Source organism: Hylobates moloch, unplaced genomic scaffold (assembly GCF_009828535.3).
Source record: "Hylobates moloch isolate HMO894 unplaced genomic scaffold, HMol_V3 SCAFFOLD_1, whole genome shotgun sequence".
NCBI lineage: Eukaryota > Metazoa > Chordata > Mammalia > Primates > Hylobatidae > Hylobates > Hylobates moloch.
In genome coordinates, this window is record NW_026652276.1 from 221,591,046 (window position 1) to 221,879,403 (window position 288,358).

At 44.6% G+C, this 288,358-nt stretch overlaps 4 protein-coding genes across 20 annotated transcripts in view; 2 read left to right on the forward strand and 2 right to left on the reverse strand.

Annotated features, from left to right (window-relative positions):
* Positions 1-3,769: 3,769 nt before the first annotated feature.
* Positions 3,770-125,800, reverse strand: DENND2A (DENN domain containing 2A). 5 transcript variants are annotated; one of them, XM_032761935.2, is made up of 21 exons: positions 92,276-92,825; positions 91,622-91,739; positions 90,186-90,287; positions 85,890-87,029; positions 73,301-73,428; positions 71,253-71,374; positions 59,564-59,764; positions 55,429-55,522; positions 54,539-54,589; positions 52,896-53,083; positions 45,068-45,177; positions 43,479-43,548; positions 41,025-41,102; positions 32,797-32,937; positions 30,630-30,778; positions 13,031-13,208; positions 11,464-11,505; positions 8,981-9,098; positions 7,531-7,776; positions 4,984-5,070; positions 3,770-4,090 (listed from the first exon to the last, which is right to left on the reverse strand). In XM_032761935.2, the coding sequence occupies exons 4-21, from the start codon at positions 86,882-86,884 to the stop codon at positions 4,059-4,061; spliced, it is 3,030 nt and encodes a 1,009-aa protein (XP_032617826.1). In that variant the 5' UTR covers positions 86,885-87,029; positions 90,186-90,287; positions 91,622-91,739; positions 92,276-92,825; the 3' UTR covers positions 3,770-4,058. The 5 variants fall into 5 exon arrangements, with proteins under 5 accessions (XP_032617826.1, XP_032617829.1, XP_032617824.1 ...); XM_032761938.2 differs by lacking the exons at positions 91,622-91,739; positions 92,276-92,825 and adding an exon at positions 125,503-125,800 and having other exon boundaries at positions 59,564-59,761; XM_032761933.2 differs by lacking the exons at positions 91,622-91,739; positions 92,276-92,825 and adding an exon at positions 125,503-125,800.
* Positions 125,801-158,186: 32,386 nt separating this feature from the next.
* ADCK2 (aarF domain containing kinase 2) lies at positions 158,187-181,358 on the forward strand. 2 transcript variants are annotated; one of them, XR_009209607.1, is made up of 9 exons: positions 158,187-159,514; positions 159,865-160,011; positions 164,410-164,538; positions 166,273-166,368; positions 172,194-172,445; positions 174,802-174,930; positions 175,969-176,022; positions 177,001-178,367; positions 180,872-180,949. XR_009209607.1 is itself a non-coding variant. In XM_032761947.2 (8 exons), the coding sequence occupies exons 1-8, from the start codon at positions 158,582-158,584 to the stop codon at positions 181,001-181,003; spliced, it is 1,872 nt and encodes a 623-aa protein (XP_032617838.1). In that variant the 5' UTR covers positions 158,187-158,581; the 3' UTR covers positions 181,004-181,358. The 2 variants fall into 2 exon arrangements, 1 of the variants encoding a protein (XP_032617838.1); XM_032761947.2 differs by lacking the exon at positions 177,001-178,367 and having other exon boundaries at positions 180,872-181,358.
* Positions 181,359-182,900: 1,542 nt separating this feature from the next.
* Positions 182,901-192,933, forward strand: NDUFB2 (NADH:ubiquinone oxidoreductase subunit B2). 2 transcript variants are annotated; one of them, XM_032761950.2, is made up of 4 exons: positions 182,901-183,061; positions 189,068-189,212; positions 191,208-191,311; positions 192,850-192,933. In XM_032761950.2, exons 1-3 carry the CDS (start codon positions 182,964-182,966, stop codon positions 191,280-191,282), a joined length of 318 nt encoding a protein of 105 aa, XP_032617841.1. In that variant the 5' UTR covers positions 182,901-182,963; the 3' UTR covers positions 191,283-191,311; positions 192,850-192,933. The 2 variants fall into 2 exon arrangements, with proteins under 2 accessions (XP_032617841.1, XP_058283320.1); XM_058427337.1 differs by lacking the exon at positions 191,208-191,311.
* A 5,898-nt stretch (positions 192,934-198,831) lies between these two features.
* The window catches only part of BRAF (B-Raf proto-oncogene, serine/threonine kinase), a 208,322-nt gene continuing 118,795 nt past the window's right edge, over positions 198,832-288,358 (reverse strand). For 3 of the 11 annotated variants that reach the window (XM_032761940.2, XM_058427290.1, XM_058427302.1), the window contains 16 exons: positions 285,358-285,461; positions 284,428-284,530; positions 276,436-276,584; positions 275,388-275,507; positions 269,311-269,470; positions 262,546-262,582; positions 258,333-258,469; positions 256,277-256,394; positions 252,577-252,661; positions 251,491-251,667; positions 234,320-234,366; positions 233,410-233,528; positions 229,519-229,650; positions 219,021-219,155; positions 213,789-213,942; positions 198,832-205,974 (listed from right to left, as the gene is read on the reverse strand). In XM_032761940.2, the coding sequence (XP_032617831.1) occupies positions 205,952-205,974; positions 213,789-213,942; positions 219,021-219,155; positions 229,519-229,650; positions 233,410-233,528; positions 234,320-234,366; positions 251,491-251,667; positions 252,577-252,661; positions 256,277-256,394; positions 258,333-258,469; positions 262,546-262,582; positions 269,311-269,470; positions 275,388-275,507; positions 276,436-276,584; positions 284,428-284,530; positions 285,358-285,461 (1,800 nt within the window). In that variant the 3' untranslated portion in view covers positions 198,832-205,951. Of the gene's footprint in view, positions 205,975-213,699; positions 213,943-219,020; positions 219,156-227,610; positions 227,693-229,518; positions 229,651-233,409; positions 233,529-234,319; positions 234,367-238,239; positions 238,420-243,647; positions 244,002-251,490; positions 251,668-252,576; positions 252,662-256,276; positions 256,395-258,332; positions 258,470-261,004; positions 261,125-262,545; positions 262,583-269,310; positions 269,471-275,387; positions 275,508-276,435; positions 276,585-284,427; positions 284,531-285,357; positions 285,462-288,358 lie in introns of those variants that run through there. The other 8 variants (XM_032761945.2, XM_058427320.1, XM_058427282.1 and 5 more) reach the window with 8 other exon arrangements.

The window sequence follows — 288,358 nt, forward strand, 5'->3', positions numbered from 1 at the left end:
TTCTTTCTTTCTTTCTTTCTTTCTTTCTTTCTTTCTTTCTTTCTTTTTCTTTCTTTCTTTCTTTCTTTTTCTTCTTTCTTTCTCTTTCTTTCTTTCTTTTTCTTTCTTTCTTTCTCTTTTCTTTCTTTCTTTTTTTTTTTTTTGAGACGGAGTTTTGCTCTTGTTGCCCAAGCTGGAGTGCAATGGCGTGATCTTGGATCACCGCAACCTCTGCCTCCTGGGTTCAAGCAATTCTTCTGCCTCAGCCTCCCGAGTAACAGGCATGCACCACCATGCCCAACTAACTTTGTATTTTTAGTAGAGACGGGGTTTCTCCACATTGGTCAGGCTGGTCTTGAACTCCCAGCCTCAGGTGATCTGCCCGCCTCAGTCTCCCAAGGTGCTAGGATTACAGGCGTGAGCCAATGCGTCCAGCCTATTATTTTAATTTTAGATTCAGAGGATATGTGTGTAGATTTGTAACACAGGTAAACTGCATCTGTTTCTTTTTTTTTTTTTCCTGAGACAAGGTCTCACTCTGTCGCCCAGGCTGGAGTGCAGTGATGTAGCCTTGAGTGATCCTCTTGCCTCAGCCTCCCGAGTAGCTGGGACTACAGGAGTGCGCCACCATGCCAGGCTAATTTTAAAATTTTCTGTAAGGCTGGGCGCGGTGGCTTATGCCTGTAATCCTAGCATTTTGGGAGGCCGAGGCGGGCGGATCACGAGGTCAGGAGATCAAGACCATCTTGGCTAACATGGTGAAACCCTGTCTCTTCTAAAAATACAAAAAATTAGCCGGGCGTGGTGGCGGGCGCCTGTAGTCCCAGCTACTCGGGAGGCTGAGGCAGGAGAATGGTGTGAATCCGGAAGGCGGAGCTTCCAGTGAGCCAAGATCGTGCCACTGCACTCCAGCCTGGGTGACAAAGCAAGACTCTGTCTCAAAAAAAAAAAAAAAAAAAAAAATTTCTGTAGAGACAGGTGGACCCACTATGTTGCCCAGGCTGGTCTTGAACTTCTGGTCTTAAGTGATCCTCCCACCTCAGCCTCCCAAAGTGTTAGGATTATAAGCATGGACCTCTGTGCCCACCTTCTTTTTTTTCCTAAAAGAAAACCATGTTTATTTGAGAATAGCCATTGCAATGGTAATACACAGGACATAGTAAACTATGTGCTGCATATTCAAGGAGGCAAAGGAAGACAGGGTTTTTAAAGGAAAAGTAGGGAGGATCACATTGTTTTGAGATCATTATCCTTGGCTACAAGGATCCATAACAAGGCTGGTGCCAGTCTGAGGCTGGACAGGCAGTTGCCGGGCAGATGTCCTCACACAAGTATTTTGTGTGTCTGTGTGGCTCCATTTTGATTCTGGCAACTTTCACATGGTCATTTGTGAACGTTTGTTAGGCTGTACACTAATATCTGGATGTGTATTTTTAAAGTATGTATATTTTGGCAGGGCGTGGTGGCTCATGCCTGTAATCCCAGCACTTTGGGAGCCAAGGCGGGCGGATCACCTGAGGTCAGGAGTTTGAGATCAGCCTGGTCAACACGGTGAAATTCCATCTCTACTAAAAATACAAAAATTAGCCAGGTGTGGTGGTGCCCGCCTGTAATCCCAGCTACTCAGGAGGCTGAAGGGGGAGAATCGCTTGAACTCGGGAGGTGCAGGTTGCAGTGAGCCAAGATCATGCCACTGCACTCCAGCCTGGGTGACAGAGCGAGACTCCATCTCAAAAAAAAAAAGTAAATAAATAAAAAAAAAGTATGTATATTTTACTTTAAGCAAAAATGAAAATTAAGATGGCGCAAGTGTGCTAAGATACTTGTACAAAGATCCTTTTTTCGATGTTATGATGTTAAAAATTGGAAACGTCCTGCATGCATAAAGAGCCAAAGGCTGATGAACTAATAGCTTTTAGTATCCCCACAAAATGGAATATTATGCAGTCATTGGGAATGTTGATAAAGATGTACATTTATTTGCTTGGAGTTATTAAGTAAACAACATAATGCGAAATAAGTTAAAAAAAAGAAAGTATATTCCAAAAAGTGACCCGTTCTGGGCAATATACAAATATGCAGACTATTAATAAAGTTGACTAATCTGAGGAGCTTGTTAGATACATATATTCCTGAGCCCCCACACAAACTTGACTAATCCAAGGAGCTTGTTATATACATATTCCTGAGCCCCCACACTCAAGGATTCGGGGATTCTCATTCAGGCATACCCCCAGTCCCCACCCACACACACCCAGCCAGAGTTTTTTTTGAGGAGGAGTCTTGCTCTGTTGTCCAGGCTGGAGTGCAGTGGCATGATCTCGGCTCACTGCAACCTTCACCTCCCAAGTTCAAGCGATTCTTCTGCTCAGCCTTCCAGGTAATTGGGATTACAGGCACGCACCACCATGCCCGGCTAAATTTTTTTTCTATTTTTAGTACAGATGGGGTTTTGCCATGTTGGCCAGGCTGATCTTGAACTCCTGACCTCAGGTGATCCACCTGCCTGCGTTAGCATCTCAAAGTGCTGGGATTATAGGCATGAGCCATTGCGCCCCGCCAGGCAGGTTAATTTTTATGCAAAGCCTGGTTTCTAACATTCTGGGAGCATCTTTGAGAATTTGATGTAAACTGTGGATCCTCACCTCTGAAATAGTAATGGACACACCAAAGCCTGGGTAGAACTTGGAGGGGAGAGGTGGTCCATGACTCCAGCTAAGAGGACGGATGAGAGGTCACCTCCCCTCATTTTCCTCGTTTCTATTTATCCTCGGAAGGCTCCTTGCTCCCCCTCCCTGAAGGTTGAGAACCCCTGCCAGGCAGCACAGCCCCTCTGGGCCATTGTTGAGGTCGGCGCCCCTCCCTTTTGTGTTTGTGTGAGGGTCGCTGGTGAGAGCTGCGGGCAGTGGTCGCCTGGTAGTGGCCCTGAGGCTTGCTCTGACAACCTGCCTCAGCTGCATTCAGGGCTCTTCCTGCCTCCCCACTGTCCCCGCTGCAGGGCAGCTCTTAGGTCTCCCTGAGGTTTTGGCCTTCTCCACACCCTCCCTGCTTCTGGTCCAGAAAACGCAAGCTGCCTCTCTGGCTGCACACGGCTGATGACGCCGCCCAGCATTCTCACCCTCCATCTTGTTACCATCAGCCGCCAAAAGGTCCCCCCGCCCCCCACCGTGTACACGCAGTGCACATCCACTATTGCATTAATGCTGCTCTGAGCCCCTGGAATGAGATGGGAATGGAGTCAAAGTTGTGGCTATGTGTTGGAAGGTGGGCCGTAAGCAGTGTCGTAAACTTGAGGACACCTAGAACAGTTTACTAACAGGCTTCCTCTTTTTGTGTGTGTGCCTCTAAAAGCCAGGGACTACTCAGGCAGTGGACAGTTCCAGGGCTTCTTCTAAGAGAACAATGCAGTCAATAAGAGTCAGGTCCATTTGCGAAGAGAGACGTCCATGGCCTCAGCCACCAGGTGGCATCACTGTCCCTTCTGGAAGAGCAGCGTGTCTGGGAAGCCACATCCGTCTACAGCTCCCGTTCCTCCCCAGCCTCCACTCCAGGGCAAGGGCCCAGCCTTTCACTAGGAGGCCTCGCTCCCTGAACCCGAGGCACCGGCTGTGCCTCCTCCCCTCACAGTCCTCGTGTGTCCTCAGTCCCGCCCGGAGGAGCACCTCATTTCTGTTGCCCATCACCACTCCTCTTAGCTCCATTGCTGAGCAGCCGGATGGGACGAACGAGGGGAACGTGTAGGGCAGGACAGGCTCCTCTTGGCCTTGGCATAATAAACAGAAAACCCACACGTTTTTCTTACTTTTAATATCTAAGATAAAAAAACCCCAACCACCAAAACAACCCATTTGCATGTCAGCAACATGCCTGGTCTCGGGCTCCCTTTCCGGGGCTGTCTTCCTGGGCAGCTCCCAGGCTCTCGTCCAGGGGAGAGCCCAGCCTCGGCCAGAAGCCACCGCAGCCTCCAGTTCCGCACGGCGACAACCTGGGACCCAGCCTTTCAGAAAGGCCACCAGGAACTGTTTTTAAAGCATGGGGCTGCACTAGGAGGAAGTCTTCTCTTGAGGCTGAGCTGAGAGTTATTTCTTGTGGAGAAATTTCATTTTATTGCCTAAAAAAAAGGAAAATGAGAACATTTCACAAGGCAGACAAAGGAGGGTGAGATAAATCTTGCCCTTTCCACCCAGAAGTGGTGTGGGTAACGGGGCCCCCACGCCACCTGGGGGAGCCTCATTCCTTGCTCTGGAGAAGCCAAAGGGGCTTTGTTCTTTCCAGAGATCCCTCTAGGGTCTTCCTCAGACTTGGCGGGGTTTGAAAGGAAGACCATCAGAGCTGTCTAGGAGGGCTGGCTTCTTCTGTGGTAATAAAGGAAGCACCGAATTAACACATCCCTCAGGAGCCAAGGGAGGAGAAAGTGCCCAGCAATGCTGTGTGTATTTAAAACACTCTGCTTCCAGGTAGCCCTCCGTCCTGCAGGAGGCCCAGATATGGCGCCCTTCGCAGGCCCTCTGGGAAGGTTTCACTGCTGCAGACACCTCCCTACTGGGGCCTCCGTCCTCTTTTTTGGCTGTCTTCATCCTCCCTTTCCCCGTAAGGGCATTTTCACTGATTAAACTGCAGTCCTTGTAAGTGTCACGTTTCTACTTTCCAGAGGAATTTGGACACCAGTGCGAGTCTTTCTTGCCAGACATCCTTGTCTGATTCCCGCCATGCTCCCTTGGCTCAGTTCCACTGAGATTTAACAATGTAGGAGATCATAGAGAAAGAAGATAGCAAGAAAGCCCAGGGACCCAGATAAGGAGGTGCTGGGGGCAGCGTTTTCTTTGCTTTCTCTTTGGGGACAGATTAGAACAGGAGGTTAAAATGCCAGTAGCATCTGCCCAGCGCAGGCTGTAGAGCTCTGCATTATTCAGGGCGCCGGCTCCAGTGGAGGGAACCGGCTGGAACTCCAAGACAGACAGCTCAGAGGCACACAGGCTGGGTACCCAGAGCCCGGGGCCTTACCTAGTCCCTTCAGGAACTTATTGACACCGCTGTGCTCTCCACTGGGGAGTGTTTCCAGATACTCTTGGGCTCGGACCTCAAACAGACCTGTTAACAAGAGAAATTCCCGCCATTTGAGTTCTTGGTCTTTGCACTTCTAAACATGTCTATTTCCTCCCTACCAGAGAAAAGAGAAACCTTGTTTCTGAGACTAAGCTGCTCCTATAAACATGCTCTGAATCAGGAGGTTTTATAAGGGTTTTATTGCTCTTATAATTGCCCCACCTGTGCAGTAACTCTCTTTGGAAGGCTATAAAGCCACCTCATAGATGAAATCCTATTTTTATTCAACAAACGCCTTCTGAGCGTCTACACTGTGCCAGGCGGGCAGTTTTAAAGATGAACCGGAGTGGCCAGTCATGGTGGCTCATGCCTGTAATCCCAGCACTTTGGGAGGCTGAGGTGGGCAGATCACCTGAGATCAGGAGTTCGAGGCCAGCCTGGCTAACATGGGGAAACCCTGTTTCTACTGAAAATACAAAAAATTAGCCAGGCGTGGTGGTGCACGCCTGTAATCCCAGCTACTCGGGAGGTTGAGGCAGGAAAATCGCTTGAATTCGGGAGGTGGAGGTTGCAGTGAGCCAAGGTCGCACCTTTGCACTCCAGCTTGGGCAACAAGAGCGAAACTCCGTCTCAAAAAAGAAAAAAAAAAAAGTTGAACCGGACTGTCCTGGCTCGGGAGGGGTGCCTGTGCTCTCCCATTTCCCTGCATTCGCCTGTACGAGGGCCCTGGCCAAGTAGCTTAGTTTTCCAGGAGTCCCTCTGTGGGTGTGTGGAGGGAGGATGGCCGAATAGGCCATCTCTTAGGCTGCTTCTCAGACCCCTGGGGTCTGAGCTTCAGGCACTCTGTCTTCATTGCTGACTGATCTTTCATGGACAGAGGGTTCTTTCCAGGGTTTTTTTTTGAGATAGAGTTTCGCTGTGTCACCCAGGCTGGAGTGTAATGGTGCCATTGCGGCTCACAGCAAGCTCTGCCTCCTGGGTTCAAGTGCTTCTCCTGCCTCAGCCTCCTGAGTAGCTGGGATTACAGGCACCTGCCACCACGCCCAGCTAATTTTTGTATTTTTAGTAGAGACAGGGTTTCACCAAGTTGGCCAGGTTGGTCTTGAACTCCTGACCTCAGGTGATCTGCCCACCTCAGCCTCTCAAAGTGCTGGGAATACAGGCGGGCGCCACAGCGCCCGGCTTTTTCCAGGTAGTTTTTTTTTTTTTTTTCTTTTTTTCTGAGACGGAGTTTCACTCTTGTTGCCCAGGCTGGAGTGCAATGGTGCAATCTTGGCTCACTGCAACCTCCGCCTCCCGGGTTCAAGTGATTCTCCTGCCTCAGTCTCCTGAGTAGCTGGGATTACAGGCCCACACCACCATGCCTGGCTAATTTTCTTCATTTTTAGTAGAGACAGGCTTTCACCATGTTGGCCAGGCTGATTTTGAACTCCTGACCTCAGGTGATCCGCCTGCCTTGGCCTCCCAAAGTGCTGGGATTACAGGCGTGAGCCAACATGGCTGGCTTCCAGGTAGTTTTTAAGCTTATGTGTCTCACACCTCTTTTACCAAGTGATCTGTAAAGAGATACTTAAATGTAACTCATACTCTCCAATCAGTTTTCTTTCTTTTTTTTTTGAGACAGAGTCTCACTCAACCAGGCTGGAGTGCAGTGACATGATCTCAGCTTATTGCAACTTCCACCTCCCAGGCTCAAGTGATCCTCCCACCTCAGCCTCCTGAGGAGCTGGAACCACAGGCACACACCACCACGATGATCTAATTTTTTACAACATTTTTGTAGAAAAGGGGTTGCGGGCCGGGCGTGGTGGCTCAGGCCTGTAATCCCAGCACTTTGGGAGGCTGAGGCCGGTGGATCACGAGGTCAGGAGATCGAGACCATCCTGGCTAACATGGTGAAACCCTGTCTCTACTAAAAAAATACAAAAAATTAGCCAGGCGAGGTGGCGGGCGCCTGTAGTCTCAGCTGCTGGGGAGGCTGAGGCAGGAGAATGGCGTGAACCTGGGGGGCGGAGTCTGCAGTGAGCTGAGAGTCAGCCGAGACTGCGCCACTGCATTCCAGCCTGGGCAACAGCGAGACTCCATCTCCAAAAAAAAAAAAAAAAAGAAAAGAAAAGGGGTTGCACCATGTTGTCCAGGCTGGTCTCGAACTCCTGACCTCAAGAGATCTGCAGGCTTTGGCCTACCAAAGTGCTGGGATTATAGGCATGAGTCACCCATTGTGCCCAGTCTGAGAATTTTATCAATTTGGAAAGAATGGGACAGAAGGAGACCTTGCCACAGGCACTGGAATGTGGTTCTGGGAGAGGCTGGCAGAGGAAACAGAGAAGCCAGGAGAGGGGGCCTTCCCACTAGCTCAGTCAGGGCATAACTGCAAGCTCTCTGGGGGAGGTGGACACAGTCCTGTCTGTGCCCCTGCCCTGTGATCTTTCTCCCTTCTCATCAGCCGCCTGGAATATAGGGAGCTCTAGCTGACTCGGCCCCAACAGAGAAGATGCCCTTCACCTTTGGAATCCTGTCGGCGCAGCTCCCGCTCCTGGATGAAGCCCCGAAACATCTGAGTCTCCATGAAGACCTCCAGGAAGTGGCGGAGGCTCTTGGAGGAGACAGCTTTGCGGAAGGCCTCCCGTTGCAGGGTTCTCTCCTCGCGCTCGCCCGACGTCAGGAACAAAGAGTAGTGTCCCACAATCTCCACGAAGAAGCGGACAAAGGCTTCAGACACCACCTCATTCAAGGGGCTGGACTCTGGGCCTGAGTAAGGGGAGGAAAGGCCAGGAACGGTGAGGGCAGACAGACTGGGCCAGAGCTCTTGAGACAAGCCAACTGGTAATCAAAGTACAGTAACTGCTAGTTCCCTGGATGGAAACTGCAATTATCCAGGAGGAGGGTTACCCTAGGTTATTAAGACATTTCTTTCCCTGCTTAATTTTTTAAATTTTAAGTTGTTAAAAAGTTTTTATTTTTATTTTGTTTTTATTTTTTGAGATGGAGTCTCACTCCGTTGCCCAGGCTGGAGTGCAGTGGTGTAATCCTGACTCACTGCAACGTCTGCCTCCTGGGTTCAAGCAATTCCTCTGCCTCAGCCTCCCGAGTAGCTGGGATTATGGGCACGTGCCACCACACCCAGCTAATTTTTGTATTTTTAGTAGAGATGGGGTTTCACCATGTTGGCCAAGCTGGTCTCGAACTCTTGAACTCAAGTGATCTGCCCACCTCGGCCTCCCATAGTGCTGGGATTACAGGGATGAGCCACTGTGCCTAGCCTTTTATTTTTTTTTTAGATAGTCTTGCTCTGTCTCCCAGGCTGGAGTGCAGTGGCGTGATCTCGGTCCACTGCAACCTTTGCCTCCTAGATAAGTGATTCTCCTGCCTCGGACTCCTGAGTAGCTGGGATTACAGGCTCTTGCCACTATGGCCTGCTAATTTTTGTATTTTCAGTAGAGATGTGGTTTCACCATGTTGGCCAGGCTGGTTTTGAACTCTTGACTTCAGGTGATCCACTTGCCTCGGCCTCCCAAAGTGCTGGGATTACAGGTGTGAGCTACTGCGCCTGGCCACAGTTTTTAATTTTTGATTTTTTGAGATGGGGTCTCACTCTGTTGCCCAGGCTGGAGTGCAGTGGTGTGGCTCACTGCAGCCTCAACCTCCAGGGCTCGAGGGATCCTCCTGCCTCAGCCTCCCGGGTAGCTGGGACCACAGTCATGTGCCACCACGACAAGATAATTTCCACGCCCCCCTTTTAAAAAGGTACTTTAAGGCCAAAATGGGGGAGGTGGGAAAATCTTTCCCACAATTCACTGTGGGAATGAAATTCAGATAAACAGAATGAGGCCCTGGTTTCTCTCCTTATGTCTCCCTTGCCCATATTCCTACTTGGCCCTTGGCCACTGCCCATTTGTTCCCTGACCCTCAGAGTGGAAGGGAGAGACTCACTGGGAGGTGGCCGAACACTTACCGTGCCTGCCGTCTAGGGGCCCTTCGTCCTGCTCACAAGCCAGCTCGTTCCTCTGTTCCAGAATGTGTTCCAGGGCCACCTGAAGCTTCCGGGGCAGGATGGAGTCCTCATCGTCCATCTGGAAAGCAGAGGTAGCAGGTGGGCTTATGGGCACGGTGGCTGCGTCTTGGCCACAGGACACACTGGAGTCACTGCAGGGCAGGCCTGGCTCAGTCTCCAGTTTCATGGAAGGAATACAACTGAAAGCCACAGGTCTGAGGTTTCAATCTTGAGCCTACTTTTTTTATGAGACAGAGTTTCACTCTTGTTGCCTAGTCTGGAGTGCAATGGCGTGATCTTGGCTCACTGCAACCTCTGCCTCCTGGATTCAAGCAATTCTGCCTCAGCCTCCCAAGTAGCTGGAACTATAGGCACGTGCCACTACTCCCGGCTAATGTTTTGCATTTTTAGTAGTTTAGTTTCACTGTGTTAGCCAGGCTGGTCTCGAACTCCTGACCTCAGGTGATCCACCCACCTTGGTCTCCCAAAGTGGTGGGATTACAGGCGTGAGCCACCGCACCCAGCCAAGCCTACTTTTTACAAGCAACAGGAGCCTCATTTTCCCCACTTGTAAAATGGACTACCAATCAATCTGTACCTTGTTGTGAAGCTAAAATGGACTACAATTACCCTGTGAAAGGGCTTGGCACTGAGAGGATACTCAATAGATGATTTCCACTGCCCCATCCTGTAGGGTAGCTAGTGGATTCCGGTAACCAGGAGATTCTGGCCAGGGCAGACGGCCTGCATGATCCAAGGCTGGTTTTGGGATCTGGGCCTTGGAGCAGGAGGGTCTTGGGAAGGGCCTACCCTGTGGGCCTTGAGGAAGTGAAAGTAATGATAAAAAACAGCATTAATGCTACTGAACTTTTCAGCAATGTGGCAACACTTGGAAGTAATCCATCGGAATGCCCAGAGAAATTTTCTGTAATTACTATAATTACTTCTTGCAAAATCTGATAGAAGTTAGGCCTCTCTAGCAAATGATAAAAAGAAAATACATGTGTGTTACCTTCTCTGCTAGTGAAAGTAACTGATGATCATTATAAAAATATATGAATGTACTAAAACAATTTAAAATCACTCATAATCTGTCTCCTTTCAGTTTCCCTCCCCGAGACAACAAGCGTTAATGTTTTAGTGGGTTTTCCTTTCAGTCCTTTTAAAGTGCACGTGTGCGCACACACACACACATATATACATTTTTTCCTGTCTCCTTTTCTCTTTTTTTTTTTTCTTCAGGAAAGGGTTTCACACTGTCTCTCGGGCTGGAGTACAGTGGCACGATCTCAGCTCACTGCAGCCTTGACCTCCCAGGCTTAAGTGATCCTCCTGGCTCAGCCTGCTGAGTAGCTGCTGAGACTTCAGGTGCACACCAGCAGGCCCGGGTAATTTTTTTTTTGTTTTGTTTGTTTTGTTTTTTGTTTGAGACAGAGTTTCGCTGTCACCCAGGCTGGAGTGCAGTGGCGTGATCTCGGCTCACTGCAGGCTCCGCCCCCCGGGGTTCACGCCATTCTCCTGCCTTAGCCTCCCGAGTAGCTGGGACTACAGGCGCCCGCCATCTCTCCCGGCTAATTTTTTGTATTTTTAGTAGAGACGGGGTTTCACTGTGTTAGCCAGGATGGTCTCGATCTCCTGACCTCGTGATCCGCCCGCCTCGGCCTCCCAAAGTGCTGGGATTACAGGCGTGAGCCACTGCGCCCGGCCTGGCCTGGGTAATTTTTAAATTTTTTTGTAGACACAGGGGTCTCACCATGTTGTCCCAGGCTGGTCTTTAACTCCTGGGCTCAAGTGATCCTCCTGCCTCAGCCTCCGGAGGTGCTGGGATTATAAGTGTGCCCAGGCCAGGGCAAATATTCTTTTTTTTTTTTAAACAGAGTCTTGCTCTGTCGCCCAGGTTGGAGTGCAGTGGCGTGATCTTGGCTCACTGCAACCTCCACCTCCTGGGTTCAAGCAATTCTCCCGTCTAAGCCTCCCAAGTAGCTGGGATTACAGGCACCCGCCACCATGCCTGGCTAATTTTTGTATTTTTAATAGAGATGGGGTTTCACCATATTAGTCAGGCTGGTCTCAAACTCCTGACCTCAGGTGATCCACATGTCTCAGCCTCCCAAAGTGCTGGGATTACAGGTGTAAGCCACTGCACCCAGCTATTTTTAAAAATGAAAAATCTAGGTGCCTATAGTTATAAGATTACAAAGATTCTTTTTCTAATTGTTAGAAAACAATTTTGTGTCAGAACACGTAGAAAGCAATCCTTTGCCCAAACCCTTCCTTTTTGCCCCTTGCCTTCTGGCTTGTCCTCAGCCCAGCCCCGTCCTGGGGTCACACAGCTCTGCCACCCTGCTCTGCAATCCCAGGGAGCCTTTCCAAGGCTGGAGAGCTGAGCCCCAAACAACAAATAGGTAAAGACAAAGGGAACAGGAGGTCGTCGCTGGCCTCACCTGTCTGAGGAACCGGCTGTTGACGAGGTCAACCACAAGGACCTATGAGATGAGAGGAAAGGGACTGTTACTGTCACCAGGGCTTCTGGGATAGGGATGGACTCATAGCCTTCTTCCTTCTTGGCATGCAGAGAGGCAGCTGGGGCGGGGCTGGGGGTGAGCCATTTGTGGTTTCCTGACATTGCCACGGTAGCCACAGATAATGAAGAGCAGGGCTGGGGAGGGTCCTTCCTGAACTGCATGCTTTCAACACCGACACCGCAGGCTGGGACGCATGTGTGCTGTGGCTGGACTCCCCGCCTGGCTCTCACGCTGGCTGAGGCAGAGCTTCTCACTCTGCCTTTTAGGGTGTGGGCTACTGAGGTGGGCAAAAGATGCTGCAGGCCTCCCTGGTTCCCACCCTAGGGCCCCTGCCTTGTCCTTCCCCCAGCTGCCCACTTAAACATGTCATTTCCCTCCAGGGGACAGGAGGAGAGAAACCCACCTGGAGACTCGGTTAGGCTTTGGGCTTTCACGGCTGAAGGCTTTCAGGATAAAGCACTTCCTCCCTCATCCTCAGAGTGAGAATGAGACCTGGGACGGGACCAGGGTGGGGCAAGTGAGGTGCCTGGGGCACAAAGGTCACACAAGTGCTGCTGCTACTGAGAGCACGACCCTCACTCAGACCCCAGCCAAGGCCACTGGCCGTGATGGAGGAGGAGCCAGGGGCGTGGATGGTCACCATAACAACAGCTGGAAACATGTGAGTTCTCCCATATCCCAGAGACCTGCCCAGGAGCGGAGGGCCACCTCTCCTTCCTTCCCACGCACACCGTCCGGGGTTGAACTGAGCCACCTGCAGGAGCACAGGGCACCCAGACGAACTCCTGGCTGCTCTCAAGCCTGCACTGAATGCCCTAAGGCCGGTAGGTGATGTTTAATGGGGCATTAGGACTATCTGGGCAATTAGAGGAGCAGCTTCTGGGGACCCAGACAGAACTGCAGGACAGAGGGACAGGCGTTCCTCCTGGAGCTTCAGGGCTGAGCAACATTATTTAAGCTTCCTTCTCTGACTGCTGGAAGTCCCCAGTCCTCAGGGTCGAAACCATTTAGAGGAATGGGCTGGGACTAAGTAACTCCAGAAGTGCCAAGCAGGACTTTCCCCGCTTCGATGCTAAACCGGACACCCAGAACTTGGGGATTAAAAACACTTTTAACGGATATGACAACGGACCAGATCTTGCTAGCTCCTCAATGTGGGGGAGTGGGTGAGAGGGCAAGGGAGAGGAGAGGGCTATTCATGACTGAAGAGTTTTGACATCTGGCTAAACTGTTCATTGCTGACCTTCTCAAGGGGTGCTCATAGCAGGCATTTCATCTGGAAGGGAAAACAGTGTTTGCAGTCACTGAAGGTCTGACTGAGTCAGCGTCTGGGCTGGACCCATGCCAGACAAAGCCCTGGTGCCTCCGCGCCCTGCTCCCCAACACTGCTGGCTCTGAGAACCGCTCCATGATGCCTGCAGGGCCAGCGCCCCGCTCTGTTCTCCGCACCCTGCAGGGAGGGGAACAGGGCTGAGTGGGAGCTCACCTCTTCCAGCGGCAGCTCCCTGAGCAGCGGCAGCGAGCTGGAGAGCAGCCCGATGAGGAAGGGCGTCGGCGAGCACACGATGTCGACCATGGCGGGTGGCAGCACCGGGATGTAGGTGTGCTGCCAGGTGAAGGGGTAGATCAGCGCCACCATCGCGTGGCAGCACTTGGACAGGGTGCTGCAGCCAGGGAGAGAACAGGGAGAGAGGCCGACTCAGCGAGGGTCCAGGGAAGCCTCCAGGGGAGAAGCCTCCTCCCAGAGGCAGGATGATTAGGAAAGGACACACGTGGATCGGGTGGAGCACATGATGGTCTCAGCACAGGCCACACCAGGCACTTAGAGCCTATGCGAGAGGCTTGGAGGCACAGCTACAGGGACAAGTTTAATGTCCTGGATAATTTTTACAAGTGCATTTTCACATGTGAGCTACACGCCCCACACCCTCCTGCCCTGATCTTTTTTTGTGAGCTATACTCTTGTAAGGTTTTTATTTATTTATTTATTTATTTTTATTTTTAATTTTTTTTGAGACGGAGTCTCACTCTGTTGCCCAGGCTGGGGTGCAGTGGTGTGATTTGGGCTCACCGCAACCTCTGCCTCCCAGGTTCAAGCAGTTCTCCCACCTCAGCCTCCCAAGTAGCTGGGATTACAGGCACGTGCCACCACACCTGGCTAATTTTTGTATTTTTAGTAGCGATGGGGTTTCACCATGTTGGTCAGGCTGGTCTTGAACTCCTGACTTCAAGTGATCCGCCCACCTCAGCCCCTCAAAGTGCTGGGATTACAGGTGTGAGCCACCGTGCCCGGACTCTTGTAAGGTTTTAATTTACATTCATTTCCACCCTTACTCCCTGCCCCCTACCCAAACAAAACAAAAACACAAAAACAGTGAAAGCCTATTTTCTCATGAATGCTCATTTTCTTACTGAAGATCTGAAGATGCTTTCTACTGAAACACTGTAGCTTTTGCTTTGTTCTGTTCCAAGCATTTTCTCAGCTGAGCATGAACACCTAGGAAATCCGGAAAAAGGACAGAAAACTCCTTTGGTACTCACATGCCAGCGGTCAGCTCCAAATGGGTTCATGTAAAAGTGAAGCTCATACACAGTTGAGCCTTACCCAGAATTCTGGTCAAAGGTGATATACTAGAGATGACTGAGGGTTGCTGGGCGTGGTGGCTCACGCCTGTAATCCCAGCACTTTGGGAGGCCGAGGTGGGTGGATCACCTGAGGTCAGGAGTTCGAGACCAGCTAACATGGTGAAATTCCGTCTCTACTAAAAATACAAAAAATTAGCCAGGCATGGTGTACGCCCAGCTACTCAAGAGGCTGAGGCAGGAGAATTGCTTGAACCCAGGAGGTGAAGGTTGCAGTGAGCTGAGATTGCACCATTGCACTCCAGCCTGGGCAATATGAATGAAACTCCATCTCAAAAAAAAAAAAAAAAAAAAAAAAGAGATGACTGAGGGCTAACCATTTATTTTATGCATCGAAACTTTTAAAAATAATAACATTGGGAGAGGCCAGGCACAGTGACTGACGCCTGTAATCCTAGCACTTTGGGAGGCTGAGGTGGTCAGAAGTTCAAGACCAGCCTGGCCAACATGGCGAAACCTTGTCTCTATCAAAAAATACAAAAATTAGCTGGGCATGGTGATGCACGCCTGTAATCCCAGCTACTTGGGAGGCTGAGGTGGGAGAATTGCTTGAACCTGGGAGGCAGAGGTTGCAGTGAGCTGAGATCGCGCCATCGCACTCCAGCCGGGGTGACAGAGTGAGGCACTGTCTCAAAAACAGAAACAAAACACCAAAAAAACACTGGGAGAAATATTGGGAGTTTCTCTTCAAGAAAAATGGTCAGGCTGGGTGCGGTGGCTCACGCCTATAATCATAGCATTTTGGGAGGCCGAGGTGAGTGGATCACCTGAGGTCAGGAGTTCGAGACCAGTCTGGCCAACATGGTGAAACCCCATTTCTACTAAAAACAGGAGAGGATGTGGAGAAATAGGAACACTTTTACACTGTTGGTGGGACTGTTAACTAGTTCAACCATTGTGGAAGACAGTGTGGTGATTCCTCAAGGATCTAGAACTAGAAATACCATTTGACCCAGCCATCCCATTACTGGGTATATACCCAAAGGATTATAAATCATGCTGCTATAAAGGGACGTGCACATGTATGTTTATTGTGGCACTATTCACAATAGCAAAGACTTGGAACCAACCCAGATGTCCATCAATGATAGACTGGATTAAGAAAATGCGGCACATATACACCATGGAATACTACGCAGCCATAAAAAAAGATGAGTTCATGTCCTTTGTAGGGACATGGATGAAGCTGGAAACCATCATTCTCAGCAAACTATCACAAGAACAAAAAACCAAACACCGCATGTTCTCACTCATAGGTGGGAATTGAACAATGAGAACACTTGGACACAGGAAGGGGAACATCACACACCGGGGCCTGTTGTGGGGTGGCGGGAGTGGGGAGGGATAGCATTAGGAGATATACCCAATGTAAATGACGAGTTAATGGGTGCAGCACACCAACATGGCACATACATACATATGTAACAAACCTGCACGTTGTGCACATGTACCCTAGAACTTAAAGTATAATAAAAAACAAAACAACAACAACAAAATATATGTATGTATTAAAATATCATGTTCCAGTTGAGCCCAGGAGATTGAGACCAACCTGGGCAACATGGTGGGGCCCTGTTTCTACAAAAAAAAAAATAGCCTTTGGTGGTGACACGTGCCTGTGGTCCCAGCTACTCAGGAGGCTGAAGTGGGAAGATTACTTGAACCTGGAAGGTTGAGGCTGCAGTGAGCCGTGATCGTGTCACTGCACTCCAGCATGGATGACAGAGGGAGACCCTGTCTCAACAACAACAAAATCATCATTGTTGTACATGATAAATATATGCCATCTTTATATGACAATTAAAATAATTAAAATTAAAAAATATATGTACACGTAGCCTTCTTTTCCACTTCCCAGTTTGGGGGCCCCTGGACTAATAATGGTACTATTGAATCTTGTTCATTTATCACCCTGTCTCTTAACCTTCCTGTTCCCTGTCTTTGCAAATAATCGTTCTCCTGATACTCACTGGAGTCATGAAATACCTCTTAGCAGCATGGCATCCATGCATTGCACTGATATTCGGTCCTTATCTTTTCTTTCAAATGATCACCCCCAAGATGAGAAAAATGCTAGCCCAAGATTTCATTCTTATCCCTATACTGTCTTCTTTATTAGCTGGGTAAGAGTAAGACATTGCATTTGGAAGATAGTAAGGAAAAAAAAAGAGTGAGAGAATAATGAAGTTAGGACTTATATTAAGAAGAATACCATCAATCCAGCCAGAGCTTAGGGTGAAGTTGACTTCTATGTCTTTCTTTCTTTTTTTTTTTTTTTTTGAGACAGAATTTCACTCTGTCTCTCAGGCTGGAGTACAGCAGCATGATCTCGACTCACTGCAACCTCCGCCTCCCATGTTCAAGCGATTCTCCTGCCTCAGCCTCCTGTGTAGCTGAGATTACAGGCATGCGCCACTATGCCTGGCTAATTTTTGTATTTTTGGTAGAGACAGGGTTTCACCATGTTTGTCAGGCTGGTCTCAAACTCCTGACCTCAGGTGATCTGCTCGCCTTGGCTTCCCAAAGTGCTGGGATTACAGGCGTGAGCCACCGCATCCGGCCGACTTCTACGTCTTTGGAAGGATCTAGATCTTCATCTTCTGTCAAAGCAGAGATACCTTTTCCTAAGGCATAACTTCCTCTCAAATATTCAAGAATGTTAATACTTTTAGTTAATTCCTTACCATTTGTGTTTTAGTTCCTTGATCTATAAACCACTGAATGTACTGAATTCACTTTGTTCTAAATTTTTTTTTTATTTTATTTTAGCACTAATCTATGTTGAAGCTTGGAGCCAGGCTACAAAGTTGCTATGCTTGTGTGCTATGGTTGTAAAGTCAGGACTTAGAAAATCAGAACATTAACATACACATGAGGATAATTGTTTCTAGAGCAAGATTTTTCAGACTATAGTTTGCAGCCCATTAGTGGGTCTTAAAATCATTTTAGAGGGTTGCGATCAGCATTAAAAACAAGAACAAAAAGAATAGAATAGAAAATAAGAGAGTGTGCTGCATGTTTCCCAGCTGTGAATAACTATGTGTGTGTCGGCCGGGCACGGTGGCTCACGCCTGTAATCCTAGCACTTTGGGAGGCTGAGGTGGGTGGATCACCTGAGGTCAGGAGTTCGAGGCCAGACTGACCAACATGGAAAAACCCCATCTCTACTAAAAATACGAAAAAAAAAAAAAAAAAAAAATGAGCCGGGCATAGTGGTGCGTGCCTGTAATCCCAGCAATTCGGGAGGCTGAGGCAGGAGAATCGCTTGAACCCAGGAGACGGAGGTTGCAGTGAGCCGAGAACACACCATTGCACTCCAGGCTGGGCAAGGAAAGCGAAACTCTGTCTCAAAGGAAAACAACAACAACAACAACAAAACAACTATCTGTGTGTCTGTGGTGGGGGCAGATGGGAAGGCACACCCCTGGGTCTGATTGTAAAATCTACTGCTCATTGTGGGCTGCAATGAAAAGGGCTTGAAGCCAATGATTTGGACTAGAAGACTGGGAGTGGGTGCCGGGCACAGTGGCTCACGCCTGTAATCCCAGCACTTTGAGAAGCTGAGGCAGGTAGATCACCTGAGGTCAGGAGTTCGAGACCAGCCTGGCCAACATGGTGAAACCCTGTCTCTACTGAAAATACAAAAAAATTAGCCAGATGTGGTGGCGGGTGTCTATAGTCCCAGCTTCTTGGGAGGGAGGCTGAGGCAGGAGAATCGCTTGAACCCGAGAGGCAGAGATTGCTGTGAGTCAAGATCATGCCACTGCACTCCAGTCTGGGCAACAGAGTGAGACTCTGTCTCAAAAAAATAAAAGAGACCTTAAGAAGGAAATCCCCGCATGAAGGTATTTTGCATGAAACCGTCTCTTTTTATAGCATGTTTGCCAAAGTGCTTAAATGTGACTTGGAAATGAAGTGGTTCATGAGAAGATCTATGGTCCATTTCCCTAGTCTTTGAAAGTCTGACTTTAGCCGGGTGCGGTGGCTCACGCTTGTAATCCCAGCACTTTGGGAGGCCGAGGCGGGCAGATCACGAGGTCAGGAGATCGAGACCACGGTGAAACCCCGTCTCTATTAAGAATACAAAAAGTTAGCCGGGCGTGGTGGCGGGCGCCTGTAGTCCCAGCTACTCGGAGAGGCTGAGGCAGGAGAATGGCGTGAACCTGGGAGGCGGAGCTTGCAGTGAGCCGAGATTGCGCCACTGCACTCCAACCTGGGCGACAGAGCAAGACTCCGTCTCAAAAAAAAAAAAAAAAAAAAAAAAAGTCTGACTTTAGTCCATTAAAGGAGAAGAAAAAATGCAGTATTTGTGTTTAAGATTCCTTTTACATTTCAGACTTGTGGTTCAAGTACTTTTGACTTCACAGTTACAGAATGACAGAATTTAGACCTGGACGAGATCTTGGGGATTGAGTTCAGTTTCTTTTGGATTTTTGAGGTAGGAAGAGTGAGGCTAAATGAGGCTAAAGTAACCTCTGAATGTAGGATGGGGCAGAGTAGGGAGAGAAGGGTCCTGCAGACTGGAGGAGGCAGGATTGCTGCTCAGAGGAATGCAGGCATGAGGAGGCATCCTACGATCCAGGCACAGTGGCATGTGCCTGTAGTCCCAGCTACTAAGTCCCAGAGGCTGAGGTGGGAGCATCTCTTGAGCCCTGGAGTTCAAGTCCAGCCTGGGCAACATAGTTAGATCCCCATCTCTAAAACAAAAAATTACATGTATATAAAAAGGAGGCAAAGTGAGGATAGCCTATGTGTGTTTTTTTTTCAATCATCGCAATAGAAAAACAAAACAAAAACATGTTTAACTTTTTTTCCCAATTCAAAGAAAAGGCTACCTGCTTTTTTTTTTTTTTTCTTTTTTTGAGACAGTGTCTCACTCTGTTGCCAGGCTGGAGTGCGGTGGCATGATCTTGGCCCATTGCAACCTCTGCCTCCCAGGTTAAAGCAATTCTTCTGCCTCAGCCTCCCAAGCAGCTGGGACTACAGGTGCACGCCACCATGCCTGGCTAATTTTTTGTATTTTTAGTAGAGACGGGGTTTCACCATGTTGGCCGGGATGGTCTCGATTTCTTGACCTCATGATCCACCCGCCTCGGCCTCCCAAAGTGCTGGGATTACAGGCGTGAGCCACTGCGCCTGGCCGGCTACCTGCGTTTTCACTTCCTTGTGGTCTCGTTCCTAGAAGGAGGAAGCACAAGGGGCTGCTCCCTTCTCCTTGCTGTACAGCCCTTTGGGACTCCTAAAGCCCTGTGTTACCTGCAGTGACAGAGAGGCCCCCAGGGCCTGGGATACCCGGAGACCCTGGTTCAGCTGCGGTGAATGTGAACCATCTGGAGGAGAAGGTCGTGGGAGCAAGGTCAGGAAAGATGACCAGCAATGCCAGTGCTAGATGCAGAGGCTGGTGGAGAAACGTGACAGAAAGTAAGCCAAAGTTCACTCAGTGAACTGGATGCATGTGGCTCCAGGACAGCAGCGTTCAGGCTTGATGCGACAAATGATGACGACTTGGCTGGGGAACCAGCTGGCCGCGTGGGAGGAGCTGCCACTGTTTGTTGACTATCTCCGGTGGCAAGTTTGTTTTGAGTAGTCTGATCCCATTGTTGTGGCTGCAGTGAACGTTTCTGTACCTGGTTATCATGAATACCTCGTTAGCCGGAGTTCATGGAGCACAGGGTGCTGGAGACGATATGGCAACAAGCAGGCAGGTGAAGGGGTCTCATTCCTCTTGCTCTCTAGCCCACATCAACGTTTTTTCTTTTTTTAGATGGAGTCTCACTCTGTCGCCCAGACTCGAGTGCAGTGGCACGATCTCGGCTCATTGCAACCTCCACCTCCTGGGTTCAAGCGATTCTCCTGCCTCAGTCTCCCAAGTAGCTGGGATTACAGGCACGTGCCACTAATGCCTGGTTAATTTTTTTTTTTTTTTTTTTTTTGAGATAAAGTCTTGCTCTGGCACCCAGGCTGGAGTACAATGGTGCGATCTTGGCTCACTGCAACCTCTGCCTCCAGGGTTCAAGTGATTCTCCTGCCTCAGCCTCCCGAGTTGCTGGGATTACAGGCACATGCCACCACGCCCGGCTAATTTTTGTATTCTTAGTAGAGACGGGGTTTCACCATGTTGGCCTGGCTTATCTTTAACACTTGACCTCATGATCCGCCCACCTCAGCCTCCCAAAGTGCTGGGATTACAGGCATGAGCCACCAGACCCGGCCCACACCAATGTTCTAAAAACAATTCTGCCCCTAAACATTAAAAGGAAATGTCAAATTTTGTGAATAATTCCATGACTGGCAGCCCTTTCCTCAAAATAAATGATAGGGCAGGAAAGGATTATTTTGAATGGAGCTTGTTTTTCTCAATCCCTGATGCAAGTGGTAATAAAATTTTATTCCCCGACTTGTGAAGGCCAGAGGAGACCTCAAGGAGGGGGATGGGAGGTGGGCACTGCTGGGACTGGTGGTCCCTTAGGAACATGCCAATAGGCAGTGGTTCTGGGGATGCTAGGGATGACTGGTCAAGAGGGCTTACTGCAGAGCGTGGAGGTAGAGGGGCTGGAGAAGAGGCAGTGTTTTTGAAGGAAGACATAGAAAGAGAGTCCTCGCTCGCAGCTGGCTTGCATTACAGTGGTGTGGAGGAAAGAAACGCCAGCACTCACAGCTGTGATCAATTGTACAAAAGTGGGGCAGGGAAGAGAAGGCCCCAGTGGGAGGTTAGCTGGGCCGCAGGGTTAAAAGTTGGACATGGGTGAGAAGGGTTGGGTCCAAGGATGTTTTGCTGTTGGGTGGTGGTTCCTGAGGGTTGGAGCAGTATTCCAGAACATCAGGACGCACTTGTAAGGAATGCCAAAGTTTTCCTGGAGCCAACTCTTTAGTTCTGATTGCTACCAAGCCTGCCTCTGCTCCATACTTGGTGTTCCCATGCTCAGCTGGCTTCCAACTCTCTATGAACCAATAAGGACCCAGCACAGAGCTTCCTCTAAGATGCTACCAGAAAAGTTAATGCAGAGTTTCCCGAATTAGAGGAACACCCCAGGAACTGGAAGGCGGATTCAGTGAATATCCTTTAGTAGCCCAAGCACAGTAGCTCTCTTTTTGGTGTACCAGTCCCGAGAACATGAGTGAAAGGTAAACTCAGGTGTGGTCTGGTGCGTGGTGAAACCTACCAGGAGGTGGGAGTCACCATGCAGTGGCTCCTGGTTTCCATCACTGTACTTGCAAACCCCGAGGCCGTGTGCCACACAGTTGAAAATGAACATGGGCTGGGCTTTTAAGACAACTAGCTCTGTTACTCTCTGTGTGATCTCAGGTAAAGCCCTTAACTGCTCCAGGCCTCAGATTCTTCACTGTGAAATAACTAAAGTAGACTAGATCATCGCTAAATCGTTGCTGATGTCCTTCCAGCTTCTTTTATTTTTTATTTTTTACTTTTTGAGATGGAGTTTCACTCTTGTTGCCCAGGCTGGAGTGCAATGGTGTGGTCTCAGCTCACTGCAACCTCTGCCTCCCGGGTTCAAGTGATTCTCCCATCTCAGCCTCCTGAGGGAGCTGGGATTACAGGCATGTGCCACCACACCTGGCTAATTTTTGTATTTTTAGTAGAGATGAGGTTTCACCATGTTGGTCAGGCTGGTCTCAAACTCCTGACTTCAGATGATCCACCTGCCTCGGCCTCCCAAAGTGCTGGGATTATAGGCTTGAGTCACCACACCTGGCCGTCCTTCCAACTTTAACATCTACAAACGATAAACCCAGAAGAGAGAGCAAAGGCCAGGAGCTGGAAACAGGAGCTTTTGTTGAGGCCATCAAAAGAACAAAGGGTGTCAGGGAAGGTAATTCTAGGGCTCCTTAGCCAAGACAGAACAAAAGAATGATGGTGACACTCACTAAGAAATTCATTAAGAGGGCCGGGTGTGGTGGCTCACGCCTATAATCCCAAAACTGTGGGAGGCTGAGGTGGGCGGATCACTTGAGGTCAGGAGTTTGAGACCAGCCTCGCCAATATCGTGAAACCCCATTTCTACTAAAAATACAGAAAAAATAGCCAGCCATGGTGGCACGTGCCTGTAGGCCCAGCTGCTTGGGAGGCTGAGGCAGGAGAATCACTTGAAACCGGGAGGCGGAGGTTGCAGTGAGCCGAGATCATGCCACTGCACTCCAGCCTGGGCAACAGAGCAAGCCTCCATCTCAGGAAAAAAAAAAAAAGAATCTCAGAGAAACGTGTCTGAGAGGTTTCCAGCGGCTGCAGTGCATCCAAAAGGTGAAGATGACAGCGTTTCAAAGCCAGTACAGTCTGGGAGGGATTCGACTCCAAGAGAAGAACTGGAATAAGCTTCCGGCCCCAGGATATGTCAGTGATGGGTCTGGATTAGAAGACAACAGCATTTGTGGCTATGCTAAACTCTAACTCTTGCTCCAATTGGTATCTTGTTGGTGTTCATATGCAAAAATAGGTGGTTAATACTTAACATTTAATCAGGCTGTACAATTACACTATTAAAATTGTATTTTTTTTTTAAATGGAGTCTCGCTCTGTCGCCCAAGCTGCAGTACAGTGGTGCCATCTTGGCTCACTACAGCCTCCGCCTCCTGGGTTCAAGTGATTCTCCTGCCTCAGCCTCCTGAGTAGCTGTGATTACAGGCGCCTGCCATCACGCCCAGCTAATTTTGTATTTTTAATAGAGACGGGGTTTCACCATGTTGGCCAGGCTGGTCTCGAACTCCTGACCTCAGGTGATCAATCTGTCTCAGCCTCCCAAAGTGCTGGGGTTACAGGCGTGAGCCACTGCACCCGCCTAAAATTGTATTTTTCATAGGACTTTGCTGAGCTAAATGTACTTATCTCTAAGACTCTGTCAACCACGCTGAGGACTAGCTAGACCTCTGAAGTATCTTATGGATGCCAGAGCAGCAAGGTGGCAGCTTCAAACACTTTCGGCTAGGCCTTGGGCAAACTCATCTCCCTAGAGAGGGTGTGGTGAGAAGCCCAACCTCCTGGGATGGCAAATGTTGCTGGGTGCAACCAATTCTAGAGAGGACATGGGATTCTCATTTAAGCTTGTGTAAACTTATTAAAAATGAACAAAACCGAACAATTAAGAGGATAAAAGTGCACAGCTACATATCAACTTATTTGTGTAGTTACCTATATGTCAAAGACAAGGTTCGAACTCCTGTATGTGTCAAGATTTGCCCACCTAATCCTACTTATCACTAGCCAGTAGTCTATTATTTAGCTTATGGTTTAATGCACTACAAACATATAAGTCAATTTCTTATTTGTTTTATTTTTTAATTTGCTTTTTAAAGACAAGGCCCACCCCGGCTGGAGAGCAGTGGTACAGTCATAGCTCACTGTAGCCTCAAACTCCTGGGCTCACATAATCCTTCCACCTCAGCCTCCTGAGTAGCTGGGACTACAGGCATGTGCCAGTATGCCCGGCTCATAAATTTCTTGAATATTAAAAACTTTGTCCCATAAAGGTGTTTTTTTTTTTTGGTTTGTTTGTTTTAAGAGATGGGGTCTTGCTATGTTGCCCAAGCTGGTCTCAAAACTCCTGGGCTCAAGCGATCCTCCCGCTTTAGCCTCCTAAAGTGCTAGGATTACGGTCGTGAGCCACCATGCCCGGCCTCCCTCTAAAACTTTTTGCACATGTTTGTTTACGTGCAGCTCTGACTTTAGCATTCAGCCTGGTCTGTAGGTTTAGCCAAAACTTTGGGGAACTGAAATTAGTAAAGTAAAAAACAAAATGTTTATCATCAGGAAAATGAAGGCAAGGGTGTAGAGAAGTATTTATCTGTTGTCATGACCACAGAACAAGCCATCACAACAGCATTCTTTCCTTTCCATCTGTCAAACTCCTGCTTGACAGAGCCATTAGAACACTCAATGTCCACCCTAAAGATAAAACAGAGCAAAAATGTTATTCTAAACTTGATAGATTTTTGGCTCAACTTAAAACCCTTTTATAACTCATACAATCTTTGCCATAACTCCCTGAAGCTTCCTCTTGCAGTGGGAGACTCGCAGCGATGATGAGAGAATAAATCGTGTTTGTGGGGGAGAGTGCTGCGGGGGTGGCTACCGACCTAGAGTAGGCGAAGGTCCCCTCTGGGATGTCACCGGGCCATGCACTGAGTCTGTGACATGTCCTGTTCTCATGCCCTGTTCCATGCCCTCATTAAGTTAGGAGCTACAGCTGGAAATCAGGAGAATAAGGAGGCTTTCTGCCACATGAGCGGAGCAGGGTTGGGCATGAGTGCATGTGCAGCCCCAGGAGTACTGGGGATAAGGGTACAAGCTGTAACTTAACCTGAAGACTTTCTTTTCTTTTTCTTTTTTTGATTTTTTTAATTGAGATACAGTCTCACTCTGTTGCCCAGGCTGGAGTGTAGTGGTGTGATCTCAGCTCCCTGCAACCTCCACCTCCCAGGTTCAAGTGATTCTCCTGCCTCAGCCTCCTAAACAGCTGGGATTACAGGCGCCTGCCACCATGCCGGCTAATTTTTGTATTTTTAATGGAGACGGGGTTTCACCATGTTGGCCAGGCTAGTCTTGAACTCCCAACCTCAGGTGATCCACCTGCCTTGGCCTCCCAAAGTGCTGGGATTACAGGCATGAGCAACTGCACCCGCCCCTTTTAAAAATTTTTTTTCTTTCTTTATTTTATTTTGAGATAGAGTCTCGCTGTCTTGCCCAGGTTGGAGTGCAGTGGCTCAATCTCAGCTTACTGTAACCTCTGCCTCCTAGGTTCAAGTGATTCTCCTGCCTCAGCCTCCCGAGTAGCTGGGATTACAGGCGTGTGCCACCACGCCTGGCTAATTTTTGTCTTTTTAGTAGAGACAGGGTTTCACCATGTTGGCCAGGCTGGTCTCGAACTCCTGGCCTCAAGCAATGCACCTGCCTCGGCCTCCCAAAATACTGGGATGACAGGGGTGAGCAACTGCACTTGGCCTAAAGACTTTCCAGAATTTTCCAGGTCAGGCAACTTGCAGCCAACCATTGGTCCCCAAACCCTTGTTTGTCATGGCCTGGCCAAAGAACACTTCAATTCCCTATGGCTACTTTCCCGTAAATCAGACAGATCGAAGTGGATACGGATTCCTCCACCTGGCCCATGGAGTCAGAGAGTTTCAAAGCTGGGGGAGGCCTTGGGGGTGACCTGATCATACCTGTCTCACTGGGACCCTGCTGGAAGGCCAAAGGCCGTAAGGGAGGCAGGGAGGGCCCTGAGGAGAAAAGCACAGACTTCCCCATGACCTGTTAGCCTGACTGCCGAGCACAAAGCGGGTCCTGAGGGCCTGTGCTAGGGAGACTTTCCTTATACATTTCTGTAGACGGACAGGGCCCCAGACCCTGCCCTTCACCCATCCCTGGAGCCTGCAGCCCAGCTGCTTTCCCTCCGTCCTCTCCAAAGCCCGGCAGCTCTCCCACTCCCTGCTTCTTTGAGCAGAATGATGGATCCTCTGCACGCCTGTTAGTTACCCACGTGACAGGGCTGTGGGGGGCGTGAAATGACGCAGGTCAGACCCTCAGAAGGCGCCCGGCACAGAGGCCGCTCCACGCCCCGTCACTACCGTCATCCTCATCAGCTTCGCTCACGCTTTGTTTACCCTCTTCCTGTCTCAGAGCTCTTCGGGCCTTTCTTTATGCAGATTTCCATCTCTTCAGGTCTGCATGGAACCCGTGCAGGACGGAAGGACGATTTATTGGGCAGCGGGGAGAGCATGTGGAGCCATTTGTAACAGGAAAAGCGAGGGCTGCTTTCAGAGAAAACAAGACAGGGAGTCCCGGAAAGTCAGAGCCATGCGGGGCCACGTCTTAAGAACAAGGAGACCCAGGGCCAACGGCTAAGGATGCTCAGAGGTTCCCCCCTACTCTGGGAAACCTCCCTGAGTGATGGGGGAGGGATGTGTACCTCTGAAAGCTGTAAAGGGTCTAAAAACCCAACGACGGTCTTTCTCACACACGCACACCATTACTGTACCATCGCCTGGCTCTGGCTCCAAGGAGGGCACCACAATTATCCACGTTCCTGCTGCCTTCTCTTCTCCCACAGAAATCCCATCCTCACAGTGCCTGACATCTGGCAGCTGCTGCAGAAGAAAACGCCTGATGGGCACAATGTGCCTGTGGGGAGACCTGCTTGCGGCAGCCACAGCTGGCGTCTGACCCACTCACGGCATGAGCTGTTTGAAAAGACGAAATCTCCAAGGGCAGAATGCCAGGCACTGTGGAAGGTTGGAGAGAAACACCAATGCCTCTCCTATGGACCGCGCTGGTGACTGTCTCCTCTGTCGAGGGGTCCCAGAGCAGGGCAGGGAGGGTGGCTGGGGAACAGCCAAGGCCCAGGAATCCAGGCAGGGTCCACTCTCGGCCGCTGGGCTTTGCTCATTTTTGTCTGTCTCTGGTGACAGCAGCTCTGTGGGAGGGGCTGGCCCAGCGTCCAACCTGTCCACCCAGAAATCTGTCCAGCGAAAAGGCGGAGGTGTCAAGTCCTCTCCCAGACATCGCTAGGGCAGGCATTTCCAGGTTTCTTTCTTTCTTTTTTTTTTTTTTTAGACAGAGTCTTGCTCTGTCGCCCAGGCAGGAGTGTGATGGTGTGATCTCCGCTCACCACAACCTCTGCCTCCCAGGTTCAAGTGATTCTTCTGCCTCAGCCTCCCGAGTAGCTGGGATTACAGGCGTGTGCCACCACGACCAGTTAATTTTTGTATTTTTAGTAGAGACGGGGTTTCGCCATGTTGGCCAGGCTAGTCTTGAACTCCTGACCTCAGGTGATCTGCTCGCCTTGGCCTCTCAAAGTGCTGGGATTACAGGTGTGAGCCACTGAGCCCGGCTGGCATTTCCAGGTTTCTTTGTGCCCTGAGCCTTCTGACATGTCCCCTTGCATTGCCCTTTGGGGATGTGTTTGTCTCTGACAAGGCCCCTTCCCTTTTCTGTTCCCACTTTTTCTCTCCCTGCACTTTGTTTTTAAGTTTTTTCTTTTTCTTCTTAATTTTTAGAGACAGAGTTTCGCTCTGTCACCAGGACTGGAGTGCAGTGGTGTCTCACTGTACTTTTACCAGAAAAATCGATGGTACTTTGTTTTCTTCCCCGTGGAGGGAGCCTGGGGGAGGCTGGGGTGTGTGAGGGGGGCCCACGGCTCCTCTCCAGCTGTGCCCTTCCCAGACATCTTCTCAGGGTGGGTCCTCCCTAAGTCTAGCATCTTCACCCCGCAGGCATGTTCCCTGGGGACTCTGTCCCCACCACCATTCCTGAGGGGTGCTGGGTTTCCTTGGCTGACTTTCCATTTCTGCCCAGGCCTTTCTGAAATCCATCATTTTCCCCTCCCCGACATCCAAGCCTGAGAATTCCACCTCTAGGGGATGGAGGGAGTGGGGGATGGAGAGGATAAAGACAGTTACTATGGTGCTGATGAAATCCGATCCTGGCCACTGAAGGGTTATTACTCATCCTGGCTTCCAGGGCTCCAACCTTGAGAACTCCCTCGGCTGAATTCCCCAGTGCCCGGGAGCTTGGAGAGCTCCCCAGCGCCCAGCACCAGCTGCAGACTTACAGAGAGGGCCTGCTTCCGGAGCTGACAAAAGTGCACCGGGAGTACAATCACGCTGACATTTAAAAGTGAATAGCGAACTAAAACACAGGGTGGGAGCAGGCTGGGAACAGCCAGATGGCTGCTGTCCAAAGAGGTGCATCAGAAAGGTGACCAGATGCGCCGCATGAGGGGAGAGGGTGGGGCCGCTTCCCGCTCCGCCTCCTGAGGAATCCCACATCTGCAGAGTTTGTCCCTTCCATTTTTCTATGCCTTTTTTTCTTCCCTTTTGTTTTCCGTAGCTCAGAGTCAGATTTCCTCTCCAAACCACAGTGCTTCAGTTTTTGTTTTGTTTTGTTTTTGGCACTGCTTCTTTCCACATGGACTTCTCAGGTGGCCTCATCTGCGCCACCCGGTTGGCCCCACATCTCAGTCCTTCCTGGGGCTGCAGCCACCCCTCACGCTTCTGTGCCCCCAGTTCCAAAGCAAAGAAGGCTCTGATTCAGTATTTCAAAAATGCAAGGAATTCTCTTTTTAGAAGCTGAGAACGAACCCAAGTCCTTGTCTGCATTTCCTTCCGGATCTTCTTTGATTTGTGACGTGGCCTTAGCAAATCATTGAATGTGCCCACTGGGATGGGGGTGGCCTCCTATGGGGCACTGAGTCTGTGTGTGTGATGGGAGGGAATTTACTTTAACGGTGAGGAGGGATGCCCTCAGGATGGTCTGTCCTCTTGAGCATGGCCCTGCAGCCTTCTGTGAGCTGGCCTCTGTCCACCACTGCCGGCTCATCTCTCCCTCCCCCACCTTCCTTCCTCTGCGCCAGCCCTAGTGAACTACTTTGCAGTTCTTTTTCTCTTTCTTTCTTTTTTTTTTTTTTTTGAGTTTCGCTCTTGTTGCCCAGGCTGGAGTGCAATGGCACGATCTCGGCTCACTGTAACCTCTGCCTCCTGGGTTCAAGTGATTCTTCTTCAAGCCTCCCAAGTAGCTGGGATTACAGGCGTGCACCACCATGCCCAACTAAATTTTTTTGTATTTTTAGTAGAGACAGGGTTTCACCATGTTGGTCAGGCTGGTCTTGAATTTCTGACCTCAAGTGATCCACCTGCCTTGGCCTCCCAAAGTGCTGGGATTACAGTCATAAGCCACCATGCCTGGCCTACTTTGCAGTCCTGAAGGTGACAGCTAGGCCTCACCTGTCCCCATATCTCTGTAGGATGGCTCCTTTTGCCTGCAATGTGCTGACTACTTGTTCTAAGTGTTGGCCCTCAGAACTCGCCTCCCTGGGAGTGAGTGCCCTCCCTTGGTCTCCAGAACTCACTGCCTCCACCTGCCTCTAATGTGGTCCTGGATAGTCGGCTTATGTCTCTGTTACCCCACTGCACTGAGACTAGTCTGTGTTTTTCTTTTCTTTTCTTTTTTTTTTTTTTTTGAGACAAGGTCTTGTTCTGTTGCCCAGGCTGGAGTGCAGTGGCATGATCATAGCTCACTGCAACTTTGAACTTCTGGGCTCAAGTGATCTTCCTACCTCAGCCTCCCTAGTAGCAGGGACTGCAGGCTCCAGCCACCATATCTGGCTGATTTTTTTTTTTTTACATTTTTTGTAAATGTAAAAAAATGGTCTTACTGTGTTGCCCAGGCTGGTCTCAAACTACTTTGCTCAAGCAATCCTCCCACGTCAGCCTCCTAAAGTGCAGTGATTACAGGCGTGAGCCACCATGCCAGCTGTGTCTTTTCTCTGTTTTCCTACCACATAGCAGAGTGTCTGACACATGGCAGAATGAGTAGAAAGCCCACCAATGCCAGGGGAGTCGCACACGGCAGTGCAAAACAGTGTGCCTCCCAGATCTCCAGTCTGAGCTGCCGACTGATTCCATCCTTTATTTTATTTTATTTTTTATTTTTTGAGATGGAGTCTCGCTCTGTCACCAGGCTGGAGTGCAGTGGCATGATCTCAGCTCACTGCAACTTCTGCCTCCCGGGTTCAAGCGATTCTCCTGCCTCAGCCTCTTGAGTAGCTGGGACTACAGGCACACGCTACCACGCCCAGCTAATTTTTGTATTTTTAGCAAAGACAGAGTTTCGCCACATTGGCCAGGATGGTCTCAATCTCTTGACCTCATGATCTGCCCGCCTCGGCCTCCCAAAGTGCTGGGATTACAGGTGTGAGCCACCGCGCCTGGCCTATTTTATTCTTATTTTTGAGATGGAATGTCGCTCTGTCGCTCAGGCTGGAGTGCAATGGTGCGATCTCAGCTCACTGCAGCCTCTGCCTCCCGGGTTCAAGTGATTCTTGTACCTCAGCCTCTCAAGTAGCTGGTATTACAGGCACGAGCCACCATGCCTGGCTAATTTTTGTATTTTTAATAGAGACGGAGTTTCATCATGTTGGCCAGGCTGGTCTTGAACTCCTGACCTCAGGTGATCCTCCTGCCTCAGCCTCCCAAAGTGCTGGGATTACAGGCGTGAGCCACCGTGCCTGGCCATCCTTTTTTTGTGGGAGCAGGAGGGAAGGTCTCCCTTGTTGCCCCAGCTGGAGTGCAGTGGTGAGATCTCAGCTCACCACAGTGTCCACCTCCCAGGTTCAATCGATTCCCATGCCTCAGCCTCCCAAGTAGCTGGGATAACAGGCGTGGGCCACCACGGCTGGCTAATTTTTCTATTTTTAGTAGAGATGGGGGTTTCACCATGTTGGACAGGCTGGCCTTGAACTCCTGGCCTCAAGTGATCCACCCACCTCAGCCTCTCAAAGTGCTGAGATTACAGGTGTGAGTCACCGCGCCCAGCCTATTCCATCCTTATCTCAGAAGGGCTTACTCTTCAATGCTAGGCGGTCACCTGCTCTACAGACTAGAGGGTCCAAGAGCGACTGTCATTCAAACGCTTTAGCAGAAGTAGCCAAGGCGGGTACCTGAGCTTGTCTGCAATGAAGATGACCCTCCTCTCCAGAAGCAGGGAGGCAAACACACAGACCAGGTGGCGGACGCTGAGGGAGGAGAAGAGAGACTCAAAGTCCACGTGCTCGAGCCGGGAGTCCAGCGGGCGGCACAGTTCGATCACCTGCCAGGGAACAGGAGCAGCCATGAAGGAGGGACCCAGCTATGCAGCCAGGCCTCTCACGGGCGTCGCAGTCCCGGGGCTCTGAGGTCCTCATCAGGGGTGACCCACTGGCGGGGGAAAAGGGAAAGAAAAAAAGCAAAACAAAAGGATTGGGGGAAAAGAAAGATGCCAGAAGACTAGGGGGGAGGTAGCTTTGGTAGGGAAGCAAGCGTCTCACACTCAGCTATGAGACTGAGGACAGTGTGGACGAAGGGGAGGACAGAGGATGGCAAAATCAATGGTTTTTGGCCCCAAATGGTTGGGGGGCTCTCCCTGGCAACAGCATATCTGTACTCCCCATGGACAGTTTATAGGACTTTTGAAAACTGTTCTGTCCCTGAGAGTCCCAGTGGAGAGCATTTCTGTCTCTTGAGGAACTGTTACCTGCTAGGTGGAAATCCCAGGCTAGCATGGAACGCCCAGCAGGCCTGAGCAGCACTTCGGAGACTCGCTGCCACCTCAAGAAGGTGTTTTTTAGGTAACCCTGACTCCATCCCACTCCGTTTCTGATGATGTGTGCTTTCAGCTTTTGTGCTTTGTGTCTATATCTTCTTTTTTTGAGATGGAGTCTTACTCTGTTGCCCAGGCTGGAGTGCAGTGGTGCAGTTTTGGCTTATTGCAGCCTCTGCCTCCCAGGTTTGAGCAATTCTCCTGCCTCAGCTTCCCAAGTAGCTGAGATTACAGGCGCCCGCCGCCATGCCTGGCTAATTTTTGTATTTTTCGTAGAGACAGGGTTCCACTATGTTGGCCAGGCTGGTCTTGAACTCCTGACTCCAAGTGATCCACCTGCCTCGGCCTCCCAAAGGGAGGGATTACAGGCATGCTGGGATTACAGGTGTGAGCCACTGTGTACCCAGCCTGTGTGTATATCTTCTTATTCTGCACTTGTTGAAATGTTCCTGAATTCCCTCAAGTTGGTACTCCTGTGCATGTTTTTTTTCTCTTTAAATAGCTGCCTCCCTCCCAGTGAGCAGAGAGTGGATTTCACTCTTAGCATTTCACCGCCTGGTGCTGCCCCCATGGTGAGGCTTCCTCTCCGGTAACCTCTCTGCTACATCCCCATGGCCAAGCCACTGCATCTGGTATGGGATGGTTTCAGGTTCTCTGGCAACAAAGCGACTGCTGTTCTCTCTGCTGGGAAACTAGGTTGTTCCAGAGCGTTCCAGGCCTATTCTCCTCCCCGCTTTGTTTCCAGAGGTGATCTGGTTTGCTGAGGGTCTCTGAAACTGAAGACTCAAGGCTAAATGGGGTCCTTCTTCTGATGTCCACCAAGCCATGCAAAGGGGGTGGGAGGGATGAAAACAAACTCCTTCATAAAATCCCAGCCCAGGCTGGGCGCCGTGGCTCATGCTGTAATCCGAGCACTTTGGGAGGCTGAGGTGGGCGGATAATGAGGTCAGGAGTTTGAGACCATCCTGGCCAACATGGTGAAACTCCATCTCTACTAAAAATACAAAAATTAGCCGGGTATGGCAGCAGGTACCTGTTGTCCCAGCTACTTGGGAGGCTGAGGCAAGAGAATAGCTTGAACCTGGGAGGTGAAGGTTGCAGTGAGCCAAGATCACACCACTGCACTCCAGCCTGGGTGACAATGCAAGACTTTGTCTCAAAAACAAAAACAAAAAATAAAGTCATAGAGGCAATACAGACTTGAAATGTAAATAGGTTTCAATAAAATCTATGAAAGAAAACGGGCTATTAAAAGAAATTAAGGATGTTCAGTGCAGATCCCTAACCTGAGGCCAACATCATGCAAAGGAACACCCCAGCTGCCATAGCATAGTTCTTGGGCTTGCTGCATTGGGCTGGATGGATTGAGGGTGGAACTCATGATGAGTGACCTCTAGGCCAGCCCTAGGGGCAGGGAGAAGACACCACGGAATTGGACTGCTCACTGAAAGGCAGCCCCTCTGAGCACAGAGACTCGGCTGTCTGGGCCACTGCCTCCCCAGGGAGAAGGAAGGAGTCTGACAACTCACCTCAGTTCCTGAACCTGGCAGGAAGTTCTTGACAAGGATGGTTTTGCCCAGGGCTGGGAAAGGGGCTTCCATGACACTTCTCATGAGTGGCTGAACCAGGGCAGGAGAGATACCTCGTCTTTTTTCCACCTCATCCAAGATCTGCAAGGGTCAGAAAAGCAGCTTAGCTATTCTAAAGCCAGAGCACCAAGGTGGAGCTCAGTTCTAGGTGAAGTGGGCCTGCCATGGTGACTCAAGAATTATGGGGAGGCCCTGCTTTCCCTATGAGGCCAAAATAGGCCCTTTGACCCTACACGTGATTGTCCCCAATTCTTCTCCCCTCTGTATGTCCACACCGCTTGCCATGCAACGTTGCGGCTCCTACTCAGGAGTGAAGTCTACTTCCTTGCCCCTTTGACTTAGGGTTTGGCCATGTGACAGGTTGTGCTAATACATGCATTCCCAATGAAGGTAATATAACCCCAAGGGGGTAAGAACTGGTTTTTGGGAGGAATGAAAAAACTTAGATATTATAATGGTTTGTAGCCCTCTAAGAGGTCACAGTACATAAACAGATGTACCGTTTATTTATGAAATTAAAATGTCATGGGAAGGGATAGCCATCAGGAAAATACAAATCAAAAGCACCATGAGATACCACTTCACACCCGTTAGGATGACTCTAATAAAAAGATGGATAATAACAAGTGTTGGCAAGGACATGGAGAAATTAGAACTCTCACACACTGCTGGTAGGAATGTAAAATAGTGAAGCTACTCTGGAGAACAGTTCCTCAAAAGGTTAAACATAGAGTTACCATATGACCCAGCACATAGCACTCCTAGGTACCTATCCAAAAGAAGTGAAAACATATATGTTCACATAAAAATTTGTACATGATTGTCTGTAGCGGCATTATTCATAATAGCCACAACACAGAAGAAACTTAAATGTCCATTAACTGATGAAGTGATAAACAAAATGCGCTATATCCATATAATGGAATATTATTTAGCCATCAAAGTGCTGATACATGCTATAACTTGGATGACTCTTGAAAACATTATGCTAAATGAAAGAAGCTAGTCATAAAAGGCCATCTAACGTATGATTCCACTTAGATGAAATGTCCAGAATAGAAAAATCCAGAGAGACAGAAAGTGGATTGGAGGTTGCTTAGAGTTAGGGAGTGACTGCTAATAGGTCTAGGGTGTTTTGTTGGGGTGATGAAAATGTTCTAAAATTGTGGTGATGGTTATATAACTCTGTAAATATGCTAAAAGCCATTGAACTGTATATATTTTTTATTTTTTATTATTTTAGAGATGGGGGTCTTGCTAGGTTGCCCAGGCTTGCCTTCAACTTCTGGGCTCAAGTGTCCTCCTACGTCAGCCTCCTGAGTAGCTGAGACTACAGGCACTTGCCAGTGTGCTCAGCAAATTGTGTACTTTAAATGAGTGAATTGCATGGTATGTGGATTATATCTTAATAAAGCTACTACTAAAAAACTAAAAAAAAAAAAAAAATCCAAACTCTCCACAGTCTAATTGTAAATTGAAGAGTCTAAATTAAAATGCCATTTATGAAGCTGGGTGAGGTGGCACACACCTGTAATCCCAGCTACTTGGAAGGCTGAAGCAGGAGGATTGCTTGAGCCCAGGAATTTGAGGCTGCAATGAGCTATGATCATGCCACCACACTCCAGCCTGGGCAACATAGTGAGACCCAGTCTCTATTTTTAAAAACTGTCATTTATAAAAGTATCACATGTAGCTATTGAGCCCTTGAAATGTGGCTAGTCTTAATTCAGACTTTTTTTTACTTTATTTTTTATTTTTTTTGAGATAGTTTCATTCCTGTTGCCCAGGCTGGAGTGCAGTGGCATGATCTCGGCTCACTGCAACCTCCGCCTCCCGGGTTCAAGCGATTCTCCTGCCTCAGCCTCCCGAGTAGCTGGGATTACAGGCATGCACCACCACGCCTGGCTAATTTTGTAGTTTTAGTAGAGACGGGGTTTCTCCATGTTGGTCAGGCTGGTCTCGAACTCCCGACCTCAGGTGATCCACCCACCTTGGCTTCCCAGTGTTGGGATTACAGGCGTGAGCCACTGTGCCTGGCCCAGATGTATTGTTAAGTGTAAAATACCAGCCGAGCATGGTGGCTTCTACCTGTAATCCCAACACTTTGGGAGGCCAAGGCTGGCAGATCACCTGAGGTCGGGAGTTCGAGGCCAGCCTGTCAACATGGTGAAACCCCATCTCTACTAAAACTACAAAATTAGCCGGGTGTGGTGGCGGGTGCCTGTACTCCCAGCTATTTGGGAGGCTGAAGCAGGAGAATTGCTTCAATCCAGTAGGCAGAGGTTGTGGTGGGCCAAGATCGCGCCATTGCACTCCAGCCTGGGCGACAAGAGCAAAACCATCTAAAAAAAAAAAGTGTAAAATACCAATTGAATTTCAAAATACACAATTTATTTTTATTTCTATTTTATTTTATGTATTTTTTAGACTGAGTCTTGCTCTGTCACCCAGCCTGGAGTGCAATGGCGCAATCTTGGTTCACTGCAACCTCCACCTCCTGGGTTCAAGCGATTCTTGTGCCTCAGCCTCCAAAAAACAGTGTAAAATACCAACTAAATTTCAAAATACACAATTATTATTATTATTTTTTGAGACTGAGTCTTGCTCTGTCACCCAGGCTGGAGTGCAATGGCGCAATCTTGCCTTACTGCAACCTCTGCCTCCTGGGTTCAAGCAATTCTCATGCCTCAGCCTCCCAAGTAGCTGGGATTACAGGCGCGTGCCACCGCACCTGGCTAATTTTTGTAATTTTAGTAGAGACAGAATTTTGCCATGTTGGCCAGGCTGGAACTCCTGACCTCAGGTGATCCAACCACCTCGGCCACCCAAAGTGCTAGGATTACAGGTGTAAGCCACCATGCCCGGCCCTCGAAATAGACAGTTAAGAATATAAAATATATCAGTGATTCTTTTTCATGTTAACTATATGCTGAAATAAAATAATATTTTGGACATATTGTGTTAAATAAAATTTATTATTAAAATTAAAAAGACAGGATGGCAGTTCCTCAAAAAACTAAATAGAATTACCATATGATCCAGCAACTCTATTTGTGGGTATATACCCAAAAGAATCAAAGCAGGGACTTGAATAGATATTTATTTGGACACCTACGTTCCTAGCAGCATAATTCACAATGGCCACAACGTGGAAACAACCCAAATGTCCACCAATGGATAAATGGATAAATAAAATGTTGTACATACATACAGTGGAATATTATTCAGCCACAAAAGGAATGAAGTACAGATACATGCTACAACGTGAGTGAACCCTGAAAATATTATGCTAAGTGAATTGAAGCCAGTCACAAAAGGACAACTGTTGATCATTCTACCTCTATGACGTTCCTAGAATCCTCGAACTCATAAAAATAGAAAATAGAATGGCGATGGCGAGGGGTTAGGGGAGGGGTTAGGGGCGGGGTTAGGGGAGGGGGAATGGGAAATTATTGTTTAATGGGAACAGAACTTCTTTTTTCTTTTGAGACGGAGTTTCGCTCTTGTTGCCCAGGCTGGAGTGCAATGGCGTGATCTCGACTCACTGCAACGTCCACCTGTCAGGTTCAAACGATTCTCCTGCCTCAGTCTCCCAAGTAGCTGGGATTACAGACACCCACCTCCACAATCATTTAATTTTTTTCTTTTTTTGAGCCTGAATTTCGCTGTTGTTGCCCAGGCTGGAGTGCAGTGGTGCGATCTTGGCTCACTGCAACCTCTGCTTCCCAGGTTCAAGCGATTCTCCTGCCTCAGCCTCTCTAGTAGCTGGGATTACAGATACCCACCACCACACTCACTTAGTTTTTTTCTTTTTGAGCCAGAGCTTTGCTGTTGTTGCCCAGGCTGGAGTGCAGTGGTGCGATCTTGGCTCACTGCAACCTCTGCTTCCCAGGTTCAAGCAATTCTCCTGCCTCAGCCCCTGGCTAATTTTTGTATTTTTAGTAGAAACGGGGTTTCACCATGTTTGCCAGGCTGGTCTTGAACTCCTGACATCAGGTGATCTGCCCGCCTCAGTCTCCCAAAGTGCTGGGATTACAGGTGTGAGCCACTTCATCCGGCTTTAGCTAATTTTTGTATTTTTAGTAGAGATGGGGTTTCACCATGTTGGTCAGGCTGGTCTTGAACTAATGACCTTAGGTGATCCACACCTCGGCCTCTCAAAGTGCTGGGATTACAGGCATGAGCCACCACGCCTGGCCTCAATGGGTACAGAGTTTTTGTTGAGGGAGATGAAAAAGCTCTGGAGATAGATGGTGGTGGTGGTTGCACAACAATGTGAATGTAATGCCACTGAATTGTTAAAATGGTTAAGATGGTAAATTTTTTGTTATGTATATATTTTAGTACAATAAAAAGACAATAATGTGAACAAAATTAGAAAGAATTTTGGGGGAGACAGTTAGGGAAAACACACCTAAAAAGGCTGCTTAGGGGGACAGTAATGAAAAAAAAGCTTGTGGCCGGGCACAGTGGCTCTTACCTGTAATCCCAGCACTTTGGGATGCCGAGGCAAGCAGATCACCTGAGGTCAAGAGTTCGAGACCAGCCTGGCCAATATGGTGAAACCCTGTCTCCACTAAAAATACAAAAATTAGCTGGGTGTGGTGGCGGGCTCCTGTAATCTCAGCTACTCGGGAGGCTGGGAAGGAGAATCACTTGAACCTGGGAGGTGGAGGTTGCAGTGAGCCAAGATCACGCCACTGCACTCCAGCCTGGGCGACACAGCAAGACTCCGTCTCAAAAAAAAAAAAAGAAAGAAAAGAAAAAGGAAAAGAAAAAAAGCTTGTGGGACACTGGGCAGAACGAGGCAGAAGCGTTGCCATGTGGGTTCTCTGGCCAGGCCTTAGGAGGCCTGCCTTCGTGTTTTGTGTGCCCTCTTGTGCCTCTGCCATTGCCACAAGAAGAGCATATGTGGGCCATCTCACTGTCTAGGAGCATGGGAGACATGTAGACCAGGCCTGCGCCCAGACTTGTAGCCTCTAGAGCAGCTAGATCAGCCAACCAGCCAGCCTCAATCAGCCAACCCAGCCTCTTCACAATACTTGCCAATCTCAAACCCCAGCTGACCTCACAGCTGGGAGAACAAATGATTGAATCTTGAAGCCTCTGTGGTTCACTAGACAGTATTACTATAGCAATTGTTAACTGATACCCTTTTCTTCAGAAATTCTGAGAGCTGCTCTCTTCTTCATCTCCATGACTCCTTTCTGTTCTAAAGGACAATATGCGTTTTGACCATCCTTGCCCCACACCTAGAAATAGCTCAAGTTCCTGGGATCAGTTAGCTAAAGCTCTCGTTCCTGTTCTGTCCTGAATATCTGCTGTGTGGTCTTCGGCAAGTCATCACACTGCACTCCTAAAATATCCCTGGTCAGAAAACAGACAGGAAAACAAAGGACTGTGCATCACAGAAGTATGTTAGCACATTTACTGGCTCCACGTCCCCTGCTCATGACAGCAATGAAGCTTATGTGAACTTCAAAGCCTCCACTTGGAAGCTGGCCTAACTCACATGAGCTGTTTTACTTCTGGTGTCCATAAGCATTCTGACAACAAGAAAGGCTATGATCTATAACCTTACTTCACATGTAAACAAATCACATGAAAGACTGGCCTGAGCAGTAATGCCTAGCCTGCTAGACCTTGCCAGTGACCAACCCCAACATGAAATGATGAGCACTTCTGGTGGAGGGGAGGGGAGACCTTGGCTAAGATTACACTGATAGCATTCATTTTCTTTCTTTCTTTTTCTCTCTTTTTCCTTTCTTTCATTTTCCCTTCCTTTCTTTCCCTCCCTCTCTCCCTTCCTCCCTCCCTCTCCCTCTACCTCTTCCTTCCCTCTCCCTTCCCTTCCCTTCCTTCTTCTTTCTTTCTTTTTCTTTTTTTTTTCTTTTCTTTCTTGACAGGGTCTCACTCTATTGCCAAGGCTGGAGTGCACTGGTGTGAACATGATTCGCTGCAGCCTCAGCCACCTAGGCTCAAGCAATCCTCCCACCTCTCAGCCTCCCAGGTAGCTGGAACTACAGGTGCACACTACCATATCTGGCTAATTTTTTTGTATTTTTTGTAGAGACAGGCTTTCACCATGTTGCCTCGTCTGCTCTTGAACTCGTGGGCTCAAGCAATCCTCCCGCCTTGGCCTCCCAAAGTACTAGGATTACAGGTGCGAACCACTGCACCTGGCCTTCTTTTGTTTTTTATTTTTTAATTAGAGACAGAGTCTCACTGGTTTTCCCAGGCTGGAGTGCAGTGATACGATCACAGCTCACCACAGCCTCGAACTCTTGGGCTCAAGTGATCTACCGGCCTCAGCCCCCTGACCAGGCATTAATTCTTTCAAACAGACTTACAGAGAAGTACAAGTTCTACCATGGGAAGAGATCACATTATGTCTGTATAATTCAGGCTTCCTCTGAGTTTAGGTGGAGGGTGGGCAGGAGGAAGCCTTTTTTATAGAAATGCTTTTAGGGGCTGGGTGCAGTGGCTCGTGCCTGTAATCCCAGCACTTTGGGAGGCCGAGGTGAGCGGATTATGAGGTCAAGAGATCAAGACCATCCTGGCCAACATGGTGAAACCCCGTCTCTACTAAAAATACAAAAATTAGCTGGGTGTGGTGGCATGTGCCTGTAGTCCCAGCTACTCAGGAGGCTGAGGCAAGAGAATTGCTTCAACCCAGGAGGCGGAGGTTGCGGTGAGCCGAGCTTGCGCCACTGCACTCCAGCCTGGCGACAGAGCGAAACTCCGTCTCAAAAAAAAAAAAAGAAATGCTTTTAGGGAGTAATGCTTTAACATCCATGGACCGTAGGTGCAGGAACTTCAATTCCCCCCCAGAAAGCTCAGACAGATCTATATACTCAAGAAGGATTGAAAATAAATTTATGAAGTAGGCTGGACGCGGTGGCTCATGCCTATAATCCCAGCACTTTGGGAGGCCGAGGTGGGTGAATCACTTGAGGTCAGTTTGAGACCAGCCTGGGCAACATGGTAAAACCCCATCTCTACTAAAAATACAAAATTAGCCAGGCGTGGTGGCATGTGTCGTAATTCCAGCTACTCAGGAGGCTGTGGCACAAGAATCGCTTGAACCCGGGAGGTGTAGGTTGCAGTGAGCTGAGACTGCACCACTGCACTCCAGCCTGGGTGATAGAGTGAGACTCTGTCTTAAACAAAGAAAAAAAATTATGAATTAGACACTCATGTCTGGTTAATACAGGAAATGATGTTGATTATACCTAGTTTGGGAGATCAGCATCATATAGGATAGTAATTATCTCCTGTATATATACCAATCCAGAATACCGGGGTAGATGAGCTAATTCAATATGGCAATTCCTATGTGTTCATATATTGGCTCATTTTCCAGAAAAGAAGACCAAATTATATGAATATTTTGATAAACTTAGAGTACTGTTAAAATAATTAATCCCCCCTCCACAAAACTGTTATACATACATGACACATATGCACGTGGGTACACACCTATCCATCTATTATAGTAGCCTTTTTTCATGCCAAAGCTCATATGACAAAAGGCAATGCTCAGAAGAAGAAAAATAAAACACCTGGAATATTCTGGGAGGGTCCTCCAACCCTCCCTTTCTCAACTTCAATTATCTTGCCCTCCCTGCACCACACACACTTTCTGAACCTGGCCCTTCATTAACTCTTTTTTTTTTTTTTTTTTGAGATGGAGTCTCGCCCTGTCACCCAGGCTGGAGTGCAATGGCATGATCTCGGCTCACTGCAACCTCCACCTCCCGGGTTCAAGTGATTCTCCTGCCTCAGCCTCCTGAGTAGCTAGGACTATGGGTGCCAGCCACCACACCCGGCTATTTTTTTTTTTGTATTTTTAGTAGAGATGGGCTTTCACCATGCTGACCAGGCTCGTCTCGAACTCCTGACCTCAAGTGATCCGTCCGCCCCAGACTCCCAAACTGCTGGGATTACAGGCGTGAGCCACCCTGTCACCGCACCGGGCCTATCAACTCTCATTTCCTGAACCAACAGTGAGAGAATAGAGGGGTGATGAGGAGAGGAGTGAAGAAATGGGAAGGGAAGTAGGTAGAGAATAAGATGATAGAAGGCCCAGGACAGGGGGATATTCCCTGGAGCCCTCTAGAGCCCTCCCGTTCCTTCCGTTCCTCTTTCTCTGAGGTCCAAGTTCTCACCTTTGAAAAGAGGCTGAAGCATCCCAGGCGGCTCACAATGCAGTAAACTTCAGGAAGGCGCTTCCCTTTGCCTCCAGGCTTTTTGGAGAGAAACACAAGGGAATTATGAGTGTTGACAACCTCAGGGAAGGAAGGAACCCACATGTGTTTTGGGAGACTATCATGTGCCAGATGTTTCCACATATCGTAGCTCTGGAAAACCCAATAAAGTAAGTTGCTATCCCATTGTGTTTATTATAATGTTTGTTATAATTGTTTTTTATCCCTATATGTTTATTATAATGATAATTTCAAGTGAGAAATCATTTCTCAAGATCTTTCTGAAAACTCAGTTTTAAGCTAATTTTCAAACCAAAAAAAAAATCAATCTCAATACTTTTTTTTTTTTTTGAGATGGAGTCTCACTCTGTCACCAGGCTGGAGTGCAGTGGCATGATGTTGGCTCACTGCAACCTCTACCTCCCGGGTTCAAGCGATTCTCCTGCCTCAGCCTCCCAAGTAGCTGGGATTACAGGCTCGCACCACCACGTCCCACTAATTTTTGTACTTTTAGTAGAGAAGGGGTTTCTCCATATTGGCCAGGCTGGTCTCGAACTCCTGACCTCATGATCTGCCTGCCTCTGCCTCCCAAAGTGCTGGGATTACAGGTGAGAGCCACTGTACCCTGCCCAATCTCAATACTTTTTTTTTTTTTTTTTTTGAGTCGGAGGCCCCCTCTGTCCCCGATGGTGGAGTGCAGTGGCGCGATCTCGGCTCACTACAAGCTCCGCCTCCCGGGATCACGCCATTCTCCTGCCTCAGCCTCTCCGAGTAGCTGGGACTACAGGCGCCCGCCACCACGCCCGGCTAATTTTTTTGTATTTTCAGTAGAGACAGGGTTTCACCGTGGTCTCGATCTCCTGACCTTGTGATCCGCCTGCCTCGGCCTCCCAAAGTGCTGGGACTACAAGCGTGAGCCACCGCGCCCGGCCCCAATCTCAATACTTTTTAAAAATTTTATTTATTTATTTTTGGAGACAGAGTCTTGCTCTGTTGTCCAGACTGGAGTGCAGCGACGCGATCTTGGCTCACTGCAGCCGCCACCTCCCAGGTTCAAGAGATTCTTGTGACTCAGCCTCCCAAATAGCTGGGATTACAGGCATGTGCCACCACGCCCAGCTAGTTTTTTGTATTTTTAGTAGAGATAGGGTTTCACCATGTTGGCCAGGCTGGTCTTGAACTCCTGAGCTCAGGCAACCTGCCCACCTCAGCCTCCCAAAGTGCTAGGATTACTGGTGTGAGCCTGTGCCCGACCTCAGTCTCAATACTTTAACCCTAAAGTAATTTGATCAACAAAATTATTATTCACTTAACTTTTTCAATTATCCAGGCTTTTTATTTTACTGATTAATTCAAAAAAATGTTTCTTGAACACCTACTATGTGCCATGCATTATACTTGACCCTAAAATTTTTCAGCCTATTTCAGAGACTCAAGTATATTCTCAGTGGAAAAAGATTCACCATTACTGAAGATTTTCAAAAGAATGGGCCTGAAAATGACAATTCTAAAATGCTTTAGCAGGATCATTGCACTGAAATAAGTTTCTGACTTTGAAAGGTGACTGTTCTGAAGGGGACATTCTTGAATTATTTGAGTCTTCTCTCCTTAGCAACCATTCTGAATGTTCTCTCTAAGTGATCAGGGTCTGTTTGGCATGTTTTATTAGAAAAAAAAATTTCACTTAAAGAGAGAAAGGTCTTTTATTCGGCGGGAAAAATAATGGAGAAAGTATTTTAGTTCATGCCTGTAATCTCAGCACACTGGGAGGCCGAGGTGGGAGGATTGCTTGAGCCCAAGAGTTTGAGACCAGCCTGGGCAACACAGCAAGATCCTGTCTCTACAAATAATTTAAAAAATTAGCCACGTGTGGTGGTACATGCCTGTGGTCCCAGCTACTCGGGAGGCTGAGGCAGGAGGATCACCTGAGCTGGGGAGGTCGAGGCTGCAGTGAAACATGATCCACTGCACTCCAGCCCAAGCAGCAGAGTGAGACCCTGTCTCGAAATAAAAGTATTTTCTTTCTGATGGAAACGGACATTCCCACTACCAATAAGACTCAGGTGAGCCCCCTCAATTCCTGTTTTTTTTTTTAATTTTTTATTTTTTAGTATATATTTTTAAAATAGAGACGGGGCCTCATTTTGTTGCCCAGGCTGGTCTCGAACTCCTGGTCTCAAGTGATCTGTCCCCCTCATCCCACCAAAGTGCTGGGATTATAGGCATGAGCCACCGTGCCAGCTTTTTTCTGTGATTTTAACTATGCTGATTCACCTGCCACTCCCCCTGCTTCTCCTCCTCCTGTGGCCCATCAGGGAATGTCAGTCTCATAAGACTAGGAAGCCAGACCTGGCTCTTGCATGAGGACTAGGAAGTCCATGAGGCTCTTGCAGGCTGAAAGCAGAATGTACTCACCAGCAGTCTTCGGCAGTAACCGAACCTTCTGCTCCCATCTTCTCCAGTTAAGACAAATGAGAATGTTTCACTGTGGTTGGGAAAACACAAATGTATCACAAGGCAAAACAAAACCAAAGACACCTCATCACTTTGCAACAAGGGGTGGCAGTGAGCAGCCAGGTGACACACTGCAGGAGGCCATAGGAAAGCCACTCCAAGTCCCACCTGTCCCTGTCCGTGCTGAGACACTGGTCACCCATAGCTCCATAGTAAATGTCAGTGAGACTGGGCTGGGCGCAGTGGCTCATGCCTGTAATCCCAGCACTTTGGGAGGCAGAGGCAGGTGGATCACTTGAGGTCAGGAGTTTGAGACCCGCCTGGCCAACAGGATGAAACCCCGTCTCTACTAAAAATACAAAAATTAGCCAGGCATGGTGGCACATGCCTGTAATCCCAGCTACTGGGGACGCTGAGGCAGGAGAACTGCTTGAACCCAGGAGGCGGAGGTAGCAGTGAGCCAAGATCACGCCATTACACTCCAGCCTGGGGGAAGAAGAGAGACTCTATCTCAAAAAAAAAAAAAAAAAGTCAGTAAGACTGAGACCTAAAGTGTCGCTGTGGCCTGAGATGAAATGTGGTACTTTGTTTCCATCCTGGGCTATCCCATCATTTTTTCTTTTCTTTTTTTTTTTCAAGATGGAGTCTCACTCGGTTGCCCAGGCTGGGATGCAGTGGTGTGATCTTGGCTCACCACAACCTCTGCTGCCCGGGTTCAAGCGATTCTTCTGCCCCAGCCTCCCGAGTAGCTGGGATTACAGGCGCCTGCCACCATCATGCCTGGCTAAGGGCTCTCCCATCATTCAATCACCTGAGCTGCCCCATTGTACAAAACACAACTGTCATTTACTCTGGAGGCTGAAGAGAGGGAAGAGCCTGGGGTGCTGTCCTCAGGGAGCCGAGCATGTGTGAGTGCAGTGACATCTGCTCATCTAGGGATGTGACTCAGTGAGGGAGCAGCAGAAGACGGGGACAGTTCTGTGCCTCTCTTGGAATTGCCCCAGGGCAGCTCTCTCAGGGCATGGTCTGTACAGGGCAGCCCCGAGGCTTGGACCGTCCTTAAAGACTGCTGAGCCACCCTCAAGGAATGTGGTACCCCTTAAAGACAGGACCCGCAGCCTACTGAGTTTGGCCAAATGCTGAAACATCTGATAATAAAAACACTGGTGTCTAATTACACGGGATGAAGCAGAAATGTAAACGGATCCCAATCCAAGAAACAGCTGGATAGGAGACTGAAGAGAAGTTTCAGGATAAGAACGGGGAAGGGCAATGTTGCCCTAACTTTTCCCAGGCTAAGAATTATCTTCCGGGAGGCTTCTGAAACAAGCACCCCCAGGTTGACTGGGAGGCCTGGGAGGTCTGCATGCTGGGCAGGTGACTCTCACCTTCAGGGAAGCTTTAAAAACACCCCTTGGGGAAAGCTCTAGGCCAGGGCCCATCAGGATTACTTAACGTTGGGAATGACTCATGGGGTCTGCCACCTGTAACCCCGTCTCTAAGTCTCGCCTTAGTCTTTGGGGCTGCGAAGGGGAGAAGCCAGCTCGTACCTGGTGAACTGCTGGACAGGAACCCAATCCTTGGCATCGGGGAAACAGAACTGGGGAATGGCCTTCAGTTGGTCCTCAGCTTCTCTCATGAACTTGAAAGACCTTTCCAACTGTAGGGAGAAAGGTGAGAGAAAATCCGAGAACAAATCTCAGCGTGGGAGAGTGAGGTGGATGATGGCAAGGATGGCCTCTCCCACCTTTCCACATTTGTGACTGCCGCCTTAACCTCTTCCCTGGGGAAGGGCTTGCAGCTCAGTCGGCTGGGGCATTTTCCCCCCAGTGCAGTTCCAGCTATAGACCTCTGGGAGAAGTCGGGAGGAAAAAATAGTATGCTTTAGAGAATCATTCTCTATGCTTGACATTCTAGAATATAACTATTTCAATGAATAAACAAACAAACAAACAAACAAACAAAAAACGGCCAGCAATCCTTTCCAAATAGGAGGCTCAGGAATCTGGAAGGCAGAGCCTCCAATCAGGTCTTTCTATCTCTGGGCCCAGGCAAAGCCATCCCTTTCGCACTCCGGGCAAAGACTGTTACAACATTCTCAGTGAATAAATCCAGTAAAACCATATTATGATGGGAAATTCAACTAATTTCAGACAGTCATTGAGTGTTGGAACTAGAAGGAAGCGTGACACCATCCAGCCTGACATTCTTATTTCAGCAAGAAGGAAATAAGCCCCGAGGTGTGAAGTGATGTGTCCCGGTCACATGAGTTAACGTTCAAACTAGGAAGAAAAATGATCTTAATCTTTTTTTCCCTCTCTCTCTCTCTCTTTATGATATTCTAGCACATCATACAGTATCTGACATATCAAAGACTGGATGAATGTCATCTTGTTAAAGAACAGGAGGAGTACTTTGGGAGGCCAAGGCGGGAGGATCACTTGAGGCCAGGAGTTCAAAACCAGCTGGGGCAACATAGCAAGGTCCCATCTCTACGGGAAGGAAAAAAAAAAAGAACAAGGGCTGGGCGTGGTGGCTCACACCTGTAATCCCAGCACTTTGGGAAGCTGAGGCAGGTGAATCACCTGAGGTCAGGAGTTTGAGACCAGCCTGGCCAACATGGCGAGACTTCATCTGTACTAAAAATACAAAAAAATTAGCTGGATGTGGTGGCAGCTACCTGTAGTCCCAGCTGCTCAGGAGGCTGAGGCATGAGAACTGCTTGAACCCAGGAGGTGGAGGTGGCAGTGAGCTGAGATCACACCACTGCACTCCAGCCTGGGCAACAGAACAAGACGCTGTGTAAGAAAAAAAAAAAAGGACAAGATGATTTAAAAATGTCTGATTTAGAGATGATATTTAAAGTCATGAGTTTATTTTGCTTATGAACAGAAATCTGTGATTTTTTTTCTCTGTATGTATAAATATATATTTTTTAGAGCCAGAGTCTTGCTATGTTGCTCAGGCTGGACTTGAATTCCTGGGCTCAAGCAACCTGCTTCAGCATCCTGAGTAGCTGGGACTACAAGTGCATACCATCACACCTAGCCAGAAATCTGTGCTTTTAAAAAGCACCCCAGATACAAGTTTGGGAAACACAAAAGAATAATTTCTAATTATTTATCTCATTATTGTTCATCTTTGCTTATAAACAGGTACTTTTTCATGTGAAGAGAATTGTAGGCTTTGTTGCTGTTGTTAATAGGTTTATACTTGTTAAATTTCCTTTATAAAAAGTTAAAGAAAAATACATCATGCTAAGGTTATCTTCAGTGATTTGAAATATCACATATATGAATATCTGAGGTTAGCAATTTATAATGTCTAACCTAAATATAATGGCTAACCTATATTTTTTCTTTCTTTCTGTTTTCTTTTTTTTTTGAGACAGAGTCTTACTATGTCGCCCAGGCTGGAGTGCAGTGGTGTGATCTTGGCTCACTGCATGGGTTCTCTGCGTCATGGGTTCAAGTGATTCTCCTGCCTCAGCCTCCCAAGTAGCTGGGATTACAGGCATGCACCACCACACCTAGCTATTTTTTTTTTTTTTTTATTTTCAGTAGAGACAGGGTTTCACCATGTTGGCCAGGCTGATCTTGAACTCCTGGCCTCAAGTGATCTGCCTGCCTTGGCCTCGCAGAGTGTTGGGATTACAGGCGTGAGCCACGGTGTTTGGTCCTAACCTAAATTTTTCTGTAATAATTTGCATCAATTTCTTTGTTTCCAATAGCTTGCTCGTGAGCTCCACTTTATTTATTTATTTATTCTTTTGAGATGGAGTCTTGCTCTGTCACCCAGGCTGGAGTGAAATGCTGCAATCTTGGCTCACTGCAACCTCCACCACCTGGGTTCAAGTGATTCTCCTACCTCAGCCTCCCAAGTAGCTGGTATTACAGGTGCCTGCCACCACGCCCGACTAATTTTTGTATTTTTAATAGAGACGGGGCTTCACCATGTTGGCCAGGCTGGTCTCGAACTCCTGATCTCAAGTGATCCACCTGCCTTGGCCTCCCAAAGTGTTGGGATTACAGGCGTGAACCACCGCGCCCGGCCCAAGCTCCACTTTAAAACACCCTTGCAGATAGTTTCTGAAGTTGGCAAGCCAGCAGTCCTGTTCACTGCTCCTGATGGTCAACAAGCCTTCCCAAGGTCACCATGTGTCAGAGAGAGGAGGGCTCTGAAGAAGAGTATCCAAAGGCACAGAGCACCAGACTGATTGTTTCCAACTTTAAAAACCACTTCCTGGCCGGGCGCGGTGGCTCACACCTGTAATCCCAGCACTTTGGGAGGCTGAGGCAGGCAGATCACAAGGTCAGGAGACTGAGACCATCCTGGCTAACACGGTGAAACCCCGTCTCTACTAAAAATACAAAAAAATTAGCCGGGTGTGGTGGTGAGTGCCTGTAGCTACTCAGGAGGCTGAGGCAGGAGAATGGTGTGAATCCGGGAGGCAGAGCTTGCAGTGAGCCGAGATTGCGCTGCTGCACTCCAGCCTGGGCGACAAAGGGAGGCTCCGTCTCAAAACAAACAAACAAACAAACAAACAAAACAACAACAACAAAAAAACCCGCTTCCAGTATGATTCCCCTCAGGCTAGACCAAATTTAATTGAAGCCACGGGGTGCCACTAATACTAGTGGTTAAGACAGCAATCAATCGGTAAAACACAGCCACTATTTATAGACTTAGTTGTCCTTTAGTTGTTCTTCTTCAGGATAAATAGCCACTATTTCTTTTCTATATAACAGTTCACTCTTCCATCCACAATGACACAGACGAACCCAACTGGCCCAGGAACAGTCTTTGAGTTGGTAATTCACAAGCTCAGACTGTCCCCTAAACAGTAATTTTGACTGTCCTTGCATAGTCATGCAAAGAAGCAAATACCAGCTGGGTGTAATTATAGGAAGGGGTCATTAATCACCACAGAGTGAATGACTTAAATTATAAAGAAGACCAAAGAAAGGACCAGCCAAGAATACCAAAGGAAGGAAGAATACCAAAGGAAGGAAGAATACCAAAGGAGTTTCTCGACAAAGGAAACAGCATTCAGGACCGAAGAGCAGACCTCGTGGGGAAACAAGTTCCAGCCCTTTTCAACGGCCCAGTCACTACTTGCATGCACCCACCCCAGATCACACACAGGACACACACAAATACAGGCACACATGTGCCTACCCACACGTCATCAACCTACGAGTTAGCACAAATACACACAGGCTCATATATGCACAGGAGCACAGTTACAGGAAGCTGCACACAGAAATTTCCCACAAATACAACCAATCACAGATGGCTGGAAAACAGCCCAGTCTCCTTGAACTGTCAAAGATAAATATGGGATAGGAAACGTTTTAATGGAGCATTAGCATGCAAATAGGGGCTGTGCCTTGATTCAGGTGACTTGACAGAAGTGAGGGATAAAACCCACAAAAAAAGTTTAAAAAGAGAAGAGAGAGAAGGAGGAAAAGGTCCTTTCTACAGAGGGAGCAAGTGAGCAAAGGCAAGGAAATAAAATGCCTGACATGTAAAAATGCCTGTACATAGGCCGGGCGCGGTGGCTCACGCTTGTAATCCCAGACTTTGGGAGGCCGAGGCGGGCAAATCACGAGGTCAGGAGATCGAGACCACGGTGAAATCCCGTCTCTACTAAAAATACAAAAAATTAGCCGGGCATGGTGGTGGGCGCCTGTAGTCCCAAGCTACTTGGGAGGCTGAGGCAGGAGAATGGCATGAACCCGGGAGGCGGAGCTTGCAGTGAGCCGAGATCGCGCCATTGTACTCCAGCCTGGGCGACAGAGCGAGACTCTGTCTCAAAAAAAAAAAAAAAGCTGCTTGGGAGGCTGAGGCAGGAGAATGGCATGAACCCGGGAGGCGGAGCTTGCAGTGAGCCGAGATCGCGCCATTGTACTCCAGCCTGGGCGACAGAGCGAGACTCTGTCTCAAAAAAAAAAAAAAAATGCCTGTACAAGGATGATCACCAATGCACTTAAAAAAAAAAAAAAAAAGCCAGGCACAATGGATCCAGCACTTTGGGAGGCCAAGGTAGGCAGATCGCTTGAGCCTAGGAGTTCGAGTCAAGCGTGGGCAACAGAGGAAGACCTCGTCTCTACAAAAAATAAATAAATAAATAAGCTGGGCATGGTTGCATGCGCCTGCAGTCCCAGTTACTTGGGAAGACGAGGCGGGAAGGATCACTTGAGCCCAGGAGATTGAGGTTGCAGTGAGCTGTGATCGTGCCACTCTGTGCCATCCTGGATGACAAGAGCAAGAGAGAGATCCTGTCTCAAAAATACACACACAGGCCGGGTGTGGTGGCTTATGCCTGTAATCACAGGACTTTGGGAGGCTGAGGTGGGCGGATCATTTGAGGTCAAGAGTTTGAGACCAGTCTGACCATTATGGTGAAACCCCATCTCTACTAAAAATACAAAAATTAGTTGGGCATGGTGGTGCATGCCTGTAATCTCAGCTACTCGGGAGGCTGATGCAGGGCAACTGCTTGTACCTGGGAGATGGAGGTTGCAGTGAGCCAAGATTGCACCACTGCACTCTAGCCCAGGCAATAGAGTGAGACTGTCTCAAAAAAAAAAAAAAAAAAAAATACACACACACACAGAGAAACACTGGTAGCCAGATACATTTCCAACAGAAGGGGACTGGTTACATAGATAAATAGACTAGGGAATACTCACATATTGGAACATTATATAACTTGAAAAATGATATTTTAGAATTTTTATTAAATATGCTTATAAATAATGAGAGGTTTACAAAAGAGTACATGCAGCATGATACAAAAATTCTGCAGTGTACAATTCCAGTTTTGTAAGAAAATTACACCATTAGAAAAGACTGGAAGAAAAAGAAAATGTTAACAGTGTCAGTCTCTGTGTGGTTGGATTACCAGTGATTTCTTTCCTAATACATTTCTGGATCAGTTTCCTTTTAAACAGTGACTGTGCAACTTTACTCTAGAAAAAAAATTTAATGTGGGTGACTCCAGGCTGGAAACAATAATCATTTGATCATTATGGTGAATCATTAATTAACTAACTCATGAATTAATGCACCCTTGATTCCTACAACACTGATTAAGCATTGCCATGGGAACAGCATTGTGCTAGGCCCCAAGCCAATGAACAGGATAGCAGGACAGCCCTTCATGCCTTGGTGATCTCTGTTGTGAGTCAGTGTGAGCATACCCAGCGGCCTCTCTTACCCATGGGCAGCCCCCGCCGAAAAAAAATCTGAGCATACCTGTGGTAGTGGGGTGTCAGGGGCTCCTTCCTTAGAGGTGTGATAGCTAGAGGAAGGTGAGTGTCACCTTTGGAAGGCCGGTGCCTATGGTTTACTTCAATCTACATAATTGCTATCCTAAACTCCAAAAATAGAACTTGATTGTGGTGTTGGAGCACAGTGGGCAGGATGGAAGGAAGGCTGGCCTACAAAAGGAGGGGAGGCCTGGGGACAGCAGGATCTGGGCCTTGGTAGATGCTGGGGTTATGCCTGGGTAGTGATGGCAAAAGGAGTCCCTGAGTGGGCAAAGACAGAAGCTCCCTCCCTTCTGCCCTCCCTGAGTCGTGAGTCTGTCCAGAGACCATCAGATTCTACATGGTGAATCTTTGCATGCTTTTCTGGGGGTGGGGGAGATGGTTATTTTATGTCCTCCTGGCAGAGTTTAAATTCCTTGAGGACAGGAGACACATTTTGTTCATCACTGTAATCCCCTAGGGCCAAGCAGAAAATTGCTTGAATGCAATATGTTCTTAGTAAATTCTGGCCGAATTGAATTAGAATATGGTGGAAAATCTTTAATACTGATATCAAAGCCTAAGAATAATTTATAAATTATTGGCCATGTTGCTTCAGGCTATATTAAGTGCCATTTTAAAAATTTTATTTTAGGTGCCATGATTTAACATATGGTAAAGCTGAATCCACACGACCATGGTCCATGACATAAAAGTGTCACAGGTGTGTGAACCACAGCGACTCCATCTTGAGTAGGGGCTGGGTAAAATGAGGCTGAAACCTACTGGGCTGCATTTCCAGATGGTTAAAGCAGAGACAGGAGGTCGGCACAAAGTACAGGTCATAAAGACCTTGCTGATAAAACGGGTTCCAGTAAAGAAGCTGGCCAAAACCCACCAAAACCAAGATGGTGATGAGAGTGACCTCTGGTCGTCCTCACTGCTACACTCCCACCAGCATCATGACAGTTTACAGATGCCATGGCAACATCAGGAAATTATCCCATATGATCTAAAAAGGGGAGGCATGAATAATCCACCCCTTGTTTAGCATATAATCAAGAAATAACCACAAAAATGGGCAACCAGCAGCCCTCAGGGCTGTTCTGTCTATGGAGTAGCCATTCTTTCATTCCTTTACTTTTTGCAATCTCTGCTCACTACAAGCTCTGCCTCCTGAGTTCAAGCGATTCTCCAGCCTCAGCCTCCTGAGTAGGTGGGATTACAGGCGCCTGCCACCATGCCCAGCTAATTGTTGTATTTTTAGTAGAGACGAGGTTTCACCATGTTGGCCAGGCTGGTCTCAAATTCCTGACCTCAAGTGATCTGTCCACTTCGGCCTCCAAAGTACTGGGATTACAGGCATGAGTCACCGCGCCCGGCCTCCTTTACTTTCTTAATGAATTTGCTTTCACTTTACTCTGCTGACTCGCCCTGAATTCTTTCTTGTGCGAGATCCAAGAACCCTCTCTAGAGGTCTAGATTGAGATCCCCTGCCTGTAACAAAAGGAAGGGACATACACAGAGATGCACAGCACACAAGCAAAGCAGAAGTTCAGCATAGACACAAGTGTGATGCCGCTTAGGGAGACTTGGGGCTTCAGGGGAAAGAGACTTCTAGGCTAGGTTAGGAAGAGATGTGGCTGGCTGGATACGGAGATGGAAGGAAAGGGCAAAGAGGATGGCACGGTCAGCACAGGGACCGCAGCAAGTGAGAAAGCATTTCTGGCCATACTATTTTTTTTGAGACGGAGTTTTGCTCTGTTGCCCAGGCTGGAGTGCAGTGGCGTGATCTCGGCTCACTGCAACCTCCACCTCCTGGGTTCAAGCGATTCTCCTGTCTCAGCCTGAATAGCTGGGACTACAGGTGTGCGCCACTATGCATGGCTAATTTTTGTATTTGTCTGGCCAAACTTTTTGGGTCCCTGAATTTCTCCTTTCTGGGACCTCCCAAATTCTCTAGCAGCAGCATTTTTTTTCATCTGATATACCCTAATTAGGACCCATTTTCAAGATTCTAGATGCTAGGTGTTCCTCAGACTCCCACACCTCCCTGAATTCATGAGTCCCAGCAAGGTGATGGTTAGAACCCTGGCAGGCCACAGGGACCTGGCCACCCTGTTACCTTCAGAGGGAACTGTTGGGTAAGTTCTGGCACGTAGGCAGCCCCGGCCTGTTTCTTGTGCAAAGACACAACCACAAAGTACTCGAAGAGCTGCCTCTCCTGGTACTCGATGAGCTCCCGGGCAAGTGATGGGTACCGAGGTGCCTGCTTCAGGCGGGACTTCACGTTGACCAGGCGCTGGCTGTGAGCTGGGTGAGGCAGGGGGAGAGAGAGAGAGAGAGAGAGAGAGAGAGCAAAGAGTCTGAAATGACCATGAGTCCATGTGGAATTGTATCGAGCTGCAATAGGTTATGTAATTCTCAGCTCAAATACTTTTTTCTAATCCCCAAAGTGTTTCTCTGTCTAACAAATTAGTAGGAAACTCTTTATTTGGGATCTCTGCCAACGTTCTGGGAGAACCAACATTCAGTTGGCTACCAAACCAATCAGGGTGCAGGAGCCTGGCTCTGCTCTGCCATGGTTTTGCTGTCTGGACTCTGGGCAGAGGCTGAAGATGTCCTTGCCTTCATCTGTCTGATGAGATGGGGACAGTGACTCCTCCCCTCACCCATTTCCCTCGTCTTTTGGTTTGTGTGACGTGACAGAATCCAGACTATAGGGCTTTTGGAGCTGGGAGCTTTGTAAACATCTCTTGTGACTCAACTGGCAGAGATCCCACTAACTCAGGAACTCCTGTCCACCTCCCCTCCTGCCACTAACTCTGCAATGAGATGGCCTTGCTTCATTCTAGAGGTGAGTCCGGCAGCAGCTGGGTGTCAGAGGTGAATGCAGCAGGGTCACTGAGTGGACAGGTCCCTGTCACCTCGTTCAGCAATCTGGACTTGCTTTTTTTTTTTTGAGTGGAGTCTCGCTCTCTTGCCCAGGCTGGAGTGCAATGGCGCAATCTCAGCTCACTGCAACCTCCGCCTCCCGGGTTCAAGAGATTCTCCTCCCTCAGCCTCCCGAGTATCTGGGATTACAGGCGCCTGCCACCATGCCTGGTTAATTTTTTTGTATTTTTAGTAGAGACGAGGTTTCACTATGTTGGCCAGGCTGGTCTTGAACTCCCGACCTCGTGATCCACCCGCCTCGGCCTCCTAAAGTTCTGGGATTACAGGCGTGAGCCACTACGCCCAGCCCCTGGACTTGCTTTCTTTGGCTTCTCCCTGGGGTCTGAAAAATTGCAGAAAACTCACTAAAGCCTTGGCCTAGACTATCTAATTTTAGACCCATAGGGACCGATTATTTCAACAACTTCATCAGACAGATGAGGAACTAGAGGCCCTGGATCTTAAGTGATTTCCTCCAGATCACACAGTAATTTGAGTGAAGTGGGCAGAAGCTCCAGGTCTGTGGAGCCTTAGGGCTGCAGTGTCAAGCCTTGAAGTGTGGAAAACCCTCAGGACATAGGGAGAGGCATGGGAGCAGGTGTTGCTGCCATTACTGTGGCCACACTAGCTCTCAGCAACTGTAGTGCCATTTTGATCATGCCCATGATGGACCAGCCCTGGAGCACCCTGTGGCCCCACTGTCTCCCGAGATGTCCACGCCTTGCCGAGCAAGCTCGGGCAGGACGCTTCTGTCCCTCACACTAAGGAGGAGGGGCCACTCTTGCAGCTTCCAAGTCACCTGCCTACGTCCTGCACAGTAGTGGCTCTCCTCACCTTTCAGCTTCTCCTCTGTGTCACTGTCAGACTCACTGTTCTCATCCGTCACTAAAAGAAAAGAATAAGGAAGAAAATTGCAAATGTGAGTTCTTCTCATGTAGGCAACTCTTTCTATGTGGTAGCACAGATCAAATGTTCTAATTCAGAGGGGGTATTGAGTCGTCTCTCTTTTTTTTTTTTTTTTTTTGAGATGGAGTCTCACTCTGTCACCCAGGCTGGAGTGCAGTGGCGTAATCTCGGCTCACTGCAACCTCTGCCTTCCAGGTTCCAGTGATTCTCCTGCCTTAGCCTCCTGAGTAGCTGGGACTACAGGTGTACGCCACCATGCCTGGCTAATTTTTCTATTTTTTAGTAGAGACAAGGTTTTGCCATGTTGGCCAGGCTGGTATCGAACTTCTGACCTCAGGTGATCCACCTGTCTCAGCCTCCCAAAGTGCTGGGATTACAGGCGCGAGCCACCACGCCCGGCCTCTTGTTGTCTCTTTCAATGAATTGCACAAACCACGTCTCGTCCAACTCGATGTACTGCGAAATTAATTTGGCTCTAGTTCAGATGGTACTAGATGGTACCTATATCAGATAACACAACAGAAGGTCCTGGCCCCTTTTGGGCAGGCTAAGCAAGGAAGGCTGCTCCCATAGTCAGGCCAGGGCCTGCAGTGCTGGGCTGACTTGGTGGTGGATCAGGACGAGGATGGGGAGGCAGGGGACATGCTGCCCTGGCTGAGCTCCCAGCCCTGCCACTGTCCCAAAGACAGTGCGGGACATTTACAAAGCATCAGCTTGTTCTGCTCCTTGGTGAGCCAACCAGAAAAAACGGAAGCCACTTCTGGAAAGAATCTCTTTTCCGATTCTTGCGGGAGGAGGGCTGATGGTGGGGGTTCTACCTTTTCCTGAGTTGCTCTCCGTTGACTGGGACAGCCTCTTCACCCGTTTCTTTCCTCTCCGGACCTCATAAATGGCGTTGATTCGCAACACCAGCTGCCAGACACCAGGAGAAGAACAGCCAGTGTTAGCAGCCCGCTCTCTGTGGCAGCTGGGCTTCCCTCACTGCCCCTCTCCTAGGATGATGGAGGGCCAGGGCCAGGGGGAGCAGGAGAAACTTCCCATGGGCTCGTGGGTGTCTTTCAATCATTTTTTTTATTTTTTTGAGACAGAGTTTCGCTCTTGTCGACCAGACTGGGGTGCAATGGCGCAATCTTAGCTCACTGCAGTCTCTAACTTCTGGGTTCAAGAGATTCTCCTGCTTCAGCCTCCTGAGTAGCTGGGATTACAGGTACCCACCACTACGCCAGCTAATTTTTGTATTTTTAGTAGAGATGGGGTTTCACCATGTTGGCCAGGCTGGTCTCGAACTCCTGACCTCAGGTGATCCACCAACCTTGGCCTCCCAAAATGCTGGGATTACAGGCGTGAGCCACTGCACCCAGCCCAGTCATTTTTTTCTACCACACAGGAACGTGACTGTCAAGGAAACTAAAGCAGGCTGCCAGCTCCACTGCCCTATGGGCGTCTGTTGTCTGGATCTGCTCACGAGCAGCAGAGACCCATGGGGAGACAGCCCATTGCTCATGATGCAATGGCTGCTTTCCCTCTGAAGCTTCGATGTCACTGCGGCTTGGGAAGGAGCTTTTCCTCCCAAAACAAAACAAGAAGACGAAGAGACAGAAAAAAAAAAGTTCCCAGGCAGGGCTCCCTTCATGGGAACCGTTCCAAAGAATGTCAAAGCAGCCCTGAGTGGGGTGGGAACCGGGATTAGAACGGCTCCCGAGCCCTAGCTTGGGACTTCGGGGAGCGGTGCCATGCACCCGAGCGTGCAGCCCCATCTGCAGAGGGACACGCTCCCCAGACGTCATGCACCCTCCATGTGTTCACAGAACACACAAATGCAGTGTGCAAGTGCACATGGATATCCTGGTGTGGGACACATCCCAAGCCTCCAAGCAGGCCACTCAGCCTATGTGGTCTCCCCCATCACCACTGCCAGATGCCCTGTGCCCTGCCCCTCCCCACCTCCCAGGCCAGCCTAGTCGTCTGATGCATTTGAAAGGAGACCTGCTTCCATGGAAAATGTTTTTCATATTTCAGACCAAAAAAGTTTGGTGTTTCCTATATATTTGTTTTCCCTCTTGCGTGAGAAGCTGGTGAGTGCGAATTTACATATTTTGCTTTGCTGGGTCCCCCGGGGCTTGCTATCAAAGAGCACACATTCATGGCACATGTGATTCAGAATCCCACACATGGAGGAACTCTAAAATTAGTTGTTCTGTGTGCTTACAAAATTAATCTTATTATCTCACAGCTATATGCTAAATGTTATATAACACTTTTATCTGTATAGGTCAGTAAACAAAAATATAGGATGGTAATCAATTTCCATGTTTTATGAATATATCATTTATCTATTTATTTTGAGACAGAGTCTTGCTCTGTCACCAGGCTGGAGTGCAGTGGCGTGATCTTGGCTCACCACAACCTCCAATTCCCGGTTTCAAGTGATTCTCATGCCTCAGCCTCCCAAGTAGCTGGGATTACAGGTGTGTGCTACCACACCCAGCTAATTTTTTTGTATTTTTAGTAGAGACAGGATTTCACCATGTTGGCCAGGCTGGTCTCGAACTTCTGACCTCAAGTGATCTGCCCACCTCAGCCTCCCAAAGTGCTGGGATTACACGCATGAGCCACCGTGTCGGCTTGAATATTTTAATTCTTATTTTCAATATTTAAACATCGTCTGGCCCTCTTTGCTTCTAGCTGGTTGCCTGTCTCTGTGCCATTTAGTTGGCCTCTATGGTGTCAAATGTCCTCATCGGGAAAATGAAGGGGTTGGAGTGTTTCAACAGTCACTTCTGTTGAAATACTCCAACTTTCTAACAGCCAAGTGTCCGTGGACTGATAGATGGATATACAAAATGTGGTATATACATATGATGGAATACCATTTAGTCTTAAAAAAGAAGAAAATGCTGACACATGCTTAAACCTTGAAGACACTAAGCGAAGTGAAATGTCATTCACAAAGGATGGTTCTGTGTGATTCCACTTAAGTGAGATATTTCCAACACTCTAACTTTCTAGGTTCTAGGATGACAGTTCTTAGCTGTCCTCAGACTTGCCAAGTCCTTTCATAAGCTCTCCTAGTGCTGCCAAGGTGAGTCACTCAATAGGCACCACTACTTAAAGGCATATTCCCTGAGTGGACTTCAGCAGAACCATCTCTTTCTCTCTCTCTCTCTCTTTTTTTAGAGGCAGCATCTCACTCTGTCACCTAGGCTGGAGTGCAGTGGCGCGATCATAGCTCACTGCAGCCTCTACCTCCTGGACTCAAGTGATTCTCTCTCACCTCAGCCTCGCAAATAGCTGGGACTACAAGTGCACACCACCATGCCTGGCTAATTTTAAAATATTTTGTAGAGATGGGGTTCCACCATGTTGCCCAGGCTGGTCTTGAACTCCTGCGCTAAAGTGATCCTCCTATCTTGGCCTCCCAAAGTGCTGGGATTACAGGTGTGAGCCACTGTGCCCGGCCTCCCTTGACTTTCTTTCAGGTCAATGGGTCACTCAGAGAAATCCCGTGAAAGCTACAGACAGTGTCCCACACCGAAACTTATCTGCATAAAGTTTTACATTTTTATGGGTTTCTTGACCCCCTAAAGCCCATCCGTGAACTCTGAAATTAAGAATCCCTGCTCTACAAGTTCCTGGCTGGGCACGGTGGCTCATGCCTGTAATCCCAGCACTTTGGGAAGCTGAGGTGGGCGGATCAAGCAGTCAGCAGTTCAAGACCAGCCTGGTCAATATGATGAAACCCCGTCTCTACTAATAATACAAAAATTAGCCAGGCGTGGTGGCTGTAGTCCCAGCTACTCGGGAGGCTGAGGCAGGAGAATCGCTTAACCCAGGAGGCAAAAGTTGCAGTAAGCCAAGATTGCACCACTGTACTCCAGCTTGGGCAACAGAGTGAGACTCTGTCAAAAAAAAAAAAAAGAAGTTGATCTTGAAGGAATTCAGGACATAACTCCCCAAAATATGCCACTTTGGCATATTAGTTGTTTTTAACTAAAGACACTTGAAAAACAGCAGGTGCACGAAGGGCGCTCTGACCTTCCCTTTTCTTCTTAAAACAGGAGATGAAACTCCATGTAAAAGAGGCCCTCCTTATAACAGGAGGAAAGAAACATTATCACCAGTGGTGGGGAGTCGAGGCCAAGAGAAATCTAATGAAACAAACCTTGTTTAACCCCTATCTTCTGGTTACTTTTCCACAATTGCCGCACTTTCTTCAGCCTAGTATATAAGCACATAGGCCCAGTCACTTCTTTGGGTCTTACATTTTTCTTTTGAGGGCTCCCACGTACTTGTAAATAAAATGAGTATGCATTTCTCCTGTTAATCTGTTTTATGTCAGTTTAAATCTAAGGCTCAGCTGGAGACCCTAAGAGGGTAAAGGAGAAATTTTGCCTACCCTACAGTACCAAATTGGTCAATGAAGAGAGACCAGAACTGCCCCACTGAAACTGAGCAAAAGGAAATGTAACCAACAATAGATGCATGAAGATGTATATATCCAAGCCCCTGGGAATATTTTGCCTTTTTGGCTGCAAAGAGCCACAAGAGTTATTGTTGACAAGGGCTGTCTCAGAGCACAGACTGGGACCTGCCTCTGCAGCGGGTGTCGACCAAGTCTCAGGTCAGAGCATGATGGATGGAGTTCTGTTTTTTGTGGTGGTGAAGGAAGGAGCTGTGGCTTTTTGAGGATAGGCATTAAAACCTTGTCTGGGATTAGACAAGCAGCTAAGATTGGGAGAAGAGTGGCTAAGAGGAAGACCACAGGACCACAAAAATGATCAGGACAAAGGTCCAGATATTCCAGCCTGCTGGCTTCACTGTGTCCCCCTGGCCTGCAGCAACACAGGTGGGAGAGGGGCCAGTGATGTATTCTCCACCCAGACCCCTCTGCAGTCTTCTTTCACAGAGAAGGGGTCATGCATATCTGAGCATGAAGCTTGTTGCCACCATTACCTTAGGTATCTTTCTCTTCTTCCTGCCATTCTGTGGGTCTCCAAGGTTAAAGAAAATGTCATCAGGGCTGCTGGGAGTGGAGGGGGGGCTGATTTTGGAAGGAGACCCAGTTCCATCCCGACTCAGCTTCCTAGTGTCCAGCAGCTTGAAGTTCCTCCTCTCTGAATTTTGTCGGAAAAAAGCAGGTTTGGACAATGACTGCTGTGAGGGAAAAGGAGAAAAGAAGAGTAAATGAATTCAAAGGAGACTGACCGGGTTATAACTGGTGGTGCCAGGGACGAGACAATGAAATTGAGAAGAGGAACTGGTCTATGTTCCCACGGTAGGTGGAGTTTGGTTATGCCAGTAAGTGTTCAATGAATATGTATCATCCAGTTACCAAAACTGTGTGTGATGAGTGATGCAAATGTAATCCAGTTTCTCTTTTTTTTGAGATGGAGTCTTATTCTGTCACCCGGGCTGGAGTGCAGTGGCGTGATCTCAGCTCACTACGACCTCCGCCTCCTGGGTTTGAGCAATTCTCCCTGAGCCTCTCGGGTAGCTGGGACTGCAAGCACACGCTGCCACACCCAGCTAATTTTTTGTATTTTAGTAGAGACGAGGTTTCACCATGTTGCCCAGGCTGGTCTCGAACTCCTAAGCTCAGGCAATCCGCCTGCCTCAGCCTCCCAAAGTGCTAGGATTACAGGCGTGAGCCACCGCACCCGGCCCAGTTTCTCTTTTCAGACAAGTGCAAGGTCACCTGCCTCAATCCCAAGACGTTACAGCTGAGGCTTTCTGACAACCCAAGACCTAAGGAGTTACAAGGCCTAAGCCTCACTTTGGCCTTGCTGCAGGATTGCTGAGTGCCTTTTATACAAGGAATTGTGTTTCTTTGGCCCTCAATATCTTATTTCTAAAACAGCCCTCTTCAAAGTCAAAAGGCTGGCCAGGTGCGGTGGCTCACGCCATAATCCCAGCACTTTGGGAGGCCAAGGAGGATCACTTGAGGTCAGGAGTTTGAGACCAGCCTGGCCAACGTGGTGAAACCCTGTCTCTACTAAACATACAAATTTAGCTGGGTGTGGTGGCATGTGCCTGTAATCCCAGCTACTCGGGAGGCTGAGGCAGGAGAATCGCCTGAACCCTGGAGGCGGAGGTTGCAGTGAGCTGAGATCATGCCACTGCACTCCAGTCTGGGTGATGGAGTGAGACTGTCTCAAAACAAAACAAAAAACAAAGTCAAAAGGCAAACAGAACACTTGCTAAAAAAATTTAGAACCCATAGAAAATAACCCACAGAAATTAACTCATTTTCCTAAAATACACTACAAATTAATGAGAAAAAGACTAACGACTCAAAAGAAAAACAGGCAAAATAATGGAAAATTTAGAGAAAAAGAAATACAATGATTCTTAGATATATAAAAAGATTCTTAGCTTCATCCCCAAGAGAAAAGAAAATTAAAACTCCATTAAAGAAACATTTTTTTGCTCAGAGATAAGATAAGAAAATTTGATAGCTCACTCTGTTGGTGAAAGTGAGGGAGAAAAGTCACTCCCACACTGTCATACGGGGTTGGTGGGAACATCACTTGGCACAGCACTACGGAGGGCAGTCTAGTACGAGCTAACAAAATTATGATGCATATAGCTTCAGACCCCGCAATTCCACCTCCAGGAATTTGCTCTGCTGATATACTCTTATTTGTGCAATGTTGTTTTTTATAAGGAAACATATTGTGCAAAGGATATTGTACATTGCCACGCGGTTTGTAATCACAAAATACTGGAAATGACCTAGATATCCATCAATAGAGGGGCTGGTCAAACAAATTGTGATATACCCACACAGTGGAATACCATGCAATTATTTAAAAAATCTTAATGTACTTGCCAGGCACGGTGGCTCACGCCTGTAATCCCAGCACTTTGGGAGGCCGAGGTGGGTGGATCACCTGAGGTCAGGAGTTTGAGACCAGCCTGAGCAATATGGTGAAACCCCCGTCTCTACTAAAAATACAAAAATTAGCCTGATGTGGTGGCGTGCACCTGTAGTCTCAGCTACTCAGGAGGCTGAGACAGGAGAATTGCTTGAAGCCAGGAGGCAGAGGTTGCAGTGAGCCGAGATCACACAACTGTACCCCCGCCTAAGCAACAGAGCAAGACTCCGTCTCAAAAAAATAAAAATAAACAAAAAACTTAATGTACTGATATGGAAGTTTCTTTCACATATATATATAATTATTTTTACATCATTGACATTTTTTCATACTTCAGTGTGCCAACTGTATTTTTCTTTAGTGTATTTTTTATGTTCTTTGTTTATCTTTTAGGAGTCTAATGTTTTTACTATTTTCAATGAGCTCTACATAGAACAGATATTAACTATTTGTCAGGTTTGCCGTAAGTGTGCTTTTCCCATGTGATTTATTTGTATTTTTATTTTAGTTATAATAACTTTTTATATGAAAATGTGTTAATCTTTTCTTTTATAATTCGTTTAATCCCTTCTTTCTTTGCCTAAAAAGATCTATCTCGTTTTAGAGGTTCAATAAATATTCAATTCCATTTTCTTCCAGATTTTCTTGGTTTGTTTCATATACATTTTATTTATTATTCCATCAGTAATTTATTTTGTGATATGTTCATCTAAATCATTTTTTCCCCAAAATAACTTATCCCTATTCTATTTAATGAATGAGTTTTTCTTTATCAACTTATGACATTTATCCTGTCTTAAACTCTCATGGAATAGGCATATTTTGCTCCATTGATTTCTTCATTCGCTATTTGCTTAGTTCCAAATAGTAAGTAGCAATAACTTCAGAATCTTTTCTTTTTAAAGATTTCCAAAAATAAAGACTCCTAGTTTCCTAAGTGGCCAGCTCCAGTGTTTTATCACAGGTCTCCAAGGAGCAATAAATTGCTTAGTACCATAGACTTTCAGTAGAGGAAGAGCTGACCTGGATTGGGTACCATAAGAGCACAAAAAGAAGGAAGAGGGGCAAGCCTTTTTCGAGGCCAAATTCCATCTACAATAAAATCCAGGGAAATGCTCCTACCATTGCACTGGAATCTCCTATCAAATTGTTGGGAAAACGTAGGTTCTGCTTTTGTTAGAGATGTCGATTGTGATGGTGTTCATTCGAAGAAGATCTGACTTATGAAAAGGTCAGAGAAGAAAGAAACCAGAGAAGGAATGGAAACACAACGCACAGCTTTCTGAAGAACGTGTGGGCTGCATCTCTGAGTGGTCACTCTGCTGGAGAAAGGGGATCCTGTTGTGTCCCAGGGCACCCCAAATAAGCCACTAAATGCTCAGGGAGCTTTCATGATGGGGTGGGATTTCATTGGATATTTATTTGATAGAATGGGAAGACTTAGCTGTGGGGGAGAGTGTTAGCAATGACACAGCACAATCTGAGAACAGTGGCGAGGGAGAGTAAATTAGATCAAAAGAGTCTTCAAGGCTTAGGGTAAGTGCAGTGAAACAGATGGAAGAGATGATACAGCAATGAAGACATCTAATTGTCTGTTGAAGGCCTTTGAAAGTGAGGATATGAATCTTGGACTTAGGGATCAGAAAACTTTTTCATTTCTTTTTTTTTTTTTTGAGATGGAGTCTCGCTCTGTTGCCTAGGCTGGAGTGCAGTGGCGTGATCTCGGCTAACTGCAACCTCCACCTCCCGGGTTAAAGTGATTCTCCTGCCTCAGCCTCCCGAGTAGCGGGGATTACAGGCGAGTGCCACCATGCCTGGCTAATTTGTGTATTTTTAGTAGAGACGGGGTTTCGCCATATTGGCCAGGCTGGTCTCATACTCCTGACCTCAGGTGATCCACTCACTGTGGCCTCCCAAAGTGCTGGGATTATAGGCGTGAGCCACCTCGCCCAGCCAGCAAACCTTTTCTTAAAAGCCAGATTGTACTTAAGGCTTTGTGGGCCATATCCTTTCTGTTAAAACTACTAAACTGTGTCCTTGTAGTATAAAAACAGCCGTAGATAATACGTAAATGAATGAGCCTGGCTGTGTTTCCATAGAACTTTATTTATAACATCAGGGAACCAGCAGTTGTTTGTCACACCCAGAACTATAGTATAAAAGGGAAGTCACTCTAGGATCCTAAGAACGATGTGTCAGACTGTGGTCCAGAGAAGATTCTAGCTTTGATCAGAGGACCTTCCACCAACATGTATGGCACCCAATCCCATTGTGTCTCTCTGGAGTAACCTCAGGGGTTTAGCTCTGCTGAGAGGCTCCCAGACACACCTAGTTGTATAGATATCCGACTCATGATGGGCACAGCAAAAGATCTGTAGTGTCCAAAAGGGAAAAGAGACAAGAACTCTCATGGTCTGAGGTCCGACCTCCCTGCTGAAGCCTCTTCAGTTGTTTCAGGAGAGTGGCCAGGGGATATCCTGGTCAGAGTCGGGGGTGCAGTGGCAAGGAAGCTGTGTGCTCCATCAGAGGGGGCCAAGCTGGACTCGAGCCCTGTTCATTAACCCTTCTTGTCTGTGAATGGTGGCTGGTGGCTCAATTCCTTCCAGTCCTCTACTGCCCCTGACTTTACTGCCTCAGGAGACTCTGCCTGTGGGAGACTACAGGGGTCCTCGATATAAACTATCCCCATCCCCCTCACCCATCTCAACATCATTCCTACTCTTAGGAGACCTCCTGTGCTGTCTGTCATTCACACAAACATACATATTTGCTCATATGTGCCTGTAGGTACACACATTCTTGCATGAAAAAAGAGACACTTCTCTAAATATATATACAGAGAAAGGCATACAAGGGCCAGGTGCAGTGGCTTATGCCTGTAATCCCAGCATTTTGGGAGGCTGAGGGGGGCGGATCACTTGAGGTTAGGAGTTTGAGATCAGCCTGGCCAACATGGCGAAACCCCGTCTCTACTAAAAATACAAAAATTAGCTGGGTGTGGTGGCGGGCACCTGGGCTACTCAGGAGGCTGAGACAGGAGAATCGCTTGAACCCAGGAGGCAGAGGTTGCAGTGAACTGAGATCATGGCACTGCACTCTAGCCTGGGCGACAGCATGAGACTTCGTCTCATAAAATAAAATAAAAATAGAAAGGCTTACAAGGGCATTCTAACAATGGGGACCAATGACATTCTATGAAGATAATGGGATACCGTGCAGGCAATAAAAACTTTTCTAAAAATAAATCAGGCTAGGTACGGTGGCTCATGGCCTGGCGCGGTGGCTCGTGCCTGTAATTCCAGCACTTTGGGAGGCCACATTGGGCAGATCACAAGGTCAAGAGATCAAGACCATCTGGCCAACATGGTGAAACCCCATCTCTACTAAAAATACAAAAATTAGCTGGGCATGGTGGCACACGCCTGTAGTCCCAGCTACTCGAGAGGCTGAGGCAGGAGAATTGCTTGAACCCGGGAGGCGGAGGTTGCAGTGAGCCACGATCGTGCCACTGCACTCCAGACTGGCGACAGAGCGAGACTCTGTCTCAAAATAATAATAATAATAATAAAAAAGAAATTGATGACATGGGAAAAGACTCATGATCAATATAAAAAAGCATCAAAACTGCATATACAATATAATGACAAATCTTTTTTTTTTTTTTTTTTTTGAGACGGAGTCTCTCCCTGTCACCCAGGCTGGAGTGCAATGGTGCGATCTCGGCTCCCTGCAACCTCTGCCTCCCAGATTCAAGCGATTCTCCTGCCTCAGCCTCCCAAGTAGCTGGGATTACAGGCACCCACCACTGCGCCCGGCTAATTTTTGTATTTTCAGTAGAGACGAGGTTTCGCCATGTTTGCCAGGCTGGTTACAAACACCTGACCTCAGTTGATCCGCCTGCCTCAGCCTCCCAAGATCACAAATCTTTTAAAAAAATGTATACACACATGCACACAAACACATGGACGCACACCACACACAGTGTGTGTGAGAAAATCGGAGAGGAAATAAACCGAAGTGTTAGCAGTGGGTGTTGGGGTTACGTGCACATTTTAAAAAGATCTTCAAAATACACACACATAAATACACATACACAAGATGTCAATCTGGGCCAGGCGAGGTGGCTCACACTTGTAATCCAAGCACTTTGGGAGGCAAAGGTGGGTGGATCACCTGAGGTCAGGAGTTCAAGACCAGCCTGGCCAAAATGATGAAACCCCGTCTCTACTAAAAATACAAAAAAATTAGCTGGGCGTGGTGGTGGACGCCCATAGTCCCAGCTACTTGGGAAACTGAGACAGAGGTTGCAATGAGCTGAGATCACGCCACTGCACTCCAGCCTGGGCAACAAGAGGGAAACTCCATCTCAAAAAAAAAAAATGTAAATCTATCACAGAAATATTCGAAAATAGAGGCATAAAGAAAAGTAAAATTCCCAAATTGTGGACTAGTTTTATTTTCTTCACTAAACTTTTCAGTAATTGAAACACTTATTTTGTATCATGTAACCAGAAAAACTTTATAATTACAATGTTTTCAGAAAAGAAAAGAAAGGCATGTATGTATGCATGCATGTATGTATGTATGTATGTATGTATTTTTGGAGACATGCTCTCACTCTGGAGAGCTGTGGCACAAAAATAGCTCACTGCAGCCTTGGACTCCTGGGTTCAAGTGAATCTCCCATGTCAGCCTCCCAAGCAGTTAGGACTACAGGCATGCACCACCATGCCTGTCTAATTTTTAAATTTTTCATAGAGATGGGGTCTTACTGTGTTGACCAGGCTGGTCTTGAATGCCTGGCCTCAAGCAATCCTCCCACCTTGGCTTCCCAAAGTGCTAGGATTACAGGTATGGACCACTGCACCCAGCCTGTTATTTTACTATTATTATTTATTTATTTTTGAGATGGAGTCTCATTCTGTTGCCCGGGCTGGAGTGCAGTGGCACAATCTCAGCTCACTGAAACCTCCGCCTCCCAGGTTCAAGAGATTCTCCTGCCTCAGCCTCCCAAGTAGCTGGGACTACAGGTGCGTGCCATTACACCTGGCTAATTTTTGCATTTTTAGTAGAGACAGGGTTTCATCATGTTGGTCAGGCTAATCTTGAACTCCTGACCTCAGGTGATCTGGCCGCCTTGGCCTCCCAAAGTGCTGGGATTACAGGCGTGAGCCACTGTGTCCGGCCACCCAGCTTGTTATTTTTAAAAAGAACATATATTGAAAAGTATAGGCCAGGTGCAGTGGCTCATGCCTGTAATCCCAGCACTTTGTGGGCTGAAGTGGGCGGATCACTTGAGGTCAGGAGTTCGAAACCAGCCTGGCCAACATGGTGAAACCCTGTCTTTACCAAAAATACAAAAAATTAGCCAGCACGGTGGCCTGTGCCTGTAATCCCAGCTAGTCAGAGGGTGGGGCACGAGAATCGCTTGAACCCGGGAGGTGGAGGTTGCGGTGAGCCGAGATCGAGCCACTGCACTCCAGCCTGGCTGACAGAGCAAGAGTCTGTCTCAAAAGAAAAGAAATGGTGGGTGATGCATAGCAAGAAAAGAAAACAGTCCCTTTCAGGAGCTTGCAGTTTGTGTTCAGCAGCAGCAGTATCTGCCCCCAGCTGCACACTTGGTCCTTTCTGAGGAGAACCTATCCAACAGGCCCTTCCATCTCTATTGGAAATTCTAGTGACTCGAATAACTAGCCGTGGCCTAATGAAATGAACATCCCAAAGATGGCTGAGGATCTCTCTGCGGCTAGTAGGGGAGGTCACGTGGAGGGACTGCTCCTGAAAGCTCCAGGGTCCCAGATGCAGCCCAGATGCGGTAGATGCTCCATGAATATTTGATGAGCTAATGGAGGAAGTGGTGAAGTCTCCAGCTGTCCCCTAGAACAGGGCACACAGCAGACATCCAGATGTGGATGAGCAGAATAATGAGCACTGATATGGTGTCCCTCTGAGGGCTTGCAAGGATCCGTGGCAATCAGACACCTACTCTGGACAACTGGATTCTCTTTCTTCAGGACAGCCACAGATACAGATACAGCTGGACATTAAGTTCTTGTTGACATTCTCACCTACTGGGCTTAGCTGCTTTGGTGGCAGAGGCTCTAGGTTTTCTCCAGTCCAGCAGGGACAAGAAGAAAAGGGTTGGTAAGCCTTTATTTCCTGGTATCAGGGAGGAGTGTTCTGCCCTGAATGCAGAGCTTCCTTGGGCAGATGTTTTTTTTTGAGACAGAGTTTCACTCTTTTACCCAGGCTGGAGTGAAGTGGCATGATCTTGGCTCACTGCAACCTCTGCTCCCCAGGTTCAAGCAATTCTCCTGCCTCTGCCTCCTGAGTAGCTGGGATTACAGGCACCCGCCACCACACCTGGCTAATTTTTGTATTTTTAGTAGAGATGGGGTTTCGCCATGTTGGCCAGGCTGGTCTCGAACTCCTGACCTCAGGTGATCCACCTGCCTTGGCCTCCCAAAGTGCTAGGATTACAAGCATGAGCCACCGCGCTTGGCCTGGGCAGATGTTTTTCATTGTTCCTCGGGGTGACGCAGTTCACTCCCTGCATGAAGTGGGGAGCCAGGTAGGACCCAGAGGGGACAGACCAGGTGTGACAGCTTGCTTTCTTCTTCTAAGTCAGGCTTCTCTGCCATGGGAAATGAAGGATTTCCTAAATGTTGAAGACATCCCTGTTCCAATGAAAACACCAACAACACATTTCCAAGGCAAGCAGAAAGTATTTGCTAATTGTCAGTTGCCATGGATTATTCTTGATGACACCCTTTTCCATATGAGAAGAGAAATGGCAGTTAACTGGTGCAGGCAAGTATTGTAGCAATTTATCTGGGTCTGTAAGATCCATCCTTTGGGATAGGTTGTTCCCTCACCTCTTCCAGAAGCCTGGTGGCAGGCAGCATCCCTTTATGGCCATCAAGCACAGGAGACAGGTTTCAGGTGGAGACAGCCCCACCTGCCAGCGATGCTGACCCTGTGGGGCTGGGACAGGAAGACCACTGCTTTTCCTAGGCTGGAAACAGAGCCTTGCAATGAGATTTAAGTTGACCTTTGCAGCTGGTACTTAACCTTCCTTAATTTCTTCTACCAAATATTGTAGAACTGTTAGGCCTTACGGGAAAACCAAAGAAATAGAATATATACATTTTTCTTTCTTTCTTTCTTTTAACTTAGGTTTAGAATATATACCTTTTGACCTTGAGGAATTTATAATCTAGTTGGGGAGATGTTTTTAAGATATATTAAGGCTGGGCATGGTGGCTCACGCCTGTAATCCCAACACTTTGGAAGGCCGAGGAGGGTATATCATGAGGTCAGGAGGTCGAGACCATCCTGGCTAACACGGTGAAACCCCGTCTCTACTAAAAAAAAAAAAAAAAATAGAAAAAATTAGCCGGCCACGGTGGTGGTGGGCGCCTGTAGTCCCAGCTGCTCGAGAGGCTGAGGCAGAAGAATGGCGTGAACCCGGGAGGCGGAGCTTGCAGTGAGCCGAGATCGGGCCACTTCACTCCAGCCTGGGCGACAGTATGAGACTCTGTCTCAAACAAACAAACAAGCAAACAAAAATAACAAAAAAAGAAATGGTTTAACTGAATGTTACAGATAATCAGAGAGAAAGAAGTCCTAGGGATTGGGATGGCTGGAGAAGCTTCTTAAAGGACGCATGATTGAACCGGGCCTCAGAGGATGGGGGGAGGTCCCGGTGAAAGCCAAGGGCAGAGTCAAAAATGACCTCGCTGGTTGGCAAATTTTGGCCTGTGGGCCACATCTGGCCCACCACCTGTTTTTGTACAAGCCATGACTTAAGAATTAACTTTTACATTTTTAAATGGTTGGAAAAGTAAATAATATTTCATGACAAGTAACAATCATATAAAAGTCAAATTTTGCCGGGCGCGGTGGCTCATGCCTGTAATCCCAGCACTTTGGGAGGCCGAGGCGGGTGGATCACAAGGTCAGGAGATTGAGACCATCCTGTGAATGGTGAAACCCCGTCTCTACTAAAAATACAAAAAATTAGCCAGGCGCGGTGGCAGGCACCTGTAGTCCCAGCTACTGGGGAGACTGAGGTGGGAGAATGGCGTGAACCTGGGAGGTGGAGCTTGCAGTGAGCCAATATCGTGCCACTGCACTCCAGCCTGGGCGACAGAGCAAGACTCCGTCTCAAAAAAAAAAAAAAAAAAAAGTCAAATTTCAGCATTCAGGTCAGGTGCAGTGGCTCACGCCTGTAATCCTAGCACTTTGGGAGGCCAAGGCAGGCGGATCACTTGAGGTCAGGAGTTTGAGACCAGCCTGGCCAACATGGTGAAACCCCGTCTCTACTAAAAGTACAAAAATTAGCCAGGCGTGGAGGCGCATGCCTGTAGTCCCAGCTACTTGGGAGGCTAAGGCAGGAGAATTGCTTGAACCCGGGAGGTGGAGCTTGCATTGAGCCGAGACTGTGCCACTGCACTCCAGCCTGGGAGACAGAGCAAGACTCCGTCTCAAAAAACAAAAACAAAAGACAACAACAACAAAGGTTGATTGAAATACAGACACACTCATTTATTTACACATTGTCTGTGACTGCCTCACACTACAGTGGCCGCTCTCAGTAGTTACAACAGAGACTATATGGCCCACACAGCCCCAGATATTGACTCTACGGCCCTTTAGAGAGAGTGTGCATGTCCCAGGCCTACATCAGAGAGGTAGTTGGTAGGATCTGGCTGGAGGGGGCATTTGTATGTAGGAACTATGGGAGATTAGGGGTAATAGGTGCCAAGAGATCTGTTACAAATGCTAGTCTGCAGGCAGTGGGTTGAAATTACCATCTATATCAATAAGGTTATATTATCTATGTGCATATGTTATGTAACTCCAAAAAGTTCAAAAGGATATTCTGTAAAAAGAAGGTCAGCCTTCCCCCCGCCCTCTGGGTATTCAGACAGGACTACTCCTCTGAGGTCCTCAGTTACTTATGCTTGGGTATCCGCACAGAGATTTTTTTTTCACCTCCAACATTGGGGATGGAGATATTCTTACACATACATGTGTGAGTTTACATATACGTATATTCTTTCATCTTTATATATATATGCATATTATTTCATTAAAAAACCCCACATACAGACATGTGTAAGTTTACATATATGTATATTCTTTCATTAAAAAACCCACAGGCTGGGCGCGGTGGCTCATGCCTGTAATCCCAGCACTTTGGGAGGCCGAGGCAGCTGGATCACTTGAGCCTAGGAGTTCAAGATTAGCGTGGCCAACATGGCGAAACCCCATCTCTACAAAAAATACAAAAATTAGCTGGGCTGGTAGCGTGTGCCTGTAATCCCAGGTACTTAGAAGGCTGAGGTGGGAGGATTGACTGAGTCCAGGAGTTCAAGGCTGCAGCACGCCGTGATTGCACCACTGCACTCCAGCCTGGGTGACGGAGCAACAACACCCTGACTCAATTAAATCAACAACAACAGCCCACAAATGGTAAAATACTTTAAAACTACTGTTCTACATCATGCCTTTCCGTCTTGTATCTTAGAGTGTGCTCTATGTTAAGACATTCTTAAGAGTTGTGTGGGACGGATGTACCACCTTTTATTTACCCAGTTTGAGGAAGTTTCTGAGCCAGAAGCTCAATGGTATTTTAGGAAGCTTTTTTGAGCAGAGGGGCTCCAGGAGAACTAGAGGCAGGAAGACCAGTCAGCCAGCGATGTACAAATCCAGGAGCCTGGCAGGGCAGGTGGGGGTGGCCTGGAATTCCAGGGGACTCATACCTTGGTGAGTGTGTCAGGGATGGAAGAGGTGGGAGAAGCAGGAAAATTCAAGACACACTTCTTCCCCAGGCAGCGACCATGTAACTCGATGTCCTCATAAGGGTTCTCCTTCATTGGCGGATCTGTGTTCAAAGGCAATGCATCAGGAACCTGGGAACACTGAGGACAGTTCCCTTTTCAAAACACTGAGGTCAGCATCTTGGCCTCTCCTGTGTCCATTCTTGTAGGGATATCTGCTGTTTTGCCATCCATGCGCCCCTCCTGTCGGTAGCAGCCCCTGATTTCACTGGATTACCTCTCCATCTCCTCATTTGTGGCCACAGGAGATTAACTCCATTCTCAGTTTCAGTGCTTTAGCCAATCTAGGTATCCCAAATCCCTGCCTCAGTGACCAGTTCAGGGAAGGGCTCATATTCTAAGCCTAAGTGATATCACTGCATGGCATTCCCAGGCTCCAAAGGTGAACAAAGGACCTCGGCTGGTCTAATGAGGGTGAACCTCAGGATTTCTGCTGGGACTTGCAGGATACTAGCTCTTCTCTCCACCAGGAAGATACGGATTCCAGGAAGCTGGTGGCAGCCATTGTGGGGACCCTGGGAAGCCTGCTGAGAATAAAGCTAACCTGAGAGGTAAGAAATAGAGGAAGGAGGCTGGGTGCGGTGGCTCACACCTGTAATCCCAGGACTTTGGGAGGCCAAAGCGGGTGGATCACTTGAGCCCAGGAGTTTGAGACTAGCCTGGGCAACGTGGGAAAACTCCGTCTCTACTAAAAAAAAAAACAAAACCCACAAAAATTAGCCGAGCGTGGTAGTGGGCGCCTGTAATCCCAGCTACTTGGGAGGCTGAGGCAGGAGAATCGCATGAACCCGGGAGGCGGAGGCTGCAGTGAGTTGAGATTGTGCTATTGCACTCCTGGGTAACAGAGTGAGACTCCTGTTTCAAAAAAAAAAAAAAAAAAGAAAGAAAGAAAGAAAAGAAATGGAGGAAGGAAAAGCTAGTTTAGTTGGGTTTTCTGTTCCTTGTAAATGAAAGCATCCTCTTGGGCAGTCACTGCTAAGAGAAGTCCAGATCTCTCTCTCATTTTAGATCTGAGAATCCCGCTGCTTTGGCAGGAGCCCATCTCCAGCAGCCTGGACACAGATGCAATTCCAATTGCTTAGCTAAGCATCTGCCCTTCCTCAAATTTTCTATTTCCTCCTTCTGGAAGTTTTTTCTAGTATTGATGATTACATGCCCGCATGTCTGCGTATATCCACCTTACCTGCCCCTCACCTGCACACACATATGGGTTTCTCCCTTTTATCAGCTTGTTTCTTGCCCCACCTTTCACCCCCACCATAAGCAGTTGGAGCTCACCCTTCATTAATACCATCAACCTCCCCAAAGAGGACTGAACTCACCAAACTCTGAATCTGAGACCCACTCTGAAATCCCAGAGGGTGCTTTAGAGCCAAAGTTACTTTTTAAATCACATTCAGTCTGTGTTCTGATGCTGTTAGTGCCACACTCTGACAGTTTCTGGAGGAGGCTCTGGTATGTAGCGTTTTCTTTCATTCAGTAATCCCTGCAGTTGACTGAGTGTCTGTCATAAGTGAGGTAGTTGACACACCATTCTCTCCAGTCCTTAACCTCCTCGCAAGGGAGCTAGCTTCATCCTCATTATGCAGATGGGAGAACTGACGTTCAGAGACGTGAAGTCACTCACTGGCTCCATGTCCTGCGGCCAATAGGCAGCAGAGCCAAGATGTGATTCTGGATCTTCAGACTCCAGGCCCCACGCTTCTCGCTATGCCAGGCTGCCACACTGCCTCCTTGGCCACTCATCACCAGCCAGTCTTCCCCCTCCAGCCCTAGGGTCTCTCACATATCCCGCGAGGCTCACTCTCCCACCCCACCTGCCTGCTCTTTCATCCGAGTGCACAGGTGTCTTCGAGTGTGTGTGTATGTATGTGTGTGTGCGCACACGTGTTTCCAGCAGCCAGCCCCATTCTCCCTCCCCTTTCTCCCAGACAGACTCAGACCCACACACAGGCGCTGTGGCCTCTTACCTAGAATGTCTTCATAGACGTTCTCCTCCGATAAAGTGCGTGTCAGCCCCAGCTTAGTCTGCGCGTACCAGTCCACCCTGCTGCTCTCAGAGGAAGACTGCAGTAAATCTTCAAACTCATAGGACTTTCTGGAATGTGCAAGATGGGAGGAAAAAACAAAGAATTTGAATCAAATTAGGCTGCTTCAGAGAATATATTAATATATCCCCTCGTCCAAATTTTCTTTTTCTTAGAAAAATTGTTACCAAAATCAACTTCTTTTATTTTATTTCATTTTTTGAGACAGAGTCTTGCTCCATCGCCCAGGCTGGAGGGCAGTGGTGCCATCTTGGCTCACTGCAACCTGCGCTTCCTGGGTTCAAGCAATTCTTCTGCCTCAGCCTCCAGAGAAGCTGGGACTATAGACATGCACCACCATGCCTGGCTAGTTTTTTATTTTTAGTAGAGACAAAGTTTCACCATGTTGGCCAGGCTGGTCTCGAACTACTGACCTCAGGTGATCTGCCTGGCTTGGCCTCCAAAAGTGCTGGGATTATAGGCATGAGCCACTGTGCCCAGCCTGAAATCAACTTCTTTTATTGTAAAAGGTGTGAAAATCTATGAATAAGAGATGTGGCTTTTATGTGCAAGAATGTTCATGCTATTATGCTAAGTGAAAATAATAAAGTATATGTAAAAAAATACAACCCCAACTTTGTAAACAAACATAGACATAGAAAATAAAAAAGGGGGCCGGGCGCAGTGGCTCACTAGTATAGACAGCGACTGTCTATACTATTTTACAAATTAGGACACTAAGTTTCAGCCCATTTACGTAGTTCATCCAAGACTAAAATGCTTGTGACTAAGGATATGGAACAGTCCTTATTATAGTATAGATAGTCCCTGACTGTCTCATTACAGTATAGACAGTCAGGGACTGTCTATACTATAGGTACACAGCACCACACCCTGCTAATTTTTGTACTTTTTTGTAGAACGGGGTTTTGCCATGTTGCCCAGGTTGGTTTCAAACTCCTGACCTCAAGTGATCCTCCTGCCTGGGCCTCCCAAAGTGCTGGGATTATAGGTGGGAGCCACTGTGCCCAATCCAAAATTACTATTCTTACCCACTTTTTTAGTTTTTTTTTTTTTTTTTTTTTGAGATGGAGTCTCACGCTGTTGCCCAGGCTGGAGTGCAGTGGCATGATCTTGGCTCACTGCAACCTCTGCCTCCTGGGTTCAAGCGATTCTCCTTCTTCAGCCTCCCAAGGAGCTGGGATTACATGCATGTACTACCATGTCTTGCTAATTTTTGTATTTTTAGTAGAGACAAAGTTTCACCATGTTGGCCAGGCTGGTCTCAAACTCCTGATCCCAGGTGATCCGCCCGCCTCAGCCTCCCAAAGTGCTAACATTACAGGCGTGAGCCACTGTGCCTGGCCTCTTATACACATTTTATTTATCAGAAGACAGAGGCATAAAGGGGTTAGATAAATTGCTCCAGGTATATTGGGAAAAGGTGGTGGAATTAGGGTCTGACTCCAGGAAGTCTGGTTGGAGACTGATGCTCTTAATGACACAAGGCATTATGGAGAGCATTTATTTAAGTGAGGCACGTCAGGAGGGAAGCTGCATTCACAGGCTCCAAACTAAAATAGGCTGAATTTCAACAGTTTGTTGTTGAGAACCTGAACTAATTTTCCATACAAAACTGCATTACACAGTGATAATTACATTACTGCATTACACAGTACTGTGCGATACCCAGGCAGACCCTCTGTTTCCCTCACGTAATAAGTAATTTATGCTATGAGGAGATGCTATGAACGCTTACAGGGAAAAAGGGGACGGGAGGGGTCATTTCACTGGGAGCCAGGCAGTTTCTCCCACTCTCAGGGCCACGGTAGTAACCACCACCTACAGGTAAAGCCTTGACTGCCCAGAATTAGAGCATGAGCCTGGCTGAGTTTGGCCTTTTCTTTGAGAGAGAGAAAGGGGCTCTAGCTGTGCCTTGCTTTGCCACGGTGAGAGCTCTATTTATTTTTAGAAACAGGGTCTCCCTCTGTTGCCCAGGCTGGAATGCAGTGGTGCCACCACAGCTCACTGCAGCCTCAAACTCCTGGGCTCAGGCAATCCTTGTCCCTCAGCCTCCTGAGTAGCTGAGACTGCAGTTGCATGCCACCGTGGCTGGCTAAGTTTTAATTTTTTGTGGAAATGGGGGTCTTGCTTTGGTGCCCAGGCTGGTCTCAAACTTCTGGGCTCAAGCGATCCTCCTGTCTCAGCCTCCCTGTTGTCTGGGATTATAGTTCTGTTTTTATTTTTTAAAATCTCATTGGAAACAATATTTGTATAGGTCAAATTTTAAAATGATAAAGTACCTATGAAATAATACCTGAATCTTTAAAATGTTTTCATAATAAGTGCCCTGACAACAAAAGATATTTGTATCGTTAAACGCTCTCCAAATCTCAGCAGATGGCTCACTTATTTAAAGCACATGTAATGCAGGCCGGGCGCGGTGGCTCATGCCTGTAATTCCAGCACTTTCGGAGGCTGAGGCGGGCGGATCACTTGAGGTCAGGAGTTCGTGACCAGCCTGGCCAACATGGTGAAACCCCGTCTCTACTAAAAATATAAAAATTAGCCGGGTATCGTGGTGTACACCTGTAATCCCAGCTACTTGGGAGGCTGAGGCAGGAGAGTCGCTTGAACTGGGGAGGTGGAGGTTGCAGTGAGCTGAGATTGCACCACTGCACTCTAGCCTGGGCGACAGAGAGAGACTCTGTCTCAAACAATACATACATGCATACATAAAAATAAAGCACATGCAATGCAAGTGGGAATCCGGGTTAGGTGTTGGGGTTTGTTGGGATGGGATTAGCTTTTATCCCAGTGGTTACTGTCAGACACCTGGGATTTCAAGACATAGTTTGAATGTTTTGTATAATCCTTCTATATTTCCAAGAACAAGATGCTAATATAACAGTTCAGGCCAGACACAACGGCTCATGCCTGTAATCCCAGCACTTTGGGAGGCTGAGGCAGGAGGATTGCTTGAGGCCAGGAGTTCAAGGCCAGCCTGGGCAACAAAGTAAGATCCCATCTCTACAAAAACTAGCAATTACAAAAATTAGCTGGGCATAGTGGCATGTGCCTGAAGTCCCAACTACTTGGGAGGCTGAAGTGGGAGGATCCCTTGAGCCTAGGAGGCACAGGTTGCAGTGAGCTGAGATCATGCCACTTGCACTCCAGCCTGGGTGGGAGAGTGAGATCTTGTTTCTGGGGAATAATAATAATAATAAAAAAAAAGGTCAGCCATGCTTTGCATTTGATTTCTGACACATAAAAGGTATCACTAGCCTAAAAAGCATTAGAAAAGTCCAATTTGAAAACAATTAAAAACTCCCTTTAAAAAAATGAAGATGGGGGTGGGCGTGGTAGCTCACACCTATAATCCTAGCACTTTGGGATGCCGAACCAGGTGGACTGCTTGAGCTCAGGAGTTTCAGACCAGCTGGGCAACAGAGCAAGACCCTGACTCTATAAAAAATACAAAAATTAGCTGGGTGTGGTGGGGCACACCTATAGCCTCAGTTACTTGGGAGGCAGAGGTGGGAGGATCACTTGAGCCAGGGAGTCGGAGGATGCAGTGAGCCAAGATCAAGCCACTGCATTCCAGCCACTCACTCTCACTCATTTTGAGACAGAGCAAGACCCTGTTTCAAAATAAAAGATGGTTATTCACATTGCAAAACGAATTTGCAAAACGATTCATCAAAAGGTTTCTCAAATAGCATCTCTATTTCCTGTATTAAAGTGTTGGTTTTCAGGTGACTAATTCCTATGCAGGAAGTCTGAAAGGCAAACAAATTAACATGAGGCACAGTCCATACAAGATCAAGGAGAAGCCAGAAATCTTTACATGCCCAGTTTCTAGAACTGGTGGGAAAATAGGATTCCAATTACAACATTTGATCTATCATTGTCATGTGCTCGTAACATATGCCAAAGCATGTAGAAAGTTAGCTCTTCCTAGCAGATATTTTCTTTCTTTCTCTCTCTTTCTTTCTTTTTCTTTCTTTCTTTTCTTTCTCTCTTTTCCCTCTCCCTTTCTTTCTTTCTTTTTCTTTCTTTTCTTTCTTGCTTTTTCTTTTTCTTTCCTTCCTCCCTTCCTTCCTTCTTTCTTTCCCTCCCTCCCTCCCTTTTCCCTCCTTCCCCTCCCCTCCCTCCCCTCCTTCCCCTCCCCTCCCTCCCCTCTGCTCCCCTTCCTTTTCTTTTCTTTCTTTTTTTTTTTTTGACGGACTTTCATTCTTGTCGCCCAGGCTCTTGTCACCCAGGTGCAATCTCTGCTTACTGCAGCCTCTGCTCCCTGGGTTCAAGCAATTCTCCTGCCTCAGCCTCTCGAGTAGCTGAGATTACAGGCGCCTGCCACCATGTCCTGCTAATTTTTTTTTTTGAGACGGAGTCTTGCTCTGTCACCCAGGCTGGAGTGCAGTGGCGCAATCTTGGCTCACTGAAAGCTCCGCCTCCCGGGTTCACGCCATTCTCCTGCCTCAGCCTCTCGAGTAGCTGGGACTACAGGCGCCTGCCACCACTCCCAGCTAATTTTTTTAAGTTTTATTTTTAGTAGAGACGGGGTTTCACTGTGTTAGCCAGGATGGTCTCGATCTCATGACCTTGTGATCTGTCCACCTCGGCCTCCCAAAGTGCTGGGATTACAGGCGTGAGCCACCACGCCCAGCTAATTTTTTGTTTTTAGTAGAGATGGAGTTTCGCCATGTTGGGCAGGCTGGTCTCGAACTCCTGACCTCAGGTGATCCGTGCCCTGCCTATTTTTTTTTTTTTTTTTGAGACAGAGTCTGGCTCTGTTGCCCAGGCCAGAAGGCAGTGAGGTGATCTCAGCTCACTGCAACTTCCACCTCCAGAGTTCAAGCAATTCTCCTGCCTCAGCCTCCTGTGTAGCTGGGATTACAGGCACCTGCCACCATGTCTGGCTAATTTTTGTATTTTTTGTAGAGATAGGGGGGTTTCACCATGTTGGCCAGGCTGGTCTCGAACTCCTGGCCTCAGGTGATCCACCCCCTTCAGACTTCCAAAGTGTTGGGATTACAAGCGTGAGCCACCGTGCCCGGCCTTAAACATGCAAATCTGATCATCTCTCTCCCCTTCTTAAAAATGTTGCTGTTTTCCACTGCCCTTAGGTAATAGGCCCAAATCCACACCTTGTGTACAGGTCCAGAAGACCTTCAGGCCTCACCCCAGACCCTTCCTGGCCCCTCGGGCCACACTCCTGCCTTGCAGTTCCTCTGATATGATGCAGTCTTTCCTGTCCCAGGGTTTTCACCTATTCACTCAAACTGAACGTCCACTCCCCACCCTCCCGCTGGCCCGAGCGCCACTTCCTCTTGATCCCGTCTGTTTCCCTGATAGGCTACACATCCCTGCTGAATATTCCCATGGTACCAGGATTCCTCACAGCGCTGACAGCAGTTATGATCACGACACCAGCTGTGTCCTTCTATTACTGGTCTGCAAATCCCATGAGGACAGAGTCTCCATCTATCTCGCTCATTATTACATTCCTATGTCTAACACTCAATAGGTGCGTGGTAAATATTTGTTGGTTGAATAAGTGAATGAATATTTTATTTTGTTATTTATTTATTTATTTTTGCTCTGTCGCCAGGCTGGAGTGCAATGGCACATCTCAGCTCACTGCAACCTCTGCCTTCCGGTTCAAGCGATTCTCCTGCCTCAGCCTCTCAAGTAGCTGGGACTACAAGTGTGCGCCACCACGCCCAGCTAATTTTTGTATTTTTAGTAGAGACGGGATTTCACCATGTTGGCCAGGATGGTCTCAATCTCTTGACCTTGTCATCCGCCTGCCTCAGCCTCCCAAAGTGCTGGGATTACAGGCGTGAGCCACCTCGCTGGCCATTTTATTTTTTGAGATGGAGTCTTGCTCTGTGCCCAGGCTAGAGTGCAGTGGCAGGATTTCAGCTCATTGCAACCTCCACTTCCTGGGTTCATGTGATTCTCCTGCCTCGGCCTCCCGAGTAGCTGGAATTACAGGTGTGCGCCACCATGCCTGGCTAATTTTTGTGTTTTTAGTAGAGACAGAGTTTCCCCATGCTGGCCAGGCTGGTCTCAAACTCCTGACCTCAAGTGATCTGCCCACCTCGGCCTCCCAAAGTCCTGGGATTACAGGCGTGAGCCACCGTGCCTGGCCCAGTGAATGAATATTTTAAAAGCTGGTTTTAAGTGCCACATTTACTGTTTATAATTTATCCCTACTTCAAGATTAAAAAAAAAGCAGCTGTATTCTTGAGTTAATTTTTAGTAAATTGTTTTGAATCTATTTCCCCCAGGATTATTTTCATCTATGGATTAAAAAAGCTTGGCTACAGGCCAGGTGTGGTGGCTCACACCTATAATCCCAGCACTTTGGTAGGCTGAGGCAGACAGATGGCTTGAGTCCAGGAGTTCAAGACCAGCCTGGGCAACATAGCAAAACCCTGCCTCTACAAAAAATACAAAAATTAGCTGGGTGTGGTGGCATGTGCCCGTGGTCGCAACTACTCCGGAGGCGGAGGCAGGAGAATCGCTTGGCCCAGGAGGCGGAGGTTGCAGTGAGTTGAGATTTCAGCACTGCACTCCGGCCTGGGCCACAGAGCAAGACCCTGTTTAAAAAAAAAAAAAAGCTTGGCTAGCCTGGCACCTAGCAACCATTTAAAACATCATCCAGCTGGGTTAGAAACCAAGGATACCACGCGCTAACTTCCATCATCCTCCTCCAGCTGCCAGAGGCTTTCTGCCTGTCTATCCTGAGTGGCCACGGGCAGCTCTTCCCCATGGCTCGCCATACTCAGGAAGGGTATTCCTACCACCAGGTGCTCAGGGCAGGCGGCTAGGCAGGAGGAGGCTTCCGTTAGCTCTCAGCTTGCATTCTGTTATCAGGTCCACCGTGTACTATGACCACTCACAGGGTTTCTGCTTTTCTCTATCCTGGATCTAAACCCTATATGTCAGAAGAAAAAACTATTTCTGTCCCTCATTGTGGCTAATATCCAACAATTTCCACCTTTCAATGAGAAATGACATGAAAATCACTCTTGTAATGGACAACAGCAACCTTGGAAGAGCAGGCACTGTCTCTCTGTTTTCCAATGTAGCCTCTATTGAAATAAATGGCTTTACTAAATCAAGTTTCTCAGAAGCTTCCAGAGTAGCTTTTGCTCTAAACATCAACTTAATCAAACAACGTGCTCCTTTGAAGACTTGAAACATTCAGTTTTTAGACGTGGTAATTCCGAGTTGTCTCAGGGATGTCTTGCTGACTGACATGGACCACAGCTTGGCTGGTAAGTTAATTTTAACTGTTAAACCTGTGAGAGCCGAGGGTTGCTGCCCAGCCAGAGAGCTGTGGGGATCTGTATCAGTCCCATAGAAGATGGAAATTGTGGAATCAGTAACAGCACAGTGTGATCTGGCAGCCATATAATGACTGAGGTTTCATGTCCTCAAGAAGTTCTGAAAGTCTTACACTAAACCTCCAAGGAAGGCCAAATCTATATGATGCCAAAACAATCAGCTGAAAAGTTGAAATTTTGGTCAATGCAGTTATTTGGTTTCATAAAGATCTACAAGCTGTCACATGACCAAGTTAAACTGAAATTTAAAAATCTGAATTCCAGTTAAGACATTTTGAGTATGTAGACACATGTGAATGCAGGATGGTGCTCACACTTAAAAAGTAGTAACTTTTCTTGTTAAATGTCGGCCTTAAGGCATTCTTGCCAGAGCTATTAAATGTATGCCATAAAACACATATAACCAAGTTAATGTTGCTGTAGGAATCTTATCTTTGGAATTTCCTGACATTTGAGGGTTTCTCATTTTCCATTTTAGGATTGAAGGCCTAAGTCCTTGCATTTAATTTCCTGGGGCTTTAGAGAAATGAAGAAAGAAAAGAGAAGAGAGCAAATAGAGAGGGAGAGAGAAAAGGAGGGAAAAAGGAAGGAAAGAGAAGAGGAGAAAAGAAGAGAGAGAAATAGAAAGAGAAAAAGAAAAATACGCTTTCTTAAACTGAGGATCTGAATCCACTGGTTTTGCTCTTAAGGAGGTGAACTAATTGGCCTATGAAAATAAGCTGAATACATTCTCTAAGGCACACACAGCCTGGCCATGAAATTCGAAACCCCCATAACCTCTAAATCCTTAATCATTTCTTTCTTCAACGTTGGTTTGGCTTTCCTCCCTCGAAGAGGGTGGTGCATCTGCCAAATTCGTGGTACAGTCCTTTTTGTTTTTAAGAGATAGGACCACAATAAAGAGCATACTTTATTTTTTTAAGAGTAGAAAGTGAACATCTTGCCCTAATCACCTCCATTGTACTATTTTAAACAAAATGAAAAACCCAAAGCCAAAATTGTTAAAACACAGCTGATGCAACCATATTCAAACTGGCCAAGAAAAATTTCATCTTTGGACTGAAATAAGTTAACTTTAGCTGGTTATAAAGAAAATGCTAGAAGACTGAAAAGCACAGATGGTAGTTAACAGAGAAAAGATAATGGGAATAACTGTTCCCCAGGTTGACTCGCCTGCCCAGTGATGACACAGATGAAGGATTCCAGTTTCCCAGAACCAACCTGTCCCTGGGGGTGTGGAGCCTCCTTGGAGGAAGAGCCAGAAGGGGCGTGGAAGGGCTGCTGTGGGAAGCACTGGGCAGGAGCAGGGAAGTCATGGGAGTGCTCGGGGACCCGGGCTTTGGCACTGGCTGGAGAAAGGGTTTATTACTGGAGATGGATACAAATTTTCTCAGAACATAAAGAAGGAAGCATCTAAGTTCTTCTCCAGACCTCACGTAACACTGAAACTCAAACCTAGTAAAGATAGTGTAATCATCCTGTATGTATTCTGTAAAAAAAAGATAGTGCAATAAAACCCAAGTATAGACCAGTCTATTTACTGATATAAAAATCTTAAAATATTAGCAAATAAAATTCAGTAGTACATTAAAAGAATAATAAACCAGACCCGAATAGGAGTTCATTCCCCACATTTAAGGATGGGTTAATATTAAGATATAAATTCACTATGAATGGATCAGAGCAGAAGAATCATATGATCATCAGGGGTTTCTGAAAAGTACTTTAACAAAAATCTAGTCTCTAATCCTAAGATTTAAGACTCTAAGTGAAAAAATAAATATAAATGGACACTAACTTGATAACATAAAAACATATCTCAAATAAGAGTGCCTGTGAGTGAAACTCTAGATGCATTACCATTAAAGTTAGGGGCGAAGTAAGGCTGCACACTGCTTTCAGCACTATGATTTAACACTGTTCGGAAGTCTCAGCCAGTGCAATTTGGTTAGAGAATTAGGTATAAATTAAAAAGAGAAAGGTAAAATGATGATTCTTTGTAGATAATATGGTTATATTCATAGAAAGTCCAAGAGAATCAACTGATAATTAGAAATAATAAGAAATTTAAGATGTCTTTAAAAATATACATATATATACACACAAACACACACAAAATAAGTAGTTTTCTTAAATACAAAGACCATATGAGAAAAAAGACTATATTAACCATTGCATTAAAAAGAGAATAGACTTAGAAATAAATGTAGCAAATACATAGCATGCCAAATAATTATATATTAATTACAAAAACCCCCACATATTTTATGTATGTGAAATTTGATAGTAATATTTACAGCATTCAGAAAAATACAGGCAGAAACACTCAAGACATTTTTGGAAAAGGTGAATAATAAGTAAATAAACAAATAAGAGGTTTATAATTACTAAAAAGGAGAGAGACAAAACGGTTATTACTATTTTTTCGCATATGACATGATGTTATATATAGGAAATCCAAGAGGATCAAATGACTAATTATTAGCAACATTAAGAACTTTCTATAAGCCCTACTAGATATTAAAATACATTATGGGCTGGGCGTGGGGCTCACGCCTGTAATCCCAGCAGTTTGGGAGGCCAAGGCAGACAGATCACTTGAGGTCAGGGGTTCAAGACCAGCCTGGCCAAAATGGTGAAACTCTGTCTCTACTAAAAATACAAAAAATTAGCCAGGCGTGGTGACGTGTGCCTGTAATCTCAGCTACTTGGGAGGCTGAGGCAGGAGAATTGCTGGAACCCAGGAGGTACAGGATGCAGTGAGCTGATATTTTGCCACCGCACTCCAGCCTGGGCAATACTCTGTCTCAAAAAAATAATAATAATGATAATACATTATGAAGTTAAAATAATAGTTTGGTACTGAAAAAGAAATAGGCTGATTAATTAAACAGAATGGAGCCAGAGAAAAATAAAACTCTTAACACATATTAAACAGGCTCTGTACTAAGTTTATGTTACACATGTTAACTCATTCAGTCTTCACAACAACTCTGTGAAGTGGTTACTATAATGTAATTATCACCATTTTACAGATAGGTAAAATGAGGCCAACACGATTTAGTGGCTTGTCCAATGTCCCACAGCTAGTAAGTAGCAAAACTAGTAATGCTATATGCTCCTTATCACAGCATTATTTGTAAACTGGGAATAACTTATATATATTTACATATATATACATATATGTAAATAAATTCTAGAATATGCAAGCTTTTTTCCCCCTTGAAGAGAACATAAGAAATTATGCTATTATGCTATTTACAGGGGAAGTGGAAAAAAAAAGAAATTATGCTATTTACAGTCAAAAGAATCATCCTACATGACAGACCATGCTGAGTAGGGGGGTGACAGGATTTAATTTATAGTTTATATTTTTAGAAGACTCCTCTGGCTGCTGAGGGAGGAATGTTCTAGGGAGGTGAATCCAAGATGATTAAGATGGTAGCAGTGGAGATGTAGGCAGATTTGGGATAAAATTTTGAAACTAGAACCAAAGGACTTGGTAATGAATTAGGAAGGGGTATGTGAAAAAGAAAGGAATTGGAGATAACTTTTTAGGTTTGTGGCCTAAGCAACTAAACAAAGGGTGATGCCATTTAGTAGGATGACAATTATTTTAGGAGGAGGTGGTTACTGGTGGCCTGGATGGAGAATTTGGGTTTGGACACGTTAGGTATAAATGATAAGACAACCAAATGGAGATCCAAGCAGAAGATGACTACACAAACCTTAAGCTAGGGGAGGGAGTTGGGGCTGAATGCCTCAATTTGGGAATCGTAAGCATGACATTGACTTTTTTTTTTTTTTTGAGACAGAGTCTCACTCTGTCACCCAGGCTGGAGTGCAGTGGCGCGATCTCGGCTCACTGCAAGCTCCGCCTCCCGGGTTCATGCCATTCTCCTGCCTCAGCCTCTCCGAGTAGCTGGGACTACAGGCGCCCGCCACCACGCCCGGCTAATTTTTTTGTATTTTTAGTAGAGACGGGGTTTCACCGTGGTCTCGATCTCCTGACCTCATGATCCGCCCGCCTCGGCCTCCCAAAGTGCTGGGATTACAATCGTGAGCCACCACGCCCGGCCGACATTGACGTTTAAAGCCATGGGACTGGATGAGATCATTTAGGGAATGAGTGTAGCTGGAGAAGAAAAGTCTCAAGTCTGGCCCTGGGTTGAGGTGGGGATAGGTTCGGGGTGTGCTCTGACAGATAGAAGGAAAAAAGAACGGAACTCAGAGGAGCCAGAGAAGCAGGACTTCCAGGGACACGGGTGATCCAGAAGCCAAATGAAGGAAGTGTTGCCAGATGGAGCGAGTCAACAGGTGTTCCTCGAATACTGAGAGGGGCCAATTAAGAAAAGAACAAAGAACTGGCAATTGGATTTAGCAAGATGGAGGTTACTGGTGGCCTTGGGACAGGGTAGTTTCAGGAGGTTCCCAAAGCTCACTGGGGTGGGTCAAGAGAAAATAGCAGGTGAAATGATGAAAGGGAGTACCACAACTGTTCTGAGGAGTTTTGCTCTAAAGCTGGTTTCTAGATTAGTGGGTATCAAATCAGCTAGCGTGTTACAGAAATGGACTAGAGACTAAGTTGCAAAATAGAAAAACTGTTTTCGAAGCACAGATTTTATTTTTAAGCATTAACATGCTTTATTATTTAATGTGCTATTTTAACGTTATAAAACATTCACAGTGCATGCATCCATACGTATAAATGAGGAAACTGAGGCTTCGAGAGGTTAAATAACTTGTTTAAGGTCACTTAGATAGACACTGATAGGGCCAGTGTAGACTGGAGGCAATGTGTTCCTAAAGCCCACACCAAGAAAACTTCAAGCACTGGTAGTTAGCAGGGACTACCAGGTTGTAGACTGCCAGGGTTAACATGAGTCCTTCATCTAACTCTTGGTTACTGTCCCAGTTCCAAGTCCTTATTACTTCTAAAGGGTAATTTTTAAAAACACATACTCTTGTGAGGACTGAGGACAAACACAAAATACGTGCATCAGTTACCAAGTTTCCAGTTAATTAACAAAGTATCTTAAGCTATGAACCATCTGGACTAAAAGATCCATCAGTTTAATAAAACAAATAATTCAGCTGAGAACAGACAGTTATGATGGGACATAAACCACTGAGAGAGTCAGGTGGCTACACTCTGCCCGGCCACATCCGGCACCTACCTGTGGTCTGCACTGGATTTCTGTCTGCCGGTCCACAGTCTTCTGTTCACAGAGGAAGGCGGGGGAGAGGAGGGCAGAGGCGGGGGAGGTAGAGAGGGCAGAGGAGGCAGATTTCTTTTCTCTTTCCTGAAGCTGATGCCAGGCTTCCCATCTTTGTCTCCTTCTCCGGCATGTTTGAACGTTCTCCGGGGTTTTGGCAGAGGGTTGATGAAGGGCTTTGTGGGGGAACCCTCCGAGCCCCTGTAGACATTCTCAAGGCTCCGGTCCCAGGGCCTTCTGCATGAACCTTTCCTGTCCTCCACAACCTCCAGGGCAGGCTCCCTGCCTTCCAGGTCCGAGGGGTGGACCCTCTGGCTGACTTCTGAGCCACTCCCACCTCCGAGGTTCTCAGGAAGGGTGGGCCCCGCCTCTGCTTTGTCAGGAGGGCAGTGTGGGGAGTAACAAGTCCCTGGCAACTGGGGATCCAGCCCCGCCGACCCATCCTTCAAAGCCTGCTCGAGTTTCTTGACCTGCTTCAGCACTGAGAGGTGATCGTTCTGAAAGCGTAGCTTGCCAAGTCTTGGCTCTCGGCCTCGGCCCCAGCTGGGATCCACTTCCCGTTCTGGCTGGCTTAGGTCTTGCCCCAGCCCTGGGTCCTGTCCCCCGACGTTCACTGCTCCTTTATTCCTCTCCTTCCCTGTCCTCTCTGTTCCTGGCCTCATTCCATTCTTAGCCTCTGTGACCTGAGTTCTCACCCCATCACTACTCCTCCTCTCCACCATACAGGATGGCAGATAATCCTCCTGTACGTCTGCTCTCCTGCTGGGCGCAGGAGCAGGCACCTCTTTCTTCCCTTCCCATTCTGATATCTTGTCCTTTATGTTGAGGGACTTGTGCCGGGGTCCGGCTCTGGCAGATGGGCAAGGGTTCTGAACGCCTCTGAGCTGCTTCTTCCCAGCCCTGCTGGCTTCTGCAGCTGGGTCATTGATGATCATATCCAAGCTGAACATATCCATTCTTGACTCTAGCGTGAGGTTGCAGAGGCCTTCCAGGGGGCTCCTTCTGAAGCCCGACTCCTAATCAGTCTCTAGGAATGGAATGGAGGACTAAAGTGGATGCCTTCGAGGGTCTTTCTCAGTCCTTGGACCTTCCACCTTGACCCTGCACAAGAAAGACAAACACCAGGTGAGTCATTCTTATTGTTCTTGGCTGGTCATAGAGATTTGCTACAACTTAGATATAAATGTTATATGCAAGTCACAAACCACAGACATTGAAATCCCTATTAAAAAAAATCACTTTGTGGGCAGGGTGCGGTGGCTCACGCCTGTAATCCCAGCAATTTAGGAGGCTGAGGTGGGAAGATTACTTGAGGCCAGGAGTTCAAAACCAGCCTGGGCAATATAACAAGACCCCCATCTCTACAACATTTTTTTTTAAAAACTCAATTTGTGTTTTCCTTGGGGAGACAGCATGGTGAAATGAAGAAGCAATCGGGTTTCGGAGTCGGATAGGCTTGGGTTTAAATCCTAATTCAATCACATGACCTTAGGCAAGTTGTTTAAGTCCTCTAAACCTCAGTTTCCACCTCTGTAAAATGAAGATAATAATAATATGGGCCAGGCATTGTGGCTCACACCTGTAATCCCAGCACTTTGGGAGGCCGAGGTGGGTGGATCACGAGGTCAGGAGTTTGAGACCAGCCTGGCTAACATGGTGAAACCCCGTCTGTACTAAAAATACAAAGATTAGCGGGGTGTGGTGGCAGGCCCTGTAATCCCAGCTACTCACTTAGGAGATTGAGGCAGGAGAATTGCTGGAACCTGGGAGGCAGAGATTGCAGTAAGCTGAGATTGCACCACTGCACTCCAGCCTGGGCAACAGAGTGAGACTCTGTCTCAAGAATAAAAATAACAATAAAATAGGAGTAACTTCATGAGGTAAAAGATTACATAGGCTGTTTTTCCTGCTTTTCTTATTCACAGGCAGTTCTTTGCAATGACTATTTAAAAACTAAAACAACATCACAAGTCATGAAGTTTGTGCTACCCCTGAACTTGACAAATTGTCTGATTCAAGTGGGCAAAGCCGCAATGATTGGGTGCATCTGAACAGAACCTCCTCGGAATGGGGCCTCACTAGAGTGAGCTCTCCATGAGCCTTGCCACCAGAGCAGAGATTGTTCTGTTATTTTGGCCTGTTGTGGCCAAGTCTGCACCCCTAGCACCCAAAACAATACCTGGGAGAGTTGGTGGTCAATAAATATCTGGTGCATGAATGAATGCGTGAATAAAGAGGCAGATTCAGATTTCACACTTGGCTTAGAAATGCACTATCTAATAGAGTAGCCACCAGCCATACGTGACTATTTAACCTTAAATCCAATGAAATTCAAGCTTCAGTTCCTCAGTTACACCTGCCACATGTCAAGGACTCAGAAGCGCCATGTGGCTGATGGCTACTGTACTGGATGGGGAAGAAGAATATTTCCATCACTGAAGAAAGTTCTGGCCTAGAACATATATGTAATGATATATGCTTCCAAATGTAATTTTAGGAGATTAGGTAATGCCATGAAGATATTAAAAATTATTTTGAAAGAAAAACATTTTTAAATTAGTCTAACAAGAATGAGAGTATCTGTGTTGTCCAGTGCAAACATTCTTCCACCAGCAAAGGTTATGACTGAGCATAGTGACTTTGGATGTGTCGACATTAGCTAACACCTCACGGTGCCCATTTTCTGAATGTATAGATCTGACCGCATGGAAATTCTGAAACTCCAGTTAAGGTTCACCGTGAGGGATGAATAAGTAGCAATTTCATGCATCCTGTTACTATTTAGTTTTCTATTCCCAAGGTTGTTTGTGTAAAGACCTCTTCCTCAATGGAGACATTAGCACATAAATTATGCCACTGCTCTTGGTTGCACGGCATAAAATAGAAACTTGTGAAAATGCAAACACATTTTTTTGGCAAACACATTTTCCTATTTTAAATATGGCTATCAAGGCAGAATTCCTTATTTAAATAAACAATTAGGATTTCTAACAGTGTGTTTACAAAGAGAAAACATTTTTAAATTGTTCCATCACCACTGGAGACATTAGCATGAATTCAGATTTTAGTCAGAATCAGTTTGTTATTTCACTGAGGGTTCAAAACACAGAAGTGATAGTCCTTGCTCTCACAGTGCTAGAGGCAAGATGAAGAGAGAGAGGACAGACACACACGTTAGAAACACAACAATCCAGGTTAGTGCCTGCATGGGGATGACTGATAGTCTACAACATGGTTATTAATGTCCTATATGCTGTGAGGCACTATGGCCTAGTAGCTAAATACATGGAATTGAGGGACTTGAGACTTGAATCCTGAGTTTTTCATCTTCCTTTTGTAGACTGAAACTTTATGAGTCAGAGGCCACATTTATATCATTTACTGTGCCTGGTGCATAGCAGCTAGTCAACAAATATTTATTCAATGAATGAATGAATTCATGAGTTAACATGTAATGTGCCCAAAGTACAGCACACATTCTAAATCTTGGCATCAACAAATGGTAACTAGTGTTATTGTAAGTATCATAGTTATTGTCTAAGAGCCCAAACACATGGAGTGACTTCACAACTATGAAGCTCTGTTGGAAAACTCAAGAGGAACAAAGGATGGCTTGCTGAGAACTCACACTGGATTTACAAAACTCATGCAACAGAGGCAAGGATGCCGCAACGGTCCTACGAGTCCCTAAGGACAGAGTTCCTGCTCCATGTGGTTGCCGGCCCAAGAGTTTCTAGAGTTCCTGTTTCCAGGATTCTCCCGCCCCATAAGGGGTTCCAGCCTGGGGCGCAGAGCTAAGAACCCCTCAGTGGCTGCCAACTGCTTTGTGGAATGTGAGAGGATCAGAGAAAGGGCTCCATCTGGGGAGAAGGAAACATCAGGCTGATATTAGATGGGAAAACTGATTGTGTACGGGTACAGCTGCAAATGTTAGGGCTCAAACGTAAGTAAAATACCTGAACATCCTAGTAGTTAGAAAAATAAACCTGGAATTAGAATGTGTCGTGGGGATAGGGCTGAAGTTGCCAGGGGATCATCCTTTCCTCACACCGGCCATTAGTCAGACTCTCTCTTGATCACTTTGGCCTGAAGCCTTAAATGAATGCAGTGCATGGAGACGGTCTGCAGGAGGCTCATTAGAATGACCTGGAAAAGAGCTCCTTAGCTCAAGGAAGTAGGATCAGTGAAGAAAGAAAGGTGGTAGGAGAGTAAGAAGCTGGGCCAGTGTCTACACTCTCGGGGGAGAAGTGTTCTTACTTGTCAGCCAATTTGTAGTTCAGGTTTTCAGTCTGGCTGTAGCTGCCTTTGGCCGGCCTGCACACTGTCATCATGTCAGCACCGAGGGGAGTTCCAGGTTGCCTGGGGGGACAGGGATGCACACCCAGTGAGCCACGACAGCAGGGCCTCCCTCAGAGGGGAGCAAATCTAGGGCCCACACTCCAAACTATTTATCCCTGATAGATTCCACCCAGGAGCAGGGGGTGGAAATAACACACAATTCGGAATCCCCGGCCTAGCAGGTAGAGCAAGGGTGCAATCCTGAGGTCCACCCGGATTCAGAACTCATGCCAACCTCTTTGTATATCTCTTTTTTGTTCATTTATTTTTTTGAGACAGGGTCTGGTTCTGTTGCCCAGGCTGGAATACAGTGGCATGCTCTTGGCTCACCGCAACCTCCGCCTCCTGGGCTCAAGTGATTCTTGTGCCTCAGCCTCCCCAGTAGCTGGGATTACAGATGTGCACCACCACCCTTGGCTAATGTTTGTATTTTTAGTAGAGATGGTTTTTCACCTTGTTGGCCAGGCTGGTCGTGATCTGCCCACCTCGGCCTTCCTAAGTGTTGCGATTACAGGCGTGAGCCACTGTGCCTGGCCCCCTTTGTATATATCTTTTAGCTAAGGTCACCAAAAATTTCAAGAAAACATACAAACTTAGAAAGCAAAACATAAATAACAATGAGACCCAATGCTTTTTCAGGCTCTCTAAGAACCACTGTGATGAGCTAATAGTCCCCAAAGAAGAAAGTAGTTGCCCTTTTATTTGGCACAAGACATAAACCACACACCAAAGTGGAACTGTCTTCACAGGGATACTCTACCCTTCTGCGAACCCTGACACTGGGAGTTTAAACCCACACTGCCTTGTCTGCAGAGCCCCCCATGGGGAGCCCCTCCCAGCTCCTCCAGACTGAGGAGGAAGAAACAGCTAGTCACGAGGTCATCTGTCTGGTCTAAGGAACACCAGGAGATGGTCTTGGCAAACCCAAGAATCCCACTGAGCTCCTTAAACCCCCCAGATAGCAAGGCCTGTGTGGATACCAAGGCAGCAGCCTCAGCTCAGAAGTAGCAATTGAAGTCTCTGGTGCCTGGCCCCCATATAAACTGAAGTAACTGATTAAACTTCATTGCTTCATAGCAAGTCCTTCCAGAACTCTTTGGGAAGAAGTGTCTCCCAACATGAGCATAAATGGACATGGCTCAGGTGAAGGTGCTGGCAAGATGAGGCCATCAGAGAAGGCCAACAAGATGGGCCACGCAGTTCTTCTGTAAGGCATGAACACCAGCTGGTCCTCCCTAGTGGAGAGGAGCCACCTCCTTGACTAGAGCTCAAGGCATATCAAGATACTGGGTATTTACGTTACTTTTCCAGGGAAGCCCTCTCCCAACTCCTTCTCCAGTTTCCAAGATTCCTACCCTATTTCCCAGGATGGTTTCCCTGCTAGGTGATGGGATGGCTGCCTGATGTCCTGGTCTGGGCATCCTCTCCCTCCCGAGAAATCAAAGGGCAGAACTTCAAGACATGTAGATAGCTCTTGGGAACAAGGAGAGGAAAGGAGGAAGGCCAGAGAGAAAGAGAAAAAGAAAAGGAGAGTGCACATGGTAACAAATGAACAAGAGGGAGGCTGGGGAACCATGAGCTGGGGGAGCAAGGAAGGGAACAGACACATCTGCCAACTGTGTGTGTGTGGGTGGACAGGAGCATGGAGCTCTGGCCTGTCCATGGAATTCGGCTGTCCCCCTACCCAGCAACTCAGCACCAGACATTGTGGGGCTCGATCTATGTTGTAACCGAGCCTACTTCTTTAAAGAAGCCAGGCCCCAAGGCTTGCCCATCCCATCATGCAGGGTAGCCCTGAAAGGCCTTTCAGGGACAGGAAGGAACTCATTGTTCCTCTCACAAAGCTCCGCAGAGCTGAAAGTTTCTGGAGTCCCTCCACTTGGCTGGGCCCACAGACACTACTCTTCTGTCCGGCATCTGGCAGAGGGCCCCAGTGGATGTCAGGGAGAACAGCCCCTCCCCACCACCGCCACCACCCTCCACGCAGACCAAACCCACAAGAATCCAACCTTGCTCCATATGAGCCAGCAGCTCTCTTCCAAGCTGGCTTCCCCTTTCACTGGCACTAGGACAAGGTGCCAGGCTGTGTGCAGGATGCACCGAGGGACTCAAAGATGAGTAAGACACAGTCTCTGCCGTCATCAAGAGCACCAGGGCTGTGCCTGGGTCACAATCAACCCTGTAACTCCCCCCATGCCCTCAAGAAAACAGTTTCCCTATAGTTCTCAGGAAGCACAGCTTTTCCAAAAGGAAAAAAGGCCACTGTGTCGAATGCACAGAGATGGATGTGTGAACTTGGAGGTCAAAGATCACAAAAAACACTTAAACGACATGATACTTAAGTGAACTCACTTCCCATCAGGGAGTAATAACTTCCAGCATGAAAACCACGATCTCCAGAGAAACGGCTGATGCCATATACTGAGAAGCAAGTGCAGGGGGCTTCAGAGGCTGGCACTGAGGGGGCATAGAATCCCCCTGAACACTCAGCAATCAGTCCACCAGCATTTCTGAATTCACAAAGATATTAAAAATGTTGCTATAAAAAATTGACCTTTCCCTTTTTCTCTCTGACGATTAGCAGTTGTTAACTGGCTGGGCATGGTAGCTCACACCTGTAATTCCAGCACTTTTCGAGGCCGGGGTGGGCTGATCACTTGAGCTCAGGAGATTGAAACCAGCCTGGGCAATGTGGCAAAACATTGTCTCTACAAAAATACAAAAATTAACTGGGTGTGCTGGTGCACGCCTGCAGTCCCAGCTACTTAGGAGGCTGAGGTGGGAGGATTGCTTGAGCCCAGCAGATGGAAGTTGCAGTGAGCTGAGACTGCACCACTGCACTCCAGCCCAGGTGACAGAGTGAGACCCTGTCTCAAAAAAAAAAAAAAAAAAATCATTAATTAAGTAACGAACCCAGCTGAATTTGCTAGTTGGGAGTGCTCTGTGACTTAAATTACCATGATAAACTTCATTATCACTTTATAGTCTGGGATTGTGAGATAGAACTATTTTCCAAAGTGTGGTCCATGGGGGATCAGTTCCAGTCAACCTGGGGACCCCGTCAGACATGCAGATTCCTGGGCACCTCTCTCCGATGTACCAAGACGTACCAAAGCCAACAGTCTGAGGGCTGCTCTGGAATCTGCATTTAAATATGGTAAATCAAAGGTCGCAGAGGCCAATGTCCTGGCCTGGGCATCTCTCGCTCGCAAGAAATCAAAGGGCTGGGCTTCAAGACAGCTTGAATTTTTACACAACCCAGGGTTCCTTATTTAGTTTTAGGCAATTTGGTCTTGTGATCTAAGTAGACTATAATCCGAGAGATAATGGAATGATTGATAGTAATAACACATTTTCCCACTCAACTGCTTTCCATAAAAATAGAACTTCCCATTAACCAGATGGGCTTATTACTAATAATTTTAATTAACTGGCTGGGCATGGTGGCTCATGCCTATAATCCCAGCACTTTCGGAGGCCAAGGCTGGCGGATCACTTGAGGTCAGGAGTTTGAGACCAGCCTGGCCAACATGGGGAAACCCTGTCTCTACTAAAAATACAAAAATTAGGTGGGCATGGTGGTGGGCGCTTGTAATCCCAGCTACTCGGGAGGCTGAGGCAGGAGAATTGCTTGAACCCGGGAGGCGGAGGTTGCAGTGAGCCGAGATTGCCCCACTGCACTCCAGCCTGGGCAACAGAGCGAGACTCTTTTTTGAGAGTCTGTCTGAAAACAAACAAAAATAATTAATTAGACTAAAAATCATGCAAAATTTTGAAGCTAGCTGATGAGTACACAGGAGTTCATATATTTTTTGTAGGCTTGAACATTTCTGTAAGTTTCAGAAACTAAGTCCTACAAGTTGAAGAAAAATATTTTTGAAATTCTAACGTCTATAGCTGATTATGTTTATCAACCCAGTCCATAATCTACCCCTGTTGTTCTTCTTGCTAAAGTGAATACTGTAAAATCTTTTCTTGGCTCAAGAGTTTTGTTTGGGCATTGACATCATGTCGACTGGAGGGTTCAGAAGTTAAGAAGCTGGGTGGGACTGGTCTGAAGGCAGTGAGTCAACTCAATTGATTATTCACAGTCAGTTACGCATCCAACTCCTTATTCTACTCTTCCCCGCTTCTCACTACTGCATTTGACATTTGTGGGGTTTTTTCAATTACTCTTTTTTTTGGAGACAGGGTCTCGCCCTGTCACCCAGGCTGGAGTGCAGTGGTCTGATGATGGCTCACTGCGGCTTCAACCTGCTGGGCTTAAGCGATCCTCCCGCCTCAGCCTCCTGAGTAGCTGGTACTACAGGCATGCACCACCACACGTGGCTAATTAAAAAAAAATTTTTTTAATAGAGATGGGGTTTCACTATGTTACCTAGGCTGGTCTTGAACTCCTGAGCTCAAGCAATCCTCCCACCTTGGCCTCCCAAAGTGTTAGGATTACAGGCATGAGCCACTGTGCCCAGCCTCACTTAACTAGTCTTAAGAAAAAAAAAAAAAAAGCCAGATGAGAGAGTCTCCCTCAATTTTTAATCCTGTTGGGTACTGCGGTCTACTCTCTTGGCCAGCTGATGCTGAGAGATCCTCTTACTCCCAATTACGTCTGTGAATTACCTTTAATTTAGAGAGAGAGAGAGATCAAGAGATCTCATAGTGAGATGCTTCTGATCAGCCTCAAAAGCCCAGACAACTTAATTGCTCCAGACTGACATTGCTAGATTTTATATATATATAATTTTACAGTTCCTTCCAGGCTTATCGCTGAACACACTGTTTTTTGTTTTTTTAAAGGGGCTTAGAATTCTAAAATGTCAAGTCATTAATTACACAACAAATAGCTCTCAGAAAAAGGGTCAAGAATTTAAAACAGATATAAAGTGTTTTCCCACAAGTAGGAAGAGGAAATAAACAAGATCAGGTCCCAAGGGCAGTTCTCACAGGACTGGCTGTGGACCTGTGAAATTTGGAGGAGGACCAAGAGAAGTGGGCTATGCCTGAGGGGAGAGGAGCAGAGCCCTCAGGAGGACCCGGCAGCTCCTGTAGAATCCTGCTGGGCCTCCCTGCCCACTGCTGTCTTTCTTCTGCTGCCATTTTTGGAATCCAGCAAAGGTAATCTGGAAACACCAGCCTGGTGAAGCCAGCACAGCCTTAAGGGCTAGGAGCCCAGCAAGACATCAACTAGTGGTCTGAGGCCTGGCCTCTTGGACCGCTGCTTCTGATAACAGAGCACTGTTCTTTTTTTTTTTTTTTTTTTTTGAGACAAGTTTCGCTCCTGTTACCCAGGCTGGAGTGCAATGGCGTGATCTTGGCTCACCGCAACTCCGCCTCCCAGGTTCAAGCGATTCTGCCTCAGCATCCCAAGTAGCTGGGATTACAGGCATATGCCACCACACCCAGCTATTTTTGTATTTTTTAGTAGATGCGGGGTTTCTCCATGTTGGTCAGGCTGGTCTTGAACTCCCGACCTCAAGAGATCCACCCCTCTCGGCCTCCCAAAGTGCTGGGATTACAGGCATGAGCCATCGCACTCGGCCTCTCCTTAAATCTTAAAGCAAGAAGTGATTTAAATATAAAATGGTCTGGGTACAGTGGCCCACACCTGTAATCTTAGCACTTTGGGAGGCTGAGGCAGGAGGATGACTTGAGCCCAGGAGTTCAAGACCAGCCTAGGCAACATTGCAAGAACCCATCTCTACAAAAAATAAAAAATAAAAAAATTGGCCAGGTGTGGTGGTGCACATCTGTAGCCCCAGCTACGCAGGAGGCTTAGGTGGAGGATCATTTGAGTCTGGGAGGTTGAGGCTGCAGTGAGCTTTGATTGCATCACTGCACTCCAGCCTACACAACAGAGCGAGACCCTGTCTCAAAGTAAATAAATACATAAATATAAAATGAAATGTGGAAGTGTTGGTCAGCTGATGGATTTTAAAAAGTGGTCTATCCATACAGTGGAATTCAGCCACATGAAGGAATGAAGCACTATTACATGCCACAACATTGGTGAACCAAAGAAACCTACTACATGAAAGAAGCCAGACACAAAAGGCCACATATTGTATGATTCCATTTATATAAAATGTCCAGAATGGGCAAATTCACAGAGACGGACGGTAGATTAGTGGTTGCCGGGGGTGGAGAGGAGGGAGAAATTGTGCCTCATTGCTATTAATAGGTGAGGGTTTCTTTTGGAATGATAGAAATGTCCTAAAATTTCATAGTGGTGATAGTTGCACAATGCGGTGAATACACCACAAGCCACTGAACTGTACGGTTTAAGATAGTGAATGTTGGCTGGGCGTGGTGGCTCACATCTGTAATTCCAGCACGTTGGGAGGCAGAGGCAGGTGGATCACCTGAGGTCAGGAGTTCGAGATCAGCCTGACCAATATGGTGAAACCCTGTCTCTACTAAAAATACAAAAAATTAGCTGGGTGTTGTGGCACATGCCTGTAATCCCAGCTACTTGGGAAGCTGAGGCGAGACAATCCCTTGAACCCGGGAGGCGGAGATTGCCATGAGCCAAGATTGCCCCATTGCACTCCAGCCTAGATGACAGAGCGAAACTCCATCTCAAGAAAAAAAAAAGGAAAAAAAAAAAGATGGTGAATGTTATGTGCATTCTATCTCAGTGGAAATAAATTGTGTAAGTACAGTGTATATTCCGTGAAAAAAATAAGATATATGCGCAGGGGAAGAGGTGGAGGAATAAAATCCACGCAATTATAATTTCCAGTGCCCTTTACTGATCTAAACTTGATTATGTTAGCTCTGAAGCATAAGTGAATATGTATTATATATAACTTGACACCAAAAGGATCATATTTGTTATACTAATTTTTCTTTTTTTGAGACAGAGTCTAGCTCTGTTGCCCAATCTGGAGTGCAATGGTGCAATCTCGGCTCACTGCAACCTCCACCTCGCGGGTTCAAGCGATTCTCCTGCCTCAGCCTCCCAAGTTGCTGGAATTATGGTCACGTACCACCACGCCCGGCTAATTTTTGTATTTTTGGTAGAGATAGGATTTCTCCACATTGGCCAGGCTGGTCTCGAACTCCTGACCTCAAGTGATTGGCCCACCTCGGCCTCCCAAAGTACTGGGATTACAGGCATGAGCCACTGCGTCCAGCCCTGTTACACTAAATTTAAAAATAAGGTTTAGGGCCGGGCGCGGCGGCTCACACCTATAATCCCAGCACTTTGGGAGACTGAGGCAGGTGGATCACCTGAGGTCGGGAGTTCGAGACCACCCTTACTAACATGGAGAAACGCTATCTCTACTAAAAATACAAAATTAGCCGGGCATGGTGGTGCATGCCTGTAATCCCGGCTACTCGGGAGGCTGAGGCAGGAGAATGGCTTGAACCCAGGAGGCAGAGGTTGCAGTGAGCCAATATCAAGCCATTGCACTCCAGCCTGGGCAACAAGAGCAAAACTCTGCCTCAAAGAAAAAAAAAAAGGTTTCGCTGAGTACAGTGATGCAAGCCTGTAGTCCCTGCTACTGGAGGAGCTGAAGCAGAAGGACTGCTTGAGACCAGGAGTTTGAGGCTGCAGTGAGCTATAATCGCACTTGAGAATAGCCACTGCAGGCTGAGTGCAGTGGCTCACGCCTGTAATCCTAGCACTTTGGGAGGCCAAGGCAGGCAGATCACTTGAGGTCAGGAGTTCGAGACCAGCCTGGCTAACATGGTGAAACCCCATCTCTACTAAAAATAGAAAAATTAGCTGAGCGTGGTGGTGTGCACCTGTAGTCCCAGCTACTTGGGAGGCTGAGGCAGGAGAATCACTTGAACCCAGGAGGCAGAGGTTGCAGGAAGCCGAGATCACACCCTTGCACTCAAGCCTGGGTAACAGAGTGAGACTCTGTCTCAAAAAAAAAAAAAAAAAAAAAGCTACTGCACTCTATCCTGGGCAACACAGCAAGACCCCATCTCCTAAAAAATAGTTTAGGCTACTCTGCCTATGGGGTAGCCCTGCTTTGCCTATGGAGCAGCCACCCTTACAAAAAAAAAACAAAAAAACCCCCACAGCTTAGATTGTGAAACAAAAATAAAATCTCAGGACCTCCAACTCACTATGCCAAAAGGAAAATAACAGCTTGGGAACTGAGTCACACACAAAGAAACTGCCTTCCTTTTGTTCCCAGACAGCTGTAATTTCACATGCTAACTTTATCTGGTGTCAAATGCAGACCAACTGAGAGCTGGATGAATGCACTACTGACTTTTCCCCATTCCCTTCTTTTCCCATGGAAAACGTGGATTCACTGAGCACCAATCAGAGCCTCATCGGAATGTGACCACTTGCCTCATCACCTACCCTTCTCCCCTTTTTTCTTTTCCTCCTTCCCCTCCTGCTCACTGTTTCCCTTTTAAACGCTGAAATCCTCAAGGCCTCTTTGGAAAAAGCACAGGAAACACAGATCTTTTTTATTTTTTTATTTTTTATTTTTTTGAGACAGAATCGCTGTCACCCAGGCTGGAGTGCAGTGGAGAGATCTTGGCTCACTGCAACCTCCACCTCCTGGGCTCAAGTGATTCTTGTAACTCAGCCTCCTGAGCAGCTGGAACTAACAGGCGTGCACCAAGACATCCAGCTAATTTTTGTATTTTTAGTAGAGATGGGGTTTTGCCACCTTGCCTAGGCTGGTCTCAAACTCCTGGCCTCAAGTGATCCACCTGCCTTGGCCTTCCAAAGTGCTGGAATTACAGGTGTGAGCCACCGTGCCTGGCCAAGAGACAAATCTTACTGTGACTTGTGTTTCTTTTTCCCAGGGGTATCCTCAACCTTGGCAAAATAAACCTCTAAATTGATTGAGCTGCCTCAGTCATTTTTTGGTTTACAGGATTGTAAATGATTACATATTAATAAAATTACATTTTAAATGGTTTTGTGTTGCAGATAAGGCCATGGGCTATTCAGCTTTAATGATTCCAGTATCTGTTAGTTTTATCAGCTTATGAAGAGCAGGCAAAAAATAGAGAAGAAACCATAATAATTACAGTAGAACAAAAATAGTTGTTTTCTTGTCTGAGCATTCTTAGCAAACATATCTAGAAGTTATTTGTTTCCAAAAACAACTTGAGAAATAAAAGCACACAATCATGTAATACAACTCTTGCTATGTCTAACTACATAGTGCAGCTCATTTTGGAGTCTCGATGCTTCATTTTCCCCATTTTCTTTAAACAAAAAAAATTTTTTTTTGAGATAGGGTCTGTTGCCCAGGATGGAGTGCAGTGGTGCAATCACAGGTCCCTCCTGCCTCGACCTCCCTGGGCTCAGGTGATCTTCCTGCCGCAGCTCCCTACTGCCTCAGGTATCTGGGACTACAGGTGTGCACCACCACGCCTGGCTAATTTCCATATTTTTTGTCGGGACAGGGTTTCACCATGTTGCCCAGGCTGGTCTTGAACTCCTGGCCTCAAGCATTCCTCCTACTTTGCCCTTCCAAAGTGCTGGGATTACAGGCGTGAGCCACTGCACCTAGCCAATGAAAAGGTTTTAAAAAAATTAAAATGGGTTGCTCTAGGCCTATACATAACTTTATTTATCTGATTCATTATATTTTCAAAAACAAACCAATATTTTTGCATTTGGAAGAAGACAGAGGAATCTGAAGCAGATGAGGAATAAGAGAAGCCAAAGGCTGTGTGCTGCCTCAGAACAACACCTGGGGACATATTTGGCAAAACTGCGGCCTGCATCCTTCTTGGACCAAATGCTTAAACTGCGCCTGCACAAAAGCACTGCACATCAAGTCCTTAGAGCACGACACCAGGTAGATGGAGGCAGTACCAAAGGCACAACTTCTCTGCTAACAACCAAAGTCTGCCCATTTCTAGGAGTTCTGCTTTTTTTTTTTTCTTTTTTGAGATGGAGTCTCGCTCTGTCACCCAGGCCGGAGTGCAGTGGCACAATCTTGGCTGACTGCAGTCTCGACTTTCCTGGTTCAAGCATTCTTCCTGCCTCAGCCCCTCAGCTACCTGTGACTGAGGCAAGAGTGCACCACCCTGTCCGGCTATTTTTTTTTTTTTTTTTGTATTTTTTTGTAGAGATGGGGTTTTGGGGTTTTGCCATGTTGGCCAGGCTGGTCTTGAACTCCTGAGCTCAAGTGATCCACACACCTTGGTCTCCCAAAGTGCTAGGATTACAGGTGTGAGCCACTGAACCCAGGCCTACATATCATTTTTCTTATGCTTAATGCGTCCACCAACAAATAACTGGATAAACAAAAGTGGTCTACACATATAATGGAACAGTATTCAGCCATAAAAAGGAATCAAGTTGAGATACACGTTACAACATGGATGAACCCTGAAAACATTATGCTAAGTGAGAGAAGCCACTGACAAGAGATCACACATTGTGTAATTCAATTCTCAAGAAATTTCAGAATAGGCCAATCCTGGCCGGGCGTGGTGGCTCGCGCCTGTAATCCCAGCACTTTGGGAGGCTGAGGTGGGCAGATTACCTGAGCTCAGGAGTTCAAGACCAGCCTGGCCAACATGGTGAAACCCCATCTCTACTAAAAATATAAAAATTAGCCAGATGTGGTGGTGGGCGCCTGTAATCTAAGCTAGAGGCTGAGGCAGGAGAATCACTTGAACCCAGGAGGTGGAGGTTGCAGTGAGCTGAGATCACACCACTGTACTCCAGCCTGGGTGACAGAGTGAGACTCCATCACATACACACAAAGAAAGAATAGGCCAATCCACAGAGACAAAAAGTAGATTAGTGGTTGCCAGAGGCTAAGTGAGGCGGGGAAGTGAGAAGTGACTGCTAATAGGTATGGATTTTGGGGGGCAGGATGATGGAAATGTTCTAAAATTACAGAGTGGTGGTTGTTACACAACACAGTCAGTATACTAGAAACCACTAAATTATATGCTTTAAGAGAGTCAATTTTATGGTATGTGAATTATATCCCAATAAAGCCATTATTTAAAAAAAAGAATCAGCAGGGACAATTACTAAAAGTGAGGAGTCCTGGACCCACCCTAGACCAAACAAAGCCGACTGCCAGAGTAGGATGTAGGAATTTATATTTGTAAATTTCCCAAAGAGTTCACAGGCATAGTAATAAGAGTTGCTGGTCTAGAGTTGAATCATGGGGGTTATTTTCATGTCACTTGCATTGTCAGTCAGCATCAGAAATACTCTATTTTGCCCTCTCCTTTGTAAGGCAGTATTTATTTTTTTGAGACAAAGTCTTGCTCTGTCGCCCAGGCTGGAGTGCAGTGGTACCATCTCAGCTCACTGCAACCTCTGCCCCCCGGGTTCAAGCGATTCTCGTGCCTCAGACTCCTGAGTAGCTGGGACTCCTGGCGTGTGCCACCTCGCCCAGCTAATTTTTGTAGTTTTAGTAGAGATGGGGTTTCACCATGTTGGCCAGGACTGTCTCGAACTCCCGACCTCAGGTGATCCGCCTGCCTTGGCCTCCCTAAATGCTGGGATTACAGGCGTGAGCCACTGTGCGCAGCCTGTAAGGCAGTATTTTACTCCAGTAAATACTTCTGTTTCAGAGCATCTTGGGAATCTGATACAGGTGTTACCAGCACAAAGTGCGTGCACCTTTTCCTGGAACCCAGATGCTGATGCTCGGAGATGCTGCCTTGCTGATTCTTCCCTCCATGGCCTTCAATATCAAGGCTCCCCCGTACTCTAAAGGAGGCCTCAGGACCAGGAGCATCACCGGAGTAATTTCAGGAATTTCTGTCCTTATAAATACTCAGTCATTGACAATAATACTTTCTTTTGACATCTTGAAGGCTGGTGCAGTGGCTCACACCTGTAATCCCAGCACTTTGGGAGGCTGAGGCGGGTGGATCACTTGAGTTCGAGACCAGCCTGGCCACATGGTGAAACCGTCTCTACAAAAATACAAACATTATCTGGGCGTCATGGTGGGCGCCTGTAATCCCAGCTACTCGGGAGGCTGAGGGAGGAGAATCGCTTGAACCTGGGAGGCAGAGGTTGCAGTGAGCCGAGATCGCACCACTGCATTCCGGCCTGGGCGACAGAGTGAGACCCTGTCTCAAAACAACAACAACAAAAACAACTTGATCAGTATTTTCCTGACCAACACCTGTCAGTTTGTCTGACAAATGAAGCCGCTGGGAATCTGTGGCTCGGGCAGCCTGACTGGGCTGACCACATTGTGTGATGTGCTGGATGCCACAGGCAGCTAAAAGATGCATATCATTCTCACTTTCATAAACCCGGGAAGGATTTTTTTCACATCTGCAGAACATTCTAACATACAGAGATGCATTTGGCTAGCTTAGTAGTTTAGAAACACACTTTGGACTTGACAATATTTGCAAATCATGCTTTTTTACCATTCTCTAGAGGGTGAAAATAGAAGAAGTGCAATTTAGTGGCCATCTTGGATAGGAACACTAAATTACAGTGTGTAGAAAGTCTCAGTGGCGTCAGTCCTCCAGAGTTAATGCTCAGTAACTGCCAGGGTCACCTCTCTGATCAAGGCTAGTATGAGTTTGCCACAAATCTTTAAAGCATGAGTTATAAAAGTTATGAAATATGCTAATACAGGTAAAATATGGTTTAATACTCTGAATTCAGATAAATGTATTTTTTGAATAAAAAAGTACACTTCCTTTTGTTTCTTTTGTGTATTACAGATCACCAAACAGGGAGGAGTCAGGTTCCAACTTATTTCAACTTTCAAATATGTAAACTTGGTCTTCCTTCTCTCTGTTCTCAGGTAGGCCGGAAACCCAGCTGAGAAACCCTTTTTGTTTCTCATCTCTACAGAAATCAATGTTAGTGTTCCTACCAATTTTTTGTGACGAAGAAATTGAGCCTCAGGGAGTTAGGTCACAGGTTTAAGTTCATACAATAACTCACAAGTAACGGGTCTATGTTTTGAATCCAAGTCTAGTGCTCCTTCGACAATATTCTCGTGGTCTCATATCTAATATAGACTAGAACTAGACTCTAGCTCATCATTACGAATGTCTGTCCTGCTCACCTCTTCAAGATCAGCAACTATTTTGTACTTCTACACCATGCTACACTTCAGAAACATTTGTTAATTAAATGTGATGGGAGAAAGTTTTTTGGTGTGTTTGGATCTGTTTTTTTATGGTTGTATGATTATATATATATATATATTTTTTCTTTTTTTGAGACGGAGTCTTGCTCTGTCGCTTAGGCTGGAGTGCAGTGGCGCAATCTCACTGCAAGCTCCGCCTCCTGGATTCACGCCATTCTCCTGCCTCAGCCTCCAGAGTAGCTGGGACTACAGGCACCCACCACTACGCCCAGCCAATTTTTTGTATTTTTAGTAGAGACGGGTTTTCACCATGTTGGCCAGGATGGTCTTGATCTCCTGACCTCGTGATCTGCCCGCCTCGGCCTCCCAAAGTGCTGGGATTACAGGCGTGAGCCACCACACCCAGCCTAATTATATATTTCTATACTTTGGGAATATATCCTAACACAATCCTAAGGATGTAAAAAGTGTTTGCATAAATATTCCTAGCTGTTACTTATAATACTGAAAAGTTAAAAGCTACTCAAAAGTTAAGCAATGTAATGGTAATGTAAACTATAATTTAGCTATTCAGTGGAATACCGGTATTCAATGGAATATTATAACGTAAATTAAATTATGTTTAAGAAGACTACGATTCTATAGAGACAGAAAGTAGGCTGGTGATTGCCGAGGTTAGGAGTGGGTGGGTGGGAGGAATAAGGAGTGACTGCTAACAGGTTTGCATTTCTTTCCAGGGTGACGAAAGTGTTCTAAAATTGATGGTGGTGATGGGTTGCACAACTCCACGAATACACTAAAAACTCTGCACTTTTTTTTTTTTTTTTCTGAGATAGAGTCTCACTCACTCTGTTGCCCAGGTTGGAGTGCAGTGGTGCAATCTCGGCTCACTGCAACCTCCACCTCCTGGGTTCGAGAGATTCTCCTACCTCAGCCTCCCAACTAGCTGGGATTGCAAGGGTGCACCACCATGCCCAGCTAATTTTTGTATTTTTAGTAGATATGGGGTTTCGCCATGTTGGCCAGGCTGCTCTCGAACTCCTGACCTCAAGTGATCTGCCTGCCTCGGCCTCCCGAAGTGCTAGGATTACAGGTGTGAGCCACTGCACCTGTCCAAAACTGTACATCTTAAATGTGTACACATTAAACTATACACTTTAAATGGGTGAATTGTATGGCATGTGAATTATGTCTCAATCAAGTATCTCAATCAAGCTATTATTTAAAAAGAAAATTTTAGGCTGGGTGCAGTGACTCACGCCTGTAACCCCAGCACTTTGGAAGGCCAAGGCTGGTGGATCACCTGAGGTCAGGAGTTCAAAACCAGCCTGGCCGACATAGTGAAACCCCGTCTCTACTAAAAATACCAAAAATATTAGGCAGGCATGGTGGCCGGCACCTGTAGTCCCAACTACTCAGGAGGCTGAGGCAGGAGAATCGCTTGAATCCAGGAGGTGGAGTTTGCATCGAGACAAGATTGCGACACTGCACTCCAGCCTGAGCGACAGAGCAAGGCTCTGTCTCAAAAAAATAAAAAAAGAAAAATTTAAACTGAAGCTAAAAAGAAAAAAGAAGACTATTATTAAATGGAAAAAACGTTCATGTTGTAATGTTAGCCAAAAGAAACAGAATCCAAAAGCTTGTGTCCAAAATGAATGAAACAATGTTTAAAAGGGGCGGGGGAGGAGGAATTTATTACTATTCAAAACTGCACACAAAAGAAAATGACTGGAAGTAAATTTAAGGAGGGAGTAACAGTAGTTGCCATTGGGTAAGAAACTTCTATTTTTTTTTCCATTCTCTAACATCTATATTTTTAACAACAACCCCCCCCCCAGATTTCCAAATTTTCTTTTATAAGCATGTATTATAACTGCTATTGCAAATACAGCAGGGGAGAGGGGGAATATAAACGCTGCTGTTGTCTGTGGGTGTCTGGGTCTGCCCTGCGGCACCCAGCAAGCCCCACAGCTGCCTTGCAGCCACGACCACAGCTGCAGGGCATACAACTCAGGTGAGTTCATCACTCTGCACCTGTTTTGCTTTGCCATCATATCTCCTGAAGGGAAGGCTAAGTGATACTTTATTCTCATTAGCTCCTTTCCCTTAGAGATGACCAAGATTTAGATCCTGTTCTACAGTAACCACATCCCAGTACAGATGTTTCAATGGGTCCAAAGAGTGATTATGTGGAAACCAACGGCTAAAGGGAAATACAATCATCCCTTGGTATCCTCCGGGGTTGGTTCCAGGATGTCACTCAGATACCAACATTCATGGATGCTCAAGTCCCATAAAAATGGCATAGTATTTGGATATAACCTATGCACATCCTCCCTTATACTTAATTAAAAAACTGTTTTTAAGAGACAAGGTCTCGCTCTGTTGCCAGGCTGGAGTACAGTGGTGGCATCATGGCTCACTGCAGCCTCAACCTCCTAGGCTCAAGTGATCCTCCCACCTCAGCCTCCTGAGTAGCTGGGACTACACGTGTGAGCCACTAGGCTCAGCTAATTTAAAAAAAATTTTTTTGTAGAGACAGGGTCTTGCTATGTTGCCCAGACTGGTCTTGAACTCCTGGCCTCAAGCAACCCTCCCACCTCGGCCTCCCAAAGTGCTAAGATTACAGATGTGAGCCACCACCAGGCCTGGCCCTTCCACATACTTTAAATCATTTCTAGATTACTTATAATACCTAATACAACCTAAATGCTATGTAAATAGTTGTTATACTGTGTTTTTTAAGAAATAATGACAAGAGAAAAATAGTCTGTACATGTTCGGTACAAATGCAAACACCCTAGGCATAACTACATTGTACACATCTGCAACGTAACACATTCTGGAATGTTTTTTTTTCTGAGTATTTTCAGTCTGTGGTTGATTGAATCCTCGGATGCGGAACTCACAGATACAAAGGGCCTGTTATAGTCACGTAATTCAGTCTTGCAACTAATAGCTGTGCCTGCTTCTCTCAGGGAACAGAGTGAAACCTGGGAGAAGTGTAAAATAGATTAATTTGCCCTCTGACAGTTTCCATTCTCATACAGGAAATAAGATGCACATGAATGTCTCCAATACAAAACACAGTCTGATAAGCAAAACAGGTGAAAGTGAACGCCATTTGTAGAAGAGCAGGCCTGAGTTGGGCTTGAAGATTGGGCTGAATTTCGTTTGGGGTACGCGGCTGGAAGGCACAGATATTTGCATAATCTCAGAATGACTAATATTTAAGGAAGCACCAACCACTGAATGAAAAGCAACACTGGTTCCATAAGGAGGAGATGCCCAAATAATTTTTAGGATTTCTTTGCAGGAGTCAAGCAACACACAAACCAAGGCAGAATCTGTGAACACAACTTGTGTAGACTTTCTGAAAGCTGTTGCCAAGATGATACCAGAAGCATAACGACCTTCAAATTTTTAAATTTTGGGCCAGGCACAGTGGCTCATGCCTGTGATCCCAGGTCTTTGGGAGGCTGAGATGGACAGATCACTTGAAGCCAGGAGTTCGAGACCAGCCTGGCCAACATGGTGAAACCGTCTCTACTAAAAACACAAAAATTAGCCAGGCGTGGTGGCATATGCTACTCAGGAGGCTGAGGCAAGAGAATTGCTTGAACCCAGGAGGCGGAGGTTGCAGTGAGTGAAGATTGCGCCACTGCACTCCAGCCTGGGTGACAGAGCAAGACTCCATCTCAAAAAAAAAAAATTAATTTTGAAATAATTTCAAGTTTACAGAACAGTTGCAAGAATAGTACAGAAAATTTATATACTCTTTATCCAAAATCACCAAGTTTTCACATCCCCTCCTTCTCAGACTGTTAAAATGCTCTTTCGGAGGCTCAGCTTAAATGAGTGCTATCCAGCCATCAGGAGACTTCAGTGCTCATGAGTATAAAAGAACAGACTTTTACACCACCAGTGTACTGAAGTAAGCATGCCCAGGTCCAAGAGACAATTCAACCCCCATCCCAGCCCCAACCGTCCACCAACCCTCCAGGAGGACACTGAATACCTTTTCCTTCTTCTTTTTCTTCTTATTTTTATGTGGAGATGGGGTCTTGCTATGTTGCCCAGGCTGGTCTAGAACTTCTGGACTCAAGGGATCTGCCCGCCTTGGTCTTCCAAAGTGCTGGGATTACAGGCGTGAGCCATCATGCCAGGCCCCTATGATTGTTTTAAACACGAATCTGTATCCATATGGCTGGAGCTGAGTAAACTTTGGCTGCTAAGTAAACCAAAGCCCCCATTAGGTTTGCCTCTAGCCCGGCCCAGGAAATTTGGTGTGAACTGATCATTCTCTGCATTATGGAGGTCACAAGAGCAGCCCTCAAGAAGTCCCTCTCCGGCTGGTTGCGGTGGCTCATGCCTGTAATCCCAGCACTTTGGGAGGCTGAGGCGGGCAGATTACCTTAACTCAGGGGTTTGAGACCAGTCTGGCCAAAATGGCAAAACCAAAATTAGCCAGGTGTGGTGGCGGGTGCCTACAATCCCAGCTACTCGGGAGGCTGATGCAGAAGGATTGCTTGAACCCGGGAGGCAGAGGTTGCAGTGAGCCAAGATCATGCCACCGCACTCCAGCCTGGGCGACAGAGTGAGGCTCTATCTCCAAAAAAAAATAAAAAAAAAAAAATCCCTTTCCCTCCCAGAGGAGACTCTCATGACACTGAAGGTGCTAGGAACATCTGAAGTCTTAGTAAGGCTGTTGTCAGGAGTCCTAACCTTTCTGAGGACCTAAAGAGCATATGGAGGGCTGGGTGCAGTGGCTCATGCCTGTAATCCTAGCACTTTGGGAGGCCGAGGCCGGCGGATTATAAGGTCAGGAGTTCGAGACCAGCCTGGCCAACATGGTGAAACCCCGTCTCTACTAAAAATACCAAAATTAGCCAGGCATGGTGGCGGGTGCCTGTAATCTCAGCTACTCGGGAAGCTGAGGCAGGAGAATCACTTGCACCCGGGAGGCACAGGTTGCAGTGAGCCGAGATCACGCCACTGCATTCCAGCCTGGGTGACAGAGCAAGACTCCGTCAAAAAAAAAAAAAAAAAAAAAGAGCATATGGAAAGTGTCACAACAGGAAGATCTGCTGAACCCTTGAATTTAAATAGGCCACGGTATCAAAAGGTGTATAATTTTCTTCCTCGCTCGCTTCCTTCCTTCCAATAAAGGAAAAAACTCTGGCCTTATATTGACATGGACGAAGGAGAAATTTCCGTGGGAAATTAAAATAAATGGCAGGTATACCTTCTTCAGTTCTTGTTTGGATCTACAATCTAGCAGAAAGTCCATCTCACATCCCCATTTCCACCCCTAATGCCCCGGCAGGGCCATATGTGAGTGAAAAACATTTACGAGAGGCTGCAGAGTCCGGATGAGCAGAAGGAGGAGCTGAGCTGACAGGAGGAACGGGATGATCGAATCCTCTTCCCATCCCCCCGTCTATTTATGGAGTCATCTGCCTTCAGGAAATGCTGAGCCCCTTCTCCCAGGACCCTGATGGGAGTGACGCCTGTGCTGGCTGACCCAGCCTTCCACATCCTCCTCCTGGCCTCAGCAGCTCTCCCCTTGTGACCCAGTGGGTTACTGGGAACCCAGCCTGTAAATGACAGTGCTTCTCAGAGGTCCCAGTCTAGTGAGGAAATTCAAGGAGGAAAGGAAAAAAAAAAAAAAAAGTTAATGATACTGGAAAAGCGCCTGGCACAGAAAGGCTCCTCAACACCAACACAGGGAGGGGACAGGTGGGACGCCAGGGCTGCAGGTGACAACACTGCCCAGGGGTTTTTTGGCTCACCTAGCCTGTCACCTGGCCACACGGTGGCAGAGGTAGAAGCAGAACCCAGGGCTCCTGTTACCCTGCCTGGGGCTCATTCACCTCCTCACCCTCCTTTCCATTGCCTCAGGGGACTCAGGTTTCCATGGAGAAGCTGTCACAGGAGAACCTGGATCTGTTAGTTAAATGTTCCATGTTCTTGAAGGCATTTCTTTTCCTTTTTTTTTTTTTTTTTTTTTTTTCTTAGCTGAAGAGCCTCTTCTTCAGAAACCCAGAGAGATTTGTGAAGTTCGTGTTTCTGGTGATTTTTGTTTTTTTTTTTTAGAAATGAGAAATGTTCTTTGTTATTATCAGGCTGTTGAGAGATTTTGGTTTTTGTTTGTTTGTTTTGTGTTTTGTTTTTGTTTTTGCTTTTTGAGACAGCATCTCTCTCTGTTGCCGAGGCTGGAGTGCAGTGATGTGAATACAGCTTCCACCTTAGGTCCAGCGATTTTCCTGCTTCTGCCTCCCAAGTAGCTGGAATGACAGGCGTGCACCACCACACCCAGCCTGGAGATTTTTTTAAAAAACAACAAAAAACAAAACACATTTGCCTTATAGCTACAGATAACATTAGCCATGAGGCCAGGCACGGTGGATCATCCCTGTAATCCCAGCACTTTGGGAGGCTGAGGCGAGCGGATCATCTGAGGTCAGGAGTTGGAGACCAGCCTGGCTAACATGGTGAAACCCTGTCTCTACTAAAAACACAAAAATTAGCTGGGCATGGTGGCGCATACCTGTAATCCAAGCTACTCAGGAGGCTGAGGCAGGAGAGTCACTTGAGCCCGGGACACAGAGGTTGCCGTGAGCCGAGATCGCGCCACTGCATTCCAGCCTGGGCGACAGAACGATACTCCGTCTCAAAAAAAGAGAAAAAAAAAAAGAAAAAAGAAAAAAAAAGAACAGTCTGGGCGTGGTGGCTCATGCCTGTAATCCTGGCACTTTGGGAGGCTGAGGCAGGCAGATCACTTGAGGTCAGGAGTTTGAGACCAGCCTGGCCAACATGGTGAAACCCTGTCTCTATGAAAAATACAAAAAAATTAGCTGGATGTGGTGGCATGCGCCTGTAAACCCAGCTTCTCTGGACGCTGAGGCAGGAGAATCACTTCAATGCAGGAGGCAGCGTTTGCAGTGAGCCGAGATCATGCAATTGCACTCCAGCCTGTCAGAGAGAGTGAGACTCCACCTCAAAAACAAAAAACAAAAAACAAACAAACCAAAACAAAAAAACAGCCATGGGCTCCTACTGAATGCTTTTTCTTCTTTTCTAAGAAAAGAAGAAAAAGTTGATGTTCTAACAAAATGTATATAACCTTGTGTTATGTCTTCTATGGTTGGCTTCAAATGTTATTTATACATTTTTATTGAAGGTTTCACATATTTATGTTTTGACACCTCAAATTAAGCTGCAATGATGAATGAACAGCTGATACTAATTGAGTACTTACTATTCCCTAAGCAAGATTTTACACAGGTCATTTAGTTTAATGCTCACAGTAAGCTTACTATTGTTTCCCCTTCTCAGATGTGGAAATTAAGGCCTGGAGGGATTAACTTTTCCCAAGGCTGCACGGGTGCTGAATGCGTCAGGGTGTCTGACCCCTCCAGGGTCCAGGTGCCTAACGCCTACACGTGCACCTTGACGGCACCATACGGGCCTTCCACTCCTCAATCCAGAGTAGGAACTTGGGAAATAGTTATGATTTGATTTTATTCAAAGTACCCAGCACCCAGTCTCCTCCCTTCCCCTTCTCCGTCCCCTGCACACCATGCATGCTGTGACACCAAGGCCCTGCCTGGTCAGCTCCTCCACTTCCAGAGGCAGCCCTCAGGCTGCCATTTTGTGGCTTCTTTTCCCTCTGAAGGCTTTCCTGCTGTTGGTTTTGATCTGACCTCACCGGATAGTAATCCTGAGAATGGGAGGAAGCACCACCCGGTGTGATCCGTCCTGATCTCTGAGCACCTGGACAGCCCCAGAGCCTGTGCCTCCCAGGGCTGAAGGCTCACACTGCACCACTGAACAGCCCACTTGAATGGAATGCACTCGAAGGTCACGTTCGTTTGCTTGCTTCCTGGCACAGTATCTCCCTCTCCAGCTGTGCTACCCGCAGAATCCTCTTTCCCACCTCCTTTCTCCCTCTTGCCTTCCTGTCCTCCTCTTCCTTTCCTCCCCTCAGACTCTTCCCACCCTCTTTTGCTGGCTTCTGTTCTTTCTTTCCATGAGCAGAGAGTTTCCAGGCCTGGCTCCCGGCCAGCACATTTGGACAAAAGGCAACAATCTTAGAGGGAGACGTCATCTCCCATCCCCTTGCTTGGGGCCAGCACAAGAGAATGGAGCTGAGGCTACTCCTGCAGCTGCTCCCGGGTTCTGAGAAAAAGCTTGAGAGAGGGTTTATCATTAGGATTAAAAGCAAAGGGTTTGGAATCAGACAGACCCAGGTTTAAATTCCAGTGAACTTGGAGAGCTGCAGGACCTTGATCAAGTTACTTTTCTAAGCCTTAGTTCTCGCCTCTGTAAAATGGTGATAATGGTAGCACTTTAAAAGACTGGTAAGGATTAGATGAAATTGCACCTGTAAAACATTCAGCATAGTGCATAGCCCAGAAAAAGCGCTCAGCAAATGTCTTCCATTATTCTAAAGTGAACTTAACCCTGCGAAATAATACTAAGTAAAAATGCTCTAATATATTATTTTAAATATTTATTTATTTATTTTTAGTTTAGTTTAGTTTTTTGAGATGGACTCTTGCTCTGTCGCCCAGGTTGGAGTGCAGTGGCACAATCTCAGCTCACTGCAACCTCCACCTCCAGAGTTGAAGCAATTCTTGTGCCTCAGCCTCCTGAGTAGCTGGGACTACAGGCGCACACCACCATGCCTGGCTAATTTTTTTTGTATTTTTGGTAGAGACGGGGTTTCACCATGTTGGCCAGGCTGGTCTCGAACTCTGGGCCTCAAGTTATCTGCCTGCCTTGGCCTCCCTAAGTGCTGGGATTACAGGTATGAGTCACTGCACCTGACCTATTTTTAGTTTTAATTTTTTTTTTTTTTGAGATGGGGTCTTACTCTGTCACCCAGGATGAGTGCAGTGGTGCAACCACAGTTCACTGCAGCCTCAAACTCCCAAGCTCAAGCAGTCCTCCTGCCTCAGCCTCCCAATTAGCTGGGACCACAGGTGTGCACTGCCACAACTGGGTAATTTTTTTTTTTTGCAGAGACATAGAAACAGGGTCTTGATTTGTTGCCCAGGCTGGTCTCTAACTCCTGGGCTCATGCAGTCTTCCCACCTCAGCATCCCAAACTGCTGGGATTACAGGTGGAAGCACCATGCCCAGCATACATTAATTCTTTTTTTTTTTTTTTTTTTTTTTTTGAGACAGAGTTTCGCTCTTGCCCTCCAGGCTGGAGTGGTTCAAGCAATTTTCCTGGCTCTGCCTCCCGAGTAGCTGCAACTACAGGCGTGCACCACCATGCCCAACTAATTTTTGTATTTTTAGTAGAGATGGGGTTTCACCACGTTGGCCAGGCTTGTCTCAAACTCGACCTCAAGTGATCTGACAGCTTCGGCCTCCCAAAGTGCTGGGATTACAGGTGTAAGCCACTGTGCCCGGCCAGCATACATTAATTCTTAATGATTAGCAATAACAATACCATGTCCTCAACTCACCTGCAGGGCTGCTTACGCAGCTTCATTTGTTTGCAACTGTGGGTAAGCTCTAAACTACTCTCCAACATATAAGTGCTGTTATAATCTATAAAAGCTGGTTTTGGAATTAGAAGGTGACCTGATCCCCTTCCCTTTGCAGCAGAAGTCAGGGTGCACAGTGACCTGTTAGTCCTCAGTTGCACTGGCTATGGTGCCAACTGTGAAAGTAAGGCAGAGGTCACCCTCAGACCAGTGCAGCTTGCTCTGCCCGACCTGAAACCCTACTTCTATTTGTTTCCTATCTGTGCCTGGTTTTGTACTCAGAAGTTGTGCAATGCCTGGAAACGTGTTCATTTTTATTTAGCTAACTTTCAAGATACGGGAAATCCCCTTTGGCCTTAAATTTCTTTTTTTCTTTTCTTTTTTTTTTTTGAGGTGGAGTCTTGCTCTGTCACCCAGGCTGGAGTGCAGTAATGCGATCTCAGCTCACGGCAACCTCTGCCTCCCAGGTTTAAGCAATTCTCCTGCCTCACCCTCCCGAGTAGCTGAAACTACAGGCACGTGCCACCACGCCCAGCTAATTTTTTTGTATTTTTAGTACGGACGGGGTTTCACCATGTTGGTCAGGCTGGTCTCGAACTCCTGACCTCAAATGATCCACCCGCCTCGTCCTCCCAAAGTACTGAGATTACAGGCATGAGCCACCGCACCTGGTCTATAATTTCATTTAGTTAATCTGAGCCAGCATTGATCGATTTAAAACTAATCAATATGATTAATCAGCAAGCTGGAGACAGTTCTCTTTGAGGTGCTGTTGGGAATACACCAGTATAAAAAATGGTCCCTGCCCTCAAGCTAGAGATAAAAGATATAAACCCTATCAACCAAATGGCAATAAAAGATTGCAACTGTTCAAAACAGAAAGACAAGGTTGGTTCAGGGAATGCCTGACACACCCTTAATAAAACTCACAGAAAACTCAAGAGGAATCTGTGAAGATCTGTTTTTTCAAAGACAATTAGGACAACCAAAACACAATGGTGTCTAGGGTGAAAGGCAGTATTCAACATTAACTGCAGAGGTGTGCAGGAGCGCCATTAGAGACTGGGTGGAGGAATATATTTGAACACAGTGGCAAATGTTATGAAACAAATATAAACTGGAGAAATTTGGAGGAGGGCAATGAAAGGGGAGCCAGGGACTGCTTCAAAGAGGTAGCGCCTGGTGGCCAATTAAGACTCCATTGGATTCCAAGAGTTGGGGAAGGCGAAGTGCTCCTGAGGAGGCCAGTGCATGGAGTAAAGAACAAGGCAAAGCCTGCCCAGCATGAAGACCGCCTGCTAGGACGGGAGCACCAGGACTCACGTGGGAGCCAGGGAGAAGACGGACCTGGTAGCAGGCTAGATGTTGGGATGTTCTGAAATAAGAAAGAGGAGTGAAGGTTTGCTAACCAAGGGAAATAACGAGGCCACAGAATGTAATGAAAATATGTTCTCTTTTGGACACATTAAGGTGAGAGTGGTACATTCAAGAGGCAGTGAGAGGTAATGAGCTAACGGTCTGTATAAAGAACAAATCAGAGTTCCAGTTTGGGAGGGAGCGATGAAACTGAGCATGATGAGCTGAGGGAGACAGTGAAGAGGGAGAAGCTAGTGAACAAGTGAGGCACGGGTTGCTCTTATGGTGCTCGTTACTTCACTCTCTACAAGGTGTCTTTTATGTTTCATTCTTTTTTTTTTTTTTTTGAGATGGAGTCTCGTTCTGTCACCTAGGCTGGAGTTCAGTGGCGAGATCTCAGCTCACCACAACCTCCACCTCCTGGGTTCAAGCAATTCTCCTGCCTCAGCCTCCCCAGTAGCTGGGATTACAACAGGTGCCTGCCACCATGCTCAGCTAATTTTTGTATTTTTAGTGGAGACGGGGTTTCACCATGTTGGCCAGGCTGGTCTCGAACTCCTGACCTCAAATGAGCCACCACGCCAGGTCTTTTTTTTTTTTAAGACAAGGTCTCACTCTTCACCCTGGCTGGAGTGCAGTGGCACCATCACGGCTCACTGCAGCCTCGACCTCTTGTGCTCAAATGATCCTCTCACCTCAGCCTCCTGAGTGGCTGGGACCACAGACATGTACCACCATGGCTGGCTAATTTTTGTATTTTTCTCAAAGACAGGGTTTCACCATGTTGCCCAGGCTCTTTGTATGTTTCTTTACCTGGGCCTTCCAACTAGACAGGGAGTTCTAATGGCAGAACACACGCACTGGCTTCTTTTCATTCCCCACAATGCCCAACCGAGACTTTGGTCTACTGTGAGGGTTGCATAAATACTTGTTGAGTAAGAACAGGAGGAATCAGTGAAGAACTCTTTTTTGAAAGACAATTAAAACAACCAAAACAGTATGGTGTCTATGCTGAGGAGGCAGTATTCAAAATACATAACAGGCCTGGCTCACACCTGTAATCCTGGCACTTTGGGAGAGGCCAAGGCGGGCGGATCATTTGAGGTCAGGAGTTCAAGACCAAACTGACCAACACGGTGAAAGCCTGTTTCTACTAAAAAAAAAAAAAAAAAAAAAAAAAATTAGCCAGGCATGGTGGCACACACCTGTAATTTCAGCTACTCAGGAGGCTGAGGCAGGAGAAACACTTGAACCTGGGAGGCGGAGGTTGCAGTGAGCCAGGATCACGCCACTGCGCTCCAGCCTGGGCAACAGAGTGAGACTCCATCTCAAAAAAAACAAAACAAAACAAAACAAAAACACAATAAAATTATAGCAAAGGTGTGCAGGAGCCCAACAAGCAGAATGGCCTTATTGTTAACCCTTTAATGGCCAGATCTTGGCAGGGGGACAGTTAGTGGTCCTGGGAGTGTGGGACACCCTATTTACCAACCAGAATAGAAGTATTTCAGTATTTTGACAAGTGGCGCAGATACACCACTGCACCCATTTTACATCCACCTTGACTTGGGTTTCAAGAAGGAAGGGTCAGGGGTGTGTCAAGTGCATTAGTGAGATCAAGAAGCATGAGAACAGGGAACTGGCCACAGATGAACCATTAGTAACCTGAGATATGGTTTCAGCAGATGGTTAGGAATAGAAGCCAGATTTCGGGGGTGTGGGGAAGGAACATGTGGATCTGCCTCGTGGGACTCTTGCATTTGTTCTGCTTCTTTCTTGGTCCCAAAAGGAGCATTCTCTTTCTCGTTTTCTCTGACAAATTGGCAGCCTGAACCTCGGGGTTGTGTGTGTACCCAGAAGCAGTCTCTTAGCCCCTTTACCCATCTCTCTCAGTTCCGTACCAGACCAGGAATCTTGGCTGTCCTACATTCAAGGGAAAGAAGAGCCTGGAATAAGAGGCTCTCTTGGCTCTCTGTGGCGCTTGAATCTTCAAGTCTGATTGTTTTGAGAGGGATTAAGAAGCTCTCTCTTCTCTGATATTTTTCCACCCTATTAGATCCATCAGTCAGCTGGAGGGTAAACAGAGGGCACTGGTCCCCTTCTGATATCCTGGAAGGTTGTGTGTGTTTGTTGATTGTCACAAATACAGATGATGAAATGGACCAGATGACAGTCACCACAAGATGCCAGGGAGTTATATTTGGGGTTGGATGACCACACACTTCATGACAAATCTGAACAAATCTCATCTGCAGCTCAGAGTATTAAGTAGAGAATCCCTCTGAGTCTCCAGGGTGCTGGAGACATTGCCCTGCCTGAAGATCCCAGAGCACGAGGCAAGCTGCTTCGGGAAGCTCCTTTCCATCTTCGCAGTCACCACCCCGACCAAATCTGCGGCTGAGAGACTAGTCTCACTCCAAGCTCGGGGGACGCGAGTTCTTAGGCTGTCCTGTCATTTCTATCTAGTAACCAAACCAGAGCATATGGCTTCTCCCCCAACCAACTTCACCCTGGACCATGCTGGGTCAGTCTGAATTGTGATTTGCTGTGTGATCCCTTACAAATGCCTCTGCTTGGTCATCTGGGGAGGTTTAGCCTATATTTACCAGGCACATGAAATGCCAAATAAAATTATAGAAGTGTCCTGTTTTAACGCTTCAAAGTTTGCTGGAAGAAGATAGGCAGTTATTATTTTTCCATGGTGAGCTGGGAGAGGCAGTGAAAGTAGAATCTGTCTCCTCTGATTCATTGAATGGGAGCAAGAAGGAAGTTCATATGCAACCTTGGACTACCCACCTGGCCTCCTCCCCTTCCCTGAACTCAAGCCTCAACTGTAGATGTGAATAAGAAAGGTGGTGGGAGATAGACAGAGGGGTGGTACCAAATCACCTCTGGCTGGGTCAACACACCTGTCCCAGCAAGGAGAATGAATGAGCACATCCAACTCTCAACCTTTATCAGCGTGGCCACAAGGTGCAGTTTGCAGGGACGGTCCAGGTTAAGCCTATTGTACATCAATTAACAACTTACTTTTCGTGCTTTTTTTTTTTTCGAGAAGGAGTTTAGCTCTTGTCAGCCAGGCTGGAGTGCAGTGGTGCGATCTCGGCTCACTGCAACCTCTGCTTCCCAGGTTCAAGTGATTCTCCTGCCTCGGCCTCCTGAGTAGCTGGGACTACAGGCACCTGCCTCCACACCCGGCTAATTTTTGTATTTTTAGTAGAGATGGGATTTCATTGGCCAGACGGATCTCCAACTCCTGACCTCAGGTGATCCAGCCTGCCTCAGCCTCCCAAAGTGCTGGGGTTACAGGCATAAGCCACCGCGCCTGGCCTTTTTTTTTTTTTGAGACAGTCTCCCTCTTTTGCCCAGGCTGGACTGCAGTGGCGCAATCTCAGCTCATTGCAATCTCCACCTCCTGGGTTCAAGCGATTCTCCTGCCTCAGCCTCCTGAGTAGCTGGGATTATAGGCATGTGCCACCACGCCCAGCTAATTTATTTATTTATTTTTTTTGAGACAGAGTCTTGCGCTGTCGCCCAGGCTGGAGTGCAGTGGCGCAATCTCGGCTCACTGCAAGCTCCGCCTCCCGGGTTCACACCATTCTCCTGTCTCAGCCTCCCGAGTAGCTGGGACTATAGGCGCCTGCCACCGTGCCCGGCTAATTTTTTGTATTTTTAGTAGAGACGGAGTTTCACCATGTTAGCCAGGATGGTCTCGATCTCCTGACCTCGTGATCCACCCGCCTCAGCTTCCCAAAGTGCTGGGATTACAGGCGTGAGCCACCGCGCCCAGCCCTAATGTTTGTATTTTTATAGAGATGGGGTTTGGCCAGGCTGGTCTCAAACTCCCGACCTCAAGTGATCCACCTGCCTTGGCCGCCCAAAGTGCTAGAATTACAGGTGTGAGCCACCGTGCTTGGCCTAATGCTCTCTTTTTACTTTCTCTACAGTCCTACTTTGTGTATATGGTTACCCTATATTTTACCTACCATAAACTTACAGAGAATTTAGTGCTGAATCAAATTTGACCATTATTGCATCTTCTCTGCTGAGAAGTGGGGAAGTGTAAGGGAGAGAAAGAGAGGCCCTTGAAATTGCTTTGCTGGGTTGGCTCTTTTGTGTCACTCGGTCCACCCATCCTAGGTTTCAACCTACACAACATGTGGAATAGTGGTGATGTGCCATCAAGGTTATGGAAACATGAAACCAACAGCAAGAGATGAACTTGGGATAACACGGAACACAATCTATAAAGATTTTTTTGAGACCTCTGCTGCCCAGGCTGGAGTGCAGTGGCGTGATCTCGACTCACTGCAATCTCCGCCCACCCGGCTCAAGTGATCCTCCCACTTCAGCCTCCAACCTCGGCTGCTACCAACAATGCTGCCACAAATACTCTCCAGCACTTGTTCCAATATTTTTCTAAGGTAAATTCCTAAAAGTGGAATTGTGAGATTAAAATAGATTTCTTTCTTTCTTTCTTTTTTTTTTTTTTTTTCCTGAGACAGAGTCTCGCTCTGTCACCCAGGATGGAGTGCAGTGGCACGATCTCGGCTCACTGCAACCTCCGCCTACTGGGTTCACACCATTCTCCTGCCTCAGCCTCCAGAGTAGCTGGGACTGCAAGCACCTGCCACCACGCCCGGCTAATTTTTTGTATTTTTAGTAGAGACGGGGTTTCACTGTGTTAGCCAGGATGTTCTTGATCTCCTGACCTTGTGATTCACCCGCCTTGGCCTACCAAAGTGCTGGGATTACAGGTGTGAACCACCGCACCCCGCCTCTTTTTTTTTTTTTGAGATGGAGTCTCGCTTTGTCGCCCAGGCTGGAGTGCAGTGGTGCAACCTCGGCTCACTGCAAGTTCCGCCTCCCGGGCTCACACCATTCTCCTGCTTCAGCCTCCCGAGTAGCTGGGACTACAGGCGCCCACCACCACGCCCAGCTAATTTTTTGTATTTTTAGCAGAGACGGGGTTTCACTGTGTTAGCCAGGATGGTCTTGATCTCCTGACCTCGTGATCCACCTGCCTTGGCCTCCCAAAGTGCTGGGATTACAGGTGGAAGCCACCGCGCCCGGCCTAAAATAGATTTCAAAGCCACATACTTATTGAATCTATTTGTGCCAAGTGATGGTTATTTTGAAAATGAGATTCTAGTACTCCCTTTTAAAACAATAATAAGATATAGTACCTCTCTATTCCTTAACCCAATTGTACCCACATCGGTTTTGCCCCGAATATTTTATGAGTTTCTATTTAAGTTAATATGAACATTAAAATTCATACTGTGGCACATGCATAGAGGCAATGTATTATATTTTGAGTTTTGTTAACTTTTAAAAGAAAACATATTAAAATTAGAAATTCAAAATTTTTGGCCAGGCATGATGGCTCATGCCTGTAATTCCAGCACTTTGGGAGGCCGAGGCCGGCGGATCACTTGAGGTCAGGAGTTCCAAACCAGCCTGGCCAACATGGTGAAAACCCCTATCTACTAAAAAATACGAAAACTAGCCAGGCGAGGTGGTGGGCGCCTGTAGTCCCAGCTACTTGGGAGGCTGAGGCAGGAGAATTGCTTGAACCTGGGAGGCAGAGGTTGCTGTGAGCTGAGATTGCGCCACTGCACTCCAGTGTAGCTACTTGGGAGGCTGAGGCAGGAGAATTGCTTGAACCCAGGAGGTGGAGGTTTCAGTGAGCCAAGGTCATGGCACTGAACTCCAGCCTGCGTGACAGAGCAAGGCTCCGTCTAAAAAAAAAAAAAAAAGTATAATTTTGGCCAAGTGCAGTGGCTCATGCCTGTAGTCCCAGCACTTTGCAAGGCCGAGGCAGGTGGATTGCTTGAGTCCAGGAGTTTGAGACCAGCCTGGGCAACATGGGGAAACTCTGTCTCTACTAAAAATACAAAAATTAGCTAGGTGCGGTGGTGCGCACCTATAGTCCCAGCTACTCAAGAGGCTGAGGCAGCAGGATCCCTTGAGCCCAGGAGGTAGAAGCTGCAGTGAGTCATCATTACACTACTGCACTCCAGCCTGGGCAAAAGAGCAAGACCCTGTCTAAAAATAAATAATAATAAAAATAAATAAATAAATAAATGTTTTATGACAAATACAACTTTCATAGATTACATAAAAGTTTATAAGTAAACCTACAACTTTTAAGTGTACTTTTTTAGAAGACAAAACAACAAAAGGAAATGCATTTGGCATTCTGCTTGAAGTGGTCTGACAAGCCCTTCAGATAAGATCCGCAGTGTACGGAAGGCCTGGGGATCCCGGGAGGAGGGGTCACAGCCAAGGTCGCGGCTCCCTGTTCTGGCCCCACTCTCCAGCCAATGATCCCTGCTTTCATTTCCTTCTGAAGGGATGCCTATGACCTCCTGGTTCCCTACCACTGAGGGAAGCTAACCTCTTCCCTAAGCTTGCTGCAAGGGTGACTCACCCCTTCCTTCCCCAAGGCCAGGGGAAAAAAACGATCACTTGGTTTCCCATAGTTCAGCCAGTGGGAAGAGTGGGTCTCGGGCTTATCTGTTCTTTAGCCCCTCTGAACTGCAAGCCAGGGACAAATGTGCCAAAGAGAAGCTGAAGGTAGAGGGGCAATTCTAGGCCCAGCTGGCAAAGAACTTAACTTCTAGGCAAACTGAGGGCTGAAGGAGTAAACTTTTGCCCACATCAGACATTGATTTTAAGGCCAGGGTAAAGGAGAGTCTGACTCTGGCTTTCCAGCATGTCGCTGTCTTTTGCATATGAAAAGTAGAGAACTTAGCTCATCGCTTGCCCTAGTTCCAGGCAGTGCTTGCCTCCTATCATTAAAGGGGGCAGCAGGGCGTGGCACTCTTCCCCGAGTAACCAGCACAGGAAATTTCAAGAGAGTCTGGGGTACAAGTGGAGGCTGTTTGGTTCAGGTGGCAGAAGAAGGATCTATGCTTGAACACATGAGGCTGACAGCCAGAGCCCAGGGCCAGGCTCCTGGGGTAACAAGCAACAATACGTGTGGGCAGAGAGGCAGTGGTGAGGACAGTAAGGGGTCACGGCCCAAAAGGGGCTGCACAATGAACCCATGGAAAGCCAGTTTCACTAAAATCTCTCCAAGAAAGAGCAATCCAGGGCAGCTCCAGGGAAGCAACTCCTAACCCCCAATCTTCAGCAAGGTGACTGCCAGAAGGAACAGAGGAGGGCTGGTAAAGACCTCAGGGGAGAAGCAGCATGACAGGAGTCCAGGAGACTGTGCGGAACGCCAGGAACAAGCAGGGCCAGCCTTGTCCACTTTTGAGGACCTGCCAGGCATCCCATGTGTCCCACCTGGGATCTTTTGGAATCTGAGTTTCTGTCCCGCCCTGTGATGGGCTCTCTATACGTGACTGTTAGAGCAGCTACACTCAACCTCAGCCGTACCTTAAAATCATCTGGGGATCTTAAAAAAATACTGATGCCAGGCTAGTGGGCCCCAAGTATCAGTTGTTTTTAAATCTCCCTCCGCAGCCTTTATTTATTTATTTTTTTGACACAGGGCCTCACTGTCGCCTAAGCTGGAGTGAAGTGGCACAATCATAGCTCCCTGCAGCCTCAACCTCCCTGGGCTCAAGTGATCCTCCCGCCTCAGTCTCCCCAGTAGCTGGGACTACAGGTGTGTGCCACTGTGTGTGGTTAATTTCTTTTATTTATTTATTTGTGAGATGGAGTCTTGCTCTGTCGCCCAGGCTGGAATGTAGTGATGCAATCTTGGCTCATGCAACCTCCGCCTCCTGGGTTCAAGTGATTCTCCTGCCTCAGCCTCCCAAGTAGTTGGGATTACAGGCAAGCGCCACCACGCCTGGCTAATTTTTGTATTTTTGGTAGAGACGGGGTTGGCCAGGCTGGTCTCAAACTCCTGATCTCAAGTGATCTGTCTGCCTCGGCCTCCCAAAGCGTTGGGATTACAGGTGTGGGCCACTGCACCTGGCCAATTTATTTTTTATAGAGGTGGGGTCTCGCCATGTTGCCCAGGCTGGTCTCAAACTCTCCTCGCCAGCATTTAAATGTATATTCTAATGCACACCCCAAGATTAAAAATATTAAGAAATTTGATTGGAGGGGTAGAATCCCACCCCTACTGAATGTTAATTTAAGACAGCTATAGTTGGCAAGAAATAGTTTAAAGTTTAAAGGGCACATTAGCAATGTATGGACATAGATTCTGCAGGTTCTCTGCCTTCTGCAGAAACCAAAGGGAAGAGCCTGGCCAGGAGATCTGTGCCTGAGTCTGCAGGACCTCCCAGTTCTCAGCTCCCACTCTTGGTTCCTCTGCAACTTCCTTGTGTTGTAGCAAACAAGATTTCCACCCTCCTGGGCCTCTCTGGTCTCCTGAAGAGGATCTCTGGTCTCCTGAGTCCGACCCTTTTCCTACCCCTTTAGAGGCAGGTTCTACATCCAGTCTGGAGGCAGAATGACCAGGACCGCCCTGGGAAGTAGACTTGCCCATATGAATGGACTCCTACAATGCTGTGTGAACTCCCTGCCTGCTTCCCTGTGGGTCAGGATTCCTGGATGCTGGCCCTTCCAACATGCTATGCCCTACCTGTCCCCTTCTCCAGACCAGAGTCTCAGCCCACCCCTCTCTGGGCTATACTATGATAAGCCTCCTTCCCTTCATGGTTGAGCACCCGGGACGCCTTGCTCTCTACATTTACAGAGATGGGTGTCAGCTCTTCCTGCACTTGAGGTACCATTGTCTCCTTTGTATAGGATTCCCCTGGCCCCATACTCTGAGATGACACCCAGTCCTCACAGAAGTGCAGTTCACTCCCCTAGACATAACAGGATGGTAGTGGAAGGCAGTAACGGGGAGTTTTATCTTTCCATCTTTTTGTAACACCAGCAATGAGGATTTTTTTTTCTGTCGCTCTTCAGTCTTTACATAAAGTTCCACATGATAAATTCCCAGCTGAGTTCAATTCCAGGAAAAATTTTGTTCTGAGAATTAATTTGTAGGCTTTCTGTTGTCCAAAATCCCAAACTATGCAACCCAGTGTATTTTTGTTTGTCCCTAAGCTGCCAGAAAACTTACAGCCAAATGCGTTATCCAAGTGTTGTAATCTGCTAAATGCAGGCCACTCAGAAGGTCCACATTCCTTTTGCTTTGCTTTGTTTTCTCCTGAGCATTTCTGTACATACTTGCTTTTAGTCTAAGTTATCATACTCTGTGCCCAAACCAGTCACCAGGTCCTGCCTCTTGATCCTGGCATCCTTTCAGCTTCTCCTGCTCCTCAGTAATTCTGGCCTGGGTGTTGCAAAAAGCCTTGGTCTCCTCCTCCTCCTCCAGGCCTCCCCACCCAGCAACCAGAAGGAGCGCATCACTCCTGCTTCAGTGCATACTCCTGCCTCCTTCTGGCAGATCCTTCCTTCCCTGTGCCTCTGCCCTGACAGCCCCCGCCTCACCTCTCCCCGGCATGCACTCACACACTGCAACCCGCAGCCACACTGAATTCCCCTCACTGGCCTCTCCTAGACTCTCTTGGTGACTTTGCACATTCTGTTCCTTCAGCCTGAAACAACCTTCCCTGCTGTTTCCTTGGTGAGGCGGTTTTCAGGGCTTAGCCCAAGCATCACCTAATCCGTGGGGATTCCCTGCACCGGCTCCTCTCTGGGCTGCCCTAGCTCTATGCCATGCAGCCCTCACAGCCAGGCTGGGCCAGGACTGGTTTTGCTTTTTTGTTTGACTACCCAGCTAGGATGGTGTTCCTGGAAGGAAGGGGGACGTCTCATTCCTCGCTGTGCCACTGATGTCTAGCACGCATGCCTAGCACACAGAGCTGTTTAAGGGGATGAATAGAATACATGACACAGGATTTTATTAATCTTCCAGAATGAAAGGACTGGAGGCCAGGCACAGTGGCTCATGCCTGTAATCCCAGCACTTTTCGAGGCCAAGGCTGGCAGGTCACCTGGGGTCAGGAGTTCAAGACCAGCCTGGCCAACATGGTGAAACCCCATCTCTACTAAAAATACAAAAATTAGCTGGGCGTGGTGGTGGGCGCCTGTAATCCCAGCTACTCAGGAAGCTGAGACAGGAGAATTGCTTGAACTCTGGGGGCGGAGGTTGCAGTGTGCCTGAGATCGTGCTACTGCACTCCAGCCAGGGTGACAGAGCAAGACTCTGTCTCAAAAAAATCAAAATAAAAAACAAAAGGACTGGAGGCCAGCCTCCCGCCAGCCTTTTCATTACCAGGCCTCAGAAACCGTCTCTGACACACACACCCACACACACATGCACACACACTCGCACACTCACACATACTTCCTCTCAGAGTTCTGCTCTGTCCCACGCTGCCCACCCAAAGACTTTCTACTCCACTCTTTTGGTATCTGATATTTGATGATGTAAGGAGAAGGGATTTCTTTCTCTTCTTTTATGTGGTAACCACAGAGGGTGTTAAGAGTTTACTAACAAGATTACTGTAGCACGCTTATTGCAACTTTGTTACCCCCAGCCCATTATTGTCCGATGTCATTTGGAACCTTGGGGAAATCACATTCCTGAATCGCATCTGAACAGCAGCTGGACGTCAGCAGCAGCTGGTTAAGGCAGGGTCACTGCACTTCCCTTGCCCAATTTACCCCCCTGGAGAGCCCTGACCAGCTTCCTGCTTCCTGTCCCAGGCCCCCCATGACAAGATTCCACGGCTGAGGTCTGGTTCTACTCCGTGGTCTCACCCAGCTAGCTCTCTGTGACCCTCCTAATACGATTGTGTCCAGACTTCCCCTGGGCTCCATCTGCTCCCAACTCCACCCTTGGGGACAAAGTGGAAGAAGTAAGACCATTCAATCATCTTTACCTTCTTGCTTTCCCAAGACTGCAAATGCTGACCGCTGTGGGGGGGCCCGGCTGCTCAGCCGCCTCGATGCCCCGCGCTTGCACGCGCACGCACACACTCGCACAGACACACACTCACAGGCACACAAGTGCGCACACACATACTAGCGCGCACACACACACAGACACACGCGCGCACACAGAGACGCGCGCGCACACACACACAGACACAAATACGCGCGGACACACACTCACACACTCACACTCGCACTCGCGCCCCAAGGGACCCAGCACGGCGCAGGGCGGGGGTCTACCGGCTTTCTGCAAGTCCCCGAGGCGCGGGACGGCGGCGTCCGGGCTCAGTCCTGGGAGTCAGCCCGAGCCCGGGAGGGATGCCTGGATCGCGCTCTGCACAAGTCCCGGGACCAGGCGGGAACTCAGACTCCCATCTGCAGAGCCTCTTCCCCGTCAGGGCTCTGGCCGCGCGAGCCGTTTCCTCCCTCCCCCGCGCGTCCCCTCCTCCGTCCCCTTTCCCTCTCCAGCTCGACCCTGCACCCCCCGGCCCGGCCCGGCCCTACCTCCCCGCGGGCGGCGGCTCCGCGGGCTCTGGGGCGCATCTGGGGGGCACCGGGGCGGGCCGGGACGGCTGGCGGCGCGGCTCGGGGGCGGGCGGCGGCGGGTGCCGGGGACGCCATGGCCCTCCGCCCTCCGCCCTCCGCCCTCCGCCCCTTTGTCCGCCGAGCCTCCCCCGGCCGCCCGCAAGCCCCTGGGGGTCCCCGCCTCGCGCGCCCCCGTGGGGTCCCCGCCGCCCCCGGCCCCAGCGGCGCGCTTCCCTCGGCCGGCCCAGCGCAGGCTCGCCCGCGGCCCCTGCCTCCTCCTCCCGTGGCTCCGCGACGATCTGCGCGACGCGCGCCCCCTCCTCCCGACCCATCCCGCCCGGCCGAGTGAGCTAATCCGCAGCTGGCGGGCGCCCGGCCGGTTGCCACGGCAACCCCTCTCCCAGGGCCCGGCCCCGCGCGGAGCCGCGGTAAACAGGACCTTCTGCCGGGCTCGCCCCCTCGTCTCTCGGGGTGGGGGAGAGGTAGCTTAACCCTTCCTGGGAGGACGCCCGCCGCGCGCCGGCTCCATTCCACCCAGGCCCGGGCGGATTCGCGAGGTGCTCCCGGCCCGAAGCTTAGACCTGGACGTCCAAGCCCGGGAAACGGCGGCCACATGCGCGGCCCCGCTTACTCTAGGCAGTTAACATACTCTCGGCACTGGGCCCGGGCCGGGGGCACCGGGGCAGTGAGTCAGGCACCGCCCTTGCCCCAGGCAGCTTGCCGTCGGGCCGGGGTAATGATAGTCATGAGACGGGCGATGCGGGTGATGGGGGCCGGGGAGGGCCCAGGGCCGAGCGCGCTGCAGACCGGGCGGGAAGGGAGGTGGTCAGGAAAAGCTTCCAAGAGAAGTGACTTCATAGACCCGCTGCCCCCACTCACGCAGGACACCGTCAAGGAACACAGGCTGCACAGCAGAAGTCCGCAGGGAAATGCCGTGGGCTGCGGGGCAGGCGGGTCTGGAATACAGACTGGGGCCTTCGAGGAAGTTCCCTGGAACTTTGACCGGGCCGAGAACATTGAATAGCATTTGCATAGGTGGAGTAAAGTCGGGGAAAGGAAAGGGTTCTGAGTGGAGGGAACAGCACCAGTGGAGGCCGGAAGCAGAGGCTAGGCATTTCAGAAACAGCCCAGTGAGGACCAAGTGGTGAATCAAGTCTGATGGGTAGGCTTGGCCAGATTTCAAGCGGGGGACGGAAAGTTTTTGAGCAGAGGAGTGCCCTGATGACAGTGAGGGGGGCCTGGCGGGGTGATTTGCGCGCGGTGGGAGCAGGCTTCAGGTCCATCTCCACACCTGAGGAAGGCCATCCTCGTCTTTAGCTCAGTGACTTCCAGAAGGGCTGGGAGCCATGGTCCTGCGGGACAGCAAAGAGGCCTAAAGTTCAGGCAAGGGGTAAAGAGAGAAGAGAGGCTTAGCATTACAAATCCACAGAAGGAGTGTGCGCGCGCGCGAGAAAGCCAGGAGGGAGACGGTGAAAAATAAAAGATGGGTGTAATGACGTAATACTGCCCAGGCAGTGCCTATAGACTGGGCGCCTGAGATTTGAGGGACTTGTTCAAAGTCACAGGAAAAAAGCTCTGTTTTCTTCTCAGCTGAGGGTTTTATGCTCTCTGGGAACTCTTTGAAGCTTTTCTAGGGCTTGTTAAGTTCCTTAAACTCCTCATGACGTACCCATTTTAACTAAGCATAGTCAACTTTTAGAGCCCACATTTGCAAAGTGCAAGCTTTTTTTTTTTAAGTGTAAGCATTTAAATTATTGTTTTGTTTGTTGAAGCATTATTCAGTAGGTTTTTCACTTTCTAAATAAAGATCAGAGGCTTGGCTTTTTTTTTTTTTTGAGACGGAGTCTCGGAGTCTCACTCTGTCGCCCCAGGCTGGAGTGCAGCAGCGTGATTTCGGCTCACTCCACCTCCCAGGTTCATGCCATTCTCCTGCCTCAGCCCCCCAGGCTTGGCTTCTTTTTTATTGATTGATTGATTGAGGCAGTCTCAGTCTCTCACCCACGGTGGAGTGCAGTGATGCAATCATAGCTCACTGCAGCCTGGAACTCCTGGGCTCAAGCAGTTTCCCACCTCAGCCTCCCAATTAGCTAGGACTACAGATGTATGCCATCATGGTGGGCTTTTTTATTTTTTGTAGGTCTTGCTATGTTGCCCAGGCTAATCTTGAACTCCTGGCCTCAAGTGATCCTCCTGACTTGGCCTCCCAAAGTGTTGGGATTATAGATGTGAGCCACTACGCCTGGCCAAGATTTGGCTTCTTGAGGGTTAATTATTCCCAGGGCTGCTACAACATATAAGAAAGCAAACTGGTGCAATCTTGGCTTGCAACCTCTGCCTCCTGGGTTCAAGCGATTCGTTTGCCTCAGCCTCCTGAGTAGCTGGGATTACAGGCGCCTGCCACCACGCCACGCCCGGCTAATTTTTTTGTATTTTTAGTAGTGACAGGGTTTCACCATCTTGGCCAGGCTGGTCTTAAAAACTCCTGACCTCATGATCCACCCGCCTTGGCCTCCCAAAGTGCTCAGATTACAGGTGTGAGCCACCGCACCTGGCCTTTTTTTTTTTTTTTTTTTTTTTTTTGAGACAGAATCTCACTCTGTCACCTAGGCTGGAGTACAGTAGCATGGTCTTGGCTCACTGAAGCCTCTGCCTCCCGAGTTCGAGTGATTCTTCTGCCTCAGCCTCCCATGTAGCTGGGATTACAGGCATCCGCCACCATGCCCAGCTAATTTTTGTATTTTTAGTAGAGACAGGGTTTCACCATGTTGGCCAGGCTGGTCTCAAACTCCTAACCTCCAGTGATCCTCCCACTTCAGCCTCCCAAAGTGCTGAGAGTATATTGTATAGGTGTGAGCCACTATGCCTGGCCTTCCACTCCCTCATCTTTGACTTCTGGACACTAACTTGTTTTAGGAAAATAACTCCTGCCTTAGTTCCTTGGGTCTGAGTCTGATGAACTATGCACAGCCTGTGCTTTGTGTATTTCTAACCTTGCCTGCCTCTCACAGCCCCCAGCCCTCCAACTTCTCAGAGCTGGCTGCTCGCATTGCTGGGTCATCCTGTGGCTCTGACCATGACAGGGGTCCCACATAGGGAGCCCCTACCTCCTTTCCCATGTGGCCCCGCCCCTGCTGGCTCTCTGGAGAAGGGAGACAGGGTAGCCCACGATAGCCCTCCAAGGCTGGTGCTCCAAGCCTGGAAGGGCCTCTCAGTCATCCCCTCTTCTCCTGTTCCTGGCGCTGACAACTCCAACAGTATATTCGTCCCCTGTCCTCCTTCTCTGTCCACAGCTTCTCTTCATGTTGGAAAATGCTTAGGGTAGGAGGTCATGCCTGGCCTCAAGCTGCGAAAAGTGAGGGTGAGAGGAAAGGGACAAAGTTGATTTCTCTTTTGAGTCTTTAATCTTGCTTCTTTATATTTTATTTCATTTAATTTTAATTTTTTTTTTTTTTTTTTGAGACAGAGTCTTGCTCTGTCGCCCAGGCTGGAGTGCAGTGGTGCAATCTCGGCTCACTGCAATCTCTGCCTCCCGGGTTCAAGTGATTATCCTGTCTCAGCCTCCTAAGTAGCTGGTATTGCAGGCATGCACCACCACACCCGGCTAATTTTTGTATTTTTAGTAGAGATGGGGTTTCGCCATGTTGACCAGGCTGGTCTCAAACTCCCGACCTCAGGTGATCTCCTCACCTCGGCCTCCCAAAGTGCTGGGATTACAAGCATGAGCCACCGTGCCCAGTCTTTTTTATTTTATTTTATTTTATTTTGTTTTATTTTATTTTATTTTTGAGACGGAGTCTCGCTCTGTCGCCCAGGTTAGAGTGCAGTGGCGCAATCTTGGCTCACTGCGAGCTCCGCCTCCCAGGTTCACTCCATTCTCCTGCCTCAGCCTCTCCGAGTAGCTGGGACTACAGGCGCCCGCCACCACGCCCGGCTAATTTTTTGTATTTTTTAGTAGAGACGGGGTTTCACCGTGGTCTCGATCTCCTGACCTCGTGATCCGCCCGCCTCGGCCTCCCAAAGTGCTGGGATTACAAGTGTGAGCCACCGTGCCCAGTCTTTTTTATTTTATTTTAAAATTTATTTATATTGAGACAAGGTCTTGCTATGTTGCCCAGGCTGGCCTCGAACTCCCCGCCTCAGCCTCCTGAATGGTAACCCTGTTTCTTCCACATAGAGCAGCCCTGGAACACTGCAGAACATTTCTTCCTTCCTCTCCCTCTTCTCCTCCAGCGTCCTGCTGAGGAGCGCAGGCCTTGATTGGAGGGGCACATTCAGCTCTGCAGCAGGTTGCTCAGCCTTTAAATCCCAGCTTTTTAAACCCTTCATCTGTAGGGTGGAAATGGCGATGGCTGTGGCCTCCCAAGAGCGCTGTTGTGAGGGTTTGGTATGGTGCCTGGCCCATGGGAGGACTCACGGGTACTCTCCTATTGGTTATTATTTTCCTAATCTCCTTTTTTTTTTTTTTCCCATGAACACAAGAGTGTCAAGGTTGAAGAATGGGAGGCAGGCAGTTTTTCTTCTCCTGCATCAGCGCTCAACTGCCCCTCCCTCCCCACCCCTTTTAGGTCCAGGACTGTCTACCAGCATGCACAGGCAACAGAGCTGGCTTTATCTCAGCCATAAGCCAAGTGAGTAATGCATTCAATGGGCCCGTGGCTCTGTCTTTTGCTCTGACAGTGTTTGGATGGAATAGACCCTCTCTTCCAGGTTCTGACTGGCCTCTAATAAAAATAAAAATAAAGAAACCAGGCCGGACGCGGTGGCTTATGGCTGTAATCCCAGCACATTGGGAGGCTGAGGCGGGGAGATCACCTGACGTCAGGAGTTTGAGACCAGCCTGGCCAACGTGGTGAAACCCTGTCTCTACTAAAAATACAAAAATTAGCCAGGCATGGTGGCAGGTGCCTGTAATCCCAGCTACTTGGGAGGCTGAGGCAGGAGAATCACTTGAACCCAGGAGGGCAGGTAGGTGGTGATGAGACAGAAGAAAGATCCTGCCAGCCAAGAGGCCAAGAAGGAATGGATCACAGTGACCCAAGCAGGTGAGCCAGATCTCAAGGGGATGGTTTGAGTCAGGGGTGCCCCAAGGAACTGCACTGCCTGTACCTTGCAGAGAGGGGAGCCACAGTGAGGACACGGATTGGATCTTGATCCAGAACTCTCCCTCCAGAGGAGCTGGCCCTGGGCAGAGCCGATGCTCACAGGCTTCATGGAGTAAGAAAAAGAATGCGGTGGCTCACGCCTGTAATCCCAGCACTTTGGGAGGCCAAGGCGGGTGGATCACAAGGTCAGGAGTTCGAGACCAGCCTGGCCAAGATGGTGAAACCCCGTCTCTACTAAAAACAAAAAATCAGCCGGGCGTGGTGGCAGGCACCTGTAGTCCCAGCTACTCGGGGGGCTGAGGCAGGAGAATTCCTTGAACCTGGGAGGCGGAGGTTGCAGTGAGCCGAGATCGTGCCACTGCACTCTAGCCTAGGCGACAGAGCGAGACTCCATCTCAAAAAATAAAAAAAAAATAAAAAAGAACATGGGTTGAGCCAGACAGGTCTGGGTCTGTGGGACCTCAGATAAAGCACATAACCCGTTGGGGCTTGGTTTTCCCATCCATGAAATGGCAGGAATGATGCTTCATTGTTCAGAGTTGCAGGGCGGACCTAATGCCATGACTGGTCAAAGTGCCTGGGACAAAAATGATGTTTGTCAACATTTACATCCAAAAGGAATCTCAGTGGAAATGAAGACATTTGAGAGAGTGTCCGAAGGCTCTTTCTCAGGCTCTGTCCCCTGTCTTGATGGGTGGGGCTAGCCTTGTCATATCCCTTGGTACTTCCTGTTTCCTGTGGTTTCTTTTTTTTTTTCTTTTGAGACGGAGCCTTGCTCTTGTTGCCCAGGCTGGAGTGCAATGATGTGATCTTGGCTTACCACATAGGTGCATAGGTGAAAGGTGTACACATGGGAGGCTGGGGCAGGAGGATCACTTGAGCCTGGAAGTCCTGGGTTGTGGTGCCCTTTGCCAATCCAGTGTCTGCACTAAGTTCAGCATCAATATGGTGACCTCCTGGGAGCAAGGGACCACCTGGTTGCCTAAGGAGGGGTTAATCGGCCCAGGTCAGAAATGGAACAGGTCAAAACTCCCGTGCTAATCTGTAGTGGGAATGCACCTGTGAACAGCCACTGCACTCTAGCCTGGGCAACATAGAATCCATCTGTAGAAAAAAAAACTGGAAATAATTAGCCTGGGTTCCATGGCTCATGCTTGTAATCTCAATCTCAGCACTTTGGGAGACTGAGGCAGGTGAATCACTTGAGCCCAGAAGTTCGAGACCAGCCTGGCAACATGGTGAAACCCTGTCTCCACTAAAAATACCAAAAAATTAGCCAGGTGTGGTGGCGCACGCCTATAATCTCAGCTACTCAGGAGGCTGAGGCACGCAAATCACTTGAACCTGGGAGGCAGAGGTTGCAATGAGCAGAGATTGCACCACTGCACTCTGGCCTGGGTGGCAGAGCAAGACCTTGTCTCAAAAAAAAAAAAAAGATAATCATTAAATTATATTTAAAAAGAAAAGAAAAAAGCTATACACACAGTAGATGATTGATGGACAAAAGGTTTATTGATTGATTGATCATCTGGAGAGCTGGTGTGGGGAGAAGAATCACATGTCTGTGCTTAGACAAGTTTGGATGAGGTAGAGCAAGGAAGGAACTTATCTTAAGGGCAGGGAGAAGTCTACAGCCTCACCCTGACACAGCCTTGGCCAAGCCTCCCCCACATCCCTCACATCCATAGACCAAAGCCCTGCAGGCTCAGAGCCCACCGAGCCATCTTAGAGAGGCTCTAAGTCAGGGCTTACAGATGTCAGGGTTCCCCTTCTAGTCTCTTGCTGGCACCTGATGCCTTTCCTCCACAGAAGGCCACCTCCCTCCTGCCTCTCTCATTCCATCTCTAACCCCATCCTCAGCCCATTCTGCCACCTAGACACAGCTGGGTGCCAGTTCCTTGCAGTCCCTCCTGGCTGCCTCTCTCTGAGGAAACAAAACCAAGCCAAGCATCCCACCCAAACCTCAAAACCAGGCTTTGTTTGTTGTTGCTCCCAATCAGATGCAATCCAGGAGGTGTGGGATGGGAGTGGGAGGGGTAGAGGGGGAGCAGAGGCCACCCAGGAGTGTGCAGAGCCCAGACTGAAGCCCTAGGGCTCTTTCATCCTCCCTGGCTGTGAAGGGCTGGTCTTTGGCGGAGATGCCTCTGTGCCCTCTGCCCTCCCGGGACACTCTCACACCTACCGCTTTGGCTAGGACTATAAGATGGGCAGCTGTTGAGGCCCACTAGGGGTGCTGTGGGGCAGATGGTCTTTGTTTATTACCATGGATGGCTGACCTTTGCCGGCGTACCACGGGGAATCCGGGAGAATCTCTGCATTGGCAGATAGTATCTCAACATATCATTTTGAGATAAGAACCATTTCTGTTTGATTTCATGACCCTAATTTATTTTGGACTGTCTTTTTTTCACACAAAGAATTGAAGTGTTTGTAACTTTACAAAGACTGGCGTGTTTATGACAAAAAGCAAAGAACAAAGGTGTGAACTTTCCAGGTCATTCACCACTAGGCAAAGTCTCAAATATGAAGCCTGTCACACCAAGTACCCTCTATACTTATATTCTTTCTGTTCCTTTTGGACGATGTATTTGAACAGTAAAAAAAAGGAACAAGAATGTGGTGATCTGGATACTTTTTAGAAGCATGGCTTTCTGTGTTTAAGCTGTTGTAGCTCTTTGTGGTCACTGTGATTTCAGAATACAAGAGGACAGTCAGGCCAGTGAATCCAACTCTTCTGCGTGGACTTCTGTGCACAGGATGCAAGACACCTACCTCTTGCTTCTGAGAGCCTTCCCTGCCTATTTTCTGGCCCAACGAGGCAATCTCTTCAGAGTCAGGAGAAGGAGTGAGGTAATATGCTTCATTAAAGGTTTTTTTTTTTTACTTTTATTTTTTCTGAAACAGAGTCTCGCTGTCTCACCGGGCTGGAGTGCAGTGGCGTGATCTCAGCTCACTGCAACCTCCGACTCAATGGCTCAAGGGATTCTCCTGCCTCAGCCTCCCGAGTAGCTGGGATTACAGGCACGCACGACCACGCCTGGCTAATTTTTATATTTTTAGTAGAGACAGGGTTTCACCATGTTGGCCAGGATGGTCTTGATCTCCTGACCTCGTGATCCACCCACCTCAGCCTCCCAAAGTGCTGGGATTATAGGTACGAGCCACTGCGCCCTGCCCTCATTAAAGATTTTAATCATGCCGGACACAGTGGCTCATGCCTGTAATCCCAGCACTTTAGGAGGCCGAGGCAGCATGATCACTTGAGGCCAGGGGTTCAAGACCAGAATGGGCAACATAGTGAGGCCCCCATTTCTACAAAAAATAAAAAATTAGCTGGGTGTGGTGGCACACACCAGGGAGGTTGAGGCTACAGTGAGCCGTGATCTCACCACTGCACTCCAGCCTGGGCAATAGAACAGGACTCTGTCTTACCTGTCTCAAAAAAACAAACAAAAACAACAACAAGAAAAAAAATATTTTATTTTATTATAATTTTTTTGAGACAGAGTCTCACTCTGTCACCCAGGCTGGAGTGCAATGGCGTGATCTCAGCTCACTGCAACCTCTGCCTTCCAGGTTCAAGCAATTCTCCTGCCTCGATTACAGGTGTCCCACCGGCCAGCTAATTTTTGTATTTTTAGTAGAGACGAGGTTTCACCATGTTGGCCAGGCTGGTCTTGATCTCCTGACCTCAGGTGATCTGCCTGCCTTGGCCTACCAAAGTGCTGGGATTACAGGTGTGAGCCACCGCGCCCAGCCAAAAGAAGAATATGTATATACATATATATATATATATATATATATATATATAATATATATATTTTTTTTTTTTTTTTTTTTTTGAGACGGATTTTGCTTTGGCTGGTGTGATCTTGGCTCACTGCAACCTCCGCCTCCCGGGTTCAAAAGCGTATCCTGCTTCACCCTCCCGAGTAGCTGAGATTACAGGCATGCGCCACCATACCTGGCTAATTTTGTATTTTTAGTAGAGACGGGGTTTCTCCATGTGGGTCAGGCTCATCTCGAACTCCTGACCTCAGGTGATCTGCCCGCCTCAGCCTCCCAAAGTGCTGGGATTACAGGCATGAGCCACTACATCCTGAGATGTAGTCTTGCTCTGTTGCCCAGGCTGGAGTGCAGTGGTGTGATCTTGGCTCACTGCAATCTCCGCCTCCCAGGTTCAAGCGATTCTCCTGCCTCAGTCCCTGAGTAGCTGGGACTACAAGCACGTGCCACCATGCCCAACTAATTTTTGTATTTTTTGTAGAGACGGGGTTTCACCATGTTAGCCAGGATGGTCTCAATCTCCTGACCTCGTGATCTACCCGCCTCGGGCTCCCAAAGTGTTGGGATTACAGGCGTGAGCCACTGCGCCCAGTCAAGAAGAAAATATTTTAATCACACCAGGTTATGAGCTAGGCATTACATCCGTGTCCTCATTGCCAGATCACCCTCTCTCTATAAAATCCACCCCAGGCCCAAGGTCAGCCTTCAGACCTCCAAATGACTGTACAGCACTGCACTGACTCTCAGAGGCCACACCTTGCTTGAGAGAACATATTTCTGAAAGCTCTAATATCTGTCCCCTTCCTACATCTCTCAGATTCAGTCAAATCAAAATAAAAAAGATTGGCTAAAGGCAAGCCAGCTGATATACTACTGCTCTCGCTGGGAGTGTGACTTTGGGTGAGTCAACTTCCCTCTCTGGGTGTCAGATTCCTGGTGTCAGATTCCTGGGGAGATCACAGGGGCTGTCTGGTCCCTCCCAGCCCCAGCCTTCTCATGTAGGCAAAAAAGCGCAAGAGCAGTGGTCTGTTCTCATTCTCACTCTACGTTTTCCTGAATATGCGCTGGGCAGTGTTAATGTATTACAGAGATTACCTAGCAAGTAGGTTCTAATATTAGCCTCTTCTAGAGATAAAGAAGCAACCAAAAAGGGGTTGGCTGCCTTGCCCAAGGCCAGGGAGTACTGGGGCTGAGATGAGCCCAGGCAGTGTGAGCCCAGGACAGCACCATTGTGGCTTTGTGGCCAGGATAGGCTTTAGAACAGAGAAGTTAACAGGGCATGGTGGCTCACAGTGGCTCACTCCTATAATCCCAGCACTTTGGGAGACCAAGGAGAGTGGATCACCTGAGATCAGGAGTTTGAGACCAGCCTGGCCAACATGGCAAAACCTCATCTCTACCAAAAATACAAAAATTAGCTGGGTATGGTGGCATGTGCCTGTAATCCCAGCTACTCAAGAGACTGAGACAGGAGAATTGCTTGAATTCAGGAGGCGGAGGTTGCAGTGAGCCGAGATTGTACACTGCACTCCAGCCTGGGTGACAGAGCAAGACTCCATCTCAAAAATAAAATAAAATAAAGAAGTTAACAGGGTCCAGGGGCAACAGAGTTGCACACAGCATGGTGGGGGCATACCGTGTCAGAGCAGGAAGTGGCCTCAGAGATGAGCAGCCCAAGCCCTCCAGGCAGAAGGAGGGCAGGGGACTTGCCTTGGCCACACAGGGTTAGCACACGCACTGCACGTGGGTAGTCGTAGTTCATGGCACCAGGAGAAAGGTGTCTGGAGCAAGCCACCTAGAAAACCAGAAGGCAGGAACTAGAGGAGCAGAGATCCTTGTGATAAGGAGTAATGGAGACAATTCAACTGAAGAGTGAAAAAGAGAAAGTGAGGAGGCCATGGTCTCATGGGGAAGGGATGGGTCATTGCCGCAGGGCACACGCACACAACGGCCTCCTCCTTTCCCTGCTTCTTTCAGTATTATTTCTTTTCTTTTCTTTTTTTTTTTTTTGAGACAGTCTTGCTCTGTCGCCCAGGCTGGAGTGCAGTGGCGCAATCTTGGCTCACTGCAAGCTCTGCCTCCTGGGTTCACACCATTCTCCTGCCTCAGCCTCCCGAGTAGCGGGGACTACAGGCACCCACCACTGTGCCCAGCTAATTCTTTGTATTTTTAGTAGAGATGGGGTTTCACCGTGTTAGCCAGGATAGTCTCGATCTCCTGACCTCGTGATCCGCCCGCCTCGGCCTCCCAAAGTGCTGGGATTACAGGCATGAGGCCACCGTGCCCGGCCCCTTTCAGTATTATTTCTGATATTTTCTCCTCTGTCAGCTTGGGGAGTAGATATGGGTGGCCCAGGGCCAAAATCCACATGCCAGGGCTCGACTCTCTTAGGAAGGAATTGCAGGTCAGAGATACCAAGCAGGACCTGGGGGGAGGGGCAGGGCCAGTGCTTCTCACACCTTTTTTTTTGTTTTTGAGACAGAGTTTCCCTCTTATTGCCCAGGCTGGAGAGCAATGGTGTGATCTCAGCTCACTGCAACCTCCGCCTCCCAGGTTTAAGCGATTCTCTTGTCTCAGCCTCCCGAGTAGCCAGGATTACAGGCACTCACCACCATGCCCGGGTAATTTTTTGTAGTTTTAGCTGAGATGGGGTTTCACCATGTTGGCCAGGCTGGTCTCAAACTCCTGACCTCAGGCGATCCATCTGCCTCAGCCTCTCAAAGTGCTGGGATTACCCCAGGCTGGAGTGCAGTGGAGGCATGAGCCACCACGCCCGGCCTTTCTCACACTTTTTGTCTGCCTGATAATCCCATTTGGTTTAAGGGGAAAAAAAAGAAGAAAAAAAAGAACAGATTCTGGCCTTCCCTGAGTGATCCTGATGCAAGGGGTCTGGGATGCAGCCCAGGAACGTGCAGTTTTACAAGCACTCCAGGTGTGTGTTTGCTTGTAGAGACAGAGTCTCACTATGTTGTCTCACTCTTGCCCAGGCTGATCTTGAACTCCTAGTTTTGAGAGATCCTGCTCTATCTGGCCCCCCAACGTTCTAGGATTACAGGTGTGTGAGCCACTGTGCACAGCTGCCCAGGTGTTTTTGGTGGAGGTGGCTCAAGTCCCCACCAGAGACACACTGGTTTAGAGCCTGCTCAGGGGGGAACAAAGACGTTGAAGCTGCAGCAGGTAAGCGCAGGGCGTTCCCTTCTCTTATATTCTGTTCTGAAGAAAGTGTGGGTGTGGAGTGGGAAGAGGGGTAAGGAGGTCAGGGGGTGCTGAAAGGGTCTCAGCAGAGAACTGTGCACAAGGACCTAAGACCAGTGATTCCCAAGCAGGAACAACTTTGCTTCTTTGCTTCTCCAGGGGACATTTGGTAATTTTTCTTTTTTTTTTCTTTTAAGAGACAAGGTCTTACTCTGTCCCCCAGGATGGAGTGCAGTGGCACAATCATAGCTCACTGCAACCCCAAACACCTGGGCTCAAGCCATCCCCCCACCTAAGCCTCCTGAGTAGCTAGAACTACGGGTGTGCCCCATTGCCATGCCCAGGTATTTTTTTTTTTTTTTTTTTTGGTCTCCCAGTGTGCTGAGAATACAGATGTGGGCCACCATACCTGGCTGACATTTGGTAATGTTTGAAGACATTTTATTGTCATAATTGGGAAAGGGGAGTGCTATGGTCTGAACGTGTCCACCTCCAAAATTCATATGTTGAAATCCTAACCCCCAAAGTGATGGAAGGTGAGTGGAGCCCTCATGAATGGGTTTAGTGCCCTCATCAAAGAGGCCCCAGAGAAAGCTCTCACCCTCTCCCACTCTTTCCACCACGGACACAGTGAGAAGGCGGCAGTCTGCAGCCCAGAAGCAGGACCTCCCCAGAACCCAACCATGCTGAACCTGGATCCTGGACTTCTCAGCCTCCAGGACTGTGAGAAATAAATATTTGCTGTTTCTTTTTTTTTTTTTTTTTGAGTCAGAGTCTCACTCTGTCGCCCAGGCTGGAGTGCAGTGGCGCGATCTCGGCTCACTGCAAGCTCCGCCGCCCGGGTTCACACCATTCTCCTGCCTCAGCCTCCCGAGTAGCTGGGACTACAGGCGCCCGTCACCATGCCCGGCTAATTTTTTGTATTTTTAGTAGAGACGGGGTTTCATCGTGTTAGCCAGGATGGTCTCTATTTCCTGACCTCGTGATCCGCCCGCCTCGGCCTCCCAAAGTGCCGGGATTACAGGCGTGAGCAACCGCGCCCGGCCAATAAATATTTGCTGTTTCTAAGCCACATAGTTCATGGTATTTTGCTATATAGCAGTTCAAACGGACTAAGACAGGGAGTGTTTCTGGCATCAAGTGGGTAAAGGCCAGACATGCTTCCAAACATCCTCCAAAGCACAGGACAGCCTCCCTCTCCACACAACGAAGAATTGTCTTGTCCGGAATGCCTAAAATGCAGAGGCCGGGAAGCCCAGAGCCAGCCCATTCCCCACCTCCACCATCTTCCCCTTGAACTAGTACTTGCCCTGCATCACATCTGCTGGGTAGCAATGTTACATGCGAGCTGCTAAACCCGGTCATGTTCACGTGGAAAGGGAAGCAAAGCCAGATGGGCTTTTGCAGAGTTCTCCTTCCCTTACCTCCCGGCTGGGTCTGGGAACCTCCAGGAAGCGTGTATCCTTCCCGAGTGAATGGTGCCACCTAGTGGAAATAGAGTTAACAACACCAGCAGGAGCATTTCATACACCTGGAAACCTAAAAATTAGCTGGCTTTCCACTGTTGAGAAGATTCAATGGGGATCAACGAAAGCCACCCGAATGAGGAAGGCAGAGGCTATTTATTTAGCGTTTTCTATGGCCAGACAGTCAGCCACCATCACTTGCATTTGGCAGAGAGTCAAATATAACGAGACTCAAATGCTAGTGGGAAAGGCTTCTATAAGAAAAAAGGAAAGGTTTCAGGTGGGCTCTAATTGGAAGATGTTGGCAGGGGGAAGGTGCAGGCAGCAGCATCTTATGTGATGGGTTTGGAGAGGATTTTTGGCTTTCTTGGCTTGGTCCTGAGTTGGAAGTGTGGGTGAAAATTAAGGCAGCAGGCAGTCATTGAGCAAATCCTGACGTTCTGGGCCTATTGCCATAGAAGGTTGGCTTGGCTCCTGCCCCTGTTGCTGCAGAGGTTGTGGGTCACAGCCTCTGAATATGCAAAGACTCAACGACCATATATGACACTAGACATAGAAATGCATAGTTATATATAGCCATTGTCCCTTTGCATATTCAGTCTCTTAATTCATTAAACATTCTAAATATATCCATCCCTCCTGTTACTAATCCTGAAACTGATTGCATAAAGTTACCCATGTGAGCAGCAGGTTGACTCCAAGCCAGCATCTGTGATTTTCAATGGTTGCCCTTATAAACTTTGATTTAGGGTTCATATGTGATAGAACTGGTTTTTTTTGTTTTGTTTTGTTTCTGTTTCTGTTTTTTTGTTGTTGTTGTTGTTGTTGTTGTTTTTTACTGCCCATATTGCCTTCATATGTATGACATAATTCTCCTAACTGACATGGGCCTCAGTAATAATCTCTCAACTTCACCTGTGTGGGAGCTGACTCCAGCTCTTTACAATGCTACACTTTCACCACTACCACCACCATCACCAGTCATTTGGTGGTAATGATGGTGGTGGATGGTAACAGTGTTGGTAAGGATGGTGGTGATGGTTATGGTGGGCCTAGTGCTGCAGAGATTGTAGGTCGCCACCATCACTGTCACCATTACCACCACCACTATCATTATGATCACCACCACTTTTGTCACCACCACCACCAGTCACCAACACCATCACCAGCACCATTGTCACCAGCACCACCACTACTATGACCATCACCATTATCACCATCACCACCATCACCACCAGCACCACCACTACCATTACCAATATCAATGCCACCACCATTGCCACTGTCACCACCATCACTGTCACCTTCATCACCATCACCACCACCACTGTCTCCACCACTAACACTATTATCACCATCACCACCACCAACATCAACAATACCACTATCATTACCAATATCAATGCCACTACCATTACTGTCACCACTATCATCACTGTCACCACTATCATCCCCATCACCACCACTAACACTGTCACCACCACCAACACCATTATCATCACCACCAACATAATCACTGCCCCCATTACCAACATCAATACCACCACCATCACCATTGTCACCGCCATCACCACCACCACTGTTACCACCCACCACCATTACCTTGACCACCACCACCACTTTCACCACCACCACCTTCACCACCAACACCACTATATTCACCACTACCACTATCTGCAAGGTCAATGGTTCTCAAAATGTTTTCCCCAAACCAACAGCATTGGCATCACTTAGTAACTGTTAGAAATGCACATTCTTGGGCCTCACCCCAGACCTACAAAAATCAGCAACGGGGCCAGCGTTCCAACTAATTCTGATGGATGCTAAAGTTTGAGAGCCACCATTCTAGATAAATTTCTAGGATGCCCACAAGGGCCTTATTTTAAGTCAGACCTTCCACAATGTATCCTTTAAATTTGTGAAAATTTGCTTGTCTTATGAAGTAGTCAGAGAAACAAGACAACCTTTATCTAGATAATATTGAGGCAGAAATTCAAGGAAAAATAAATCCACTGAGCTGGTGTGCACCTTAAAATAATTATCCTCCTATGTTCACCCATACTTGTCTCATCCTCTGCATCCCGCAACATTTCTTGGTGAGCCAGCCAGGAGGAGTGGAGATGGCAGATCTACTGTCTCCTTTGCCTATGGGGCTGGAGCCCTGGGCCAGGGGAGACCTGTGACCCCAGATGCTACCAGGAGAACTTCAGCCTGGAGGGGTGAAATCAGCTCTCCTGTGACCTGGCACCCCACCCAGGAGCGCAACGGAACCTGAGAGGGGCTACAGGACAATTCCAGAAACAGCGTGCGTCAGGAACTGTGGTAAGGTATTGGGGCCCAAGGCAGGACCCGTCCCACAAGGATAGAAGCGGAGCCTTCCCAGGGTGTAACTGGTAGTCTGACCCAGATGGGTTAGGGGCAGCAAGAACAGCTCACCAGTTTGGATGAAACTCACACCCCAACCGACACTGGATGTGAGAGTGGCTCGCTAAGTTGGTTAGGAAAAGGAAACTGGAGGCAGCAAGAGTGGCTCACCATCCCAATTAGGAACACAGGAACTGGGAGCAGGGAGGTGTGTGAAAGTGTGTGAGAGATGGTTCCGGGAGAAACCAATGTGGGGAGTGACGTGGGGAGTCACAGATCTCTTAGCGTGGACTGTGTGCTCCAAGCGAAGTGTGGGGCCAACCTGGACTAGTGGCGAACCACATATGGCTAATAGGAGCTGCCCCACAGCTCAGAGTTGTGGTGGGAATAAGGATCTCTCCAAAGCCACGTGGTGTCTGAAAACTCCTGTAATAGGAGAAGGTCAGGTTGGACTGAGGCAAAAGGAAGAGTGGGTATGCTGCATCGTAAAGGGAGGAAATAGGAGGAAAGTCATCAAAACCCACTCCATTGGAGTGCATGTTACAAAACTTTAAGAAAGGTTTTGCAGGGGATTATGGAGTTAAGCTGACCCCCCAAAAGTTGAGAACTCTCTGTGAATTAGAATGGCCTTCTTTTGGAGTTGGGTGGCCGACCGAAGGAACTATAGACAGGGAAATAATTAGCTGTGTATTTAGGGTGGTGACAGGGGTCGGAGAACAGCCTGGGCATCCAGATCAATTTCCTTACATTAACTCATGGTTAAATGTAGTACAAACAAGACCAGCCTGGATCCAGCCCTGTTTAGTGGCTCATTGCAAAACACTTGTGGCCCAAGCTTAGCCAGAAGTGAAAGTAAGAGCAGGTTTGCTGGCAGACACAGAGTTAAAGGGGAAGTCCCAGAGGGAGCAAGAAGGCCAGTTTTGCAGGAGCTGCCAGAGGGAACAGAGATTCCTCCTCCATATGTCCCAGCCTACCCCTCTTTACTGAGGCCAACAGCACCCCCAGGAACCAAATTCAGGAGCTAGCACACCCCAAGTTTCACCCCAAAGGGAAGAATCAGAACCTTGAGAGGCCAGGGAAGGAAATCAAGATAGCCAAGCAGGGCGTCTCAGATCTGGCTGTGCTCAAGTATGTAAATGCCTCTCAGGGAGACATGAGGACCCATTTATTATGATGACCAAGGCCAAGTCCAAGGGGGGCAACAGACTTTCATCTATCAGCCCCTTTCAACCACTAATCTCTTAAACTGGAAACACCATACTCCCTCCTATACAGAGAAGCCCCAAGCTCTTATAGATCTGACGCAGTCCATCTTTCTGACACACAATCCAACCTGGCCAGACTGCAGGCAGCTCCTTCTCATGCTGTTTAATGCTGAGGACCACAGGAGAGTAAACCCAGCAGCTCTCCGCTGGCTAGAAGCCCGTGCACCAGCAGACGCAGTGAATGCTCAGGCATACGCTCAGGGCCAGTTCCCAGACCAAGATCCCAACTGGGACCTAGAAGATGCAACCCAGCTTCGGCATTTGCAGAGGTACCGAAAGACACTTCTGAAAGGGCTAAGGGATAGTGGAAAAAAGGCAATCAATAAGAAAAGATCGCAGGGGTGCTTCAGGGAAGTGATGAGAGCCCTAGCCAGTTTTATGAAAGACTCTGAGATATACTGGCTTTTCACCCCATTTGATCCTGAGGCTGTTGAAAATCAGCGTATGGTAAATATATCATTTGTAGGACAGGCCCAGGGTGACATAAAGCAAAACCTTCAGAAACTGGAAGGTTTCGCAGGCATGAGTGCCACCCAGCTTATAGAAGTAGCCACCAGGCTATTTCTATAAGTACTGGTGGCTACTTCTATAAGTAGGAGGGTGGAGGATTACAGGTGGGATCACACCTGCAATCCCAGCACTTTGGGAGGCCAAGGCGGGCGGATCACAAGGTCAGGAGATTGAGACCATCCTGGCTAACACGGTGAAACCCTGTCTCTACTAAAAATACAAAAAAATTAGCCTGGTGTGGTGGTGGGTGCCTGTAGTCCCAGCTACTCGGGAGACTGAGGCAGGAGAACGGCGTGAACCTAGGAGGCAGAGCTTGCAATGAGCTGAGATCACACCACTGCACTCCAGCCTGGGTGACAGAGTGAGACTCCGACTCAAAAAACAAACAAACAAAAAGAAGTAACCACCAAAGTGTATGTTAACCGTGACCAGGAGGCAAAGAAGGAAGCAGATCGGAGGCTTAAAAAGAAAGCCGATCTGTTAGCAACAGCCCTCACAGAGAGAGACACTAGCAATGTGAGAGGACGAGGAAGTGGATGTGGACATGGATGTGGAAGAGGCCAAGACAAGGATTCGAGAGCTGACCAAGGTTAGAGAAGGATCAATGTGCACAATGCAAAAAGAAAGGACACTGCAAGGATAAATGTCCATAAGGCCATGAGAGAAATGGCCAAGGCCGCGAGACAAAGAGGCCACTGGCCAGGGGCTGCCACACCCTAGCAGAACCAGATACTAATCTGATCAGGCTGGCAGGGGCCGAAAGATATGAGGACTAGGACAGACCGCACTCCTTCTCATTGGGCCTTTAGGAGCCTATGGTCACATTAAAAGTTGGAAGCCATTCGATGGACTTTATGGTAGATACTGGGGCTGAACACTCTGTAGTAACTCAACCCATAGGGCCACTAAAAACTATACAACTATTGTAGGGGCTACTGGAGTCTGAGAGAAGAGGCCATTCTGCCGGTCAAGGAGTTGTGTTATAGGAGGACGAGAAGTCCAGCATAAATTACTACACTTCCTAAATTGTCCAGTCCCCTTGTTAGGGAGAGACCCACTCCAAAAATTGCAAACACGGATTACTTTTGGCCCGCGGGGAGGTATAACTTTAAATCTGACTCACCCAAAGGCCATGTGTTAACCTTTACCGTCCTGCAGGCTGAGGAGTGGAGACTTTATAAAAAGAAATTGCAGGCACCAATGCAACCTCATACACAAGAGGAAGAAAAATTATTATTTAAGTTAGTTAAAGAAATTCCTGGAGTATGGGCTGAGGACAACCTACCTGGGTTAGCTGTAAATCATGCACCAGTAGTAGTAGAATTAAAACCAGGAGCAGATCCTGTTCAGGTTCGTCAGTACCCAGTTACCCAAAAGGCTGTACAGGGCATCTGTAAACACTTACAACGGCTCTATAAACATGAGATTTTAGTCCAGTGCCAGTCGCCCTGGAATACTGTACTTTTGCCCATACAAAAGCCGCTACCAGGACCAGGGTCTGATGAATATAGACCAGTGCAGGACTTGTGTGCCGTAAACTGGGCCACAGTAACCATCCATCCAGTGGTACCCAACCTGTATAATTTAATGGAACTAATTTCAGCAAGTGCTACCTGGTTTACAGTCTTAAAGGATGCTTTCCTTCATATCTGCGTGGCACCAGTTAGTCAGCCTATCTTTGCATTTCAATGGGACAAAGAAGCTATACAGCTCACCTGGACTAGACTCCCGCAAGGGTTTAAAAACTCTCCCACAATCTTTGGTGAAGCATTGGCCTCAGACTTCAAGGCCTATACCCTGCCAAATGATAACTGTGCCTGTTACAGTACGTAGATGACCTTCTTTTGGCGGCCCCAACCCAAGAAGACTGTTATCAGGGAACCCAAGACCTCCTCCATCTCCTATGAAAAGCACGTTACAAAGCACCTAAAAAGAAAGCCCAAATTTGGCCAGGTGCGGTGGCTCATGCCTGTAATCCCAGCACTTTGGGAGGCCGAGGTGGGTGGATCACGAGGTCAGGAGTTCAAGACCAGCCTGGCCAACGTGGTGAAACCCCATCTCTACTAAACATACAAAAAATTAGCCAGGTGCAGTGGCAGGTGCCTGTAATCCCAGCTACTCAGGAGGCTGAGGGAGGAGAATTGCTTGAACTCAGAGGGCGGAGATTGCAGTGAGCTGAGATCACACCACTGCACTCCAGCCTGGGCGACAGAGTGAGACTCCATCTCAAAACAAAAAACAAAAAACAAAAACCCCAAATTTGCCATGAAGAGGTTAAATATCTAGGTTTCATAGTGAGCCAGGGGGAACGCCGGCTTGGTGATGAGCGGAAGCAAGCCATTTGTGCACTTCCAACCCCGACCACCTGATGTCAAATAAGAGAATTTTTAGGGGCAGCAGGATTCTGCTGCATCTGGATTCCAAATTTTTCACTGATGGCTAAGCCGTTATATGAAGCCACAAAGTGGGAAGAAAAAGAGCCCCTACTCTGGGAAACTCATCAGGAAATAGCATTCAAACAGATCAAGGAAGCTTTGACTCAGTCCCCAGCCTTAGGACTACCAGACATAACTCAGCCTTCCTTTCTATATGTTCATGAACAAAAGGGAATGGCTATGGGGGTTCTCACTCAAGTTATAGGATCATGGCATCACCCAGTGGCATATTTATCCAAACAACTGGACTCTGTGGTGCTAGGATGGCCTCCTTGCTTTAAAGCATTAGCCGCCACCATCTTGTTAGCACAAGAGGCTAGTAAATTAACTCTGGGACAGCAGCTAACCATCTGGGTGCTGCACTCAGTTATAACTTTGATAGACCAAAGAAGACACCATTGGTCGTCAAACCCAAGGATGCCTCAGTACCAAGGGCTTCTGTGTGAAAACCCTTACATTATTTTAGAAACAGTGAACAGCTTAAACCCAGCTACTCTGCTCCCAGTTGAACCAGGAGCTCCCCTCCATGACTGTGTCAAAACAGTAGATGAGGTATTCTCTAGTTGAAAAGATCTTATGGACCAACCCCTCAGAGACCCAGATGTCGCGTACTTCACGGATGGAAGCAGTTTTGTGCTAGAAGGGGTTCAACATGCCAGGTATGCAGTGGTGACATTAGACTCAGTAGTAGAAGCTCAGTCTCTGCCTACTGGAACGTCAGCTCAAAAGGCAGAATTAATGGCCCTGACAAGAGCACTGTTGCTAGCAAAAGACAAAAAGGTCAATATTGGCAGGGTGCGGTGGCTCACACCTGTAATCCCAGCACTTTGGGAGGCCGAGGTGGGCGGATCATGAGGTCAGGAGTTCAAGACCAGTCTGGCCAACATGGGGAAAACCCGTCTCTACTAAAAATACAAAAAATTAGCTGGGCATGGTGGCAGGTGTCTGCAGTCCCAGCTACTTAGGAGGCTGAGGCAGGAGAATCGCTTAAACCTGGGAGGCGGAGGTTGCAGTGAGCTGAGATCCCACCACTGCACTCCAGCCTGGGCGATAAAAGTGAAACTCCGTCCCCCCCACCAAAAAAAGTCAATATTTACACTGATTCTAAATATGCTTTTACTACATTGCATGTACATGGAGCTATATACAAAAAGAAAGGACTTTTAACAGCTGGAGACATATAAATAAAGTACAAGGAAAAAATTCTACAGCTCTTAGAGGCTGCATGGGCTCTAGAAAAAGTAGCTGTAATGCACTGCAGAGGGCACTAAAAGGCAGGGACGCCAGAAGCCAAAGGAAAGAGAAAGGTAGGCAGAGAGGCAAAGCAGGTAGCAATGATTATGCCGCATTTTAAGGAGAAAGCCTTAGCTATGCCTCTCCTCTCAGAACCTCCTCTCCAAGAGGACCCAAGTTATACTCCAAATGAAAGAGCCTGGTTTGCCCAGGAAGCTGGAAAATATATTAAAGGAGGGTAGTGAAAATTCTTCGATGGAAAATTAGCCATTCCGGAGATGTTAGTTCCTAAGTTTGTGAAACAAATTCATCAAGGAACTCATATGAAAAAAAGGGCACTAAAAATGTTATTAAAATGTCATTTCTATGTGCCACGGCTCTCTGCCATCACTCAAGCTGTCTGTAAACAATGTTTAACCTGTGCTCAGAACAACCTGCGACAGGGGCCCACACGGCCCCCAGGAATTCAGGAAACAGGAGCCATGCCCTGTAAAAACTTACTTATAGACTTTACCGAACTGCCCCGTGCCAGGGACTATCAGTATATGCTAGTGCTTATTTGCACCTTTCCAGGATGGGTTGAGGCTTTCCCCACCAGGACAAAAAAAGCGTGAGAAGTGACTAAAGTACTGTTAAAAGACATTATCGGCTGGGCACGGTGGCTCACGCCTGTAATCCCAGCACTTTGGGAGGCTGAGGCAGGTGGATCACAAGGTCAAGAGATTGAGACCATCCTGGCTAACACAGTGAAACCCTGCCTCTACTAAAAATATAAAAAATTAGCTGGGCGTGGTGGCGGGCGCCTGTAGTCCCAGCTACTCGGGAGGCTGAGACAAGAGAATGGTGTGAACCCGAGAGGCGGAGCTTGCAGTGAGCCAAGATCGCACCACTGCACTCCAGCCTGGGCAACAGAGCGAGACTCCGTCTCAAAAAAAAAAAAAAAAGACATTATCTCCACGTTTGGACTGCCTGTAACTTTTGGATCAGACAATGGGCCGGCATTTGTAGCTGAAATAGTGCAAGATTTAACAAGACTGTATTTTTTTCTTTTCTTTTCTTTATATATATATATATATTTTTTTTATTATACTTTAAGTTCTAGGGTACATGTGCACAACTTGCAGGTTTGTTACATATGTCCACATGTGCCATGTTGGTGTGCTGCACCCATTAACTCGTCATTTACATTAGGTATATCTCCTAATGCTATCCTTCCCCCTCCCCCCTCCCCACAACAGGCCCCAGTGTGTGATGTTCCCCTTCCTGTGTCCAAGTGTTCTCATTATTCAATTCCCACCCATGAGTGAGAACATGTGGTGTTTGGTTTTTTGTCCTTGCGATAGTTTTCTGAGAGTGATGGTTTCCAGCTTCATCCATGTCCCTACAAAGGACATGAACTCATCCTTTTTTATGGCTGCATAGTATTCCATGGTGTATATGTGGCACATTTTCTTAATCCAGTCTATCATTGTTGGACATTTGGGTTGGTTCCAAGTCTTTGCTATTGTGAATAGTGCTGTAATAAACATACGTGTGCATGTGTCTTTATAGCAGCATGATTTATAATCTTTTGGGTATATACCCAGTAATGGGATGGCTGGGTCAAATAGTATTTCTAGTTCTACATCCCTGAGGAATCGCCAGACTGTCTTCCACAATGGCTGAACTAGTTTACAGTCCCACCAACAGTGTAAAAGTGTTCCTATTTCTCCACATCCTCTCCAGCACCTATTGTTTCCTGACTTTTTAATGATTACCATTCTAACTGGTGTGAGATGGTATCTCATTGTGGTTTTGATTTGCATTTCTCTGATAGCCAGTGATGATGAGCATTTTTTCATGTGTCTTTTGGCTGCATAAATGTCTTCTTTTGAGAAGTGTCTGTTCATATCCTTCTCCCACTTGTTGATAGGGTTGTTTTTTTCTTGTAAATTTGTTTGAGTTCTTTGTAGATTCTGGATATTAGCCCTTTGTCAGATGAGTAGATTGCAAAAATTTTCTCCCATTCTGTAGATTGCCTGTTCACCCTGATGGTAGTTTCTTTTGCTGTGCAGAAGCTCTTTAGTTTAATTACATCCCGTTTGTCAACTTTGGCTTTTGTTGCCATTGTTTTTGGTGTTTTAGACATGAAGTCCTTGCCCATGCCTATGTCCTGAATGGTATTGCCTAGGTTTTCTTCTGGGGTTTTTATGGTTTTAGGTCTAACATTTAAGTCTTTAATCCATCTTGAATTAATTTTTGTATACGGTGTAAGGAAGGGATCCAGTTTCAGCTTTCTACATATGGCTAGCCAGTTTTCCTAGCACCATTTGTTGAATAGGGAATCCTTTCCCCACTTTGTGTTTTTGTCAGGTTTGTCAAAGATCAGATAGTTGTAGATGTGTGGTATTATTTCTGAGGGCTCTGTTCTGTTCCATTGGTCTATATCTCTGTTTTGGTACCAGTACCATGCTGTTCTGGTTACTGTAGCCTTGTAGTATAGTTTGAAATCAGGTAGTGTGATGCCTCCAGCTTTGTTCTTTTGGCTTAGAATTGTCTTGGCAATGCAGACTCTTTTTTGGTTCCATATGAACTTTAAATTTCCAATTCTGTGAAGAAAGTCATTGGTAGCTTGATGGGGATGGCATTGAATCTATAAATTACCTTGGGCAGTATGGCCATTTTCACAATATTGATTCTTCCTATCCATGAGCATGGAATGTTCTTCTGTTTGTTTGTATCCTCTTTTATTTCATGAGCAGTGGTTTGTAGTTCTCCTTGAAGAGGTCCTTCACATCCCTTGTAAGTTGGATTCCTAGGTATTTTATTCTCTTTGAAGCAATTGTGAATGGGAGTTCACTCATGATTTGGCTCTCTGTTTGTCTGTTATTGGTGTATAAGAATGCTTGTGATTTTTGCACATTGATTTTGTATCCTGAGACTTTGCTGAAGTTGCTTATTAGCTTAAGGAGATTTTGAGTTGAGACGATGGGGTTTTCTAGATATACAATCATGTCATCTGCAAACAGGGACAATTTGACTTCCTCTTTTCCTAATTGAATACCCTTTATTTCTTTCTCCTGCCTGATTGCCCTGGCCAGAACTTCTAACACTATGTTGAATAGAAGTGGTGAGAGACAGCATCCCTGTCTTGTGCCGGTTTTCAAAGGGAATGCTTCCAGTTTTTGCCCATTCAGTATGATATTGGCTGTGGGTTTGTCATAAATAGCTCTTATTACATACCTAATTTATTGAGAATTTATAGCGTGAAGGGCTATTGAATTTTGTCAAAGGCCTTTTCTGCATCTATTAAAAAAAATAAAGACATTGTAAGACCATCGATGCTAGGAAGAAACTGCATCAACTAACGAGCAAAATAACCAGCTAACATCATAATGACAGGATCAAATTCACACATAACAATATTAACCTTAAATGTAAATGGGCTAAATTCTCCAATTAAAAGACACAGACTGGCAAATTGGATAAAGAGTCAAGACCCATCAGTGTGCTATATTCAGGAGACCCATCTCACGTGCAGAGACACACATAGGCTCAAAATAAAGGGACGGAGGAAGACCTACCAAGCAAATGGAAAACAAAAAAAGGCAGGGGTTGCAATCCTAGTCTCCGATAAAATGGACTTTAAATCAACAAAGATCAAAAGAAACAAAGAAGGCCATTACATAATGGTAAAGGGATCAATTCAACAAGAAGAGCTAACTATCCTAAATATATATGCACCCAATATAGGAACACCCAGATTCATAAAACAAGTCCTTAGAGACCTAGAAAGAGACTTAGACTCCCATACAATAATAATGGGAGACTTTAACACCCCACTGTCAACATTAGACAGATCATCTAGACAGAAAGTTAACAAGGATATCCAGGAATTGAACTCAGCTCTGCACCAAGCGGACCTAATAGACATCTACAGAACTCTCCACCCCAAATCAACAGAATATACATTCTTCTCAGCACCACACCACACTTATTCCAAAATTGACCACATAGTTGGAACTAAAGCACTCCTCAGCAAATGTAAAAGAACAGAAATTATAACAAACTGTCTCTCAGACCATAGTGCAATCAAACTAGAACTCAGGATTAAGACTCACTCAAAACCGCTCAACTACATGGAAACTGAACAACCTGCTCCTGAATGACTACTGGGTACATAATGAAATGAAGGCAGAAATAAAGATGTTCTTTGAAACCAACGAGAACAAAGACACAACATACCAGAATCTCTGGGACACATTTAAAGCAGTGTGTAGAGGGAAATTTATAGCACTAAATGCCCACAAGAGAAAGCAGGAAAGATCTAAAATTGACACCCTAACATCACAATTAAAAGAACTAGAGAAGCAAGAGCAAACACATTCAAAAGCTAGCAGAAGGCAAGAAATAACTAAGATCAGAGCAGAACTAAAGGAGATAGAGACACAAAAAACCCTTCAAAAAATCAATGAATCCAGGAGGTGGTTTTTTGAAAAGATCAACCAAATTGATAGACCGCTAGCAAGACTGTTAAAAATAAAATGGAAGTTACACACAGCCTATTGGCCACAAAGTTTAGGAAAAGCAGAACGCATGAACCAGACACTCAAGCAGCTACTGAAGAAATATTGCCAATAAACTCATCTAAGATGGGATCAGGTCTTGCCTATGGTCCTCGTCCGAGTCAGGTGCACCCCCACCAAACAAACTGGGTATTCACCCTATGAAATTTTGTTTGGTGGGCCTCCCCCAATCACAAGTCAAATAAAAGGTAATCTCCGGGAACTAGGGAAATTAAGAAAGCAAATGCAGGCGTTAGAAATAGCCATGCAAGAGGTTCATGGCTGGGTACGAGAAAGAATGCCTATAAGGCTGACAGACCCAGTACACCCCTTTAAACCTGCAGACTCTGTTTGGGTTAAAAAGTGGAATCCAACTTCTCTGGGACCCATATGGGATGGGCCCTATACTGTAATCTTGTCCACTCCCACTGCTATTAAAGTTGCAGGTGTTGTACCTTGGATCCATCACAGTTGGCTAAAACCGGCAGCTCAGGACAAGTGGACCAGTCAGCAGGACCCAGATCATCCAACCCAGCTGATCCTGAGATGAGACCAAGCTGCTTCTAAAGATGACCACCCTGCTCTGGTCACTCCAGAAGCTGACTACTCTACGCACGGCTGAAGCTTGAGGACTCATCACTCAAGTAAATGTGGTTAGAAATCTTAGAACTAATAGCTTTCATTGTAATACTGTTTTCCTGTTGTTCTGTCGCTGTGCTCAGTCTCCTCCGCCAGGTAAAGACCTCTTCTGTCCTTGCTGAATATAAATATGCTGTACATTGTTTTGCTGTTGTTACCCCCCTTAACTATGCTAGAAGAAGCACCTATAGAAGTATGTCCCCACTGTACACATACTACCTGGTCAGGGAACAGTGTAACTAAAACTCTATTGTGCCATACTTATTATGAGTGTACAACAGCTCGCTTAGGAACTTGTATTTATAATCAGACCTCCTACTCAATTTGTGACCCAGGAAATAACCAACCTTATGTATGTTATGACACCAAGTTTTCACCTGGTAAATGGTTTGAAATCCATGCAGGGTCAAAGGACGGTTCCCTCTTAAACCAAACCAAGGTCCCTCCCTTTTACCTAGGGCCTATTTTTCTATATTTTGATACTTGTCAGGTAGCACACCTAGACTCACCCACCTGTCATAACCTACCTTTAAAAAGATACTATAAAAATGACTACAAATATGTATGCATGTCACCTTGTCCCCCTGAGACCCCAGAAAAAGATTGTCGGTATTGCATATCATGGCACCCTAGCACACAACAAAGGCCAATTATGCTTACCGAAATGATGGTAAAACCAGATTGTAAAACAAAACCTGTGATCCTATAAATTTCACCATTCTAAAGCCAAACCTACCCATGTGGACTGCAGGTTACCCCACACATGTCTACATACACACATACCCAGCAACCTACCTATATGTTATCAGAAAGGAAACCCAGACCCGTCCGGCCCAGCAACAATTCTGAGTCTTTCAATCATTCTATAAGCATGTAGACCAAAAGTTACCAGAGCCTCCTCCTTTAACCAAAAACCTGTTTGCTCAGCTGGCTGAAAACATTGCTGGCAGCCTAGGCGTTCCCTCATGTTATGTTTGTGGAGGAACTAACATGGGAGACCAATGGCCTTAGGAAGCAAAAACGTTAATGCCACAAAATTATTTCACTCTGACCCCAAACTGACACCCATAAGTTCAAGCATCTGGCTCCTAAAAACTTCTATTATAGAAAGATACTCTGTCGCTCACTGGGGAAAGGCTTTTACAGACCCAGTAGGAGAATTAACCTGCTTAGGACAGCAATATTATAAGGAAACACTAAGGAAAACTTTGTGGCGGGGCAAAGATAACTCCAAATTGCCTCATCCAAATCCATTCTCCCATTTCTCTTCTCTAAACCATACCTAGTATCAGCATAAAGCTCCAAATACCTGGCAAGCACCCTCTGGTCTCTACTGGATCTGTGGGCCATGGGCCAAATGGACAGAGGCTTGTGTACTTGGAACAAATAGGCCATCTTTCTTCTTATTCCCACTGCAACAAGGAAAAACTTTAGGGTGTCCTGTCTATAATAAAATTAAAAAAAAAAACCACAAAAGAATATAGACATAAAAAAAAGACACAAAAATAGAAAATTAAAAAGACACAGATTGGCTCCCTGAAAGAATAATTCAATACTATGGGCCAGCTAGGCACAAGATGGGTCGTGGGGATACCGTACCCCAATTCACATGCTTAACCGCTTCATAAGTTTGCAGGCAGTACTTAAAATCATCACTAATGAAACAGCAAATGCATTGGATTTACTGCCCAGCAAGCCACAAAAATAAAAAATGCCATTTACCAAAATAGATTAGCTTTAAACTACCTCCTAGCCCAGGAAGGAGAAGTATGTAAAAAGTTTAATCTAACTAATTACTGCCTAAAAATTAATAACAGTGGGAAAGCTATTTTGAAAATAATTGCAAAAACAAAAAAATTAGCCCATGTTCCAGTCCAGACTTGGAAGGGGTGGACTTCTAATTCCCTCTTTGGAGGCTGGTTTTGCATCTTCGGTGGATTCAAAACCTTAATAGGAGTAGTTCTAGCTATACTAGGAATTTGTTTAATACTCCCTTGCCTCTTACCCCTCCTTATTAAAAGCATCCAATTAACTATAAAAGCAATTGTAACTAGGCAAACTATCACTCAGCTAATGGCTCTGTGAATATCAGCCTGTGCCTAAAAAAGAAGACCTGCTCTTTCATAAAAAATCAAATAATAGGGATGCTTTCTATTAAAATCTTGTTTATAAAAAGCATCAAAGGGGGGAAACTGAGGCAGAAATTTAAGGAAAAATAAATACTGCATTTATTCACTCCAAGAAAAGTATGGGTTAAGTGAGAAACACAAGTTTTCCTCTACTGCAAGCGAGGCTATAGACAGGTTGTGGTGACCTGGCCTGCAAAAATGAGCTCCAGACACCCCTGAGCAAGGTTAAAAGAATAAAAACAAATTCCTTTACTGTCTCTCCTGTACTGAACTATTAATTATGACTATGTTTGCCAATGCTTATATTTAGTAAAATTTATCAGTTCCTGTTTTTCTTTCAGCGTAGCTGGAAGGCCACTAGCTATACAAGGCCACAAGTTATGCCAAGTCAATAGTTATGCCATAAATTACATGACTTGTAATTTATGTAATTACTGCCTTTGTTTTGCTCTTGTATACTAGCCTATATAATCTAAACTCTGTCTTTGTTTGGGGCTCAGCTTTTTAAATGTGAATCCACTGAGCCAGTGCGTACCTTAAAATAAATATCCTCCTATATTCACCCATACTTGTCTCTCTAGTCCTCTGCGTCCCCCAACAATATAAATGACACCATTTGCTACCATTTATTGAATCATGGTGCTAAGCACATCACAGACAGCTGGCTTACTCCTTACCACAGCTTCTAGTGGTTATAGATGGGGAACATAGGCTCAGAGAGGTTAAGTAACTAGGAATTGAGGCCAGACCTATTTAGCTCCATAATTTGCCATTCTTAACTACTGTTAAATGTACTAATTCCCAGAATCATAAATGCACATCTGGAGGACTTGTAGAGCTTTTTTTTTTTTTTTGAGATGGAGTTTCGCTCTTGTTACCCAGGCTAGATGTCATGATCTCAGCTCACCGCAACTTCCACCTCCTGGGTTCAAGCAATTCTCCTGCCTCAGCCTCCTGAGTAGCTGGGATTACAGGAATACGTCACCACGCCTGGCTAATTTTGTATTTTTAGTAGAGACAGGGTTTCTCCATGTTGGTCAGGCTGGTCCTGAACTCCCGACCTCAGGTGATCCGCCCGCCTTGGCCTCCCAAAGTGATGGGATTACATGTGAGCCACCGCACCAAGCCTGAGCCACTGAGCCCAGCCTAGAGCTCTTAGTTGAATTTGGATAGCTTTCATTAAATTCCCCCCCAACGTTTTGCTTAAGGAGAAACAAAGGTCCAGAAAGATGTACCTGGAATCATATTGTTTTGTTGTTGTTGTTGTTGTTGTTTTTGTGCTTTGAAGAGAGTGGTACTAGAATCATATTGTTACCTCCTAATTAGAGGGCTAGAACCTAGGGCCCCTGGTTTCAAATTAAGTCCTCAAATTAGCCCTTTGGTGAATCAGAGACACACAAGTATATTCTATACATCTTATTTTTCCCTCCTAGATAGAGTGGGTAAATAAATCAGGAGGAAGTTAGGGAAGGGGGCAATTAATGGCTGGTGCTATTGCAAGCTAGCGGTGGTAGGTTTGACTTCTGGGGAGTGGATTGTTAGTTATCAAGGCAAGAGGAGCCATTGGTCACCTCCCACCCCCATTCCTGTCTGTAGCCTACGTCCCACAGTTAGGGAACCTCCTTAAGGGATGGCTGTCACACTTCCAGCAGTGGGAACCGGGGGCGTAGGCCTGTCCTTGCTTCTCTCTCCTTAGTGCCCCTTCCACTTATGATGCCCACAGACCCACCCTTGGGCAGATTTCTGTGGAAGCCTCTCACTCACATGGGGATAAAGCCTGTCTATATGTAGAGGTGACTGTGGTCCCTCAAGGCAGGCAGCTGCAAAAATCTCAAAGGACAGAGAAGATGGTTGTAGAAGCAGTACCATGGGACCCTTCAATGGCTCTGTGGGCTGATTTCCAAGTTCCACCCCTCTCCCCTTGGTCACAGGGCCACCTGACTTCCCTTTGGTTCTTCGAGGTTACACAACATCCCCACCCCCCAAACCTCACACCAAACTCCTTCCTATGTTTAGGGCTTTATTTGGCCCCCTCCTCTAAGGCCTTCTCTGGCCTTCCCTTCCTCTCCAGGGTAGCCGCATGCTATGTGTGCCCCTGGTAATCTTTTGTTTTTCATGGCTTTTTTTTTTTTTTTTTTTTTTTGACAGAGTCTCCCTCTGTCGCCCAGGCTGGAGTGCAGTGGTGCAATCCTGGCTCACTGCAACCTCCGCTTCCTGGGTTCAAGCCAGTCTCCTGCCTCAGCCTCCTGAGTAAGCTGGGACTACAGGCGTGCACCACCACACCCAGTTAATTTTTGTATTTTTAGTAGAGATGGGATTTTATCACGTTGGCCAGGCTGGTCTTGAATGCGTGACGTCAAGTGATCCCCCCGCCTCAGCCTCCCAAAGTGCTGGGATTACAGGTGTGAGCCACCGCGCCTGGTCATTTCTTGTATGGCTTTGCCACACTTTAAAATTGCACATTTTGATTTCTTATCAAGGGTGTTTTTTTTTTAAATTAAAATTGCACATTTATAAGTTCCTATGTTGGGTCCCCTTCATTACATATTCAGCCAGTAAGGGCAGGATATTTGTGTCCACTTTCCCAGGGTCCAGCACATTACCTAGCTTGATCAGTACATATTATTGAGGCTTGACAAATATGAGATTGGGCTCAATAAATATTTATTGGGCTCAATGAGTATTATTGAATGAATGAATATGGCCTTCCCGGAGCCTTTCCCCAAGGTCCAACACAATTGCCAAATTAATGCAGCCGAGGACACAGCATCCAATTTCTACCTTTGCAGCCCAGTTCCCCACATCCAACACCACCCCCCCACCCAACCCCCGCTGAAAAGCGGACCTGTGTTCAGAACCTGCCTTCATACTTTTCAGCCATGTTCTTTGGAATAATGAAAGATACGAAGAAGTCAGTGGGGAGATAGACGTGGGGAGGGGGACATAGAGGGTGTCTGCGTTTTGTTACCCAGGACCCAGGACTCAAGGGCAGGGTGGTCTTGGCCTGGGGTCGCTGTCCTCTTTAAGGGGCGGGTCCGGGGACCCTGGCTGCCCGGGCCTCTACCACGGACCCTCTGCTCCCTGCGACCCTCACGGCCCAGCACCCAGCCCTCTGCCCCCACCGGCCACCCTGTAACAGCCCAGCGGGTTCACCTTGCCCGCTGCCTAGACAGAGCCGATTTATCAAGACAGGGGAATTGCAATAGAGAAGGAGTAATTCACACAGATCAGGCTGTACGGGAGACTGGAGTTTTATTATTACTCCCCGAGCAGAGTTTTTAAAGACAACTTGGGAGCAGAGTTTTTAAGGACAACTTGGTGGGTGGGGGAAGGCCAGTGAGTCGAGAGTGCTGATTGGTTGGGTCAGAGGTGAAATCTTAGGGAACTGAAGTTGTCTTCTTGTGCTGAGTTAGTTCCCGAGTGGGGGCCTAAGATCAGATGACCCGGTTTATCGATCTGGTAGGTGTCAGTTGATCCATCAAGTTCAGGGTCTGCAAAATACTCGAGCACTGATCTTATCAGCAGTTTAGGGAGGGTCAGAATATTGTAGCCTCGCTGCCTGACCCGTAAACCATACTTTCTAATCTTGTGGTTAATTTGTTAGTCCTACAAAGACAGTCTATTCCCCAGGCAAGAAGGAGGTTTGTTTTAAGAAAGGTCTGTTATCGTCTTTGTTTTAAACTATAAACTAAGTTCCTCCCAAAGTTAGTTCAGCCTACGCCCAGGAATGAACAAGGACAGCTTGGAGGTTAGAAGCAAGATGGAGTTGGTTAGGTCAGATATCTTTCATTATCTGTTATAATTTTGCAAGGCGGTTTCAACCCAGTGGCCGAACCCGTCCCACACATCTCCCGCGCCCCTCCCCTCCACCACAGCCCTGGGTGCCTCGGTTTCCTGCACCTGCACTCCCGCCCGTCCCCGACGCTCCGCCCCCGACGCTCCGCCCGCCCTCCACGCTCCGCCCCGCCCTCCCGGCCCCCGCCTGCGCCCGCGTCCTGGGCTGGTGCCCGCCACCCCAGCGATCTCGCACTGGCCTCTGGGCGCGCGGTGACCCTGCAGCTGCTCGGCCCCTGCCTCTGCCCGCGCGGCCCCCTCGCTCAGGTCGCGCGCGCCCGGGGCCTGGCTTCGCGTGGGTCCTGGCTCCTGCCGTACCGCAGTTGGTGCCGTCTGACAGCCCCTTCCGCGCGGCGCGGCGCGGCGGATGTCGGGCGGGGCGCGGGCCTCCGGCCTGAGGCTCGGCGAGGTGCTGGCGGGAGCCGGGCGGAGAGCCGGCCCGGATGGGCAGCTCCACCCGCAGGGGCAGGGCCGGGCTTCGGCTTCACCGCAGCCTCGCCTGAGCGGGCGCCCCTGAAGTGGAGGGCGGGCCGCCTGGGCCGCGGGCCCCGGGAGGATGGTGGCGCCCTGGCGCGTCTCCGTTAGGGTTTGCCTGTCGCACATGAGGTGCTTCGAGCTCAGACAGGGACTCAGCCTTCTGAGGCCCTCCGAGTGCCCTCGCGATGCCAGGCTCTGCTGGCTTCTGCTGGGCACTTTGCCCAAGGTCGTCTCCGTGTGCGGGGACGTGGGTGAGGGGGCCCCTGACGTTCTGGGTCTGCGAAGGGTCCATTGCAGCGGGGCGGCTGGCGCGGGGCCCGCGGAGAGCCTACCCCGAGCGGGACCTCTAGGCGGCGTCTTCCTGCATCTCCGCCTCTGGCTTCGCGCAGGAGCTTTGTTGGTGAAATTCTTCCCCCTCCTTCTCCTCTACCCCCTCACCTACCTGGCTCCCGGCGTCTCCACCCTCTGGCTCCACCTGCTTCTGAAAGCCACCGAGACCTCAGGCCCAACCTACATCAAACTGGGCCAGTGGGCCAGCACCCGGCGCGATCTGTTTTCTGAGGCTTTCTGTGCCCAGTTTTCCAAGCTGCATGTCCGAGTGACCCCCCACCCGTGGACTCACACTGAGCGCTTCCTTCGGCAGGCTTTTGGGGAGGACTGGGGGAGCATCCTCTCTTTTGAGAACCGAGAACCTGTGGGCTCAGGCTGCGTGGCCCAGGTGTACAAAGCATACGCCAACACTGCCTTCCTGGAGACGGACAGCGTCCAGAGACTTGGCAGGGCCTCCTGTCTGCCGACCTTCTCAGATACTGGGGCAGTCGGGGGGCTGAGAGAGCTCTTTGGATACCTTGGAAATGGCCGGAAACCTCCAGAAAATCTCGCAGACCAGTCGTTTCTAGAAAGGCTGCTCCTCCCTAAAGCTGACCTGGTTGGATCAAATGCAGGGGTGTCTCAGGCTCAGGTCCCTGGCCACCAACCTGAGTCAGGTCACCTCATCCCCGTGGCAGTGAAAGTAAGTGTTCTGAGAGCTCACAGCTCACCTACCCACTGGGCTTTCCCAGATCAGAAACACCCGCCATGCAAATCGCCCCCACGTTTATTTCTATTTGCCTGACCAATATCTGAGTGCTTGTTTCATGCAAGCTGTTTCATTTATTGGTTTGAAGTGGCGGTGTGAATAGTCTGATAGAGGAAAATGAACTGAGTCTGGAGTGAACTAACTGCTTGGGTGTCGGGACCACATCCTCTTTCCTTTGATGAGAAGCCACCTGGCTCTTTCTTGGATGGTGGGACCCAGCCCTGGCTGGGTAAAATGTGTCCAGCGGGTTTCTCCTCCTGTCTCACGGTTCCTCTTTCTGACAGGTGTTGCACCCTGGCCTGCTCGCTCAGGTGCATATGGACCTGCTGCTGATGAAGATTGGCAGCCGAGTCCTCGGACTTTTGCCAGGCATCAAGTGGCTTAGCTTGCCTGAGATTGTGGAGGAATTTGAGAAGCTGATGGTCCAACAGGTGAGTTTTCCTCCCCTCAGCTGTAAATAGCACCTAACATAGTTCTTGCCATTAGCTGCTGCTTAGTAAATGTTAATGAATAATTTTCTGGTATGTCATAGCTCATATGATGTGTTAGAGCTGGTAACACTAGCTGATAAAGAACACCCAAATCTCAGTGGCTCAATGCAACGAATAAATTTTTTGCTTATATCAAAGTTCTGGCCGGGCGTGGTGGCTCACGCGTGTAATCCTAGCACTTTGGGAGGCTGAGGCGAGTGGATCACTTGAGGCCAGGAGTTCGAGATCAGCCTGGCCAACATGGTGTAACCCTGTCTCTACTAAAAATACAAAATTAGCTGGGCATGGTGGTGCATGCCTGTAATCCCAGCTACTCAGGAAGCTGAGGCATGAGAATTGCTTGAACCCAAGATGGAGGTTGCAGTGAGCTGAGATCATGCCACTGCACTCCAGCCTGGGCGACAGAGCAAGACTCCATCTCAAAATAAAAATAAAAACAAAAACCAAAGTTCTATGCAGGTGAACTGAGGCAGAGAAAGGGAGTGCTTTATTTTATTATTTTAAAAATAGAGATAGAGTCTTGCCATGTTGCCCAGGCTGATTTTGCCCTGGGCTCAAGCCATTCTCCCTCCTCGGCCTTCCAAAGTGCTGAGATGACAGACCTAAGCCACCGTGCCCAGTCAAGAGAGGGAGCTCTACTCCCTAGTTTCAGGGGACTCTATTTCTTCCCAAGTTTGGCACTGCCTCCTTCAACATGTGTCATCTGCGGTCAGTATGGATTGGAGGCAGAGGCCGTGCAGGGTCACATAATAAATTTTGTGGCCAGGACTGGAAGTGACAAACATTACTTCTTTCCCATTCACTGATCAGAGCTTTCACCGCATGGGCCCAGTGTAACTGTGAGCTTGGGAAATACAGTCTTCCTTTGTGCCAAGGAAATGATTCTGGTGGAGAACATCTAGCATTATTTCTGCCATAATTAATGACTCCAGAGTGAGAAAATAATTAGCAAAATCACATACTGTGCCTTTGTTCTGCTTTGATTCCAGGGCAAATTGAGTTGACAAGGACCTCCTTCATGCTCAGGGCCCTTGGGACCTTTGTATAAGGATACAGACTTAGCAAACTCATTGGGGCGGTCGGGGCTCCACGTAGGCACCTGTTGGCTCCTTGTTGGGTAGTGCAGGAATTGAGAGGTTTTCAGAAGCAACCTGCCAAGTATTTGTTTAGAGCCTCTGATTTAAGATTTTAAGTCCTAGGGATTCATTCTAATGTTTAGAAAGTCTCTTAGTCTGTTCGGACAGAATCCCATAAACTAAGTAGCTTACAAACAACAGAAATGTATTTCTCGAGGTTCTGGAGGCTGAAAATTCCAGATCAAGGCATCGGCAGATTTGATGTCTGGTGAGGCCCCACTTTCTGGTTCATAATTGGCATCTTCTGTGTCATCACATGGTGGAAGGGGTAAGGGGTCTGTCTTGGGTCCCTTGTGTAAAGGTGCTGATCCATTCATTCAGGCTCTGCTCTCATGACCTAATCACCTCCTAAAGGCCCCATCTCCTAATACCATCACCTTAGGGCTTAGCATTTCAACACAGGAATTTTGGGGGGACACAAACATTCATAGCTACAGAGCAATGTAATTTGATAATAAAAGCAAATTAAAACAGAGAAAATAGCGTCGATTCCAACAATCATCTCTGCAATAATTCCTCTCAGTCCTGCCATTCCTCTGAGTTTCAGTTCCCCTTGCAGAAGTCTGACAGACATCATGTGGTTCCATCACTTCAAACTCACATCTCTGAATCACACCCCATTTGCCTTAAAAATCAGCTCTTCCTACTAAGCCTCTCTCCATCTCTCAGTAGTCCTGTCATGTTCCTAGGCTGGAAACCCTAGAGTTGTGGGTCTGGGTATAGTGTGTGAGTGTCTCTCCATTCATTTATAAGTTTATGTAACAGTGACTAAAAACTCTGTTAGGGCTGGGTGTGGTGGCTCATGCCTGTAATCCCAGGACTTTGGGAGGCTGAGGTGGGTGGATTGCTTGAGGTTAGGAGTTTGAGATCAGTTTGGGCAACATGGTGAAACCTCATCTCTACCAAAAATACAAAAAATTACCCAGGCGTGGTGGCGCTCGCCTGTGGTCCCAGCTACTCAGGAGGCTGAGGTGGGAGAATTGCTTGAATCTGGGAGGCAGAGTTTACAGTGAACCATGATCACGCCGCCGCACTCCAGCCTGGGTGACAGAGTGAGATTCCATCTCAAAAAAAAAAAAACCCAAAAAAACCAAAAAAACTCTGTTAGAAGCTAGTAAACAAAGAAAATAAGTGAGCTTTCCTATCCTTAAGAAAGACAGTCAGGACCAGGTGCCGTGGCTCATACCTGTAGTCCTAGCACTTTGGGAGGTGGCGTCAGGTGGATCACTTGAGGTCAGGAGTTCAAGACCAGCCTGGCCAACATGGCGAAACACTGTCTCTACTAAAAATACAAAAATTAGCCGGGCGTGGTGGCACACACCTTTAATCCCAGCTACTCAAGAGTCTGAGGCAGGAGAATTGCCTGAACCCAGGAGGCGGAGGTTGCAGTGAGCCAAGATCACGCTTTTGTACTCCAGGCTGGGCAACAGAGCAAGACTCCATCTAAAAAAAAAAAAAAGAAAAAAAAGAAAGACAGTCAGCCCTCTGTCCGTGGGTCCTGTATCCCCGGATTCAATAAAAAATATAGTTAGGTCTATGATAGTTGCATCTGTATTGAACATATACAGACTTTTTTTTCTTGCATTATTCCCTTAACAATGCAGTTTAACAATGATTTACAAAGCGTTTAGATTGTATTAGATATTATAAATAATCTAGAGATGATTTAAAGTATATGGGAGGATATGCATAGGTTATATGCAAATACTGTGCAATTTTATGTCAGGGACTGAGCCATCTGGTATCTGAGGGAGGCCCTGGAAGCAATGAACCTGAGCCTGGCTGAACCTGAGCATGGTTCAGCAGGGCTCAGAGGAGGACATGGTTGATGTCCTTGGCTTGAGCTGAGTATTGAAAGGTGACTGGTGTTTGCAGTTGGACCAAGTGGGGGAATAACATTCCAATTAGAGGCAGTAAAGAAGCCAGAAGGAGAGCCGGGGGTGTTAGCCACTCTGGGATGTCGAGCACTATATGGAGTTGGGTGAGGCCAGGTCTTGGGTGGTAAAAGGAAGGGGAAGGTGCCATGAGAGATGGACCTGGACAGAGAAGTAGGGCCCAAATCATGACCCACCTGGATGCCATTCTAAGGAGTGCAGACTTCACCATGCAGGTGATGGATCGGAGAGGAAGGATGGGTCAAAGAGCACACTCGAGGCACCTCTGTTTGTGCTCGGGTGACTGGACCTGAGGGCATGCGCCTTGGGAGTGGCATTGGGGGACATGGATTGATCTGAGGGCGGTGAGGCTGCAGACTTGATGGCACTGGGCCATTGCTGTGCATGGAGGGGAAGAGAGAAGGTGTGATCTGGGGACTCAAAGGTGACTGAGTGCGTGGGGATGGTGAAGGGAAATTCCGTTTAGAAATAGAGCTTCAGGGTCTCTGGGCTCCCACTGGGCCACATCCAGGTGTCATTGGATATATCACTCTGGAGGCTGGCATTGAGGTCTGACCTGGGGATCAAGGTGCTGTCAGGGGAGGAGCCAGCTGAGGGCTTGGTGGATGTCAAGGGGGCACACACGCTCGCTTAGGTCAGGAGAAAGGACATCAGCTCCTGGGGGCACAGGAGATCCAGCCAAGACAGGACAGTGAGAGGCAGCAGGGGTGCCAGGAGAGTGAAGGGCAGGTGCCGGGGGAAGAGCCACCATGGAAAGCCGGGTTAGCAGTGGCACCAGCCCTGGATGCCCACAGAGGTTGATGATAAACCTGGAACTGGTCCTTTGGGTCTGGTGAGTGGTGGTTGGGGAGAATAGCAGTGACAGTGTTGATGCGGTGGGTGGAGAGCTGCCGCGAGATGGAGGGGCAGCCCTGTGTGGAAGCGCCCACAGCACGCTGGCCCTAATGGAAAGAGAGGGCTGGGGGCTGGGCCTGGAGAAGCCAGACCCAGGGAGACGGGGAAGGGACTCAAGGGCTGGTATGAGGCAGGCGGGTGGCAAGGGCGAGAGTAGCGGAGAAGCAGTGCAGCCCATAGCCCACCAGGGCACCTGCTGTCTGCAGCCTCCAGGAGTTCACACAGAAATCTGGGATTGCTGGGGCAGGCTGTAGCCCATGGATGTTGCCTCCTGAGTTTCTGGGCAAGTCCTGCGGGGCAAGCTGGTGGGGAAGGTGGGGTGGACCTCATGACTTGCTGGCTCCTTGGCATTGCAGATGTCACTGTGCCTGTGCCCAGACTAGCCCTCATCCTTTCTGTCCATTTCTCTGTAGATCGACCTGCGTTATGAAGCTCAGAATCTAGAACACTTCCAGGTCAACTTCCGGAATGTGAAAGCTGTGAAGTTCCCCACCCCTCTGCGCCCCTTTGTTACCAGGGAAGTCTTGGTGGAAACATATGAGGTAAGAGTGGTGGCTTTGCCTGGCCATACCTTTCACTTGCCACTTGCAGTGGGCCCGTCTCCAGCCCACAGAAAGGCTTCAGTTTGGAGAGAGGATGGGATTTGTGTCTGTAAAACTGTGAGGAGCTGGGACGTGTTGGCCTCGGGGGGGAGGCAGTGTTGTAGTGAGGTAGCTGAGAGCACTGGGTGTGGCCCGACCCCCTAGATTTGAAAATCTGCTCTGCCATTTTATTAGTTGGTGACCTGCCTTAGAGGATTGTCTCAGGAGTAAATGACACACTGAATGCAAAACGAGGAGTTGGGCACAGAGAAAGTGCTGAACAACCTTGCGTCATCTCACTTGTCCTAGCTATCCTCTACCCTAGTTCAGCCTTCTCTCTTTTTTTTTTGAGACAGAGTCTCACTCTGTCACCCAGGCTGGAAGGCAGTGACATGGTCTCAGCTCACTGCCACCTCCGCCTCCCAGGTTCAAGTGATTCTCGTGCCTCAGCCTCCCAAGTAGCTGGGGTTACAGGTGCGTGCCACCACACCTGGCTAAGTTTTGTATTTTTTAGTAGAGATGGAGTTTTGCCATGTTGGCCAGGCTGATCTGGAACTCCTGACCTCAAGTGATCTGCCCGCCTTGGCCTCCCAAAGTGCTGGGATTATAGGCATGAGCCACTGCACCCAGCCCAGCCTCCTCTTTACAGATGGTGATGTGAGATTCAGGTAATCTCATGAACATGACATGAACCACGCAGTGTTCCTAGCTGTGTGAACTTGAGCAAGTTGCTTAACCTCTCTGGGCTTTTGTTCTTTTATTTGTTAATTAGGGATAACAAGATCTATCTCCATGGGTTGTTTTGACAATTTTTTTTTTTTTTGAGACAAGCCTTACTCTGTTGCCCAGGCTGTGGTACAGTGGCATGATCTCAGCTCACTGCAGCCTCCACCTCCTGGGCTCAAGTGATCTTCCACCTCAGCCTCCCAAGTAGCTGGGACCATAGGCACGAGCCACCATGTCCAACTAATTTTTGTATTTTTTTGTAGAGCCTGGGTTTCACCCCGTTGCCCTGGCTGGTCTCAAACTCCCAAGTTCAAGCGATCCTCCTGCCTTGGTTTCCCAAAGTGCTAGGATTATAGGTGTTAGCCACCACACCCGGCTAATTTTTTTTTTTTTTTTTTGTAGAGATGGGGTCTCCTTAAGTTGCCCAGACCCCTATTGGCTGATTCTTGCCCAGAAACCAGCTCTCTGGTGCCCACCCCTGTCTTTTCAGGACATCACATCTCTTATCTTCAGTAGCAGAGTTGATAGGTTTCCTTTCCAATAAACCTATGTGACTTGTCATCCTTCTGATAGCTGTTATAGAAGGGAATGTAAATAAGTTCTAATTAATGTGTGGATGACAGATTTTTGTTTTGTTTTGTTTGAGACAGAGTCTCTGTCACTCAGGCTAGAGTGCAGTGGCGCAATCTCAGCTCACTGAAGCCTTGACTTTCCGAGCTGAGGTGGTTCTCCCTCATGTTGTCCAGGCTGGTCTTGAACCCCTGGACTCAAGCAATCCTCCCAAGGTACTAGGATTACATGTGTGAGCCACTGCACATGGCTGAATGACAGATGGGTTCTAGGAAAGGAAATACTCTTTGGGTTACTTCCCAATCAGTGAGAAGGCAGCACTGTGGTGCCACGTGGGAGGAGGAGCCAGCATCACAGGCTGGCTGGGATTAAGCTGTTCTCTCTCTGGTCTTTCTGAAGGAGAGTGTACCTGTGTCCAGTTACCAGCAGGCAGGAATTCCCGTGGAATTGAAAAGGAAGATTGCACGGCTGGGGATCAACATGCTCCTGAAGATGGTAAGCTCATGGCTGGAGCGGGCTCAGGCCCAGCATGTGGTCAGCTTGCAGATGGGGAGTGGGCTGGGACTCTGGCTATCTGGGTGGGAAGGAGAGCCAAGCAGCAAGCCGCCAGGTTGAGAAAGTCTGGTCTAGAAAGAGTGGAGGCTACCATAAATGGCCATAGTGTCTGTGAAGCTCTTTTTTTTTTTTTTGAGACGGAGTCTTGCTTTGTCGCCCAGGCTGGAGTGCAGTGGCGCGATCTCGGCTCACTGCAAGCTCTGCTTCCTGGGTTCACACCATTCTCCTGCCTCAGCCTCCCGAGTAGATGGGACTACAGGCGCCCGCCACCATGCCCAGCTAATTTTTTGTATTTTTTTAAGTAGAGATGGGGTTTCATCGTGTTAGCCAGGATGGTGTCAATCTCCTGACCTCACGATCCACCTACCTTGGCCTTCCAAAGTGCTGGGATTACAGGCGTGAACCACCGCGCCTGGCCTTTTTTTTTCCTTTTTTAAGATAGGGTCTTGCTCTGTTGCTGAGGCTGGAGTGCAGTGGCAAAATCTCCATGCACTACAGCCTCAACCTCTTGGGCTCAAGTGATCCTCCCTCCTCACTCCTCAGCCTCCTGAGTAGCTGGGACTACAAACATGAGCCACCAAGCCTGGCTAATTTTAAAAATTGTTTTGTAGGGACTTACTGTGTTGTCCAGGGCAGTCTTGAACTCCTGGGCTCAAGCGATCTTCCCACCTTGGCCTCCCAAAGTGTTGGGATTACAGGCATGAACCACCATTCCCGGCCTCTTAAGTACTTTGTCAGTGACTCATGCTCTGTGTGCTGTGGGAAGAAGGGTGACCATGACCCAGTTCTGCCAGCATTGCCTGTAGTTTAGCAAACAGCTGAGACAATATCTTATTTTAAATGCTGCTTTGCTCATTTGTTCAGCAAATGTTTATTGAGCACCTGCTAGGTGCCAGGCACTGAATTAAGGGCTGGGGTTACGGTAGTGAGCAAAACAGACACAATTACAATGCTTATGACATACTGTTCCTTGGGAAGACAGAAGATGACTAAGTAAATGACTTATAGGGATAGGTACAGGGTGCCATTTCGGAGGAGACTGTGCTAACCCAGGAATTCACTCAGGAAGTAGCTCCATCTCAGCTGCAGTGTGAAGGTCTAGGTGTCACTGCATAAGGAAAGGCGGCAGGGAGTTGTCCAGAGAGAACAGCCTTTGCTGAGGCCTGGGGTGAGCTACTGCATGGTGCTCTTGGAGAGACGAAAGCATTTAGTATGGCTTGGAAGAGAGTTTGAAGGAGGGGGCAGTGATTGCTGAGGCTGAGGAGGTGAGAGGGGCCTGATCACAAAGGGTCTAGTAATCTGTGAAAGAGTTTGGGCTTTAATCCAAGGGTAGATAAGTTCATTTTGAAGATTCCTGCCCTTAACTTTAAAAAATTGAATTCCAATAATATTTAAATATAAAGTGCTCAGATCTTAAATGATGCTTAGTGAGTTTTTAAAAAGCATCCCAGTGCCCAGATTAAAACATAGGAGAGTTTTGGCTAGGCGCAGTGGCTTACGCCTGTAATCCCAGCACTTCAGGAGGCTGAGGCGGGGAGATTGCTTGAGCCCAGGGGTTTGAGACCAGCCTGAGCAAGATGCCAAAACCCTGTCACTACAAAAAAAAAAAAAAAGTACAAAAATTGGCCACATTTGGTGGCAGCATGCCTTTAGTCCCAGCTACCCGGGAGGCCGAGGTGGGATCACCTGAGCCCAGAAGATGGAGGTTGTAGTGAGCCAAAATCATGCCACTGCACTCCAACCTCAGATACAGTGAGACTCTGTCTCAAAAAAAAAAAAAAAAAAAAGGCCGGGCACAGTGGCTCATGCTTGTAATCCCAGCACTTTGGGAGGCCAAGGCAGGTGGATCGCGAGGTCAGGAGATCGAGACCATCCTGGCCAACATGGTGAAACCCTGTCTCTACTAAAATACAAAAAATTAGCCAGGCATGGTGGTGCACACCTGTAGTCCCAGCTACTTAGGAGTTGCTTGAACCCCGGAGGCAGAGATTGCACTGAGCCGAGATCACAGCACTGCACTCCAGCCTGGCGACAGAGCGAGACTCCGTCTAAAAAAACAAACAAACAAACAAACAAACATAAAGAGACATAGGAGGTTTTTATGCTGAGGAATGCCCTAATGTCACAATCTCATGTCCACTGCGTGGAGTTGGAGCAGCAGGGTGAGACGAGAGGCAGGGGAGTCAGAAGGTAGGTTTTGATTCTTGGACATTTAAACATGTTCAAGTTCTCCAGCTCTCACCACATGCCTGGGTCCTCCCTACCATGATTCTTTGCCTCTGAGACCTGGGTATTCTTCCTCCTAAGAACCTGGGTTTCCATCTCCTAAGAACTCTTGGTTGGTTTTGTCTTTCCTGTATCTACCAGCGAGGATTCTGAAGGCCCCCCAGCTGAAGAGGGGCCTGGCCGCATCAGGAGGGCATTTGTTGTTTCACAAAGGCCAGAGCCGTGGTTTACAACAGGGTGGTTTTGTCTACCAGGGGACGTCTGGCGATGTCTGGAGACATTCTTGGTTGTTATAGTTGGGGGTCGGGGGTGCTACTGGCAGCTGTTGGGAAGAGGCCAGGAGCTTACCACCCCAGAGTGCAGGGACGGCCGTCCCCACCCCCAGCAGTAGAGTGAGAAACCCTGGGCTGGAGAGATGGAGAAACTTACAGGCGCAGGGACAAGATTTGATGGTGCTTCCATGGGAAACCTTCTATTTCCTTGTGAACTAAGGGGCCATTGTTCTCTGCTGGGAGTAGGATGCAGAGGGCCGTGGGAGAGGAGGTTTAAAGAGAACAGTGAGGTTTGAAATTGCTGCCCTGGGACTAGAAAGAGCTACTTGGAAAATGTGGATGGTTGTCAGGAGGGGCAAGCCATGTTGGTGTTGGAGAAGCAGAGGGGTATTTTGCCTATCTGCAGTGTAGCCTGGGGGTTAGGAGCCCAGAGCAGGATTTGTTTTGAGTTCAAATCTCAGCTTCCAGTTTACTAGCTCAGGGCAGAGAGGAGTGTCTGGGGCAAGTTACTTAACCTTTGTCCTCGGGCCTCTTATCTTTCAAAAGAGGATAAGAAGTGCCTTCCTCATAGGGTCGCCATGATGGTTAAAGGAGTGGAAATTCCTAAGAAGCCGCAGTGAGTCCTAGGCCACGCTAGTTATGGCTCTCTTCATTGGTAGTAATCGTGACCCAGCATTGTTAGCAGCCCCCATGCAGGAGCAAAGGAAGAAGATCTTAGATTGTCGGGGGTCTGGTCTTTCTGGTGGTTGGGACAGAGGACAGTGGTTGAAGGGATGGATGACAGGAATGGGCGATGGGGTCGAGGCGGATAGGGAAGAAGAATACCCAGGTCTCAGAGGCAAAGAATCATGGTAGGGAGGACCCAGGCATGTGTTGAGAGCTGGAGAATGAATCAAGGAGTCAGAGATGGAGCTGTTGGTGGAGGCACGTTTGGAGTCCCCGCAGCAGGGGCGCTCAGAGCAGGTGGAGTCCTGCAGGCTGACAGCACGCACGCACATGCGGAAGGCTGAGAGCCGTTGCGGGGGTGGGCTCAGGTGACTCCACTCCAACCCCAACTCCACTCCATCCCAGGGCCTGTGGGATGGGGAGTCAGCAGCTCCCACCCCTCTGGCTCCTGGAGAAGCAGGATTGTTGAGGCACACCTAGGTTTCAATTCAGTAGTTGCAGTCAGAACCCGGTGACAAGAGGACTTTGTCCACAGGAACAGGGCTCCAAGAGGCACAAGAGGGATGTAGCCAGGGGAGAAGCAGCACGAAGCAGCACCAGGAGTGGAGAGAGGATGAGGGGCCTCCAGTTTTGGGGTCAGGATCGGGGCATGAGACCTTGGGCGGAGCTGAGGGCAAGGTTCCAGAAGATTCAGAAACTTAAAAAAAACAACAACTGAATTATAGCCACATTCAATAAAGTGCATAGATCTTAAATTATGCTCAGTGAATTTTTACAAGTATACTAGGCCAGGCATGGTGGCTCACTCCTGTAATCCCAGCACTTTGGGAGGCTGAGGCTGGCAGATCACTTGAGGTCAGGAGTCTGAGAGCAGCCTGGCCAACGTGGTGAAACCCTGTCTCTACTAAAAACACAAAAAATTAGCCAGGTGTGGTGGTGCACGCCTGTAGTCCCAGCTACTTGGGAGGCTGAGGCAGGAGAATCGCTTGAACCTAAGAGGTGGAGGTTGCAGTGAGCCAAGATCGCACCATTGTACTCTAGCCTGGGCAACAGAGTGAGACTCAGTCTCAGAAAAAAAAAAAATGTATACCAGGGCCAAGATTAGTGACCTATTTAGGAGGCACCAGCTTCGCTGGAGGGTCAGCCCAGCATTTGGTGACCATGTCCTGCAAGTGTGCAGGTCCCGGCCCCCCAGGTCCCAGGATTTTCACATGGGTAGCAGCTTCCCTTATCTCTACCAAAGCCACAATCTGGGCTAGGACAGTCCCTCCATGGTCTGCCGCCATGAGGGATGGGGTCTATGGCCTGGATCTACAGGGAGGAGGGGATCTACGGTGCTTGGGGCCCCGTGTCAGCTGGAAGCAGTCCCTGAGAGCCTGTCCACCAGCAGCTGCTCTGCTCCTGCCTTGGTCTCTCCTCTCATCCCCCGTGGAAGGACTGCTGGGGTTTCCCTGACCTCCGAGATGACCGGTTATCAGAGGCTGATTCCTGTTCCACAGCCGTGCCTGAATCCAACACAATCCCTGGGGGTTGCTGTCCAGCTTAGCAGGTTCAAAGCCGTGTCCTTCCTGCTCCTCCAATTCTGCATACCAATATGTCCTGAGAACTGTGTCCTCCTCCACAGAAGGGCTCTGTGTGCATGTGGCTGCTGGTGGCACTCGCTCTCACACCTCACTGATGTGGACAGGTTGAAGTAATGGAGGGAAAGTCTGATTTATGAGCTGTTTTTAAAGAAATGCAGTTCTATGAGTTTTAAGAACATAGAGGTTTGGGGAAAATCTTTAATAAATAGCTAATTATTTTAGTTAGAATATTAATGATTCAAATCATAAAGTAGAAACAAGGCATTTCAAATGCAGTTTGGCCTTAGACTTTTTATTTTATTTATTTATTTTTGTTATTTTTTTTTTGAGATGGAGTCTCGCTCTGTCGCCCAGACTGGAGTGCAGTGGCACGATCTCGGCTCATTCCGACCTCTGTCTCCCAGGTTCAAGCCATTCTCCTGCCTCAGCCTCCCAAGTAGCTGGGGTTACAGGCATGTGCCACCATGTCCAGCTAATTTTTGTATTTTTGGTAGAGACGAGGTTTCACCTTGTTGGCCAGGCTGGTCTTTAACTCTGGACCTCAAGTGATCCACCCGCCTCAGCCTCCCAAAGTGTTGGATTACAGGCATGAGCCACCACACCCGGCCTTATTTATTTATTTTTACAAGACAGGGTCCTGCTATGTCACCCAGGCTGGAGTGCAGTGGCATGATCATAGCTCTGTGTAACCTTGAACTCCTGGGCTCAAGTGACCCTCCTTCGTTGGCCTCCCAAAGTGCTGGGATTATAGGTGTAAAGCCACTGAGACCGGCCCCTTTATAATCTTGTAAAAATGCTTTTTACTTTGAAAATAATTTTTCTCTTGAAAACTTTAACTTAGCTCGTCCTTGTACAAATTCTGAGTCGACATCTAAACAAGAAGGGTCTATAGGACATGCACCTCTTTGCGGCTGTGATAGATTGCTGGGAGCTTATCGTCACCTGGCAACTTTGTTTCTTTGTAGGTTGGTGGTGCTGTAGGGGTGACTCACTCATGAGCATTGTGATCTCCTTCTAGATATTTGTGGATAACTTTGTCCATGCAGACCTTCACCCTGGAAACATCCTGGTTCAGGGTGCCAACAGCCTGTCCTCGAGTCAGGAGGCGCAGCTGCAGCAGGCGGACATCTGTGACACTCTGGTGGTGGCCGTGCCATCTTCCCTGTGCCCGCTGCGACTGGTGCTGCTGGATGCTGGCATTGTGGCGGAGCTACAGGCCCCCGACCTGAGGAATTTCCGGGCGGTTTTCATGGCTGTGGTGATGGGGCAGGTGAGATGCACTGGGACCACAGAAGTTGGGGTGAATTTTTTTTAATTAAAAGAGTTGGCGAGGCATGGTGGCTCAGACCTGTAATCCCAGCACTTTGGAAGCCTGAGCGGGGAGGATTGCTTGAGCCCAGGAGTTCAAGGCCAGCCTGAGCAACATAGTGAGACCCTGTCTCTATAAAAAATAAGAAAATAGGCCAGGCACAGTGGCTTACGCCTGTAATCTCAGCACTTTGGGAGGCCAAGGCGGGTGGATCACCTGAGATCAGGAGTTCGAGACCAGCCTGGCCAACATGGTGAAATCCCGTCTCTACTAAAAATATAAAATTAGCCAGGCATGGTGGTGTGTACCTGTAATCCCAGTTACTTAGGAGGCTGAGGCAGGAGAATTGCTTGAACCCAGGGGGCATAGGTCGCAGTGAGCTGAGATTGCGCCACTTCACTCCAGACTGGGTGAAAGGGCGAGACTCCATTTCAAAAAAAAGAAAAAAGAAAAAGCCAGGCTTGGTGGTGTGCGCCTGTGGTCCCAGCTACTTGGGAGGCTGAGGTGGGAGAATCACTTGAGCTTAGGAGTTTGAGGCTGTGGTGAGCTAGGATTGCACTGCTCTACTGCAGCCTGGGTGACAGAGTGAGATCTTGTTTTTTTGTTTTTTTTTTTAAGTTTCAAAAAATTAATGGAGATGGGGTCTTGCTATATTGCACAGGCTGCCTTGGCCTCAAGCCATCCTCCCATCTCAGCCTCCTGAGTAGGTAGGACTACAGGCTGGGCAGGGGGTGAATCTTTTATACTCCAGGGAATGCCTCTGTCTCTGTCTTTTCTTTTTTTTTTTTTTGAGACCGAGTCTCGCTCTGTCACCCAGGCTGGAGTGCCTTGGCGTGATGTCAGCTCACTGCAACATTCACCTCCTGGATTCAAGCAATTCTCCTGCCACGCCTCCTGAGTAGCAGGGATTACAGGCACATGCCACCATGCCTGGCCACTTTTTGTATTTTTAGTAGAGATGGGGTTTCACCATGTTGGCCAGGCTGATCTCGAACTTCTGACCTCAGGTGATCCGCCTGCCTCAGCCTCCCAAAGTGCTGGGATTACAGGTGTGAGCCACTGCGCCCGGCCAGAATGTCTCTGTCTTGACACAGGACAGGTCTCCTTAGCCCGATCATTCTTGTTAATGCTCACACTTGCCAGCATGCCGGAAACGAGTGGAGGGAGGCAGGAGGACAGGAGGTGAGGCTGCCCTTATGGGGCTTTCTGTTAGCAGGTGTTGGGTGCGAATCAGGCCAGTTCTGAGTGGCAGATGGTTTGGGACTGTGGGAAGAAACAAGTGCTGCTTCGTGTTAGTAGTTTCTGGTCCTTCTCCAGCAAACATCCAGCTGGTCACCAGGAACGCTGGCTTCTTGACCAGATAACAGCTGCCCTTGGTGTGTGCTACCTGCTGCAAGGTGGCAGGCTGGTGAGATGCGACAGCATAGAGAACACAGCCTCTAAGTGGGGCACAGCATGCTGGCACGTCCGATGTGGGGACATGAGTAGTTTTTGCAGCCTCCCCTGTGATTCTGAGGGGCTGCAGAGTCAAGTGAAAGCACAGAGTCAAGCTTGCCTCTGCAGAGTCAAGTGAAAGCACTACGTCATGGGTGACTGTGAGGAGACCCTCTGGCCGGCTGGCAAAGAATTCTCCAGCAAGAAAAACCCTGGGAAAAAGAAAAGTGTTTTTTTTTTTAAATTAATGAATCAATTAATTATTTTTTTTTGAGTTGGAATCTCACTCTGTTGCCTGGGCTGGAGTGCAGCAGCCCGATCTCAGCTCACTGCAACCCCTACCTCCTGGGTTCAAGTGGTTCTCCTGCCTCAGCCTCCCAGGTAGCTGGGATTACAGGTACCCACCACCATGCCCGGCTAATTTTTGTATTTTTAGTAGAGATGGGGTTTCACCATGTTGGTCAGGCTGGTCTTGAATTCCTGACCTCAGGTGATCCACCTGCCTCAGCCTCCTAAAATGCTGGGATTACATGTGTGAGCCACTGCGTCTGGCCCTTTTTTTAAAAAAAAAATTTTTTTTTAAACAGCAAAATGCAGGGCAGTCCCTGCCTCTGAGAGGGCAAACCCAAAGCTGGGACCTGAAGCTGGTTTGAAAGTGTCCCCTAGGCCAAGGTTAAGATCTGAGGTGCAGTGCAGCAGGGGTGGGGGCATTCCTCCTTATAGGTATGGGCAAAGGGAAAAGGTCACAGCTCGAGGAGGAAGAGCCAAAAGCAAGATGCCAGAAAAGTCAGGGTGGAGCTGCTGAGATGAGAAAGATGCTTGGGCACCGCATCCAGGTTTATGCTCGCTCCACTCCAAGTCCCTTTTCTGTTGCATCTTCCAGGGCCAGAGAGTGGCTGAGCTGATCCTGCATCATGCCCGGGCCAGCGAGTGCAGGGATGTGGAGGGGTTCAAAACCGAGATGGCCACGCTGGTGACCCAGGCCAGGAAGAACACCATCACCCTGGAGAAGGTGGGCAGGTCACTTGTGGAACAGGGGCTGGGGTATCCATACCTGGCCTGGAGCAGAGCAGATCCTGGGTCTAAGGGAGACCTCTTTATGAGGGGTGTGAGTTTTAAAGCAGAAAAAGAACCACCCCACATCTTCCAGGCATGAGGAGGCCCAGTGAAGTCCCTGGTGCTCAAGGGGGCCTCCTTGTGCAGTGCCACTTAGAAGGCTGCAGCTCCTTCCTCATCCAGGGGTCGCTGTTCATTTGGGGACAGCCAAGCATACAGGGAGAGAGGATTGTGGTCTCCAAGCAGCCAAATGATGTGCCCAATGTACATGTCCCTTATTTAAACCCAAGCCAGAGCCTGCTTTGTATTTTACACACAGTTCTAGCAAATGTGACTGTTTTATCCCCAAGTTCATGGCCACATTAGCAGGAATGGGTCAGACACGGAGTGGCCACTGGCACGCTGGCCCTGCTGATAGTCTATCCAGGTGTGATTTTTTTTTTTGATTTTTTTGAGACGGAGTCTTGCCGTGTCACCCAGGTTGGAGTGTAGTGATGCAGTCTCTGCTCACTGCAACTTCCACCTCCCAGATTCAAGCGAATTCTCCTGCCTCAGCCTCCTGAGTAGCTGGGATTACAGGCACCCGCCACCACTCCCGGCTAAATTTTATATTTTTAGTAGAAATGGGGTTTCACCATGTTGGCCAGGCTGGTCTTGAACTCCTGACCTCAAGTGATCCGCCCACCTTGGCCTCCCAAAGTGCTAGGATTATAGGCAGGTGTGATTTTTGTGGTTGCTTCAGGGATGGGGTAGGTGGGGCTCAAAGGCTTGTCCTCCAGAGGCCTCTGTGACCAAGTCTTGAGGTGGGAGTTGGGCTTGTGCTGGAGGAGTCCTTTCCGAGTTTGTCAGATGGTCCCTTTCATGCTGACTGGTGTATGTGTGCCCTGGCAGGGGAGTGGGGTGGGATGCCAGGGCTGAGAGTGTGTGGGTGGTGGGAAATAAGCGGTTCTGGAAGGCTCTGTGGTCTGCATTAGCCTTTATTTTGTTTTTCCAGCTTCACGTGTCCAGCCTTCTCTCCAGTGTCTTTAAGTTGCTGATGACTCACAAGGTGAGGGCCATTCAGAGGGGAGGTCTCTGGGGAAGGTGGGATGGGGCAGGGCGGGATGGGAGGAAACAGGGTGGTGGGAGGCGCTTCTATTATATGGTTTTTGGTTTTTTTTTGTTTTGTTTTTTTGTTTTTTTTGAGACGGAGTCTTACTCTGTCGCCCAGGGTGGAGTGCAGTGGCGCGATCTCGGCTGACTGCAGCCTCTGCTTCCTGGGTTCCAGTGATTCTCTTGCCTCAGTCTCCTGAGTAGCTGGGATTACAGGCACCCACCACCATGCCTGGCTAATTTTTGTATTTTCAGTAGAGACGGGATTTCACCATGTTGGCCAGGCTGGTCTCGAGCTCCTGACCTCAGGTGATCCACCCTTCTCGGCCTCCCAAAGTGCTGGGATTACAGGCGTGAGCCACTGTGCCCGGCCTATTATATATTTTGAAAGCATTTTTAGTTACAAGCCATTTGCAACAAGTGCTTCGTAGCAGTTAGTCTGTGTATCTGTCAAGTCAGTGCAGTCTAAGTATCTGTGACATTTAAATGTAGAAAAGTGTATTTAAAAATGTAGAAACAGCCTAACTCTGGCTTTTCATGTCCTTCCCTCCTTGGTTCACGTTCATGATGCTTGTGTTAATGTAAGTCATGCTTAGCTCTTTCCTGGTGGAATGAAGTCCTGGGGTCCAGAGGCCGCTCGAGAGGGTCATGCCTCGTGTCCTGGTGCTTTCAGAGGCCCTAGTGGGACTGTTGTGGCCCCTGCCTGGCTGCTGTAGTCCATTAGAGGGAGCTGGCCTCATGGTTCATCTTAGCCTGTGCCCCGGCTCTGTCACCTTGTCATGGAGCTTAGTCTCCAGCACTCTTTAAACTAAGGCTGCTGGCCAGGGGCAAGCAGTATTGAAGGTGGAGAAGGGAGGACCTCGTCGGAAGATGGCCTTTTCCATTGCATTACTTAGCTATATGACATCTATTGGTAACCAATTTATGCCCTCAGTGTTCCAAGAGGCAGGCACCAAAGCTGAGAGGCTGAGCAGCTCACCTGTGGCCACGTGGGCCGAGCCCCCGCCTGCTGCTGGGTCCTCCCACCTCCGTGGCTCACTCTGAACATCTGCTCCCCACACAGTTTCCGGCACGGTGGGTGAGGGGCCTTGAGTGTTTGCTGCTGCTGCTGTTGTTCCCAGGATGGAAGAGGAGACAGAGGGCCTAGGGCAGCTACTGCACTCTAAGCACTTCACTAGGCACTTAAGTTTGAAAACATTTATAAATTTTTCATTGTGATGAAAAACACATAAAATTTAACCCGCCAACCCTCTCCAGATGCATAGTATAGCATTGTGCAACAGATGTCTAGGTCTTTCTCATCTTGCAGAGCTGAAACTCTACAGCCATTGACCAGCTCCCCATTCCCCTCTCCACCCAGCCCTGGGAACCACTGTGCTGTTTTATGTTTCCATGATTTTGGCTACTCCAGATATTTCATATAAGTGGAATTATAAAGTATACTGTCCTTTTGTGATTGGCTTGTTTTACTCAATATAATGTCCCCAGGTTTCATCCATGTTGTAACATGTGACAGGATTTCCTTTTGAGACAGGGTCTCACTGTGTCGCCGAGGCTGGAGTGCAGTGGTGCAATCTTGGCTCACTGCAACCTCTGCTTCCTGGGTTCAAGCGATTCTCGTGCCTCAGCCTCCCGAGTAACTGGGTTTACAGGCAAGTGCCACCATGCCCAGCTAATTTTTGTATTTTTAGTAGAGATGGGGTTTCGCCATGTTGGCTAGGCTGGTCTTGAACTCCTGACCTCAAGTGATCCACCCACCTTGGCCTCCTGAAGTGCTGAGATTACAGGCATGAGCCACCGCGCCTGGCCTGTTATTCTTTTGATGCTGTTGATGTTCACTTGGGTTGCTTCCACTTCTTGGTTATAGTGAATAATGCTGCAGTGAACATGAATGTGTAAATATCTTTTCAAGATCCTACTTTCAAATTTTAGAAAAGTTTTAAAAACATTTAATGTAGCCAGTAAGGGCTATAAATTGTGTTCTGGCTTTCCAGTTTTTAAACATATGCCTCAAAGTAGGTTTTCTGGATCATATGGTATGTTTTTAGTTTTTGAGGAACTTCCATAGGAGCTGTACCATTTTATATGCCCACCAACAGTACACAAGGGGTCGTTTCTCTCATCCTCACCAACACTTGTCATTTTCTGTTTTGTTTTTAGTGGCCATCCTAATGGGTGTGAGATGATGTCTCACTGTGGTTTTGATTGCATTTCTCTACTGATTCATGATGTTGAACATCTTTTCATATGCCAATTGGCCATTTGTATAATAGAGCTTCCTTAGAAGAAATATTTATTCAGGTAGCACTTAATTTTTTTTTTCTTCTTATTTTATTTTTTTTTATTAATTTTTTTTGCACACAAAACAATAAACATTTTCTAAAAATACATACAAACAAAAAGATACATATCAAACATATTAGGAAGGTTGCACATGGGAAGACTGGGAATAGAAATGGGGGGTGGGAATTAAAGAAAATAAATGAGAGAGGGACTTTGTATGGATCAATGATAATAACTCAATCCTCTATTTGACAAAGAAGAAGGAGAAGGAAGAGGAAGAGGGATAAAGGATCAGAAAGGGAGGAAAATAGAAAAATTAGAGTATGACTCCAGGGTAGACCTGTTTTGTTGTCACTGGGTTGGTTGGTTGGTTTGTTGTATTTTTCATATGTTTCGCCATGTTGGCCAGGCTGGTCTCGAACTCCTAGCCTCAAGTGATCAACCCGCCTCGGCCTCCCAGAGTGCTGGGACTACAGGCGTGAACCACCACGTCCAGCCCCCACATTGCGTCTGGCCTCTGTGGTAGACCTCCCAGACGGGGCGGCCAGGCAGAGGCGCTCCCCACATCCGAGACGGGGCGGCCGGGCAGAGGCGCTCCTCACTTCCCAGACGGGGTGGCCGAGCAGAGACGCTTCTCACTTCTTCCCAGACGGGGTGGCCGGGCAGAGGCGCTCCTCACTTCTTCCCAGACAGGGTGGCCGGGCAGAGGCACTCCTCACCTCCCAGACGGGGTGGCCGGGCAGAGGCGCTCCTCACTTCCCAGACGATGGGCGGCCGGGCAGAGATGCTCCTCACTTCCCAGATGGGGCGGCCGGGCAGAGACGCTCCTCACTTCTTCCCAGACGGGGTGGCCGGGTAGAGGCGCTCCTCACTTCTTCCCAGACGGGGTGGCTGGGCAGAGACGCTCCTCACTTCTTCTCAGGTGGGGCGGCCGGGCAGAGGCGCTCCTCACATCCCAGACGATGGGCGGCTGGGCAGAGGCGCTCCTCACTTCCCAGACGGCGCAGCCGGGTGGAGGCACTTAATTTTTTAAAATAAAGTATTTGACAGTAACATAGAGGTAAAGGAATCTAATCCACACTAAGAACCCCCCACCCAGCTTCAGAATGAAAGCATTCCCAGAGGTGTCGGAGCCCTGGGTTCCTACCCGGACCAGAGCCTGTGTGGCCAGTCTGCCAGGCTGGAACTCCACAAGCTGCTCCTGGGAGCATGCTGCTGCTTCTGGATCCGCCTGACCCCGACAACCTTCCAGCCCTTAACGGAGACAAATACTCTTTAATTTCTAACAAAGAATATTTCCCATGATTCAACCTTCCATTTCTTGACCTTCTGTCCATTTAAAAAGCAGATGCCTGTTTTTCTAGGTTTACATCTGGCTCTATTCCTCCTCACTCAGTGGCCTTGAGCAAGTCATTGAACCTCTCTGAGCCACAGCTTCTTTCTCTGTAGAATGGGGATAATGATGATACTTTTGAAGAATAGTTGAATAATCCATGTCAATTGCTATTACTACTAATCTGGCTCTGAAGGGACAGCTGTACCCTGTCTGAGCAGTCAATTGTGTGTTGTCTCTTATTTTTTTTTATTTTTTTTGAGACGGAGTTTCATTCTGTTGCCCAGGCTGGAGTGCAGTGGAGCCATCCCGGCTCACTGCAAGCTCCGCCTCCCGGGTTCAGGCCATTCTCCTGCCTCAGCCTCCCGAGTAGCTGAGACCACAGGCACCTGCCACCACGCCTGGCTGATTTTTTGTATTTTTAGTAGAGACAGGGTTTCACTGTGTTAGTCAGGATGGTCTCGATCTCCTGACCTCATGATCCGCCCACCTCGGTCTCCCAAAGTGCTGGGATTACAGGCATGAGCCACCACGCCTGGCCTGTGTGTTGTCTCTTAAAAAGGCTATTGTAGACCAGCTGACATGGCTCCTGCCTATAATCCCAGCACTTGGGGCGGCCAAGGTGGGAGGATTGCTTGGGGCCAGGAGTTCGAGATCAGCCTCGTCAACATTGCAAGACCCTCTGTTTACAAAAAAGAGTCAGTCTCAGGAGGCTGAGGCAGAAGGATCCCTGAAGTCCAGGAGCTCAAGGCTGCAGTGAGCTATGATCTTGCCATTGCACTCCAGCCTAGGAGACAGGGTGAGACCCTGTCTCTAAAATAAATACATACATACATACATAAAGGTTACTGTAGGTTTTGAAGAATTACCTGTATTTAAATGTATAGTTTCTGGGATGTGTGTGAAAGATTTATTTGGTCATTCATTCATACATACACGGACACAAACGTAGAAAAGTATATTCCGTACCCCTAGATTTTTCCTTAGTGTGTCCAGTAGATGGGAGGCTGGGCGAGTAGGTGAGATGGTTGGGGAGACGATGCGGTAGAGAAGAGAATGTCAGGTAGATGGTAAACATCCCATGGGCAGGTCGGAGGGAGGCTGAGAGTGGACAGCAAGGTGATTATCCAGGACCCACGTCCCTGCACCAGCAGGTTCTGAGATGAACTGTTCTGTTGTTCTGTTCCAGGTAAAGCTTGAGAGCAACTTTGCCTCCATTGTGTTTGCCATCATGGTGTTGGAGGGGCTTGGCCGCTCACTGGACCCCAAACTGGACATCCTGGAGGCAGCGAGGCCCTTCCTCCTCACGGGCCCAGCGTGACCCCCGTGATGGGGCAGTGGCCTCTGTGGGCCCTTGTCAAGAGCTGGAGGCCACTCCCAAGAGCCTCTCCTGTGGCAGCTGGGACGTTTTAAAATTGGGACACCAATTTCAAATGTTAACAGTCCAGTGGTGGAAGGCACACCATGGCTTCCTCTGCTGGGTTTGAGGGTCTGTTCAAAAGCTTTGGGCCAATTAGGGAGTAAAAGGAGGGAAGGGGCCTATCCATTCCATTGTGGAAGCTGGGCCAGGTGCCAGGGACACTCTCCTTCAGGGAAAATGTTCTGTGGAGGAGGACGAATAAATTTATTTTGTTTTCCTGTTTTTCTCATTTCTTGACCCGCTATACTCCCTGGTCAGATGGGTCCTGCTGGTAGTTCCCAGACTTTGATATTCAGGTTAGAAAATGCCATCAAGTCCTACCGATCCATGGCATGCACGCGCGCGCACGCGCGCACACACACACACACACACACACACACACACACACACACTCTTTATGTATAAATTTCATGCAGGTGCTACCTGTCAGCATAATATACACTTAGGGCAAATTTCATTGTACTTCAAATTATCTTCTTGGTAATTTTTAATAGATTTTGCCAACTCTTTGCTAACTTTTATTACAAGGTAAAACAAAACTGATGAAAGTGGCTGACATACCGGGGACGTGAGCAGAACGGCTTGGCCACTTCCTTAACATGGCCCCAGGTTCACACGCTAGTCTGGAACTACAGTTTCTCTGCCACAGTGTCTGTGCCTGTCCACTTGCAGGCATTAATTTTGGTGAATATGAACAGAGTTAATATAACCAGTGTGTCCTCTTCTCCATGGCAGCGCCCGGGGACAGACCTGCAGTGACCACCGCCTGCCCCTCTCTGCCAGGCCCAACCACGGGCTTTCTTCTTAGAGCTGAGCTGATGTGGCCGGCTGGCTGACTAGGAGGGGCCCGGGGTCAGCCTGGAGGGGGGATATTTGTAAAGCTTAATTTCTCATTTTTTTTTTTTTAGGTAAAATCACAGTGTATCCCTGCACCTTCATAGATTATGTTGCTGGTCTTAAGAGACCACCAGGCAGCGAATGGAGTCAAGCCCTTGCGCTCTCTGAGAGTCCTGCCCTGACCACAGGACTAGTTTCTCCCGTTCTTTCCTTCTCCAGGATAAAGTTCCTCATTCCTGTCTTTTAGTGAGCAGTATGGTTTAGGTGGACAGAGATTCCTTTGGTGCAGTTTTTTTCAAGGGAGGTGATGTTATTTTTTCCTTCCCAGGTCTTGAGGGGGCAGGCAGAGAGGGGTTGGGATGGCTCCAAATGGCTGGGAGGGGGCACCAGCTGGTCACGCAGCCCCTTGTGCCAGTGCACATTCAGGTACAGTGTGGAGGCGGGAGGGGGACAAAAAGACAGCAGTCTCCTCCCTGAGCCGATGCCAACACAGCCTTAAAGCCAGTGGATCGAATCAAGCCATTTGTGGCATTATTTATTGCTGCGTACGAACTTAGCCTGGCGCAATGCCTGTAATCCCAGCTACTGGGGAAGTTGAGGCAGGAGAATCGCTTGAGCCTGGGAGGCAGAGGTTGCAGTGAGCCCAGATGGTGTCACTGCACTCCAGCCTGGGCGACAGAGCAAGGCCTTGTCTCAAAAAGAAAAAAAAAAGTATACACCACTCAGTTTTAGGAGGGGCAGGAAAACGGGGAGAGCCCTACAGGATCAGGGGGCAACCAACAAGCTGATTTAGAAGGCATGGGGCAGCTCAGCAACCATAAGCTATGCGTGGGCTTTGCTCTCGGGAAAGGTTTCCTGCAGCGAAAGGACCCACGGCTAACTTGGGTCAGGAGCGGCTGCCGGCTCCCTCACTTCCGGAGATGAGCGACTCCGTGACGTCACGGGAGGCGCGGGGCGGGGCGCCGGGGAAGCGAAGTAGGCAGGGGCGAGGCGGCTGGGGACGGCGGGGCGGACGCGGGCGAGCATGTCGGCTCTGACTCGAGTGGCGTCTTTGGCTGGCGTTGGAGGCCGCCTTTTCAGAAGCGGCCGCGCACAGACTGCTGGAAATGGTGGAGTCCGTCAGTGAGTGTCGGGCTGGGGATGGGGGCCTCGCCGGCCTGTAGCGGACAGCGCGGGTCCCCGGGACGCTCTCACCTTGACTGGGGCGCCTGAAGAGGCCGGGTCCCGAGGCATGCTGGGATCTGTTGTCCACCCGTCCCCTGACGCCGCGACTCGGGGAGAGGGACCCCGCTGGGCGGAGGGAGAGAGGGAGAGACTTCGTTGGGCAGATGGGACACCATGTGCGGGGCTGTCATGGTCGTAGGGGCCGCCTGCCCTCGGGAGACGCACGCGTGAATGCGGAGCCGGCTGAGCGAGAAGGCGCCGGCGCGGGCGGTCCAGATGGAGGAAGCAGCCTGCCCGTCGGGTGTGGACGCTACTGGAGCGAGGCGGGGGGCGGCGGCGGTGGTGAGGCCTAGGGAGGGCGCGGTTCAGGGTGCCAGTGCCTGGCTGCGGAATTTAGGGTAGAGTCGGTTCGGCAGCCTTTAATCAGAGACATCACGTGGCCGCTTTTTAATGCTGAAAAATCACTCTGGCTGCAGGGAGTGGAGGCGATCTCCCAGAGAGACCGCCGGCGGGTGAGAGGAGAAGAAAGCCGGAAGCCAACACTGGGGCAGCCGCGGCGTTTAGGAGAGTGACAGGCAGAGCCGCCTGCGAGGTGGCCCGAGACGCGGACCGGAGGGCGGAGGGCGGAGGGCGGAGGGCTGGGGGGGCGAGGTAGGGAGCAGCAGCCGAAGCAGAGTTAGTGGTGTGCAGAGATTCCGTCAGAGCAGGACTGGAAAAGAGTAATGGATGATTCCAGGTCCCTTAGATCATCAGCTACACTTTACCAAGAGGCAGTGTGGGGTCGTGATTCTAAGCGGGATTCTGGCCCCACAGTGGCTGGGTTCAAATCCCACCTCTGCCACACTCCAGCTGTGGGACCGTGGAAAAGCTTCTTATTCTCTTAATGCCTCAGTTTCCTCACCCATTTAGCGCCCATTTGCGAGGAACTAAATGAGTTACTGTTATCTAAAGTGTGTTTTTGTGTGTGTTTGTGTGTGTGTGTTTTAGGAGATGGGGTCCTAACTCTGTCGCGCAGGCTGGAGTGCAGTGGCGCGATCCTAGCTCACTGCAGCCTCTAACTCCTGGGCTCAAGTGATCCTCCAGTCTCGGCCTCCCAAAGTGTTGGGAATACAGGCATGAGCCACTGCGCCTGGCCTCACTAAAGTGTTTAAAACAATTGCTGGTGCCTGCTAAGGACCGTACAAGTATTCTTCAATAACAACAACTGTTGTTGTTATTAAGGAACTGAGGCCGAGGAAATGAAAGGAGTGACTTGCCTAAAGTCCCACATGGATTAAGAATCTGGAGCTGGGGCAGGTGTGGGGTGGGCAGAAGGCAAAGCCCTGGGTAACTTGGGCAAAGACAGTGATGGAGAGCCACGAGCGATAGCCCTTGATCCTGCATGAGGAGATGGGGGAATGCCGATCTTCCCTGACGTATTGGCTTGTTCATAACACACACTTATTTCAGAGTGTGTGATCATTAAGTGCATAAGTGTTTATGGAGCATCTTCTATATGCCTGCTCCTTTCTAGGTGCTGAGGATATAGCAGAATACAAGAGAGAGAATGAAGTGTACATTCTGGAGAGGAGAGACAAGTGGAAAAGAAAGACCTTTTTTGAGTACTATTAAGGGTTATGAAGAGAATACAGCTGGGGATTAGTATTGAGAGTGAGTGCCGTGGGAGTAGAAGGGATATTGTATTTGGGGATGGCGTGGGAATACCTGGGAGTGTGACTTGAAGCGGGACCTGAGGGATGAGAAGTCAGCCATGCAGAGACCTCAAGGGAAGAGCCCGGTGGACATAAGAGGGCAGAGGAGGCATCAGATGGAGAGGCCAGAGCCCGCAGGGTTGGCAGGAGGCCAGGCTGGAGTGGAGCGTAGGGGAAGAGTGGGAGAGACCAGGTCACAGGGACAAGTGTGGGGGCTGGATTAGAGAGGGCTTTGGAGGACTCGGGATTTTATTCTAAGAATCACAGGGAGCCATTGGAGTTTTAAAGCAGGAAAGTAATGTGGTCTGATTTATGTTTTAAAAATGTAACTTTGTCCAGGCGCGGTGGCTCACACCTGTCATCCCAGCACTTTGGGAGGCTGAGGCGGGTGGATCACCTGAGGTCAGGAGTTCGAGACCAGCATGGCCAACACGGTGAAACCCCATCTCTACTAAAAACACAAAAATTAGCTGGGCATGGTGGTGTGCGCCTGTAATCCCAGCTACTGGGGAGGCTGAGGCAGGAGAATTGCTTGAGCCCAGGAGGCAGAGGTTGCAGTGAGCCGAGATCGTGCCACTGCACTACAGCCTGGGTGACAGAGTGAGACTCCGTCTCAAAAAAATAAAAATAAAAATGTAACTAACAGAGTTTTGGTGCATTTTTGTTTTTAAACTTGACTCACAAACATTCGAAGTTGGAACAGCCATGATTTCCTTGGATGTTGTTTCTTCCCCATTCTCTTTCCTTCTTACAGGACATGATGATAGTGTCTAACTTCCTTATGTTTTTCGATCTTCAGCTTGTTTTCCCTGGAACTTCTCTGAGATCGTGCTTCTCTTAGTCTCTTGAGGGCGCCACCCCAATTCAGGCCACATTAAATTCTTGGCTTGGGGTTTTTGGTCCACACAGGTCCAACGCAGGTAGTGTGAATTTGGGTGCAAATCTACCTGAGGACTGGTTTCTGATAACAAATTCTTGTTCCCTTGTCCATGGAAGGTTTATTTCTTGTTCACCCTTTTACCATATGGGGCTGCAGCTTTATTCAGTGATCTCGTCATTAGGCCTCCCACCTTGGGTGGGCCCCAGGCTGTGCCTCTTTACCCACACCTCATGTAGCTATCCTGGTGGAGGTTCAAGGGCTCCCGGTGAAGGCAGCTGCAGTGATTGCTTAGCTTCCAGGCCTTGTTTTTACTTGAATTTTGCTCTTGGTGGATTCCTTCCTTTTGTGCCTGGTCAGTCATGTTTGTAAAAATCTTAAAAATCTCATCTAGCAGCATAATTGTTTAATTTGGAGGGTTGTTCAGGGTATCTAGTTTGCCACAATGCAGTTCACAACCTGGTTTGGAACATAACATCGTGAATTAGGTGTTGAGTCTTTGCATTCCTTAATCATGGCAATCGTTGTCATTGTTCCTATGATATAATTGCAGTCTTTCAAATCTTTGTTCCAAAAGGTTTTCACCTTGCAGTCCCTACTTCAGATTATAACTAAAACAACATGTCATTCTAGCAATAACGAAGCGTGGGGAGCTGCTAAGATGGGTTTGAACTATAATGCTGGCATTGGCATTACTCAAATCTTTTTTTTTTTTTTTTGATACAGAGTTTCACTCTTGTTGCCTAGGCTGGAGTGCAATGGCACGATCTCGGCTCACTGCATCCTCCGCCTCCTGGGTTCAAGTGATTCTCCTGCTTCAGCCTCCCGAGTAGCTGGGATTACACGCATGTACCACCACGCCCAGCTAATTTTGTATTTTTAGTAGAGACGAGGTTTTTCCATGTTGGTCAGGCTGGTCTCGAACTCCCGACCTCAGGTGATCCGCCTGCCTCAGCCACCCAAAATGCTGGGATTACAGGCGTAAGCCACCGTTTCCGGCCTTCAAATCTTGTTTTAATCAGTTTTACTGCTGGGCACTTATACCTAGATTATATCAAAAAGCTATCAGAGAAGGCAGCTCTTGGCCGGGCAGAGTGTGGCTCACGCCTATAATCCCAGCACTTTGGGAGGCCAAGGCAGGCAGATCACCTGAGGTCAGGAGTTCGAGACCAGCCTGGCCAACATAACAAATCCCTGTGTCTACTAAAAATACAAAAATTAGCCGGGCGTGATGGCACATGCCTGTAATCCCAGCTACTCGGAAGGCTGAGGCAGGAGAATTGCTTGAACTGGGAGGCAGAGGTTGCAGTGAGCCAAGATTGCGCCACTGCACTCCACCCTGGGTGACAGAGTGCGACTCCCTCTCAAAAAAAAAAAAAAAAAAAAAAGGGCTTGTTATACTATATTGAATGATCCTGCATGGTTTATTTACATAATGTAATATCTATATGCCCAGGTAGATCCTGAATGAATAATATAATTGGTATATGAGGACATTACGGAAACAGTATGCTATGTCATTCAAGTTGTAAAGTGGCGATATTTGGTAGGACCTTTTAAACATGATACTTAAAAAAAAAAAGTACATATATACACACATCTGCAAAAAAGAAAAATCACCTTATTCATAATTAGTTATTAATACCTTAAATAGAGCCTTCCAAATAAAAGTGTTAAATTTTGGATGACTAGAAAAAAAATGGAATTTATCATTTCAATGTGGTAACGTTGGTTTTATCATGCTGGTTGGAATTCTAGTTAAAAGTTATGTCTTTGATTAATAAAAGGAGAAAATTGTTAATGGTGTGTGTCTGTAGGCAACAGCTTAGGCTTTGCCATCACACAGCACCTCACTGGTAAATCATTAATAATTACAGGTCCTATCATAAGATTATGAAAATTAAATGAGTTAAAACTTATAAAATGCTTAGTGTGGTATCTGGCACATGGTAAACACTCAATAACTGCCAGTCATCTTTTAGAGCGGGGGAGGATAAAAACAGTCTGCCAGCCTGGCAACATAGGGAAACCCTGTCTCTACAAAAAAAATATAAAAATTAGCCAGGTCTCGGGGTGTACACTTGTATGTAATCCCAGCTACTTGGGAGGGAGGCTGAGGCAGGAGGATTGCTTGAGCCCAGGAGGTGCTCAGTCAGTAGAAGGATCGCTTGAGCTAAGGTCACGCCACTGCACTCTAGCCTGGGCGACAGAGCCTATCTTTAAAAAAACAAACAAAACAGCTGGGTGGGTGGATCACCTAAGGTCAGGAGATAGAGACCAGTCTGGCCAACATGGGGAAACCCCGTCTCTACTAAAAAAATACAAAAATTGGCTGGACATGGTGGTGTACACCTGTAGTCCCAGCTACTTGGGAGGCTGAGGCAGGAGGATCGCTTGAACCCGGGAGGCAGAGGTTGCAGTGAGCCAAGATTGTTCCATTGCACTCCAGCCTGGGTGACAGAGTGAGACTCTCGCAAACAAACAAACAAAACAAACAGCCCTAGCTAACATGTATCAAGAACCACTGCCATATTACTGTTCATGAATCTGTGCATTATGAAGACAAGAAATTTTAATGCACTTTTCCTACAGGTACGAATTTCTGTGCTACATAAAAGAGAATATGGTTTACAAGCTGATTTTTATCTAGATGAAATTGGTAAACATATTTTATATAGGAATTCTCTTAAAAATTTTTATCCACTTCTGTGTATTAGCATATGTATGGCTGCTGAATAGGTTTTAGGAATAGCCCCAGTAGGTGCAAATAATTTAAATTAGATGCAACGTATAATATTTATACTCCAACTGAATAAATTGACCATAACTCTTATGGACTCTGTGCCACAACTTGTCAAGTGTCTGAATGAAAAGAAGAAAAACACGTATTCAAACTTACTGTTTAAAGTTCTTTGTTCAGAGCCATTAGCATATTTAATAGGATTTGCGAGTCCTCTCTCCCATATGGTTGTCTTTTAATAAAGATTGTAATAGGCAGAGGACATAATTTGCCTCTCAAATAGATAGCTAAACAAAACAAAATTAATTTATTTTTCTGAGTAAGTTAGTGACCTACTAACAAGTTCACAGTCCCTTAACTGAAACCTTTGGGGCTTGCACTCCATAATCAACCCATTCAAATTTCTAGTGCAAAGTAATGAATCTTCACTAATTGAAAATCAAAATTAGCCTCTTGTCAGTTTTGGTCAGTTTTTGCTGCTACACATGAAGCAAGCTTAGTTAAAAAGTGAGTATTTCAAGGATTGTGAACTTCTGTCTGTATTTCAGTGGAGATGAGAAACATTAGCTTTGGTTCTACGATGTAACTCAGAGTTTTGGATGACTTAACGCTTTGAGAATGTAGCACGCTGTCTGCCATGTTGTTTTGTCTTGCAGTGCCGGTGGTGGTGTGCACATTGAGCCCCGGTATAGACAGTTCCCCCAGCTGACCAGATCCCAGGTGTTCCAGAGCGAGTTCTTCAGTGGATTCATGTGGTTCTGGATTCTCTGGCGCTTTTGGCATGACTCCGAAGAGGTGCTGGTAAGTGCAGGAGAAGAGCGTTTGTCGTTTTTTGGGTGGGGGAGGGAGGATGTATTAATAGCTTGTTTATTTTTCTGTTGTAGACCATTTTTCTGTCTGGACATCGCCCTTTGCCACCACTTTGTCCATATGTATATATAAGAATCCTGTTATTTAATGAAACATGTTACCTTCTCACCTTTTTTTTTTACACGAGGATATATATTTAGGTGGTCCGTTTCTTATGATTTCTGTTAGGTTGCCATCTTAGGGAGACTAGAAGCTAATTTTTTTTTTTTTTTTTTTTTTTTTGAGACACAGTTTCACTCTGTCACCAGGTTGGAGTGCAGTGGTACAGTCTCGGCTCACTGCAACCTCTGCCCTCCGGGTTCAAGTGACTCTGGTGCCTCAGTCCCTTGAGTAGCTGGGACTATAGGTATGCACCCCCACGCTGGCTAATTTTTTTTGTTGTTAGTAGAGACGGGGTTTTACCATATTGGTCAGGCTGCTCTCAAACTCCTGACCTCAAGTGATCCACCTGTCTCAGCCTCCCAAAGTGCTGGGATCACAGGCGTGAGCCACCACGCCTGGCCAGAAATGAATTCTTTTACCTTCTGAACTAGTGGTTCATTGGTAGGTTAGGTTTCACACTTAAATTCCTTTAAATGACGAATGTCTTCTACTCTGTCCAGAGGCCCAGGGCAGCCAGGTTTGGGTGGGATGGATGTGAGTTAATTTGTCTTGAGAAGGGAAGTTAGTTTTAGTGATTTTCTATTTTATTTTATTTATTTATTTTTGAGATGGAGTCTCACTGTCACTCAGGCTGGAGTGCAGTGGCACGATCTTGGCTCACTGCAAGCTGCGCCTCCTGGGTTCATGCCATTCTCTTGCCTCAGCCTCCCAAGTAGCTGGGACTACAGGCAACCGCCGCCACTCCCGGCTAATTTTTTTATATTTTTAGTAGAGACGCGGTTTCACCGTGTTAGCCAGGATGGTCTCGATTTCCTGACCTCGTGATCCACCCGCCTCAGCCTCCCAAAGTGCTGGGATTACAGGCGTGAGCCACTGTGCCCAGCCAGTTTTAGTGATTTTCTAACGTATCATTAGCCTCAACTGAGGTTTTACCACATTTGCAGACTGTTCTTTGGGAAATTACACCTTTAAGACACTGAAATCTGTGCTTGTTTATCCAGAATACTTTGAATTGTAGTAAATTTGGGTTTGTTTCTAGGATAGGAAAAAAATCTTACACAGTATGTAAGTTTTAGAAGCATCAGGTTGCTTCATATCCCATTTCTCTTAGAACTTCTCTGTGCCGTTGTCCTTCAGTAAGGAGCTGCCTGGGTGTCTGTGAACTGTCCTCACATTTACTATTTGAGGTGCCTCTGCCTCACTGTAGGTCAGCTGTCCAGAGTATGTATAGTATGTGTAGCTGTTAGGCCTGAGATGATGATGATGAGCCAGATAAGCCCTTAGATCAGGATTGAAGATGAAGAAGTCCACCTGAGGCTTCTCCATGTCACAGCAGTAATGTTAGGAGAGTTGGAAACATATTTTGCCAGGACTTTGCCAGGATGTCAGGAACCTTTGAAACCTATTGCCTCCACTTCCCCCTACCCTCCCTCTATCACAAACACGTACCATTGGCTTAGGCTGGTACCTCCAAATGGGGAGGCTTTTTTTTTTTTTTCTTTTTCTTGAGACGGAGTCTCGCTCTGTCACCCAGGCTGGAGTGCAGTGGCGCAATCTCGACTCACTGCAAGCTCCGCCTCCCGGGTTCACGCCATTCTCCTGCGTCAGCCTCTGCGAGTAGCTGGGACTACAGGCGCCCGCCACCACGCCTGGCTAATTTTTTGTATTTTTAGTAGAGACGGGGTTTCACCGTGGTCTCCATCTCCTGACCTTGTGATCCGCCCGCCTTGGCCTCCCAAAGTGCTGGGATTACAAGCGTGAGCCACCACGCCCGGCCGGAATGTAAATTCTTGACTTTTCTTTCTTTTAAATGGTTGTCACCAGGGTCACTTTCCTTATCCTGATCCTTCCCAGTGGACAGATGAAGAATTAGGTATCCCTCCTGATGATGAAGACTGAAGGTGTAGACTCAGCCTCATTCTGTACAAGTGGGTGTGCTCCAAATTTCTTTACCTTTTTTCATAAACATTAGTTTTTACTTTGTGCCTATGATGGACTTGAAAAAACTGCATATTCTAACAGCATGAAGCTGAGTTAACCATGTCCTGTATCTGCTTTTTTTCTTTTTTGAGACAGAGTCTTGCTCTGTCGCCCAGGCTGGAGTGCAGTGGCATGATCTGGGCTTACTGCAACCTCTGCCTTCCAGGTTCAAGTGATTCTCCTGCCTCAGCCTCCTGAGTAGCTGGGATTACAGGCACATGCCACCACGCCTGGCTAATTTTTGTATTTTTAGTAGAGGCAGAGTTTTGCCACGTTGGCCAGGCTGGTCTCGAACTCCTGACCTCAAGTGATCTGCCCACCTCAGACTCCCAAAGTGCTGGGATTACAGGTGTGAGCCACCGCGCCTGGCCATGTATCTGATTTCTGCCTTAAGTTTTCACATTTGCTTTGGTCTCTTCTTCCTTTTCATTGTATGTTTTATTTTATTTACATTTTTTATTTTGTAGAGACAGGGTGTCAGTATGTTGCCCAGGCTGGTCTTGAACTCCTGGGCTCAAATGATTCTCCTGCCTCCATCTCCCATAGTGCTGGGATTACAGGCGTGTGCCACCATACCTGGCCCATTGTATAATAAAAAAAAATTTTTTTCCTAAGTTAGGTTACAATTTTAGGGTTTCATTTATCCATCCACTGATCAAAGATATATTAAGACCAATTCTGTGCCAAGCACAGGCCTACAGTGGTGAACAGGACAGATGGAGCTTACAGTACGTAGCTGCAAAACTACAGTGTCCTGCTCTCAACATTTAAATTGATCCAGCATATGGGAATATTACTATATAGAACTATATGAAAACTAACTCTTTAAACAGTAAAGGGTTATGGCTTTTTCATTTTCCAGGTCAGGAAGTCAAGAGTTTTCCTTCTTTAAAAAGGGAGGTACTAAGAAGGTTCCCTTTCCCCATAAACCCCTAGGGATTAAGATGTTCTTATTTAACATGCTTTTATTTTAATTATATTTATTTCATATTTTATTTTATATTTTATTTTATTTTATATTTTGTTTTATTTGAGACAGGGTCTCATTCTGTCATCCAGACTGGAGTGCAGTGGTGTGATCATGGCTCACTGTGACCCCAACCTCCTGAGCTCCAGTGATTCTCCCGCCTCAGCCTTCTCGGTAGCTGGGACTACTATTCCTGGCTAATTTTTGTATATTTTGTAGAGATGAGGTTTCGCCATGTTGCCCGGGCTTATCTCAAATTCCTGGACTCAAGTGATCCACCTCTCGGCTTCCCAAAGTGTTGGGATTACAGGCGTGAGCCACTGTACCTGGCCAACAAATTTGTTTTAATGACTGGACTGTAAACCCTCAACAGAGGAAGGGCGATTTTGCTTCTCTCGTCTACAAGGCTGTCACATGATCAGTGCTCAATAAATACTTGAATAATTTAATAAATGAATTATGGATTTGAATTAGTGAATATAAAAGTACTTAAAGCTTTCTACTTTTGTTTTCCTGCAGGAGCCAGGTGAGAATTTCAAGGATTACCGACTTCATATTGCACATTAAAGTTACAAATTAAAGTGGCTTGGTCAAGAATGAGAATGGAGTTAAGGATCTTTTTTTTTTTAGGGGGGGTGATGGGGTGGGGTGGTGGAGGGGTCGTGGGAGGGGGGCGGGGGACAAGTCTCACTCTGTCACCCAGGCTGGAGTTCCGTGGTGTGATCACGGCTCACTGCAGCCTCCACCTCCTGGGTTCAAGCAATTCTTCTGTCTCAACCTCCCAAGTAGCTGAGACTACAGGCGCCTGCCACCACGCCCGGCTAATTTTTGTATTTTTAGTAGAGATGGGGTTTCACCATATTGGTCAGACTGTGTCAAACTCCTGACCTCAGGTGATTCACCCACCTTGGCCTCCCAAAGTGCTGGGATTACAAGTGTGAGCCACCTCGCCCGGCCTGGATCTTTCTGATAATGGCAACTACCCTTTATGGATTATTATTCTTTCCAACTCCTGCGCTTAGTGGTTTAGTGCCCTTTCAGCTGATCCTCTTAGATACCCCATTGACATAGATAGGCATTAGCTCCATTTATCAATGAAGACAGCAAGGTTCACAGAGATGAAGTTACTTGCTTAGCATCACAGGCTGGTAGGCAGAGAGGTGAGGACTCCAGAGCTCACCCTTAGCTACAGTGCTGTGCCTCCGCCTCCTCAGCTGGTGTCTTAGCTGTGTGTTGGCAGTTCCTGTGAAAACTCTTGCCCTTTGTCCACTGCAGTGGATTCTTGCCCTGAGTAGACAGAGGTTAGAGGTCAGTGCAGTCGATTTATGAAGTAGCTCCTGTGGACTGGGCAGTTGTGTTGAGGGGCCATTGGGCAACTCTTAAGGCATAACTTCTAACTAGGAGTTTTTAGGGCCAGAGGAATGGGTGAAGCAGTTTTTACTTTTTCTAAAATTTGTTGCAAAGCACTTCCCAACTCTGAGACTGGACAGAATTCTCCTCTACCCACAGATCTAAATCTGTATCTGTATATCTATTTTGTAGAGATAGGGTCTGTCTCAGTCACCCAGGCTGGAGTGGAGTGGTGCGATCCTAGCTCACTGCAGCCTCAAACCTCTGGGCCTAAGTGATCTGCCTCAGCTTCTCCAGTAGCTGGGACTGTAAGTGTGTGCCACCATACTTGGCTAATGTGTGTGTGTGTGTTGACAGAGAGTCTATGTTGCCCAAGCTGGTCTTGAACTCGAGGCCTCAAGTGATCTTCCTGCCTTGGCTTTCCAAAGTGCTGAGATTACAGGTGTGAGCCACCGTTTGTGGACTCCCTTTTTTTCAACTTAGGTTTTTGACCACCCAGGCATTGAGAATCTGGTACTAAAGAAGATAAAGTTCTGTTCTCAGAGAACTTATTAGAAAGGGTAGACAGTCACTAATCAAGTGAGATTTACTAGGTGCTGTGGAGGAAATGGCATTGGGTGAGGTGCTAGAGATGGGCAAGGAAAGCAAATTGAACTTTTGACTGGTCAGGGAAGGCATTTGAGCTGAAAGCGGAACGAGTAGGAGGAGCCAGTTGTGCGAGGGTGAAGAGGGTTCTGGGAGTAAGAAACAGCAGGAATCAAGGTCTTGCATGGGACCACAGTCACTCCCATGTTTAAGGAACAGAAAGTCCAGGGCACCTACCACTGGTGAGGAGAGGGTAGGACTAGATCTCGTGAGCAGATCAGGGCCACAGGTTTAGATTCTGGGTTGAATGCAGCGGGCAGCCTCTGGCAGGCTTTAAGCTGGGGTATGATATAATAGGCTTTCCTAGTAGCTGGGTTTCCAGTCCCACTTTGGTTCTCTTTGGAAGTCACAGAGCAGGCACCATGGCAGGAAAAGCTGAAGCAAGTGGAACAGTTGCACCCTCTCCTGCTGACAGCTTCAGCAGTCCTGTCCCTCTTGCAAGGGGTGCTGGGGACACTTCTCCGGTTTTGTGTTTACTCACCTGTGTGTAAGCTGCCTGAGCTGATGAAGCAATGTTTAAGGTCTTTACTTTTAAAACCATCAGATCTCTTTGTACTTTTTAGGTTTCCTTTTTTCTTGTCCTCTACTCACCACCCCCCCCACCCCTCATGACTACCCACTCCCCAATATCAATAAAGGTTTTTTTGGAAAGAATACAATCTACAACAGTGAACTCAGGATAATGTCATTAGCCCCATTCCTTAGAAATCAGTTGCTTGATTTAAAAGATAACTTTAAAAAGAGCATTCTTTTGTTTAAAGAATAAGGAGGCCATATTGGAATCCTCTTTTCCACATGTGGGCCATGCAGGACATTGTTCCAAGCCTTCTCAAAGGAATGGACCTTCACCTGCTGTATAGCATATGGGAAAATACTTACGTGGGATGAGTCCCAAAAGCATTTTAAGTACAACATTTGATTGATGGCAATATATAGTTACATGAAATAATAGTGAAAACTTACTATGGGCCAGGCACTGTTGTTAGCACTTAACGTGTTAATCAAATCCTCACGTTATTATTTCCACTTTATAGGTGAAGAAGTTGAGCTATAGATGGGTTAGGTGCTTTGCCAAGCTCATACCTGAGATTCAGATCCTGCCGTCTTGTTCTAGGTGGAGTCAGATGATCTGAGTCAACACAGCATGGTGTCAGCCTTTTTGATCACAGTTTAAGAATTAACTTCATGTTACCTAGCATATAAATATGCTTGTGTACATATATATCAAACCAAAAGTTCACAAAACAGTATTTATCCATGATGCACACTATTTTCATTTTATTCTACATACTAAAGAAAGAATGGCCAGTTGAGACCTCCTAAACTGATTTTACAGCCTACTAAGTTGTCTCAATCTGACATTTGAAAAGCTGGTGTAATGCTACCAGAACTCAGGCTGTTGGAGTCAGACTTGCTGGATCTGACTAGGAGCTCTACCACTTGCTTGCTATGAGTTTGGGCAAATAACTTTGATCTGTACCTTAATGTCCTAATTTGTAGAATGGATTAAAAAGGTTAAATGAGTTAGGTAAAGCTCTTAGAACTAGGCCTGGCCTGGATGAAATACTCTCTAAATTGAATCAGTTGTTATTTCTAGGCCATTGGACCTAAGCTAAGTGTAGTGACCCTGGAATCCCAGTTTGATTTTTATAGAAAAACTTCCAGATAGACCAGATTGTAAACATATTCCAACAGATGCAGTGCCACCCCTCCCCTCTGTCAAAAATATGCCAAAGCAAAACACATTTACAGTATCTGTTCCTCTCTTCCTGATGAGCAGCTACAAGTACATTCAAAGTTAAGTTTTAGGGTATGGCCTAAAATGGCAACAGAGGTCAAGTGTTAAATTTTAGCACACACATTTGTAACGTTAGTTTCCTAGGGAACCTTTAATGTAAATACCACAATTAGTTGTCTAATAAAGTTTGAGATGAGAGGTGTTACAGAAGAACAGCTGTTATATCCATGTTACAGGAAGATACAGAAGTCATCTTGGTTCCAATTGCCCCTAGAACTATCATCTTATAGGAGAGGTTGACCCTGTCGCCTGCTGCAACCATTTCACCAGGAGCAATGGTGGGACACCACCGTGCAGTGTCTGTCAGGGAAATGGGAGCTCCCTGAGGTGGTGAGTGGACCTGCCTCAGCAGGTGCCTTTTGTTTACACTAGCAGTGTCTTCCAAGATTGGTGATGACAACAGTAGGGACAAGTGGAGCATGCCGAACACAACATCCATTTCTGGCTACGAACTCACTGTTATGGAGTCAATACCCATTTCTATCCAAATCTCGTTACAGCCATCGTGACAAAATTATATATATGTAACATATACCTATATAAAATGCCTGGTACAGATCTTGGGTCCTGGCTACATAAGCCTAGCAAGTCATATCCTTCGGGGCTGCATATTCAGCAACTGATATGAGAGGAGTTGGACCAGTTTTTTTTCTTTTTCCCCCCTCTGAGACAGGGTCTTGCTCTGCCGCCCAGGCTGGAGTGCAGTGGTGCTATCACAGCTCACTGCAGCCTTGACCTCCCAGGCTCAAGCAGTCTCCCCCCACCTCAGCTGGGATCACAGGTGCGTGACACCATGCCCAGCTAATTAAATTTTTTTTTTGGCCAGGCTGGTCTGGAACTCCTGGCTTCAAGTGATTCTCCCACTTTAGCCTCCCAAAGTGCTGGGATTATAGGCGTGAGCCACTGAGCCCAACTCAGTGTTCTTTAAGAACACTTTTTGCCCTAGCATTTTGAGTCTAGGAGAACTATATAACTCAAAAGACAGTAGGTCCGATTGTCACAGCCCCTGATAAAACAAAATTTCAGAAGAGCTAGTGTGGTAGAGTTTTTTATAATAGAACTTTATAATAACCAAAGTGTCCATAGTTCTGGGCTAAATTTTAAGGAAAACCTCACATATATGGTATAATATGTTCTTAAAGCCACAACTACTGTTGTAATCATGCATGAAGGTTTAGAAAATGAATTTCTATGATGTTTATATTATAGAATTACAGTTTTCAGAAGAGAAAACTGCAGTTCATAGGAAATTAAGTCTTGACATTTATTTTTATTTTTAGCGTGGGTGTCTTGCTATATTGCCCTGGCTTGCCTCAAACTCTGGGCTCAAGCAATCCTCCTGCCTTAGCCTTTTAAGTCTTGATAGCATTTTATTGCTTGGGAGGAGGGGTGAAACCAGATTCCTCAGGCACAAGCCCTCTTTAGGCTTTTCTGTTCCTTCATATTATTCTCAGACATAAGGATAAACAGGTGAAGTGTTTTTTTTGAGACGGAGTCTTGCTCGTCACCCAGGCTGGAGTGCAATGGCGTGATCTCGGCTCACTGCAACCTCCGCCTCCCAGGTTCAAGCGATTCTCCTGCCTCAGCCTCCCGAGTAGTTGGGATTACAGGTGCTGGCCACCATGCCCGGCTTTTTTTTTTTTGAGATGGAGTTTTGCTCTTGTTGCCCAGGCTGGAGTGCAATGGCACAATCTCGGTTGGCTCACCACAACCTCTGCCTCCTGGGTTCAAGCGATTCTCCTGCCTCAGCCTCCTGAGTAGCTGGAATTACAGGCATGCACCACCACGGCCGCATAATTTTGTATTTTTAGTAGAGACGGGGTTTCTCCATGTTGGTCAGGTTGGTCTTGAACTCCTGATCTCAGGTGATCCGCCCGCCTCGGCCTCCCAAAGTGCTGGGATTACAGGCGTGAGCCACCGCACCTGGCCTAATTTTTGTATTTTTTTAGTAGAGACAGTTTCACCATGTTGGTCAGGCCAGTCTCGACTCCTGACCTCAGGTGATCCATCTGCCTCGGCCTCCCAAATTGCTGGGATTACAGGTGTAAGCCACTGCGCCTGGCCACAGATGAGTTTTAAAATGGTTTACTTTTCTGGAAACTTTGCCCAGTAATTTGATGTATTTTGTCTGAAGATACTCTAGGAGTTTTTCAGACTTCAGTGAATTTTATTTGGGGAAGGGTCATGAAATCAAATGCAGAAAATCAACTCACTGAGGTAACCAGCATAAAAAAAATGAAGCAGAAAACATGAGTGCATAGTTTCAAGTAAATGTTAGCATGCATGTGCTGTGTTGCTATAGAAAATGTAAGCTGTGTCAAAAGTTTGAAGAAATACAATTCTAAGGTGGAGTTTCTGCAGATAAACTTTAAACATGACTAAAGTACAGCATATACTCCAACTGAACCACGTGGAGGAAAGCAGTCGTTTGAAACTAAAGATACATCAGGTTACAACATCTCAAATATTTCAGGGTCATCACCAACACCTGACAAGACTGTTTCCACTACAAGTTGTATAGCACGTATAACCTACCATACATGAATCTTGACAACTTAAACTTCTACCCACTAAGCAGTAACCAACATTATGTATGAAACAAAATGTTCATTTCTCAGTCTCTCCATTGTCTAGAAAAACTGTTAAAACTGCTGACTACTTTTGTTACTGAATGTAATCGTGTTAGAAAAATAGTCTTGATGAAGACTTCTCCATGCAGTCAATCTTTATTATAGCAGTATTCGCATATTCACATCAAGTACATAGAACTTTTTTTGCCTTTTATATAATACAGAGTTTTTAAATAACTTTACACAGAAATAAATTTCTTCAATCTGAATTTCAGCTATCTTTTTTTATTCTCCATGCTTTCTATCCAAACTGAACAATATTTTCTGTTATACAAATTTACATGAGAAAAACTCCAAAGTACAAATGAAGGGACCTGAGCAGGAAAGAGAACCAAAGTATCAGGAAGTGGGTATGGGGGAGAATTAAAAAAAAAAATAAAAGATTCAAGCAAACATTGAGAATAGGGGAAAAGAGGGAGACATCATCCATTTGACTGAAAATAAATGTCTTTTTTTATGAATTGAAAAATAAGCTTTAAAAATAGTTACTCCATTGTAATTTTTGCAAAGCAGGTATAGAGAGGTCTGTGGACAATTACAAAGTCCCTATCTTTTCACTGGGCACGCCCCAGACTCCATGAGAACCTTTTCAATGCTTGAGTGGAACTGAAGTGTACTAAGCCCGAACCTTTGGCAGTAACAGGAAAGAGGAATGTGTGTGTGAGTCGCCATAAGGTTTGGAGTGGTGAAACAGGAACCGTGAATTCACTGCAGTTCAAACAGGAAGCATCTCCCTTTCCTCTCCCTTACAGGAGTCATGTCCTCAAACCAAGGAATACATGAAAAGGGGGGATTTCCTCTTTCTTGGTCTAAACCAAAGAGCAATGACAACTACTGAATAAAATTCAGAGAGACACATGTTGATGAATGATCAAATTCAATCCCCTGATCAGCTGTATGATCCTATCACAGGAAAGGCAGCAATTGCCGTGTTGAGGAAAGGATCAGATGTACAACCAACAAATGAGATTACCACAAATATATATCACTGTGATACAGTCCTCAAAAATCAGGCGACATCATCAAGGCCAAACTGAGTCTATATTATGTGGCATGGCCAAAGGAAACACGGAGGACCCATGGATGCATTTTAAAATGAAGGCAGGAGAAGGGGACAGCACAGAGACATACATCCCTGTATGTAAACTAACATAACATGAAGATAAATAAGACATAAAGGCTAGTCACTGATGTTGGTCATTAACATGAATAAAAAGGCATTATATGTTGATATAGCTGGTTTTAATCAGCTATGGAACATACACAAATGTATTAGGAAGGAATGATTCTTAAAAAAACTGTTCACAGCTTAGAATAAAAAGCATACTTATTGCACTCTTACATTTGATTTTAGGTAATTACAGTTTATTTCCCACCCTCACATTAATTTTTCCCTATCCTAGATTTGCTCACCCCATTTTGGTCTCTGTTCTCTACATCTGTGCCTACTCTGTGAGCTTTGTTGTTTATGCTAGTTTGCAGTGACTTCCAACTCATACTCCACCAAAACACACGTGGGTTCAAAAACTCAACACAAAAATGCAACGCAGTAATTTTCAAAACAAAACCAGGACTAAGCAACTTCATCAAAACCCCCAATCCCACCCCTGTAAACAGACCCTTCTTTTGTGGCATCTCTTCACAAATTTTCTGCCAACTCTCCCGCATATGTGCTGTATGTGAGAACCCGTGGTCATGGTGCTGGAGAATGAACTTGGCTGGCCGGGAGAAGCAGATGGTTTGTACAAAATATTTTTTGATACTACCATGAATAAACATATTTTAGTTGTTTTAGAGCACTTCCATCTACAGAATTCTTTTAAAAAAATGCACCTCTAAAAAATGGATACACTGGCTTACACTGGCTGTGTCCTCATACACACTCGTCAAGTCACTATAATTATTCAAAATAGCTAAATAAATGTCAACATTTTAATAAAGCTGATTTAGTAATTAATAAAACTTAACAGTTGAAGTTGTGGATGTTAAATAAAAGTACTTTAGTCACTGATTGAGTTGCGGACTAATTGCCCCATGCATTTTTTTTTTTTTTTAAAGCACTGTTACCTTAAGATTTTAGGAGTTGGGTTTCTGTCCTTTTCCACATTAATAATACCTGATAGGAACTGTTAATTACCCTTTCCACAATTAACAAAAATTAGAATTGAATTTCGATTTAAATGTCTTTGCCCAAACAAAAGTGAAAATAGGTTATTTGAAAACAACAAAACAGAGCTTACTGTCTAGTGTACTAATAAACAAACATCTTACCAGTATTTTTAATTTTACCAGAGCTAGCAACATGGACCACAGATACACTGGTGACTCCGCTCTCCTCTGGCAGAGATGCTACTACCCTCTTCTGGGGCTCAACTACCGATGGGCATCAGTAATCCATCCCAGTATAACATTTCAAGGATGCGCTGGAGACACTACATGGACTTCCTCTTTCAATGGTGAGGAATGAAACAAGATACAAGAACCACAGCATGGAATATTTTTTCTTTTACATCCAACGGCCAGGTCATAAAGGATGCCTTGAGACCTCCACCCTGGCCCCCACAGCGCTTTGGGACAGGATGACTAACGCAGTCCAGCTTCATGTGCAATCAAGTCCCGGGAAGAAATTTACATTTCAAACTCTGAAAAATCAGTGTCTAGGTTGGCAGCAGTACTCTGGAAACTGATAAAACCAAATTCGGTCCTATATTTCAATTTCCCCTTCTAAGTTAATATGTGATTGCTGCCCATCATACAGTACTTCAACCCTAAACTACAGCAATTTGTCAACATTTCTGTTGTATAAAAGTTCCATGCTTTGAAGAGCCTATGGGAGTAGAAAAAGTTTCTCTAGAAATGTCACTGAACTATATTTTCAACCTAGTTGCTCTATGTGATAAATATATTTGACTATACTAGGGATTATGTGCTTTAAAAAAATAGTTTTGTTCACTGAAAATTTACCTGTGTGTTTTCTCATTGTTAAATGTGATTTTGGCTATAAACTCTTTAGTGCATTTACCTATGCAGTCTAAATTGCACTCTAAAAATTATTAACACAGCTGAGTTAAACCAGAGTGGCTGCTCTCTTCACAAATCACTGATTTCTGCTAAAATGTTAGCTTTTTTATTGCATCATGAAGGCACAGTAAGATCATTTGGCAAATTGTCAAGGTATTTTTCTAGAGCCTCACCTACACCATTTCAACACATGACCTGTAAGCTATTTGCTGTTCATACTCACAGTAAACCTTCTATCTCTGGCTATGGTGTTTATAGCCTAATGGATGGAATCTGCTAGTCTCAAGGTGCTGGTATTGTAGCACTAACAATGCCAACTTGGACGAAGAAGAGAATCTTGCAAAAAGAGTAATCATTCTACCCTCTTAGCTGGGCAGTCTTTCTATGAATGCCTGTGCATGTGACAAAGCTGCAGCAAACTCATTATGAGGATGTACTGTCACGCCAAGCCTACTGAAAATTAAAATTACATCACTGTGAGTGAAGTGATACCACAGCTATTTAATTTCACGCAACTGACTCAAGGTTAAGATTCTGAAACGTACCCCTAAACCGGTTCTGGCACCACTTTCAACAACATTCAGATATTCTGAGCAACACATTTTTTTTACAGTATTACTGCTTAAATGTATAATGCCCTTTAGGACAAAATGAGAGTGCTCAAATACAAGTACACAAAAAAGTTAAAATCTTAAATCATCGTCATGTTCCAGAGCTCCTGACTTTTCATATTTTAAAATAAATAACTATTCATTACCTCATTCTGAAGAGGTAGTTTTTTGAAGAGGTCACCTGAACCCTGCAATGTGGTTTCAAACTAAAGCTAGAGATGAGGTTTGCAAGCGGCTGGCAGGTGGATGTACAGTGGGGACAGGTGAGATCTGAGGAGGGTGTGCAGCAGCTCGCACTCCGCCTGATGAATACAAGGTAACATCCTGTGATGAAAGTGCTGTCACCGCACCAAACCAGAAGCTAGGAAATATTTACAAACTTTCAGGTTGACAGTGCTGCAGTCTTGAATTATTTCTTTATATACTGCTCTTTCTTCTCCAACACCAACATAAATATAGCATATATCATTTGTATGGGATTTTATCTTCTAAAATGCCCCAGTATGCCCTACTAGATCTCAAATACAATCAGGGGTGAGATATTCAGGAACCAGAATTTGACAGCTAGACAGAATCTTCTTTTAAGGTGCACATTAACAACAAATGATCACACTGAATTTTCTATTCACAAATCCCTTTTATAAACTATTTTTTTGGTCAATATTATTTCAGTGGCAAAAGTCTAGGTCCTTAACTCTAACGATGAAAAAAGTCCATCAGGAATACTACACAGTTACAAACAATCCTCTATAGTTGCTCTCAAATTTTTCAGAAGGCTTCACCTCTCCCTACCAAAAATAAAACACACTACAGAAGGCACTGCAGCCACTTTACAGACAAGACTGTTACACCCTTACAAGATGATCAGTGACGCAGCCACATACTGTCTACACAATTACTCATAAAGTGCTTTTCACAAAGAAGGACTTCTTCCTCATTTTTTTAGGAGCTCAGTAAGTCTAATTGTTGTCTAAGCATCAAAATATAAAGCAGATAAAACACAAATAAAACCTATTTTCATGTCATTTGTAAACTAGAGAAAAAACCTATTTCATAGAAAAAGGAAGAAAAGAGAGGTTTAAATATTTTATTTTTTAAGGTCTCTATAAAAATCTCAATATGCTAAGCCTAGCTCCTGGGCACGGCTTCATTTGAGATCAAGTCTGCTCCCAAGTTCAAATGAGCTACCAGCCTATTCTAAAATGCAAGGGAAGAAAAAGTGTATCACCCTGAATATTGTTTAAGAAACTGAAATGCTAAGCTTCCTCCCTAATGGTACCGCCCCTGCCCCTGCCCCATGGAGGCAGTCCTGGACCCAGGCTGCACATGTTCTGCCTCCTCAGCAGGACATGAAACACATCCTCTTGTTCAAGCCCAGGTCTCTCTACCTGCGGAAACTTGAAGCCAATCTTGGTAAAGGGAACACAGCCACATTTAAAAGCATCTAGAGATATATTTAAAAAGAAAAAACAGCCAATGCTTTTCAAGAGAGACAGTATTATTGCACAGAAGATGTTCTTCAAATCAGCGTGAATTATTTCAACCTTTGCAATTTCTGAATTTTTTAAGACACTGCCCTGCTGATGTAAAACTTAAAAACAACTTTTTTCAAACTGATTAATAACTTAAGGATCTTTTCCATTTTATTAGGAAAACCTTTTACAAGACAATGAAAATTTCAATAGGCTTTCTTCTGAATACATGTATGTTAGCAAAAATCTAATGGTAGTGAGCTTTTAGTGGCTGAAATATAGACAGCAGGGCCTGGAGTTACAATCTGAAATTTTTAAATAACAATTTCTAATTCCTTGATTTATTCTGGGTCTCGTTTAATTTCTTTCAAGTCCTTGGCTATAGCTTGGTTGGTCTGATTTATGTTCCTAAATTTTGAGTCTAGATTCCTGATAAGGGAGGTTTTCCATTAATGTGCCATTAATACATCCACTTTCTTTGCTATGACTGTGATTGATATTACCCTTTAATAAAGGCCAAAGGAAGCTATAACTAGGTTATATTTTCCATTTGTGCAAAGTTAAGATTTAGGTTCTTAATGAACGCCAGCTCTTTCTATAAAAACAACTGATGACAGGTTTCCCACACCCTCCCTCAGTCCTAATATCCCTAAAATTGCTCTGTTCTCTGTCTGGGAATTCAGCTGCCAAATTGCCCAACCTTTTGAAGACCAGGCTTGGGGAAAAAAGGAAGAAGGAAAATGAATGGAGACGCCACCATTTTTATTTTAGGTCGCATATTCTAGATAAAAGACTAAAGAAGATGTGGGATGTAGTGTTAGGAATCAGTTGTAAGAAACAATGAGATTATTAGCAAAGATGTTAGTGTGGATCCAGCAAGTACCATTAACTGGAAAATTATAAATATTTGTCATTATGCTAAGACTCCTCATATTTAGGTAGAGAAAAGGATAATGATCTTTCTTAAAAGTTGTTTATATAACAAAAATACAATTTTCAGGATATATAATTCTGGTGGGAAGTATTGTTTTTTTCCAATTCAATTAAATCTGAAAATTATTTTCTTTTTAATAAAAATATAGAAGAAACTCAGAAATTAAAACCTGTACCTTATATTTAAACTATCTAAATTTGTCACATTCAAAACTGTTATTAAGCAGTTTTGTGGGGGGTTAGTTAGACACTGCCACGGCATTTTGTGCCCTGGACAAAGTAGCCGCATAAGTAGTTGGTGACTGGAAGAGCACAGGAGGAAGATATAAACTGTATTTCCTGAGAATTTGCTACATTGTGGAGGAAAAAAAAAAATCCCCAAACACTTATCTTCATTGCTGGACCCAATGAGAAAGAAGGCAATGTGTGCCAGCACTATCTAGCCTGCTTGGTTAGGCAGACCCCTCAGTGAGCAAGGAAACAAAAGGCCAGAGACCCCGGAGGTCAGGAAGAAGATGCAGCATGCCCTTTTCCTCCATACCAAGACGCACCTACTCCTCACCGCTCAGCCTCTATTTAAATAAAATAGTTTCCTTTTGATAAAATTTGTCAAGGCCTGAACACGCACCACACAGAAAGGGCAAGCTGCATTTTTGTTCCATCCCTCAGAAACTAACTGGTGGTCACTAGGGGAAAGAGCTCCACAACAAAATTCCAGAACAGGAAAGAGAACGATGCTTGGTGATTGAAACTGCCCCATCAGATGATCAGCCACAAATTGATCTGGTAGTTAGAAGGGCAAAGTTGACTGGCAGACTTTCCATAGCAAATCTCCCAAGCTGTAGCAGCAGTTTCTTTCCATCATGCCTGACCATCAAAAGGTCAGAATTCAGGGTCTCTCCTCTTTCTTCCTGGGACTGGGCAGACTTGTATGCTTGTGGTATTTTTGTTGAAGAAACACTGGCAGCAGAGAATTCTGGTTCCTAAAACATTCTTTCCTCTTTTGTTGGATGGGAAATTCCATTCTGTTCCACATCAGCTTATGCATTGGAAATTTTGTATCTTTAAAAAAAGATTTGAGGAACAGAACTGTGTTTTGATGTTAACAAATGTACGAACACAAGACTTAAGAAATAAGAGCAGATGTTGCCATGATGGTGGCTACTTGAAGGCTGCAAATTCTCCTGTAGAGGGAGGACAAGAGCTAATTTTAAAAAAGTCATCTCAAATAACCTAGAGACACAGAAAAGCCTCATTTGAGCTTCACTGAAAAGTAACTAGTAATATTTTTCAAGTCTAGCAACAGCATTGCTAATTTAAAAGCAAAAATGGCTGAAACCCATGGAAGAACACAACATATATAGTATGCAGAATATGGTTCAACTCTATCAATTAAACAGCAAGTCTGCAGAGAATTTCCCAGTTGGGTTTTATGTATCATGGTTCTGATCAAGCTGAAAACAGTTCCAATGAACAAAATTTCTCAGAAACTGAATGTAAACTAGTAATGTCAATTTGTAGAATACTTCCACCTCTTAATTATCAACTCATTTTCACCTATCATATTATTATAATGCCACTATTAGAAAGAGAGGCAGTATTTATCTTCATTTTGCTAAAGATACAATTAAGAGGTCAACTGATTTGTTCACACCGCACGTTTGACAGACAGAAAGAAAATCCAGACCTCCCATTTTCTAGTTAATTTCACCTTCAAACTAACAAAAAATATAGGCACATGTCACTGAACATAATTATCAGCATAAAGAATTCTTTAAACCACAAAGTACCTTTGTGATATCATGCTCCTTTAGCTTAATGAATGTGGGGGCTTCATGCCATTATTTTTCTTTTCTTTTTTTTTTTTTTGAGATGGAGTTTTGCTTTTGTTGCCCAGGCTGGAGTGCAATGGTGCAATCTCGGCTCACTGCAACCTCTACCTCCTGGGTTCAAGTGATTCTCCTGCCTCAGTCTCCCAAGTAGCTAGGATTACAGGCACCGGCCACCAGGCCTGGCTAATTTTTGTATTTTTAGCAGAGATGGAGTTTCACCATGTTGGCCAGGCTGGTCTCAAACTCCTGACCTCAGGTAATCTGCCTGCCTCAGCCTCCCAAAGTACTGGGATTACAGGTGTGAGCCACTGCACCCGGCTGCCATTATTTTTCATCTAAGACCCATTTTGTCCATAGTTTCTACTTGTAACTAAAGGCCAGTTTCTGTTATACACACTATAGTTAATTTCTGGGGATTGGTTAACAACTGACAATTACCAAAATTTAGTTAGCCATACCACTATTTTTCTTTTTTTTTTTTTTTTTGAGACAGAGTCTTGCTCTGTCACCCAGGCTGGAGCACAGTGGTGCGACCTCGGCTCGCTGCAAGCCCTGCCTCCTGGGCTCACGCCGTTCTCCCGCCTCAGCCTCCCCAGCAGCTGGGACTACAGGCACACGCTGCCATGCCCGGCTAATTTTTTTCTATTTTTAGTAGAGACGGGGTTTCACTGTGTTAGGATGGTCTCGATCTCCCGACCTCATGATCCGCCTGCCTTGGCCTCCCAAAGTACTGAGATTGATTACAGGCGTGAGCCACCAGGCCCAGCCAGCCATATCACTATTTTTCAATAGCAGCTTCTGATGAGGATCCAAGCAATCACTTATATGAATATACTGTTTAATCCAGGAATAACCTATCTAATTTCTGATTGCTATCAGATTCCAACTGGTTGCTAGATAACGTTGGCACATCCCAACAAACAACAGATTGCTAATGCCTGGATGACTGAATCCTTAGCTTTGTAAGCTGATAGTATTAGTGACTGACTGAGTGCCTGATGCCTCACTGAACAGTTTGTACACATCTGCATCCAATCCTCATAATAACCCTATGAGGCAGATGCTATTATCTATATTATATAGATGAGGAAACCAGGGTTTAGAGTGGTCAAGTAACTTGCCTGAGATCATATACAGAAAATTGCAGAAATGGAATGCAAACCCGGGTGCTGACTCCAAGACCCAGCAGTCCCTAAACAACTTTCAACAATTAACTTTGTTTTCCCAATCTGAATACGACTACTAATGAACTGCAGATAGTCATATTATCTCTTTCTATGCATGGATTCCTTTTAACAAGCAATTAACTAAGGTATTGTGAGTCCAAAGATCAAGAAAGGGTAAAAGAATTATTGCCTCATATTTGAAGTTAAGAGGATTGGGGAATCTGGCACTGATTAAAAAAAAAAAAAAAAGGCTAAATTAAATTACTAAGACCTTAGAGTAAAACATTTGGAGTATAATCATAGGAGGCTATTATGGTAACACACTCCAGAAATACACAAACATTTTTACTATTGTTGCTTACAGTTTGAGTACTTACAATTTTAAGGTTGCTATTTTTAGTGTTTTAATGTTTCCTAAAGTGACTTGCAACATTCTTATGAGTAATCATGTATCTAGCCGAATCCAAATCTCATTAAAGGAAGTCAATGTAAAAATAAGATTTACAGAAAAGAAATCTTTATGAAAATGCCTAGAATTAATCTATTAAATAAAAAAAATCAGAAAATGCTAATATCTAAGCCAAATGTTAATATACTACATTAAAAAATACTTAAAAAAATCTTCAGCTAAGGTTGGGCACAGTGGTTCACGCCTATAATCCCAGCACTTCAGGAGGCCGAGGCAGGAGGACTGCTTGAGCCCAGGAGTTTGAGACCAGGTAGGGCAACATAGTGAGACCCTGTCTCTACCAAAAAAAAAAAATCAGTTGGATGTGGTGGCACATGCATGTAGTTCTAGCTACCTAGAGGAGGCTACAGTGGGAGGATCACTTGAGACCAGCAGGTTGAGGCTGCAGTGAGCCAGGATTGTACCACTGCACTCCAGCCTCAGTAACGAAACCCTGTGTCAAAAACAAAACAAAATACACACACACACACACACACACACACAACTTCAGATGTTTCCTGTTCATTATAATGATTAGAAATTTCATTTTGTTGAAGTGTCATACTCCACAAACTTAAATATTGGTCTCAAAAATAAAAACCAGGCCGGCGAGGTGGCTCATGCCTGTAATTCCAGCACTTTGGGAGGCCGAGGAGGGTGGATCATCTGAGGCCAGGAGTTCAAGACCAGCCTGGCCAACATTGCGAAACTCTCTCTCTACTAAAAATACAAAAATTAGGGCCAGGCGCAGTGGCTCAAGCCTGTAATCCCAGCACTTTGGGAGGCTGAGGTGAGCAGATCACCTGAGGTCAGGAGTTCGAGACCAGCCTGGCCAACATGGTGAAACTGTTTCTACTGGGAAAAAAAAAAAAAAAAAAAAATTAGGTGTGGTGCCACATACCTGTAATTCCAGCTACTCAGGAGGCTGAGGCAGGAGAATCACTTGAACCCGGGAGGCAGAGGCTGCAGTAAGCTGAGCTCACACCACTGCACTCCAGCCTGGGCAATAGAATGAGACTCTGTCTCAAAAACAAAAACAAAAATTACCAGGGTGTGGTGGTACTGCACCACTGAACTCCAGACTGAATGACAGAGCAAGACTGTCTCCAAAAAAATTTAAAACCAAGCAGCCGCACAAAGAACAAATTTTTACCAACAAACTCCAAATCAAATACAAACACAAACAAAGCAAACACTATCACTCTATCAAAAGTCTAGTGCTTCTAACAGAATGCAGTCCTTTTTATAGTCACACTTGGTGTTGAGGGGAAAAAAAGAAAAGAATTCATAGTTTAGGAATCAATAAAATAAGACTCTTAAAATGTCCCTAAAATCATGGAGAATTTAAGAAAAACATGGGAGTAACAGGTGATGAATCTGCTTTCAGAAAAAAGTATCTTTTCTTAATGATTCCTTCTTGCCTACCTGGAAATCTCTACTATTCTACTTCCTACCCGATTTTATTTGAAGAGCCAACTCTGCTTGTGTGAAGTGAAATACCTAGATACTCTGTGTCTTAAAAAAAATCTTGGCATATTAATTAATAAAAAAAATCAATTTGAGGCCAAATTGAAATATTTTCTTTCCCCTTGTTTCAGGTTGAGGATAATTTAAGCTGCATTTTCTGTTTCCTTTTTTTGAGAAAAAGAAAGAGTCTTGCTCTATTACCCAGGCTGGAGTGCAGTGGTGCAGTCTTGGCTCACTGCAACCTTCGCCTCCCGGGTTCAAGCAATTCTTGTGCCTCAGCCTCCCAAGTAGCTGGACTACAGGTGCACACCACCACGCCCAGCTAATTTTTGTATTTTTAGTAGAGACAGGGTTTTGCCATGTTGGCCAGGCTGGTCTCGAACTGGCCTCAAGTAATCCACCTGCCTCAGCCTCCCAAAGTGCTGGGATTACAGGTGTGAGCCACCACAACTGGCCATGCATTTTCAAGTTAACTTTAGTTAGGAATAGAGCAGAGAACAACTGGGAAGACTGAAAACAAAACAAAACAAAACAAAACAAAAAAAAGACCCTGTGATTTTAGACACCTCAAATATCATGGTTTATGTGAAAGCTAAGGACTTTATTAACTAGTTTAAATATATTACTCATTACCCTTTATTCCAGAATGGAGTATATTTTAATGGGCATTATACATAGAATTTGATAAATTCCTTAAAGTATGTTATGAAAATAACAGGTTACTTCTTACCCAAATCAATCACTACTTGACATTTAAGGAGAAAGTCAACTGCAGCCAAAGTAAGTCCCCTCCTGACATTCTTTGTCATGACTTTCAAGCAGTTTCTTTTTTTCTTTTCTTTTTTTGAGACAGGGTTTTGCTTTGTTGCCCAGGCTGGAGTGCAGTGGCATGATGAAGGCTCACAGCAGCCTCCACCCCCCAGGTTCAAGCGATCCTCCCACGCCAGCCTCCCGAGTGGCTGGGGCTACAGTTGTGCACCACTATGCTTGGCTAATTTTTAAATTTTTTTGTAGAGACAGCGTTTCGCCATGTTGTCCAGGCTGGTCTCAAACTCCTGGGTTCACGCAATATGCCCACCTTGGCCTCCAAAAGTGCTGGGATTACAGCATGAGCCACTACGCCCGGCCCAGGCAGTTTCAAAAAGATGAGAAACATTCTGGCATAGACACATCAAGTCTTTTAAATTCTTTGAGAAAACAGTCACAGGAGAGATGAAATATTTAGTAAAGTAAAAAGTTCTACAGAAATGCTCAATAATTTTCAATCAAATAAGACTATAACTGATAATATGTTTCTGTTATGAAGTACCATTTCATAGTATTTTTTAAAAAGGCACATAATTTTCTTAAAGAAAGAGTGACTCACTTGAGAGAAAGGCCATTTAAAAGCTGGTATATTAAATAGCCACTGTTTTAGAGAGGACAACTTTAACTATTGGTTTAACTATTAGAGTTTAGTATCTAAATGGCTAGTATATGCCATCCAAGGGGCAGGAAGAAAATAAATAAATAAAAAAGATTAAATGGCTAGTGTAATACCTGAAAATAAATAAATCGGAAGCATCTGATTACATCCTGTGATCCTGAAACCATTTAAAATCAAGACAAATCTTTTTCCTCATCATTGATTAGTAAAACTTTTAAAATGTAAAACAAACTTATAAAAAGGTTTCCTTACTGAAGAAGGAAATCAACTTTAATTAAAAAAAAAAAGAGGGCTCAGGTTTTAGGAAAAAAGCAGTCACAAAAGAACAAATGTTCTTTTGTTTCAATTACTCAGTCAAAGAGATTAACTCTACATATGGTTAAAAAAATAATGTTTTTATTTGGAGAATATATTTAAAACTCAGTATAAAACAAAACCCAAGAACACATACAATTAAACCTGAAAGGGAAACATTTAATTCTACTGCTTCCTATTTCTCCAGATCCATGTTAGCTAAACATGTCACCTGTCACATTTTTAATGTCCTTTCACTAACATTTCCGGTGGACCTAATTTAAAAGAGAGAGTAGAATTACTCTGTGATACTTTGGAGGCATGTTTTACTGGCTACAAAACGGAACAATGAGTTTCTGAGTGGCTCTACAGAGCTCAGCCATGCCCATCGCAAAGGAGACTAGTAAAGAAAGAAAGGAAAGGTGTCAGATGCAGATGATGGGAGCCTAGACAGGATGGCATTGAGAAGAAAAAGAGAGTGAACAATGAAAGGAAGATAACTGTGAGGCAGGTATGCTGGGAAATTATAGAAGGAGCTCTATCAATAAAGAGACCCCTTGACCTTCTGCCTCAAAATGGCCAAACCTTTGGAGCATTCCACAAAGTCAATTTTGTAAAAACTTTGTTAGTTACATGCTTGCTAGTCTTCTATTTGTGAATGAATAAAACCCTATCTAACAATTACTAATAATCATATCTTTAGCGCCACTGGAGGATTTAAAAATCATATACTTAGATATTTTCCAATAGTTATATTTCTTTATTCCTTGGTATCATTTTTTTTTAAATATGTGGAACGTTTCTTTTCATTTTCTTAACTAAAGACATGAATCAATTCTGAAATCATAATGGCATTACTTATCTTAAGCTACCCAAATGAGGGGCTAAAGGTTTGCTGTAATTATTATTGAGTGATTTTCCTGGATGACATCTAACTATTCAAATAAAGAAAATGTTTCAAAAATTTATTTGTGGGTACTTAAAAACTAAATTATCATTAATTTAAAGTCTTCTCAATTTTCTTCTTTCTTGACTTCAAGGAGGCATTTATACAGATGCCTGTTTACTGGAAGAACCTTGAACTATTGGCTACATTTAAAATCATGACAAAACCAAATTGAGTAAGTGAAGATATAGTTAAGAGGCTGACAGTGAAGCAGAGATGGCCAAATCTTTGATAGGACCACATGCTGTTGCTTTCTACTTTTGATTCTCTCTGAATCACAGTAAGAATACACTGACCACCACATTACAGTCATTTTCTACACAGCAAAGTATTAAAGAACCCTAACAAATACTTCATACCATGGAATGAAAAAAGGAGAAGAGCATTCATTGATCATAAGGAGAACCTTGCTGGCAAAGAATATAAGGAGGACAGAACATGAGACACAACGATAAGGTGATTGCTAAAATATGCATCATGAGAGGTAATAATAATCTAATAACAACTTTAAAAAATCTATTACCTGGTTTTTGGCAACCAGAGGTATCTCAAAGCAAAACACACTTAAAAGTTCTCACAAAATTCTGTGAAGATTTTTTGCAGGGGAGCGATTGGGTGTGAAGGGAGCAATGCATTTGCAACAAAGTTTGACTTCTACATGAGCGAGACATCCTTAATGTATTTTAAAAAAAGCTATTTAAAAGAAACTCCAATTTATAACATTTTCCCGCTAAAAATCTAAAGTTAAGACATTTTACTCATGTCAAACATGCCACTCCTCAGCAATATTTTTGGTCACCTGCACTCAAAATTTATAAAAAGAAACTTAGTTTATTGCTTAAAGGAAATAAAGGACATCCACATTTTCCAAATTGTTATAAAAAGAAATAGTTATAGAAAAAGTATTAAGAATAATAACAGAATTATTAAATTCTACTGACTTCCTAAATTAGATCTGTTCAGTTTGCCTTATCTAACCCAGGCTAACCGACTGCCAACTTCTCACCTGCAAACACAGGCACAGGTAGGGTCTTCTTCTGGAGTCCCTAGTGGACATGTGATAGCTGGTAACAAAAGTTGCATGAGAAACTGAAGTTTAATACTTAAAATAACCAAGTGAATGAAACAAACCCAGAACAGAAAGTAAAGCCTCTAGAGGAGGCTCTGCCAATTTTTAGCAATGTCTATGTATTTTAACCCTTGGACGTTAAAAATCCAGTGTTAAGTATAAATTTTAGTTTGGGGAAAAATTATATCTAGTCTTTAGCCACACAAGTGTTCTTTGGTTCACCTTAAAAAAAAAAAAGAGAGTATTTTATTCAATTTAACATATAAGCAAACATATGTTCATTTATTTTCCTTTTGTTGCTACTCTCCTGAACTCTCTCACTCATTTGTTTCAGTGGACGGGAAACGCACCATATCCCCCTGCCTGGATGGGTGTTTTTGGAGAAGCACAAGCATATAGACTAAAATCCTCTGTTTGGAAACCAGCCCGATTCAAGGAGGGTTCTGATGCACTGCGGTGAATTTTTGGCAATGAGCGGGCCAGCAGCTCAATAGAGGCGAGAATCTACAAAAAAAAAAAAAAAAAAAAAAAAAAAAAAAAAAAAAAAAAAAAAAAGAAAAAAAAAGAAAAAAGAAAAAAAAAGAAAGAAAAAGAAAAAACAGAAAGAAGAATGAAAATCTGGGTGGTATAAATCTTTAAGAGTCCCATCACACTTTACAAGAAAGCACCTGAAATCTTACATTGTTTTCAGTATTGTCATAAATGCTTGGGAATATATTTGTAAAGAATTGGTATTTTTTCTTAAGAAGAAACTATCTCTGAAAATTAAATGGGGAGAGTAATTCTTAGTCAGCTTTTATTTATATTTTAGATCATTTGTTAGTCTTGAAACAGTAAATAATAGAAATTTAAAACCAATTTTATACCTTTTTGTTAAAGACCACAAGTCTCTTTTGGGAAGAAGATGGAGTATAAATAAGTAAAGCACTTTATGACTATCTCTAAACAGAACTATCACAGCTACTTGCCCTTTAAAGAAACCAAGCCACGCGAAATGTTTTACATACACCTAATTAAAAGCAGAACCTCATGGACCCAGAGTGCTAGTAGCACATGAGAAGTGACAGGGGACAACCCAAGAGCAAAGACAGGAGAACTCGACAAATAGACCCCAATATATAAAATGCAGACATTCACAATTTTAAGGTATAAAGCAACAGGTTATAATCCTTGAAAGCATACAGCATGATAATGCATGTTCATAATCATGAAACATGTGTTTAAAGGGCTTGGCATAATGCCTGGCCTATAATGGGCACTCAATAAAACTTTAACAGCTATTATTGTTACTTTTGTTATTGTCCTGAGATATCAATTTTTTTTTTTTTTTGAGACTCGCTCTTGTCAACCAGGCTGGAGTGCAGTGGCACGATCTCAGCTCACTGCAACCTCCGCCTCCTGGGTTCAAGTGATTCTCCTGCCTCAGCCTCCCGAGTAGCTGCGATTACAGGAGTGCACCACCATGCCCAGCTAAATTTTTCTATTTTTAGCAGAGACAGGGTTTCACCATGTTGGCCAGGCTGGTCTCAAAACTCCTGACCTCAGGTGATCCGCCTGCCTCGGCCCCCCAAAGGGCTGGGATTACAGACATGAGCCACCACGCCTGGCTGAAAATTGTTTTTAAAAGTTAAAATTTTTTAAAAAAGTAACCTTTATGATGATTAATATAAGACAAAGAAGCAAGCAGTTGCAAAAATTTTTAAATTCCAAGTATAACGTGCAAATAAAAATTAAAATACTATAGAAATGTATAAAGAGTATAAGGCTCTTAAATCCTGCTCTCCAGGGCTAACCACTGTTAGAGTCTATATTTTCTTCTGTACCTTTTTTTTTTTTTTTTTTGAGATGGAGTCTCACTCTATTGTCCAGCCTGGAGTGCAGTGGCGCGATCTCAGCTCACTGCAGCCTCCGCCTCCCAGGTTCAAGCGATTCTCCTGCCTCAGCCTCCCGAGTAGCTGGGATCACAGGCATGTGCCACCACGCCTGGATAATTTTGTATTTTTAGTAGAGACAAGTGTCACCATGTTGCCCAGGCTGGTCTCGAACTCCTAACCTCAACTGATCCACCCACCTCGGCCTCCCAAAGTGCTGGGATTACAGGTGTGAGTCACTGCGCCTGGCCTCTTCAGCACCTTTATGTATAAAAATACATATATGAAAACAGAGCCCACCTGTACATTTTTTTTTTTTTTTGGAGATGGAATTTCGCTCTCATTGCCCAGGCTGGAGTGCAATGGTGTGATCTCGGCTCACCGCAACCTCCACCTCCTGGGTTCAAATGATTTTCCTGCCTCAGTCTCCCGAGTAGCTGGGATTACAGGCATGTGCCACCACGCCCAGCTAATTCTGTATTCTTAGTAGAGTCAGGGTTTCTCCATGTTGGTCAGGTTGGTTTCAAACTCCCAATCTCAGGTGATCCGCCTGCCTCGGCCTCCCAAAGTGCTAGGATTACAGGTGTGAGCCACCGTGCCCGGCCTCTGTATAACCTTTTAAAGTGATTATCAGGCTGGGCACTGGGGCTCACGCCTGTAATCCCAGCACTTTGGGAGGCTGAGGCAAGAGGATTGCTTGAGCCCAGGAGTTCAAGACCAGCCCGGGCAACATAGTGAGAAACTATCTCTACAACCACCACCACCACCACCACCACCACCATCACCACAAGAAATTAGCTGGGTGTGGTGATGGGCACCTGCAGTCCCAACTACTTAGGAGGCTGAGGTGGGAGGATCGCTTGAGCCCAGGAGTTTGAGGCTGCAGTGGGCTATGATCATATTACTGCACTCCAGCCTGGGCAACAGAACAAGCCCAGCCTATTAAAAAAAAAAAAAATGAGGTATCATACTACATTTTGTTTTCTGTCTTGTTTTCTTTTTCTCTCACCAATATCCATGTCATCAATACAAAACTAACTTAATCTTAATGTCTTTTTCTTATTATAGTAAACATTCTTATATATATCTGAATACTTATGAAATAGGTTACATAGCACAGATTTTTAGAAGTATTTTGAATTTATGGATTCTACCAAGTTCTTCCAAAATGCTGCCTCCCACCAAACCTTTAAAATTTTACATAGAATGCTCCTCCTCACTTCCCAACATTGTTCCCAGTGCTGGATATTACCAACCTGAGAGGCAAAATTAAAATATATTTCACTGTTGTGTGTCTTTGCATTTTACTGACTGCCATGGAAATCTTTACACCTTTTCCTAAGTTCATTCACCATTTGTATTTATTATGTGAATCACCTGTTCATATTCCCTTTGCCCATTTTCTATTATTTTTTACTTATTGATTTGGAGGAGTCCTTTGTATATTATAAACATTTACTTTTTGTTATATATGCTACAATTATTCTCTTTATCTTTCAATGTTATTTTTCTATATAGAAGTTTAAAATTTTTTAATGTACTCACATCTGCTAATTTTTTCCTTCTGAATTTTGTCTATTAAGAAAGCCTTTCCTACCTCAAAACTATAAAAATGATTTCATGTTTTATATTTTTTAAAACATATAGATCTTTGGCCATCTAAAATTTATGTGGAATATAACAGTATGGTGTGAAAAGATACCCTGTAACAAAAATTTTAAAATAACACTTTAAAGGGATAGCCTCCAATAATCTGGAAAGTTCACATATGCACTTCAGTTTTTGAAACCACGTAATTAATGAAATTAACGACATTTCATTAATTTTTTTTTATTTAGAAGTATAGAGCTAAGCATTTTGCCCCTTTTAATATCATTTAAAAAGTGGGCCTAAGGATGTACTTTGCATTATTAATGTCAATCAACCATGCTAAGTAAGAAACCCGAGCACCATGACATGAAAAGAGAACATGGGACAGGGTCATGCTGAAGCTGCTCGGCAGCACTGGTCTCTCACCAGGACAGTCTCGACCCGGAGGTTTCCTGACTTAGAGAAAGAAATAAAAAAAAAAGAAAAAAGAAAAAAGAAAAACTCTTCCTCAAAGGAACAGTAACTTTGAAACCTGATAAATGAAACTTGTATCTACCCACCCAACCACTTAGCTTTCCCTTTCTTCTCTTAGGCAACACCCTGACAGACTTGTTAAAACCATCAATTTTATCTTCTTTCATTCTTTAGAGAAGAATCACATTTTTTTAGATTTAAAAATAAAGGATGAGTGAATCTAATTCCTGTAACACTGACTTCTGTCTGAGTTACTCAGCTAGGATTGGGCATTCAAAGGCCTAAGAGTTCATAAATGAACACTCCAGTAATTACGGTAGCAGGATTACTATGGGAAATAGCACTTCCCACTTGAAACTGTACTGATTCATCAAGGCATATTTATCCAGTGCTATCAGAAGTTCCCTAAGTATCAGAAAACATTGCATTTATATTACAATATCTACTACAGCTAAACTCTGTAAGCTATTTGAGGTATTTAGATATTTTTGTTTTGTTTTGTTTTAGACAGAGTCTCATTCTGTTGCCCTGGCTGGAATGCAGTGGTGTCATCTCAGCTCATTACAATCTCCATCTCCTGGGTTCAAGCAATTCTCATGCCTCAGCCTCCTGAGTGGCTGGGATTACAGGCTCCTGCCACCACGCCCAGCTAATTTTTGTCTTTTTAGTAGAGACGGTTTTCACCATGTTGGCCACGCTGGTCTCGAACTCCTGACCTCAAGTGATCGCCTGCCTTGGCCTCCCAAAGTGTTGGGATTTGTAAGCCACCACACCTGGCCTTAGTTACAGTTCTTTTTGAGACTTATTAACTTAAGGCTTTATCCTTCCAACATGGAAAAAAAAAAGAAAAGCAGTGAGTTATCAAGAATTAGGTAAAGGCAAGCTGAGCTGACAATCGCCTTACTGCCTTTTCCTTTTTCTGTATCAGGCAGAAATGCCCCTCAAAAAGACCTAGTATTAAAGGAAAGCTTGAATCTGTTTACCACCAAGAAGAAATAAAGCAGTGGTTCACAAAATGTGGTCTGTGGACCACCAGGGGATCCACGAGGTCAAAACTATTTTTGTAGTAACAATAAGATATCATTTGCCTTTTTTACTGTCATTATTTTACAAGCGTTAAGTAGAGTTTTTAGGGGCGACATGATGTGAGATATTGCAATGTGAGTGCAAAAGCAGAGAATCCAGCTGTCTTCTTTTTGCAAAGGGATTTGCAAAAAAAGTAAAACAATACAACTCCTCACTAATTTTTTTCTCTTAGATAATAGAACTGTTTTTTTTCTAAATATTATTTAACATATTGGTTTATTATGTTTAATTCATAAATATTTAAAAAAATAGTTTTAATTTCTAATAAGGTAATTAAAACTTAAACAAAAGCTCTTTGCGGGGGGGGGATCTTCGATAATTTTTAAACGTGTAAAAGAGTTCAAAGACTGAGAAGTCTGAGAACTGATAGACAAATGCAAAGTCTTTCTGAATATTTTGTATTAGGACCCGAAATTTCTAGGTGTGCCACTGCTCAACCCTCATGAAGCCATCTTAATGTGTTTTCTTGTCTGGAATACACACTGTGTGCCCAAAAAAATGCTCAGAAATCGTCTATGAATGTTAGTCTCTTCTTCTGGATAGCATGAAGCTTTTTCTTACTTGGGGAAAGAGTGGTCTCTCATCTCTTTTCTTTTTGAGGCACTCTGCCATTAATCTCTTCATGGCTTTTGGACAGTTACTCCGTACCTTACTGAGATCTGGAGATAGGTATCCTCGTCCCACCATAAAAATTATCTGGAGAGAGAAAAAAAAGAGAAATAATTCAACCTTGTAGATAAGTTGAAAAATATACTTCACACTCACTGAAAACACAATAAGCTGTACATTTACAGCTTATGATGTATGTATTACACCTCATAAAAAGTTTTAAAAAACCAATGCCACATCATAGATTGTGGGGAACCCACACAAGGAGCTGCAAGCTCATATATTCATGATCCCTGGACGGTGGCAAAGGTTCTCTAATTGCTCCCCTGCTTTTGGTCTCTCCTTATCCAGTCCATTTTCCCACTCACAGGGTAACCATCTAAAACAGATCTGACAGTGCCGCTTCTTTACTTAAAAAAAAAAAAATTTATTCAGCACATCTTGTTGGACATTGTCTTAAGTCCTTTATATATGTGTAGGGAAAACCAAAAAGATTAACATTTTAGCAGTCGTTTTGGCATCTGCATCTTAAGCTCTTTTATTGTGGAAACACTAATGGGCCACTTGGTTATACAAACCACAGCCTCCCCCAGAGGAGAGAAGGGGAAGCCATTAGGAGCTAAAATCTGTTTAACGAAATAAAAAGCCTTGTCTTCCCTGGATTCAGAGATTCATAATTTTTTTCTCATTTCTTAATTTCCTAATATTTTGCCTCTTTTTAGGGCAGGCAGGGACAGATGTTAGGAGTCTTGGGACTCAGGGAGGACAGCCTGAGAGAAGGGCTTTTGATCTTAGAGGAACAGGCGCAACAGGGGGAGAGTAGAGGCTAAAGTGGAGAAAGCCCATAAAAGATCCTCGCTATAGGGCAGAGCTGATGAATTTTAGAAACCGCCAAGCTTGATACATTGTGTTATTTCCTGTTTGGTGCTGTAATGAACCTTGTTTAACTGCCAGGCATTAGCAAAGCTTTGACTGCAATGCGGCCTCTATATAGTAGAGGTTAAAGGTGAACCTTGGAAAGAAATATTGAATTGAGGGGATTACAGTTTTCTTTTTTTTTTTTTTTTATTATACTTTAGGTTTTAGGGTACATGTGCACAATGTGCAGGTTTGTTACATATGTATCCATGTGCCATGTTGATTTCCTGCACCCATTAACTCGTCATTTAGCATTAGGTATATCTCCTAATGCTGTCCCTCCCCGCTCCCCCAACCCCACAACAGTCCCCGGAGTGTGATGTTCCCCTTCCTGCGTCCATGAGTTCTCATTGTTCAATTCCCACCTATGAGTGAGAACATGCAGTCTTTGGTTTTTTGTCCTTGCGATAGTTTACTGAGAATGACGTTTTCCAGTTTCATCCATGTCCCTACAAAGGACATGAACTCATCATTTTTTATGGCTGCATAGTATTCCATGGTGTATATGTGCCACATTTTCTTAATCCAGTCTATCGTTGTTGGACATTTGGGTTGGTTCCAACTCTTTGCTATTGTGAATAGTGGCGCAATAAACATACGTGTGCATGTGTCTTATTATTATTATTATTATTATTATTTTTTTGAGACAGAGTCTTGCTCTGTCGCCCAGGCTGCAGTGCAGTGGCGCAATCTCGGCTCACTGCAAGCTCCGCCTCCCGGGTTCACGCCATTCTCCTGCCTCAGCCTCTCCGAGTAGCTGGGACTACAGGCGCCCGCCACCATGCCCGGCTAATTTTTTGTATTTTTTAGTAGAGACGGGGTTTCACCGTGGTCTCGATCTCCTGACCTCGTGATCCGCCCGCCTCGGCCTCCCAAAGTGCTAGGATTACAAGCGTGAGCCACTGCGCCCGGCCCATGTGTCTTTATAGCAGCATGATTTATAGTCCTTTGGGTATATACCCAGTAATGGGATGGCTGGGTCAAATGGTATTTCTAGTTCTAGATCCCTGAGGAATCGCCACACTGACTTCCACAATGGTTGAACTAGTTTACAGTCCCACTAACAGTGTAAAAGTGTTCCTATTTCTCCACATCCTCTCCAGCACCTGTTGTTTCCTGATTTTTTAATGATGGCCATTCTAACTGGTGTGAGATGGTATCTCACTGTGGTTTTGATTTGCATTTCTCTGATGGCCAGTGATGATGAGCATTTCTTCATGTGTTTTTTGGCTGCATAAATGTCTTCTTTTGAGAAGTGTCTGTTCATGCCCTTTGCCCACTTTTTGATGGGGTTGTTTGTTTTTTTCTTGTAAATTTGTTTGAGTTCATTGTAGATTCTGGATATTAGCCCTTTGTCAGATGAGTAGGTTGCAAAAATGTTCTCCCATTCTGTAGGTTGCCTGTTCACTCTGATGGTAGTTTCTTTTGCTGTGCAGAAGCTCTTTAGTTTAATGAGATCCCATTTGTCAATTTTGGCTTTTGTTGCCATTGCTTTTGGTGTTTTAGACATGAAGTCCTTGCCCACGCCTATGTCCTGAATGGTATTGCCTAGGTTTTCTTGTAGGATTTTCATGGTTTTAGGTCTAACATGTAAGTCTTTAATCCATCTTGAATTAATTTTTGTATAAGGTGTAAGGAAGGGATCTAGTTTCAGCTCACAATTGCTTCAAAGAGAATAAAATACCTAGGAATCCAACTTACAAGGGATGTGAAGGACCTCTTCAAGGAGAACTACAAACCACTGCTCAATGAAATAAAAGAGGATACAAACAAATGGAAGAACATTCCATGCTCATGGGTTGGAAGAATCAATATTGTGAAAATGGCCATACTGCCCAAGGTAATTTATAGATTCAATGCCATCCCCATCAAGCTACCAATGACTTTCTTCACAGAATTGGAAAAAACTACTTTAAAGTTCATATGGAACCAAAAAAGAGCCCGCATCGCCAAGTCAATCCTAAGCCAAAAGAACAAAGCTGGAGGCATCATGCTACCTGACTTCAAACTATACTACAAGGCTACAGTAACCAAAACAGCATGGTACTGGTACCACAACAGAGACATAGATCAATGGAACAGAACAGAGCCCTCAGAAATGATGCTGCATATCTACAACTATCTGATCTTTGACAAACCTGACAGAAACAAGAAATGGGAAAAGGATTCCCTATTTAATAAATGGTGCTGGGAAAACTGGCTAGCCATATGGGATTACAGTTTTCTTTCACAATGCCCCCTACTGAAGCTACACCATCATAACATCATCATTTTAATGGAAGACAGCAGTCTTAGAATCTTGGGAGGAACCTGGAATAATACCTTGGAGCAACAAGTGACAAACAACAGCCAGGAGAATGTAAAGCACTTCAAACAGCGGTCTTCAAAGTTGAGAGAAAGGATCTGGAGTGCCTATAGTCATATATTATGGACAGCAATTCAGGTATTCTTACTTTGCTATCAATGGAAAAGGTGGCCCTGAAAGGCCAAAAAACTTTGGGACACTTGGATTCTAGATATCATCTAATACTCAAAAAAGAATTCTAGAAGGTTGGTGTTGACTCCGTTTTACAGATCAGGAATCCAAAGCTCAAATAAATTAAGTAACTTGCCTGAGATAATATCGTTAAGTAAGTAATAGAGGATTTGTAGAGAAGACTATCCCAATACAAAGCTACTTTTAACTTTTTTATGCCGCTGCTCCTACTCTGCTTGTAATGCCCTCCCTCACCCTTCTCTAGCTATCTGAAATCCAGATGAATCAAGGCCTAACTGAAAGGTAACCAACCATGCTTATCAAACCTTTCTTTACACACCCAGAAGTAATAATGGTCCTCCTTCCCACCACTAGCTGTGATGATCATTTACTGCCTTGTATGGTTATTAATCTTTTTGTGATATATATCTTATCTAAGTTCTCCAATGAGACTATGGGTGCTCAGGCAGAGAGACTGTGACTCATACATATGTATTTAAAAAAAATTCTTAAAGAAGCCAGGCGTGGTGGCTCACGCCTGTAATCCCAGCACTTTGGGAGGCTGAGAAGGGTGGATCATGAGGTCTAGGAGTTCAAGACCAGCTTGGCCAAGATGATGAAACCTCGTCTCTACTAAAAATATAAAAATTAGCTGGGCGTGGTGGCGTGTGCCTGTAGTCCCAGCTACGTGGGAGGCTGAGGCAAGGTGTGCCTGTAGTCCCAGCTACATGGGAGGCCCAAGAGGCAGAGGTTGCAGTTAGCCGAGATCGTGCCACTGTACTCCAGACTGGGCAACAGAGCGAGACTGTCTCAAAAAAAAAAAAAGTTCTTAAAAAATATCTATAACACCACTACCTCCACTATTTAACATAACCTTGTGGACACAAGAGGTTTTCAATGTTTAAGTTAACTATTCATTAAGGTGAGTGATAACTTTTTGCTAGCTGATTAGCCATGTCATGTCTATAGTCTTTAAATTAGGGTGAAGTATCCCTGGGGTTACAGGAAGACTTTGCCAGAGGTGTATAGACATGGTGGGTTTTTTTTTGTTTTTGTTTTTTGAGACAGAGTCTTGCTCTGTTGCCCAGGCTGGAGTGCAGTGGTGCGATCTCGGCTCACTGCAACCTCCCCCTTCTGGGTTCAAGAGATTCTCTTGCCTCAGCCTCCCAAGTAGCTGGCATTATAGGTGTACACCACCACGCCAGGCTAATGTTTCTATTTTTTTAGTAGAGATGGGGTTTCACCATGTTGGCCAGGCTGGTCTCGAACTCTGGACCTCAAGTGATCCACCCGCCTCAGCCTCCCAAAGTGCTGGGATTACAGGCGTGAACCACCACGCCCAGCCAACATGGTGGTTTTAAGGGAATTCATTTCTACAACTATCAACTCACTGGTATCCCCTTTGAAAACACTGATTTGCCAGAGAAACACTCAAGTGGAAGTGTAACACTTCTCCTCCTTTCCCATTTTCCCTGTTATAACTGCCCTTCTACCACTTTACAAAAGGCACACCTTTTACCCATATGTAACCTAACTATAGTATACATTGTCCCAGGGTGTAAAAACCTCTGGGGCAACAAAGAGACATTTCTAAATACTGGTGTCAAACTGGGCGCCAATGAATGGGTAACAAGTCTGTTGGTTTCCAATTCTTTACTTTCAAAAATATTAATTGAAATGTCCGGTGAGCTTTTAAAACATTTTTAATGACAAGTTACTATGTAAATTTTGGTACATTATAGGAATGAACTCAAATGATTGAGTGATATATAGCATGTGGTAAAGAATTAACCTTGCCCAAAGAGAGAGCTAGCCTTTGCTCTTGGCTCCTGGGAGGTAATCACTAAGCCCTTGAAATGTCCTGCCTGATCAGAGTGTCTGTTTACCTGGGGGCCATGGGCCATGGGCCATGCCAGATAGTCTGTGCTAACAATGTGATTTATAGAGGGCTCTGGGTCATGTGGCATCAGCTTGACCTCTGCAGAAGCTGGAAACTAAGGTCAGCCCCGCAAGTGGTTAATCATATGACTGAACCCCAATAAAAACTCTAGACTCCAAGGCTCAGGTGAGCTTCCCTGGTTGGCAATAATCCATGTGTGTTGTCACACATTGCTACTGGAAGCTCTGTCCACAACTCCATTGGGAGAGGGTGACAGGAAGCTCCAACAAGAACGCTCCTGAATTCTGTCCTATGAGTCTCTTCCCTTGTTAATTTTAATCTGTATTCTTTCATTGTAATAAACTGTAACCGTGAATGTAACAGTTGTCAGTGAGTCTTGAGCAGCTTTCAGTGAGTTTTCAGCGAGTCCTTTTAACAAACCTGAAGCTGGTCTTGCGGACCACTAAACTCTGCATGTGGTTATAACAAAACTCCTGCCTTTATCGTCTTCTTATAATTTAGATAAAATTTCTCAGTATTTACCTCTTTAAAAATGAAATATGGAAAGAATCAATACTAAGTCTTAGTATCTAGTGTCCTAACAAAAAAGTTGTATTTATCCACATATACATACATTAATTGAAGGGAAAAGAAAATCCCCATGTCATTCATTAAGATACATATTTCCAATATAATTTTACCTTCTAGGTTTCCATATATCAAAACTTATATGCTTTCATCAGTTATATATATTACTTGCAACAAAAACATAATTCAGAATTAAAAGAATTAATAATCAGAGCTTGAAGTCACAATTTTGTAAAATTCTAAATTTAAATTTATATACATATTTTTATTGCAGAGATGTAACTTAGGTAATCAATAAAAGACTTTAAAACATACAAATATGTTACATTAGGATGAAATTCTGTGAGAGAAACAATACAAATAGTTTGAAGAGAAAAAAGGAACCATGTAAAACTTCCAGAAATTAATGAAGAGCTTCAGTATTTTTTAATAGGCATAAAATCAGTATGGTTTTTAGATTTTGATGCATATATTTCAAAAAGAGGGATATATATATATATATCTAATATAGTAGTCTTATTTTGAAATGTTAATAGAATATACTGGAAATTACATTCTTTGCAATTATTTAAACTTAAGATAAAAACTTATAGATGCCAACTTAAAAAATATACAAGGAGATACCTAGTTTTTTAAGAGTCTTTCAGGAGGAATGTGAGAAAAAAAAATCAAAGACAACTCTCATGTTTTTATACATCCCACAGAATTTAGTTAGTGCAGAGCACAAAGCAGGCAACTTTCAGTATCTGCTGGGGTGGGGTGCAGAGGCTGACTGATGAAGAAACAGAAAGAAGAAAAAAGGGAAAGTTTTTCCTGGATGTTATTCATGGACAGAAGATTCATGTGGCACATACACAATGAAACCAATACCTCAGCTTCAAATTCTGGGACTGATTCTTCATACTTTCAATACACGCTCAGTACTCCTGGTGTCTCGACCCTGTCATTCACTTCATGGTATTACTGGAGCTCATGTCTGCTCATTTTCAGTATCACCCCCAGCACGGCCTCAACAGAACTGTACATGCCATTCAGAGCAGAGCCTGTGTTTTGTTTTATTCATTTTGAATCCTTCTATATTCCATAGTGCTTTGCATATAGTTGGTATTGAAAACATTTTCTATTAAAATAATTTGTCTACTGATAAGAGACTAGTACTTACTTTCTGTTTCTTCAGATCTTGTGCTTAGAACCTAGCAACCATGCTGTGAGAAAGACCAATGAAGAGGTCCACAAGGAAAAGCTCATGTGGAGAATAACTGAGCTTCTAGCTTCTAGCTAGCACCAACTTGCCAGGTACGTGAATGAGCCATTTCTGAGTAGATCCTTTTAACACCCAGTAAATCTACTCTAGTCAATATGGTATGAAACAGGTAAGAACCTTACTCACTGAGAAAAGCCCAACCTACAGATTCATATTTTAAGCTACTACATTCTGGGTGGTTTGTTATGCAGCAATTATAACTGGAATAATACACTTGAAATAACGGATATATGCTATCTATTCTTCTAAGAAGACACGGCACTTCTACTCCAAGGAAAGAAAGCCATAAAGGTATAGTCAATATACTTAGCTTAAGTGAGCACATTATTAATCCCAATTTACAAGAGAAAATGCACTGAAGGAGGGAACAACAGAGTGATTAGAGAGAAAAATGTTAGAATGATGAAGAGGGTGGGGGGATGACAAAGTGATTTCCCAGACTTTTAGTGCTACGGTGAATAAAGGTAAAAAGGCACACTACTTTGCAAAGAGCTAAGAGAACTATTTTAGAAAAGAATCTGATTTTTGAACCTGGAAGAAATTCTTTAGCCGAATTCCCTTATTTTGGGGGTAACTGAAAAAAGAAAAAAGGCCAGGTGCAGTGGCTCACACCTGTAATCCCAGCACTTTGGCAGGCTGAGGCGGGCAGATCATCAGGTCAGGAGTTTGAGCCCAGCCTGACCAACATGGTGAAACCCCCGTCTCTACCAAAAATACAAAAAAATTAGCTGGGCGTAGTGCTGCGCGCCTGTAATCCCAGCTACTCGGGAGGCTGAGGCAGAAGAATCGCTAACATGGGAGGCAGAGGTTGCAGTGAGCTGAGATCAGGCCACTGCATTCCAGCCTGGGTGACAGAGCGAGACTCCGTCTTGGGGAAAAAAAAAAAAAGAAAGAAAGAAAAAAGAAAAAAAAAAGATACCCAGAGAGGTAGGTAGCCCTGGTCTACCTACCTGAGTCCAAGGCCTGCCATTACATCACACTGCTTTACCAGCTGTGCTCTGAATTTATAGGCAAAATCTTCCACCTCAGACTATGGGTATGAGAGTCTAGGGGAATGGTATTCACATTGCATAGTAAAGAATATTCCTGGATTCTTAAACAGAAGTCTAATCTGAGAGCCACGGAGATCCAAGTATTATAGATAGCAAAAGAAAAATCAAAGGATGAATGGAGCAATACCTGGGGCAACTTCATTGAGGATGGCCAGAGTTAACCCTTCAAAATGTGGAGTTTCATAGAAAGTACTATTTGACGAAAGTAGACTAGAGGGTAATGAAGCAGAATGGGGGTAGTTGTAAGAGGACATCATTCTTTTACCTCCTTCTTCTCCATTAAATACTTAACTTGGTTTCAGACTAGTAAATTCCAGAAGGTTCTAACTATACTATTAGAAAGAATTAACTAGTAAAGGCCTTACCCTTCTGTTGGTCACACATTCCTCTCATGGAGAGTAAGCCCTTGCCACATCATTTATTATACTCCCATGGAGGACAAAGCACCTAAAATGCCAAGAAGTGGATGAGTGCAGAACTCTGGGATGCTTTTATCTGTATTTTGGAGATAATACTATAATTTTATTGTTGTATTAAGATAAACGTATTCACTGACAAATGAATTTCACCCAGATCTTAGGTTCATAAATTTTTATTAATTTGTAGTCTATATGATAAATCAACTGAAACTAAACTAAAAATCCATAATTCCTCCAGAAAAATATTATGTACAGGAAAAGTGAACATGGTACAGGATGTTATGCTGTATGATTGAATAAATAAGACTGTAAAAGAGGACATGAAGCTTGTAAATTAGAGACCATTTTGCTACCCTGACTGCCATTGTCAAATCAATCATTTCAGTGATCTAGATCTATCACAAGTACGGTACGTACAATGTTTCAATTATGTTCTTTAGCTGAAATTTCAGTCCATCCTGAATCTAAATTTCATGCAGGCTTAAAACATCAGATCCAAAGTCATGCTGTTTCACACTCAAAGCTAAGACTCAAAATTCTAAAGCTATGAAGTAGTTAGAAAGGCCAACACCAACTAAAATTTAGTTTTATAATGAAGTGGGTAGAAATGCAGCCATTTTTAAAAATCATCAAACACAGTCAAGACCACTGTTGTGTAAGGGGCATATGGTGATTCAATAAGTACACACACAAAGTACATGGTAAACTTAAGAGATTATTTCTCCGATATCACAATAGGTGAAGTGAGAAAGCTACTCAGAGCTAGCACCAAAAAGATAGAGTTGAGCTCTTGACAAAACAGACAAATCACTTAAATGAAGCAGTAACATTTATATACAAAAACTACCATTTCATTAGGTTGGGAAGTTATGATGAAATACCTAAAAAGCTTGCACTCTCTATAAAAAAATTCTTTAGATTGGTGATTCTCAACTTTGGTCTGTATTGGAATCACCTGGGAAACAGAAAAAAATGCAGGTGATTGGACCCTCCCCATTTAATTAGAATCTGCTCCAGTATCTCAATTTTTAAGCAAAATTTCCAGGTCATTCTAAGGCAAATCATAGCACAAAGTCAAAATATTCTTTAATCAGAGTTTATGTGGTCAACTAGTGTTTTCTAATATATTAACAGTGTAACTGTTGTAATCTCTCTACACACACAATCACAAACCTTTTAAAATGTAGTTATCCAAGGTAATTTTAGTAAAGATAATTCACTTTTCTTGGCCAATTTTAAAAGTGTACGCGAGCTTACTGAGGCAGAGATAGAAAAGGCTAAGAGCTCCATGAGGCTATGTTAGTACCTTTTGGAAGGTAAGGGACAGGGAACAGGAGCTTAGGAAGGAAAAGAAGTAAAAAATTACCCTCCTACTAGAATTCTCATTATAGAAAAATCAAAGCATGATTTCTTCCATTTACCTAGTTTTAAAAATTAAAGATTTCAAGAAACCTTAGTAATTTTAGAATAATTTAATATAAAGATCTCATAGCTGAGTACCTGTTCTGACAGCACAATCTGTGATACAGTGAAAAGTATAATGCCCAGATGCTATTAGCAGAGCTCATTCTTCTAATTCTGCTATGGTCAAGAAATATCCATTGTTGTAACTGTAGTTTCTAGTCAGAAAATCAGGAATTTTAACCATTGTAACATTCATCACTGAATTCTGAGGAAAGGACTTACGTGTTGCTATTACTGCCAAAAGTATACAAATGATTTCTAAAACTGGTAACAAAAAATCAAGAAATCTATCCTTCACGCTTACCCAGGAGTTAACACTTATTTTCTACAACTAACTGGAGCCTTGTATACAGACGGTAAAATAAACACCAAGAGGTGGTAATTATTTACCTGGTCCCTGTTGTTGATGTTTGAATAAGGTAATTGTCCAGTCATCAATTCATACAGAACAATCCCAAATGCATATACATCTGACTGAAAGCTGTATGGATTTTTATCTTGCATTCTGATGACTTCTGGTGCCTGTTAGAACAAAGAAAAATATTCTTCACTTCAATTGAATAAAGACTGGAAAAAATCTATTATAATTCCTAGAGCAATGCTTTTACCATTAAAACACCTGTCTAATATGTAATCAATTCTCTTAATAGTCAAAGAAATAAAACTGATTAAGCTGAAGAAAAAAACCTCTACTCTATAAACTCAGAAAGAGACAGTATTAGCAGAGATTTTGTATTGTATTACTAAGATTTTATAATTTAGTAATTATTTAGGCAATCTTTCTGCACAAAATACCATCACTGCCATTTGAATTCTTCCCATGACTTACCCTATTAGAATCAGTTCCCACTTCCCATTCCTGATTCAGCAAAGAAATACTAGACTTGCGGTTATAAGATGCTTAGGAGCAACACAACTACTGTAGTAACTGTCTTAGAATTTAAGTTTTCCCATTGGTACAAACAACTTTTCTCATCTGAGGACACCTTAGAAAATAATGGTAGAATTTCAGGACTGATAAACTCAAATCCCCTTTCAAACTATGGAATAAGCATATGGTATAAACATGCCATGGATGCTTTATTAACAAAAGCAAGACAGCAGGTAGATTTAGTAAAAGATGGTATAAAGAATCTTTTGGCTGCTGCTTCTTGGGCAATGAAACAATATATTTGCTACATTTTTACACATTTCAGTCATTGTATTGCACAATTAGATTTCTTATTTACATGAAATACAATAAACAGTTGGTTAAATATTAGCTTAAAAGAGTTATTCTTTCACCTTGCGTCTTCTGTATTGTTTCATTTGGAAGGAATCGAAATAGCAGTATATTAATGAAGTTTGTGACAATGTCAATTTGACAGCAAAAGTGGTACTAACTCTGCAAAAATGACTGAAAGACCTGGGACAAGATTCCTGGTTATTGCTCTGGGTAAGGCAGGCATCTCACAGGGAGAGGCAATAATGGCACTCAGCAACAGCTGCAAATGAGAATGACCCGTGGGGCCTTAAACCCCTCAACGTCCAGACTACACTCCAGTCCAATCACAGAACATATCAGTCTGGGGGTGGGACCCAAACATTAATTAGTCTTTAAAGCTCCCCAGATGATTCTAATGTCCAACTAAAGTTGAGAACCACTGATGGAAGATCTGTGAGATGTCCTGAAGAGCGCGAGAGGATGGAAGTGAAGGAGAAGGTTGTATCTACTTCGCTTTGTCATACATTTTGTTCATAGTTGCTTTTAGTAATACAGTACAAAATAAACCACATATAACTGTGATGTAATAAGCAAGCCAGAATACTGAGAGGCTGGTATGGCAAAGGTATAATGTTCAAAGCCTGAGCCAATTTTTGTGAGAGATGGAGTAGAAATCAGATGAACTTTTTTTTAAATTTAGTTTTATCTCACACTGTTGTTGGTAGACAGTTTGATGAAAAGTTGCATGTCACCTATTTTAAGAAATGCATGATGAATCTTCAATTTAGTGATTTAATTTGTAAAACCTCTCACAAAGGTTTCTTTCTCTCCTAAGATATAAATAAAACAAAGTTGAGAAGAATGTTGTATATAATTCAGAGGACCACACAGCCTTAGTTATGACCCAACTCTTCTCTCCTATGATATGGATGTTCCATATTTGTTTCTGAGGGCAGTATCAACCCAGGATTGGTTTAACAATGAAGGGTACTGTTGGCTATTATTCTCTCATCTTAAAACTCAGCATGGAAGAATAAAGGAGAAACCCATTTACACAGGTATCAATAAAAAATTAATTGTAAGAAAATATAAAACTTTATGTATAATAATCTACAAACTGTATAAACTAAGGTTTTTGAAAAAGTAAGGACAAAACTGGAGACTTGATTGAGCCTAACTCTCCCACAGTTAAAAATTAACATACTTTAAAAGCACGTGACAATTGTTTATAATTTTAGGTTTTGCAATTTCAGCACTTAAAATCTGTTTTCCCTCATCTTTTTAGGATACACTGCCATCTTTTTCACAAGGTGTGTATGCCTTAATAAAGGTGCCTGACATCAGATTATAGTTATTAATTTTTCTATCACTTATAATTATTAATTAAAACAGTTAAACATATGTTAAATAACGAAAAAAATCTAGCTAACTCCAGTGACTGAATCTTAGAAACAGAAGGGGCATTGGAAATGTACTAGTCCAACTCAACATTTCAGATGAAGACTTAGAGGAGGTTAAGAAACTTGCAGGTTAATGGCCAAATAGGGTACTAGAATACAGAACTTCTAAGTCCAATGTCCCCTATTCCACCTTGCCACCTGCCCTAATTCCACTTACCGTCATAAGAAATCATAGCTCAATTTAACTCTAGGTTTATTTTGACAAACTTGGGAGTCCTACCTTGGACTTCCCTTTCTGGAGACTGCTACATAAAGTTTGTGGCTTTGAAAGCCCTTACAACTTTTCTGTTTCCAGCAGGGTGCCCGAAAGTCTTAGTGCAGATTAAGTTATTTAAAGCTTAGAATTGCACTAAGACTTTTGGGAAAGGCTGTATTCAGCTTAGAGCTGTGGTTTTCAAACTTTTTGGTGTCAGGACTCTTTTTCACTCTTAAAAATTATTGAGGACGCTAAAGAACTTTTGTTTATGTAGATTCTATCTGTGGATGTTTACCATTAAAATTTAATGGAGAAATTAAACTAGTAATTCATTTAACTATGAAAATAATAACAAGTAGATGTTAACACAGATCATTCATTTTTAATGAAAAATAACTATTATAAAAAAAAGTTTAGTAAGAAGAATAGTACTACAATTATCCTCCTTTTATGGTTTAGAGATGGGGTCTCACTATGTTAAGCAGGCCAGTCAACTCCTGGGATCAAGTGATCCTCCTGCCCTAGCCTCCCAAGTAGCTGGAACTATGGGCTCCAGCCACCATGCGTGGCCTGTGATTCTCTTCAATGTCTGGCTTAACAGCAGCCAGCTGGATTCTCATATTTGCCTTTGCACTCAGTCTGTTGCAATGTGTTGTTTTGGTTGAAGGATATAAAGAAAATCTTGTCTCACAAAGGGAAGATCTTGTGGACCCTCTAAAACGGTGTGAGGAACCCTTTTAAGAATGCCGTTTTAGGGAATGATTCATATGACTCAGCTTTCCACAGCTCGCTGCAACTGCACAGAAGTTTTAGTTCTCCTCTTTTAGAACTTCTCTTTCTTCTTTTCCACAAAGCAAAAAACAAGAAGAAAGAGAAAGAAAGAGCTATGCAAGACAGCACAAGGCTGTTAATCTACCTCTCATTTTTTTTGTCTTTCCTCTTCCAGCTGCCCCATAATTATGAGATTCTTTCTAGTCTAAAGGAAGTAACTTTCCAATTTAGGCTTAAATAAGATTGCAAAACAGCTTCTCTGTTAAAAGGAGTAGTTCTCTTAGCAAAACTATAATAATGGCTGTGGATCACACCTGCCTTAAATTGCATACCTGTTTTTTTTTTTCAACAGGGTACACAGAACATTTTGAACATAAAATACTTTAAACAATTTAGAATAAAATATGAAACACTGTTTATAAGACATACATTTTTGTTTGAAATACACTGAAACTGGTTTCAAAATATTCTTTTTCAGGGTAAAGAAAAAAGTTAAAAAATCTATTTACATAAAAAATAAGAACATTGATTTTTGTGAATACTGGGAACTATGAAAATACTATAGTTGAGACCTTCAATGACTTTCTAGTAACTCAGCAGCATCTCAGGGCCAAAAATTTAATCAGTGGAAAAATAGCCTCAATCCTTACCATCCACAAAATGGATCCAGACAATTGTTCAAACTGATGGGACCCACTCCATCGAGATTTCACTGTAGCTAGACCAAAATCACCTATTTTTACTGTGAGGTCTTCATGAAGAAATATATCTGAGGTGTAGTAAGTAAAGGAAAACAGTAGATCTCATTTTCCTATCAGAGCAAGCATTATGAAGATTTTAGGTAAGAGATCTAATTTCTATAATTCTGTAATATAATATTCTTTAAAATATAGTACTTCATCTTTCCTCTTAAGGTCAATAAGTATGTCTAAAACAATGATTAGTTCTATTTAGCCTATATAACCTGCTTTTAAGATTTTTTGGGCTTGAAATGTGCTAGGATGAGGTGAGATGCTTTCCTAAGTTTATAGGAGAACCTAAAACTTTCCCATTAGATTTTAGCAATGTAGGCCCAGGTATTCTCTTGGCATTCCTGGGCAAGCGGTAAAGGCTCTTCATTGGAATGAAGATGCTGTACACGGTGTCTTAGTCTGCACTTAGGGAAGAAGAAATATTATGTTTTTCTCACCTCATTGTTATATAATTTAGAGTCTTCAGTTATATCTCAACTACCACTGAGCAAGGTCAGAGGTCTGAAAGGGACTAATAGCTACAAAACTATCAGTTTTATAGTGCTGATAAAATGTAAGTAAGCAATCAAAAAATCCTACTATTATAAAGATTTCTGATAGATTTTCTTGTAATGTTCAGTCGTCAAGAAACCACAAAGCAGGCTGTGGTATCCTGCTCTCCTATACACGCATGCACAATCCTTTATTAATTCTCTTTACAGTATATTGAACTTAGCATGAAAACTGTTTTTACATAATGTGAAGACAAAATGCAGAAGAAAAAGTCAGGATGTTTTCAAACTTCGCAGACAAATTTCAGGAAGGATACTATTACTCTTGAGGTCTCTGTGGATGATTGACTTGGCGTGTAAGTAACTGAAAAACAAAACATCATTTTAACCTGAGTAGGGCTAAAGGACTCTGGCCTCAAAATCTACAGAACATACTTAGGGGTGTAAAGACTTATTTAGAATCATGATACAACTGAAAATTGTACATGGTGATAAACCCTTCACAGAATATTAAAATAGACTGTAAATGAATTTAAGATTATAGGAACATATCACTATAATGGTACAGTCAAAATCTTGTTTTCTATTAAAAGACTTTGCTTTATCTTTTACTAGTTACCAATACAAACCTTTCACTCCAGTCAAGCCTACTTATCCATGTCCCTTAAATATACCTTGATATTTAATCCCACCACTGTGTTCAATGCTCCCCTCCTACACCCAACCCTCCAAGTTAGCTTTCGTTCTATTTTCCACCTATTCATATCCATCCCTTAAAACTGAATACAAATTCTAACTCCTGAGTGAAGCTTTCCCATGACTAACCGAACTGAAAGTGATCTTTCACTGCTCAACTTATGTAGTAATTATCATAATAATGGCTTGATTCATGTGTTTTTTCAATGTGCCTATGTTCACTTCTATTTGGAATGTAAACTACTAGAACTAGAACATGCAGTTTGGTAATTAAAACTATTTTTAAAGGTAGTTGTCATATACTCTTAAAACATCTTCTTAAAACTAGTGAGGAGCAAACTTTCTCTAAAATGGCCATAGTGGGTCTATTTTAAAGTCAACGATAACTTTAAGATCATCTATGTTACCTCTAAAAACTGCTTTAGCTACATTCATTGAAGTAAAAGGTAGCGTTGTTGTTGTTTTTGGGGAGACAAAGTCTTGCTCTATCACCCAGGCTGCAGTGTAGTGGCACGACCTTGGCTCATGGCAACCTCCACCTCCTGGGCTCAAGCGATCCTCCTGTCTCAGAACGGCTGTGTCTTGTTTATTTCTTTGTATACCCAGTGCCTAGAACAGTGCCTGGTATGTGTCTACTGAATCAACTACAATAAGACGCATACAATGTGCTAGTCAAGGTTATTTTTCTTAATTGAATACTGGAGAGAATAGCTATATGACACTTCTGAAATCTGACAATGATTATTACACAGTTTTACCTTAAAATGAGAATTTAAAATCCAAATGGTATAATCAAAATCATGCAATGAACACTGTTAAAAATGGAAGATTTGCAAATAACCAAGATTATTCATGCTTTCTCATCTTCATTTAAACGTCCGCATTCTTCCCAATATCAAAATTTTAAAAGTATTTTCTAGATAAAATTTTCATTTCAAATTACTATTTATCTAAAGTAATCCCTTCTCCAATTACTATTTCATATCACAGTTTATGTTCTTCATAGCATTTACTGCAATTGAAAATTATCTTGTCATGACTTTAGGCTCAGTGTTCTACATCACATTGTCACTCTTTCATTGAAAGAAAATGTGATTTCAGTTACAGGTCTCACAGCTTACAAAGTTCTGCAGTGACATACAAAGTTAAAAACTGGTGGAAATAAATGGGCCCCAATCAAAGCTTTAAGATGGTGAGATCTTGTCTCCATTAGAAAGAAAGGGGGATAAATGATGACGGTGTTGGTTGGTGGAGCTAGGTCCTGCACTCAGAGAGACCTGGGATCTAGTATACAGCAAAGGTGCTGGTCTCTGAAAGGAGGTTCTTTCTCCTGCAAGACTTAAAAACAAAAACAAATGGGCTTCAACCATATCAAAATACAGAGGCATGCTGAAGTTAAAAGAGGGAAAGATAAAGGTGTTCTCCATGGCATGGTGTTAATCCTTTCAATAAATTTGATGCAAAGGAATATAGCAAGAATAGAGTAGACAGAAATGTAACTGGGGAGAGTGAGGAGAGAAATTTTCTGACCAGGAAAGCACCAGATATTAACAAGATATAAATATAATTGGGGAACTAGTGATATAACCAGCATAGAAGTTATATAGCATAAATTTGTTATAGGCCGAGTTGCATAAAAATACAACCTGAAACAACACTTTATACCTGTGTAATCCTTTATAACTTACAAACTGCTTTCTTAATTTTTAATTTTTATCTCATTGAATAATTCTCTTTCTGTAATCCTTCTGTAACAAAAGCAGCAAAGAGTAGAAGTCCAGGTCTGTAGAATGAAAGGCTGGAAGGAAAAGGGAGTCTAATCCCCCAGCTAGAGAAATGGGATGAGACACAACCCAATCCCTACATAAGATAATGTTTCACAGTAATCACTACCCTAAATAATTCTATATAGGCGGACACTAAAACGTAATTTCCTAAGCACCACCCAGTTACAATGGAAAACGCCAAAACAACAACAACAACAACAACAACAAAACAAAACAAACAGAAAACAAAAAACTCACATAACTGCTTGGGAGTAGGGAAGGGAACAAGAATATACCAACTTTACTTTGCCATATATGACACTGAAGTCAATCCATTAATTAGGATAATTAGATTGGACCTCCTTCTTTCCTTGGTAATATGTTAAGGAGAGCATTACAGGTTTACAAAAGTACTAGGAAAGAACAAATATGCTATCAACCAAAAGAACAACACATTCTCTTGATAAGTTTCTCTTAACAGTCTCATTCCTTGAAGAAAAAGTGTCCACCTACAGAACCATTTAATCTTAGAGCTACAAAATCATCTGGTAAAATTTCTTCTCACACTACTTCAAGCTCTTATCCAAGATTCAGCTTTTCTACGTTCTTACAGAGCATAATGTGGTGCCCCAAATTAAAAGCAATACTTCAGATTGGATCTAACCAACACAAACTATGGTGAGATCCTCATCTTCATCTCCCTCATGGTGGGCATACAACATTAAATCAGACATTATTGTGATTGTTATGGTAGCCAAAGTCATGCTACTGAGTCCAATTAAAATTATATTCAATTACATGCTTCCTGCTGATGGGTCGAAATTTATGACAATAAATAGAATTTCTTTAAAAAAGCACAAAAGATTATATTCAATTACAATCCTAGAATAATTATTCTTGAATTGCTCCTATAAAACATTTTCCCCATCTTATACTTGTATATTTCTCTTTTTTGGACTTGACTAGGATTTTTTTTTTTGAGACAGAGTCTCACTCTGTCACCAGCCTGGAGTGTGGTGGAGCGATCTCGGCTCACTGCAACCTCCACCTCCCAGGTTCAAGCGATTCTCCTGCCTCAGCCTCCTGAGTAGCTGGGACTACAGGCGTGCGCCACCATGCCCAGCTAATTTTTGTATTTTTAGTACGGATGGAGTTTCACCATGTTGGCTAGGATGGGCTCAATCTCTTGACCTCGTGATCTGCCTGCCTCAGCCTCCCAAAGTGCTGGGATTACAGGTGCGAGCCACCACACCCGGCCTTAGGATTTTAAATTTTGTGGACATGGTCTATAATTTCAGATTAAAACTTTAGCTTTCACTAAAAAAAGTCAGTTTTTTTTCTTGCCTGCTTCATTTTTCTTTAATAAAACATAGGTTATTTTTATTTTCCTGTTTCAAGAGTCTTACGTGAGAGCTGAAAAAAGGAGATTTTTAAAGATTGGCATGCTAATAATTCCTCACATAAGTTACTTCTAAATATGTAATTATATTCAAGAGAGGACTGAGGATAGGAATCTCATTCTAGTTTGCTGTCTTCAGGTATGATCATTCATCCAGTATGAACCCAGTTAAATCCTGTCATTCATGTTACATCACTTGATCTTATCCTTAAGAAAACCATGAGAGATTATCATTAAAATGCCTATTGATAATATTGCTATGCCATTTGGCTAATTTATCAGCTTAGCTTATTTGTAAAAGCCACTATCTCTCACTTAAGTCTGCTGCTATTTTCAAGTATTTTAAACTATTGGTAAAACACAGAACTGACCTACTTAGACATTTGCATGTCAGCCCTCTTTCACCTAATACTGCACAATTTTACAAAGGTTCGTTTAGGCAGCAAGATGAGTCTCTCCTTGGGTGACCACCTGGACTGGTAGGTGTGATAGTGGTGACAGTGTCAAATTACAGTCTTCCTTATACTTTGATGCCCTCTGCTCCCTTATTACAACCCTGGAAAGTAAGATTAACGAGAATGGCATTCTGTTACTTCTCTGTAGTCAGTAATCATTTATCACTTTAAAAATAATTAAAATCTCCAATAGGTAAAGTTCACATATTTTAAAGTTATGCTCCACAGTGGCCTAAATTCTATTTTTACCTTGATTTTTTAGTTTCCTTCACTTTTTTTTTGGAGACAGGGTGTTGCTCTCTTGCCCAGGCTGGAGTACAGTGGCATGATCACAGCTCACTGCAGCCTCAACCTCCTGGGCTCAAGAGATCCACCTAACTCAGCATCTTGTGTAGCTGGGACTACAGGTGGGTGCCACCATGCCTGGATAATTAAAAAACTGCTTTGTATAGATGGGTCTCACTATGTTGCCCAGGCTGGTCTTGAACTCCTGGGCTCAAGCCATCCTCCCACCTCGGCCTCCAAAAGTGCTGGAATTATAGGTATAAGCCATCAGGTATTTTTCACTTTTAAAAACTGAAATTTACTGAGGTACAGTTTAATACAAGATGCACCCATTTTACATGGACAGTTTCAAAAGTTTCAACACACACATACACTTGTGTAATGACCAGTCACAATCAATATAAAGAATATCCATCACCCCAGAAAGTTTCTTCATACATTTTTGCAATTAATAACACCCTCTTAGTCTCGGGAAACCACTGATAATGACTTCTGTCACTACAGATTAATTTTGCCTTTTCTCAAATTTCATATAAACAGAATCACCTGGCTTCCTTTGCTCAGCAAAACACTTCTGAGATTCACGCACTGGCTGCATGCAGTGTTACAGGGTATGGGTATATCACGACTTATCTATTTACTTATTGGACATTGTGTTGTTCTTAGTTTGTGGCAAATATGAAGAAGATGCTGTATTCATATACAAGTCTTTGTTGTTGACTGATGGTTTCATTTCTTCTGGGTAATTAGGTAGGATTAGAATTGCACAAATGGTAAATTTAACTTTAAAATAAACTGCCAACCTGATCCCTAAAATGGCTGTATCATTTAAAATCTTTACCAGCAATGTATGAGAGTTCCAGTTGTTCTTTATCCTTGATAATACTTTGTATTGCTCGTTCTGATTATAGGTTATTTATTTATTTAAGACGGAGTTTTGCCCTTGTCGCCCAGGCTAGAGTGCAATGGCACAATCTTGGCTCACTGCAACCTCTGCCTCCCAGGTTCAAGTGATTCTCCTGCCTCAGCCTCCCAAGTAGCTGAGATTACAGGCAAGTACCACCACGTCCAGCTAATTTTGTATTTTTAGTAGAGATGGGGTTTCAACATTTTGGTCAGGCTGGTCTTGAACTCCCGACCTCAAGTGATCCATCTGCCTTGGCCTCCCAAACTGCTGGGATTAGAGGTGTGAGCCACCGCGCCCGGCCCTGATTACAGGTATTTTAAATGACTTGTCCAACCATGAAACACCAAAGAAGTAGAGGAGGAACCAGCTGAGGAATAGAGAGTGAGCAGAAGGGTAATCAGGAGAATATGCTTGAACGCAGTGTTTCTCACACTTTAATATGGACACGAATCATTTGGGGATCTTGTTAAAATGCAGTCTTTGATTCAGATCTGGGGTAGTATCTAAAACTTAGCATTTCTAAAAGGCTCCCAGGTGGTACAGATGCTACTCAGACCACTTTCTGAGCAGCAAGAAACTAAGAACACAATTAAACAAGGGATTAAGAACCTGTTTCATGAAGAAGTGTGTGATCAACTGTATCAGATGTTTCTGACAGGTCAAATAAACTGTGGACTGAGAATTTTACTGCTGGATCTAGCAACATGGAGGCCATCAGTAACTATCGTATTAAGACGCTGTTTCCCGGCTAGGCACAGTGGATCATGCCTGTAATCCCAGCACTTTGGGATGTCGAGATGGGCAGACCACTTGAGGTCAGGAGTTCCAGACCAGCCTGGCCAACATAGTGAAACCCTGTCTCTACTAAACATACAAAAATTAGCTGGGTGTGGTGGTGTGCACCTGTAATCCCAGCTACTTGGGAGACTAAGGCAGGAGAATCACTTGAACCCTGGAGACGGAGGTTGTAGTGAGCCAAGATCACGCCATTGTACTCCAGCCTGAGGGACAGAGTGAGACTCTGCCTTGAAAAAGAAAAAAAAAAAATGTTTCCTGGAGCAGCAGGGACAAAAGCCTGGTTTGAGTGGGGTCCAAGATAAAAACGAAGGAGAGCAATTAGACAGTGAATACCAACAAGTCTTTTGAGAAGTTTTACTGTCGAAGGAAGAAGAGGAATGAGGTAATAACTGAAGAGGGAAGCAGGATTAAGGGAGGGACCCCACAAGTTTTTTTTAATGAAAATAATAAACATACAGAAAAATGGAAAGAATACACACACACCTTCCACGCAGATTCCACAAATGTCAACATTCTGTCAAATGTGCCTAATAAAGATGTTTTATTATTATTGTTACTTTTTAATTTTTTTTTTGAGACAGGGTTTCACTCTGTCGCCCAGGCTGGAGTGCAGTGGTGCAATCTCCGCTCACTGCAACCTCAGCCTCCTGAGTAGCTGGGACCACAGACACACACCACCACATCTGGATAATTTTTGTATTTTTTGTAGAGACAGGGTTTTGCCATGTTGCCTAGGGTGGTCTCGAACTCCTGTGCTCAAGTGATCCACCAGCCTCAGCCTCCTAAAGTGCTTGGATTACAAGCGTGAGCCACCACACCTGGCCTATTTTTAAATTTTACTTTTTTGAGACAAGGACTCACTCTGTTACCCAGGCTGGTCTCCAACTCCTGAGCTCAAGTGATCTTCCCACCTCAGCTTCCCAAAGGGCTGGGATTACAGGCGTGAACTACTGCACTCGGTGAAAGATGATTTATTTATTTACTTATTTTTGAGACAGAGTCTTGCTCTGTCACCCAGGCTGGAAGGCAGTGGTGTGATCTTGACTCTCTGCAGCCTCATCTTCCCAGGCTCTAGAGATCCTCTTGTCTCAGCCTCCCAAGTAGCTGGGACCACAGGCACAGACCACCACGCCTGGCTAATTTTTGTATTTTTTGGTAGAGATGGGTTCCACTATGTTGCTCAGGCTGATCCTGAACTCCTGAGCTCAAGCAATCCACCCACCTCAGCTTCCCAAAGTGTTGGGATTACAGGCATGAACTACCGCACCCAGTCAAAAGATGTTTTAAAATAGAGGAAAATTCAGTAGGAAAGGAAAAAATGATGATAAACAAGATGAGAGATTTACTCAAAAGATGTCTCTGGGTAGGAGTAAGGGGACGGAATCTAGTGTACAAATGGAGGGATTGGCTTTTACTAGTGATAAGGCAGAAGAACCTGGTATGAATGCAGGCAGGTGGGTAGATGTCATAATGGTTACTTCCAACTTTCTTTTTTTTTTTTTTTTGAGACGGAGTCTCGCTCTGTCACCCAGGCTGGAGTGCAGTGGCGCAATCTCGGCTCACTGCAAGCTTCGCCTCCCGGGTTCACGCCATTCTCCTGCCTCAGCCTCTCCAAGTAGCTGGGACTACAGGCGCCCGCCACCACACCCGGCTAATTTTTTGTATTTTTAGTAGAGACGGGGTTTCACCGTGGTCTCGATCTCCTGACCTCGTGATCCGCCCGCCTCGGCCTCCCAAAGTGATGGGATTACAAGCGTGAGCCACCGCGCCCGGCCTACTTCCAACTTTCTTAAAGAGATGGCAAGCAATGTCATCGCTGACTTTTTGAAGAAGAGGTTTTAGAGGCTTAAGGATATGAGGTTTTGAGGAGGTATGACAGTGTCTAAAAGAGGACAGTGAATGAACTAGGAAACTGAAAGTATAACTGCCCTATAACATTAAGAGTGTACTTGAAGTTTTCGAAGGGACTGAATAAGTTGGGGAAGCAACATGCTTTAATAGTTAAAGGAATACACCCTGGAGCTGAAGTACCTGGGGCAAGTTACTTGCCCCTTCCATAACCAGGTTTCTTCATCCATAAAACAAGGATATGATAAAAGCTGCTACCTCACAGGGTTGTTGAGGAGTAAACGAGGTAATGTATATAAAGTACACAGAATGTCTGACACATAGTAAGTGCATATCATTGCTGAATACATTACAGTATATTTTTAAAAACCCCACAGAACATAGTTGGTATAAAGAAAAGGGGGAGACAGTGAGTTAACAGTATGTAGCAAAGCTGGTATCAGAATATTTATTGACCAGTAGAGATATTTAAGAGTAAAAAGGCAAACCCAGTATGATTTAAAACAACAAGAAACCATTGTGTATAGTATTAAAACACATCATTCTGAAAGGATACACAATACACATCAAAATATTAATGGCAGTTATCTCCTGATGGTGGATTACTGGTGCTTTTTATTTATGTTTACATTTTCTGAATTTCCTATAATGATTACATATTTCCTCATAACATGTTTTATTTAGAAATTTTAAAAAACTGCAGTAGCAAAGGATAATGTCACTCATATTCTTACCATAATCAGACCCGCTAAAACTTTTATACATTTGCCTCCTGCTACAGTTTGAATATGGTTCGTCCCCAGAAAACTCATGTGGAGGCTTGGCCCCAGTGTAATGGTGTTGAGAGTTGGTGGGACCTTTAAGAGGCATTTGGGTCTGGGTCATGAGGAATGCCCTCATGAAAGCAGGAGTCACTGACTTCTTTTTTCCTTTGAGTCAGGGTCTCACTTTGTCACCCAGGTTGGAGTGCAGTGGACTCAATCATGCCTCACTGTAGCCTCTAACTCCTAGGCTCAAGTGATCCTCCTGCCTCAGCCTCCAGAGTATCTGGGGCTATAGGAGTGTGCTACCATGCTTGGCTAATTAAAAAATTTTTTTTTGTAGAGATGAGGTCTTACTATGTTGCCCAGGCTGGTCTCAAACTCCTGGGATCAAGCAATCCTCCCTCCTCCCTCCTCAGCCTGCCAATATGCTAATAGTACAGGCATGAGCCACCACACCTGGCCAGGAGTGACTTCTACAGTTACTGTGAAAGGGGGTTGCTATACAGCAAGGTCGTCCCTTGTGTTCTGCCCCTTTTGTGTGTGCCCACTCCCTCTTCTGCTTCTCCACCATGTTACCATGCAGTAGGAAAGCCCTCACCAGAAGCCCAGCAGATGTTAGCACCAATGCCCTTGGACTTCGCAGCCTCTAGGACTATGAGAAATAAGTTTCTTTTTGCAGAAAAGAATAAATTACCCAGCCTCAGGTATTCTGTTATAGCAAAGAAAATGGACTAAAATACCTCCAGTCTTTTTTTTTTTGAGAAAGAATCTCGCTCTGTCACCTAGGCTGGAGTGCAGTGGTGCCATCTTGGCTCACTGCAACCTCCGCCTCCCAGGTTCAAGCGATTCTGTTGCCTCAGTCTCCCAAGTAATTGGGATTACAGGCACCTGCCACCATGCCCAGCTAATTTTTTGTATTTTTAGTAGATATGGTGTTTTACCATGTTGGCCAGGCTGGTCTTGAACTCCTGTCCTCAAGTGATCCACCTGCCTTGGCCTTCCAAGGTGCTGGAAGGAATTACAGGCATGAGCCACTGCACTCGGCCATCTCCAGTCTTTTTTCAAAGTTTGTACTTGATTCCTGGAGATAATCACTATGTTACTTGATCTTTGCTTTCTAATCCTTATTTCAGTACTTTTACATATATACATATATACCACTTTTTAAAGCCCAAATGTAAAAAATGTTCTGCTTAAAAATTTTTAAGTGGTCTCATGCTGCAGCTTGCTTTTCTCACTTAACATTAATATTTTAAAGCTCTATGCTGATACATATATAATCCACTTTTAACTACTATATACGATTCAACTGCATGTAAGTGCCAATATGTTATTTATCAAGTCTTCTCCTGATGAACGTTTCCAATTTTTCAATAAGTTTTTCTTTTTTTAAAAAAATGTCCTTAAAATAATGTTTTAAGTTTCACGTAGAGTCAGGGTCGCATAGTGTCATCCAGGCTGGTCTCAAACTCCTGGCCTCAAGTGATCCTATTACCCTAGTCTTCCAAAGTGCTGGGATTAGAGGCATGAGCCACTGCATCCAGACCAATTTTTCACTATTATATTGTTTCCTATAATACATCTCTTTCTGTATACATGACTTGGAACAAAAGCTGATATTTCTTGGGGTTAGAACAAGCATTTTTCTATTTTAACAGCTACTTCCAGAATGCCGTTAAGGTGGTTGGTTGCATCAGAAATGTCCCAGGAAGCAATTCCTCTAATCCTATGAACATTTGATCTTATCAGAACTCAGGCATTTTGTCAATTCCAGTGGGTGGAAAGTGGTACCTTTTTGTTTTACCTTGCATTTTCTGATTATTATTATTATCAGCACCCTATTACTATTTTTACCCACCAGAAAATTATGTTCACAATAATTATTCTTTGGCCACTTAGAATTATTATCAATCACTTATACATGCTCACCATTTTTTCAGCTTTAATTAGTCCTTCTATCTTCAACTGGGTTCGCTTATGAGTAAAAGAGGCATGCTCATCATTGTTTAAAACAAAGTAAATTGTAAGGATTTATCTCCAAATTATTTTTAATCATTTTATTTTGAGAATATAATGCTTCTGTAAATATATCGATAGGCTGTAACTTTTTCTATGTGCCTCTGTGATTTAATACTTAATTTTCTGATAAAGTTAAATTCAAAATCATACCATAAATATTATACTGAAATTATAAGGCTGGCAAAAAAAAAAAAAAGGCACGATGTACTGACCATTCCTGGAATTTCTTTAGTAACAGTATTCTTAAGATACCTGGGTCTTTGGGATGAATCAATGACTGGCAGGTGAAAAGATGATAAAACAGGCCAGGTGCAGTGACTCACGCCTGTAATCCCAGCACTTTGGGAGGCCAAGGCGGGCAGATCACTTGAGGTCAAGAGTTCAAGACCAGCCTAGCCATCATGGTGAAACCCCATTTACTAAAAATACAAAATTAGCCAGGCGTGGTGGTGGGTGCCTGTAATCCCAGTTACTCAGGAGGCTGAGGCAGGAGAATTGCTCGAACCTGGGAGGCGGAGGTTTCAGTGAGCCAAGGTCGTGCCACTGTACTCCAGCCTAGGTGACAGAGTGAGGTTCCATCTCAAAAAAAAAAAAAAACAACAACCAAAAAACAAAAAAGAAGATGATAAAACATACTTTACCAACCCTGATTCCTCAGAGTGAGTTTATAATTATCTACCATTAGAATAGCTCTGCTCCTTTTCAGGTAAACCTAGGAATCAGAAATAGTTTTTCACTGAGGTACAAATGGAAGACAGAACCACATAGGAAAAATGTTACCTACCCATTTTTTGCTTATATTCTGTAATCCAATAAAGGTGACACATTTAAAGTCCTAATGATTCAACTCTTCTAATTATTCTTATTTATTTTTGAGACAGCGTCTTGCTCTGTCATCCAGGGCGGAGTGTAGTGGCACGATCATGGCTCACTGCAGCCTCAGCTTCCCGGACTCAAGAGATCCTCCCACCTCAGCCTCCCGAGTAGTTGAGAACACAGGTGCACACCACCACATCCAGCTAATTTTTGTATTTTTTGTAGAGACGGGGTTTTGTCGTTGCCCAGGCTGGTCTTGAACTCCTTGGCTCAGGCAATACTCCTGCCTTGGCCTCACAAAGTGCTGGGACTATAGGTGTGAGCCACCGTGTCCAGACTAACTTTTCTAATTATTAAAGGTTTTATCTTATGAGTTAACTGCAACCCTAGCACTTTATAAAATGAATCCATTTGTTCCTATTCTGCTTATATCCAGAGACTTTAAAATGAATTTTGGTGAGCAGTCAGAAAAGATCACTTTCAACATAGGGCAGCCTATTCTGAAATAAAGGCTTTGCAAAAGTACATTTATTAAGAGGCTATTTAAATACCCTATAGCCCATTGTCTAGCTATAGACTGAATCTAGCTTTGTCAGTCCTTTGTGAGATGATGTTGGTCAGGGAAGAGGATATAGACATGAAGAGTTGAAAGGAGGCATAGTAAGATGATGGCTGTGATGGTCACAGAATTATCATCTGTGCTCAGGGTAGAGCCAGGGGATGGAAGGAAAGAGAGCTGGAGGGAGCTAAGAAGCAATATTAATTATCCAAGCAGGCTTCTAACAGGGAATAACTTCTGGAGATAATTCCAAAACAAAGCCCTCAGGAGGAAACTATGGTTGGCATTCAAGATGAACAGTATTGGAAATAGGGAGGAAAAATTAGGTATGTAAAGAATTCCATCTGTGTCATTTGATCCATGGGAATAGATAGGGGGAAATTAAAACAGAGAACAAAACACGAGGCTGAAATGAGTGACCAGAAGTCAAAAGATACGTTAAAATCTGTTACAAAATCAGCAGCAACAGTTAGGATTTGAAGAACCAGTTCATGATCCCTAGGACCATCCTGTTTGTTCTAACATCTGTCAGCCTGATACCTTAGAACAGATTGTTTTACTACAACAACAACAACAACAACAACAACGACAACAACAACAACAACAACGTTCAATCAAATGTACTGGAAATAGGCCAGGCCTGGTGGCTTACATCTGTAGTCCCAGCACTGTGGGAGGCGGAGGCAGTGGCTCGCTTGAGCCCAGGAGTTTGAGACCAGCCTGGGTGACATGGCAAAACTCCGTCTCTACAGAAAATACAAAAACATGAGCCGGGTGTGACGGTGCGCCCTTGTAGTCCCAGCTACTAGGGAGACCGAGGTGGGAGGATCACTTGAGGCAGAGGTTGAAGCGAGCTGAGAGAGTGTCGCTGCACTCTAGCCTGTCTAGCCTGGGTGACAGAGGAGTGAGACTCTGTCTCAAAATAAAAAAAAAGTAGTGAAAATAGTGTGCTTTAGTCATTGACACTAGAGAAGAAAACAGGTATACCCACTTCAAGACTCACTGATGCAATCTGGTTATGTGTTCCAATTAATTATACATATTTTATGTAACTTGGTTTGTAAAAAAATTTAACTAAGTGTCCCTTCTGAATTATGTTGCATATATAGAAATTTAATATTAAACCATATAGTGTTTAACATAATAGTTTTTAAACTTTTTTTGCTGAACACCCCTTAAAAGAATTCTGAGAAAGTATGTAACTCCTTTTAAATTAACATTTAAAAGTTACTTTTAAATAATTGCAAAGGACACAATTTCCAGTGTACTGTAAATATCAACATTTTAGCATTTTGTTGCTGCTGTTATATGAACGTTCCTTAGAAAACCTCTGTTCCTGTTTAATGGACATAAAGTTATCTTTTCTCCCTCTGAGAAAACTGATAGGTTTTTTGGAGGTGGGGTGAGGAAGGGGAGAGATAATCTTGCATTGTATGTGTTTCTCCCAGTGCCTATTTTAGTCTCTCTTATTTGCATAAGACTTCCCCACCAATGTCTAGTCATCCAGCAATACCCTTACTTAGACTAAGTGAGGGACTTACAAGCTGCCTGGAGGCTTTGAACATACAGATGGGCTTGCTATTTTTGAACTATACAGTAATCTAGGTGGAATCCCTGACATCACTTTCTTTGGGTCTTTCCTCTTGAGCTGGTAAAATTCATCCAAGACTCTTCGAATCTCCTGCAGGAAGAGTAAGGTTTGGCTACTAGCATGTTGGGAATCAAATAAAAAGAGAGGGCTGGGGAAATCTCCCTTCATCATTTAGTAAGCACACAGTCATCAAATCCCCATGTTTTGGGAAAGATATCCATGTCCTAGACATAGATTAGGGTCTCCCAGTCCAGAGATATTTATTTTCCCCTCTCTAGAGAAGAAACTTCCAGTCTACTGCTAGGATAGGGATGGAGCAGTTACCTGGTGAGTAAGAGAACAGATTTAGAGAAGTAACAGCTTTTCAAACAGGCCTTTCATTTTAACTCTTTCATCCCGAGATAGCTGATATTGCCAATTCCTGAGAATTGAGGATTCTATGGTATAAACCAGGTTGGCTTTCATTTCCCCACTGCCGACTGATCATTTAGCCTTTTGGGGTCTAAGTCCATGATCACTTCTCCACCTGCTTTCCAGCCAGCTTTCAAAATGTTGCTGATATTGTCTCATTCCTCTCTGTTGTGTCCATGCTTTAAAAAAAATTCCTTTATTATAGTTTTAGTGGAGTTCCAGGAAGGAGCAAAAATCTGTCACCTTAATCTGAAACTCACATAGCCCTGTTAATAAGAGGAGTTTCAACCTGCCAAATCCTTCAGAAACTGAAGATGTGTTGGTACATTTAACCAGTTGTATGTTATCATCTTACAAGATAAAACAAAAAGAGAAAAGAAACTATATCCTCCTTGGTTAATTTTAAACTGGTACTAGAAAGTATGCTCTGCTGGAGGGCTTAAAACTTGGAATTAATACTTTTCAGTTGCTAAAATCTAGGATAAACTGAATGGAATGATCTATGTTCATACTATTGTACACTCATTGCATCATGTTAAACGGTGAGATCTATTTAAAAACATAACCAAAGTGTTTCAGAGTAGATGACTAAAGTTTACACTGATAATCCCAAACTGTAAAGTGATATTCTGAAAATATATCACCTCTTCACTGACTGTTCTTCAGACTGTAGCACTATTCCAATTTGATAATGTTCTTCTTTACTGTCACTTCTTGTCTTAATCCACCCACCTCGGCCTCCCAAAGTGTTGGGTTTACAGCCATCTACCACTACACCCAGCCTGTTTGTTTTGGGACAGGGTCTCACTCTGTTACCCAGGCTGGATGCAGTGGCACAATCATGACTCCTTGCATCCTCACACTCCTGGGCTCAAGTGATCCTCCCACCTCAGCCTACTGAGTAGCTAGGACTACAGGCGCGTGCCACCACACCTGGCTAAATTTTTTATTTTTTACAGAGACAAGGGTCTCCCTATGTTTCCTGGCTGGTCTTGAACTCTTAGGCTCAAGCAATCCTCCCACCTTGGCCTTCTAAAGTGCTGGGATTACAGGTGTGAGCCAACATGCCCAGCCACATTTCTCGGTTGTGATGTGAGAAGGATTTGGCATCTCTTTCTTCTGAAAGGTAAATCTGTCAATAATATGCAGTTGTGTGTAATCATTTTCATTTAACAGTTATGTACTGAGTATGCTAGGTCTCATTCTAGGCATAGGCATAAAATAATGAAAAAAAGCCCCTGCTCTCATACAGCCTGCATTCTAGTGGGGATAAAAGACAACAAACAAGTCAGATGGAGTTGTGCATTATAAAGAAAATCAAGCCTATGGGTATAGTGAGTGACAGAGTGATGTGGGGACATGTTAGTTATATAAGGTGAGCAAGGGTTTCTATTAAAAGGGGACATATGAACAGAGACACAAGGATATTTGCGGCATGTGTATCCTAAAGAGAATATAACAAACATAAAGGTCCTAAAGAAGGAAGACGCTTGGCCTGCTGAAGAAACTGCAAAGAGACTAGTGGTGTGGGAAGAGAATAAGCTTTGTTTTTCACTGAATGTTCACAATTTTTGCCATGGTTTACTCTTCACAAAATTTCAATTTTTTTTTTTTTTTTTTTCTGAGATGGAATTTCGCTCTTGTTGCCCAGGCTGAAGTGCAATGGTATGATCTCGGCCCACTGCAACCTCCGCCTCCCAGGTTCAAGTGATTCTCCTGCCTTAGCCTCCCAAGTAGCTGGGATTACAGGCTTGTGCCTGGCTCATTTTGTATTTTTAGTAGAGACGGGGTTTCTCCATGTTGGTCAGGCTGGTCTTGAACTCCTGACCTCAGGTGATCCACCTGCCTCAGCCTCCCATAGTTCTGGGATTACAGGTGTGAGCCACTGTGCCTGGCCAAGATTTTAATTCTTTAAAAGGCTTTAGATTCAAACAGATTCAGAGATTCTAACTTATCTGAAAGGTTGAGATTGTTTCAAGTCTAGCGGTATGTGGGAGTGTTACTGAATAAAGTAATAATTTGCTGTAATAAGTATTTTGGCCGAATATAGGCTTGTAAACAATCTAAATTATAGATATATTGCCTAGTTTTGAGAAAGAGAAGGTGGTATAGTTGGAAGATCTAAGAGCCAGATGTGGTTTTGAGTCTTGGCTCTACACTTACTTGCTAGGAGTAATACTCAGTTAGGGTTGTAGGTGTTAGTACATATATACCCTTTTACTCTTTCATTCTAATTTTATAATGTAAAAGTAGCATAGTGGTTATGGGGAAAGAATACTGGATTGGGAGTCAGAAATCCTGAGTTAAACACCTTTGGTGCCACTTATTAAATGTGTGCCCTTAGACAAGGAACTTAAAAGCCTCAATTTCCTTATCTGTAAAAAGAAAAAAGATCTCCTTCATAACATTATAAAGATTAAATGACATAATAATCTATGTAAGTGAAAGCAATTTGTAAAAAACAAAATAATTAAGATCATAACTATTTTTAAACTTCTCACAGAGCTTTCAAATTTATATTTTACTGAGTTTATAATTTTCACCTAAGTGCTTTCAAAATTTATTTAATTTTACCTTTTAATTTACCTATTCATTTGCACTTAAGAGTTGCATACAAAATTTAAAATTTATCCTTCAAAGTCAGTTCCCCATATTAGCTTATGGTAAACTTTATAAAATAACTCCTTAAATTGCATAGCAAAATTCAACAGATATGAATTCATTTTGAAATCCTCAAAAAGGGTCAGAATGCAGATTTTTCACTTTAACTTTATTAACTGACCATTTTGCAACCAAAAATATGGGCACTCAAACTGATTTGAAAAAGTAACTAACAACCATTCCGTTTACTTCAACAACTGCTAACAACTTTTTAGTAGGTTTTTGCTGTTTCTATCTTCTGAACCTCTCTTGCTTGGCTCAATCACTGAGTGCTAAGCCTAAGTTTGCAGTCATGTATTTATTATCAAATACTTGATATATGTTCTGAAGGCTGCACTAGACAGAGACATTTATTTTTTAGTATCATATTATTTACTAGCCATTAGTTAGCATCCTTATGTTCCCGGACAGTAATTTAAAATGCAATCCGAAAGAATAGCAGCCAAAACCTTTAAAACATCCTTAATGGTCTTCAAAAATAATTTCCAAGACATTTAACAGAATGGAACTTACTCCATGCCCTGTGCAGTCTGTCGTGCAATATCTATAAGTTTGATCATCTCAAATTTGGTCTCAATGATATGGAGATGGTGATACAAGCTGGAGCCCTCACACCACTGGGTAACAATAGCCAGTTGTGGCTTTGTGGAATAGCCCATGAAGAGTAGGATATTCACATGTCGTGTTTTCCTGTACAAAGAAATGTGACAGTAAATATTAAATGTCGACAAACTTTAGCAATTCTTACAAAAGAGAACCAAAGTAGTCTATCTATCGGTAAAATGTTGTCAGAAAAAGCTGTTTTTTAAAAAAGGCAACAAAAGGATACATTTAGAAGAGACTGGGAATTGCCAAGTCTAACCTCCTACCTTATGCAGAGATATCTTTTTAAATATATCTGACAGGCAACTAGAGGTTGCTTAAATATCTTCAACTATGGGAAGTTCATCATTCAGTTGTAGCTGCCTCTCACATCTTTATTTAAGTAGTTCTGGTATTATAAAGTTTCCAAGTGTTGAGACAAAATCATTTTCCTACAACTTTCACCTCTGGCTTGCTTCCCTGGTCTGCTCTCTGGAATAACTTTTTTTTCCGCACTCTGTAATAACTGTGCACTCTCTTGAACATAACAGCCTTCTGTGAACTAAATATCCTCAGTTCTGTTGATTATTTTCCCCTGGTACACCTCTGGAATCTGGAATCTTCCCTATTTAGGTGGTTCTCGCTAGACATATTCTAGTTTGTCAATGTTTCTAAAATTCCAGAGCCCAGGACTAAATACCATCTCTAAATGTATTCTGATAAGCTTAAAATTGGAGCGTATTCTTTTCATAAGTAGAACTATTACTTTATATTATCAGAATACTATACTTCCATTAATTCAGTCTAGGATTAAGTATTCTATCAGCCATACCATATAACATTGCATACTACTTAAAAGAATGTGGTTAAAGACAAAAATATACTCAGACATACTCTGTTTCTACATATTTATCCATTTTGAGTAAATCTGTAAAGCTAATAGTCGCTACCACTGGGAACCAGGGGCTAATAAAAATAACTTCTTTCTCTGGAAAAGAGTAATTCACACAAGCTCACCTGAGTACTCCTACTTCATTTTTGAAGGCTTGTAACTGCTGAGGTGTAGGTGCTGTTACATTCAACATTTTCACTGCCACATCACCTAAAAGGCAATTGTTATTCCAAGTGTCATTTCAATTTTTAAAATTTAAAAGTATAAAACATTCTTGGGTGTTTTCACTAATTATCATAGCCCTAATTCCATACCATTATTAAATCACAAATAAATTATACTTTAGCTATCTAAACTCCATTTGTTTTCTAAGGCTAAAAACTCAACTAACAATGATATTCCTGTACTAGTATTTCAAAATATCAATCCAAAAAACAGCCAACCTTGTTTGTTCCATGGAAATTTGGTAAAATCAATTAAGTACCCATGGTATTTTCCAAATTATTTGACAATATTAAATTATACTTACCAGGCTTAATATTTATTTACTAACTGAAACTGCAAGTAATGTTGAAACTACAATGAACAGGCCCTATGGAATTTTGCTTAAAAGTAGGAAACTATAAAACATTTTTATCAGAGTAGTTAACATTCTTTTCAAATTTATGGATTACTTATGATACTTTTGATTAGGAAAATGACTAAAATTGTCACTAAAATTAAAAAAAACTTTATGTGAAACAGCTGTAACTTCAACACTGCCAGTAGGTGTTTAAATTGGTACAACTACTTTTTAACACTGTTGGCAGCATTACTAAAACTTATATGCATACCCTGCGGTCTCACAATTTTGTCCTAGGTATATACCCAGCAATGGTTACATGTTCACCAAAAGACATACACTAAAAATCTTTACAGCACCAGCATTAATCAAAGCCCCAAACTGGAAATGATCCAATTGCAATAGGTGAAAGAAGAAATCATGTTATAGTCACACAACGAAATACTATAAAGAGAATGAATGACCTCCAACTTCACACAACAACATAGATGAATCTTATAAACAATGTTGAGTGAAAGGGCCAACACAAAAGAGTACACACTATGCACTTCCTGTTGTGATCACAATGGTGGTTACCCTTGGGAGAGAGGTGATTGGCTAGAAGAGGACATGAGAGGGTGTTTCTAGAGTGCTAGTAATGATCTGTTTATTTAATTTTTTTAGAGACAGAGTCTTGCTCTGTCACCTAGGCTGGATGGAGTGCAGTGGTGTGATCATGGCTCACTGCAGCCTTGAACTCCTGGGCTGAAGCCATTCTCCCACCTCAGCCTCCTCAATAGCTGGGAGTACAGACACATGCCACTATGCCTGGCTAATTTATGTGCACTTTTATACACAGGCTGAGTATCCCTTATCCAAAATGCCTGGGACCAGAAGTGTCTCAAATTTCAATTTTTTTCTGATTTTGGAATATTTTGATTATACTTACCAGTTTAGCATCCCTAATCCAAACATCTGAAATCCTCCAATAAGCATTTCCTTTGAGCATCATGTCAGTGCTCAGAAAGTTTTGGATTTTGGAGCATTTCGGGTTTTGGATTTTGGATTAAAGATACCCAACCTGGCCAGGTGCGCTGGCTCACACCTGTAATCCCAGCACTTTGGAAGGCCAAGGTGGGTGGCTCACCTGAGGTCAGGAGTTTGAGAACAGCCTGGCCAACACGGCGAAACCTCGTCTCTACTCAAAATACAAAAATTAGCCAGGGGTGGTGGTACGCGCCTGTAATCCTAGCTACTCAGGAGGCTGAGGTAGGAGAATTGCTTGAATCTGGGAGGCAGAGGTTGTAGTGAGCTGAGATTGCGCCACCGCACTCCAGCCTGGGCGACAGAGTGAGACCTTGTCTCAAAACAAAACAAACAAAAATAAATAAATAGATATTCAACCTGTATGTATATTTTAATAAGTTAAATCAACATTGATTTTTCTCAATTATCAAAGTAATACAGTGCTTATTCTATTGTTTGTATCATAAAATACTGCACAGCACTTAAAAAAAGTTTAAAGACATTTTGAAGGTATAAAAAAATTCCCTTAATTATGTCACTCAAAAGTGACATTATATGTTATTAGGCTTTTACACGAATGTAGTGTGAATATTTATGAACACCTGTGAAAAGATAGCTTAAGGAGATACATACTAAAATACAGTCTTTTTTTTTTTTTTTTCAGACAGAGTCTTGCTGCTCTGTTATCCAGGCTGGAGTGCAATGGTGGGATCTCAGCTCACTGCAACCTCCACCTCCTAGGTTCAAGCAATTCTCCTGCCTCAGCCTCCTGAGTAGCTGAGATTACAGGCGCCCACCACAAAGCTGGGCTAATTTTTTGTATTTTTAGTAGAGATGAGGTTTCATCATGTTGGCCAGGCTGGTCTCGAACTCCTGACCTTGGGTGATCCACCTGCCTCGGCCTCCCAAAGTGCTGGGATTACAGGCATGAGCCACTGTGCCTGGCCTAGAATACCGTCACATAAAAAACTGTTATATATTTCTATGAGCTCCATAATATGGTATCTTATACATACTGCTTTGAAAAATTTCATATACCAAAGACACCTTTCTATATCAATAAATGTACCTCTACCATGCTATTTTAACTTCTATATAATCACATATGAAGGTATAAATTTATCCAATTCTTTTTTTTTTTTTTTTTTTTTTGAGACAGAGTCTCGCCCTGTCACCCAGGCTGGAGTGCAGTGGCGCAATCTCGGCTCACTGCAAGCTCCGCCTCCTGGGTTCACGCCATTCTCCTGCCTCAGCCTTTCCGAGTAGCTGGGACTATAGGCGCCCGCCACCACACCCGGCTAACTTTTTTGTATTTTTAATAGAGACGGGGTTTCACCGTGGTCTCGATCTCCTGACCTCGTGATCTGCCCGCCTCGGCCTCCCAAAGTGCTGGGATTACAAGCGTGAGCCACCGCGCCCGGCTATCCAATTCTTTATTAGTTGGATACATGTTCATTTTCATTAATATTAAACCTTTGATGAAAATACATCCACTACTCCTAATATAATCCAATTTAAAAAGATTTTGTCCAACTAAGAGGCAAATAATGATTTCTATTTTTTTGAATTTGCAATTATTTGATAACTAGTGAGGTTGAACATTTTGTATATGTTTACTGGCCACTTATATTTCTTTCTTAATTTTTTTTTTTGAGACGGAGTCTCATTGTCACCAAGCTGGAGTACAGTGGAGAGATCTCAGCTCGCTGCAACCTCCGCCTCCTGGGTTCAAGCGATTCTCCTGCCTCAGCCTCCCGAGTAGCTGGGACTACAAGCACGTGCTTCCACACCCAGCTAATTCTTGTATTTTTAGTAGAGATGGGGTTTCACCATGTTGGCCAGTACGGTCTTGATCTCCTGACCTCGTGATCTATCAGCCTCAGCCTCCCAAAGTACTGGGATTACAGGCGTAAGCCACTGCGCCCAGCCATTAAGAACATTGTGACTTATAATACAAATAAAATTATCAGCTGAAAGACTCTAAAAGAAAAAAAAATCCTTTTGAGGGCTAGTTAACCTGGAGGAATTCCCCTTTAAAAATTAGTACTGTTATAAAATGGTAGGAGTCCCGATTGCTGTGAACAGTTTTTATTTCCCATAATTTTTGTTACAAACTTTTGGAGGAGTCCTGAAACTAATCAAAACAGTTTATTGATGCAAATAGTGAATATTTTCTTTGATGATATTTTTTACAAAATAAAAGTTGTTAAACATACCCTATTATGACTTGTCACAATGTCACCACATTACATACTTACCATGCCACTTTCCCTTGTAGACTGTTCCAAATGATCCAGATCCAATTCTTTGTCCCACTGTAATCTGCCCATCAGGAATCTCCCAATCATCACTTGAGTCCCGTCTACCAAGTGTTTTCTTGATAAAAATAGTACAAAAGTCAAGTCAAACCAAACTGAAAAAGAAAATCTTATGTTTCACCCTAAGTACATTATCTTATGCCTGAGAGGGATATAGGAAGAGATTTCCTTAAGAAAAATTCTCTGGAGGAATAGTAGTTAAAAGTATGACTCTTAAAATACAAAACTTAAATTTATGGGACTGTAAACTAGTTCAACCATTGTGGAAGTCAGTGTGGCGATTCCTCAGGGATCTAGAGCTAGAAATACCATTTGACCCAGCCATCCCATTACTGGGTATATACCCAAAGGACTATAAATCATGCTGCTATAAAGACACATGCACACGTATGTTTATTGCGGCACTATTCACAATAGCAAAGAGTTGGAACCAACCCAAATGTCCAACAACGATAGACTGGATTAAGAAAATGTGGCATATACACACCATGGAATACTATGCAGCCATAAAAAATGATGAGTTCATGTCCTTTGTAGGGACATGGATGAAACTGGAAAACATCATTCTCTGTAAACTATCGCAACGACAAAATACCAAACACCGCATGTTCTCACTCATAGGTGGGAATTGAACAATGAGAACTCATGGACACAGGAAGGGGAACATCACACTCCGGGGACTGTTGTGGGGTTGGGGGAGCGGGGAGGGACAGCATTAGGAGATATACCTAATGCTAAATGACGAGTTAATGGGTGCAGGAAATCAACATGGCACATGGATACATATATAACAAACCTGCACATTGTGCACATGTACCCTAAAACCTAAAGTATAATAAAAAATAAAAAAAAAAAGACTGAAGTCAGTATTAGGATGGAAACAATTTATTTATTTTTATTTTTTATTTTATTATACTTTAAGTTCTAGGGTACATGTGCACAACGTGCAGGTTTGTTACTTATGTATACATGTGCCACGTTGGTGTGCTGCACCCATTAACTCATCATTTGTGTTAGGTATTTCTCTTAATGTTATCCCTCTCCCCTCCCCCTACCCCATGACAGGCCCCAGTGGGTGATGTTCCCCGCACTGTGTCCAAGTGTTCTCACTCTTCAATTCCCATCTATGAATGAGAACATGTGGTGTTTGGTTTTCTGTCCTTGTGACAGCTTACTCAGAAGGATGGTTAGGATGGAAACAATTTATTAAAAAATATAAATTATTTATGGGGTATGAGCAGGAATGTATATTACTGAAATAAGTAAAATGTTTTTATCATCTGGAAGACTTTAAGGAGCAAGATAAGTGCACTATATTTGTGAACAGTTTTGGCTCTAAATCACAAAAAATTTAAGTTAACCTATGGTAGCTACTGACAATTCATCTATGTAGTCTTTTACAATCAGTGCTAAATTTCTTCATGTATCTTATCTAATTCAGTTTTTCTAAAAAAAAAAATCAACATATAAAATTACTTTAGTAGGATAAAAGATCCACTTATTCAACAATTAGTAGCAACACTATGGCTAAAAAGTATTCGTTTTTAATTTTATTTTTAAATTTTATTTTAAGTTCTGGGATACATGTGCAGAATGTGCAGGTTTGTTACATAGGTATACATGTGCCATGGTGGATTCATTTTGCAGAAGAAAGTTGATTTTTTAAATAGGGAAGAATGTCCTTAGTAGATATCTGAATTCTGGACCAGCCTTTTCATACCTTCTAATACTAGCTTTCTCTCTTTTTCCTTACTTTAGAAACAGAATACTGTTACTCTTCCAAAACTGCCTTTTACTAAATTATATTACAGATGACAGCAAAAAGCAGTGCTATAGAAATATGCTTTAAGCAAAAAACTATCAGCTCTTAAATTTATTTAAGTATGGGAACTCTGTGTCACATATGGACATAATATATCTAAAGGATAATATTACATTTGGCTGTGACTTCTGAGAAGAAAGAACTCAGAGAAAAAAAGATATCATATACTCTTACCATTCGATTCCTATCTTCTGAGGATGAAGAGGACTTCCTTTCTCGCTGAGGTCCTGGAGATTTCTGTAAGGCTTTCACGTTAGTTAGTGAGCCAGGTAATGAGGCAGGGGGGGTGGCAGACAAACCTGTGGTTGATCCTAAATTAGTGAAAAGAAAAATGTATACATTAAGGAGGAGCAAGTATGTTAATTTATCAGGGGTAGAGGGCTGGGGGATATTTAGACTTAATTTTAAAACGTAGTGCATGTTTAAACATAGACCTTTTGGAAAGGATGGGCCAAAAAGGGGCCTCATTTGGTGATTACAACTATAATTTCTTTTAGTTTTCTGGCCAATTTAATGACGTTTAAGATATCTGATGATAGACACAAACTTTATTTACTGGTGCAAAATCTAGGAGAAAAACAATCTCTCTAAAACAAGACAGAAATATTAAAAATACTCCCAAGTTTCTGTTTCTTTGATGAAAAAATCAAAAAGCAAAATCAATGTAAAAGCCTATATAACAAATACACTTTAAATTAATTATTTAATATTACCTCAACAGCCAATCAATATTAAAAAAAAGGAAACCCCCAAATGGAAACATTTTCTAATAATGGCCATAATGTTGAAAATATCTGACTTATTCATATTAATCACTAAACTCAAATATAATCCTAAACTACATGCTCTACTATTTAAGAGATATTGGTCAGTATCATTGGTTCCTGGAGGCTTCCATTATTAAACAAACATTATTTGTTACCTACAAAACAAAGTTAGTGTAAATAAAGCCAGGCATATTTCTCAAGACCTTCTGAAAAATCTCTGCCTTTGTAAGTGAGAGCTTTGTAAGTAAGCGCTATGGCCTCTTAGACAAGTTACTATAAATACAAATATTCTATAGGTCAAGTGAGCCTGAGGAGTATACTCTCTGGAAGTGATCTCTGTTGGTAGGGTTGCACATCTTTCTCATGGCAAACATCCTGAGTTAAGGGTACAGGAGCACCTGGTTCAGAAGGGTTCAGGGCAGTGAATCTTACTGGGGCCTGAATACGGCTGAGCAGAACTCAGATGTCCAGATAATAGTTCTATATACAGAACAAAATGACCTCAAGAAAATAGATTCTTTTTAAAAAAATGACTGATAGTCTTAAGGAAAAAAAGAGCCACTATCTTTGAGATAACAAGGATACCAATAACCACATTTAAATGTTTAATCTGTAGAAAATGTTTACCATTATTACATCATATTATATCACCACGTAGAATTTTCATGATCTCATATGCAATTTTCTAAACTAAAATGGTATCCAGAATGTCTATTAAGTAGAGCACAATCCATTTTCTACCTTCCATTAATAATTTTCAACATTATAAAGCCTCAACTACTTGACTAGGCTTCACGGTTGTGATCTACTAAGTAGTTTTATTGTATCACTTAATTTAGTTGTATTACTCACTACTGTATGACTTCCATCCCATTCTATGGATTTTCTGAGAAACAGCAGGGCTGAGAGAGCAAAAATCTAAAGCACCATTACTACATTCAGAATATATAACAGATACTAACTAGCAAGAGTCAGAAATACAAATCTTTAAAAATATTTATAGAAAGACATCTGTCCCAATTTTTACTTAAGTTTTTTGTTTGTTTGTTTGTTTGTTTTTTTGAGATGGAGTCTCGCTCTGTCACCCAGGCTGGAGTACAATGGTGTGATCTTGGCTCACTGCAACCTCCGCCTCCTGGGTTCAAGCAATTCTCCAGCCTCAGCCTCCCAAGTAGCTAGAATTACAGGCATCTGCCATCATGTCTGGCTAATTTTTTTTGTAGAGACGGGGTTTCACCATATTGACCAGGCTGGTCTCGAACTCCTCACCTCAGGTGATCCATCCACCTCGGCCTCCCAAAGTGCTGGGATTACAGGCGTGAGCCACCGCGCCTGGCCCGACTTAAGTTTTTACAAATCAATTTAACTACTAAATAGAACATGGCAAGATGAAACGGGAGAATGAAATTATACTGTAAACTTTCTTCTATTAGGACATAATTAAAAGGATAAATTCTCAAATTTCTGAAGTACACTGAAATATCTAAAATATGTTATAAATCTTTTTTTTCTTTTTTAACAGCTCCCTACCTTTGACAAAAATATACACATCCGATATTGGGAGAAAGAAAAACCCAAAAAACACTGCTAGTATTACAGAATCTGAAAAAAGTCCAAAAGCCTAATAAAATCTCATAATAGAAGTTTCCATTGACACTTTAATTTTCTTAAAAACCACAAAAATTAACAAATATTAAGTCATCAAGAATAATCACTTAAATGCATTAAAATCAAAGGAATCCAGTAAGCTCTTCCCCACCCACCTTATTTATTCCCACCCACTAAGTTTAAGAAATTATCAAGATCAAGAAGTAATAAAATAACAAAAAAACAAGATGGAAATCTCAGGTCAGGATTTTCTTGCTTTTAAAAATTTATGACAGACAGCATACAGAAAGCTTGTGGCAGTGAGTATGTGTGAGAAGCACATTCAGAGCATTCCAGCCAGGCCAAGCAGAAATTTAGTACTGAAAACTTTCACACTTACAAACACACGCTGTGAGGGTGAGGCACAAACAGCATCTGTAGTTTTATATTTAGTTTGCTTTGGGTGAAAACAAGAAAGAAGAGCCCAACTACCTCTGAACACTGGGCCAGGCTCAAAATCAAACACTATTTCACTGGGGACAGAATGTAGGAGGGGACTGGGAGTCCGGGATTGGTATTTCCGAAGACAGCGCATCAGCTGGTTCAAAGGGGCTGTTAGAAGAGAAAGAGAGGGGCAGGCAAACACAGGAAGACAGACACATAGAAGAAATGAAAGAAGTCATGGGGAATAAATAAGATGAATCGAAGCCTGCTTCATAAAATAATTCTGGACCAAAAATCTGCTTATTTTCATAAAATCCCAATGATTTTTTAAAAAGTGACTCACGAAAAGGACAAGAAATGCCACTTGCTTTCAGGTACTAAGCAGGCTGTGTTTATGACTAAGTTAATTTTGTGATGCTAACATGATGGCAACATTTAAATGCTGGATGTATTAGGCAAAATTATCAAAAGCCACAGCTATTAAGACATATGAAAGTCAAACTGGCAGCAACATTAATTGGCAGGTTCATGAAATAACAAACGAAAAAAAAAGCTTGTGTAACTATGTGCTATCATCTATACCAAGTCCAGAGTATAGAATGCAGGCTTATTATTATTTTGGTTGCTTCACGGGTATACAGAAACATAACAAAAGAAGGTTTATAACAATGTTTACTCAATGTAAAATATTGTTGAGTCTGGGCTTAGATATTTTGAAGATAAAGAAGGTCACAGTGAAGAGGTCAACTCTAAGCATGATAAGCAGTTATTACAGGTCTTCCTTACTAGGCAGAAGACAGCAGGAAAGGTAAGTGTAAAGGACCTCCTGGAAGAAAACTTCAAGATAGTCTCAAATATATCACCTCTTATAAAACATTATATAGGGTAATGCTTACAAAAAGTATTTTCTTAAGCAATGTTGTCTTATGTGCTACAGTGAATACTAGATAAAAATTCAGTTAGAAATCTCAATTCAGTTTCTCATTTGTGTATTTACTGAACTAAGAAGAGGACAAATGGGCTTTGCCATTATGGATCTGTTCTATAAAATGTACATTTAAAACACTTCCAGAAAGTTGAAGGGATGTGGTTGATAATGTCTGACAAACCCCCTCTTCAGAATGATTTAGCAAAGTAAAGTTTTATCTGATTCTAAGGTCAATCTTTAAGTATCAGTGGAGCCCCACAAAGGAAATTTATCAACAAGAGCTTTCAAGATGGTTAGAAATTAATAAAGCGGGTATAATAATTAAGGATCTTTCCTTGGTAAGATATTTTAAAACTGTAGTCTACGGCCATACCATCCTGAACGTGTCCGATCTTGTCTGATCCTGGAAGAAATTTTAAAACTGTAGATAGTACATTTTAAGACTTCCTTTTATGTCCAGTCATCTTTTCTACTCATGTTATAAATTAGTTAACATTTTGTTAGAGGTAAATGACAAATACTACAGAAAAAAAAATTTTGGGTTACTCTACACATTTTTCTCTGTGTCTGTTTCTTGAAAGAGGCAAGTATAAAGGAAATAAGCAGCAAAGCAATTGCAGTTTCCTTGAGTTTTTTTAAAAAACCTGAAATCACTACTTACCTCCATCACCACGAAATCCTTGGTCTCTAATCAAGTCCTACAAATAAATAGTAATGTATATTTATTCCAAGCAAGCATATAATCACAAAGCAGTGATAACACTGAATTTTCCACTAACATTAAAAGAATTATTTTATTAATTAAAACAATACATAACTATTACACAAAACAATTTGGAATTATCTATTGAACATAATACAATCTAAATTTTGAAGCACTTGCCAATGTAAACCTATAATGAAAGAATTATTAGTCCTAATCAAATGTTGATGTCCATTTCAGGCCATTCAAAACCAATGGCTTCCATTATCCTCAACAATCTAATGCAGGAGCAGAAAACCAAATACTGTGTTTTCTCACTTATAAGTGGGAGCTGAATGATAAGAACAAGTGGACATATGGGGGAAACAACACACATTGGGGCCTGTCGGAGGGTGGGTGGTAAAAGGAGGAAGAGCATCAGAAAGAATAACTAATGGATGCTGTGCTTCATACCGAGGTAATGGGATAATCTGCGTGGCAAACCGCTGTGGCACATGTTGACCTACGTAACAAACCTGCACATCCTGCACACGTACCCCTGAACTTTGGAAATAAATAAATTTTTAAAAAATGGCTTCATCAATCCTTAAAAAAAATTATACTGGCGCATATTAAGAGCGATAAAAATGTTCATATCCTTTGATTCTGTAATTCCACTTCTGGGAACTTTTCTTAAGGAAATAATTCAGAAGAAAAAGTGATATGCACAAAGATGTTTAGTGCAACATTATCCAGCATACTAAAAAGTTAGAAATAATTATTTCTCTATTAGAGGCATTTTGACATATTTTGGTTAAGAAAATTATGGTGTATCAATTTAATGAAGTATTATGCAGCTACCAAAATAATTATGAAGCTTGAATCATGAAACATGTTTACAGTATAATTCAAAAATATAAAATTAAAAGTACACTGGTTACAATCATAAAAATATAGATGGGTAAGGGCACACCAGAAGAGGAAAGAAACAAATGGCTCATAGGAAAGTTTTGTTAAAATTTGTCCTTTTTTTTTGAGACTCAGTTGCTCTGTCGCCCAGGCTGGAGTGCAGTAGCGTGATCTTGGCTCATTGCAACCTCTGCCTCTTGGGTTCAAGTGATCCTCCTGCCTCAGCCTCCTGAGTACCTGGGACTACAAGCATGCACCACCATGCCCCGCTAATTTTTGTATTTTTAGTAGAGACGGGGTTTCACCATGTTGGCCAGGCTGGTCTTGAACTCCTGACCTCAGGTGATCCGTCCACCTCAGCCTCCTAAAGTGCTGGGATTACATGCATGAGCTGCCGCGCCCGGCCACTAAAATTTGTCTTTATTATTAAAATATAGCTCTTTATGCACCGGGTGTGGTGGCTCAAGCCTGTAATACCAGCACTTTGGGAGGCAGAGGTGGGTGGATCACGAGGTTAGGAGTTCGAGACCAGCCTGGTCAACATGGTGAAACAGCATCTCTACTAAAAATACAAAAATCAGCCAGGCATGGTGGCACATGACTGTAATCCTAGATACTCAGGAGGCTGAGGCAGGAGAATTGCTTGAACCTGTGAGGCGCAGGTTGCAGTGAGCTGAGATTGCACCACTGCACTCCAGCCTGGGTGACAGAGTGAGACTCCGTCACAGAAAAAAAAAAACAAAAAACTATATATATATTTAGCTCTTTATTAACAACAATGGTAGTGGGGACAGTCGCTACTGTTAATGCAATTTGGGCCTTGATAGGTAGAACTTGCATTAGTCTGTTTATTTAGTTTAACTTAAATATGAGGGATTGAATGGCCCCAAATATCTCTGAACCGTATCTGCAAATAGACAACTTTTTGTTTAGAGGCTAAAACAAAGTAAATTCTTTAAAGATGTATTTCTATCATGTTTAATGTATCATATAAAGTCTTCAACATTTTCTACAGAATAATCAAATACATATCTGATTATGTGATAGGAGTTATATGGCTACCAACAAATACAAAAATCCCAGTGATGTCATTAACTTTCCATTCTTGAGAGCTTACAGTCTCATTGGAAGTAAGATGCACACATTGGAAGTAAGATGGAAGTAAGTGAAAACCAAATAATTTAAGAATAATTGCATAAGAATATGATAAAAGAGATGCCAAAGTTTGTTGCTCAATTGATTGCCAACTAAGTGATCCAGGTGATAAGATTTTGAGATGAAGTCTTGCTCTTGTCACCCAGGCTGGAGTGCAATGGCACGATCTTAGCTCACTGCAACCTTCGCCTCCTGGGTTCAAGCGATTCTCCTGCCTCGGCCTCCCGAGTAGCTAGGATTACAGGCGCCTGCCACCATGCCCGGCTAATTTTTTACTTTTGGTAGAGATGGGGTTTCATCATGTTGGCCAGGCTGGTCTCGAACTCCTGATCTCAGGCGATCCGCCTGCCTCGGCCTCCCAAAGTGCTGGGATTACAGGTGTGAGCCACTGCACCCAGCCGATAAGATTTTTAGTGCTATGTATGATAACTATAGGACTTGGTCACTGGTAAAGCAGTCAAGGAATTACTCTGAGTTGGGGTTTCAGAGATAGAGAGGCATGTAGAAAAGCAAAGAGTCTTTTAGATGGAAGGAACTACAAGACAAAGGCCATATCCCTTTCTTTTCGGTTGCATCAGCTCTGAAACTCCCCACAACTATGGATTAACCAAATTTTGCTTTCTCCACTCTTAATAGTTACTGCTAGTAACAACATAAACTTAGATTCTTTAATTCCGAATGTGTTCTTAAAGCTCCTTGACAATCTTTACTCATTCTAGGTTACAAAGGTTCTTCTAGCATTTGAAAACTGGATATTTCAACTTTTTTCCCACTCTTTTGTAGTTCCTTCTCTTACTTACATCCCTTCCCTTCATCATAATAGAGAAAACAAAAGCCATCAAACAACTTTTCTGCTCTAATATCTATAACTATTTGCATATTAATATTAGCTCTAATTTCTGAATCCCTATTATGTACCAGGCATAATAAGCAATTCAAACCACTATAGAAGGTAAACACTACTAGCTCCAGGATTAAATAATTGCCCAACATCACACAGTCTGTAAAGAGTTACAGAGCTGGCTATGTCCATCTTTAATTCTTCACAGTCTCTGAGAGACATAATTTCCAAGCTCAAGGAATTTTACTACATCAATCATTCCCTCTCTTGTTATCTTCAATTTCTCTTCACTGGCTTCTTCCTCTCCAGTTACAAATACACTAATGTCTCTTACATTAAAAACAATTGTCCCTTGGCTGGGTGCAGTGGCTCACGCCTGTAATCCCAGCACTTTGGGAGGCCGAGGCAGGCGGATCCCTTGAGGTCAGGAGTTCAGGACCAGCTTGGCCAACATGCCGAAACCCTACTAAAAATACAAAAATTAGCTGTGCATGATGGCGGGAGCCTGTAATCACAGCTACTCGAGAGGCTGAGGCAGGAGAATTGCTTGAACCCGGGAGGTGGAGGCTGCAGTGAGCAGAGATCACACCACTGCACTCCAGCCTGGGTGACAGAGCAAGACTCTGTCTCAAAAAACAACAACAACAACAACAACCGAAAAACAAACAAACAAAAAAATTGTCCCTCAACCCTGAATCAAGCTATCCTCTTTTGTCATTCCTTCATAGCCACGCTTCTCAAAATTAACACTTAATCCTACTTCCTCACCTGCTGCCTTCTCCTCTTACTGGCCCTCTAAAACAGCTCTCAATGAAGTAAAGATGACATTTCAATTGTCAAAATTGATAGTCATTTCAGTCTTTATCTCATTTGAATCTTAATGGCAACTGACACCAACTACTTCGGTATTCTTGAAACCCCTTTTCTTCCTTTGGCTTCTGCAACCTTTTTTCTTAGTTTTTCTTAGTTATCTGGGGCTAGACTTAGGAAGAGCCAGCCCATAAAGGAGACAGAGAGTCTCTGCCTGCACCTCCAATGTTAATGTTTATAAGGGTTATGTCTTCTCCCCTTTTCAATTTACATATGCTGTTTGAGTAATTTACATGCATTGCTTTAACTGACACAAATATGCTAATTACTCCTAAATCTGTATCTCTAGTCAAGGTCCTTATATCCAACTGCTACTGGATTTCTAAACCTGAAAGTCCCACAGGCATCTTAAAGTCAATATATCCTCCCAAAAAGCTAAAATTTCTGCTTCTGCAAACCTTGTTTTCCTTTGATATTTAACAAACGGTGCTATTTACCAGAAACTCGGTCTATAAGCTAATTATCTATAAGCCAGAAACCTGGCATTATCCTCTACTTCTCATATTTTTCACTCCTCTCCTCTACTACAAAACAGTATAGTGGTTAAGTATAAGAGAGAAAGGCCAGGTTTAAACCCACTTCAGTAATTTATCAGCGGTGTAATCTGGGTATGTTTCTTAACCTCTGTAAATCTAATTTTCTTAACAGTAAAATAAAGATAATAATAGTACATAACCTATGAGTTTTTATGAGGATGAAATAAAGTCTATGTAAAGCACTTAGCATAGTACCTGTATATAATAAGTATTCATAAATAGTAGCCATCTTCAACATGATTCCTAAGACTCTTACCACTAATTCACTAATTCATAGTCTCCCTCCCCAAAACACACTCTTCCTCAGCACCAATGCTATTACTTGAGTTTAAATATCATTTCTTGTCTGAAATACTGTAAAAACCACATTATTGACAGTCCTGCCTCTATGTGTTTCCCATTTCATCTATCCTCCACACTACCATCAAAGATTTTTCTAAAATATAGAGCTTATGACTTCCTCTCACACTCCAAATTCTTCAGATTCCTTAGCACTACTTTAGATTTCAGAGTAATACACAAAGCCTTTCACTGTAGATATTACCTACCTAGTTTCACCTTCCACCATTCCCCAAGCCTTCTCCTGGACCCTAAACTTCAATATCAACTATTAATTACATTCCATGTAAAGGCACTTCTATGCCTTTCATTTCCTTAACAAATGACTTTCCTAACCCCCTTATGTAGTGTACTCCTACTTATTCACCATAATCTGGCTTAAATGTTGTCCCTTCTCTGCTCAATATTCCTAGATCCAACCAGATGGAGTTTATTACTCCCTTCTCTAAACTACCATTATATATTTTGTAATTATATATTTAAATGTTTGATTCACCTATTAGAATGTGACTTCCTTGAGGGCAAAGGCCATGTGCTAATTCATAAATAATTCTCAATTGCCTAACACAATGCATAGCCCACAGTTATTAGTAAATCTTTTTAATGGAATCATAAGTGCTTGAGCATGAATAAAAATGCTAAAGAGTTTGCACTTTATCTTGTAATCAATGGTAAGTCACTAAAAGTTTTGGAACAAGAGAACAGATGATGCTAGAGGTGTAAAAAAATTCTGACAGTTGCAGAAAGAATGGAAATGGATAGAGAGAAATCAATGGCAGAAAATCTATTTAGGAGATTAATGTAGTATATAATTCAAGTGAAAAAATATGGGCCCAAATGGCGGCGGTAATAAGTAAAAATCAGTTTGAGATGCACATGAAAAGGTGATACCTTGTGACTGGTTACAAGAGAGGATGAAAAGGCAAGATATAAAGATGACACTCTAAATGAAGCCCAACAGACCAAGGAACAGTGGTAACAATCAGAGAAAAAGGAACTAGTCTAAAAGGATGATAGCTTTCAAAGTAAAGATGAAGGTTGCAATTTTGGACAGACTGAAAACAACTCTAACCTGGACATATGGTTCAATTTCTTATAACACATTCTCCTTTTCCCCTTTCTTCCTTTGTTTTTAGGTCTTGCTAGATAGAGGTGAACCTTACTAGTTAAGGAAAACTAGTACTAGAAAAAAGTCACTTAAAATGAATCCAATAAAAATAGAGAAAATTTCTTAGTAAAAAGTGGGAAGAAAGTCTGATTTGCAAATTTATCTAAAATAACAAAATTAAAATTTATAATACAGTTTTTCTTTTATATTAATATTTAATAAAATTTATAGTTCCAACTATATGCTAATTTTAAAATAAACACAGAAAGAATCAAGTTTTTGTTGGTCATAATGCCAAGCTTATGATAGCACAAATTGAAATTCTTTTCTTTTGAGACAGGGTCTCACTCTGTTGCTCAGGCTGGAGTGCAGTGGTGCAATCATAGCTCACTGCAGACTTGACCTCCTGGGCTCAAGCAATCCTCCCACCTCACCCTCCAGAGTAGCTGGGACTACAGGCATGCCTCACCATGCATGGCTAATTTGTTTTATTTTTGGTAGAGATGGGGTTTCACTATGTTGCCCAGGCTGGTCTCTAACTTCTGGGTCAAGCATGCCACCCCTCTTGGCCTCCCAGTGTTGGGATTACAGGCATGAGCCACTATGCCTGGCCTGAAATTCTTAATTTCATATCCACCTCTTATAGCACAATCACAATCATTTTTATAAAAGAACTTAATTCTGCCAAGGGCTTCTATCAGTCCTTTGATATTTAAACTATTTTCATTTGAAGATGACTTTTACAGAGATAGTATCATAAGGGAAAAAAATCAGAGTGACTGTATAACTTGGTGTCAGTGAAGTATTTAATGCCATCAGAGAGAAACCAGAAGCTTTTCTGATTTGTGATTCACAAGAAGCTTATCACTTAAAACAACTGTGATAAATGAAAAATGGCACTTATTTCTGATCTAAGTTATAATTACAGCAGAAAAATAAAGATACATACTTGATTTTTTTTAGTTCTAGCAATGCTGGATACTTACATCAATATTGACAGGTTCTATTGTGTTTATATGCACATTGGGAGCTGATGAGGACCGGTCTCGTTGCCCAAATTGATTTCGATGATCTTCATCTGCTGGTCGGAGGGGCTGTGGAATTGGAATGGATTTTGAAGGAGACGGACTGGTGAGAATTTGGGGCCTGGAAAAATGAAGTCATTGGAAGATAAGATTCAGAGTAACTATATAAAGGTAATAATATTTAAAAAGGAAGATAGAAGGATTTTCTTGTTTTTATATTCTCAAACTCATTAAAGCATTAAAAACCTAGCAGTAATGACTTTTAAAAGTATTAATTTAAAAATCCAACACTGCCAAAGATGCTTTGCTCAAGTAGGCCCTCCAGGAACTATCAATGATAGGAACACTGACTCTTATCTAGAAAACACTAGGGAAATTTACATATGGCTAGAAATTACCTGTGGCCATCAACTGAAGAAGTTCAACCTTTAAAGTTATATAAAAATGCTCTGAGAATGACTGAATATAATTTGCCATTTTTTTCTAACACTGTCTTGACATCTGAATTTACTAAAATGAAAATTTTACATATTAAGAAATTATAAACATTTTGAGAATACACATGCATATTTCAGGACCTGAATGATGTACTTGTTCCTTTACAGGAGTTGAATGAAAATCCAGAACAATATTGAAAAATCCTTTCCAAATTCAGAAGATGATCCTCAGAGTGCCAATATCGCTCATATTCTGGATTTTTTATCATGCCCATTATTGATAACAGAGACACAAGAGAATCATATATTAACCACTAAAGCAAATATCTTTGAAAACTGCTATTTGGAAAACCATCAAAATGTTACATTTGTATGCTATTTGGAAAATCACCAAAATCTGTTACATACCTATTTCGGTATGGTAGCTAAATAACACAGTCTATGATATCTCACCCTAAAATGAACCTGGCACTCACAGAGAACACTAAAGTTTTGAGACTAGATTGCAAACACTTGGAAGGATCTAGCCCCTCAGAAAGGGTATCCTAGGAGCGGGGAAATGAGTGTCACTTGATAGATAAGGTAAGCCGTCTCACTTAACTCCATCAGGACCAATGAATGGCTAAGTGCCAATAAGCTTTCTTCACATATTGGTTATCATTCCACCCTATTTTATGCAAACTAATTATTATTATATATAGCGTTAGTTAGTGGTTACTAAGACACAGCTAGAAGGACAATGTTGAGGGGATAAAAAGACACTTTTGTGAGACGTGAGGAACGGGAAAAAAAATTTAGTAGGAAAGGAATGGATAAAGGTTTGAAGAGCAAAGGAAGCCTAACAGTGAAAGTCAGCCTCTGAATAAAACGTGTCAGAATCTGAACCACACCAGTTCACAGTTTTACTTCTTTGAAGCATATTATTAAAGATAGGGAAAGAAGTTTTGACTTCATGTGTTTATATTAACGAAATGAATCCACTTAGAATTGATATGCAAATAATAAAACACTATGTACTAAAAAAAAATTGGTATCAGCTCAATGACAATTATAGGTAAGAAACAAGCCTTTAGGAAAATTAGCATGTTCCACCTAGGTCCTTTTTATTTTTTCTGATTATTGAGAAATTTTTGGTTTGTGACAGAGCTGTCTTTATTTTTGCTTTAGGTAGCCAAATATATGTCTATAGCTAGAAAATTTTAGGAGCAGGAAAAAGAATGCAAAAATGACATTAGTCAATAAAGTTTTAGAAAGGGCACTGACTGTCAGACAACTATTTACAGGCTGATTTAAAGTCTCAAGGCAGGCCAGGTGCAGTGGCTCATGCCTGTAATCCCAGCACTTTTGGAGGCCAAAGCAGGCGATCACCTGAGGTCAGGAGTTCAAGACCAGCCAGGCCAACATGGTAAAACCCCGTCTCTACTAAAAATACAAAAATTAGCTGGGTGTAGTACTAAGGGCCTGTAATCCCAGCTACTCAGAAGGCTGAGGCACAAGAATCACTTGAACCAGGGAGGCAGAGACTGCAGTGAGCCAAGATCACGTCTCTGCACTCGCCTGGGTGACAAAGTGAGACTCCATCTTAAAAAAAAAAAAAGGCTTAAATTTGGAAAAAGTATGAATTAACTAGAATTGCATAAGATAGTCTACTGTAATAATTGATCTGGGATAGGCAGAGACGGCAGTAAGTCACTTCTGAAACTCACCAAGTTAGGAATATGACAGAAACATGTAGTAGGTAACAAATCAGAGATAAGTATGCAAAAGACATTGGTCCAGAAGAAAAACAAAAACCAGATTTAATCTAAGAGACTTCACTATCATATCTAAAGAATGCACATATTAGAAAATGATGATATCTGCATATTATACAAAATCAGAGAAACTCAATTTGGTAGTTGGTATCTAATAGTTGTGCCTTGGTCCACCAAGTCAACTTCTCTAGCTTTCAGGGCAAGTACAAGGGAACACTTGAAGTGATCATAATCTGATGTCACTGAATTATCTCAGCCATGTCCTAATTCTATGCTTAACGAAAACAGTCTTCTGATTATAATTTGATTTCCCATAAATCTCTTACAAAAGAAGAGTGAGTGCTGGTGCACACAACACAAGAAGTCTAATTTACATAACAGGTATATTTTTCACTGAAAAATATTACCTGGTATCCTGATTAAATTTTTTTTCTGATTTCAGTTAATACAAACCAGTATAACTCCTAATCTCATCATTTCTGGGAATTGATAAAATTACATTACCATACTGGGAAATCTTTCCACTAATCAAGGTAACTTATACCCTATGAATTATCTTGGCAGTCAGCAAACTGGCTTTCTCCCAATGATACCTGTACCTATCTTGCAGTAAACCTCTTTAAAGCAGTACCAAATCAAAGACAAAAGGAATTTTAATTCTAATACCCTTCAGCACATTACCAGTTAGTTTAGATCTCATTCTTAATCTAGAATATTTAAAAGTTTTGAAAACTTTGGTTTGGTGATACATACATTTTAAATGTTGACCTCTCATAAATTTATATATTCTACAGCATTTTTAAAAAGTAGAAAAGGAGGTATCTCTCACTTTGTATTCAAAACTGGGCAATATATTGCTTCTCCAGTATTCTTGATTACATCCATTATTACACTTGTTTCATGACCATTATTATTGTTATCAGGACTAGTAACAAACTGCAAAAGAGTTTTGATACTGAACAAGATTGGCTTCTATCTTTACAGAGACAACCATATGGAGTTATGTCATAAAAACATCAGGAAAATGACTTACAGAGAAGTTGAACATCTTATCATTTGTTCAAGATCAGAATCTATTTCAGTTCAGTTACCAATAAAATATTCATGGCACAGGCAAATGGTTTCTTAATTTTAAGATAGCATTCCTTCACTGGAAGGCAAACGTCCTGGATCATTACCATTATAAACCTTCAGAGAAGCCAAGCTAATTTCATTAGGGTGTTTTGTAACTGCTCACAGAACTGGGACCTGACATTAGAAAGGCATCATGGTCTATAGAATCTGTCAGGAGAAAATATTATAACCAAAAGATTAATTAAAAACCAACCAAATAATAAGAACATTTTGATTTGACCATCTAAAAAACACAGCTGCACACAAGTAGTGATAGAGCCAACGAGAATAAAATGACTCCACTAGAACAGATAACTGCTACAACCTGACAAGAGAACACAACGGCTGCATTTTCCAGTGTTCCAAATAGGTAAGTATACTCACTGCTCCATACAAAATTCTTTTGCAAAATTTTCTAACCTATGAGATCACCAGAAAGGTTGGCTTTGTAAAAATTACAAAGTTGTACTGAAAATGTCAACTGATTTTGAAAAGATTTCTCTAGGTAGAAATCTAAAGAAATAGCATTACATTGTGAAGAGTGGGAGGAAGTAGGGTTAAAACTGACAATAAATATTTCTAATCTTAACATCTCAGGAATATTCTACAACAGAATGCTGTATGGGGAATTTTTTTCTTTTTTCTTTTTTTTTTTTTTTGAGACGGAGTCTCGCTCTGTCACCCAGGCTGGAGTGCAGTGGCGTGATCTCGGCCCGCTGCAAGCTCCACCTCCTGGGTTCACGCCATCCTCCTGACTCAGCCTCCTGAGTAGCTGGGACTATAGGCACCCGCCACCACACCCAGTTAATTTTGTTTTTGTATTTTTAGTAGAGATGGGGTTTCACCGTGTTAGCCAGGATGGTCTTGATCTCCTAACCTCGTGATCTGTCTGCCTCGGCCTCCCAAAGTGCTGGGATTACAGGAGTGAGTCACCGCGCACGGCCTTTTTTTTTTTTTTTTTTAAAGCATGTGCTTCCAGACACAGCCTAAATAACGCTGCCCCAAATTCAATGTGAAAGAGTACACAGACCTGTGTCGACAATGTTCCAAAGCTAGTTAGGTGCAGTGTCTCACGCCTGTAATTCTAGCACTTTGGGAGGCTGAGGCAGGAAGATCACCTGAGGCCAGGAGTTCGAGAAATGTTCCAAAGTAAACTGATACCCATTTAAGTCATCTTTATTCTGTCTTCCTTTTAATTTCCTACTATGAAGCTTAAATATACGACGCCCTTTGCATTATTTTTATTTTTTTGAGACAGAATCTCACCTGTCACCCAGGCTGGAGTGCAATGGTGTGATCTTGGCTCACTGCAACCTCCACCTCCCAGGTTCAAGTGATCCTCCGCCTCAGCCTCCTGAGTAGCCGGGATTACAGGTGCGCACCATCATGCCCAGCTAATTTTTTTTGTATCTTTAGTAGAGACAGGGTTTCACCATGTTGGTCAGGTTGGTCTCGAACTCTTGACCTCATGATCTGCCTGTCTCAGCCTCCCAAAGTGCTGGGATTACATGCGTGAACCACCGCGCCTGGCTGCCCTTGCATTATTTTTAAAGTCACTTCTCAGCTTTACCCTCCACAACTGATTAATAATACTGTTCATTTTTTTCTTTTACGCTTTATGAATATCTATCCCTTTTCCATACATCTAGCACTTGAACTCGTCTTCATTGCCTCTCAGTTTTCACTACCAACAACATCCTAGGTTGGCCTTCTTCACTCTAAATTTTCTGTCAATCCATCTGTATTTCACTGCTAATTGATTTTTTCTTTAAAGCCATTTTCATCAAGTTAGTAATCTGCTTAAAGACCTTTAAGTCTAAATTCTGGCCTCAATTCCAAGACTCTCTATAACCTGGTTTTACACATGGTACTTCTTAAGTTAGATAAACCTTTCTTCACTAGCTCCTAAACCTAACATCTTCATTCCCTTTATATCTGTTTATTCCCTTTATATCTGTTGTTTCTCCATTCCCCTCTCAACATGCTTCTATTCCCTAGGCCCGTTCAGATTGTAGTAATTCTTTAAAGTCTAGTTGAAATCCCACCTTCTTCATTAAGTTTTCCTGAGCATTCTTTTTCTCACTATTCTTCCTTCTGTAAACATGAATACATTTATGTCCTCATCACATAGTTTAATATACTCCATCATAAATTATAGATTATATACTATTTTTACATTGTTTGCCATTGTCTCATGTATCAATGCTTCTTCATAAGTGGAAGTCATATACTTCTATACCTAATAAAAGATGAACTCAAGGTGTAGACTCAAAATGATCTGTTGCGTGATTTTTTCAGGACTGGTTCTGAAATAGTCTATGTCAGCTTTAATCCTACTTATTTGTACCAAATGCATGTAAATATCTGACTGGTGTGATAAAATAAGTTATTTGGGGAAAAAATCCTTAATTTAAGCATTTAAATGTTGGAAATGTTTCTAATTAACCAGGAGATCCAAAAGAAAGCAGTTCAAGAAGCATGTCACTGAAGAGCAGAAGTCAAATCATACCTGATATTGATTTTTTTCAGGATTGATTCTGAAATAGTCTATGTCAGCTTTAATCCCATTTATTTGTACCAAATGCATGTAAATATCTGAGTGGTACGGTAAGTTATTTGGGGGAAAAGTCCTTAATTTAACAATGTAAACATTGGAAAGGTTTCTAATTAACCAGGAGATCCAAAAGAAAGCGGTTCAAGTACATGTCGCCAAAGAGCAGAAGTCAAATCATACCCAACAGAGTCTGAGGCGGGTGCAGAAGGGGATGATCCAGATGTTAGGGCAGTCTCTGCTAAGGAGGCCTCTTCCTGTGGTATTGGGTGGTGTTCAAAAAACTTGGAGACAAACAGCAAACTGTGAGGCAAAACAAAACAAACCTAACTTGTGCAAAACCCAGAAGCTTCATATACTAAAATACATAGTTAACCAAAAAAACCGAGGTCAAATTCCATTCTCAGAAACAACTGTTAAAATTCAATTAGTTGTATTTTTGTCTAAAGGCTTATTTTAAAAAAATTGTATTGCACTTTCAAAGGCATGCTTATAACTTAAAACTAATCATTCTATTCAGCAAATTTCTATATACTACAAGATGAAAATCATGCTTTATGGTTAAAGAATGAGAAGAAAAAGTATCTACTGTAAATTAGATGACATTATAATTTACTTAAAGTACAGGGTTAAGTTTTATTTGCTCAGGTGATCAAGAAAAGTAAGACTTTAACAGCAGCAGCAACAATGACACAAAAAGAGATAACAGACTCAGTCTAATCTATTAGAAAAACTGGCATACAGCAAAGAGAAATTTTAGAAAGAGATATATACTGGATACAAAAATTTTACACCTTACTCAAATAAATTGGGGTAAGGGAGCTGAATGGGGATGAATGAGAGAGACGAAGAATATAAACATAATTCACAAAATAGCTAACAGAATCAGACCACTTGATCTGTGGTACAAAATCATAATGTTTAATTTAATTGAAACAACTCTCCCTCTCCTCCTAGAAACTATCCAAAAATGGTTTCTATGGGTTAGGGGTCTTGATTAGTTAAACGATAATATAAAATATAAATTAACTGTATAGCTGAACCAGAATTACAATTTGGGAGAGAAATACTGTCCATTCTACATATTATTCTCTAACTACACTTAAAAAAATTCTCTATAACAACTGTATGGAAGAAAAACCCTCACAGACTTTTAGACATCGTAGCTTCACATTAAGAAAATTTAAGTGTAAAATGGTAGGTAGAAAAGACGTATCTTTGGATTACTTACTCAAGTTGGTCATAATTAACACACATCAGTGGAACCTCTGTACTACAACGCTGGTGAAATTTATAACCACATGTTTGACAGCGGAAACCCTGGAAAAGCAGCTTTCGACAAAAGTCACAAAATGCTAAGGTGAAAAACGTTTTTCGTACCTGCAAAGTAAAAAATCATAGACTTCAAAAACTCACAACAAAACTTTCTAGAAACTGACGTATCTACTCTCTTGTTTAAAATAACAAAATTGTAATATATTTATATCGTGAAACTCACATACTAAAGTACTATAATAAAATGAAAACCGGGGGTCCAAGATAATAGAGGGATTACACATATTTATTTCCTACCCCACTATCTAACGTAAAAACTCAGAAGTTAAAAAATGAGAAATGAGTAAAAGGCTGGCAACTGATTTCGAGCAACATAAAAGTAAAAGTAGACATGAAAAGGAGGAGGAAACAGGTGAAAAGAAGAAGCATATACTTTAATTATCATACAAAGAAGGGAGGTTAAGAAATGCTGACTGGTGTTGATGGAACAAAAAAAGGCATATATTAAAGTTACAAAGGCACCCAATAGAAGAACCAAAAAACTACTACTAATAAAAATATTGGGGGAGAGGAGAACTATAAATGAGCTAATTCCTTATAGAATCTAAAGTTAATAAAACAAGAAATTGTGGCTAAAAGATAATTATAGTCATGTGTCACATAATGACACTTCAGTTAATCATGGACTTCATACCACAGTGGTCCCACAAGATTATAATGGAGTTGAATAATTCTTATTGCCTAGTGACACCTTGAAGATCCTGACCTTGTGTAGACCTAGGCTAATGTGTATGTTTGTGTCTCATTTTTTTTTTTTTTGAGACAGAGTCAGGCTCTGTTGCCCAGGCTGGAGTGCCGTGGCACGATCTCGGCTCACTGCAACCTCCACCTCCTAGGTTCAAGTGATTCTCCTGCTTCAGCCTCCTGAGCAGCTGGGACCACAGGCACATGCCACCACGCCTGGCTAATTTTCTTATTTTTTCAGTAGAGAAAGGGTTTCACCATGTTGGCCAGGCTGGTCTTGAACTCCTGACCTCAGGTGATGCGTCTGCCTAGGCCTCCCAAAGTGCTGGGATTACAAACATGAGCCACCGTGTGCAGCTTGTGTCTTCATTTTTAACAGAAAAGTTTAAAACGTAAAAAAGAAAAATTAAAAATTTTTAAAATAAAAGAAAGTTTACAGAAAAAGCACATAAAGAAAATATTTTTGTATAGCTATATAATGTTTTTTAAACTCTTTTGAAACTGTTATTTCAAGAGTCAAAAGTTAAAAAAAAACCTTAGTTTACTGTAAATTTTTTACTTTATAAACTTATTAAGAAGAAAAATTTTAAAACTGTAGTGTAGCCTAAGTGTACAATGTTTATCATAAAGTCTACAGTAAGAGATCGTAATGTCCTACACCTTCACATTCATTCACCACTCACTCACCAGAGAAATTTCCAGTCTTAAAAGCTCTGTTCATGTTAGGTATCCTACACAGGTATACCATTTTTGATCTTTTATACTATATTTTTACTGTACCTTTTCTATGTTTAGATACACAAACTTGCCATTGTGTTAAGGTTACCTGCAGCATTCAGTACAGTAACATTCTGTACAGGTTATTAGCTTAGAAGCAATAGGCTCTACCATATAGCCTACTTGTATAGTTAGGCTATACTATGTAGGCTTGTGTTAAGTACATAACAAAATCACCATTGATGCATTTCTCAGAACATATCCCAGTCATCAGGCAATGTGTAACAATATTTAGTAAGATGAAAATAATCACCAAAAGAGCTTAAAACAGAAACCATTAAAAATTAAGTGATTTCCTCTAGAGTGGAATTGGGGGTGGGAGGCAGAGAGACTATAATCTACATAATAGCTAAAACAAAAACAAAAACAAAATAGCTGACAGAATCAGAACCCCGATCTATGGTCCAAAAACATAATGGTTAACTTTGGATAAAAATGTAAAAACAATTATTTATAAAACTAGTAAGTAATCATATGAAAATCGAAACAGCTCTTCCTAATCTTACTAAAAAAAATAAGGAACAGAAAAATCACCTAAAAGACAATAAGATCTATTTTTTCTAACAAATGATCAATTTCTTAGAGGATTAGAATGTTTGGGCCACATAAACTTATTTGTGAACATTTCTCTAGGTGAAACTTAGAAGGCAACATGTAAGAATTCCATGTCAAAGGCAAATGATGTAGAACATGAGTCACATAACAGAACTGCACTAGGAAGAATCTATCCTACTAAAGCCAGAAATTGCTTAAAATATATTTATTTAGTGTATATAATAATAAGAAAATATAAGAATAAATATCAAAATGTGAGTGGCTATTTCAGAGTGGTGAGAGCATGGGTGACTTCTATTTCATTATTTGTTCTTTGCTCTGTATTCTTGAGATGGAGTCTCGCTCTGTCGCCCAGGTTGGAGTACAGTGGCAGAATCTCGGCCCGCTGCAACCTCTGCCTCCTGGTTTCAAGTGATTCTCCTGCCTCAGCCTCCCGAGTAGCTAGGGACTACAGGCATGCACCAGCATGCCTGGCTAACTTTTGTATTTTTTGGTGGAGATGGAGTTTCATCATGTTGGCCAGGCTGGTCTCGAACTCCTGACCTCAAGTGATCTGCCTGCCTCGTCCTCCCAGAGTGTTACAGACATGAGCCACCACACTCGGCCTCTATATTCTTAATTCATTTCAGTTTTTCAGAGATTTTTTTTTGAGACAGAGTCTCGCTGTCACCCAGGCTGGAGTGCAGTGGCAAGATCTCGGCTCACTACAACCTCCACCTCCTGGATTCAAGCGATTCTCCTGCCTCAGCCTCCCGAGCAGCTAGGACTATAGGCGCACACCATCACACCCGGCTAATTTTTGTATTTTTAGTAGAGACAGGTTTTTTTCTGGGGGCGGGGGGGGGTTAATACTTTTAACTACATGATTGTAATTATACAATTTCCACCATTCGATATTTTGTATAAAACCAGTTACAACTCACAAGATTTTCAAATGAGACAGGATTTTACCAGGCTGGCCAGGCTGGTCTTGAACTCCTGACCTCGTGAGCTGGCCACCTTAGCCTCCCAAAGTGCTGGGATTACAGGCGTGAGCCACTGTGCCCAGTTTTTCAGAGTTTTAATCACAAATAACATTTTAATCACAAATAATGATATTTTACATTATGACTCCATATATAACTGTATTCATACAACACTACTTACCCTGACTATATACAACATGAATTAGAACTTCCTAATCTAATCAGCTTAAGGAGATTTTGGGCTGAGACAATGGGATTTTCTAGATATACAATCATGTCATCTGCAAACAGGGACAGTTTGACTTCCTCTTTTCCTAATTGAATACCCTTTATTTCCTTCTCCTGCCTGATTGCTCTGGCCAGAACTTCCAGCACTATGTTGAATAGGAGCGGTGAGAGAGGGCATCCCTGTCTTGTGCCAGTTTTCAGAGGGAATGCTTCCAGTTTTTGCCCATTCAGTATGATATTGGCTGTGGGTTTGTCGTATATAGCTCTTATTATTTTGAGATACGTCCCATCAATACCTAATTTATTGAGAGTTTTTAGCATGAAGGGTTGTTGAATTTTGTCAAAAGCCTTTTCTGCATCTATTGAGATAATCATGTGGTTTTTGTCTTTGGTTCTGTTTATATGCTGGATTACATTTATTGATTTGCGTATGTTGAACCAGCCTTGCATCCCAGGGATGAAGCCCACTTGATCATGGTGTATAAGCTTTTTGATGTGCTGCTGGATTCGGTTTGCCAGTATTTTATTGAGGATTTTTGCATCAATGTTCATCAAGGATATTGGTCTAAAATTCTCTTTTTTGGTTGTGTCTCTGCCTGGCTTTGGTATCAGGATGATGCTGGCTTCATAAAATGTGTTAGGGAGGATTCCCTCTTTTTCTATCGATTGGAATAGTTTCAGAGAAATGCAAATCAAAACCACAGTGAGATACCATCTCACACCAGTTAGAATGGCCATCATTAAAAAATCAGGAAACAACAGGTGCTGGAGAGGATGTGGACAAATAGGAACACTTTTACACTGTTGGTGGGACTGTAAACTAGTTCAACCATTGTGGAAGTCAGTGTGGCGATTCCTCAGGGATCTAGAACTAGAAATACCATTTGACCCAGCCATCCCATTACTGGGTATATACCCAAAGGAGTATAAATCATGCTGCTATAAAGACACATACACACGTATGTTTATTGCGGCACTATTCACAATAGCAAAGACTTGGAACCAACCCAAATGTCCAACAACGATAGACTGGATTAAGAAAATGTGGCACATATACACCATGGAATACTATGCAGCCATAAAAAATGATGAGTTCGTGTCCTTTGTAGGGACATGGATGAAACTGGAAAACATCATTCTCAGTAAACTATCACAAGGACAAAAAACCAAACACCGCATGTTCTCACTCATAGGTGGGAATTGAACAATGAGAACTCATGGACACAGGAAGGGGAACATCACATTCCGGGTACTGTTGTGGGGTGGGGGGTGGGGGGGGCGGGGACAGCATTAGGAGATATGCCTAATGCTAAATGACGAGCTAATGGGTGCAGGAAATCAACATGGCACATGGATACATATGTAACAAACCTGCACATTGTGCACATGTACCCTAAAACCTAAAGTATAATAAAAAAAAAAAAAGTAAAAAAAAAAAAAAAAAAAAAGAACTTCCTAATCTATTCTGCTACATGTAAATTTCTTTTATGATACATTAAATAGATTTCAACATCAAAAGTCTACTTTTCTTTTTATTTTTTTTTTGATAGGGTCTTGCTCTGTTGCCCAGGCTGGAGTATGGTGGCACAATCATGACTCACTGCAAAGTCTGCCTCCCAGGCTCAAGTTATCCTCCCACCTCAAGGTGAATAGCCAAGGCTATTGGTGCACACCACCATGCCCACCTACTTTTTGTATTTTTTTTGTAGAGATGAGGTTTTGCCATGTTACCCAGGCTGGTCTTGAACTCTTGGGTTCAAGCGATCTGCCTGCCTCGGCCTCTCAAGGGATTAGAGGCATGAGCCACTGTGCCCAGCCAAAACTCCATTTTCAATACACATTTATTTACACATTCTGTTCCATTAAGAATAGAAAGTTATTGAAAATATTTCAAGAAAATTACATCCTGGTATATAATACAGTCTGGCTTTTTGAGGACATTTAGTTTTAAAAGTAGCTCTTATTTTCTTCACCTTTTCTCCTATGTATCACTTTCTAGGGTCTATAAAACAGGTAAATGCCTATTTCTAATTGTGTTCTTTTTCCATTTGTCTCTGGATATATAAGAAATTTTAAAATCTTTAAAATTTTTTATGTGGCTGTTATTTACCAAACCAAGTAGGTAGGTGACCAAAACATCTGAAGGAAAGAAAACGTGGATATGCATTTGATCATAAATTTTAAGCAATATATGCCTGTATCTGTAAGTATACCTTTGTCAATAAAGATGAGCACAAGAAGATACATCTTTCTTTTGGGTCATAGCTTACACTAAATCTGGTATCTGATTAATTTACCATAAATATGTATGGTAAATTAGTGAGAGGCACAGTCGAGGTAATTTGCATGCATTAATTTGCAAGGTGTGGGGCTGTGTGAAGGAAGACACTGAGTGTCTGTAGAAAAAGGAGAAGGGTTGGATATATATGTTTCAAATCTTGTTTTCCCATTTCCCAGTTCCCAAGGACTCTTGGGATATAGAGAAATACTGAAGGGATTGCTTTTATAACTATGAAACCATGAGGCATAAGCAGCCCTCCTTGAATAGCCAAGCAAAACCCAAGACAGCCAAGAACACTTTTCCTTTCTAAGCAGAACATAGGTTTTTGATCTTGCCTCTATATGGCACTCAGAGCAATCATTCTAACAGACAAATCTAATCACATTTCTCCCCATGCTTACAACTATTACATTTCTAATTATTTTACAGAAAAATCCAAATCTTTAATACGGCTTACAAGGATTTTCATGAGCTGGACTCTGCTTATTCTACCCACAACTCTTATTCTACCCACAATACTGTTAACAACCTACTCTTCAACCTCGTATCATCCATTCTGAACTTCTCTCAAAACTTTCAAAGGTAACATGCTTTCTTGCTGTTCCCTCTGTTTAGGGTACTCTTTACTTGATACTTACTTCCTCTTCCATCAGGCCTAAGCTTAGATATTTCTGTCTCTGAGAAACCTTCCTGACTCCTCAAAAGCCAGGTTAGGAATCTCTGTGCATCTACAGAACTTTATACATATATAGTAATTATGAATGTTTATGACAATTTATTAAATCTTCTCTCTACTCTAAGGCAGTGACACTGTCTTATTCATTTGTCATATCCCTAGGTAAGATATGGTATTGGCAAATGGAAAGTTTTCAATAAAAATTTACTGGCAGGTATCCAACTGGGTGGTGACAATTTCCATACTCTGGAATCAATCTGCAGTTTGCTTTCACTATCCTTCTGTGGCAAGGACCTTCCTGAGGCATCATTTTAATACTATTTTCTCACGCTTAGCAACTTAGGTCTTTCTTTTATCTCCTCATATCCAATTTCTAGCTAAGAAGAATTATTAAGAAACAGAGTAGTAATCAGTATGAAATGTATGCTCAACTGTATTTGTATTCTTAAGAACTTAAATAAAAATGTTAAGATTTATCCACTTAAAATTCAACATGTTAAAATTATTTGCTGCACAGTAAAATTTGATTGACATTAGGTGTATCTTACACTTCTCCAAAAAAGTGCTTTACAGAAACACAAACATGATTTCGTTATTCACTACTAATGGAGGCTTGAAAGCATAAACCCCAAAGGAAATAATCTAATCAATCATCTGCTTTAAGAGCCCAGCTGGATTAATCACCAAGACACATGGGAAAACACTTGACGCCTAAAGGGTAGCAGTAATTATCCATCTAGAAAAAACTCTGGCCAAAATTCCATATATAGAGAAAAGTAAGAAATGTATTCCTGACTCAGAGACAACTTTTGGCTTCTGCCTGCCATTTTAGAGGATAGGTTCTCAAGTTCTATGTAGATCCTCATCTCTAAGGTGAAAAGGTCCCACATTCCGGGCCTTATGCTGGCGACACTTAGGCTTATGCTAGGTTCTAGCAAATGCAAAAACCAGACAAAGAAAAAAGCCTCATGGAGAGTTTAATACCCAGCCATTCTATTTCCATTAACCTATCCTTCAGAAACACAACGGTGTGTACAAGTGTGTCAAGATATATGCAGAAAGACCCTGTTTAGCCCTGTATGTAACAAATTTTTTATAATACAAAAACTTAAAATGTCTATCAATAGAGAAATGGTTAAATACACTGAATCCCTATTCTTATGAATTATTACATAATCATACTAAAATAAGGCCAGGTATACTGACATGATAAGATGTCCATGACATCCTGTTGAATTAAAAAAAAATAAAGCAAAGAATATCACATAGCACGGCTCCACTTTGATTTAAGAAAGGGAAAAGAAAAGAAAGTAATGAAGGAAAGGGAGAAAAAAAGAAAGGAAAAAACTTTGGGCTCACAGGTACAAGCACACGTTTGTGCATACAGAAAAAAGTTTGGAAGACAGAACAATAACCTGTTAATCTAAACAAATGTTGGCCTCTAGGAGGGTATTTTCACTTTTTTTACTTGACATACTTTTGCACTATTCAAAATTGTCTTCACAATGCATACATATTACTTTTTTAAATTAAAAAGAAAGTATAAAGATTAAAATTAAACTCTTGTTTAAATACAAGTTTTTAAAGAAAACAACTGATTTCAACTCAGGTAAAATGTCAGTTCCAAAATTACTCATCCATATTTCACATTCCCTAAATAAAAATTCATTCATTAAAATTTGAACATTTTTGACATTTCAAAAAAAACGTAAAGATACATACAAAGTTGTGTGTTGTAAGTGGAACATTCTCCAACACTTCCACATGCAATTCTTCTCCAGTAAGCCAGGAAATATCAGTGTCCCAGCCAATTGGTTTCTTCTCTCTGAAAAATGTAGACACAAGCTTTTCTTGGTTATTACATCTAAAAATATTCACATACCTCATGCTGAAGATATGAAAATTGGTTATCGAGGGGCTAGTAACAGGGAGGTTTGGCTCCCTAATATTCCATCGTTAGAAATTTAAATGGCAATAAATTAATTTTAAGTTTACCCCAAATAAATGTATCACTCTTGGACAAACAGCAGGGTAAAGAGATGTACTCTTTTCTTCAAGTCAGCTCCAGAAAAGACCTACAACAGCAGAAAATGGATTGTTCCTGGGGTCCAAAAAAAAAAAAAAAAAAAAAAATCACAGGTACGGACTTATCTATCCATTCAAGGAAAAAGAGTACTCAAGGGACAGGGACAATATGCCCCCAAAATGATTTTTTTTTTTTTTTTTTAAAGAGGATTCAAAATGTAAGGGTCTTGGAACAATGTTAGACACTTTCTGAAAGAAAAGTAGGTCAATATAAAATGTTAATTTTGATATACCTTTTGTGAAACTATGAGTTTGTATTAAAAATGGGAGGGGGGTAAGAGTCCATTATCCAAATAAATCACACTCTGAATGGTTCAAAAATTGTAAGAATCTCAAATTCCAAATAAAATCATTTGATCAAAGTAACAAACACTACAGTCATATACAATTATTTAACTCCTCATATGGCCTACAATATTTCTTCAGGCTAACTTAGTATTAATTTAATACTTTTTCCTAAAGTAGACTTTCAATTCCCTAGGTTTGGGTAAAGATCCTAAGAAAACTTCGAAGTTTAATGTGTGATTTTCTTTTTAAACAAAATTTCACGTCACATACAAACCATACCCATCCTGAATTCTGTAAACAGCACAGCACTCTGGGATTAGACCTCTCATCATCAGTGCTTTCTTTAGACTGTCTCGGACTGTAACTCCACACCTTGCAGGTACCTATGGTATCATAAATATATTGATAAGAGGTAAAGGGAGCAAATTACATTTTTTCATATCATTAAAAAAAATTTAGTAATTCATCTTTAAAAAGTCAAATGGGTTACTAGGTCAGATACAACACCATTTCTACAGCTAACTTAATACTAAAGGGAAATTATAACCCAAATATCTGTTATTATTCACCAACTTAAATCAAAGTTAATTTTCTATTTTATTAAAATTATGAAATACTTTAAATATATAAAAAGAAAAAGTAACAGTATCTGCTACAATACACCCACCAACACAGTATATCCATCACTGAGAATAACAGATGTCAATATTAAAAGCAAAATCAATTTTGATCCAATATTGTTCAAAGCTGAAAACTGTATAACCCTTCACTCACACTGACTGTCCTTAAGAGACATCTTACTGGCCCTAAACATAGCGGGAAGAAAAAAACCTGTCTTAATGTGTATACTTGATATTTGTTGTTTGGTGCTCCTGTTTCCTCTGGGAATATTCCCTTCTCCAGAAATCCACATGGTACTAGAAAAGCTATCAAGGGCCACTACTTTTATGTCACTACAGATGACAGAAGCTGGCTAATCAGTTTCCCATACCCCTGGCAAGAGCAACTGGTCCAGGGCTATATATATGACCCAAACAGTACCTGAGTTCTTCCCTAAATTGACACATGGACACTGACAGAGAAAAGTCCTTGTTTCTACTGTAGTTCTGTAGATTTGTAGAAGATACAAATCTGGAGCCCTCAGTGGCCATATTCTCCACCACACTGAGAAAATCTGTTATAGAATGAAGCTAACATGAAGAAGCAAAGATGACATGGGAAGAGAGAGACAGAGAAGGAAGGAATGGGAAAGAGAAAAAAAAAAGCAATCTTTCTGTATATTTAAAGTTATCCGTATCTCTAGCCTTTTCCTTGCCTCACCCCCACAGGCAAATCTGAATAACTTGGAACTGAAGGTGTAGACTACAGTGAGGCAGTGTGAGTACAGAGGATACAGTTTTTATTGGGAGGAGATGTAAAAAGAAGGGGAAATGTTAGTTTGTAACAATAAGTTCCACTCATTTAAATTAAGGTGCTTAGCAAACCAAAAGTTTCCAAAGAAATTGGGAATATTTATGCTAGAGGGGAAAAAATGGGGGTAAAGGTAAATATAAGACAGCTGAATTCAAATAATATATTGAAGGGGGAAGAGTCCAGAAAGCCTAATTAGGATCTATGACCAGAAATAACAGGACGCAGAGGGTAGTGCAATATAACCATTACAACTATCCAGGTTGGGTGCAGTGGCTGACACCTGTAATCCCAACACTTCGGGAGGCCAAGGTGGGTGAATCATTTGAGGTCAGGAGTTCGAGACCAGCTTGGCCAACATGGTGAAACCCCAGCTCTACTAAAAAACACAAAAAGTAGCCGGGCATAGCGGCAGGCGCCTATAATCCCAGCTACTCAGGTGGCTGAGGCACGATAATCACTTGAACCCAGGAGGCGGAGGTTGCGGCGAGCCAAAATCGTACCACTGCATTCCAGCCTGGGTGACAGAGCGAGATACTGCCACAAACAAACAAAAACCCTGAACTTTTACCTATCCAGCAAGGTAAAAGTTTGTCATGAGACTGGGCTCATCACTGGAAGTATTAAAGGGGAGTGGATTGGTACAGTTGATCCTCATTACTTGTGGAGTCCATACTTGAAATCTCTCTACTTGCTAAAATTTATTTCTAACTCTAAAGTCAATACTCGCAGTGCTTTCATAGACATGCGCAGAGCAGTGAGATATTTGAGTTGCCTAACGCATGCACCTCTCCAACTGAGGTTGAACAGTGAAGCTCTCTCTTGCCTTCTTGTTTCAATTTTCATACTATAAACAAGTATCCTGGGCAAAGCCTATTTGGTGCCACTTTTTTCTCACTTTTATGCTTTTTGTTGATGATTCTACTGTTTAAAATAATCCCTAAGCATAGTGCTCAAGTGCTGTTTAGGGCTGGTAAGCATAAGAAGGCTATAATGTCCCTGGCAGAGTAAGCACATGTGTTAGGCCAGCTTCCTTCAGGCATGAGTTATAGTAATGTCAGCCGTCGGCCTTGAGTTCAATGTTAATGAATCAACAATATGTCTTTAAACAGAAACACACACAAAACAAGGTTACGTATTGACTGATTGATGAAAATGTGACTAGAGGCTGGTAGGAACCTAACTGTATTTTAAATTTGAGGGATTTGGGGTCTGATCAAGGAAAAAGACATGACCATGAGGTGGCAGTAGCATGCATAGCTTTATTGGGTGACACTGACAGATCTGCAGCCAGAGGATGTCCTGAAAGCATACTGTCCAGAGGCTAAGGCAGAGTGGCGACTACCCAAACAGGACTGGCCAGAAGCTGAGGTGGAGTGGCTATCACCCAGAAGAGGAGGGCTAGGGGACTCTCAGGGGAGAGGGGAATAGGAGAGGAAGCTTATATGTCTAGCTGACAATGTTAGACAACCCAGCAGGGAGTCTATGTATCAAACAGCTCCAAAGGGCAACAGCAGCTTGGAATCTTTATAGCCTTGGGATTTGATCTTATCTATACCTAATAGATGTTGAGTACAAAACAGTTTTGTGGGGACTGCAAAGTAGGCAGGCTCTCAGGGGCTAAAAATCTGTTTATCAGGATTATATTTAAAACAATTATATGTATAAAAAATTTAGTTTGGTGCAAGCACACTTTTAAGCCAATAGGTCTCAACCTATTGTAATGGAAGAAACAACCTAGAGGCCAATATACAGAGGGTTTTTTGGGCTCATTTAAATAATAATAATCCTTGTACTTCCCCTAGGAGCAAGGTTCAGTGTTCACTAATTGTTTGTAGTGAATTTATAGAACATAACTACTACGAACAAT

What these genes read in the sequence shown, in the direction of transcription:
- NDUFB2 (XM_032761950.2), top strand. Translation starts at nt 182,964, where the DNA reads ATGTCGGCTCTGACTCGAGTGGCGTCTTTGGCTGGCGTTGGAGGCCGC. An exon ending in GGAAATGGTGGAGTCCGTCA is followed by an intron (nt 183,062 to 189,067) that starts GTGAGTGTCGGG and finishes TTTGTCTTGCAG; the next exon opens with TGCCGGTGGTGGTGTGCACA. An exon ending in ATGACTCCGAAGAGGTGCTG is followed by an intron (nt 189,213 to 191,207) that starts GTAAGTGCAGGA and finishes GGTTGTCACCAG; the next exon opens with GGTCACTTTCCTTATCCTGA.
- DENND2A (XM_032761937.2), bottom strand. Translation starts at nt 86,884, where the DNA reads ATGGATATGTTCAGCTTGGATATGATCATCAATGACCCAGCTGCAGAA. An exon ending in CCTGTCCAGCAGTTCACCAG is followed by an intron (nt 43,549 to 45,067) that starts GTACGAGCTGGC and finishes TCCCAACCACAG; the next exon opens with TGAAACATTCTCATTTGTCT. An exon ending in GCCCCTAGACGGCAGGCACG is followed by an intron (nt 7,777 to 8,980) that starts GTAAGTGTTCGG and finishes CCCCTTACTCAG; the next exon opens with GCCCAGAGTCCAGCCCCTTG.
- ADCK2 (XM_032761947.2), top strand. Translation starts at nt 158,582, where the DNA reads ATGGTGGCGCCCTGGCGCGTCTCCGTTAGGGTTTGCCTGTCGCACATG. An exon ending in TCATCCCCGTGGCAGTGAAA is followed by an intron (nt 159,515 to 159,864) that starts GTAAGTGTTCTG and finishes TCTTTCTGACAG; the next exon opens with GTGTTGCACCCTGGCCTGCT. An exon ending in TCTTGGTGGAAACATATGAG is followed by an intron (nt 164,539 to 166,272) that starts GTAAGAGTGGTG and finishes GTCTTTCTGAAG; the next exon opens with GAGAGTGTACCTGTGTCCAG.